Raw genomic sequence first — 218,663 nt, forward strand, 5'->3', positions numbered from 1 at the left:
AATTTTGAGAATGCTCAGGAAACTAATTTTTTTTTGCTCAATTATTCTCTTTTTATCCTAAATTAGGAAGTAATTTTCATTTGGGAATAGCATTTCTGGGTCCCAGTGGGGAGCAACTAGGATAACAGATTAGTGCTGGGCAGTTACAGCTTGTATGACACATGGTTTATGCACGGGTGGCTTCCCACAAGAACAACAGACTAATTATGCTTCTAGGACTATCAGTCGAGTTTTCAATAGTAGCTGCCTATTTCTGCTTCTATTCCTATCTTGGTAAAAACTTTTTTTTTTTTGAAGTGAAGTTTTCCCCACAGGCTACTGGGCAATTATCCATTGCTACCTGATAAAGCACGGCCCTTAGTATATTTGGCAAGAAAAGCAATTTTTGTATTTCACAATTTTGACACAATATCAGTCATTGCCTCCTTGTTACTTGATTGTCAAAAGAATGGTCAAAACATCGTATTTTTCAATCTAATAAATTCTTGAGTTGGTGCAAGAGGAAAGCCAGTTAAAGCCTGTGGAAAACCAGCTGCAGAAATTGATTATGTCCCTGAAGGTGCTCAATACTCCGTAGCTTTTGGTGTATCCTTAAATGAGACCGAACATTTTAAGGGTGTGGAGTAAGTAGATTCTGTAGCAGCGGGAGGGGGGGGGGGGGGGGGGCAAAGCAAACATGAGGGTGATAGCTGTAAAAATAGCCATTTCCAATTTTTACAAAAAGCATCGCATATACAAGAATCAATAGAGACAGATACATAAGGGCTGGATATAGTAATATCTAAGGTTTATCCTGAAGAAGTGTTGCTGCATGTTTCCCTACAGACATCTTTGATTTTTAAAACAGTCTTTAGGCAAATTTTCATAGATGTGAAGGTTAAACCAATTTAGGTAAAACTACATAAATAATGATTTTTCTTAGAGAGAAGAGAGGGGGAGAGAGAAACACTGACTGATTGCCTCAAACCTGAAACCTGGATAAGTGCCCTGACCTGGAATCAAACTCACACCCTTTGGTATACAGGACGACATTCCCATCAGCTGAGCCACACCAGTCAGGGTAGCATTCTCCTTTTTTTGAAGATTAGTATCATTTTGATGATTTTTTTGATGATGGTTATTATCCTTTTTGGTTGAAATTGTTGCTGTCGAGTTAATATATCAAAGTTTTAATGACTTTAAAAGAGAGATATAAGTTCTAGTTAGTTGTAAGTGGACAATTTAAAATGATTGATACAAATTACATTTCTTAATCAAGAGAAAGGGAACTCTAGTGCTTCAGCTATTATTTTTAGGTTCTAAAATGGTCTTGAGGGAAATTATCCCGAGGTTGTATGGACTATCAAAAAGACATTAAAGCTCTTTAGATTGTGGGACAATCAGCATGCCAATTAGAAGTAGGAAGGAGCATGGCTTATTTTCACAATTAGAAACAAAGTAAGGAGTTTTGTTTTTCAAAACACAAAAGTTTGACTATAAAATACATTCGAGCACTTGGTGTGCTTCTTGCTACTCTAGTATCCACGCACAGGCCTGCAAAACACAACTTTACGTGGACAGAAAGCATCCCAGAGTCCTCCAGGCTTCAGTCCTCTCCTCTCAGTCAGAGCGGACGCTACATGATGTCTCCACTGTGACAGAGGGAGATACTACTCCAGGTTCTCTTCAACTTTGTGATGTATCCACGGCCATTTTAAGGCCCGTAGGGGTCTCACTCCTTCCCTGGTTGTCTGGTGGCCAGGCCTCTTGATGAAGCCTTCTCTCTACTTTTCACCAGGCCCCCACCAGCTACACCTGGACGGCCGTAGTTCCATTGAACCAGGGCAAGGGATGAAGCCAGACTTACCTTTCTAAACTGCAGGTGGGATCATGCCATGTCCCCACCAATGGTTTAAACACCATTCACATCCAGTCTCCTGGCGAAGGTGCCAGTGTGTACGTCTTTTGAAAAGTGTTTGCCAATATTTATCAAGAATTTAAAGACTATATCTGTCTTGTGACTCAGCAGTTCTATTTCTCGGCAAGTAGTCCTAAGCAAGGTGCTGTACAGACAGAGATGTTTCACACAGCATGATTCGTATAATAAAGACCTGGAAATACACTTCATGTACAGACACACAGGGGAATAGTGAAGTAGCCCCTGGTCTACCCAATGTAATATTTTTCAGCAACTCAAATACTTAATTGCCCTATTTTACAGTATAAAACGTGCTTATGCAACAAAGTTCAGTAAACATGTTAAAATACAGAACTGTATTAAATATCCAAAAACATAAAAGACAGAAAAAAAGTTTTCTTTCCTCCTTCCATCTCTGCCACCCCACCCTGAGGTGAGAGAGGATGATAAACCTTCTCTTGTCTCCACCACTGACAAGAGTCTCAGAAATGCCCTGCCTAAGGAATCAACTTAATCTAATGAGAAAGAAAGAAAGAGACTTTCAAAGCTTTGCTGTTCCTTTGTGGAACCAGAGTGTGGCCCTCAGAGATGGGTGGCTCAGATCTCACCAAAGCCCCAGAAACAGTCCAGCTGGGCACCAGCAGGCCTCCGGGAAGGGTGGGTAAACAGGGATATAAGACATAGTTGTGGGTGAAGAGGCTGATGTTGCTTTGCGCAATAAAGATAAAATGTTATCTTCAGTTTACATGAAAACCATATGGACTCACATTTAAGAAAATGTTTCTCTAAACCCTTGGTATGAACAGAGACTGCTCTCTGTCTGAGGAGGGGTGTGTGTGTGTGTGTGTGTGTGCGTGTGTGTGTGTGTGTGATTCCGTGGTCACCCGCTGCATCTACCAGGAAGAAAGAAGAGGCATCTTTTACCTCACAAGGGTAGATGGACCCCTTTCCATTGTCCATGGAACCTTATTCTGGACGGAGGAACTCAGACTTGGCGTGTCCTGTAGACAGGCTGAGGGAGGAAGGAGGCAGAAGGCAGGGTTCCGGGTCTGCACGTACGTTGTTTGGGTGGTGATGGTTCTTCTTCTGGACTATGAGAGCAGTCACATCTGGTGCATGGTTTGCATTTTTCCTTCTGCTCTGCGATTCCCTTTCATGACCTCCAATCTTCCAGAAAGCCCATTATTCTCCTCCAGCCTGTGTGGTATTGTTGAGGGGAGGTTAAGGGGCCGGTCAGTAAAGGCTCTATGGGGCCCTTTTCACCTCACCCGTCCCCTGAGGTCAGTGACACAGAAAGCAGCTTTGGGGAGGACACTAGGCCTGAGTCCCAGGCACTGGCAGGCAGAGGAATTAGCATGGCCAGTGCAGAGCCGGGGAGCGGGGGGTACTCCTCCACAGGCTGAGGGAGCAGCCTAGGGGTGGCTCCACAGGGCACTGAGACCATTCGCTGCTTCTTCAAGGAGATTAAATGGAGATGCCACCCCAGGTTGTTCACTGGAACCACCTGGGAGCTATCAAAAGCTGCTGATACCTGGGCCCCACCTCCTAACAGTTGAATGAGGATCTCTGGGGGTGGGTCTGGCCTCTGTGTTTTGTAAGAGTCCCCCAGTTGTTCCTATGTGCAGCCGGGTTGAAACCCCTGCCTTTGAGGCGATTGGGAGTGGAGGAGCTGACCTTGGGTAGTACATTTAGCATGCAAATCTCCACAACAACATCACAAACAAGTTCTGCATATTTAAAAATCTAGAGGGAAACGCAGTCAATTCTCATGATGGTAGTTATGTTCCATAAAGCCTGGGAACCACAGAATGAGCTAATACTGATTCATTGCTCCCAGGGGAAATATGTACTATACATACACGTACTTCGCATAGATGATAATCTTTAATCCTAAAAGCACATCATCCTGGTAGATTCTATTTTTCCTCTATTTTACAAAAGAGAAGAAAGGAGGCTCAGTGGTGTTAAAGTGATTTGCCTGAGTCCATCCCAATAACAAGTGCCAAGGTTGAGTTTGAAAGCCCGTGTCTGGCTGACCCCAGAGCTGGTGCTTCTTGCCCTGCACTGCACTGCCCCCTACTGACTCCCTCCTCGGCCACCTGTGCGTGAGAGGGGGAACAGGAGAGCTGCAAACAAGCGCAGGTCTGATGGGCCACTCGACATTTTTCACTGCTGTGTGCATGTCCACAAGTATTGATTTTGGACTTACAAAGACATTTTAGGGCGTAGGTGAATTTTTAAATATGGAATCCACTGATAATGATCAATTGTATGTAATTGACAGCAGTTGCATTTGGATAGAATTAAATGACCTATTCTTCCTCATTTCTCTGTTCTCTAAAATTCCTATTAGAGTGTATGTTACTTCTATAAGGAAAAACGCAAAAAAACAAAACAAACTAAACACCGTTTCCATGGCATCCCTCTGTTTACAGCCCTATTTCTTCTCAAAGTGGCCTTTACATATTTATATATGTACATTCCTGTCATGCCCCTTCCAAAACTACTAAAAAAGAATCTCTAAGGACCCAAGAACGTACATTTGACCAATTTCCCCAGATTATTCTTATGCGCACTAATGTTTGAAAACATTTGCTCTTGCTGCCTCCAAAAAGTTAGAATGAAATAAAGGCATTTCAGATAAAGTGGCTGAAAGAATTGACCACTCATAAGCCATTGCTGAGAAAGCTACTGAAGGGTATACTTTACTATATAAGAAAGGAATTAAACCTAGAAGAAAGGACAGCGATGCCAGAAGCAATGGTGAGCAAAACAATTGCTAAGCATATGGTAAATCTGAATAATTGTCTAGAGTAAACAAAACAGAACAAAGGGAGAGGAAATTAAAATGAAGTGGAATTAAATTAAAATAAAGGACAACCAAAGCATGGAGAAAGAGGATGTGTGATTGGTGTTAAAGCATTCTAAAATCTTTGTAGAATTTGGGAGAAGAAAGAAGACACTGATTAAACTTTTGGAGGGAGGTCATAAACATGACAAGAATAAGTGGATAAAAATATAAAGTATAATTTAAAAATCAGTAGAAAAAGAAATTTAAAAATGGGATAAGCATAAAAGAAAGGAAAAAAGAAGAAACAAGTGAAGAGAATATGTAAGCAGTAGAACAAAAGTAGAAAAGGTGCTCCGTTGTCAGGTCTAAAATTTGATTTTACTCTACTCACACGCTGGTAACTTAGTCTGTTATGGTTTCATGGATGTTGGCAGAAGACACAAGATTCCTGGGTGAGCTACAAAGGCCTATATTACTCATAGCCTTAGCATAAGCATCAGTCAACATACTTGTGTCAGTTCCCTTGTTTCCTAAGCCCTGTGACAGGGACACAGAGAGCCCAGATGGATGTTTGAAACTGAAGTGAGCTGTATAGCAGGAGAGGAACACTAGCTTGGAAACCTGCTGTTTTATATCAAGCAGTAAGCAAGCCTGCTCTTAGAGAGAGAGAGAGAGAGAGAGAGAGAGAGAAGGAAAGAGAGAGATTGCCTGATTTCCAAAAGTTGCTTGCTGCAGACATAACTCTAAGAAATAGTTCTGGTAAAGATCAGTTAGGTTAGGGCCTTGCATTCTTGGCACACCCAGCATGATATGCAGGAGCACAGGAGACCCACGGAGGAGTATCTCCCAAGAGAAAATCTGAGTGCATTGGTTTGGGGAGGAAGCAAAGGAGTGGGGAAGAAGTAGAGAGAAGTAATTTAAAGCCCCCTTGCTGCCCTAACCGGTTTGGCTCAGTGGATAGAGCATCGGCCTGTGGACTCAAGGGTCCCAGGTTTGATTCTGGTCAAGGGCATGTACCTTGGTTGTGGGCACATCCCCAGTGGGGAGTGTGCAGGAGGCAGCTGATCGATGTTTCTAACTCTCTATCCCTCTCCCTTCCTTTCTGTAAAAAATCAATTATATATATATATATATATATATATATATATTTATTATTATTATTTTTTAAAGCCCCCTTGCTAAGGGCCTTGTGTGGCAATGAGAGATGCTATGAAAAAATACCATAGGCTGGATGGCTGAAACAACATTTATTTCTCAGAGTTCTGAAGGCTGAGAAGTCCAAGATCCAGGTGCCAGCAGGGTTGATAGAGCATCTTGATAAAGAACAATAAATTTTTAGAGAAGTGACCAGACAAAGGAAGAGGACTTTGAGCAAATTGTGGAAAAGTAAATATATGGGGGAACTACTGGAAGATAACTTTGTTTCAGCAAAGTTTGTTATGTAGGCTTCTCTGGAGCCATCTTTGGGTTCACAAGAGTCTAGAGTTGTCTCCAATGATTAAGAATCATCCTGCCCTTTTTGGTAGACAGGTGCAGGGTAGAGAGTCTTACTTGTGTCTGTTTCTTCTCAATTGCTTTCAGCTCAAAATAATCCTTATGCTGGAGGGCCATATTTTGGGGTGCCATATTCTGAACCCTTTCAACCACTACATTCATTCACTTATTATGTACCTTTAAAAACATACATAAAAATGAATTTAAGAAGAATAAGATAACCTATATAAATGTATATTGAATATTAATTTGAATATTTTCTTCCTATATTGCACTTGTTTGTTTTATGTACCTCTGGTGTGTAGAACTCAATTGGGAGACCATTGGAGTTTAGCATAGATATATTTGGAAATGTATTCATGACATCGTAATTTATTTCCTATAATCCACTTAGGCCCCCCCCCCCCCCAAAAAAAAAGTTACACTGAGCATCCTTGGGCATATCCTTGTTTAAGTTAGTAAAGTTAATTTTTTTGTAGTAGTAATGTTGAGTCAAACGGTATGTGCATTTTACATTTTGGTAAATACTCTCAAATTACCCTACAAAGAAAGCTGCACCAATTCCTATTCCAAATGATAGTCTATAAAAGTATCTTTCCCCAAATTTTCTGCAAAAGTAAATTTCAATCTTTAAAATTTTGTTGAATTTAATAGGTGAGAAATAATATGTTGTGGTATGAGACACCATTTCTTCTCCTCCTCCCCCTCCTCCTGCCCCTCCTCCTGCCCCTCCCCCTCCCCCTCCCCCTCCTCCTCCCCCTCCCCCTCCTCCTTCTTCACTGCTAAAAGCTTTATTGTTTCATTTGGTCCAATGCAAAGGAGAGGGCTTCAGGGTGGTTAAAAGAATGGCTAGGGGTTTCGGGAAGAGGCTCAGGTAAAAGCCAGATGCCAGGGGATGCAGAGGGGCCCCTCAAAGGCCACTGGGCTCCACAGGCTCCTAGTCATGCTTGGGGGTGAGCCTTTTGAAGGAATACTCGCCCAGCCCAGCCTGCGAGGTGAGGCAGGTGTCGCCCATCTTCTTGATGAGTTTCACCTCCTCGCCCTGGAAGTGGTTCTCCCAGAAGTCACGGAGCTGAAGGTCTGCGTGGGTAGAACCAGGGCAGGCAGCTCCAAAGAGGCCTGGTTCAGGTTCCTCTCCAAGGCCAGGCGGCTTCCGTGGAGCCCTGAGTTTTTCCCACTCACCTTGGGGAGGCTGCTGCACGTCCTGGAGAGAATGCGGCCACGGAGCTGGTTTGTATCTTTAAGAGACGCTCAGAGCCCTCCCGCTTCTTCTCTGCCAACTCGAGGAAGAAGCAGCCCAGGCCCTCTGAGAGCCACATCATCTGGGTCAAAATAGAAGCCCAGAGAGAGGTAGGTGTGGGAGGCTCGTAGAAGATGATGGCGACTCTAACCATGTGGAGTAATTCTGACGAATTTGGGAGCTCATGGTTATTCAGCAACAAGAAGTTAAGAGAAAACATAACCAAAACAGTGTTGTCTGGTCTTGGAGGCTGAGGAGGTTCCAAAGGTGGTGACTGGATAAGACGCTGGAGGGTGGTCGGAGGCTGGAAGAAGGGGCATCCCTGGGTCTGTTCTGTCCAAACACAGTTGAAACAAGAGACAGATCCGGGACCACTGAGGGCACTGTCTCAAGCAGCATTTCTTTAATTATGATTAAGTTCAAACATTTTAAATTGGATTGAAGCCCCTCAATTGCTTGTTGATAGCCCATGCCAATTTTTCCTCTTTTGGGGGCACATATATCTAAGAGCTCTTGTAAATTAAGAAAAGTAGACCTTTGTCACATATGGTATAAATATTTTCTTGGGTTGCCTTTGTTTGTTGAATTGTTTGTGGCCATGCAGAAATGTTTAACTTTTTAAAAATATATAGTCAAATCAGTAGCTTTTCTATAGGCACTTGTGCCTGGAGCAGCGTGAAGAAGGCAGTAGCCTCAATCTTTAAAATTTTGTCGAATCTAATAGGTGAGAAATAATATATTGTGGTATGAAACAGCATCCATTTCCTTGAATGGCAGATTAGGAGCTAGAGTGCAGAGGGGAGGCCTTAGGGCAGAGGTCCTCAAACTTTTTAAATAGGGGGCCAGTTCACTGTCCCTCAGACCGTTGGAGGGCCGGACTATAGTTTAAAAAAAAAAAAAACTATGAACAAATTCCTATGCACACTGCATATATCTTATTTTGAAGTAAAAAAACAAAATGGGAACAAATACAATATTTGTATTTGCATGTGGCCCGCGGGCCGTAGTTTGAGGACCCCTGCCTTAGGGTTTATGATGTGAAGGGTCAGGATACGGAAAAGACCAGCAAAAGGGAGGCAAGTTAGGAAACTCTTAGGATAGCCAGGTAGTTGGGCCACATGGGGAATATGAATAAAGGCTTTAGAATCAGGCTTTGTGGGTTCAAATCCCAGGACTAATGTTCATAAAATAACTTGGGGGTGAGGGGCAGACAACAGACTTTTCTGTGCCTTAGTTTCTTTATGTAGAAATTATCAATATTTTATCTGAGGCTTAAATGAGATAAGGTACTGGCCGAGTGTCAGTGCTTCCTAGAAAAGAAATACAGTGGGGCCTTGACTTACGAGTGTCCTGACTAACGAGTTTTTTGAGATACCAGTTGTCTCTCGGCCGATTTTTTGCATTGAGTTGACAGAGTAATTTGAGTTAACGAGCTCGGTCTCGGAACGAATTAAACTCGTAAGTCAAGGCCCCACTGTAAAGAGAACTTGGACCAGGTTGTAGGGGAAACAGAAAGGAATAGATATATGGGATGAAGGCGATCAAGATCAAGAGGAATGAATGGCCCCCTTTCTGTGGTTAAAATCATAAGCATATGAATGAAAACTACAATAAACACAGTGATGTTGTGGTATGGATATTCGACGAAAAGACCCTAGAGCTAGACTTGTTCCAAGTTCCAGCTCTACCTTCTAACTAATGACTTAATGTCTTTCTACCTTGGTTTCTTCAACTGAAAGTGTGGAATAATAATTATGCTTACTTTATAGATGAGGAAATGAAAAGTGAGTTAATATATGTAAAGCTTGGAATACTATTTGGCACAGAATATGTACTTAAAAATATTAGCTATTCTCATTCTTATTTGTTTTGCGCTGTATCAAGTGTTGTTTTTTCCCCCCTCTCTATCATCTCATTTGAGTTTTCTAAGATCCTTTTCCCTTTTAATATGCATTCACCAATTGCCAAGATGCTTTTCCTGATTTCACCAGGTTTTAAATTTGGGGGCTGATTTAAGTCTGCCCTTCCCTATCATGGATCTTTCTTACTCCCTGCTAAACTAATAATATTCTATGTTATTAATAGGCATTGATAACTTCATGTTATCCTTCTCCGATGACATTTGCATTTTAACAAGAATTTTCAAGGCCTTGACTCCAAGGAGTGAGTAATGTGGTTATTTTAGGTATCTTGGCAGAGAAACAGTCCTTGAGCTGGGAGAGCTCTCCTAAACTCTAAATTTATATCAAACCAGCAGCTGCCTACACTGCTCATCAGAACGTGGTGTGGGGGTTGTATTGGTAATCAGGGAGTGGTTTAGATCAATTAACCAATATTTTTGTCACTTGTTATATGCCAGGAACTATAATAATTAATGTGGAGAAGAATATAAAAATGAATAATTCTTGTTTCAAAAGATTTATAATCTATATAGTTGAAGAGATCAAGATGTAGAAAAATGAAAAAAGAGAGTTATTCTCATTGTCAAGGTCAAAATACACCTGAGAATATTGCCGACTGGTCAATATATGAGGTCTTCAGGGCCAGGTCAAACCAAGAGGAAAATTACCTGGAAAGATGCTCATATGATTATTTTTACCCTAGAGTCAAAGCTTGAGCAACTGCTTAAGAAATGGAGCTGGCTCTACAGTCAGAACCATTGAGTGGGGATACTACACTGAGTTATGCATCGACTGGAGTGTCTGGGTGAAGCATTAACAGAGATTGAGAGCCTGGGGCAAGGACTGGGGCCCAGGGCGAGTGAAGGTGTGGGAATCATGTAACCTAGTGGAGGACCTCTTTTACATGAATTCTGCATGCTTTGCTGAGGTGGGGATGGGTCTTAAAGGAACCAAACTGGGATGAACAAATAATAAGATGTTTGCTCACTTGTAAAATGGGGAAGGTTGAAACACGAGCAAAAATATTTTCCAGCTCCAGTGTCTATAAGTCAATCATTCCAGGACCCGACAAAAGGCAATAATAAGTAATATTCAAATGAGCCATATAGACTCATGTTTTTAATCAGAGTTCTTGCATTCTTTTGCTGTGAAATCATTCCATTTTCTTATACTATCACTTGAATGTGTTAAGTAAATGTAGAGTCCTTAGTTCTTCAAAACTGAAGTGGTCTCCTTTACAAATTCCTGCAAGGTAGGAGAAAGAAGAAGAAAAAACACAACAAATTTAGCCCAAATGCAATGATTTAAATAGTCTTTTTGATCTTTGGTCTTTCTGTTTTTATCCCTGACCAAACAGTTAACAGAGCACAGATCCCCAGTACTTGGTGTCCTTTTTACCGTAGCCATCCTGGCTCCCGAGGCTTAGCATGTAAGTAGCTCTTAGAATACGTGTATAGCCTCCTGACAATGGGTAGCTGCTACTGCGCCGAGAGATAAAATTGACTGAAATTGACCACAATTTACTGTCCAAGCTTTTCCTTGAAAGTTGCAAACCTTTAGTAGACTCCAGAGTTCTAAAAATGTTACATCAGACAGACCTTGCCAGTACAATTGTTGCCTAGGTGAGGAAACTAATTCCTGGTGCTTTCTACTCTGCCATATTCCCAGAACCCTCTATCCACTTAATGATTACTAAAATTTGGAACTCATAAAAGATGATTGGAATTCCCATAATGCTTGGAAGAACTGATTCTTATGAGTCCATCATCAGTGTTGACTTCAGTTGGTAATGGTTTTCTAGCCATTCATTTAATAAATATTTATTAACCTATCTGAGACATTACCATTAGGTTTTTCCTTTGTTAGATTTTTCTTGTATTATTTCTTGATTAGTCTTAAATTTTTTTCCATTGGAAATTAAGAATAAGTAGAGTAAACGGGCTGCCATAAAAAATGTTTGAAATGTGCCAATATAGTCCATGTGTCAATGGCTCAATTGGTTTGGAAAAGCTTAATGGTAATTTAGGAGAGAAAGATGGTATAGGGATTTAATCTGCTATTTAATTCATTCACCACTTGGGAGAACTGGTGACCTGGCCAGGGCTGTGGCCCATGAGGCTAAGGGGCTGAGCGGGGCCTCCCAACATAATTCTCTGGTGAATTTAAAGTCAGAGATGTAAATAAAGCTGAAAACAGTTGCACGGCCCTGAGATTCAAGGGGTTGTAAGGAAAGCCTTGGGGACAGTCACAGCTGAAACACTATGGCAGCCAGTGTTTAAAACAAGAGTCACGACTTCTGTGATCTCACTTCTTCTGGTAGCAGTCAGAATTTTTGAGTAGGTTGGGCGTGAGAGTATATTGAGCAGAATTAGTATCACCCAGTTAGTCTCCTTCAGAACCATCTGAACTATCACCTTCTTTTGCTCTGTCTCCATGCCTTTGATCAATTATACTCAGAAAGCCAGGTTGTTGCAATCAGGCTAGCTGTAGGAAGGGCAGGTAGATCTCCTGGTGAATTTTTTTTACCAACGTCACCACCTGACAGCCTGCTGCTGACTCCCCATTTTCTGGATTGCTGAACTATCTCCACTGGGTAATCAGAAATCCTGAAGTATTCCCAGGGAGAAAGACCTTGGATAGCAGTTGGTCAGCTTCCAGGAAAAGCAAGACTCAAGAAAGGCTTCTCCTTTGATCCTGTGTGTCCATAGGTAACTATAGTTAACCTAGAAAACTTGGGAGTTTTGCTAGATTTCTCCTGGAAACACAGCTGCAGTCCCTGAACCCTTGATTCTTAATGTGCTGAGAGTGAGGCCACCTGTCCCTATATCTGTATTTTTTTCTCAAAGAGCTGAGTGATTGCCTAGAACAGCTGTGGGTATTTGTGTTTTATTTTTATAAGCCCTAAGCAACTGAGTGAAAAGCAAAGGCAATTATGTCATTGAGTTCTTCAATATGTATGAACAGAATAGCAGAAAACTGAGTTAGCCATGACAAATGCAAGGTTTACATAGAAGAAGAAACACTGAATTTTACAGGGGAATCAGTGAACAAAAGAGGCAAATGTTTGTTTTGGGGAAGACTTTTTATTTTGTTTATGTTCATTTAGATAAGATCTTTAGACAAGATTTCTTTAAATCTTACAAATACTGAATTTATCAATACAAGATGGCAGAGAAAGCCTAGTCGAGCATGTGCTACATACAAGTCTAGCAAAGAGAGTTAGGTTTCTACATGTAGTAACCCCTACAGATTTGTTTGTTCTTTGGGCTGTTTAAAATAACTTTCCCATTTTCTTTGAGTTATATGGATTTTTAAGTATTACCATAGAGTTCAACATCCACCCTGAAAACTTACTGGCAGCTTCATAGTATTAAGTCAAGAATTCAGATAATTGGAGTTCCATTTCTGGCATTTATATCAAATGCCAGAGGGCCTTTGACTATCAACAGAGTCTTCAAGTCAGTGTAAGTGAGAAGGCAGACTTAGTGTGTGCAGCATCTTATTTGAAATTACAAGTCTTTTGGATCCTGGGATCCACCACTACAATTTTAGTGGTGGTGATGATAGTGAGGGGTGACATTTTGGATATTAGGTGGAATTTCTAGTCTTAATATGAAAACTCATAGAATTCTTCTATCTAGAAAAAAAGTCACCAAAATTGGGGCATTTTGCTCTCTTTTTCTTCTTATTTTAAAGTAAATCCAGTTTGTCTCAGTTATGATTTTTTTCCATTATGAAAATACTACTTTTAAAACTTTGGAAAATAAAGAAAAACTGAAAATAAGAAAAATCCTATTCAGAAGGGCAAGTATTGTTAGTATCTCTGTTAATCCTGACCCAGGTCTGCGTGTGTGTGTGTGTGTGTGTGTGTTCTCATAATTGAGACCATATTGTACGTATAATTTTGAATTCTTAAAAAAATTAGCAGTCACAAGCTTTCTCCAATGTTGTTAAAAATTCTACCTCTTCCTTTTTTACGTCTCCTTCTCTTTCCTTCCATTCTCTTCTTTAAAAAGTATTGTTACTTTTTTCTTCTTTCTCCATCAAAATGCCATTAGGGAAAATTTTGACTTTGTACAAGAGAATATGGACTGAGTTTTCCCTGTAACCTATGAGGAGATGGCAGCCAAGGGGGCCAAAGCAATTAGAGTTCATGGAGAAAATGGAGAGATTGGTTAAAGGCTATAAACTTCCAGTTATAAGATGAATAAGATTTGGGGATACAATATTTGGTATGGTGGCTATTGTTAATACTGTGTATTATATACCTGAAAGTTGCTAGGAGAGTTGATCTGAAATGTTCTTACCACCCATGTACACAAAATTATAATTATGTGAGGTGATGAAGGTGCTAAGTACCTTATTATGGTAATCATTTCACAATATGTATATGCATCAAATAATCGTTTTGTACACCCTAAACCTTTATATTGTTACATGTCAATTATATCTCAATGAAGTTGGAAAAATCCTATCTAATAAAAGCCTAATATGCTAAGTGTCCAGTCAGCTGTTCAACCAAAGCGTAATATGCTAATGATATGCTAAGGCCACTTAACTGCTCGCTATGACATGCACTGACTACCAGGGGGAAGACACTCCAACCAGTAGGTTAGCTTGCTGGTGGAGTCTGGCCAATCAGGACTAAGTGAGATGGGCCAGACATGCCTTGGAACCCTCCCGCAGTCCCTTCCCCAGCTGGCCAACCTCCTGCGTCCCTCCCTCACCCCGATGGTGCACTGGTGGGGTCCCTCAGCCTGGCCTGTGCCCTCTCACAATCTGAGACCCCTCGGGGATGTCAGAGAGCCAGCTTTGGCCTGATCCCCCAGGCCAGGATGAGAGACCCCACTGGGGCATGAATTCATGCACCAGGCCTCTAGTATGCAAATAAATGAGAAGACTAGAGAAGTCTTCCTTAGAGTTCAAAGCCAGCTACTAAATGTAGAACTGATGATATTAGAAAAACCTCCATTTGGCAAAAATCAGAGTAATAATTAACATTAATGGATGTCACAGTTAGATTTTTAAATAAAAAATTAAAAATCCTGGAAGCATATTTTTATTGATTGTATAATATTCTACTTAGTGAATCTACTGTAGTTTCCTTAGCCTAGGGGTTCTCAATCCTTAATATGAAAAACCACTTGGATAGTTAAAAAAATATATATCTGCTCAGTTCCCAACTCCAGAGATTTTGATTCAGTTGTTCTAAACGAGGCCAGAACATCACTATTGTAAAAATAAAATTCCCCAAGTGATTCTAATATAGAATCAGAAATGAGAAACACTAAGCTAGGAATGCTATGACAGTAACCAATCCCTTAATATTGACTATTTAGGTGGTTTCTATCCGTAACATTTCAATAAGAATCTTTGTACATAAAACTTTTCTCTTATTTTGTATTATGCTCTTAGCATCAATCCCCAAAGTCAAAGGGTATGAATATTTGTAAGGTTCCTATTGATATTTTTTTTTCAAATTGTTTTAAAAAACAAATTGTCCAGTGTCTCTTCGACTGTATATGAATACACCATTCTAACATTTTACACATCTTTGTTAACATGATATATAAAAGACGTGATCTTGTTTTAGCTTTTATTTCTTTGACTATTTTAGAGGGTGACATGTTTGCAATTTTTGTTGCCCATCAGTTTTTTCTATTTTGGAAATAATCTTCATATCCTTATCTATTGGAGTGATAGTCTTTCTCTGATAGTTTTATAGAAGTGCTTTATCATTGTAGTTGCAGTATTTCCTCAGTTTGTGGTTTGCCTTTAAATTTTGGTCATTTTACTCTTTAAGAGAAAGAACACTTTCTTGGGAATCAGAAAATATGCTGCTGCAGCAAGAAGAACTGCCAAATGTAAGGCTTGTTCTATATCTGGAAGGATTTCCTAAGACTGAGGAGGAAGAAAATACTGCAGGCTGGAGCTAAGGGGCTCTGTGTTTTGTGTTCTTGAGGTTTTTTGGGGGTTGAGAATGTGTATCAAACCCATTACGGTTTATTTTGTTCTCAATCATAGGACTAGATTAGCCCTGTTTCGAGGACTACCATAGAGTAAATGACACCCTAGAGCTATTTTTTCTCTTTGGTCATAGAATAGTTGAAAAATAAGGTACTAAATTAATTATAACATAGTTCTGAAAATAAAAACTTGCTCAAAAATGAATTCACATAAGAAGTGCCGTGTGGGTTGGCAAAAACATAGGAATAAGCAGATTGTACTGTCTGTTATTGAGAAAGATATTCTGGGCTAACCCAGTCACAATCACTGCAGTATTCAGTGTTTCAGGACAAGAACCCATCAAATAATGATGTTATTTCAGAAAACACTATAAAAAACGCATTGAAAGAAAGTCAGAATTGCACACAGACCTGAAAAATCTGGGAGAGCCTGTAAAAACCTATTCACCCCATCTGGCTTAGTAGAAGCCTGCAGCCACGTGGGGGAGCTCAAATCTCACTTCCCTTAGCTGTTACTCCACCCCCCAAAGAGGTTGACCGCAGACATTGGATCAGTCCAGTCCAAGAACACAGTTTAGGGCACAGTGCTAGGGCCTGGAGCTTGCTGTGGTGGCAAAATTTATTTTTGGCTCATCATTCTGTAGGGTTTTCTCTTTAAGAAAATTGGTTTCCCACACAGTTGGGTTGATCAAAGAGGGCTCTGCTTAGATGGAAGTGCCTCCGGTCCCCCCTGACTCCCCCAGAAGGTCTTGGGGGGGGGGGGCAATGGATAGTTTTTAGAAACTAAGAAAAGCTTTCCATTCCTTCCTCGCTTTAATAGCAATTTGATTGGAATTGTCTTTTCTCTCCATCAGAGCCAAACAATGAGGATAACTGCAGGCCAAGCAACATCCTTTGGGTAATGAGACAGAACTGATTGTAATGGGCTAGGAATTAGTTCCAAGGGCAAAGGAAGGCTCCTCTCAAAACAGAGCGTCTCTGAGGAGATTGTTGGACTGGTGGTGCCGGCAGTTGTGGACAGGGGAGTGCTTCACAATCCAAGGGTTTGTTTTTCTTTTTATCCCCTGTTTCTCAACCTGGCTGACATTAATCCTGATAATGGTATGGATTTTGGAGCAATAGAAGTGTCCAATAAACCAGAGCTATGAAATCCATCACTTAACAGATGAAGAGGGGCCAAAGTTCTCTGTTATCTCTCCCTCCCTCCCTCCCTCCCTCCTTCCCTCCCTTCCCTGCTCCCTTCTTCCCCTCCTCCCTTCCCTCCTTCCTCCAAACTAGAAAACACATGGGAGAAGACTGACTTCCTTCCTTCCTTCCTTCCTTCCTTCCTTCCTTCCTTCCTTCCTTCCTTCCTTTCTTCCTCCCTCCCTCCCTCCCTCCCTCCCTCCCTCCCTCCCTCCCTCCCTCCCTTCCTTTTGTTCTTTTATTCTTTTCCTTTTAGAGGTGGTTCTGTGTATGATATAAATTTTCCTATTTAAAATTAAATTTTAACTATATAATGATTCCTGAAGACATCCTCCTTCCAAAACACCAGACATCTATAGTTAAAGCTGCCGCGAAGTCCTCTGGGGCACTGCCCCATGACCCCTACCCCAGTGCGGTATTCCAGGCATTGTCGCAGAGTCTACCACTTTACTGCTGTGCAACTTTAGACAAGTTACTTAACCTGTCTGTGCCTAAATTTCCTTATTTGGAAAATGGATGTATTATTAATACCTACATCATAGGGTGGCTTTAAAAATTAAAATGGAATAATATATGTAAAACATTTAAACACCATATCACAGCAAGTACTTAATAAATGTTAGCGAGTATTATCTCACTGCGACATATACTTTTCCCCAGTACCCAGAGCTAACCACTATTATGAGTTTTCCGAATGTTATTTTAGTATCGTGTGTGTGTGTGTGTGTGTGTGTGTGTTTGGCAAAATGTTATTATGCACACTATTCTTCAGGTTGCCTATTTCAATTAGCAGTGATGTTTTGAGATTTATCCATGTTGACACAGATGGATCTAGCATATTCCTTTTAACTGCTATAAAATACACAATGAGTATCTATAATTTCTCTAGCTGTTTCCTTACTGGTTGGCAGTTAAAATATTACTAATTTTTGTCTATTATAAGCAGTGCTACATGAAACCTTCACATACGTGCCTGTGTCAGATTGTGCACACATACCAGGGTTTCAGATAGAAACTTGTATGTGGAGTTGCTGGGGGTAGGGAATGTGCAAATGGATTAAACCAACTTACATTCCCACTAGTAATGTCAGAGAGTATTCCTCAAAACCTTGCAAAAGCTCATTAATAAAATTAAACAGTTTTGCCAAACTAATGGAGAGAAATATTATGTCATTACTGTTTTAATTCATATTTCCATGATTTCTAGTGAGATTGAGCATCTTTTCATATATTTACGGGCTATTTGCATTTTCTTTTCTGGAAATCATCTGTTCCTAGGCTCTGTTCCCATTTCTATTATATTGTTAGTCTTTTTCTTATAACTTTGTAAAATGATCTTTTTCCCAATATGTGGCAAATACTTTCTCTCAATTAGTTTTGCTTATCTTTTAGCTTTGTCCATGGAGTCTTGGATAACACAGGCCTAAATTAGGCTGTAAACAAGTTGATCAAACTTTATCTTATACTTTTTGTTTGTTTATCATTTTGCTTTTAGCATCTTATCCAAGAAATCTTCTTTACCACAAGTTGTTAAGGATATCTAAATATATAAGGATATCTATATATCTATATCTATAACTATTTTTTCCTAATGGATCCTTTCTATTCAGGGATGTGTCATCTTCTTGGAAAATATAAAGGCCTGTGGTGCCAGAACACTCTGATTCTAGATATATTGTGTTGAGAAGCTGGAATTGGTGTATTGAATTAAGAATAGACAGTTTAGCCCTGACCGGTTTGGCTCAGTGGATAGAGCGTTGGCCTGGGGACTGAAAGGTCCCAGGTTCGATTCCGGTCAAGGGCATGTACTTTGGTTGCGGGCACATCCCCAGTAGGAGGTGTGCAGGAGGCAGCTGATCGATGTTTCTAACTCTCTAACTCTCTCCCTTCCTCTCTGTAAAAAACAGAAATCAATAAAATATGTTTTTTTTAAAAAAAGAATAGGCAGTTTATAATTGCTGCAGGAGGCGGGGCACAAACCACCTACACAGGGCTGCCAGGTAGCGCCCTCAGCTCACCTGAGCTCCCACTTTAGGGAAGTGAAACCATGGGGTCATTTTGATTGGAGGCGCAGTTTCAATATGCACACACAAAGGAAGTAGTCATAAAATTTATTCCTTCCATACTCTAGAAGCAAGGTGCCCCCCCCACCCCCCCCCCACCCCCCCCCCCCACCCCCCCCCCGCCGGCAAGGAGCGGTAGTGGTTACTAACGTTTCAAGGTCTTAACTCTATGTGGTTGTTTTAAAAAGTGCTTAAGGAAAAAAAACAACACAGCAGGAGTCCTTAACTCAAGTTTTCACCTAAATGCGCAGACCCTGAAGTGAGCAGCATTATCATACTGTCAAATGCCCAGCAGCAACTCAGAAAACAAAAATTGTTTTTCTCATCACATGTTTGCTCAGGGGCAGAGGAAAAATCTGCAAGACAAAGAAGAAGAATTCACAACCCTCTGTGGGATCAGAAAAGTATTGCTTGGGCTTTGGAAGCGGCAAGGCTGGAACGAGGATAGGAACTGGCTTTAAAATTCTTTTTGTCTTGAGATCAAGTGGAAAGCAAACATAATTGGTAAGGGTGACATCAATCAGACTAACAGGGTAAGCCTACATATTGTAGAGAGGAATGGGACTAACTTAGGAACAGGTAGAAGTTTGGAAAGAAACATCTGACTCTACGTGATTAAAAAAAAAAAAAAAGGATTCCTTAGAGGCACATGGAAATGGAACACAACAGTAAGGAATTAGGTTGGGCTGCTGCAGAAAAAGAGGCAGAGAAGCAGTATTTCTGTTGGCCTGAAAGAAAGCTAAGACACATGGGAGAAAACATACTGATTGCATTTCTTCTGAATTTAAGGTCATGGGGGTTGATGGGATGGACGGACTCTGTAAAATAATATGGATTTTTCTGGTAAGGTTTTCCCCTCTTCTTTCTCTTTAGAATGTGTCTGTATTAGTCTTTTTTTTTTTTAAACAACACTATATTTTTATTGATTTCAGAGAGGAAGGGAGAGGGAGAGAGAGATAGAAACATCAATGAGAGAGAATCATTGATTGGCTACCTCTTACATGCCTCCTACTGGGGATTGAACTCCCAACAGGGGCATGTGCCCTGACTGGGAATTGAACCTTAACCTCCTGGTTCATAGGTCGATACTCAACCGCTGAGTCACACTGGCTGGGCTCTGTATTAGTCTTCTAGTAAATATGCACTTGAACATTATTCCTGCCTCAGTCAACACTCCTGCTGCCTTTGGTTAGATAATTTCTGCCTTTGGAAACAGGGCCATGCTTAAGCAAAACTCTAATGCTCTGACCCCTGATCTACAGATTTATCTATAGTTAACCCTACTTTATTTTTCTTTCCAGACGTCCCCATCAAGTGGTACTGTGAGTGTATCCTTAAGAATTTCCCCTCCGCTCCAAACTTAAAAGACAGTTATGGAAAAAGCGCACAACCAAACCAAACAAACAATAGCTAAACAATTTTATGGGCCAGAAATGGAAACATTCAGCAGTAAGCTGGGACTGCAGCATTGGCTTGCTGGGCTGTAGCTCCAGAAATAGGCAGAGTGAAGAGTGTGACTCCTGCTGCGGAATGAAAACCAAAGTGGCCCACATGTGGTGGGGCACCCAGGCCAGCATCACTGTGTAAAAACAAAGGCTAGGTGGACCCACCCTGGCCATGAAAGGAGGTTGAAACAGCTCTGAACTTTGCTTGAAGCTGCGACTTTATAAAGCCGAGTCTCTGCAGGGGACAGGAGGAAGTAGAGCAAGCCCAGCAACAAACAGGACCTGTTTGGCTCAGTAACTAGATCTAAAATAGCCCCATCACTCTGTGCTTGGAGCTATCCCTCCAGTGTAAGACCAGGTTATGGAGTTGGGTGGTGGGTCTCCCTTGGGCTGAGTGGAGGCAACTGCAAAAGTTAGAACTGGAACTAACATTACATTTTTCTTCTTCTCCTGACAGTCTTGAACATAAAGGTGCTCCTTAGCCTGGCCAGTGTGGGTCAGTGGTTGTGCATCAACCTATGAACCAGGAGGTCATGGTTTGATTCCTGGTATGGGCACAAGCCCGGGTTGTGTGCTCAATCCCCAGTGTGGGGTGGGCAGGAAGTGGCCGATCAATGATTCTCTCTAATCATTGATGTTTCTATCTCTCTCTTTCCCTCTTCCTTCCTCTCTGAAATCAATAAAAAAATATTTTTTTAAAAAAAGGTGCTCTTTAGATCAATCCCTGTTTCTCATCTCTCTGTGTTACTCTATGTGTTTTTCCTACACAATTTGTTTTCTGTGGCTTCAATTTCTTCCTATAGACCAAAGACCTGAAAATATTAGTCACAAGAATAATTGCACAATTATATATCACTGTACCATGGTAGATGATACATGGACCACTGTAGCTTTTATTATTGCATAGTTTGCTAGAATAGTAAAGCTGTTTTCAGCCAACATAATGCATTACACTTGGTACAAACTGGCTTCCAAAGTCTCTCCTGACTTTCTACAACAAGCACTATGATGAATAAGCTGAAGAACCTCCAAGTAGTCAAATGACATATAAATTATATTTTATAGAATTAATCTGACAAGCTCACCTTTCTTTACCAATGTGTTCCCTTCCTAAAAGTGATTGTGAATTTTGAAAATTGCCTATAAGACTCTGACTTTAACTGACACACACCTACTCTGTGGATACTTCATCCTCAGAATTCAATGAAGGAGGCAGACCCAACTTCAAAGAGTTAATGTTTTGTTGAATGACCCAGAAAACAGCTTCAAGTCCCAGTAGAACAGGCCTTAACAATATACTGGACCACGTATTTACTTGGAGCTGACTGAGAAAAAGGAATTTGGTTAGCGGATAGAGTTTTATATCAAATTGAATGAATAGCTGTTCTCTGGACTGTAATCAATAATCTGATGACCTGAAAACCTGTGAAAGATGCTTCTTGTACCTTCCCAATCTCCCTCCTCCCTCCTTTTCTAATAGAACCCTGGTTTTGTTCATGGTGGCAATGTGCTCAGTCTTAAGCAAGAAGGATTCCCAAGTAAGACCCATAGTCTAAGAAGCCAGTATGACGATGCTGTTCTCCGCGTTCACAGCCTCCCTTACTCTTCCTTAGGGTGGCTAAGTTCTAGTAAATAGGATGTAAACAGAAGTCTACTAAGAGGAAGAGAGGTGTGGTTAGTGCTGCTCCTACATCTTTTCTTCTGCCTTGAACTTGATGTTTGACAATGTGGCAGCCATCTTGCAACCATAAAGGCGAAGACCAAGGGAATCGTAGAATACCAGCCCTGACACCCATTGAGCTGAGCAAACGCCAGGAGGAGCCTACCACTTGACATGTTGTTAAGTGAGAAAAATAAGCTTTCATCAACATACTGTTAGCTGTACACAGTTCTAACAAATACAGTATGGAGATAAGATAGCTGGCTTCTATAATCTGTATTTTGAAAAACTAAACTGACTAGATCAATTCTAGGCTGGAATAAAAGAACGTGTAAACTGACCCACACTGGAGAAGAACATACGCTCATAGAAAAGAGAATAGGAAATATTTCCCTCAGAACTATGGCCAGAAGAGTTTTCAAATGGACATGTCAATCAACATGAACATATGAACCCTAATGATAATGATATCTTGATTGAGTTAAATGAGTTTTTTAAATGTTTAAATCACTATATTTGACAGAAAAGTGTCATTTAGAATGGAGGAGCACATAATAACTAAAGAACTGAAGAGGGCATAGAGGGGATAAATGGTGTTGGAGGGGGAAAAAAGAATTGAACTGAATGTGAATGTCTTGGGCTGTCTTCCCAGCCACTTACTAATATCAGTAATTGGCTTGCTTATTAATTTAGTTTTCAAATAATTTTAAGCTTACAGAAATGATGCAAGATTAGTACAAAGAATTTCCCTATACCCTTCACCTAGTTTCACTAATTTTTTTTAGTTTTACTAATTAACATTTTGCTACATTTGCTTTATCATTCTTTCTACTTAGAACGGTAGATATAGATGTAAATATTTTTCTAAACTATTTGAAAGTAAACTTTAGATCTTATGGTTTATTTACCTTTAAATCGTCCAGTTTATACTTCTAAAGAAGATGGAAATTCTCTTACGTAACCAAGGTACAGTTATCAAAATTAGGAAATAACATTGGTAGAATATTATTATCTAAATCTATAGACCTTATTCTAATTTTGGCAATTGTTCCAACAATGTGACAGATGAAAGATAGATAGATAGATGATGCTTTGTATTTAGTTGTCATGAACCTGCTAATTTTGTAATTAAAAACATGCCATATGCTTATTTTCTTAGATGACTATACACAAATATAAAATAATAAATGCCACATTGAATCATATTCACTGTCCAGCTCATTATGTTGGGAATTGAGGGAGATAATTTGCAAGAGTATGGATATTGTCCTTAATGTAAGCTTTAAATTTGCACTGAAATTTTAAACATATTTGTTTAAATAGGCAAATAATTCCACAAGTTTCTTTTAAAAAAATTTTTTTTATTGATTAAGTTATTACATGTGTCCTTATCCCTACATTACCCTCCATCCCCCCGACTCATGTCCTCACTCCCTGTTGTCTGTGTCCATTGGTTAGGCCTATATGCTTGCATATAAGTCCTTTGGTTGATCTCAAAAGCATCAACCTCTTCCTGGACTTTTTTTAAAAATCCATTTCTCCTTTCTCAGAAGCAAATGCATGAACTATTTTAGCTGATTGTGTTCTCTTCCTTTCCTTTTGCTAAGATATATACTATTTTTTTATGTGTAGGTTTTTAGCCAATGAATAGCACATTATTCAAGAATGAAATGTTTAAAAATTAATGGACTTTACCCAACAAGTTTCAGCAGAATTAGCTAGAAAAGATTTTTACTTGGCCAAAAGAAGTACCTTTCATTATTAATACAGAACCACAGGGCATAGTGAGACATCAGAGGCTCAATCATCTAAAAAGAATTCCTAGGGAAACAAAAAAACTTTCCATTTCGTTCTGTAACTGCTCCGCAGTGAGAGAAAGCATTCTTTCTTTTTTGGCATGCTCTCTTTTCTCTCCACCTCAGGACATATGGACAGATGCTCTGGCTGCTTTACAGACAGGCTAAAAGTTCTTGCTGTGGTTGATCAAAGTTGGAATGCCTGAGGAAATTACTCAGCTTAGACAGCCCGGAATTATATCTAGCCAAATCGTTACAGTGCTCTACTTTTCCCATGTGTTAAAGTAATGTTTTAGCTATCCTGAATGTAAGTTGAGAGAACATTGGTTTGCATCACATTCTGTGAACACTTGAATCAAATATAGTGTGTTGAATGCCCAGCTTTAGTATATGTGACAGTTCATTTTTGTTAGCTGTTCAGTTACACAAAAGACAATATACTTTATGTTAAAAAACAAAACCCCACATACAACAGCATATGTATTAGGAACTAAGGCTTTTATGATCTCCTCGAATCATCCACGCTTCCCTGGAAATGTCAGAATAAATGCCGCCAATGTTGATATTTGTTCATTAGAGCATTTGTTGATCTGGCATGCAATCCTCTGTCAACAAATGGAACCTCATTTGCTCTAATTTATTATTAAAATTTTTTAATAAAACAGCACTGCACATCTGTCCTTACCCCTCTTCTATTGATCTGCCTAATTTGCAAATAAACATATAAATAGTTAAGCAGAAAAGGACATCATAGCAGTGTATGTTCATGTTTTTTAAATTAAAAGTCACAGAATCACAGCACAGAGACTTACACAAATCTCTAAAATAAAATATTGGCTTCAATAGACTTGCACATCTGAAATAGTTTTAAACTTTGTTTTAGTTGGATTCTTTATGATGTCCGGGAAGAGGTTAGCACACAGGGTACCTGAGATTGTTCTTTCCACATGAACTGCAGGAGAAAAGACAAATGCAGCTGTTTCTCCAGGAAAGCCAAAATTGGCATCCACTTACACTTCCTGTCAACCTAAATAATTACACCTTTCATCCATGATGACAATAATATGGAAATATCACTAAAAAAAATCACAAACACACCCCTAAAAGACCATGAACTTATCTTAAACCGTCCTTCTATCAAATGTGAGGTGAAGACAGGATCAGCACTGGGGAGGAAAGAGGGGTAGTACTAACTTATAAGTAGTAATTTATAACTATGCTTCTTTTTATTAGAAGGAACTCCACCCCTCTGTAATATGTTAACATCTGCACATACTCCAAGAAAGGAAGATGTAAATAAGTTCCTCACTCTGTGTTTTCTGAGAAAACAAATGCATTAAAGTGTTGGTGCCCTGTGTTATGGATATGCATGTCAGGGACTGTCAGGAAATGAATACCCCACGCAGAAGCCTGGACCCACACAATGACTGCCAGTGAAAACTCCCAGCAGTGGGAATGGCCAAAGAACTCTTGTCACCTGGGGCACCTAGGATTCAATATTAAGTTGCTTGCTCAACTCTAGTGAGATGCAATCCCTCATTCTTCTGACAGTAGATAAAGCCTGCTACCCACATAAAAATCAGATGATAGAATGAATGAAAAAAATTAAGCAACGTTTTGTTCTTCTTCAAAGCAGGGTTTAGAATATGCTCTTGATGGGATTCCTAAAAATTATGTAACTTAACTTTCTTCCTCATTTCTTTCCAGATTCTGAATAAAGACCTGAGTAGGACAGATAGATACAAACTTAAAGTTAAAAGGCAGTCTTTCAGATTGACCTTCAACATATTAGCCTAGACTTTGCTGAACACAGAAAAATCTTCTTAACCTAGCTCTTCATTACTAAAAACAACAACACGCCAGTAGATGTTAGATTATAACATTTTATGACCCAAATGATGTAGATCCAAACACACACACACACACACACACACACTCACTCAATAGTCACACTATAAATCCAAGGGTCAATAAATCTAATAACCCTATTAATATAGGAAAGAAAGACATTGTGCACTCAATCTGAAAGTCTAAATTGCCAAAAATACAGGATTGCCATCAAACCCACCAAATGACCAAATGTAACTTTAAATGGCTCAAAGCTGAATTCCAAATGTAATATATTTTTGAGAGTAACAGCTCCCAGAGCTAAACATGGACTCCTATATGAAGCGACATGCTCCTTAGGAACTGCCAAGTCTGGACTTGGACCTGTCTTCTACCAGATTCAGCCAATAGTAATACATCGAATCAGGTCCATGTAAATCATCAAGAAATGGATAGCAAAGGGGGGAAATTTTTTCATCTTCCCATCAGTACAAAATAAAATGTAACATGCTCTGTGTTAAAGTGTTTTGACTTGGTAAAAAACTAATACAATGCATAGCTTTAATGCAGTGTGAAATTCATCCAGAATGTAATTGTTGATTCATTTTTCTTTTTATTCTAAAAAAAACACAACAAAGTAAAAAAAGCACTGCTTTTCAACTGATCATGAACGTTGTGCTAGAGATCATGTTTAATTTTTAAGGTGTTAGACAAAGAACAGATATGCCCAATGTATAAACACCAACAGTAAGTCCCTCTTCTTACCACAGATAAGAATCAGTATCTGGATTCAAAAAAGTATTGTTGTTTTTTTGTTAATCCTCAAAATTTTATTAGGAGTTCCTCCTAATAAAAAGAAGCAAAGTTATAAATTACTACTTATAAGTTAGTACTACCCCTCTTCCCTCCCCAGTCCTGACAGGAAGTGTAAGTGGATGCCACTCAAGCATATTTTTCCATTGATCTCTAGGGAGAGTGGAAGAGAGAGTCCTACACGTGCCCCGACCAGGGGCCAGGCCAGGGAGGAGCTTGCAACCAAGGTATGTGCCCTTGCCCTCGACTGGAATTGAACCCAGGACCCTTTGGTCCACAGGCCGATGCTCTATCTACTGAGCCAAACCGGCTAGGGCCAAAATAGTATTTTAACAGAGAATGTAACTTTTACTGTCCCAGACTCTCTGGGCCCTACCTGGTGCTTCTTTGTTTGCACATGACCACCCAGAGCCAGTCTTCTAATTAAATTAACGTTCTAGCAGCAGAGCAAGCAAACACATGCAGCTCTTTGACACATTGTCCTTAGTCAGAGGTGAACATTCTTGGGAGAGGTGACTTTTCCTGCCTCCTCCCCGGGACATGGTTGCTTGGCTGGATGCAACTCTATGAAGTGTAACTGTGTGTGTACACCTCTAAAAAGAAAACAAAACATGTTTTGTATAAATAGCTGGAAAGCATAGACATACTTAAGCACCACTGGAAATACTGCTGAACACAAAGGCAAAAGAGAATATTTGACTGAAATAATCAATGATATCAGGGTGAAAAAAAAAAGTAAAAAGAGCATCTAAAGTCAGAACTCCAATTTCATGCCACAAAAACATTGTAAGTACTACAAAGGATAAAAGGTAAAACTCCTCGCTTCACACACAGAAAAAACTGGACCTCGTCCATTAACAGAGAATAAAAGGTATTATCAATAGAAGAGAAAAGATTAGACTTTCAATGGTAGTAGGTCTAAATTTAGACTCATTAGCCACATTATGGTTAATGGCACTTGTGTACATGTGAGCTAAAGGCATCAAAGCTTTCAAATGTGTCCAGCCCCATGAGGAAGGGGAGGGGAGGAGAAAGCAAGGAGCCACTGAAATACTCAGCTACCCTCTGCTTAGGAAAAGACGGTTTCTGCAAAACAAAAGCTGTGCAGAAGAATGAAGACGCTCATTTATTTAAATAATGTTTAATCTCCCAAACAAACAGAAATGACTGTGAAGAAGATGTTCCTACTTTTTCTGCAATAAAACCCAAACACTGAAGTAGAGTAGGGAGCAAGGTGTAATGAAGCATCTACTCACAAAGAAACCCCATATGGGAACTTGTTACAGGTTTGGTGAGAGAAAGCGGGTTAGGTCCATCAGCTCTTCCCAGTGTGTCTTTCTCTCTAGATATGGCCATATTCCAGCAGCAAGCCACACCATCTCCATGACCACTAGTCGCTGATTTTTTTGGTGTTTACCTTCATATCTCTGAATAACATGCTTTTATTATTAATTTTTTAGCAGCTATTATACATAATCTATTGATTCCCTGCTATGGAAGTTGCTATGGCAGATGAGAACACACCCATGTACATGTCCAACCTCCCAATAGAGTAATATTATAATTTTGGTTTGATTAATATTTGTAGTTAATATTATTATTGCTATAAAATGCTATCAGTAGCTGATATTCTATGATGACTTGTCCTTTCCTGCTTTTTGCTTTTCTTGCACTTAATAATAACCTTTGCTTTTCATGTTTGCTATTTTTTCTATGTATATGTTGCTAGTTCAAGGCAAAATTCCTCCAGCTGTCCAAGTCTCTTTTTAATATATTCACATGTATTAAGTCCTTTTATCAATTCATCTTCTTGAACAAAAATCTCCACCTCCCTCACCAGCCCTCTGACCTTCTCTGATCTGGATCTGTTACCTCCCTCTTTCTGGGGACCACTGTCATTCAGGCATCTCTGGATCTTAGTAAAATATGTTGAAGATGAAAAAGACAACAAAGAGACACTGTATTTTCATTGTCTTTATTTCTGTTCAATAGTATCTTGTTTCTAGAAATGCTTTAAATTAAAAAATGTGACTTAGCTGGAGTTGTTTGGGATGGAGAGAGAAGTCACTATCTGTAACAGTAGAGAAAATGTCAAAGTTTAACTGCTGTTTTCAAGTCTAACAGTGACTGCAGACTAAATTATGGACATGGAGTTGAATGAAGTCTTTTCAAGCTTACAATGAGTCTGCTTTAGTCTCACTGATGTTTTTCTGAAAGATTTTTTTTCCTTGCATGCTAGTTAGATGTTCCTCCAACTTAGCCTTATTTAATCTTCTACTTAAAAACAATTCTACCAAGTATTGCCTAATGGTTGAATTTTAAATTAAAAAATAAGAATTTTATTGCTGTTATTAATATAAAATTAATATATTTTTATTGTGTGAAATTGAAAAATGCAAAAAAATAGAAAGGAGAATGATAATTGCCCCAATCTAATTATCCAGAGACAACCACATTTGTCATTTTGGAGTTTTATTTTCTAAAAATATACTTTTTACAGTAATAATAATATATTGTAGTAAAATTATGTTTTTTGGAATCTCTGGTGAGATGTAAAATGCTTATAATGGTAAGTAAAAAAATCTAGATGCATGGTATAATTGCAACTCTTCTATTTGGACTGTGCAGATATCATTTATATTAGCACCTCCAAAAATAAAATACTTAGATATAAACCTAACAAAATATGTATACAACCTATATGAGGAAAACAACAAAACTCTAATGAATAAAATAAATACAGCTATTCTATGTTCATGTATAGGAAGTCTCAATATATCAGTTCTTCCCAACTTGATCTATAGATTTAATGCTACCCCTATCAAAATTTTAGCAAGCCATTTGTCAGTATCAATAAACTGATTCTACACTTTATATGGAGAGGCATCACAATATTGAAGAAGATAAAAAAAGTTGGAGGCCTGATGCCACCCAACTTCAAGACTTACTATAAACCTATATGTAAAGCAAGGCAGTGTGGTATCAATAAAAGAATAGACTAATAGATCAATGGAATAGAATAGAAAGCCCAGAAATAGACCCACATAAATATAGCCAACTGATCTTCGGCAAAGGAGCAAAGGCAATAGTCTTCAACAACTAATGGTGGAAAAACTGGACATTGATATGCAAAAAAGTGAATTTAGACACAAAATTAACTCAAAATGGATCATAGACCTAAACGTAAAATGCAAAATTACAACCCTCCTAGAAGAAAACATAGGAGAAAACCTAGGTGACCTTGGGTATAGTGATGACTTTCTAGATACAACAACAAATGTACAATTTATGAGAGAAGTAATTGATAAGCTGAACTTTATTAAAATAAAAAAAAATTCTGCAATAGACAATGTCAAGAAAATGAAAAACAAATCTAGACTTGGAGTAAATGTGTAAAGGTACATCTAACAAATGACTGTTATCCCCATGTATACAAAGAACCCCCAAAACTCAACAATAAGAAAACAAAAAATTCGATTTAAAGATGGGCCAGAGACCTAACCAAACACTGCACCAAGGAAGATATACAGATGACATACAAGCATATGAAAAGGTGATCCACATCCCATGTCATCAGGAAAATGCAAATTAAAACAACAAAGAGACACTACTACACATGTATCAGAATGGTCAAATCCACAACACCAAGGCTGGTGAGGGTGTGGAGCAGCAGGAATTCTGATAACATTACTCGTGGAAATGCAAAATGGAACAGCCACTTTGGAAGATAGTTTGATGGTTTCTTACAAAACTAAACATACTCTTACCATATGATCCAGTAGTCATGCTCAACGGTATTTACCCAAAGATGTGAAAAATTTATGTTCACACAACACCTGCACACAGATGTTTACAGCGGCTTTATTTATAACTTATAAATCTTGGAAGTAGCTAAAGTGTCCTTCAGTAGGTGAATGGGTAAATAGACTGTGGCACATCCAGACAATGGGATGTTATTCAGTTAAAAAGAAATGAGCTGTCAAACTGTGAAAAAACATGAAGGAACCATAAAAATGCCTATTACTAAGTGAAAGAAGCCAATCTGGTAAGGCTGTATACTATATGACTCCAACTACATGACTTTCTGGAAAAGGCAAAACTATAGAAACAGTAAAAAGTTCAGTGGTTGTCAAAGATTAGGAAAGAAGGAGTGAATAGTTCACAGATTTTCAGGGCAAATACTTTGTGTAATGCTATAATGCTAGATATATGTCACTATTCATTTGTCCAAAGCCCTAGAACGTATAACACCAAGAGTGATTGATATGTAAACTATGAACTTTGGATGATTATGTATCAACATAGACTCATCAGTTGTAACTGATGGGGGATGTTGAAATGCAAGTATGGGAGTCGGGGTATAGGGAAAAGGTCTGTTCCCCTCAATTTTGATGTCAACCTAAACTTCTCTAAAAAATGATCTTACTTTAAAAAAATGCTCAAGCGAAAACTTGATTGACCACCCTGAGCCAATTAAGTGTGCCTGGAAGGTGGGACGCTGTGAGTGGTTCATCTGGAGTCAGGTTCCTGATTCTAAATGAACAAGCTGTGACTGGGTTTGTGGAGTAAATGGGGGAGCAAGACCATGAAGTACAGACATAGTCACGAGGACCTATTTTTCAGAATGTTTTCAAAAGTGGGGCGATATCTGAAGGTTCCTTAAGAGTGGTCTACTACAAATGAATTTAACAGGATATGTGGTATTACTTGTTATCTGCCCCAGATTTATCAAACTTCTTATGCTACCTCTTCATTAAAATATTTTAGGATTTGGATGGTTATGTTCACTTTATCTACATTGTTTATGATTTGAAAGTCTTAGAAAATATTCTCTTTCATTCTTTACCTTACCAAATGGTATGGCTCTTGATCTTTTAGGCAGCAGCTTGGTCATTTAAAATGCTTTTTCCTGGCCGTAGCTGGTTTGGCTCAGTGGATACAGTGTCAGTCTGCAGCCTGAAGGGTCCCGGGTTTGGGCCCCGGTGGGGTCTCGTGCAGGAGGCAAACAATCGATGTGCTTCTCTCACATTGATATTTCTCTCTGTCTTTCACTCTCTCTAAAAATCAATGGAAAAATATCCTTGGGTGAGGATGAAAAAATAATAATAAAAAATAAAATAGACTGATAAGCTACAAGGAAGTGACTGAAGGAGATTTTCCTACCCAGTAAAGGTTATGTCCTCCCAGCCTCGCTGCTTGCCTTCCCTGGGACTGCCCTGTGTCGGTGGGTCTCCAGGGGTATAGGCTTTGGTGCTTTCCCTGGTGGGCAGACCCCTGGGGATGTGGGCCCAACAAGTCCCAAATTTATTGCCAACAGTCTTAGTCCAAGTTCTTCATAAGTAGTACATGGTATTTCTGTAACACTAGGGGGATTTACTGATTTATTCTCTTCCTTAGTCCTGTTAACCCCTAACCTGGGGAAACAACCTTTCTCGGGGAGGTGACCCTGGTTAAAACACATAGTGCTAAGAGGGGGAGCAAACATATGTCATATATACCAGGTCCCTTGAAACATAAGCTGTGCAGATGTTTCTTCCCTGCAGGCATATACCCAGTGGGGGGTGTGCAGGAGGCAGCTGATCGATGTTTCTCTCTCATCGATGTTTCTAACTATCTCTCTCCCTTCCTCTCTGTAAAAAAATCAATAAAATATATTTTTTAAAAAACTAAAAAAAAAAAATAATAAAATAAAATAAAATAAAATGCTTTTTCCTGGACCATGTCCAACTCCTTTTTAGGGCTTGAAGCCCATAATTTGGTATAATTTTGATAATATTTTCTATTGGTCATCTATATTGTTTTGTTAGAATTTTTAGATCAAGTTGTTCATTCAAGGAACAACCAACTCAATAGCCTGTTTCTCATATTGGTATAGAAGGATTGTGTGTGTGTATGTGTGTGTGTTATTGCCAGCTGTAAGTTGGATAATAATCTATGTGTACAGTGATGTTCGAAGGTGGTGGGATGTATAGTTATTTCGATATATAAATAGCTTAGATTACTTTTGCCAAAACTTACTTTTTTAAAAAAATATATTTTATTGATTTTTTTACAGAGAGGAGGGGAGAGGGATAGAGAGTTAGAAACATCGATCAGCTGCCTCTTGCACGCCCCCCACTGGGGATGTGCCCGCAACCAAGGCACATGCCCTTGACCGGAGTCGAACCCGGGACCCTTGAGTCCGCAGGCCAACGCTCTATCCGCTGAGCCAAACCGGTTAGGGCCAAAACTTACTTTTGATATTGAAATTCTTTTATCAGTTTTCAGGCCATGTCACACAGCCCCAGAAAATTTGTTTATCATTTATATCAGTTCACCCAAACATTTTGTTACATTCAAGAACTTAATGTTTCCTGCAAGGCAGGGCATTTCAACATGCAATATATTCCTTCAGTAATTTATCAGAATAGCAAATAAAACTTCTTAGAACTGAACTCTAGAAAATCCAAGAGTTTATCTTTTCCTTCTGGAGAAGTGATCATCTGTCTCTATTATTTGTTTTTTATCTCTAAACCATGTCTATATCCATGACATGAATAGTCTAGTCTCAAGACAATCAAACAGAAATAATATAGCGAGTTCAGTTTTAATTTACGTGCTTGGATATGTATAGTAATGATAAAAGGTGTGCAAATGCATGTCATATGATCTAAGGAGCTATAAAAATGTTAGGGGTTCTTTTTGCCTTAGGACAACGGAATAAAAATAGTTAATGACAGCTGATTAGGGTTTAAGCTTTCATAGTTATGCCCTTAGAAATCTGAACATGTTAATGTGTTGGCAAAAGCTAATATGATAATTTGACGGGGTAGATTAATAAATGTTGCTAATTATGATATGATAATGAAACAAAATTTAATGGGTGGCTATGTTGCTTCATGTAAAACTTAGAAGAAATTAAATTATCTGGTAAGTGAGGATCTTGGCCTTCTTTTGTGGAGTAGTACTTCAATTTAAAGTAACAAATGTCCGCATCATAATCAGGTTTTGTTTTGGAATTATAAAATAATTGCATAATATCTCTAATGAGAAGTTGGGAACATAATTCAGAACAGTCCTGGGGGGGAAAGAAGGAGACATTAGTAATATTCTTTGTAATACTTTAAGCAATAAAAAAAACCCAAAAGCAAAAAAACAAAAAAAATAAAACAGTCCTGTGTATGGCTCAATAGGTCAGTGGTTTTAAACAGACAAAAATAAAATTTAAAATTGTATTTATAGCCACGTGTCATGATACCAAAATATTATAGGTTTTTTGAAGAGACTGTGCCTGGTGATTTGCTTGGGGACAGTGGCCAAATAGATTATATGGCATCAGTGTCTTTCAAATCCAGTTATAAAAAAAAGTTAATTGCTGGTTAAGTATGGAATGGGCAGAGGATTACCTTACAGTATTTTTTGGTGAATTTTAGTATTAGTGGTGTTTGTGAGTCATTATGTTGTGGTTGGAGTTTCTGCTTTGGAGTTAGGCAAACATGGTTCTTGGCCCAGCCCTACTTCATGGTAGTCATGTGACCTTAGACAAGTGATTTGACTTCTCCAAGCCTCAGTTCCCTCATCAGTCAAAATGGGGGTAATAATAGAACTATTACTTTCATAGAGTTGCATGAAAAAGTGCTTAACTCAATATCTGGTACATAGTAGATGCTACATAAATATTTTATCTTCTCCCTCCTCTCTGTCATTATTGCTATTATTTTATTTTTATTATTTCCTATTTCTTCTTTTTTGTTTCTCACCAAATTTGGCACTACCTAAATAAGCATTAGGGATTTATGAAGCTGTAGTTGTTGAATTCTTAAGAGATCCTGGGGGCGGTACAAGAAATTCACCGCATGCCCCTTGGAAATATTTGAGACACAAAAGACAAGGAAAGTAGGAGAACAACAGGTATTGCATTTGGGTGAATTTCCTCGAAAGATGTGTGGGTGTCTCCGACAGTGCTTTTCTTTCCTATGTGGTGTATGCTGCGGTGTGAGACTGTTCCACGCTGTCAAACGATGGAACCGGGCTTAAAAGAACCAGTGATGTTGGGTCACAGACCTCAGAGCTATAACCTTCTTTATCTTTACAAATCAATGTCACATGTGAGACCAGAAATGGAGCTGTAGACTGACCAGAATTTTTGCAAGTCAAAATTTGTTTTTAATAAACCATGTATAAAGCACAATGGGAAGTGCTAGAAAGCTGGAAAAGAGAAACCTGAATCCGGTCCCAGTTCTGTCAGAGATTAGTGTGACCTTGAGCAACAAGCTTACACTCTGCATCTTTGTTTCTGTAATTGTACAACAATGTGTTTCAACTCAGATGACCTCAAAGAACTCAGATGCTTTCTAATTCTACATTTTCTAAGATCCTGAAACAATTATACTAAACTAATGTCTAATCCTTTCCTGGTTCAAGGTTGACTTGTTATAAGAACAGAAATGACAAGAAAACCTTGGGAACAGCACAGGACTCAAATTTAGGGTCCTAATGCATGTTCTGATTTCCCAAGCTGTGTGATCTTGGGAAATCTCTTTGCCCAATGTATCTTAACCCTTGGCCACACTTTTCAATTAATCTGGAGGATTTTAAAAACACTCATGTTTGCCAAGCCAGTGTGGCTCAGTGGTTGAGCGTTGACCTATAAACCAGGAGATCACGGTTTGATTCCCGGTCAGGGCACGTGCCCGGGTTTCAGGCTCTGATCCCCAGTGTGGGGCGTGCAGGAGGCAGCTGATCAACGGTTCTCTCTCATCATTGATGTTTCTATCTCTCTCTCCCTCTCCCTTCCTCTCTGAAATAAAAAATGTACAGCCAGGAATGTTCCAAAACCATTGAGCTTTAGTGTCCTTGCATCCCAGATGGAGCTCCTAAAAAGAATAGTAATAACTGCCCTCTCTGTGTCACTGAGTTGAGGATCAAATAAAATAAAACAGATAAAAGTACTTTACAATATGTAAATGCACAGTGATTATTAAAGTAAGCATTACTAAAGGGCTTAGCTATTGTTATCATGCAAATGGCAGGGATTAGCATTAGTGTATTAATTCTGTTGCTGGAGTTCTAACCTTTTCAGATAAAATTCACTTGCTGTACATGGCAATTTACTTCTGCAGAGACTCCCAGTGCTGCTCCGTGACCCAGTGAGGGCTTAATAACTACATGTTGACTCAGTGATTATTCCTAATAAACACAATCCTTCAAGTTTTTCCTAGCACGTATCATCACCACTAATCATCCTGACATACCTGTTTATCCCTTTGTGCCACAGCTTGTAAACGCATCAAACTGTGGGATAAACTCTCCTAATGTTTATGTAGTGGGGGAAAAATCAACCATTTCTCAAATTTATCTTATTCCATCAGGAATTCCTAATTAACCTTCATCTAACATAGTATCCTTTAAGAACTTAATTTATCTTTTTTCTATCTGACTTATCTCGCTTAGTATAATAGCCTCTAGGTCCATCCACATGGTCACAAATGGTAAGATTTTATTCTTTCTTATGGCTGAGTAATATTCCATTGTATATATGTACCTCATATTCTTTATCCAATCATCTACCAATGGACACTTAGGTTGTTTCCATATCTTGGCTATTGTAAATAATGATGCAATAAACATAGGAATGCATATATCTTTTCAAAGTAGTGTTTTGGATGTCCTTGGATAAATACTCAGAAGTGAGATTGGTGGGTCGTATGGTTTCACTTATATGTGGAATGTGTAAAATAAATGAGCAATCAAAACAGAAACAAACTCATAGATACAGAGAACAATCTGATAGTTGCCAGATGGGAGGGAGGTTGGGGGCTGGGTGAAAAGGTGGAGGGATTAAAAAGTACAAATTGGCAGTTACAAAATAGTCATGGGGATGTAAAGAACAGCAGAGGGAATATAGTCAATAATATTGTAATAACTATGTATGGTGTCAGGTGGGTTCTAGACTTATATGGGAGATGACTTCATAAATTATATAAATGTCCAATCACTATGCTATACACATATAATATTGAATGTCAACTGTAACTGAAAAATAAAAAAATATTTTAAGAGAAATTAATTGATGATATTCATAAAATTGAATGTCAACTGTAATTGAAAAATAAAAATATTTTGAGAGATAAATTAATTTTAGGTTTCTCCAGTGGTTATCTTTCTTCAGATATTTTCAGGCTTTGACTCTTTGGTACATTTTTGTCTGTTCAACTATTCTACTAGGAATATCTGTGACCATTGCAGTTTGGATAATAGATACTTGTTATTTTCCCAGTAGAGTTGGAATAAGTCACACCTTGACTTCTGAAATTGGCCCACTGCGGTCTATCCTTCAGGATGAGCAGAGGTGTATTTAACACAGACTCGTAGACGTATTTTTCATGAGCTCGAAGCTTGCCTGAAACATCTCTGTGTCTGGGGAGTGTACTTGCTGTCACGAGGCTGCTCTTCAGGACTGAGTGTGAGGAATCCAGGCCGATGACCGATGGTGACAAGCACCAAGAAGGGTTGTCACTACAAGTGTTACTCCATCCTCTCAACTCTCAGAATTTGCATCCATTCAGCATCTCCATGCTCACTGGAAGACACATCTTGGCAAAAGAAAAAGAAGAAAAAAAAACCCACGCTGGGATCTTTTCAGTATCTGCATTTTTTTGGCAAATGATTTCTGACATTTCCATTGTCAAAGTCTGGGAATTACCTCTAAAAGAAGAACTGCTTTCTTAGGAGTCCTTGAAGTGATGAACAGCCATCAAGAATTAAGCAACTACTACTTATTCATTAAACAAATAGTTAAATTTCAGTGAAGAACTAGCTCTTTTAGAATTAGACATGCAGACGGTTGCACATACTTTTCTGCTCATAAGCATAGGAGATAATGCAGTTGATGAAAGATTTTAAATATATATCTGTACACACACATATAGAGTTACATTTATATATATGTAGTTAATATGGTAGGTTTACAAATGAGGGCCTGATTTTTACATTTTTTCAAGGGTTGTTAAAAAAAAAAACTAAAGAATTTATGTGTTAGAGACAACAGGGCACACAAGGCCTAAAATATTTATTATCTGGCCCTTTATTGAACATGGCTGCTGACCCCTGAACCACGTGGAAAGTACCAATACCAGAGCTCACTCAATTTTTACTTTCACCAGGAAGGAGTACACTGTCTTCTTTCCTCAGAGGGATTAGTTTCCACTTGTAATATCAGTCCTCACAGCCATTCTTAAAAGAGAATGAGAAGCCTCGGATAGCTGACTCTGAAATGGAATTCTCTGCCCCCAGCCACTCTGTTGTAGCTGCTCTTGAATCAGAGCTGCCACCCTTGGCCCCTGTGGGTGCTGTTGCTCTCATTCTCCCAGACGGCTCCCCGGCACCATGGCCAGCCACCGCTTTGCTGCACACCTTTCTTTGACCTTGGCTTTCTGGCCAAGTGATGATTGCGTTCTAATTGCTCTTGGGAATCTGCTGTGCTACATTGCCCTAATTTTCACTTGCTTTCACACTGGAGGGCCCCTCTTCTGTATCCCTTTCTCTACCTTCTCGCCCAGAATCTCGGCTCTGTTGAGGCAGGTGCCTTCCAAATGTAATATTCCTACCCTTACTCTTCAATTGCTCTTGTCTAGGCCAAGTTTTCTTGCTGGTTTCAAAGCGGGTCCAGTTCCGTGCCCTGCGTCAGATTATACCAAAGAGAGGATTTCTGGTGGCCTCCTTCACTAGGCCAATTGAGGCATTTTTGTAAGCAGTATTTATCCAATGGTAAGTCCATTCTAAGCGACTTTAATGAGAATATTACTAAATCTACTGAATATGTCACTTAAAGAATACTTAAATCTGTGTTTAACCTCCTGGTAAATACATGGCTTAAGGACTAAACTTCCGGTAAAATTTTCTGAGCGATTACGCCTCTTCTGACTCACTAACTCATTTACTGACACATCATCTTGCCCTCAGGCATGACTACAATCACTAAAATTCTGTAAATAAATGCAGTCCTTTTATTATAGCGCAGAGGACAACATCCTTCTTTGTAAACACGCCCACATGGAAATTCAGCTTTTAACTGGTGGGTGGTCAGTTGGTTCAGGCTGACTCATAGCTTTAATTTTTGGAATAGGCTTCGAGAGGTTGCCCCTCAATTGCAACAGATGCCTTTCAAATAACTTTGTATCTGGGCATCTTTTGCCTTTCATTTCCTTCTCCCTTCTCATTTCTTGTACACTTCCCCTCTCCCAAGCCCCTCTTCAATATTATATCATTATGTCAACTATAAACTGGGAACATCCAGCCAGGACACACTTGCTACCCCCGAGAACACTGACCTACTAGTAGGAACTACAGGGAGGTGGGGGTGTTCATTCATTCATGACATATTTTCCGACACCCTTCTTTGTGCTACAAACACCACGCTTGGTTCTAGGGAAACAATATTGAGCCAAAAGGAAAATGTTGCTGCCTTCATTTGGGGGAGGCAGCATCTATCACAGGTTTTTATGAATGATAAATGTGTAATAAACTAATATCCTAGCTCTGATATGGAGAGGAAGAACTCATATTAGTGTTTGGCTCCCTAACAGCTGTGATCTCTGATCCCCGTCTGTCTGTATTTCTCTCTCTCCCCCTCTCTCCCTCCCTTTCTCTCCCTCTCCCTCTTTGTTAAGTCGGGATGGAGAAAATGGCTAACAACACCAAGCCCTGTCATTGCTCCAGTGCTTTATGCCAGTGGAATTCTTGATCCCCCCAACGTAGGTGCTACAATCTCCATTTTAAATACCAATAATGGAGTAAGACAACGTTGTTGTTACTCAGACTGTCATTGGAAGGGGGAATACATGCATGTTTGCATTATGGAGCCTAGAGACAGAAATATGCTACAGTCCCTCATTTGAAACCACCAGATTTAGTTAAGGCTGCTAACCCACCTAAACCAGGGACTCTGGATTTACCGGGACTGGATCTCAGAATTGGAGATGCATGCCACATGGTGAAAAAAACGATGCATTTCCTAAGCTAGGTGCCACACACTCGGTCTCTAATCTCCGTTTTTTCTGCCCCGCCAGAAATTACTAAATCCCTGACGAATACGCCCAGTCATACTTTCTGAACTTTTGAGCAAACATCTTTAGCTTCTGTTTCCCTGCAGAGCCCCCAGGCACAGGCCCGGGAACAGAGGCCTGGGAGGAGCCCCCCTCTCCCCCCCACCTCCCTGCGCCAGGGATCCCTGCGAGGGGGTCTGGCTGCCGGGGGAGGCAGCAGCCTGCCACGCCTGAACGTGCTTCCCAGCCCTGGCTCCACCCGCGGCGCGAGCTGAATGAGGGGCCGCGTTATTTGTACATCCCCGCTGCAATCCTTTATAGTGATTTGCAGGAAGGACATGAAGAAAGGATTCAGAAAGAAAGGCTTGGTCTTAGTTCTTTCCTGGAGGAGGGAGTTGGACTAGAGAGGTATGGGGTCGTGGAGAAGGCAGGTCGATTTCTCTGCGGATCATCCTCGCCTCTGGCCTGGAAGCCTCATTCTTCCCTTCTGGCTCATCCCCCGCTGACAGCGCCCCCTCCCCCCACCGCTAGAGGTGCCGCTGTCCCCTCGGAGGCTGCCGGGGTTGGGCTGCTGCATCACTCTGCTGCTTTTTCTTTCCCTCTCCCTCTCCCCTCCCAACCGAGCATGCGCAGTGCGCCCTGTGCCAGGCAACAGCATCAGCACCAGCATCAGGACCCGAAGCCGCGCTCGCTCGGCGCGCCCCCGAGGGCAGGGAGCAGGCCCGCCGCGCGTGCCCGCCGCTCGCTCCCGCGCCGGCTCCGCATCCTCGGCCCCAGCGGCAGCCCCCGCAGTCGCCGAAGCGGCCGCGCCCGCCGCGGGGAGGGAGGAGCATCTGGGGAGGTTCCAAGTTGGCGGAGCCACTGGGACCCCCCCCAGACTCTTCAGCAGCGGCTCGGGGAGGGCCTGAGATACGAGCAGGGCAGGGGGCACCGCCTCGTCCCTAGTCCCCGAGCCCTGAGCCTTGACCCCTGCCCGCGGCCGCACCATGCGCGCCGAGCCGGCGTGACCGGCTCCGCCCGCAGCCTCCCCGCAGCCGAGTCCGGCGCTCTCCCTGGTCATAGCGAGCGGCGCCCCGGAGCTATGAGCCATGAACCCGCCCGGCAGCAGCTCCCGGCGGCCGCCCCTAGCGGGCTGCAGCTTCCCGCGAGCCTCCAGCGACCCCCGCGGCGGCGGCCCCGGCCCCGCCGGCCCGGCGCCTGCCCGCGCCCTGGCCCGCGCGCCTCCTTGCCGCCTGCTCGTCCTTCTCCTGCTGCCTCCTCTCGCCGCCTCGTCCTGGCCCCGAGCCTGGGGGGCTGCTGCACCCAGCGGTGGGTATGGCCCCGGTGCCCTTTGCATTGCCTTGCCTGCGGGGCCCTGCAAAGGAAAAGAAAGGACGCTCGGGTCTGTGCGCTCCAGACACGTCCCGGGCTCGGCCTTTCCGCACCTCCCTGCCCGCTCTCTACCTTTCTCATTCTCAGACCCCACTTATTCCACTGCACTTTTCGAAGTTCATTTGCGTTGCATTCACTAAAAACCCATTCCGATTACTGTCGGTTCCACTGGAAGGTATCCAGTGGGTGCTGTGCCCCTCTGTGCCCCTTGGCCGAGGGGAGCCCGGTGGATGGGGAATGCAACGAGGGAGCAAGTTGCTTCTTGGGTGGTGGAGCCTGACTGGGAATGCGGAAGGGTGTGATGGCAATAGTGGTAATGGGTTGTTTCCTCAAAGTCCCTTCTGGGTTTATTCCCTGCCGCTGGACTCAAAGTGGGGAAGAGAAACTTTGGAGATAGAAACCGTTGGTCTGTAATTTCTCAAAATGCTTGTCATGATCATGAACAATTCAGATAATATAATGTTCAATACAATCGGAAATCAGTGGAAGCAGAAAGATGGCCTTGGCAGGAGCATTAGAAGGAATTGGAAGGCTGCCAGCGCCTGCATCCCTCTATGGCAAAGGAGTTTTGCTCATCTCCAAGTTAGAAGAAAAGGGAATTGTCCTTTTTGTTAAACGAGTCAGTTCACATGAACTCGGCACTAGAGTTAACTTAGGAGCATCCTTGGCTCTTAGATGGGAAACTCCGAGTCAGAATCCCTTTGAGCTTCTGTGGACTCAGAGAAGGGTCACAGCCCGTCCCCCCACCTCCCCATACGCAGAAGTCTAGATCTGAGACTGGTTAGAACTATACATACAAAACATAAAGCAAAACCAACAGCACATTGTTGTATAAGCCTTATCAGTTGTTAAACTTATCCAGGCCACTTCACTGTTGCCATAACTTGCTTTCCTGTGTGTCCACTTCTCACGTGCTTATCAATAGGAAACTTTATTTTTGCCATTAATGGAAAAAATGCGTTGTTGTACTTATGAATTTATAGGGTATATATATATGTGTGTTTGTGTATGTTTGTACCTCCTGCCCCCTTCTCCCCAACCAGCTCCGCTTTGGAATGAAACTACAGAAAAAAAAATGGGAGTCCTGGCAGATGAAGACAACACATTGCAACAGAATAGCAGCAGTAACACCAGTCACAGCAATGTCATGCAGAAAGAAATCACACTGCCTTCAAGACTGGTCTATTACATCAACCAAGACTCCGAAAGCCCTTACCATGTTCTTGACACAAAGGCAAGGCACCAGCAAAAGCATAACAAGGTAGGCAGGGCACTGGGTATGCAGAAGTAGCTGCCACAAGGAGCTGCTTTTGATTTGATGTTCTGCCAGAGTCTGATTTCACACATTTTACTGAAGCGTTTTATTAGGCAATCAGTTACTATCATGATAGGGCAGAAACTGGAGGGAATTCACCTGGGCTGTCCTGGAAGAGGATTGCTCTTTCTCTTCTCTGACTCTAAACTGGAATTGGAATTTTCTCAATGGCCTCATAAGTGTAGCAGCTGACATGTGGTCCCTGTATCTTTCAGGTGCATTGGACACTGAACGGTAGTAAAGTGACTGTGTTTATGATCCTGACTTACAAGTGTGAGGCTTCATGTAAGGGTGCAGCATTCCCGTCCCATGATGACAATTGCTTTACAGCAGGGGTCCTCAAACAAAGGCCCGTGGGCCACATGCAAATACATACATTGTATTCGTTCCCGTTTTGTTTTTTTACTTCAAAATAAGATATGTGGAGTGTGCATAGGAATTTGTTCATAGTTTTTTTTAAAACTATAGTCCAGCCCTCCAAAGGTATGAGGGACAGTGAACTGGCCCCCTGTTTAAAAAGTTTGAGGACCCCTGCTTTACAGTCTGGACACAGAAGGTTGTAAGATGAGGCTGTTTGGCTAGACTCACATAGAAATTGAATATTTAAATTTAAGCAACTTCTCTCTCTCTTTATCTTTAATGAATCAATAGGAAAAATACTTTGTTTTATATTTTCAGTAGGTAAAGACATTGACATTTAAAAAGACTGGTGACTATAAACAAACCATTTGTGCAATATAGCGACCAGTTTTGTTCAGTATAATCCTTTAGACTTTACCTGCATCCACTGTAAGTGGTTGCTTTTACTTTCTTTCAGGTTGGTTCAGAGAGTGGCCCTGAAGGTGGGGAAGGTAGAGGTGCTTGACATCCAAAGACTTTAAGGGACTTTTTCCCTTGCATACTATTTATTTGAGTTCATAATATTTTGGACCCCAACAGATTAACACATTGGGTTATCAGTGCCTCTGCTCTTTATAAGGAGCAGAAAATTGAGTCGGTATGTCAAATACTTTCCTTTGGATTATCTCCGTTTAGTTGAAAGGAACAGTAACTGTCTAAACATCCAGAACTTTAGAAAAGTATCTGTGGTTTATATTATGATTTTTATTAGTTTTCTAAAATAGAGGGAAATGGTAACTATTTATCAAATGGGGAGTTAGAAATGTAAGGCTTTGAAGGGAACTGTCCAAAGATTGTAAAACAGCTCATATAAAAATTCAAAAGGCTTGAATATTTAAGTTTTACAAGTCAGGTTTCTGAGAAAATGCGTCCTTCGTACTGTTTATTATTGGAGAAGTTAATTTTGTTTCTCAAGATTATGAAGTCGCTGCTACCCACCTTGGCTGAGATGAATGGGTCTCTGATCTTGCAGTCCTCTTCCCATCCGCTCCTATGTCACTGAAAGGGTTGATTCCTGCATCACGTCTACCCATTTGTCTTGTTCATAGGAGTGGGTGGTGTCTTTACAGTAGAAGAGTCCAGAGCTGTCTCCATGAATGCTTTGAGGCCCATTTTATGGCTTTCCTAATGAAAGAGACCTTCTATGGTTAAGTGGCGAGTTCTCAAACTCCAGTGCCTTTGCGTAAGATATTGGAGGAAGAAATAAAAGCTGCCTCAAAGACTATTTTAAAGAATGCCCAAGCCCTCTTGAGCTGAGACTTGAAAGCAATTCCAGTGGAACTTCTTTGTAACGCAGGTGTTGGAGGCTATGAGTAATGCCTGTCTTATAGTCTAACCTGGTGTGGCTGCTTTGTTGGTAGTGCATGGTTTGACTACAATATGTCTGAATTTCTATGATAATAGGTTTGTTAAAACTTCACCCACCACTCAGGTTGAAGAATAGATTTTTCACTGTGCAACTCATACTTGCTGTTGGAATGCTTTTACCTCTCCACTTTTATTCCCCAGGATAGTTGGGCTTCTTTTATCGTACAAAGATGTTTACAGAGAAATTATATTTGAAAGCACTTTTCTTCTTCTTTTTAAAATTAGTTTAATTCAATAAACATTTGTTGCATGTTTCTATGTGCAAGGTACTATGCCATAGATTCAGAGATAAGAGGTAAAGGGTACCAGGAGGAATAAGACATAGTATGTTTTCCAGCAGACACAAAAATGAGATGAGCAACCTTCTAAAAAGTGCTCCTATACAGTTATAAACTGTTCTTCTTAAGTGGCACATTCCCTGAAATTTCCCTTTGTGTTCTGTGGTTTTACTTTTACTTCTGTTTTTTTTTTTTTTTATTTCTTCATCTTTTTTTTTTATAATTTTTTTATTGCTTAAATTATTACAAAGAGTATTACATATGTCTCCTGACTTCTGTTTTTAAGCATCTCTTGAATTAGTTGACAAGAAGAGTTTCTAATGCTTTCTGCTTGTATCTTGGTGACTTGCCTAATAATAGTGATGATAGAACTTGTTAGTTTCACTACTTTACAAATACTTCAGTAAGAGAAGAAGTACAGAATTTCACCATTTTTGATTTTATAAGTTTTGATTTTAATATCTCTGTAGCACGTACCTTTTTTTCTTCCCTGATTTCATTGCACTCGAGCACATTTTAATGAATGTCTGAGAAATGCTGAATCACTGTGCTATTCTCCTGGATTCTCATAGTTGGGGGTAGAGGTGGAGAGGTAAAGTCCCAGATATAGGTTGCAAGGCAGAGCTCTGTATTTATTTCATAAATATTCAGTGTTGATCAGGCCTTATTACTTTGCAGCTGTGAAAGTTAAAATGTTTAACTCTTTCAAAATTGGTGAGTTCAAGAGGAGATGGCACAAAGCAAATACAAAACACCTCTATATTACCAGTGTTTTTAAAAACCTTAAGGTTTTCCTTGTGGAATTGTTAATGGCAAATATTAGAGTCAAACCTTGGTTCTTGAGTTTGGCTAAGAAAGAATTCAGAGCAAAGAACTCTGATGCAAGAGAAAGTTTATTTAGAAAGTCACAGAGGTTGAAGAAGGGAGCCAGCTGGGCTGTATGGACTTAGAAAACAAGTTACAGAGGCAAAAGAAGGGCCCTTGGAACTTGGTAGAAAGAAAGCAAAGGTACCTGCCTGAGAAAGAAAGCGCGCGCGCGCGCGCGCGCGTGTGTGTGTGTGTGTGTGTGTGTGTGTGTGAGAAAAAGAGAGAGAGAAAGAGCGCACAAGCGCACCCTGTGCTCCTCATCTTTAGGATTTTTATTTGTTTTGCAAAGGCGAAAATTTTAGGTGAGGTCTCCGGAGGATCTCAATGGAATGTTTATTAGCCTTCCAATTGTGTCCTTTCAGGGTCGTGGTTTCTACGGATTGGTGGACACTAGGGTAGAGGGTCATTGGTCATTGTATCTGGTCCTGATGCCCGCCAGCCATGGTGTTGCTTGGTCTGGTTTTGCTCTTCTTCTGGGCTTGGAGCGAAAACACAGTTGAGGCCTAGATATTATCTCTAGTTTGACCAAAACTCTGTCTCTGTGGTTAATAGACCCAAGGTTTTGTTCCTAAGATTATTTGATGCTGATTAGAACCTCATTGTCCTAATGCTTAATGCTTAACCTACCAGGGAGTGGTCATGCAAGGACTTGTATGCAAGTTGTATGAGGCTGTTCTCTGGTCTCTTGTTCCTCCTTTCAGGGAGTCTAAACTGGATGACTGGCATCATACTAGGGGAGAAAAAGTCACCCTGAGGGTCAGGTCCCAGCCTACAATAGTTGTTTTCTCCAGTGTTGCCTGTTGCTAGGTACCCAGGACTTTCTGCCCTGGTGACATTTTGTATCTGGCCTGTTGTTCCTGCTCTGCTCATGCCTGTCTAACTGCCTACTCTATCAGAATCTTTTTCTTTTTTAAAAAAAATGTGTTTTCATTGATTTCAGAGAGAGTAAGAAAGAGGGAGAAAGAGATAGAAACATCAATGATGAGAGAGAATCATTATTTGGCTGCCTCCTGCACACCCCCCTACTTGGGATCGAGCCTACAATCTGGGCATGTACCCTGTCTGGGAATTGAATCCTGACCTCCTGGTTCATGGGTCGATGCTCAACCACTGAGCAATACTGGCTGGGCTCTATCAAAATCTTTTTATCTCCAGATAGGGTGATAGATGACCTATTTATCCAGAATACTCCACTTTTGAGAATGAAAGAGGGCACACTTAATAATTATTCCAGAACAGTAGGCATAAACCAAGATGGTCCATAGCAGAAGGGGAATGTGGTCACCTCCGTTCTAAGTAGTAACTGGTTTTTGGTGCTTATTCAAATTCAATTTTCTTCATAGTTTATTTTATTTTTTGATGATTTATTGTAAATTTTTCTTACTAGCTAAGATGTCAGTTTACCATGTAGAAGTATTAGGGTCTGAAATGGAAGAATTTAGTTTTGCTTTTTTACCAAGACATGTGTTCTTCATTTGTAGATGCTTTTATGAGCATAAACGGAATTTTCATGGTTACTAAACATAAGCATTTTATTAACCACTAATGCAATATATGAATAAAATGGAGCATACATTTAAAAAGAGAGAAAAACTATTTAGATTCACTCACTCATTCATTTAATCTGAGCTAATGTTTTGAGGTCTGTTCCTAAGAAAGTTAATTAATCTGTTGGGGAGGAAAAATAATTTTTTTCTCTACCCTACTAGGTACTTGTCTGAGACACTGTGTTAAAAGTAAGGTTAACAGGAGAACAACAAACAGAAATTTAAAGCATGTTACATAGGAGAGGCTCAGGAAAACTGAGTAACTCTTGAAAACGGCCCAGGCCATCACCTTAAATAACATCTCCTGCTAAAGACAAGATCTTGGAGGTGGGGAACCAGTTGTGGGAGGGTACAGGGAAAGCACAATAAACAAGGTTAAGGTTGTAATGCAGATTTAAGTCTCTGCCTTCTCCATTGATAAAAGTCTCTCAAAATTTTAGTCACCCTCCTCCTCCTGCTACATAGAGGGAGACAGGGGTGGTATATTTTGCTCCTGTTCAAACCTTTCCTGAAACTTTCCTTTAGTCAAAAATTATTGGCCCTATATCCTACTGTCTTAGGATTCTTTTCTCTCTCACGTAAGAAGGGATGGATGAGGTACACTGTGCAAACATAACACAGGGTCTGGGGATGATGAATGTCATCTCTTTTGACTCTTGTTAGCCTGTTTATGCTCAGTCTTTTGTTACTTAATCTGCTGTGCTGCAGAGACAGAGCTGGTGTTTTGAATTAAGAATATGTAGACAATGTCCTACCGAAAGAGAGGGCACAAGCCACCCACACCTGGTAGGCTGGTAGTTCCCTCAGCCTCTGAGCTCCCACTTCGGGGAAGTGAAACCCACAGGGTATTTTTGAGTGAAGTTTCAGTTTTAGTACACTCACACAAAGATGTATTACAGATCCCCAAAGCAGGAATGGGGGTGGGGAGGCAGTGAGCTGGGGGAAGGGCAGTCCTCCATCCCAGGTCATATCCCAGGTCCCGAGCCATCAGGAGACACAGAGCAGGGTGGCCAGCCCCTATCACTCATAAGTGGTTGGACTGAGGTTACTAACTTTTCTCAGGCTTAATTCTAAGCAACTATTTTAAAAGGTGTAAAAGGCAAGTGGGAACTTATGGTGGGAATCCTAAAGTCTTTATCTAAATGTTTAGACCTTGGGTGTGAGCAGAGTTGTTATACTGTAAAATGCTTATGCAGCAGCTCAGGAAAACAAAAGTTGTTTTCTCAGCACCCCTACTCCCTAACACCCCAGGCTGAAGAGAGAGAAGAGAGATGTTTGAATTAATTTAGATCATGATGATCATCATTACTTGCTACTTTACCTCAGGACAAGGCCAGCTCCACATTCTGGACCATGCAGAAGCCAGCTGCCCCCTTGTTCTGGGTGTGGGACAGCAGAAAGACACACGGAGTCCTTTCTCAGAATTGGTAGAATGGCAACTACTAGTATTAGGTTACAGGACAATATAAACTTTTGTTTTGGCTTCAACAGCCTTCCGAAATTTTCTAGGTCTTCCTGAGCATCTAGGAGAAAATTGCAGTCTATAGAATTCAGGCTTGTAGTGGTTTTACTTGTAATGTCTGGCATATAGTAGGTTGTCAGTGAATATCTGTTGAATGAATTGATGATTAAACACTCATATGTTAGAAAGAGTGCAGTGCTTTCTGTGCAATTTTATGTTATAATCAAATTGACCTTCAAAAGGGCCTCAAGTTGCTGTTAAGCATTTGACTGATCAGTAGGAGAGATAATTTTGTGTGTGTGTGTGTGTGTGTATGTGTGTGTTTAGCACTGCATAAATCACACCTTAACAGTTCTTAGATTCTCCCTATCACTGACACCACCACCAATTAATGTGGCTAATCAAGAGCTGACCATGTGGTAGTTGTTGTCATTGCTATGGGTTACTACTTCTCAGTGTTGGAGCAACACTGGAGCACAAGGTGTCCACTCACATAGTACCTCGTAAATTGGATTTGTATCTGTCAACGGTTAAGTTCTGTTTGGGTCAGCAAACATTTATGAATCAAGCACCATGCTGGACTCTGGTAAAAGTGATGGAAAGGAACACTTAGTCCCTGCCTTTGCTCATAACTTGATGGGCATCAGAAAGAGGCAGGTGGTGCTGTATGGTTCATGTCACTGCAGTTCCTAGTTGCAAGAACCCAAGGTTGTGGGCATCTAGGGAGGTCAAAGAAAGGCTCACAGAGGAAGAAACAATTGAGCTGGTTCTAACTAGCCATTAGGAGGTACATTTTTGGGAGAGGGGCCCACAGAGTCAGAGGCAAGGGCTCTGGCAGGCTGGGAGGTGGTAAGGAATTTGGTGTGGTGAACGTGAGAAGGAGAAACCCAAGAGTGGGAAATGTAAAAGAATTGGGCATTAATGTTACATTTGTAGTCAATTAAAGAAAACCAGTTTCTCTGGGAACCCAATAATGTACATATTTATAGATGTAACTGTTGAGTTTCATAGTTAGTGTCTTCAAAAGGACAAACAGCTAGTAAGTATCAGTCAGGATTTGAACACAGGTCCAGTCTTGGCAGAGCTCCTGCTGCAGAGTTGGGAGTGGCAGGTAATGAATGTGAACTGTTGTGAAGGCTGTAAGAGATGACGGGTTTGGATTTATTCCCTATCAAATGGTTAAATCCTGAGAAGTCAGGAGGTAAGCACATTGTTGATTGAGCATCGATTTATGGCCAATTCTGTGGCTCCTCAGGGAATTGATCTTCTAGTGGGAGGAGACAGACCATAAACACAACAAGAGCAACAACAACACAAAGATTTCAGGTATTGACAAGTGCTCGAAGAAGAAGATGAAAGAGTATATATGGTAGAGAATGTGGGTGGGATGATTTCTGTTGAAAAGTCAGAAGAGTGGGCCTATGATCTTGGGTGGAAGTAACCCATCTACTGTCCCTCCTTTTAGATGGGGGTGAGCATGAGCCGTTTCTTCAGTCCCCTCCACTCCTTGTTACCCAACACCCTTCTTCATTTTTGTTACTTGCCTGGTCTCTGGAAGTGTTTGAGTTTGGACCCTGGTCTTTGATTCTTCTCTCCCTGGAGTCTGGACCATTTGTGATCATCTCAGCCTGGATTGATTTGCTTGCCTCCCTGCTTCCCAACAGTCCAAGGCTGAGCTGTGCTGTTGAAAGTCTTGCTTCAGGGTGTATCCCTACACAACGTTTTCTGCTCTCTGCTTATGGGTTGACTTATTCCGGCTGACTATATAACAACTCGTGTCATGCTGTCTTTACTGATTCTCACTTTTTGTTTTTCTTAACAGATTAAGCCGCTGTCTTCTTGATAGCCAGTCAAAAAGCAACCCAGGAGCACCCACTTGCCTGTTGGCATTGCCCAAGGTTGGGGGCATCCCTCTTCTGAAGGAGTCAGACAGGATGAGAGCTGTCCTTCCTGCCTTGCTCCTTTTTGTCAGCGGTACTGCTGCTTTCCTAGCTCTCTGAGAGTGAACCTTCCGAGTCATCTTTGACTCCTTTCTCGCCTTCATCTTCTGTCTATAAATAGTCACTTATTAAGCCTTGACGTTTCTCCCTTGAATCCATCCCTCCTTCTCTCTCTGTATTGTGTTCTTGTCATCGCCTGTTGTTTCTCCCTCGCTGTCAGTTCATCAGTCCCACTGCTGACAGATTAATCTTCGTGGAACACTTACTTCTCACGTGACTCCCTTTATCCTCACGCAACAAGCATAATGTCAGCTAGATGCATTTTACTTGTGGAGCGAAGGAGAGACTGAAGCGCTCTGGAAAAGCTGCTGCTCCCCTCCGGATACTACACATTGTTCTCCTTTTAGCACTTTTCCAGGCCTGTTTACCCAAAGGTCAGTTCCTGGCAGGAGGCAGTTTTGTCTGGATGATCCCATTCATTTCTGTCCACACTCTAGGACTAGTTGTGGGAGTCCCTTGTGATCAGTGGTAACAGCCTAACCTGTCAGTAATATGTTCTTAGGCTTTTGTTTTAGGATTAAAATACGCTTAAATTCCTGCTTCAGAAGATCTTGTCGTCTCCATCTTAAAGACCTGAGTAATTAATTGCTCCTAGTATATGTTTGCTGAATGAAAATATTTTATTCCTCTCAAAAATGTACATAATCATAAGGCTTTATTCGCACAAAGTACTTAATTCACAAGTGACGTGGGTACCCTTTAACCTTATGAAAGACTCATTGATTCACATAATTCACTCATTCACATCCACTGAGCCTGTGATTTTAGCAGTTTTTACAAAGGAGTCTTTGTATTTAGAATTTATATAAATTAAGGACAATTTTAATCAAGTCTAATGCGAGGAACTCCACTATAAAAGAATAGACCCAGTCATCATGTTTTACTCAGAATAATGAGCTGTTAAATCAATCATGTTCATTCATAACAAATTAGGATAAAGTGTTTGCTTTTTATAGAGGAACGTGAGAGGTGCATTTCCCATCTCCGGGCACTCGTCTGGGACAGAGCCAAACCTGTGGATTGGCTTGATGTTCCAAAGAAGGTTCTGTTATATAGGTGTCTTCTCTGGCTGAAGAGTAGACAAGAGGCTACTTTCTGCATCTGGGAAATTACAAGTTAATGGATTAGGGCACTACTTTCCATTTTATTGTGAAATACATTTATTTGTTAACAAGTTCTACCTTAATGCTGAACGCTCTCCAAGCTTTCTGTTTAGAAATGAAAAGGATGGAAATTAAAATAATCTCCTCTGTCGATAGACACTAATTACAGAGAGTTAAGTTCAAGCAAACCAATGGACAGAATTGTAAATAGGGCCCTATGACCAGTGACTGGACTGCTCTTTAGCTTGGATCTATGGTCATATGCTGGGGACATCCACCTCTTTCTTATCTGCATGTCAGGGTCCACTTGAAGGGGTCATCCTGGCACATTTTTAATCCTGAGAGATTATCTAGTAGGCACAAGATAATCACAAACTCCTGGACCACACCCTTCTGCCCTCAGTGGATTGAAGATTAATTTTAGAAGTCAAATCTAAGCATGCCTAGAGGCATTTCATAAAAAACATGCCAGAGTCACGAAGACATTGATTTTTGAGCATCTGCTGAATTCCAGTCTCTGTTCCAGTGCTTCCGTTCCCTTGGTGTGGATATTCAAGAATTTGCTCTATCTGGTTGTAGCCCGGATCACTTAATTGGGTGGTTTATACTATCTTTTAATTGTAAACAGGCCTGCTAATACCATATACTCCCAAACTTAATAGTTGTATTGCAGATGGCTCCATTAACAACATTCATAATATAAAAGAATCAACACTAGAGGCGTGCCCAACCTTATGTCTCCTTGCTCTTTCCTTTTTCAGCTCAGTGAATGCATTAGATCAGCTTGCAACTCATTCTGCAATATGCTGGTAATAACAATATGATGTATTTCTTTTGCAGTGAACCTGAATAGTTTTATACCTATAATCATACAACATCCTCATAGCAGTAACACACATTTAATTATTAGATGGTCATTATTTATGTGTTCTAGGTGAGAAAACTAGGTCCAAAGAGGCCAGGTCCATTTGTCCAGGTTCCGGGAATTATTGGCATGACTAGAATGACCAGACCTGGGTCTGTAGATTTCCGGTTCCTTGCTCTCTTATCACACCACATCTATGGGTTGAAAAGGGATGTTTCTCTTGTTTCTCTCCATTTTAGACACCTTTTCTGTCAATGACAAGGACCTGTGAACTGATTACACCATGGCTACATAACCATACCCACACCGCTCTGGCCACAACTGTTTGGTTTTCTTGTCTCCTTTTTTTTTCTCCCCTGAATGAGCACTTCAGATAAATAATCTTGTTTAAAATGCTGACCTTTCTATAATACTTTGCTTACCTGCTTACCTTTCCTTGTTGATCTTCCTTAACTTTCTTTTTCCTCTATCAGATTCCCCATCTTCCTTATTTTCTGAAAAAGTGTTCACGTTTGGTGTTTCCAAATTATCAGACAGTAGACTAGTCAAGAAAAACTTTTCTTTTGTTTGAAAAAATATTCTCTAATATAAGCTTCTGCAGCCTGATGAATAGTTCTTTAAAACAAGGTGAATTGAATAAAAAAGAGTTGGTTAGTTTACCCTCCGATTGTTTTTACTAACACCCAACCTAAACTTTTTTGTCTGCATGCGATAACCAGTGTTTCTACACAGACATGCTGTTATTTCAGGGCAACGCAAGGAAATTGGCATTTCAATGATGCAGTAATGGCATTTACTTGTGGGATAAACGTGATGTGCGCTAAGCTGTTTAGAATGTCAGATAGTCTTTGTCTTCACTTAGGAACTCCTTTGCCACATAGTGGGGAAGAATGGTGGGGGAGTCGTGTCCAGGGTGTGACAGATCTGCTAATACCAGCTATTTAGACTTGGGCAAGTTACCTAGCCTTTCTAAGCTCTTTCTTATCAATAATGTGAACGTAATAATAGTGCCCAGACAGAGGCTGTGCCTGACTGAAATGGCATCACCTAGTGTGGTACCTGGCACACGGGAAATACTCAGTGTTTCCTATTCATTACTGACTAGAGGCCTAGGGAATCCAAGTTGTGAATTGCTCTTTCATGAATGAAGGGTTGTTTTATTAAAAAGGAAGCTGGAATAACGAATATAAGTTTAGAAGTACTGGTGAGGATGTTTGTGCGTGTGTGTGTGTGTGTGTGTGGGGTGACTCAGGGTATTCCTGGTTCTGTGGCTGCCAATGAATGAATTGCTTCACCGTCCATGAGAGTGGAGTGAATGCTTGAGGATGTGAGATGTTTTAGAAGCTACAGTCCTCTGCACCAAGGTGAGGCAGTGGTCTGTCAGCATGGTGTTTGTCCTCCGGGAGGATTGGAGTTTTCCCTAAGTCTTTGTCCATAACGAGGGCACTCAGGGCAGGCTTGGAATGGGGCATTTTGGTGAGTTGTAATGTGAACTGTTTTCTTTGTGGAGCTAACTGCTAATGTGGGCATAGTGTGTCACCCAATACTGTAAAGAGCACATATTCATATGGTCATTTCTATAAGAAATATCCCACCTCTCTTCCTTCTCCTGACAATTCTTCAAACAAAACAAAACCCAAGAAACACTTTAATTTGCCATTGATAGTTTTCTGGCTTTGGAATGCAGTGTAACAGTTATAACACCATGACAATTGGAATAGCATGGAGGATGCCCAGCCAGAAACATTGAACAGAGCAGGTAAAAATATCAGAAATAAAATTCTATTCTTATTTTCACACTGGGATCTTATTGAACATGCTACTACCAGGAAGTAAAATTTGGGGCATTGCATCTTAACTGCCCTCACCAAGAAGAGTTCCTAGTACACGGACTCCTCTTCTCTCGTAAATTACGGCAAAAAGAGTTAGTAAACTCTATTAGTGAACAGTTAGTTAATTACTTTGCTAATGATTGTGGTCTGCCCTGCCCAAAGCAATGAACTTTCATCTCTGTGGAATGTTCAGACTACAGTTAGAGGCATTTATCACTGTTGGGCAGCATAAACACAATCACTTGTTCCCTTCAGAACCAAAGGGACATTGGGATGATGCTGTCTTGTTATTTTGGGCTTTGCGATGGTGAGTAAAACACTCTTTGAAAATAGTTAACTATTATTCCTTTCCTTCCTAACAAACCATATTTATATTTTTCTCTTATTATTTTATTTGGAACATTAATCCTTTTAAGACCTACTGTTTCATTTTAGGATAATTACCCAAATAGTATATTTATAAACTATCCTGTCTACCTATCAGATCTTGAATCGTTTTCCCATTTTAGTTTTCTAGAGTTCTTGGATATCCCCTAACATGGTTTAACACCCTAATGTGCTAAAGTGTATGCACTTATTGGACTTACTTTCAAGAAACACTTGTTTGTGATGGGACACTTGAGAATCTTGGTTTCTTCACAGAGGGCATCCTCTCTCCCTTGATACCCAGACTTACATATCTGACGGTTTATCTCGTATCTCCACTTGGGTACCTGACATGTCCGAAGCAGATCTCTTGACTCTCACATCTCCTAGCCCAACCCTCCCCGAGCGCATTCTTTCCCATCTGAGTAAACGGAAGATCATCTTTCCACTTGCTCTGGCCATTTTCTTTATCTTAAGCGTTACTTCCAATCTTGTTGGTTCTCACTTCAATGCTGCCTAGAACCCAACTATTTCTCACTGTCTCCACTGCTGCCAACCTGGTCTAATCTACCATCACCTCTCCCTAGTTTAATGAAAACACCTTCCCAACTCTTGTCCCTGCTTTTTGTCCCACTCCCATCCCTTGGGTTCCAGTCTGTTTTACATGCATCTGGCAGAATGACCTATTTATATACTAACTTGGACCACATCACTCTTCAGCTCAATGACACGTATTTCATTCAGAGTGACTCTCCGCCCCCCCCCCCCCCCCCCCCAATCACAGTTTGGTTACTGGTGAAAATTGAACTCTGAGGATCACAGTTTCTATTTCCAGGAAGAGCAGTGCTTTCCTACTTCGTGGTAGTAGGGACATGGTTTGAGGCCAAAGAACAGAAGCTTCTGGGGGTGACAGGAGTCTTCACAGATGTTTGGGAGGGGGCTCTATGTCAGACCCAAGGAAACAGATTGTCCTGCACCCTCTGGGCCTCACGGGGAGAGGATGATCGCAGAAAGGTGGGCATCAGCTGAAGTTCTAAAAGAGAATTGCTCAAAAGGAGTATTTGGACATGTTTTGCTGGAAGTTGAGATTTACTAATTTTTAGATGAATAAAACAAACAAAATAATGTTTAAGAGAAAGAAGGATGAGTAATTCAGTTTTTGCATGTTTAAAAATATTTTTGCGGTAAAATATGTATAACATAAAACTTACAATTTTATCCATTTTTAAAAAAATACATTTTTTTATTGATTTCAGAGAGGAAGGGAAAGAAACGTCAATGATGAGAGAGAATCATTGATTGGCTGCCTCCTACTGGGGATTGAGCCCGCAACCAGGGCATGTGCCCTTGACTGGATCAAACCCAGGACCCTTCAATCCGCAGGCAGATGCTCCATCCACCGAGCCAAACTGGCTAGGGCCCATTTTAACCATTTAAGTATACGTTTCTGTGGTATTAAGTATATTTTCATTTTTGTGCAACCATCACCACCATCCATCTCCAGAATGTTTTCATCTTCTCCAACTGAAACTGTACTCATTAAATTCTAATTCTTCAGTCCCCCTCTCCGCAGCCTCTTGCACCCACCATTCTACTTTTTGCCTTTATGAATTTGACTAGTTAGGTACCTCATATAATCAGAATTATGTAGTATTGTCCTTTGGTGACTGGCTTATTTCACTTAGCATATCTTCAAGGTTCATCCATGTTGTATCATGTATCAAAATTTCCTTCCTTTTTAAGACTGAATAATATTCCATTGTATGTATATACCACATTTTGTTTACCCATTCATTCATTGAAGGACAGTTGGGTTGTCCTACATTTTGGCTATTGTGAATAATGCTGCTATGAACATGAATGTACAAATATATCTGTTTGAGCCCCTACTTTCTTTTTTAAAAATATATTTTATTGATTTTTTTACAGAGAAGAAGTGAGAGGGATAGAGAGTTAGAAACGTCAATGAGAGAGAAACATCGATCAGCTGCCTCCTGCACACACCATACTGCGGATGTGCCCGCAACCAAGATACATGCCTTTGACTGGAATTGAATCTGGGACCCTTCAGTCCTCAAGCCAACACTCTAGCCACTGAACCAAACCGGTTAGGGCTGAGCCCCTACTTTGAATTCTTTTGGGTATAGTCCCAGAAGTGGAATTGCTGGATCATATGGTAATTCTATTTCTAATTTTTTGAGAAATCACCAGAACATTTTCCACAGCAGTTGTCTTATTTTACATTCCCACCAGCAGTGCATAAAGGTTCCAGTTTCTATATATTCATGTCAATACTTGTTTTCTGTTTTTTTGTTTGATAACAGCCATCCTAATGGGTATGAAGTGGTATCTCTTCATGGTTTTGGTTTGTATTTTTCTGGTGATTAGTCATGTTGAGCACCTTTTCATTTACTTATTGGCCATTTATATATATATATTTGGAGAAATGTCAGTTCAATCCTTTGATCATTTTTTAATTGTCTTTTTTTGTTTGTTTCTTATTGTGCTGTGAGAGTGTACTTTGCACAAAAGTTTTTAATTTTGGTGAAATGCAACCTGTCTATCTTTCTTTTCTTGCCTGTGCTTTTGGTGTTATATCCAAGAAGTCCTCACAAAGTGTAATGTCATTAAGCTTTTCCCCTGTATTTTATCCTAAGAGTTTTATAGTGTTAGCTCTTATGTAAGTCTTTGATTCATTTTAGTTAATTTTTGTAAATGGTGTAAATTAAAGGTCCAACCTCATTTTTTATATATAGATATCCCGTTTTCCTATCACAATTTGTTGGAAAGACAGTCTTTTCTCCACTGAATGGTCTTGGCACCCTCGTCAAAATTCATTGACTCCATATGTGAGGGTTTATTTCTGGGCTCTTTAGTCTGTTTATCTATATATCTATTTCTTATGGTAGTACCACACTGTTTTGATTATAATAGCTTGGTAATAAGTTTTGAAATTAGAAAGTGTGAGACCTACAGCTTTGTCCTTTTTCAAGATTGTTTTGACTATTAGGGTCCCTTGAAATGGATTTTTAAAATTTCTGCAAAATTAAAATTAAATAAATAGGATGGATTTTTAAACTTCTGCAAGAAAAGTCTTTAGGATTTTGATAGGGGTTGCATTGAATCTGTGGATTGCTTTGGGTAGTATTGCCATCTTTTTTAAAAAATATATTTTTTATTGTTGATAGTATTATAGATGTCTCCCATTTCCCCCCTTTACCCTCCCAGCCCCTACCACCACCCAGATCACCACCAACCTATTGCCCGTGTCCATAGGCTATGCATATAAGTATATAAGTTCTTTGGTTTATCTCTTCTCATCCCCCCAATCCCACATTAGTATTGCCATCTTAACACTATTAATTCTTCCAGTCCATGAGCACAGGATGTCTTTCCATTTACTTGTGTTTGATTTAATTTTCTTTATCAGTGTTTTATAGTTTTCAATGTCCAAATCTTTCACCTCCTTGGTTAAGTTTTTCATAAGTATTTATCCTTTTTAATGCTGTTGTAAATAGAATTGTTTTCTTAATTTCATTTTAGGATTTCACATTGTTAATGTATAAAAATGAAACTAACTTGTGTGTGTCGATTTTGTATCCTGCAACTTTGATGACTTCATTTATTAGTTCCAATAGGTTTTTTTTTGTATGTGTGTGTGTAATGTTTAGGATTTCTACATATAAGATTATGTCATCTACAAACAGTGATAATGCATGTCTTTATTGTTTGCATGCCTTTTATTTTATTTTATTTTCTTGCCCAATTGCTCTGTCTAGGATTTCCAGAACTATGTTGAATGGAAGTGGCAAAGGTGGGCATGTTTGTCTTGTTCCTGATCTTAGAGGGAAAGCTTTCAGTTTTCCTTTATCGAGTATAATGATAGATGCGGGTTTTTTTCTTATATGGCCTTTATTATGTTGACGTAGTTTCCTTCTTATACTTTTTGCATTTTTCACCTCACAGGTTCCTTTAAAAGAGATACTGGAATATATACCAGTAGTATAATTAATTAGCTGTAGGTAGGCAATTTTGGGCAAACCACTTACCTCTCTAGATTAGACTTTCCTAATTTTAAAAATAAGGAGATTGGGTTAGATTTGAGGAATCTCAAAGTTTTTTGTGCATTGGAACCACTTCAGAGGTTGTTGAAAACAATTTGAATTTGTAGATCGGTATAAGGTGCACTAGTTTGCATTTTTATATCTTAGGTGACTTTGATGTGGGTGAGTTTGTTCTCTGGAGTACCTTATGGCCCTAAAATTCTGTGAAGTATCCTCCAATAAGAGTTGACTGGGTGTTCCTTAGAGGTGAAGAAATACAGATAGAAGTGATTGAGTTAGGGATTGTTCATTATGCCAAGTGAGGGCTGAATTTGTGTAGTAGCTGCTTCCCTGAGATGCTGGCATGTTGGAAGAAGAGTAGGAGTTATTATTAGTACTATTATTAAATATATTTTATTGCTTTTACAGAGAGGATGGGAGAGGGATAGAGAGTTAGAAACATCGATCAGCTGCCTCCTGCACACCCCCGACTAGGGATTGAGCCCGTAAGCAATGTACATGCCCTTGACCAGAATCGAACCTGGGACCCTCAGTCTGCAGGCTGATGATCTAACCACTGAGCCAAACCAGTTAAGGCAAGAGTAGGAATTATAAAGTGTAGATCTTATTATTTGAAAGCGAGGAGAGAGTAGCTGGCTCCAGAAGTTGCTGGTGTGAAGTAATTCAGGGAAAAAAGAGTTTTTAAAAATAGAGACAGAGGAGGCCTAAGGAACACTGTTCCGCGAGAGACTGCTGGTGGGTTGCTGACGCCCTCTGATTTATCACTGAGAAATCTTTGGCGGGACAGTCTGGAGGGGGAATTCCAAAGAGCAGTGCTGGAATCAGAGGGAAGAAATGTTACAATAGGTGAAAAAATGGTTGCTCAATGTGCATATAAACATGCATACACTCACTTGTCAACTTAGTATAAATCTTGTATGAAATTAGTAGTTATTCTGCTATATTTATTTACATGGTCTAAGCATTCAGAGTTCATAAAGGAATAGATTGAAAAGTAAAAGTCTCTCTCCCATCGCTCCCAAAGACTGTTAAATTTTTATTTTTAGTTCTTTTAACATTAAATAATTTATCTCTGCCCTATTTTTAGATCCATCAGCCTAAGATAGCTTCTTCTTTCTCCTGCTCTGAAACGTGTAGTATATATCACACTATATTGTGCTCTTTCCTTTCTTTCCCTACCTTCTGATTTTTTTTTTCTTGCACATTTAAAAATTCCTGGTAGTTTTATCAAGAACTTTGCAGTCAAAATGAACTTGGAGAGGGAGGGCTTGGGATTAGAATTACGTGGCTAGTTGCTGTCTTCTGCCTTGGGAGAGAGAAGTACAATAAGAGGCTCTGGAAGGGTGGCCGGAACACAAGCAGCTCCCTTTGATAAGTGGCTAAGAGCTCCTGCTCATTGTACAAGGCCTTGGAAGGTTGAGGGTGAGAAATTCTGTGGAGGAAAAAATTGCGTATTTCTTTCTCCATTATTTTTTAAAGGTAAGAAGGGGCCAGAGGATGAAGGGCCTATTAGGATTTTGTTCTGATTATAATGGGAAGCCACTGATGGGTTTTGAACAAGGAAATAACATTCTTTGATTTATATTTTGCAAAGATCAAAGTTCTGGTAGCTTTAGAGCCCCGGACGGTACAGGGGCAAGAGTGGCACCAAGGACACTGGTGAGGAGGCACTCACAGGCACCCAGCACAGAGTCCGCATGGCCTTACTGGGGTGGTAGCAGAGGCGTGGCAGGGAAGCAGTTGATTTGGGATATATTTCAGAGGTAGAGCCTCCAGATTGTTGATGATTGGAGGGGGGGAGGGGGCGTGGACTAGAAAAGGAGAGGAGTAGTGGTAGACAGGATAATCCCCTCCCCCAAGGGTGTTCATATCCTAATCCCCTAAATCTGTGAATAAGTTACCTTATGTGGTAAAAGGTGGTTCCAATCAGCAAATTTCATTGTGTGGAGGGGTTTCCCACACCAACAGGCAATTCTTGGGACACTAGCAAGGTGTCAGAAAATTCAACTCAATTCTGACACTATTTTTATCTAGAGATAGCTCCAGATCCCACAGGTTAAGGGGTTAGTTTTACAAGACTCCCTTCCCCCCCTGCTCCCCCCTCCCCCACGCTCCCGGCCACCCCGCCTTTCAGATGCCAGTTGCAGGTCCAAGTATTTCGCTGTACTTCCGACTGACTGACTATGAATAAGAGGTTCCCAGGACCCCCTCCTCGTGTTTGATTAATTTGTTAGAATGGCTCACAGAACTTGGAGACACGTTTACTAACTAGTTTGTTGGTCTGTTGGATGTAACTCAGGAACAGCCAGATAGAAACGATGCATAGGACCAGGTATGGGGCGAGGGGAGTACCTCTCTCCATGTGTTCACCAACCCCTTCTTTTAGGTTTTTATGGAGGCTTCATTACACAGGCATGATTGATGAAATCATTGGCCATTGGTAATTGATTGAACCTTGGGTCACTCTCCCCGCCAGAGAGGCCAGGGGGGCAGGGTGGGACTGAAAGTTCCAACCCTTTATTCATGGCAGGTGCTTCTGGCAGCCAGCTCCCATCCTCAAGTGCTTTCCAAAAGTCATCTCATTGACACAGACCCAGGGGTGTGGAAAGGGGCTTGTTTTGAATAATCAGACACATACTTCCCCTTCATGACTCTGAAGTGATTTGAGAAACTGGACAAGAAACCAAATATGACAAAAAAGCTCTTATCACACTTATTGCTTAGAAAATCCCAAGGGTTTGGGGAGCTTCGAGCCAGGAACCTTGCACGAAGACCACGTCTGTATGAGAAATATATTTTGGTCCTCAGAATGACCAGATGGAAAGATTTCTTATAAATCACAGTATCTCATCTGGCAAAAGAGACTTTGTAGATGTGATTAAGTGAAGTATCTTGAGATGGGCAGGTTATGCTGGGATTTCTGGGTGGGCCCAGTGTAATCACAAAAGTCCTTGTGAGAGTTAGGGTCAGAGAAGGAGATGTTATGATGCAAGCAGAGGTGGGAGTGATGCGGGGAAGGACCCCAAGCCATGGAATGCAGGAGCCTCTAGAACAGCGGTTCTCAACCTGTGGGTCTCGACCCCTTTAGGGGTCGAACCACCCTTTCACAGGGGTCGCCTAAGACCATCGGAAAACACATATATAATTACATATTGTTTATGTGATTAATCACTATGCTTTAACTATGTTCAATTTGTAACAATGAAATTGGGGGTCACCACAACATGAGGAACTGTATTAAAGGGTCACAGCATTAGGAAGGTTGAGAACCACTGGTCTAGAAGCTGGAAATGATAAGGAAATTGATTCCCCCCCTGGAGCTTCCAGAAGGTGTCCTGTCAACACCTTAATATTGGACTCTAGACTTTTAATTTGGACTTTTGAACTCCAGAAGCACGAGATAATAATATGTGTTGTTTTAAGTCACAAAATGATGGAAATTTGTTACGGTAGTAATTGGAAATTAATACAGAAGTCAAGAATGACTATAAGGCTTTTTCCTGGGGAATAGTGCTCCTTTTTCCCAGCATTGGGAAGGCTGGGAGGCAAGTTTAGAAGAAGGCGAAGAGAAGCCTTAACTTGTTCTCTCCAGGCCGACTGCAGGTCATCTACGTGGGTATGTTGGTGATGGGCTGTGGGCTCAGGGGCAGGTTGGAACGAGATGGAAATGTGGGGAGCCACCAGCATATAAATGGTATTTAGAGACCTGGGGTTTTATACCCACGGAGAAAACATATTACATTAATTACGGAAGGACAGCTTATTAGCTTCCAAACGGAGACCACATACAGCGATTCCCCCTCACTTCTTGCTGTTTAAATTACAGTTAGTCTCTTTTGAGTCACCAAGTGACATTTCAAAAGATAAGAAGCTGCCACGTTGGGAGGGGGAAAAAGCAACGTTAAGTATACTTAAAAAAACAAAACAAAACCCACCAAATTTCTGGACTGTTGCAGCATTCCCTTATTATTTTTTGAAGACTACATGTGAGCTCATTTAACAGATTTAAACTCATAGTTTAATTTGGGGACATATATATGGGTATAAATGTTTAAGAATTTGCTCTTGAGCAGATAGATAACTAACTTTTGAAAGAACCAAGCTCCCTTTTTCTGTGGGTATCAGTTGCTTCCTGCTGTTTTGTCTCAGGGGCCTTGGTGACAGCTGAAAGTGAGCTTTGAAATTAAGGTTACATATTTTGTAAAGGCAACACACCTAGAGGAATCGATATAAAATCATACATCTCCTGAACATACAGGTCAAGGGTTCTCAACTAGGGGCAGTTTTGCTCTTCCCAGGGGACGTTTGGCAATATCTGGAGAGATTATTGGCTGTCATACTGGGGATTGGATGCTACTGGCATCTAGTGGATAGAGGCCAGGGATGCTGCGAAACATACCACAGTGCACAAGACAGATTGCCCCCCACCCCCGGCCCCCACACACACACATCTAAGATGAATGCAGCCTAAAATATCAGTCTTTCTGAGGTTCAGAAAGCCTGTTCTTGAACTTGTAAACCTATAGGTTAGGAAAATGGGAATTATTATCTTTCTGTCCCTTGACATATATGCTGTTTCCTACATAAATGTGCTTGAGCACTGAGCCAGCAGACTTTGTCTTGTGCTGGCCTGACTTAAGGACTACAGTGTTGGTGCAGATGCCATCATTTTTATTTTGTGAGACACTGGCTAATTTAATGTTAATCAGAATGGAAGGCAGGAAGAAGGGTTTGCTTGAGATCTTAATTTAAATGGCTTTTTCTTTTCTTGGGCTAAGATAAAACAGTGTTAAATTTACTATAGTTTTATATTTTTAGAAAAAATTTCATATTCTATAAGCAGCTTTTATTTTGGACCGTTGATCCAGTGTTACTAACATTCTGACCTCTCTAGTCATGACTAATTAAATACTGCCCTGATATAGTTATTTGCTTACTTCAGGTAAAAAACAAAGTCATCCGAAGTAACTAACTGAAATTGCTTTGTTTATTTATTAATCATTGGCACTGTTGAAATAGCATTGTGATTTTAACAAAATATTGAAGAGAAGTCTCCTTTTTGCCATTTGCTAATTTAAGTAGGAGTCCAAGGAACAGCTGTAGGAGTGAAGAGATTTGTGCAATTCTTTCAAATCTTTTCATTCATAGAGTTTGCAATATAAACTTTAATTACTAAATTGGTTAGAGACGTTGAGAAACCTACATTATTTAATAGGGTGTGGGATATGCCTTGGTTCTCTGCCTTAAGATCAGGCCCCTAAGATGCTAGATACAGTTAGTAAATTAAAGTCAGTAAATGTATACTTTCTTTTTTTTCAAAGACTTTTTATTGATTTTTAGAGAGAGAGGAAGAAAGAGGGGTGGGGGGAAAGAACAGCAATGAGAACGAAACTTAGGTCAGCTGCTTCCTGCACACCCCCTACTGGGGATTGAGCCCACAACCTGGGCATGTACCCTGACTGGGAATGGAACCCGCAAACTTTTGTTGCATGGGATGACGCCCTGTCAACTGAGCCACAACTGCCAGGGCAGTAAGTGTATGCTTTTAAAAAGCCTTAAAATGAGGTACATGACAATGTATGCCTAAAAGCAATGACAAGTTTGAAATATTAAAAGCAGTTAAGATAGTATGACTTCCAGAATATAGAAATGGACTTTTGGGAAATCAAAGACAACACTGTGTTGTTTCTTAGGAGTATTATATATATATATTCGTGCATATAACCCATGTGGTTTGCCGGAGAACTAACATCTTCATTTGCTGAGCATTCCTTTGTAATTTTAACACATACACAAGACATCTAAGAATGATGCTTTTGGACTTGAATTCTTTTGGGGGAATTTGTAGTGCGTAATATATCTCTTGTGTTCCAAAGTGACACTGTTTAAATTGAAAATGTTATTTAAAAACCCAGTGAGTGGGTTATTTTGTACTGATTTTACAGTTTTTCCTACCCAATTATCTTAGTTTTCTCTTTTAAGGTATAGCTATTTCAGAGAGTAAGTTGTCTGCAGAATTTAAATTATATCCTCCTCTTTAGTTCTTTTACTGTCATTTTTTTGTATGTTCAATATTTATTCTTTATTCACTCATTCTTTCATATGCTTAATCATTCACTTGTTCATTGTTTCTTAATTCACTTAATTCCTCAGTAAATGCTAACTAAAAGATGTCTCTATGTATGCCTTATATCTAACTGCCTATTCCACATCTCCACTTGGCTACATAATATGCATACTAAACATAATAGATCCCAAACAGAAGTACTGTATTTCCACTGCCATCTCCTCCTCCTCCATTATCCCTCACCTCATAGCTTGCACCTTCTGGTTATTCAGACCTAAAATTCTTGAGTTTTCCTTTCCTGCTCTATTTTATTCAAAACCCATATCTGATCTGTAAGCAACTGCTGTTGACAATGCTTTTATTGTCTGCCCAGAATCTGACCATTTCTCATCAACTCTGCTATTATTACCCAAGTCCAACTCACCGTTCGCTCCTACCTGGAGTATTGCGATAGTGTCTTAACTGGACCCTCTTCTCTCTCTGCCCACCCCTCCCCCACCTTTAGTCTCTTGTCAACACAATAGCCTGGATCACATCACTCCTCAGCTCAAAATCCTTAGCAACTTTTTATTTCTATTAAGAGTAAAATATATTGAAATTTCAATACATTGGCCTACAAGGTCCTACACAATTGACCACTCATTACTTCTTTAACTTCATTGCCTAGGACACTCCCTTGGACTTACTTCCCTTGATCCAAACGGGCCTTATTGCTTTTCTTTAGCATACAAGTGTGCTCCTGCCTTAGGGTTTTTGTAACTAGCTGCTCCTTGCCCAGAATTCTTTCTCCTTCACTCCCTAATCTTTGCTTAACGGCTGTCTTTTCAGAGTCCTTCTCTGTCCATCTTGTTTAATGTTGCCATTTATCCATACAATATACTTCCTAACTACCTTTGCCTTTTACCTATTTTATTCTTTTTACCTATAGCATTTATCACCATTTAATTTGCTTTAAATTTATTTGTTGATGGCATTACTTCTCTCTGCTGCTTGAAACATGGTAGTAAGAAAAATTATTTGTTGATTGAGTAAATGATTTCATACCTGATGCAGAAGCCACTGAACATGTAATCTGAGGAAATAGATGTATTCCAGAGTACTATATTTATGTTTATATGTCTCCAAGTTTCCATGCAATTCTGGGTTCTCATTTGGAAATAAAAATGGAGTTTTAATGAACCTAAAACATTCCGTAGATGTGGTGAGTCTATCATTTGCTTACCAAAATAGGCAGGATATTCTGTGTAACAGTCAATATTCTAAATGTTAGTTTTAAAAATTATGTGACTACAGGCTGAGTGGTTGGCATTTTGTGGAATTCTATGGAAGCTGAATGTTAGAGAAAATGAGGTCACGTCAATATTAGCTTTTCCACATCTAGCTTTGAGTAAAGTATGTACAGCACACATGATATTTGTTTTGCGTAAAATTGTGATACATGACAATTGTGAACCTCTATGTCCTGGTGTTCCTTAATAGTGTTCCTGAGGAAGTCTGTTGGCACTTGTTTGTAAAATGAGAAAATCCACTTTTGTCTTGGCCTCCAATTTGAAAGTTACTCTTTCCATCCAAAAGGACAGAATGCAATCCATCCATGGTCATAGCTAAGGTCAGAAGTTAGAGCAAAGGACAGATCCAGACATGGCTGAGAACTCTCTAATCCATAGCTGGGTCCCTAGAGCAAAAGAGGCTTCACCCCAGTAACACTCAACGTGTGGCACTCATCTTGCAAAAGGTAATTAAGGAAAGCAAAGCCCTCTTAGGAATATCGCTGTCAAATAGCTGTGTATTTATGATGTACTGATAAGCAGATCCTAAAAATTTTCTTCAAATAGAAATAACAGCTGGTATAGAGATCCCAACACAAAGCAGCTCTGGGCAAAGGCAGTGTGAGATCCACCAAACAAGATCACGATATCTTAAGAGAAGAGAGACCTGGCATAGGCAGGTCTGCTTAGCTTCCCTGGGTTGTTCATTTTCAGTAGCTTCTTAGTGAGGGAGAGCTGAAAATTAATATTTCCATTTACTCTATAGCATTTATGGTTTGCTGGATATAACAAGGCTCAAGTGAATTGTGTAATTACTGTATCATAAACCTCATTTCGTATTCCAAGCTCATTCATTCTTAACTAATCCTTGTGTGGTCTTCATAAAGATCCAAGTTAAAGAAGCTCCTTTTGCGCTAGGTAGGTATTTTTTAAAATAAAAAATTTTAAATATGTTTTTATTGATTTTAGAGAGAGAGAGAGGAAGGGAGAGGGAGGGAAACATCGATCCACTGCCTTCTGCACACCCCTTTCTGGGGATTAAGCCCGCCACCTGGGCACGTGCCCTGACTGGGAAATGAACTGCAACCTCTCAGGGCATGGAATGACACTCAACCAACTGAACGACACAGGCCAGGGCTCTGGGTAGCTATTTGAGTTGAGTCCACTGGGCTGTTGTAGCCAGCATTCCCAGGAGCAGGGGGAGCAGACCAGGAAAGTCTCCTGGATGGCTGCCTTCCGGAGGCTTTTTTCTTGCAGGGCAGTACTAACATTATAGAAGCAACAAATTTTAAAAACTGCCTTGTAATGAGTCACGGACATTATGCATGGAGCTTGGTGTCGTTTGCGTTCCAAAACTCACACCCCATTTCTATTCTTTTATTTAAATTATCTAGTGGGTGTTCAATAATCCTGGCTAGAAAGGAAAAATAGGTCCTTGCTTTATGACAACAGTGTCAGCAGGGAGAGCAGCCCTCCTTGGAGTTGTGCAGTTTGGTGATGTAGGAATTGATGAGGAAAAAGAACAAGTGAATCACACCTCAGCCACTAGATTAATGCATCAAATTAAACGCTGCTATTCAGGAAGGCAGCAGAAAGGAACTGCTTCCATGGCAACTGTTGTCATAGTTGTATTTTTATTCGTCCTTCGGAAAATATATGAAAGCTAAATAATAGAGCTGTAGTGATACTTGTAATGCTTTACCCATTTTCAAATAGCAAGAGCTCTGAAGGCTTATGATTTCATCTCTCTTTTGAGTTGGCATTGTCGATTTAATATCCAGCAAACATTAATCATCAGGGATAAATTTATAGAAGACGGTTCGCGTAAATGTCCAAAGATGGTGTTGTCGGTGAATGTGTATTGTTACAGAGTTCTCCTGGGTTGCTAACTGATCACTAAGGAAGATATTAGTGTGACCCTTTAGGGCTAAAAGGCCCCCCCTCCCCCAATAATATTAGATATAACTTCTCTTCTTTGGCTGCCTATGAGGAATGTAAAAAATGAATTTTTACTACAGCTAACTCATGATTTATTCATTGGAGTATCTGTTCGGATTGCCAATGCCATTATTCTTTCTCTGCAGTGCCTATCTTTTGTCTGTATCAAACTTTGAGAGCACTTCAAACTGAGGGTAGTTAAGGAGGAAGATGAAACTGGTTTCTTGTTAAAATTGGTTTCTTTAGAAAAGGGCTCTTGCAAAAGATTTGGGCAGATGTTAAAATTCAACACGCCATCCTTTTTTTCTGTGTCATCAGCTCGGATAATTGAATGTTGGCCGGATTTCTTTCAGAGTCGAAGTCCTATCTTTCTCGGCTAGGTTGGCACAGAGAACAAGGTCAAAGGATGACCTGCGTGGTTCGAGGAGATGCTGATGCCCGTGGCCCCGTGAGAAGAGTGCGCTCTGCTGATGTTTCGGTGTTGTGTCTGTAATCTCCGGCAAGGCTGGGACTTCGGCTTCCCAGTGTAAGGCTAAGGGATAGATTGATTAACAAAATACACTGGTATCTGGGGGGCTTGCATGTGTTCCCGTGACTTATTGATCTCGTGAAATGCTTTATAAAAAATGCCATGTTTTAATTCTTACCACAACCCAAAACGTAGTTAATGCTCCAGAAGTAAGGGCGCCGGTGTTTTACTTTAAAAGCATGTTTCTTAAGTCTCTGTTAATTAGCTAACACTTAGAAACCCTTTGAAATTTCATTCTATTCAATCAGTCCCACCGCTATCTGAATTCTATCCCTTAATACTGAGAAAAACTTCTCCAGTAAGCTTTCCCTCGCTTTCTCTCCATCCCTCAGCATTCCTGCTCCTCAAATTTAAATGCATTAGTTACCCAGACCATACCCCTTGTTAATATTAGAGTAATTAATCATGCTTACATTGTATATGGCATCTTTACAAATAATATTTATTATTATTATTATTATTATTATTATTATTAAATTGAAGTATTGTATTTCCTACTCTTTGTGGTTTCTCATCTCCTTCCTCTAACCAGGTTAGACACTTTTGGATATAAATACTAATTCTTCTATATCTTTACATTTGCCACCGTATCTCACACCGGCAGGGGTTCAGTGCCAGTTTGTTACTGGGTTAACCAATAATCCTGTTTATTGGAGCATGCTGGAAGGAAACGTGATGATGATATTCTCTCCTACACGCTATCTATTTAAATTCATCTTGGGAAGAATGTTCAGCAAATTACCTTAATTTGCAAAATTGCCTTTATCTCACATTTGCAGCTGTTCCACGTCTCAGGAAAATGATTCATATTATTTTAAAGACATGACGACTTGAACAAGGTCAAAGCATAATACCTGATGGTAATTAGCAATGGAAAACATAAAATTTGCAAATTTTGCAGAGGATAAATGCACATTGGATTTTCTAGGAGGTGATCAGCTATATTGAAAATTAATTTTTAAGGTGGAGCTGACTGATAACCTTTCCAAAACGTTAATAGAGTTTCTTCTTTTTTTTCCCTTTCTCCTTCTACTTTACCACCCACCCCTTCCCAAATGATTGAGCTCCTTCTACGTGGCCAACCTTTTCTAGGAACTTTTACCCCATTATTATATAATTTAATCCTCACACACATCCTACTGGCACGTTATTATTATTTATATTTCAGGGACCAGGAAACATTGAAGTTTAAGGATTTCTGGTGTGAACTTGGCATTTTCCTCACCGAGCTGAAGCAAATACTTCATCTTTCTTCCTTTGATGTGTGACGTTCGATAAAAACATCACTTAACCTCTCGGTGTCTTGAAAAAAAAATTATTTTTAAAGAAAAGGGTCATAAAAATATTTACCCGACTTAACTTCATGGGATGCTGTATTATTCTGGATAATTGGATAATTAAAATACAGGAAACATAAGGCATTGTTATTTTTATCATATGGGAGATTGATCGTATTGGTGATTACCAATGTGCAAATTTCGAATAAGGAATTAGAATGAGATTAACATAATTAAAAATAGGCTATTGACGTTTTCTGTTAGATTTTAAAACTCCCAAGGTACAGTTTTTGCATTACGCAGAAAGATCCACAAGCCGGACTTTTCTGTTTTTCCAGCTTTAGAGGGATAGATCCAGACTAGCCATTTATAGAAAAGCCTGTATGATCTAAAGAAAGTGACGTGTTTTTCTCAAATGTATTTCAGTGTAAACGTGGCAGTCTAATTCCTATTGGGACTTAATTACTTGGGTCACTGGATTCTCTGTCTCCTGTTTTCACATGAAGAGAAAAACGCGCTGTGCAGCCGAGTGGGCCGAGGCTCCCGGCGCAGCTCCTTTCTTCCTCGGCGCAGCCTTTCAAACAAAGCCGCTCCTTCCAGCGTCGTCCGCGCTGCCGTTCGTTCCCCTCCTCCCTTCTTAGCCGGTGAATTTCCAAGTCTGCCTTCTCTGAAACCCCATAAAAAGTCCTGAATCTCAAAAGAAGGCGGTGTCTGAGATTCTGGGAACGTTTCCCACTGTATTTTAAGAAAAAGGGGTAGAAACTCTTGAAGTGTCTATTGAAAAAAAAAATCATTAAGAGGAGGAGAAAACACCATAAGCAAAAAGATAAAGGGAGGGAAAAATACTTCCTGTAACAGTGATGGTGTGTATACACACACACACACACACACACACACACACATCTACGCACAATCGCAACATATCTATATGATGTTTGAATGAACATTGAAGCAGCAATATTATCAAAGCAATAAGGGAAATAAAAAACAGGAAAGAAATTGCCTACAGTCTCACTAGTAATCCACTATTTCATGTTTTCCTTTTTCCATGATTCCTTCCAGTGGAGGAGTTCAGGTTTTATTAATACAGGCTTCCAGTATTGCAGCATTTAAAAAGAAATGTATCTTTATTGTTGAAAGTGTCACAGATTCCCCCTTTTTTCTCCATTGCAATAATATTTCAGCACTTGCTCTCTCCAGCACCTTCTTTCCCAGAAATCCATGGCCCTTTCTTTAGGAAGAACTTGAACCATCCGCCTGCCTACGTCTGCTCGACAGCCACCGCGGCTTCTGCCTCCATTTAAAAGCGTTTTCCTGTCTTATTGAGGTGCCACTCTGGCTGTGTTCCCTTTGTTACTTAATGAGTGTCTCCTTAAATGAAGGGACTCTGTCTGAAGAGCAGGGAACTCCTTTCTACATGTTTCTCGGTTACACAGACCATGTCCATTAGACAGCATTCTAAAGGAAGATGCGTGCTCCGAGGATGCTGAATTGTACAGACCTCAATTCAAGTTGCTCACTTGCTCCTGAATTATGACATTCAGTCGCAGAACATTTTCTGAAATCTGGGAAAGCGTAAACTTTTCATTTCCTGCAGTTAGTTCCAGTTATATGCCTGCTTCATGGAACTCGCACGTCCTTGCCAGGCAGTAAAGAGGACTGAGTGAGCGCTCATTATGTGTGAAACACTTTGGCGTGCAAACATGTACCCTGCAAACGCCTGCTTTGTCTTTTTTATAAGTAGATAGTCATCTTTTTTCCTCTTGTTTTCATCTTCATATTAAAGTCAACTTTCTTAGAATATAAGTCCCAAGAAAACAGAACTGTGTCTGTTCAGGGCATATAATGCGCCTTACACAAAGCTGGGCATATCCGATGGCTTCAGAGTGTAACATTACTTCATAGGAGGCAAAACTAGTCTAAGCAGAGGAACCTAACAGTCTTCTAAACTTATCTATTAGGACACCATTAGGTGCCATCTACTCACAGGAAAAAACAGAATAACAAAAGCACATCGTTAAAGACGTGTGAATTGTTCTTCAGTGGAGGAGGTTTGTGTATATAATTGCGTTCAGTTGTTTTTGTTTGCGGAGCTCCTGTAATTTCCCCGTGCCAGATTCTGAGTCAAAAGAAAAATATCGAAGTGCGTAGGCAACAGCTGTTCTCAGCCCTTCAGGGTGGTAATTCTGAGCCTAGGGCTGTGCATATTCTTACTGTGAAATGACTCTGACGGTAAAATCCTGCCTTCTCCACAGTGCCGGTGCGGGCACAGCGACTGTCCTTGCAAAGCCAGGTGTTAATCATCAAGCCCGTTTCACGGATCTTGGAGGAGAAAGTAACTTGTTATGACCGCATGCGTGTTCATGAACTCATCTCCAAAGTATTCCTATGGTCTGGCTCCGTATTAGTGAACACGTTTCTGAACTTTGTTCCTTTTTTTTTTGTAAAAGAAAAGCAATACTCAAGGTAGGCTTTGTATTTCAGTGAGTGGCAGTGATGCTGATCAGAGAGTCAACAACACTATTAAACCGTGTTACGGCTGTATGTTCTACAATTCTCTGCTCATCTCGGCCATTCTTCTAATCTTTCTGTCATTTGGAAGAAGTGGATAAATAAGAAGTAAAAACAAATAATATAAAAATATAATTTTTTAAACAATAATGATGAGGACTCATTTACCTGATTTGAAAACATCTTTAAAATGGACCATTATCAAAGCTGGATAATGTTTTGTTAAAGAAGAAAATGATCCACTGGTATGGAATAACTGAGGATCCAGAAGTGAAAAGTTCATTTGAGCATGTCTAGGACAGCAGACATCACAGAATGACAGGGAAAAGTAGCCTTTGTCAGGCATTTATTTTGGTACAGAGAGGAACTGGTGCTCTGTGCACAAATGCAGAACGTGTAGCAATGGAAAGAGAAACAGAATGTAGGAAAAATAACACATACCACTGTATTGAGATTACTGAAAATGGATACAGATATATTAGATGAACATACTAATTCCATTTGATGTATGTGCAAGGGAGATGCATGCTTGAGGAAATCTTAAATCACTTTATAGGAAATGTGCTGCCTGTTAGTGTTAAAGTAAATTAAAATATTATAACATTTTTACGATAAATGTAATATAATCAGATTCCCTTCCTCCCCTCCCCCCATGGAGAAACAGGAAGGTTGTCAATTGCATTGTTTCAGTTGTGGAGAGGAATCTGTCAATAGGTTTGAATCATAATGTTATTGTTATCGATGATGACGATGACAGTGATGATAATGGCGTGTGCCTCTACTGTGCTAAGTGGTGGATGCTTAGAGGAAAGCTTGCTACCTTGTCACATGTGTGTATATGTGATCAGACACGCCACTGAGCATGTCACACAAAGCCCCACTGTCCAGCCCACCTTTTTAGAATAATTGTTTGTCGTTTCCTCCAAAAGCCAGGAAACCACAGGCTATAATGTTGCGGGGGAGAGATCAACCGAAGGACTTGTATGCATGTATATAAGCACAACCAATGGACACAGACACCAGGGGGGTGAGGGCATGAGCGGCGGGGGAGGGGGGGGGGTAAGGGGAGGATAAGGACATATATGTAATACCTTAATCAATAAAGAAAATTTAAAAAGGGGGTTTTCCCCCATATTTTCTTTTTAAGTCAATTTTTCTAAATGCTTTTCCCCACACCTGAATGTCTTCTCCTGACAGGTGGATTCTTAATCATCTTTTGAAAATTTGTTCAAATCACATCATTCAGGGAGGCTTGGTCCCTGTGACTCAGACACACCGGGAGGCCGGCAGCTCCCTGGCGTCTCTGGAGCCTGACGCTTCATTGAACACAGAGGCTGTGTCCTGACTGTTTTTACACACAGATTGGGACTGAATATGTGTGTGCGTGGAACAAGTGCCTGGAAAAACTAAGGGAAATCCTAATATTAATATTATTTTCTAGCCTTCATTAAATTCTGTTCAGCTGAATCTGGTCACATTGACTCGGTATAAACGTACTTAGCAATGATCAAAGTGGATAGCTCCCAACAATTCTATACAATGGGATAAGCAATCACCACTAGGCTGCTTCATTTTGCAACAGGGTTTTGTTGGGGTTTGTACTTGTCTCGTTGCTTATTTGCTGCAAAATGAGGCTTTTACTGGGTCACTGTCAGTTTTTTCTTAGTATTTTTATAAAGATGCGCAAGGAGGTACATTTGCCAACACTTTTAGGTCATGGTGCTATTTTTAAAAAATATATTTTTATTGATTTCAGAGAGGAAGGGAGAGGGAGAGAGAGGAACATCTATGATGAGAGAGACTCATTGATCGGCTGCCTCCTGCACAGCCCCTACTGAGGCTCAAGCCCACAACCCAGGAATGTGCCCTGACCAGGAATTGAACTGTGACTATTAGTTGATGCTAAACTAAGGTATGCTGACTGGGCAAGGCCAGGGTGCTATCAGTGAACTCTTCTCTGCTATTTAGTATTCCTAAGAGAAAATATGCCTAAGGACCTATCTTATTTTCAGGAGGTAAGGTGTTTTTTGTTGTTGTTGTTGTTTGTGTGTGTGTGTGTGTGTGTGTGTGTGTGTGTGTTTAAGCTTTTGGGATCCAGAGCTGAAAAATATCCTCTTGTACAAATGATTCATCAATATAAAAATCTTAATGCAAAAGTTAGTGCCTTAAGACACAGAACCCATTTAGATTAAAGACTATATATGAATGTATTAGAGAGACAGAGGTTCTTCTGCAAATGATAGAGCCCACACTCGACAAGACAGAAATTTCTCACGTAGTTGTCTGGGTGTGGGGAAACCCAGGTCAGGTACGATGACCCTGTTCTGCATGGCTGTTTGGGGTTGGATGTGCTATCACCACGGTGTTTGGGATTCAGGGGCCTTCCCATTGCTTTGTGTTTAAAATTTCATGATTGTTAATTTTCTTTTCATTTTATTTCTTGATTATTATGGTGTGACTATCTCATCAGAAGTTGTGCTTGACAAGAAGTCATGGTTTACAGTATTTTATAGGTTTGGCATGACAGAAGTCTTGACAATAAATATTTGCTTAATTAATGGAAAGTTCAGATATCTTGGGAAGGGTCATTAATCTACAACTATTTGCAAGATGCTTGTGATGTGAGATGTGGCGCTCATGGCACAGGGCCAAATGGGGAGCACACCTGCCTGTGGAGGGAGGAACAAATGAAGTTTTTCCGAAACCTTGAGGATGAAGAGTTCATTTTCATTGAAGCTGGGGAAGGAGAGCTTCCTTGAAGGATGAGTAGGGTTTCAATAATTGGAAATGGAGGAGGAGGGACATGAGGAGCAGGGCGTGTTGGGGGAAGTGGGAGTGGAAGGTGTCTGCTTGCTAACACTTCTCCCATGATTTGTGACACCCCCTGTGTTTTAGGACAAATCTGGAGGAAGGATATTTTTGAGTAGGGGAGGAGGAGGAGGGGATGAATGTTTATCCTTGTCTTTTTTTCTTCTGATAGGGTGACAAAGGAGAGTTTTATCTTGAATAATACTTTGGCAATACTTCATTGATTTGTTTGTTTACATCACTGAAGATGATTCTGTGGGCTATGCTAATCTTTAGCATCTAGTACATATGATTTGTGTTTAGATGAGATTATCTTTGTATTTGAATTAAGGCACAATAATGACAATATTTTTAAACGTGTGACTTGGAAAGGGGGACCTAAACGCTCGGTCTTGGCAGAGGGCCTGGTTCTAAGTGCTCCTGAAGCTGAAAGGTTGTGCCCTCCTATTTGACTGTCCCGTTCTGCTGATACATCTTTTAGAGAAAGTTCCAATTCCTGACGAGGAGCAGAGAGCTGACATGATTTTTCACTTAGGTGTGCAGAAAGAATTGGTTAGCTTTGTGCACAAAGTAGGCTGAAATCAAGCTTTAATTAGTCAGACTTTTGCATAATTCATCACGGTCACTTTGTAAGTCCAGCTGAATATACTCTTGATTTTTATCATGATGTGTTCATTTTAAAGGACTCGCTGTCTTTCAGTTAATTTCTTGATGCACAAATACTCAGGTCTTCCAGGTACAGCCATAACAATGCACCCAGTCTCATTTTAAAGAAAAATGCATTGCTACATAAGGACCCGTAAAGAAGTGAATCAATCAATCTATAAAAAAGTTCTTATTAAATATCATTCTTGTTATTGATATAATCAGCTTTAAAGACAGGAAAGTAAACTAAGGACTTTTTCTGTCTTTTTGGATCCATAGGCTGTCCATCTGGCCCAGGCAAGCTTCCAGATTCAGGCCTTTGGCTCCAGGTTTATTCTTGACCTCACACTGAACAAGTAAGTATTTAGTCATAATCCTGTTAAGCAAGTGCAATAAAACTTCACTTCCTGGTAAGGGTTCAATCAAAATATTGACACTGATAAGATGTCATATAACACTTCAAGAAAAACATAAAAGTCTAAAGTTAATTAATTTTTCTTTTCCTGGAAGAAGAGGCATTTAACATTTAGCTTGTTAAGTATCTCAAGTACAGTACTTAGAGAGTAGGATTTTAAATGAAATACATATTTGAAGTAATGCTAGTTAATTAAATGTTAACTATAATCATTATTACACATAGGAAGCATGATAAATTACTGACTCAAGTATAAAATTTTCTTCCAATTTACCTTGCATTATACAACTCTCATATTGTATTGAAATTCTGAATAAACAAAGACAAAGATGACTTGTAAATATATTGAGAAGGTTCTTTGCTTTGTAATTTGCTCTCATATGGGTCTTTTCAAAACTTTGGTCCTGATAAAAATTTACCTGATTTTTCTCTGAGCATTTTAAGTTTGTGTTGATATTTAAATGCTGTTTTCTAAGTTGGAACCCATTGCACAGATGTCTTTCTACAAAACATGGGCAAGAGCTGTTGACAAAAGTAGTGAGCTTTCTTTGGTGAAAGGGATTCTTTGGTGAAAGGGATTTCCTGTATGGGTGTCTTTAGTTTAAGAAGCTCCCATCAGTATTTTAAACTATCATCAGTATTTTGACCAGGACTGCATCTTTGCCAAAAAAAATACCATGTAATGATATCAGACACTATAATGTAGGTGACCACAATCAATAGCAGAGAAATTGCAAAAGATTCTAAAAAAGAGCTATTAAATTTCTTGTATGCCAAATTCTGTGAACACTGCAGAAAAAAATGCAGAGTCAGCTTGGGTGCTCCTTACTCAAGTGTTATTGCAGCTTTAAGTCAGAATGAATCAGCAGAACTCAGAACTTCCTTTGTTAAAGGTACTGCAGGTTTCCCTTTTTGAGTCTGCTGAGCATTGGTTGAGTTCCTTTCCACCAGCCTGTGTCAGCACTGTGCCTGCCTAAGACATTTGTCTTGCCAAGTCTTAGACTATGTTGAGAAGCTAGCTATGGCTAAATTTAGTGTTTTTGTCCTCTAGTCCTTTAATTTTTACTGCAATGGAGACTGTCATTGCAGACTGTAGCGTGGCATGAGCATCCAACATTGCTAATGTGTTGGTTGAGGCTGATGGCCACAGAAGAACCTCCCAATCAAATGACTGGGAAAGGGTCATGTAGGATGTCCAGGGTATGTACAGGTCTGGAAACATATCATTAAGTTACTTATCACTAATATTTGACGTGCAAAGGAACCAAGTTGAGCACCTGCTATGAATAATCCTTGCCTTTAGGAGTTTACAGTTTAGTTGGGTAAGGTCATCAGATTAATATATAATTTTTGATGAGTGAAATTTGCTGTACTAGAGATAAACATGGAATGCTGTGGTATATGTACTAGAGGAGATAGTGTGTGCTAAGTAGGCAAGGCCAGGGAGCAGTGTGGTGTGTTAAAGGAGAATGAGTCTTTTGTTGAATTTCATGGTAAATTACAAGATTGAGGCAAGGGAAATGAGTCAGGAGATGTGGGCTTAGAGACAGCTCAAGTCTTGGAAGATCTTGTATGTAACGCTCAAGTGCTTGTCCATTATCTCCTAGACCTGTGGTCGGCAAACTGCGGCTCGCGAGCCACATACGGCTCTTTGGCCCCTTAAGTGTGGCTCTCCTAAGCCTTAGGAGTACCCTAATTAAGTTAATAACAATGTACCTACCTATATAGTTTAAGCTTAAAAAATTTGGCTCTCAAAAGAAATTTCAACGTTGTACTGTTGATATTTGGCTCTGTTGACTAATGAGTTTGCCGACCACTGTCCTAGACCATGAAAAGTGGAATAAACAGAAGTTCAATTCTCAGAAAGTGTTGAGGGACACAGTGAGATAATGCAATAAATACATATCTACAAATGAATCTGAAAACCAAACGAACAAGAAATCTAATGAACAAAATAAGCTGATGAATAAAATAAAACCAGAAGCATGAAAACATGGAACAGACTGATGAATCTCAGAGGGAATGGGGGTTGGGGTGGTGCAGGAAGAACTTAATCAGAGAACTCATATGTATATAGCATTACCTGTGGACACAAACAATAGGGTAGTGAAGGCCTGGGGTGGAGCAGGAACCAGGTAGAGAGAAACAATGGAGGGAGAAAGGGGGGCATCTGTAATACTCTCAACAATAAAGATTGAAAAAAATAAGTAAATGCAGTGGGAGTGAGGCCACAAGAGGTCTAATCATGTGGCATCTCCCCTGTGCAGATTTCTGAGCCATCTGAGGACAACATGGGTGTGCGAAATGTCCTGGAGACAGGAGAATTGTACTTTATAAACATGTGACATGTGTTGACCAGTGTGGGTCTCTGGTTTAACTAACTTTCAATGGCTGGGATTAACTAAAAAGTCTGATCCACATTAAAATAAACTTAAAGAGTCAGAGAAAATTTTTTGAAAAATATTTTTATTGATTTCAGAGAGAAAGGGAGAGGGAGAGAGAGAGAAACATCAATGATGAGAATCATTGATCAGCTGCCAGGAATCGAACCGTGACCTCCTGGTTCATAGGTCGATGCTCAACCACGATACTGAGCCACGCTTGCTGGGCCAGAGAAATTTTTAATGAGTCACGGAGGAACCAAAAGAGCTTCTGAGGAAAGAGGGATCTCATACCTATTATTGGGTGGTCATTGCCACACGATTAACCACAATTTTAGTTTTTTAAATATATATTTTTATTGATTTCAGAGAGGAAGGGAAAGGGAGAGATAGAAACATCAATGATGAGAGAGAATCATTGATAGGCTGCTGCCTGCGTGCCCCACACTGGGGATCGAGTTCGCAACCCGGACACGTGCCCTGACTGGGAATCGAACCATGATCTCCTGGTTCATAAATCAACACTCAACCACTTTGCCATGCCAGCCAGGCTATTTACAACAATTTAAAATGATTGGAGGAGGGAGAGAAACCAAGATAGTGGCATAGGAAAACACTGGAAATTGCTGCCTCCGACAACAGCTTCAAAAATACAACTAAAAGACAGAACGGTCATCATCCAGAACCATAGGAAGGCTGGCTGAGTGGAAATTCTACAACTAGAAGGAAAGAGAAGAGCACACAGACTCAGAGGAGCTACGAAAGTAAAGTGCAGAGGTACGGAGGCTCCAGCGCTCGGAAAGGGGTGGGCACCTGAGGACGCGGCTGTCTTTTTGAATCGGGAGGGAGTCACAAGCTCCGACTGCTCTGAACTCCGGTTCCGGGAAATCTCTGAGGTCCCAGGGCTCATACGGGGAGAAACTGGATGGTCTGGCAGCAGGCAGAACTCGGAACTTGAGGGCGGCTTTCCCTCAGAGGTGCTGGCAGCAATTACTAGGACACTGAGACGCGCGGCCCCTTAGGGCAGGGCTGAGAATCAGCCATAGCTGCTTGCTCCGCCCTGTTGATTCTGAGACTCCGCCCCATCCAGGCTGCTGCAAAGCCTTTTGCATATGAATGCCCAGGCCCTTTGCAAACTGAAAATTACCTAACAAATTGCAGCTGGGCCAGACAGACCCAGAACTTCCAAGAGAAGGCCCAAGGCCCCACAGCAGCTTGAATTGCTTAGCAGCTGGGCCTCATCTGGGCACCCCCAAACCCTATAAAAAGGAAGGGGAATCTGCATATCTCTTCGTAGCTCCTGCTGGGTAACCTCAGGAAGAGGCTTAATTAGCACCTCCTTAGATCCAAGAGCCAGTGTACCCAGTGGTCAGAGTGGGAGCATCCAGATTACAACTCCTCAGATTCATAAGGAACACACTCAGGGTGCAGACTCAGCGAGCACCAAAGCCCCACTGAAGCAAGTCTTGCCCCAGAAGGGTGTCTTCAGCACAGAAGTTCTCCCACTGCAGACACAGCTGATTCTCACTGCCAATTGGCCTGGAGGTCAATTCCTCCCAGTGACACCTAAAACAATCAAGGCATAACTACAACAAGACTGTGCACAAAGCCCACAAGGGGGTGCACCAAGAGTGTCCACCTCAGGTAACTGGGGAGGCTGAGCCACTGGGCCCTGTAGGATACCTACCACACAAAACCACTCTACCAACACAGGGAAGCAGACAAAATGCGAAGACAAAGAAACAGGTCACAAATGACAGAAATGGAGGACAGCAAATGACTGGATATAGAGTTCAAAACCACGTTTCTAAGATTTTTCAAGAATTTTATGGAAACCGCCGATAAATGTAGTGAGATCCTCAAGAAATCTAGTGAGACTCTCGATGTTGTGATAAAGGACCAACTAGAAATTAAGCATACACTGACTGAAATAAAGAATATTATACAGACTCCCAACAGCAGACCAGAGGATCGCAAGAATCAAGTCAAAGATTTGAAATATGAAGAAGCAAAAAACACCCAACCGGGAAAGCAAAATGAAAAAAAAATCCAAAAATACGAAGATAGTGTAAGGAGCCTCTGGGACAACTTCAAGCGTTCCAACATCAGAATTATAGGGGTACCAGAAGAATAGAGAGGGCAAGATATTGAAAACCTATTTGAAGAAATAATGACAGAAAACTTCCCCTACCTGGTGAAAGAAATAGACTTCCAAGTCCAGGAAGCGCAGAGAACCCCAAACAAAAGGAATCCAAAGAGGACCACACCAAGACACATCATAATTAAAATGCCAAGAGCAAAAGACAAAGAGAGAATCTTAAAAGCAGCAAGAGAAAGAAACACAGCTACCTACAAAGGAGTACTCATACGCCTGTCAGCTGATTTCTCAACAGAAACCATGCAGGCCAGAAGAGAGTGGCAAGAAATATTCGAAGTGATGAATGGCAAGAACCTACAACCAAGATTACCTTATCCAGCAAAGCTATCATTCAGAATTGAAGGTCAGATAAAGAGCTTCACAGATAAGAAAAAGCTAAAGGAGTTCATCACCACCAAACCAGCATTATATGAAATGCTGAAAGGTATTCTTTAAGAAGAGGAAGAAGAAAAAGGAACTCTTATCATTTGCCACAGCATGGATGGAACTAGAGAGCATTATGCTAAGTGAAATAAACCAGTCAGAGAAGGATAAATACCACATGATCTCACTCATTTGTGGAATATAATGCACATCATAAACTGATGAACAAGGACTGATCCAGAGACGGAGAAGCATTGATTGGACTGTCGGGCCTTGGAGGGAAGGTAGGGGAGGGTGGGGGTAAGGGGGAAAGATCAACCAAAGGACTTACATGCAAGCATATAGGTCTAACCAATGGACCCGGACAACAGGGGGGTGAGGGCATGAGTGGGGAGGGTGGGTGGGTAGGGGGTAACGTGGGTATAAGGACACATATGTAATATCTTAATCAATAAAAAAATATATTAAAAAATAATAAAAGCTCCCAGGTGATTCCAAATAAATAAATAAATAAATAAATAAAATCGTTGGAGGAGGGAATAAGCACAAGGTATATGATAAGTATATGGGCTCGGTGAAAGAGTGAAAGCATAGAGATATTAACACATTGCGGGCAGGTCATGAGCATTCTCGTGTTTTCATATTACACAGTATTTTACATAAATGTGAAAAGCACGCATTAAAATTAAATACCCATTGCATTTTGAAGTTATTTATTACATGTTCTTACAAGCTAATATCTTTTTAAAGTATGATACTTTCTAAAACGTTTTTTGTGCTCATTCAGTAGAAACTTATCTGGCCATTGGGTAAAGCTAGCAATAAAACTACTGGAGCGCAATGTGTTAAAATAAACTAACCAAGTGGTGACCACAGAATCTAAATGGTTAATGCCCTCACCAGGGCTGGACCATCAGCTTGGGAAAATTACCCTGATGTGAGTTCCTGAGAGGAGAGTCTTTTTGAGTTTGTGTTCTCATAGATTGAACAATGGAGGCCTTGGCTTGATGAGGCATCTTAGGGCAGAGGTGTGGGTTTTATTTATTTCTTCCTTGAACATTGAGTGAACATCTGCTCTATGCCAGCGGCTGCTGTAGGTGCTGATGCTGCTGGGAACAAGATAGACAAGGTCCCTACCTCCCCTGATGGAGCGTCATTCCAGGGGAAAAGGCAGATGGTGAACCGCTAAATAAAGACAGGTGCATTGAAGGACATGCAACTGGGCTGTGTAACGGAGAGGGACTGTGGGTTGGGGTGGCTAATGTTATTTAAATGTCACAGAAGTCAGAAGGTCTGTCTGAGGAGAGACAGTGAGCTGAGACCTGATTGTCAAAGATGAGCCACCCCATGAGGCTGGAAGGCTAAGGGTTCCAGTAAGACAGCAAGTGTTGAGGAGAATATGGACTGTTCAAGGACAGAAGCGAGTGTGACTGGAGTGCAGTGGGGGGCAGGGGATGGTGGGAGACCGAGGAGACAAGACCAGAGAGGAACCAGGAAGCCAGCACATGGTCCATGGTGAGGCATTTGGGTGGGAAGGCATTGGGCAGTAAGCATGGATGCCATGCCATCATTTTATTTGGCCCAAAAGGTCTTAATTGTGGCCTTAGAGGACCTTTGGTCATATCCCTTTTAGGATACCCTCCTTTTCAATTTTGTTTTGTTTTTTTTCCTCCGGAATAACCACTGTTTCAATATACAGAAGGTTTAAAAAGGATTAGGAGATGAATAATTCTTAATGTTTATCGATCCTTTGAAATCCAGGGCGGGGGTGGGGGGGGTGGTGGGGAGGAATCTGAGGATTGTCTTCCCTATGTGTATGATTGGAATTATGCCATAGCCCGTATTACCTGTAATTAAATTTGCTGGTGTCTTCAGCAAATGTGTATTGGGAATAACTGTGATCAGAGCAATGTCATGGTTGAAAGCACAGGTTCTGGAGTCAAACAGACCTAGGTTTGAATCTGGGGCTGCCATTTACTACTTTTGTGAACTTGGGCAAGTTTCTCAACTTTGTATAATAACAGCATGAGATATCGTTCACATGCCATAAAATTTCCTCCTTTGAAGTGGCTTTTATTATATTAGGAGTTGTGCAATTATCACCACCATCTAATTCCAGAACATTTTTGTTGCCCCAAAAAGAAACCTTGTACCTACCTGTAGCAGCCACTCCTCATTCTCTTCCCCCGCAAGCCTTTGGCAACCACCCATTTACTTTCTGTCTCTAAGGTTTTGCCCATCCTGGACATTTTATATAAATAGATTTATATGACTTTTGTTTTGTGACTGACTTCTTTTATTAGCATAATGTTTTCAAGGTTCACCTATGTTGTAACTGAATAATTTCTCATTGTATGAATATACAGGGTGGAGCAAAAGTAGGTATACAGTTCATGTGGAAAATAATATGATAATTAATAAATAATAATATAAGACTAAAACTTCATGTTTCACGTACTCACAACTATAAACCTATTTTTTGCCCCACCCTGTAATTTTCTTAAGCTTTAGTGTCCTTCCTAAGCTGTAGGTTATTGTAAAGATTAAATGAGATAATGTGTGGTACTTACACATGTCTGCTAATTGGAAAGACATGTTCAATGTTGTGGACTGAATGTGTCCTTTTAAAATTCCTGTGTTGAAACCTTAACACCTTAACTCCCAACATAACTATTTGGAGGTAGAGCCTATAAGGAGGTAGTTAAGGTTCAGTGAGATCATAGGGTGGAGCCATGATCTGATAGCATTAGTGTTCTTATAAGTAGAGACACCAGAGAGCTTCCTCCCTTGTGCTCTCTCTCTCTCTCTCTCTCTCTCTCTCTCTCTTTATTCCTCCCCCACTCCCTCCCTCCCTCCCTTCCTCTCTCCCTCCCTCCCTCCCCCCCATGTGAGGACACAGCAAGAAGGTGGCTGTCTGCAAGCCAGGAAGAGGGTCCTCACCAGGAATTGAATCAGCCAGCATCTTGTTCTTGGATCTAGTGTACAGAAGTGTGAGAAATACATTTATGCTGTTTAAACCACCCAGTCTATGATGTTTTGTTGTGGCAGCCTGAGCTAACTAATACATTCAACAAATATTTATATTTATGGTTCATTATTATTACCACAGCAAGGCAGTCACTGGGCTGGGTGTTGGGGGGATTCAGCACTGAAGAAGAGAGTTGCTGATCTCATGGAGTTTATGCTCTCATAAAAGCAGCACAATGAGTCTTTGTTCCCCACTCTTTTTGTAACTGAGAAGAGGGTGGTATACTGAGAGTGGACTGGAGAAAAAATTAGAGACAGTCTGACAGGCCCATGGTTGAAATGCACTGAAGGTAATAAGCACTAAGAATTTAGACAACATACTTCTGTTGAGTGGAAAACATATTTGTAATGCATTTAGTACTCCTCCACTTGTCCTGCAGCTCTTCACTAGGCAGATGTTAAAGAACATGACAAGACTTGCAAGTCACTGGATATTTGGATATTTAACTTCCCAAGCCATCTGGCTGTGTCTGATGTGATTGCTCAGGCCCTCAGTGTGCTCTCCTGCTTACTGTGCAGTGAATCCCTGTAATCCTTCTGACCTCTGCCCGGTGTGGAGGGGAAAGCAGTCTAAGGAGGCATCGGATGTAAAGCCTTGGTTGATAAAGCATCAGCATGTTCCTAAGAGAACAATACTCTAGTGAGAGACCGTGGGGGTTGTATGAGCCTCTCCTGTACATTTGCCTTGAACACTGTACAGGAGAGCTCTGACTGGGGGAAATCGGTGTAAGACATCAGCATTCGATGCTATAGCCTAAAACCGAGGAGTGGCCCTGAAACCTGGAGAGGAAGGGCTTGGCTTCATCAGGGGCTGAATGGAGAGAAACAATTCTGATGTTGGTTGAGAGGCCGGAGAAAGTGCTAAAAGTTGTATCCCTGTTATTGTCAAGCCTGTGCTGAGCTAAAATCGTTGTGCATGAGCAGTTATCAGCCATTTATGGTCTGCATTCCACAGTGCAGTGTGAGCAGAGGGTTCTTCCATGAATGGGCTGCTCTAGGGGAAATGCAGGGAAGCCTTGAGATGAACAGGTGTGTCTTTGGAGGATGCTCTTCTCTGTCTCTCCATTTCCCTGAGAGAGTGATGGCTGAGGGATAATTTCCAAGCAGGGCCTTGGATAACGCGGCACCACTGGAGATGTGTAGCCGCATCATGAAGATACTCTCTGCTTCTCTCCCTGCATCCTCATCTCACCACCCAGGAGAAGAGGACTCCTGGGAACCTTTCTACTTTCTCAGAGAAGTTCTAGCGAAGCAGTCCCACCCTTTTCTGGACCACTGCTTGTTCCTCCAAAGGGGGAGAGACGCGTAGGCTTGCTTATCTCCCTTCCTCTCTGAAATCAATAAAAATATATTAAAATATCTGCTCCTGGGAGAAATGGGAATCCCTTGGTGCCTGCAGAGTCCACTCAGCAGTCCGAACAAATATTCAGGCACTTGCTGTCGTCATTCTAGCTCAGCCGTGGGCAAACTATGGCCCGCGGGCTGGATCTGGCCCGTTTGAAATGAATAAAACTAAAAAAAAAAGACCGTACCCTTTTATGTAATGATGTTTACTTTGAATTTATATTAGTTCACACAAACACTCCATCCATGCTTTTGTTCCGGCCCTCCGGTCCAGTTTAAGAACCCACTGTGGCCCTCGAGTCAAAAAGTTTGCCCACCCCTGCTCTAGCTCCTCTGCTTTGCAATTGGGTAGCGAGGCTGAATCAGTCTACCTCTGTAGTCGAAGGTGCCAGCCACATTCTCACTTGTTAGGAAAGTTGTATTTGGGGGCTAAACCTTGTCCTACTCAGCTCCATCATTTTGTGTACATACTCTTTTTTGGCGAAAACATAGAGGATGACTGGTATCCCAACAAATACCACACCTTCTGTAACCTCTGACAAACCCCATGGGGAGATACTGCTAGATCTGGGTCATGTCTAGGTTTAGCTTTGTCATACATATGTAGATAGTGGTGACATTTGAGGGTGGGCTGCCAGGAATGTTAGAAAAGGAAAATTAATGAAGCATCCCCAGTTCAGCGAAGTACACAGACCTCAACTACAACGCTCTCCTATGCAGAGACATGTGCACTGACCTGCAGTGATGGTTCCCTTCCCCAGCTAAGACATGCTCTCTGGGTTTTAGCCTGATGGAGTTAGGCATGATGGGTAGCATAGCTCTGCATTTCAGGATTTCGTGTCTTCAAGATGCTGCTAACTCACAGGCTAAATGCTTTATTTCCTTTATTGAAGGATCTGCATCAGGAAGGCTTTCTATTACAAAAGTTATGATGGTGACAGACACTGTGCTAAGCCCTTTACCCACATTCTTAAATTTAAGTTCTTTTAATAACCCTGTGATAATCTCCATTCTACAGCCGAGTAACCCGAGGCCTGGGGAGAGGCAGTCACATGCTGGCATTCAGCATGGGCTGTCCATCTGGAGTCTTCTTATGTGGCTGCTTTGATCACAGCATTGGACTATCACTTTACAAGTGAGCCTGGCATAATCCTAATGATTGCTCATCTGTTCAGATTAAGTGAGAAAAAAAGAATTGAACAATTTGAGTCAATTTTTAACAATATAAAGAAAATGCAGAAGGCCCCAACTTAAAATAATCTTATTTGTTGAGCCAGCCATCTGTTATGTGCTGAATTGTGTCCCCCCCCCCCCACTCCGCTCCGCCCCCCGCAATTCATATGTTGTTCTAACATCCAGTAACCTCAGCGAGGAACCATATTTGGAAATAAGGACTTTAAAGAGGTAATTAAGTTAACAGGAAGTCTTTAGGGTGGGTCTTAATCCAATATGACTGGTGTCTTTGTAAGAATGGGAAATTTGGACATAGACATGTGTGTGCACAGAGGAAATACCACATACCATGTGAGGACGCAGCGAGAAGGTGGCCATCTGCAAGCCAAGGAGAATGAAATCAACCCAGCCCACACCTTGATCTGGGATTTGTAGCCTCCAGAACTGTGAGGAAATAAGTTTCTGTAGTTTAAGCCACCAGTGGTACTTCGTTAAGGCAAATTTATACCCATCCTAATTTTAATTTATTGCTTACTTATTGCATTGAGACATTCAGCATTAAGCTGCTCCTGGTAATGGGTAAATCTGTTTGTCTCTCATAGTTAATACTCTTCCTATAATCTCTTCATGCATTTTGAGAGATTATGGTCTCTTTTACCTTTATGTACGTTAGGAAGAGTGGAACTATTTTGGTAGTTTTGGTATTAGCTGTGATAATAAGGAATCTTTGGAGGCAAAGATCCCCAAAGATGCCATAAGTATTGATTGCCACTGTGATGTGTAATATGATGTAGATGAATATTGCTTTTTATTTGTCCTAGAGGCCCAGTAGTGGTCTATGATTTCCTGTGCTGGCAGAGATGAGTTGCTGTGGGGTTTTCTCTCCTTAAGGCATCCTTTCCTTTCTAGTTCTAAGCATTTTGATTAGCTCTTCTTTTTGCCATATTTTTTTTCTGATCAAATGCATACCTATTAGGTCTCTTTGGGCAATTCTGATTGAAGAATTATTGAATGTTTGGGTGTAATCATTATTATTATCTTTTGATAATGCATCTTTATACTGGTAGATCAGGTCCAGAAATTCTTGAAAAAATTTATAATAAATTAAGGATTGCCTAAATAGGTTCTAGTTCTATTTTTTTTTTAGCGGGGGGGGGGGGGGCGGGGGGGGATATGGTGTATCTGACCTCCTTTTAAAGTGGTTTGATAATGACCTTTATAATTATATAAAACATAATTATATATAATTATATAATTATAAAACATAATAATAGCAGAAGCAGTAAAAATGAAATGACTATGAAACCATTGGTATTTATGCATGAGTCTTGATTTTCATAGGTGGATGAGATCTCGTATAACTTTTGGGTGGTGAAGGGCAGTGGATGTTTGCTTTTACCTGCAGTAAGTGACTTCCTTACCCCATGCCCTCTTGCCTGTTGATAATAATTATTGTGGATGAATGGGACCCAGGGAAAATAAACACCAGGCTGAGGGAGTCAGGAGGCCACAGGAGCTGGACTTAGATTCACTAAGTTTCAAATGAGAAAACTGATTGCCTAGAAAGGGAGAGTCTGTGGCTCTAGCCTCTAGCTAGCACCAAGGAGAAAAAAAAAGGCATTAAGAATTTCTAGCAAAATCAAAGCTATCTAATTGTCAATGAGGTCACATTGTACTGTTTATTTAATTTAGGATATAAAAGACATATCTAGTGAATTAAAGGACTATTTCTTGACTGATGGATTAAAAGAGACGCTTTGCAGGTATTTATCCCAATGCAGAATATAGGCGAATAAAACTTGAACTTGATTTATTCTTCAGAACTCTTGGTCTTTTGAAGACAAATTAATGTATAAAAATTGCAGCAGAAGTTAATTATGGTAAAATATTAAAAATTACACAGGATTTGGTGTTACTAGGCATCTGTCAATGAGTTATTTACAGTAGTTACTGAATTTAGATCTTACTTTTCTGACAGTTAAGTGAGGAAGACCACATACTGGGGTGTATATAATCCCCATTATCTGATAGAAGAAGTTTATCTGTCTGTCTAGAGAGATAAATGTTTTCCTATCCAGGAGAAATTTATCTCTTTAGTTCGATGTAGCAGGACATTCAGTAGCATAATGGTTAATGTCCATAACCATGGTTTTGTGAATGACCAGAATGTTACTTAAATGGACTTCTCATATTGACCTTCTGTGAAAGCCAAATGCACAAAGCTCTTTCTAACCTCAGTGGATTGATCGATAGATTTCCATTGATTGAAGCCTTTTATGAACCATCCCAAACACTTTTTATTTCAGAAATGTTTATTGAGTACCAGCTAAATGCCAGACACTCTTGAAGTTGCCAGAGAGAAATGCTTCCCTCATGCAGCTTACAGAACAATGCAGGGAAAAAGACAGCTCTACAGGCATTTAAATTATAGTTAGAAGTTTGTGGTGGGCTTTTATCCCTCATGGGAGGGTGAGAGTGGATAAGAAACTAAGTATCTATGGAGCTAAATGTCTAAGCTCAGACTAAAGCTTAAGATTTGGCCAGGCCAAGGTTTGAGGGTTAGAGATTGTGAAGAGCCTAAGCAAGAGGGGTGAGGCGTGGAGTGGGAGAAAATACAGGCTTGGAGAAATTAACAAAACCACACAGCTACCAAGTGACGGAACCAGGATCAGAACTCAGGGAATTGAGACATTTTTCAGTGATGAAGTAACCCTGTTATAAGTGGGGAGCTCTCCATGTCCCCATCGGTTGCTGGGGGAAGTTGGGTTCTTGTGATGTCACAAGAAAAGGATTTTTTTTCTGAGACTTGCACGGGAGGCTGAGATGTTGTAGAAAGCGTTATTTCTGTGGAATCAAACCCTGGAGTTTCCAAGGTCCTGTTTCCCTCCATCCCACGAGGGAAAAAGTCCCATTTTGCTTTCAGCAGAGCTAGGATTAAAACCATTGACCAGAGTTTCCATTCCACTCCTGCACAGTCCAATCCAGCATCAAGCTAGCTAAGTGTTCTCCGCTGCAGTCCATCAGTCCATTGCGTGTGGGGTCCTTCAGGCCACGTGGCTATGGAGGGAACATGGGCAGGAGCAAAGCCAGAGGAACAAGAGAGCCAAGAGCCAAGAGAGCGAACTCCTTTGTTGGGGGATTATGTATTCCCAAATTTTCGTGGGCTTGAAGTGGCTCTGCCTGCTCTGGCCAACGTTCTCTCTTCCCAGGTTTGACTGACAGGCATCTTCCCTATGTCCCCCCAACTTTACTGCCCATGCATTCATCCTCCCTTTGTTGGACTCCTTCCCTGCAGTGTTCTTCAAGGAATGAACCAGGGTTTCCCTGGGGAGTGTGAAGTTGCAGCTTCCTGGTGAAGCTGCCCAAATGACATGCCTATAATGTCTGGCTTCCCTTTTGCTCCTTCCTATTGTTAATAACTAGCTAATCACAACAGTAACAATCCCATTTAAGTCATGTTTGAAAAGCTCTACAAAAATGGACCTTCGAGAAATAAATTTTATATTATTTCCCTTTTTTATATTTTGCTAACTTTTTGCTATTCCTGTTCCTGGCATAAATCTAGCCCCAAACAATAATTTATTAAATTCTGCTGCCAATAGGAATTGTGTTATTTCTAGAACCATTAAAAAAATCCTCACTCAAGGATATGTTTTTATTGATTTGAGAGAGAGGAGAAGGGAGAAAGAGAGAGACAGAGAAATATTGGTTGATTGCCTCCTGTACATGGCCTGACCAGGGATGGAACTTGCAACCTACGTATGTGCCCTGACTGAGAATCAAACCCACAACTTTTAATGCATGGAACAATGCTCCAACCAACTGAGCCACCCAGCCAGGGCTAGAACCATTTTTTTGATGATTTATAGACTAGACTCATTATATAGAATCATTTCCCCAATTTGTTAAAATTATTAAATTAGAATTCTAACCATGGTTTATTATGATGTATTTATAAAAGTCCTCTCTTTAAGTGATTATTTCTAATTTAATTTCCATGATATCCATGTGCTTTAGTGTTTCGATTGTGCTTTAAAACAAAACAATCTATATAGGCTTTTCTATAAGACCATTTCTGCCCAAAGTTTCAATTCCTCATTTCAATTAAAATAATTTTAAAATTAAAAACACATTTGTCTTTCTTATGGAATATTTTTCAAATAAGAGGCTGAAAATGTCTAACACATTGTAGAATATACATTTCATTTCTCCTTCCTTTACTTTTTGCCCAAATGACTTCACAGGTAATAGACTAAACTATGGGAGTAGAAGGATCTCATAGCACAAGGACAGGACTAAGTCTCTTGTAAATCCCTAGAATTTCTTAGAGACTTAATTGCATCAGAGGCTCTTCCTCATTATTGTTAATACTCACTTATTAAGTGCTAACTGACTTGGTACTTGACCCTAAGGAGATGCCTTGCTCTTTAAAGCTTCAGACAATGGCAAAGGGTTCTGTACATAACTATTAGCACTTGCTCATCCTCCCTCCCTCTATCCTCTGCACTATGCTAAATTATGAGGAAACAAAGAATGAGTTGTAGTCTCTTTAAGGAGACCACAATTTAGGGTGGGATCAAGGAAAGCTACAGGAGGAGGGATGGTTGAGCTGAGCTTTGAAGGATGAGTAATTCAAGGATGAGTACCCCATCAATACTTTTAGATGGGGTAGGGGGCAATAACTCTTGAGCACTCATTTATTTTTACTGGTGAGTCAATATCTCCTATGGAATGTTCCCTGGATATATACGAGCGATGGGTTGTTGATACAGGGTGTTATTTTGCATTGCTTTTCTCACTGGTATCTAATAGCCAGGAGCAGTTTTATGAGCTGGAAAAATGAAGTACTCATTTTCCTGAGGTTAAAAATGCATACGTGCCCTTTTTCCTTTGGAAGGGTTAGTTAACTCTGCTTCTGTGAAATCATTCATGTACTCATGCCTCAGTGTGTAAACACTGAGAGAGCGATACTTCCAGAAGTAAATAATCTACCGTTCCATCCAACTCTGAGCACCTTGGTTCTTTTTGTGCTTTTTGATTTGGTGAATCATAAAAAATGAGCAAACTGCAAGACACGATTCACTATTCTTTTTCATAAAAGCAGTTTGAGACAAGGTTTCCAAGTCTGCAGATTATGGGCAATAAATGTTTCCTGTCCACGGCACCATCAACAAACACCCTACTACATCTTCCTTGTTTTGATTTCACAGCTCTCCTCAAGATAGGCTGTTTGGAGGTACTTTCTGTAACTAAAATATCACATGACTTGTTTGAAACATCATTATTTTTCTGTTTTACATGCAGGAAATTCTTCTTTCTTCCTGTAAGGCCCGTGTGTATGGCTTGCTGAATGCCTTGGTCAGATGCTAATGCCAGTGTAGAATACTCATTGTATCTAGAGCCAAAAGAAAACCAGTCTTTTTAGCTCTTTCCTCGAAGGCCCCTTTAAGTGGTAATTAAATTACATGGCTCTCAAAGTACAAAACCCCACAAATCCTTAGGTGTTGCTCAGCATGTGTGGTGCTTGGTTACTGATGCTACATTCATGAAAAATGGCCTTTAGGAAGGAAACAAAACCTTTTATGTGACTAAGACTCACCTCTGACACAGTGGATGATACAGACTCTGGAGTTGAACCAGAATGTTTCTCCTGGTGTAATTTGACGGAGAACAGCACTGTAGCAATGCGTTTTGTGGAGCAGTGTAGATGTCCCTTCCTCTCCTCCGTCTTGTCTTTGCTCTATTCTTGGCATTAAGGGAAGCCCAAGAACCTGAGAGGAAGGGTTTGTGCTAGATCTGTTGTCATCTGCCCTGTGAGGCAAGTCTGTGATTAGCTGGAGGGTATATTCCTGCCACGCTTTTCCTCCCATGGTAACCCCTCTGTCATCTTCACACTTTTGATTTAGGGCTTTGAATGTAGCAACCTCCCACTTTTTTTTTTAAGGATGTTTTCATACTATTCAAAGAAAGCATGATCTAAATTATCTTTGAGAGTTGGATGGCATCGCAAAGTATTTCTTATTCTGGGGCTTTTCAGAGTTTAAAGATACAAATTTCCTTTGTAAAGCAATTGTTTCTTGTATTAAAGGAGGCTGAGTTAGGTGAGTTTCTCACCTTTTTTTGACTTGGATAAAGTGCGTAACTTCTGAATTTCCACCATGAATTTGGAAGAGTTTATAAAGGCTGCAGATTTTATTAAAAGAGCTTTAATTTTGACACCTGGATGAAAATTATTACATGCATGTTTGTGTATTTGGTTCCTGTCTCCAAGAACACCTTGCAGCTTCTTCCCTGAATGATGAGACGTTGGGGTTAGAGAAATCCTTAAACATCACGCAATGCCACTTCCTGGCTGACTCTTAAATCTCTTCTTATCCCCACTGAGTAGTTTTCTGTTTCCAGAGCACCACTAGGCCTGAGGTAGCTGATTCTCAGACTGTGCTGACTCATCAAGTCCTTTTTTTCTGTCTTTCTGTAAATCTTTTACCTTCCAGTCTGAGTTTTGTACTTACAAGTCACTAGCTTATGGAGACTTCCTGTCCTGAGATTCTGTTGTCTCCCCCTCCCCTTAAATAGCCAAGATTCTCTTCCCAGGTGTTCACCTAGAACACAAGATGAGGATATAGGTAATTTTCTAAGTAGAAAAGACTGAAAAGTTATAAAAAGAATTTTTCCAATACTTGAAAAGTACTATTTTTTAAGCATGTTAGAAGTTATTTATAGTTTCTCCCTGCCAGTGTTCAGTACTATGAAACAGTAGAAGCTTTTTGCAGTCTAAAAAATGGTATTTTGAAGTCTGTAAGAACTTTCTGCAAGGTGAGAGCAATCTCAGGTTGAATTCTGCCAGATTTTTGCTCTCATTATGTTTTATAGATGAACTTACACAGTCTTATAATATACATCATTATAGATGAACTTAATACAGTCTATAAAACAGTTAATAAATAACTACCCATTAATAGGTATAAAACCCAATGTGGTAACTATAATTTAGTTTTATTTCTAAAATTGCATTGAAATATAAAAAAATATTTTAGCATTCTGGTTAGAATTGAAATGCAGTTACTTATACATATTTTAAGTGTCTTTTTTTGGAGAAAATTTTAGGCTATTTAAAAATGAAATTTGATGCCATAAATTAATCTGTATCTGATTTGATTATCTTAAGAAGAATACTATCAAAAACACATTAACTTCCCCTTTTTTGGAGTGTGATGGTGCTGAATAGAAAAATAATTTAAAAACCATCAGTATAAAGTACCATACCTTTAGATTTATTATTTATTGTACTTATTATTAACATACCCACCATTTAAATCTGATTGAAAATTCTCTTTTTGCATTCACACAGCAGACATTCGTATATAGTCTGTGCCCTTTAAGTTAGCTAAGTATTTGGTCATTGTCTTTGTTCAAAGCAGGTCACCGTCTGATTTTATGTAAGAACATTTTATGAATAGTTGTAGTTATTTTCTCACGTGTTACCTGTGAGCCAGCAAAATGTCTCCTCTGTGTTTTCAGGATTTAAACATTTTCTTCCTAAAGAAAAAACATGTATTTTTTTCAATAGCATGTTGTTTATTGAATCTTTATTGTGTAAAACAAATAACAGTGGTAAAAAGCAGTATTTTCCATGGACTTTGAAGAATGTTAGGAAAGAAGTGGAGCATTTGTAAATAGCATGCCATACTTGGGTGATTATGACTGATATCCCTTTAATTTTCACATGAACTTCAGGTGGTTGCTATGACACAAACATTCAGGCCATTCATCATCTTTCTCATTTGTGGCACGCTCTCTCACTGGTCTGGGCAAAGGCCTCAATATTGTGCAATGTTCTCACTCTTGTCATTTCCAGTCCCCCTCTGAATTCCCCACCTCTGTCCTAATGAGCCAGCCATCCCAAAGTGTCTTACATGATCTTTTATTTGTATGTGTTCTTATAAATAGAGATATTATAGTTTGGGACATATACTTTTATTATATCTAAATAGTGTTATGCGATAGATCTCTACTCAGCACAGCATTTAAAGATCTATGCCTTTAACTGTATACTTCCTGTCCATTATATCTAACTGAGGAGACCCTTTGCAGTGTATCCAGCACTCTTCGGTTTTTCCCCATGGGAAGAAGTCTGGATTCCTTTTGGCTCTCTGCAACCACAATCCATATTGTAATAGACCTGTGAACCCGTTGCCCATGGATAAGTGTAAGAATTTCTCTGCTACATATACTCAGGAGCAGCATCTGGGACACAAAGCAAAAAGGCTTATGGAGTCTATAAGATCACTATTTTAAAGGCAGGACATCACTTACACTTGGTTAGAGAAGACCTCAAGTCTTTATTCAAGGTTACTAAATATTGATTTACATCAAATACTAATAAATTTGGTTATTTATTTTTCTGGCTATAACATTAAAAAGCAACAAATTAGTATGAGCTGGGCTGATATGACAGGTGTATACTTAATTTGATGAAGTACTGCAGACTTGCCCTGCGGAAAGCCTGCCCTGGTCTACTCTTAAGCAAAGCATGATGCTCAGTAGAGTATTTAGATCCCATTCATTCGTGGGATGGACCAAGTGACTTTTTTCCCCCTCCAGGCATAGTTATTCTCAGTATGTTGGGAAGCTAATTGCTTATTTTTATTGGATAATGATTTCAGAAATATAAGATTAAATCTTATGAGGTGAAGCAGTATAAATTAGTTCCCTTGGGGTTGCATTAATTTGGTCAAGCTACTTTGATCCTCAGGGAAATGGAGTTTTCCTCTTCCAGTGCACTGTGTTGTCTGATGTTGTCATGGTGCTAATTTGAAAAGTTAGCTTAATTAAAAAGGAGAAGCATATTCACTTTCCAGAATTGTATTTATATTTATTTAAAGGTAAGGGTCGTGCCATATACCAAGAGAGGAACTGGTACCTGTGGGATAAGAATGAAGTTTATGTGGATGATTTGTTTTTTATTAAAAATATATTTTTATTGATTTCAGAGAGGAAGGGAGAGGGATAAAGAAAAACATCAATGATAAGAAAGAAATCATTGATTGGCTGCCTCCTGCAGGTTCCACACTAGGAATGGAGCCCACAACCCAGATATATGCCCTGACCAGGAATTGAACCATGACCTCCTGTTTCCATAGGTCGACGCTCAACCACTGAGCTACGCCAACCAGGCTGGGTGATTTCTTATAATAAATGAGATAAAAAGGCACTGTCTGAAGGTTGGTTGAGAGGAGATAGAGGTGAGAAAAGGAAGAGAGATGAAGGAATACATGGTCCATCAGCACCTGGAGCCATGCCTGACTCTAGGTAGAGGGCAGTCGGTACTTGTGTGATGAATAAATTAATCCTGTGGTATGGTGAAAAATATGATTTAGGTTTATAGCATTCTGATTCTGCCACTTGGGAAAATCATAGAATTACTCTGAGCCTGAGTTTATTAAACTGTAGACTGAAACGGATGGGAGGCCTAACCAAGGTGCGGTATGTGAAAGAGATCGCCATGTATAATAGACACTTAACAGGTATAATAGACACTTCAACAAAGTGCACTTTCTATTTCCTGCCCATTAATAATCTTTTGCAAATATCCTGTCATAAGTTGATTCTGGTCTTGGCCTTTTTGATGGCTAGGGTAAGGGTTTCTAAGCAGTCTCTTATTTTCTATTTTTCTATTCATGCAAGCACTTGATTGAAAACTATAGTAAGGTTCTATTTAAAAACCACTCAAAATTATCACAGTTCCACTTACACATTTATGTTGCTGAAACTATGTAAATTTTGACCTATTTTCCCCCCATCTCCTAAAACCTATACTGGGCTATTTTTTAAAGGTCTTGTATTGTGAATTTTCATTTATATAAGGTTGCTGGGGACTGGATTGTTTTATATTAAGTGGGGTTTCCAGGTAACTAAAGCTTATTCCTTGATATAGTAAAGAGTCATTTTTGAAAGAATCCTTCTAAAATGGGTTAAATATTTTCCTGTTTGTTTGATAGAATATATATTAGATATAATTTAGCTTTAAAAAAATACTCAAGGTTATTGTTTCGCCTGGTTGACCAGCTATATAATAGATCTCGTGTCTGTTTCCTTGCTGTAGGCTATAACTTTTGCTGTCAGGGAACCTGCCCTTTCAGCCCAGCTCTTACTATATTGTTGCTTCTTAATGTTGCAGAAAGAGAAATAACCAAAATTATTAGCATTTTATGCAAATCAAGATTTAGTAACCTTGAATGAAGACTTGAGGTCCTCTCTAGCCAGTGTAAGAGATGTCCTGCCTTTAAAATAGTGATTTCACAGACTCCAGGTGCCTTTTTGCCGCAATTCCTTGATGCTGACCACATTTAAGAGGCTCGGGAATCTGAGACCTGGAAATAAAGAGGTATTGTTTTATTTTGTAACAGAATACCTTTATAAAGGTAGCTATCCATTCGAGTAATACTTTGTACACTTTGCCCCTAAATATTGCAAATTATTTCAATAGTAAAGATTAAGTGAAAAGAAGAATGAATATATCAGAAATTTGATGAGTCTTCTGGGACTGAGAATGTAGGTTTCGAGCTATTAAGTACCAAATGATTCCCATAAGGTTTCCTTTTCAGATGTTGGTAGAGCCATGTGACTTGCTGAGGAAGAAGGGACTACCAAACCTTCCAGTTATTGAATTTGCAAGTGGTATATATTTGCAAACTAAGGCTTCTCACAATGATGGTTGAGATCTGGTTTCCACTTTCAGAATTATCAGCAAAAGGATACAGATTTTCAAAGAAACAAGTGAAATTAAAGGAATTGATGAAGGTCAGATGAGTATTTCTTCCTAACAAGAGATGTTACTTGCTAAAAATAAGAAGTCCCAATAAAGTTGTGAAGAACATTATTTGTAATCATTAACTAGATTGTGTATTTGAGTGAAGAAAAATTAACATACTTCTACTTCTTCTTACCTTCTTCCTCCCCTGTGTTATAATACTTTTCTTTACATTGTCAAGGTTTATAACATCTGTATGTTGGTCAGTAACCACAGCTCCTACAATGAGCATCAGTTCTTAAGGGATTTCATGCCCATCAGGAGTCCTTTTACCATGGTCTCTTCATTCTTCCTGGATTATATTTGTATTTTGCTTGCCTGGAATTAATTGAAAAGTATATTGTTCAAGATAGATTTTAGGGTATTATATTTCATGATTCTTGAATGCTTGAAAGTATTTGTTTATTATTCTTGTACTCGAAGAGTATATACTTGGCTGGATATGAAATTTTGGCATCATACTTCGCCCAGGACTTTATGGGGATTGTGTCAGGGTGTTGAGAATTGCTGCGAATGAGCTTGAGGCAACCTAGTTTTCCCTTTTTAGAGAGCTTTTTCCCCCCCTGCCTTACATGATTATATGTTTTTTTCTTATCAGCAACTTTCCCAGGATTAAGGACACTATTTAGTGTTAATGGTGCTTTAAAAAGTTTTCCAGGAACATGGTTTGCCTTTTTGAACTGCAAATTCAAGTCTTTCTTTGATTTTATGATGTGTTTTTGCCTGTTTTTTCCTCTTCCATGTGTTTCTTTCTGTTCTTCAGGAATATCAACAACGTGTATATGCTACCTTCTGTGTCATCTCTGTCAGTTTATCATTGATTCCTGTTTTTTTCTTTTTCCAACTTGATTTGCATCCTTGTAATGCTCCCCCCCCCCCCCCCCCCCCCCCCGCCCCGGGAGCTTTGCTAGTTTTCTTTCCATCTTAGTCTATTCTTTTTATTATGTTTCTCTGAGCTCCTTTTAAAAAAGAGGTCATTTCTGTAATTTTTTTTTGAGGCCATTTGAGCAGTATTTATCTGATCATTTCCTCTGTTTCCTTGTGATGTGATATATATATCCTCCATCTCCCCGGCTTTGGTACTTCCTTCTTTTCTTCCTCAGTATCTGTGCTCAAGTCCCCTGCTCATTACTTTTTAGTTATGGCTCCATGCATGGAGCTAGCTGTTTGCTGAAGCACAGTGTGGGGAGAAGAGAACATAATGCTTGGAAGGGAGGGATGAGCCAGGGTCCCACAGCTTGTTTGGGTTTGTTGCTTTCCTCATTCCTTGCCAGTCAGTTAGTCTCCTGTGGAGAGACATGTCTCTCAATGGGGTCAGGAAGGGGTCTGTGGAAATTACTGCAGAGCTTCCTTTGAGCTTTGTGTGGTGAGCAGGTGTTGGCACTTTCACCTCCTTCACATCACCTCTGAAAGGTTCTTTGACCTGTTCATATTCTGGGGAGCTGGGTGTTAGCTCAGATTTCCCAGTATTTATCTTCATAGTTTTTTTTAAAAATTAATCTATTTTTTATCCTCCTGTTGTTATTTATGAAGAGTTGATATATGTCAGGAATGTGAACATGGAAAAAAAATCGATGATAGTCAAAGATGGAAAATGAGAGTCAGGGAAACATTTCCAGCCTTTGGAAATATTTGACCATTATGCACTATTTCTCTTGGGTATGCTATAGTGGCAGTAGCCTTGGACTTATAGAAAGGATGACTTGGTAATGATGAGGGTCTAGTAACTTCCACTGAGTTATCTGAAACTAGATAGAGATGATAGGGCTTGAGGGTATTTAGATCATTCTTTCAATGACACCTGTGGTGAAATTTAGGCAACTTTAGAGAATGATGCAATATCTACAATCCAGATAAAAGAGTAAAGAGAACTGATATCCACATGGGTGTTATCTGAGGTTATGTGATAAAAAATTAGAATTAACTTTTAAAACAACCCGTTTAATATCCTTTTAAAGGATAAACAAGCTAATATTCCTTTCTAGTTAAGAATACAGGAAGGATTAGGCATGAGGCACAGAAAAAAGGAAGAAAGCTGTTACCTCACTCAGCCCTTTCTGATTTGGGGTTGCAGCTGAATGTGGGTATTTAAATTATTAGTCATCTCAATGGTATCCTCAGGTTTGAGATATTATTAGTCATCCAAAAGGGCTGTTAAATGTCATTACATCGCCACAGAATTTTAAACATTGTGTATAAAAATAGAGCAATTTATAATATTGATCTGACCTTCTGAGCATGCATGTGAAAACACTCTTAGAACAGTCCAATTTTCAGGATTATCGGACGTTCTAAATGTCTAACAATGTAATACAGTCTTCTTGATGGAAAAATAGGAAGTCTGAAAAAGGTCTTACCTTGTTGAGCATGTAACATAGACACGGCTTGTATTGTATAATGTGAATCTACCTTGGTATAGTTGCAGCCAGCTCTGACTTGTCCTTAAACCCCCTGTTGGTGGTGTCATCCACGAATTCCCCCCTTCCTGTGTACAAATAAATCTTATAAACAGTGGGAGGATGTGGGAGTGAGATCGGGAAGACAGTTGTATGCATTAAGAATTACAAATGTTTGTAAGTGATTATGAAAACAACTGAGATTGGTATTTTCCAGCCATGGCGGTTTTGGTTATTGAAAACAAGGATTTCTTTTTTAAAAGTTAAAAGCCTTTAGATGATTCTAGTGAAGGGTATGAAATGGTATCACCTGCCATTTTTAAAAATCTTTACTCAAGCATATGTTTTTATTGATTTTAGAAAGAGAGGAAGGGAGAAAGAGAGAGAGAGACAGAGAGAGAGACAGAGAGACAGAGAGACAGAGAGACACACAGAGAAAAACATCAATCAGTTGCCTCCTGTGTGTACTCTGACTGGGGGTCCAACCTGGAACCTGGGTGTGTGCCCTGACCGGAAATCAAACCCACCACCTTTTGGTGCACGGGACTATGCTCCAACCAACTGCGCCACCCAGCTAAGGCTGCCATGTTTTTTGAAACCAGTTATTTGCGGTGACAGCGCTCTCTATGAGGTTTAGTTAACCTTGCACCACCCACATTCTTCACTGTTTTAATATAATTCCACGGGAAATCAGTGTGTGGAAGGGCTGTTTGTCTCACCCCTTTAACCCTTTGTTTCTTTAACTCTGTAGTTTGAGAGCTCAATATTTTGAAAATAAATGTAGCTCAAATCCTGTCAGGACTATTACATTTTGCTACATTTCTGTACTTTTCTTTTTCATATTTTGGTATATCCCAAGAACTTTTCCCTTTCTAAGTTTTACTCTTTTAATAGAAATGGGCTGCTGCATGAAACTGTAGTCTAAAAATGGCCTAATAAGCCTACTATTTTAAGAGAAGGAGAAAGTTCTTTGTCTTTTGTTCTCTCTGTGCTTCTCACCTCCCACACATCCTTTAGAGTTTTCCCCCTCTGGTCTTGGTAGTGATAGCTTTGCCATGCTAGATGCCTTTTCCTTGGTTCATTTCTGGCTCAGTTTGTCTCAAAATTTTTTTTTTAAATATATTTTATTGATTTTGTACAGAGAGGAAGGGAGAGGGATAGAGAGTTAGAAACATCGATCAGCTGCCTCTTGCACACCCCCTCCTGGGGATGTGCCCGCAACCAAGGTACATGCCCTTGACCGGAATCGAACCTGGTACTCTTCAGTCCGCAGGCTGACGCTCTATCCACTGAGCCAGACCGGTTAGGGCAGTCTCAAAATTTTTAATGTCAAAATTGTACTGAGCTTTTCTGTTTCTATTAGTTATAGATGTCTTGGGTTCCTTTTCCTGTAATTCATTAAAATTATGAACTATACACATAAAAGAGTAGGAATATGTTTTAGCAGTTCAAAGAATAATATAAATGTGGACATTCATATATACCCACCGTTCAGATTGAGAAATAGAACCTAATAACAAATTTTCAGAAGAAAGTAAAGAGGTGGAAGCATGTTTATTCCTTGTATGCTATAGAAGGAAAATGTGTTTAAGATTGTGAAGAGGCCGAAACCGGTTTGGCTCAGTGGATAGAGTGTCGGCCTGCGGACTGAAAGGTCCCAGGTTCGATTCCGGTCAAGGGCATGTACCTGGGTTGCGGGCACATCCCCAGTGGGAGATGTGCAGGAGGCAGCTGGTCGATGTTTCTCTCTCATCGATGTTTCTAACTCTCTATCTCTCTCCCTTCCTCTCTGTAAAAAAATCAATAAAATATATTATAAAAAAAAAAAGATTGTGAAGAGAATTAACAGTCCTTACAAGGGTCCAGCTGTTCGTGCTGTCTCACTGAAATTAGAATTAGGCTAAAATGAAAGGTTCAGAATATACAATGGAAACATTCAGTGCACTGTCACCCAGCATTCTCTTGTCTGATGTTATAAGGAACAATTAGAAATGTCCCATTTTGGTCTGCCATTTTGAGAGCACCCAATTTCTCTTTGCCTCATTGACTCCTGATCCTTGAGGAGATACTCTAGCAGTATTCCCATGTCTTACTGTTTGTTATAGATTGTCCCATTAAGAAATCACACACACACACCTTTCATAAAGTTCTAGGTAGGTGCTGAAATTATAATGAGGACTGCCCTTAGAGCAGCGGTTCTCAACCTGTGGGTTGCGACCCCTTTGGCAGTCGAACGACCCTTTCACAGGGGTCACCTAAGACCATCCTGCATATCAGATATTTACATTATGATTCATAACAGTAGCAACATTACAGTTATGAAGTAGCAGTGAAAATAATTTTATGGTTGGGTCACAACATGAGGAACTGCATTTAAAGGGCCAGAAGGTTGAGAACCACTGCCTTAGAGTAGTCTTCCTCTCATCTGCTCCCATGCTCCATTCTTCTTTCAGCCATGCATTCCTTGGGATTGGCTTTTGACTTCACGGATACTTATCTGTGAGATAGAGACAGAAAGTAGTCCGAGTCTCAAAGCTTTCTTCCTGCCTCTGCCAGTCCTGTCTGAGGCCCCACCCTGCTTACCTACGGGCTAAGTCAGGGGTGGGCAAACTTTTTGACTCGAGGGCCACAATGGGTTCTTAAACTGGACCGGAGGGCCGGAACAAAAGCATGGATGGAGTGTTTGTGTGAACTAATATAAATTCAAAGTAAACATCATTACATAAAAGGGTACGGTCTTTTTTTTTCTTTTTAGTTTTGTTCATTTCAAACGGGCTGGATCCGGCCCGCGGGCCGTAGTTTGCCCACGGCTGGGCTAAGTTCTGCTGGGAGGACCCTCAGCTTCCCGTGGATTCCTCGGAGTGGAGTGTGATGTGCCAACTTGTCTCATCTTTTGTTTCTTCTGAGTTTCCTGGATTATTGACTCATCATCAACAAAACTGCATTAGAATGCCCCCTCTGTGTAGGCAACAAAACCGAGAGCATAGTACCTGCCCTTTCTGTGGGATGGTAGTTTGGAGAATCTCATTTTCTTATCTGATGTTTACCTGCTGATAGGACCTCTAGCCTCCACATATATTTCAACTGCTGATTATTCTCTTACCTAGAGTTTTGACTCTATCAGACTACTAGGTTCTGAATTTTTCTCTGAATGTAGTCCACTTTATTTTCCACCCTTATTGCAAGTTACTCACCTTGGTATGGCTTTCTTGCATATGAATTAATTCACATATGAAGGATTTTTCTCCTTCCTCATCATCTCCAATCCTACCCAATAATGATCCTGGCACTTACTATTGATACTCAGTGAATTTGCCATTATAGATCACATATAATTATTACAGTTTCCACCAGGGTTCTAAAAATATCTGGTTTTAAGATGAAACTAAAAATAGTTTCTCTAAAAGGACCTAAATAGATTAGTTTCTCCTTTTTTTCTGTGTCAGTCTCCCTGGGATTTGGCTGCTTTTAAAGTCTTATAAAAGTTTTGCTTTGGTCCAAACAGTGAGAGGCATTTTAATGGTGAATGGATAAGATTGTCTACATGGGCTTAACATTTATAGACAATTTAATGAAAGTTATCTGGCTGGAAGAAAAGCTCATTTATAGAAATCGTCTTAAAAATCTGACTTATAAATCTGCTTTTTTCTACCACCATTGATTTGATTACTGGGACATTATATACATTAAAATAGAAGGAAGGTGTCTGCCTATAAATTATTTTAAAAGAATTTTAAATACATTTAGAAAATAAAATACAAATACTTAATGACGTGAGTAGCGTTTAAAAGATGAAAATTCAATTGTTGTATTACACAAAATGTCCAGGTTGTATAATTAGACTGGAATAGATTAAGTTGGTAACCTGTAATCATTGTTTTAAACATGGTTTTCAAAGTGATATCACATCTCATGAAATTTGCTTATCATAAGCTACTTATCATAAGTACTTATTTTTCTGTTACCCTTGGTTTTTCATATCTTTATGATAAAGCATGTTAGTATGACTTTAAATTTTGGAATAGTTTTAGTTACAATGAAGTAATGGTTTTGTAGTTGGGTTGTCTGATTTTCAACACACCACTTAAATAAGTTGGTATTAACACAAATGTGGCTTTAGCAGACCTTGATCATTAGCTCTCAGATTAGTTTCTTTGAAAATGTTTTCTGTTCTTTATTAATCTAATGTGTAGAAAGAGTTTATTACTTCACACCTTAGAATTGAGGTGTTCTTTTTTTGTTGAGGTACAGAGAAATACGTAGAATTAGAAAAACATTATAAAGCAGCTCTGTACAGTATGTATGGAGCCACGAATGGAACTGTTCTTTCAGCACCATCTGGAAGGGGTCGACCTGAAGTCCCAGCATACTGGCCCAGTATACGGACAGTTGATTATTTGACAAAGCCTGTAGCAAATGGATGAGATGTGTGCAGGAATAGCCCTCACGTTCCAGCTTAGCACAGGTATGTTTTTAGGGTAGGAGATGATGGCAGTCATGCTCACACTCACCATGCTAGAGTTGGAAGTTTCTTTAGAGATCCTATAATCTAGTGTTCTCATTAGGAAAAATACTTGCTCCACAATCTCAGAGATGGTCAGTGCCAGAGAAAGGCTAGGAATTGGATCTCTTGATTCCTGTTTACCCGCTTATTCATTAATTTATGTTAATTCATTCACCAAACAAATAGCTCTGGCTGCCTGCTTAGTTCAGGCATTCTTCCGTGACTGAGGCTGTAACAGTGAGCAAAATGAAAAAGGCCCACTTAGCGCTCCGATAAACCACATCAAATCTGAAATGCACACTGGTGGCAAGAGATCCCCTTTCTAGAGAAGCTCAAGATGAATGGTAGTTTTTTCCAATAAATTCTGTCATTTTCAAAAGTCTGTTATTATTATTTTGAAGTGGTACATAATTTGGAAGAATGAAAAATTCTCTTAGGTTGGACATATTAGCCTTTAGGCACATTATGACTTTTTTTTTAAACAATCAAAGGCTCAGTGAATAATTTTCTAATAAATGTGCTCAGAAGGTGGGATAAGTTTGAAGATCATTTTTCTAAATGGTAATTTAAAAAAAATTGGTGCCATTTTGTATGATAATCATTTTGTACTTGCTTGAAAAAATTAAAAAGTTCTTTTTCTTCCTCCTCCTTTTTTTGCTATGTTGTGCTCTTACCTGCCATATTGGTTTGATATGTTTCTAATTGCTACATTGGGATAATTTCTTAAGCATTTCTAATATTTAGGACGACTATGGTTATCTCTAAATGTGCCTGTGTTATATGTGTGAAGGGTACCATAATTGCACAGCATTGTCTTTGCTTAGTACAGAGAAACCTTAGTGCAGTGACAACTTCAAGTGCCTCTTCCTTTATAGGGCCGTGCAGGCTTGTCTTTAGTCTGTCGTCTCCTGAGACTTGCTCTGCAGAGGATTTGGGTCTCAGTTCAGCCAGGAGATACCACGCATGCTCAGATTGTGGCAGCAGGAGACAAAGGGTTAGCCACCTAGGTAAGGTAAAAAGACAGGAAAAGAGCACACGAAAGACAATTGTGGTTGTTTTATACAAATCTTAACTCTTTATTAAAACAGCATAAAATTGCAAAGTTCGTACTAGCATTTGCATAACAAGTTTTAGGACAAACATCTCTGATTTACAATAAAGATATTTAAGCAAATGGAAATATTGAAGTAAAAAGCAAAGCAATCTCAAATCTTTGTTCATCTTTCCTTTGACTCTCCTTTGCTTCATTGTTTTTCTCCCATTCCGTCTTCAGCCATTAATTGAATGAGTGAAGGAAAGTTAAAGCTACAGGTTTTTACATGTGGAAAGGCCTTTTCTTGGTGTCTTAGCTGGGCTCTGGCCATCGTCTCCTGCTGCTAACATTAATTACTTTGCAGATGGCTCTAATTGACCCGCTAAAAGAACGAGTCTGTTCAGCCCTTCCCAGGCCTTCAAGTCTGGGCAGTTTCTGAGGACAGAAATGTACTACTTGCTCCCAGCTCTTATAAAGGGAAGAGCCGTGTTCAGCCTTCCAAGTTCTGATTCCTGGCCCTAGAGTGCCCTTTGCTTTCAAAGTTCCAACTCCTTGCTTAAACCCATGTTCTGTCCGGTCCCAAATCTGTCTCTGACACTGTCTCCTCTGTGACCAATTCCCTGGCCACGCTGGACTTCTAGCTGCTTCTGTGTGGTTCTCAACCTTTTCCTGCCTCATGTGCTTGCACACCCTGATCCCTGTCCATGTGACCTGCTCTGTCCTGCCCATATGTTCCTGTCCATATTTTATTATCAACCTGTCCTGGCCTGCATTCTTTTTAAAAAGTTCCCAATCCTCTTAGTGGAAATTAATTTCCCCTTTAGAACCCCTTGAAGTTTTGTTACGATATTAGGTATTTGCTGCCTTGTCTTATTTTAATTAGAACATTATAACCACCTTGAGGCTAAGGACTGTCTTTTGTTTCTCTTCTGTCCTCACCCAAACTTCCTTCTGGTGTTCAGGGAATGTTGGTCTTACTGAGTTGAGGGGGCAGAGATGGCCAGGCCGCGCCACTACTCCCTGTGTGGTCGGTGGTGGTATTGTCAGCGTCTGGGCTCATTTCCTTTCCTGGGCCTGAAATTAGTCAATTCCCTTTCTGTTTCTCTTCCTTTAAAAAAGCATAACTTGTAGTTTTTTTTACTTTAACAGGTAAAAAATTCATTGTAAAAACCTTAGGAATTATGGGTCAACAAAAGAAAACAAAAACCATTGAAATTTTTACAGGAAGCAGTAGCCCACTATTGTATTTGTGTGTATATCTCTGCAGATATTTTTCTATATGTGAACATACATATATAAACATAATTTTAAAAAGTTACCAAACATAATGTAATATTTTCTCATTTGTTTTTTATTTTTCACTGAAGGATGTTGTGAACATCTTTCCCATCTTTCCAAGTGTCTGTGAAAACATAGAAACCTACTCACATCTACATCATTTGAAGAGAATAGCTGTGTACGTGCATGTGGTATTTGTTCTTGTTTAATTATTTCCCCAGGAAATCTTTATAAGTAGCACTTATAAGATTATAAAAACTTGCGGATTTAGAGAGCAAACACGCTTTCAGGGCTTTTGATGGCTATTGCTAAATTGCCCTCTGGAAAGGCATATTACATTAATTCATGTTCCCAATAGTAAGTAAGCGTGGAGTGCCTGTTTTCCTCTGTTCTTGCCAGCTCTGGCTAATATCATTCATGTTTACTTTCTAAACTGATGGGGGAAAGTGGTCCCTCATGGCTATTTTAACTCACAGGCCTTTTATTACTAATATAATTGTAGATTTGTATATGATTGATCACCATTAGTATTTTTTTTTTCCTTTTCTGTGAATTGCGTTGTGTACTAGAACATTATATTTTGTGAATCACCTGCCCATGTTCCTTGCTCTCTTTCTGTTGGGTTGTTTGCTTTTACTTGTTTTTGGCTCCTTATGTTAAAGATGTTAAAGATAGCAACTCTTTGTTTTTCATATTCTGTATTTTGTAAGTGTTTTGTTCTCAGTTTGTCTGGAAAATTTGTTTATGGTATTTTTTAACTTAGGAAAATTTAAGAAATTTTTATAGTCATTTAAAAAATTATTTCTAGGTTTAATGGCAGGCTTAAAATAGTGTCTCCTTAACATGCAGCTGTATTTTTATAGTAAATGTATGGCTTTACTTTTAAACATACATTCCTTTAATGACTATATCATTATTTGGTATAAGATTTGATGTAAGGATCTAATTTTCCTAAAATGTTTAGTCAGGTCTTCCAAACATATTTATCCTTTATTTACTCTCTTCTCTACCAATTTAAAATGCCATTGTTTCTACATTTTACATTTTGTGAACTAAATGGCGGACTAGGAAACGGAAGCATGGCAAGAATGAGACTTTTTAATAACACTCTCGAGAGCAGGCGCCCATTGTACAGGAATACATGGTAGGGCAGGGAACATAGCCTATGTATTTAGACCCTCCTCCAGTTCCTCATTGGCTGAGGACTATTTGATCACCTATTTCCTAATAGGTCGCCTAGGTCTTGCTGTCTCCCATTGGGTTATTTAAAACAATGGGCTGGGGCCTTCTCTAGTTGCCTCTACCTCCCTTTGTCTAGGGAAATCTTCCTAGGACGTGTGCTATCAGCCACACATAAAGCTCTCATCCGCTCTCCCCACCCCCACATCCTGTTTGCTCTGGGGAAATTCAGCAGCCGCCTGGCCACTTGCTCTTTCTTTTCTATGAAGATAAATCAGAGGCATATTTCTTACAGCTTGAATCTCTTCTCAACTTTCTGTTCTGCCCTCTGGGCTGTCTCATCAGACCTTGCTCACTGTATCTTGGTTACTGTCACAGTATATTAGGTCCTATTGCCACTCTTCTTTTTAAAAAAATGTTTGGGTAGTTATTCTTTAAGGTGAACTTTAGAATAATTTTGTTAAGTTAAAAAACTTTCTGAAGTCTTGTTTGGGATTAGATTCAATTTATAGAGTGTATGTATATCCATACATATGTACATATATGTATAAATATATGTATAAATATTCACATACATCATACATATGTAAAATTTGCTGCCATTGTTGTCATTGTTAGCAGAAACTTTCCCCCAGAGATTATTCCTACATTGTTTTACAGTGCACATAGAAATGTATTTTATTTTTGCATGTTTATCTTATAACCATTCATGTACACCTGGGAAAAATGGATGTTGTATAAACAAATGTGCACTTTTTCTATATGTACTAAAAATGGTAGAAGCAGGGAGTTCTTGCTCTAGGATGTGGTAAGAACTGGACTTAGAGGAAAGTCATTTCTCTGGACAAGGTCATTAGAAGGCAAGCTTGATAGTAATGGATTTATATCCATTCCCTACAATTTCACTATGTGTGATGCCTGGTTTCATACTTGTATAACTAAATATTGGGCAGATCAGAACATAACCTAGATTAGCAATATTCGACAAACTGTAATATTCATTACTTGAAAATTGTTAAAGCGTTTCAGTAATGTATAACTGTGTTCAAAAAGTATGTCACCTTTATTTGGATGCAGTTTTCTTTGTGTTTAAAATTTTTTGTTTCATGACATATGGGGTTGTAAAAACACATATGTGAGAATAACTATAATTGTATCATAGAGGAATTTCAAAATTACTAGCCCACTTTCAGAGATCCTGGCAGTCATGTGTTCTAATTTAAAAGTCGGAGAAGAGACATGAAACATCTTTCTTTTTTATTTAATGAAGGGTGCTTCTATTGGTGCTACCTTCTCAAGGGAATTCTGAATTGGCGAATCAAGCTAGCTTGAGTCAGGATGTTCAGCTGTTATATCACCTCAAGTTTATCCCTTTTCTCCCTCCTAACTTCTTCTTTCTCTACTTCCCTTTCTATTAATTTGCAGCCTGCCTATGTTTCCTGTTTTTAATATACTAGAGTGTTCTTAACTGTATTATGCTGCGTGGGCCCATCACCTATGAGGTGCAGGAGTGCCTACTCATTAAAATTCTGCTGCAACCTCTTATGTGGTTTAGGAACTCATTAAATTCCCACTGTGACCCTTCAAGAAGCTTACACCCCGACACCTCCATCCTGCTTGTGCGAGGCATGTTCTCCACCTGCAGCTCTGTGCCTATGAGGTGTGCCCACATTCCCCAGCCCTGGCCTAGCAGGCCACCTTTGTTTGACCTAACGCAAAGCCTCAATTCAACCAATAATTACTTGCATCTACTTAACATATTTTTACGCCCTTAAGTCCCAACCTTTCCATACCTACAATATTTGAACACAGCTTAAAAGTCTTACTGTATTGTACCCAAAGGAGTATATATCTTCTAGTTGAAACAACTTTTGGTATAAAAATGTTTTTAGGTGGGATGAAATCAAACTTAAAACTTGAGAAAAGTCGCTGAAGCCGGTTTGGCTCAGTGGATAGAGCGTTGGCCTGCGGACCGAAGGGTCCCAGGCTCGATTCCGGTCAAGGGCATGTACCTGGGTTGCGGGCACATCCCCAGTGGGAGATGTGCAGGAGGCAGCTGATCGATGTTTCTCTCTCATCGATGTTTCTAACTCTCTATCTCTCTCCCTTCCTCTCTGTAAAAAATCAATAAAATATATTTAAAAACAAAACAAAACAAAAAAACAAAAAAATAAAACTTGAGAAAAGTGATTGAAAAATCATTTTACTTTTAAGTCTATTGTTTTAAAAAAGGAAAGCAATGTAAGGGCAGAAGGCTTATTGTAAGGTTACAGTCTTATGTGTATATGAATGTGTCAAGTTTAAATTCTGTCTCTCTTCACTGTATTTTATAGTATTGGATAAATTAAAAATACTTAGTTTAATAAAAGGAAAAGAGAGAAGCCTGTAGTGTAATGAGGGAGTGGGCGCGGTGCTTCATTGTACAATGTTCTTTATGCTTGAAGCTCCACGAAGTTGAGAATATTCACCGTGACCAGCATTTGTTGTCATTAAATATGAATATGAGACCTGGTGGGGAGGGTGGCAGCAGACTTCTTGGGTGAATCTGTTAAGGGCCATTTGGGATGATCAGGGCTCCCAATACTGGGAAGTTAAACACTGTCAGACAGAGGATAATCAGATGAGAGCATTATGAAAGTGGATATTAGCAGCATTCTTTTCTTTCTACACATAATTTTTCATTCTTTGTTCACATAACTATTGACTTCTGTTCCAATTCCAGTTTGAACACATATGGAAACTAATTTATGTGTTTCACCAGTGCAGCTTGAATTAGGATATTTGTGCTACTGTTCACTTCAGAACAAAGGCATTTGTGTCACACGGCATGGCGGGTCAAGACCTGACAAGTCCAGGTTGCTAGAGTGACCGTGGACTCAACAGCTTCCCAGCTTCCACATCTTCCAATGCTCACTCTTCTCCCAACAGCTACCTGCTGATATTATGTGCTAAGAAAGAGAAACTGAGGTGCCTACGCAAGACTGTCTTAAAATGGTGGCATGTAAAACAATTATAGAACCCAAAACAACGGCAGAGGAGACATACTCACACACTGCTTGCTTAGTAGCATCTCACCTTTAGGGTGTTTTTCACCCATAGACTTGCCTGACCTCTCATGTAGAACTTGATGTGTGTACCATAAATTTGACCTTTATGTAACCACTAGAGGCCTGGTGCACAAAATTTGTGCAAGCGCGGCCTGCACCCTCTCCAATCCAGGACCCCTTGGGGGACATCCCTCTCAAAATCCAGGACCGCCAGCTCCTAACCGCTCACCTGCCTGCCTACCTGATTGCCCCTAACCACTCTGCCTGCCTGCCTAGTTGCCCCTAACTGCTCTCCCCTGCCAACCTGATCACACCTAACGGCTCTCCCTTGCCAGCCTGATTGCCCCTAACCACCTCTGCGTTGGCCCCCACCACCGTGGCTTTGTCCAGAAGGATGTCCGGAAGATGTCTGGTCTAATTAGCATATTTCCCTTTTATTAATATAGATGTGCCCCACTTTCCCCAGAACAGTCCTTCCTGATGTATGTCTGTAGTCCTAGCATAACTATTAATATACCTCTTTTTCCTCCCAGAAATGGCCTGATTTGGATAAATGATGTAGCACCCAGTTGGTAAGCCTTGGTGCTTACTGCTCTTCTTCTAGGTTTTCCTTAGCTCTGCTGGTGAGGGAAAGCCTGCCCTGCTGGCTTCCAGGTCCCTTCAGAAGAACTTGTTCTGCTCCCAGCCATCCACTCCATGTCCTCATCAGAGATACAGCCCGAGAGCTCAGCCTGCTCATTTCAGAACTGGACGTTCTAGAGACTGGTAGTTCCACTATGTTTTACAGGGAAGTGAATGATTTTTCACTCGTGGAGAACAGATGGTTTACCTGGGGCCCAGTGCCTGCCTTTCCTAGGAGTCTTCCTCGTCGCCCCAGGCCCTGTTACCTATGCTGTCTCATTCTGAACAACATGCTTGATTATCCCACTCACAAGCTCTCACGACAAGGTTACCTAAAAGAAAGCATGTGGTTCATTCTTTAGAGTAAGGGATTCAAGTTATTTTCCAAAACGCTAGAAACCATTCACCCTTCATGGTGCGGGCCTGACATCTCCTAGATGTTGGTCGATGTTTGCTCACACAGCGAATGTTGATTAGGGTTACCGTGCGCTAGGCATCATGCAGGTGCTAAGGATGCTACAATGAGTGAAAGAAAGTTTTAAGGGAGGGATAGCTGTGGTCAGCCAGGAGGAAATGATGGAGCAAATGGGGATGTGTGCTATTTATAGGAAGTGGGAAGGTGGAGTAATGGGCTATGGGAGCCTACGGTGTCATTTTATGTCTATCTCAGTGTCTGTTACAGGCTCCTAGAAAAGGAGCTGTTTTTCTTCTTTAATATTCCCCAAAGCAGTCAATACTAGAAAGAAGTGTGTAACTTGGGGGAGTGGGGTGGAGGGAGAGGCCCTTTAAAATGAAAAAATAGAATAATTAAAGTGACCTTTATCAGATCTGGCAGTTAATGGTTAGAAAACCATCTGCCTTTGTAATTACAAGCAAAAGTAGCAGTCTAAAAGAACTTTTATTTGCCACCTTTAGACATGCTCCAGTGACTGTGTGGTTGAGAATTTTGAAAATAATGAATTACCTGTAGAGAGAGGTAATTAGAATGCAGTTAGCGCAACCTCTCTGTCTCCTGGTGAGACAGGAAGTGTTCCTCAGAGAAATGTTATTATCAACAGCCCTGTTTATGTATATTCCCGGCGCTGCTAGCTGACTTCATTAACTAGATATGAAAGAAGTTTCTGCACCCTGTCAGGCATTCCCAAGAATACAGAGTGAAGAATTGTTATTTTGACTATTGTTTAGATTTTAAAAGGGAATGGGTATGTGCCATGTAGAATTATCAAGAGGTACACACATTTAATTAGTCATTCCATTAGAAAAACCTGTCCAGGGCACAGGCATGTGCTTTATTTCTGTGTAGTGAAGGCTGCCCTTCGGCTCATGTAGGAAACTATACCAGCTGCGCAGTGCGCCTCCCAGGAACTCTGCTGACTGGCTCCAACCCTCCTCCAGCCTCCTCATTCGCTCATTTTAGAACTGCAAAATCATGAGTCCTATCCTATGTCGGTTAAAGAAGTAGTGTCAAGAGTTCCCAACAAGAAAACCTACAGTTAGGTAGAATCGCAGAAAACAGACTGTCCGAGCAGGAAGGGACCTGAGGGCTCGTCTGCTCCAGCCCTTGCCTTTTGCAGAAGAGGAAATGGAGGCCTACATTTAAGACACACATTTGACTCATAGCAGAACCTACTGTTGTCCTTCAGTTACCCATAGGACTATAAGAGTTAATACCCCTACAGTCCTTAGAACTGTGCCTAGGACATAGTAAGTGCTCAGTAAACTCAAGTTATCACTTGTTATTACTTCTAGTGGCAGAATTCAAATGAGAATCCAAATGCCCTAACGCAGCCCAGTGTTCTTTCATATTTTGCATGTTCCACGTTGTAGACAGAGAAATGTGTTTGAAGAAGTTGAGTTAAAAATCAAGAGTGACAGCCGCAATGCCATTGCTGAGCGCGTGCTCCATGCTGAGTTCTGGGCTAAGCACTGCATATGCGTTTTCATTGAATCCTCACCGTGTCCTATGAGATTCACACTCTTTCTCGTCTTCATTTGACTCCCATAAAGGCCGATAGGTAACTTGTCCTTAGTCACACCATTATTAAGGGGCTGGGCTAGGCTTTAAAGCCTCCTTTCTCTGACTTCAAAATCTATATACATAACTGTGATTTTATTTCAAGAATTGGCAAATTATGGCCCTTGGACCAAATCCAATCCTTCCTGGTTTTGTACAGTTCTGGATTGAGAATGGTTTTTAACAATTTTAAATGGCTGATCAAAAATAAAGAAGAAGAATATTTCACGATATGTGAAAATTATGTGAAATTCACATTTCAGTGGTCATAAATGAACTGTATGGGAACATAGCAGTGCTCTTTCGTTTGCATGTTGTCTGCGGCTGGCTCTGAGATGCAACAGCAGAGTTGAATAGTTGTGATAGGGATCCTGTGGCCTGAACAGCCTACTACCCGGCCTTCATTCTATCCTCCTCCTCAGTGATGATGCTTTATGAGATTCTAATGATTTAGAGCACTGTAGTGGGATTTTACAGGGCCTAACTCCTCCTGTTCTCTGCCTTCTTTGTTTGTTCTATATTAATTGACATATCAATCAAATGATGAATAGTGTGTATAAAAGAAGCTCACCCTTAAATACCTGTATCTTGTGTTTTGAACAGACTGAGGGATGATTTGTTGCTGGATAACCTCGAGGTTTGATGATTACCTTTTTTGTACTCTGGACTGTGGCTACTTGTCTGTGTTTTACATGCCCCCCATATCCATTTACTGAGCTGATTATTTTTAAACCTCCAAGTATCTTAGATGCAGAACTCACTCTATTATCTTTCCTTTGTAGTGGCTTGCTGTCTTCTGATTACGTGGAGATTCACTATGAGAATGGGAAGCCACAGTACTCTAAGGTACGGTTAACAGCGTATGAAGTCCTGTAGTATAAAGAGACTTAGTCATAGGCCTGGTCAAGGCACACTACATGGTTTTGATGTCTGTCTTCAGTAAAAGTATTTGTCATCTTATACAATGGCACAAAAAATTATGTTTTAATTTTAAAGTACATTTAGAAGAAATTTATTAAAAACTTCCAAATGTTGAAGATAACAATAGAGATTCAGTATATTTAGGGCAGTAAAGAAACGTTTGTTTTGGTTACACATATAGTATATTATGTAAGTGAATGGTAAAAAGAGCTATACAGTTCCATATCAGCATTTTAAATTAGTAGCTAACCAGGCTATGGTCATAGAAACTGAATGGCAAGACTGGGTGGGTCATTAGAATGAGTATTTAATCCAAGTGACTCTAGTGCCCCAGAAGGGCAGAGGACAGGTAGGGGAAGGAAGATTTAGGGAGCACCCTCCCTCCTCATCTCTACAACATTTCTTTGAGGTGGATATTATTATTCCTATTGTGCAAAGGAAGAAATGAAGGCAGAGAGAAGGCAAATAAACCTTCCAGAAAGCATTGTAATATGAAGGTAATTGGGTTCTTGATTTCCTTCAGTGGGAGGTTAACTTTTGTTCTCTTCAATAAGGAGCAAGTGGGTTTAGATGAAAACCAGAGGTGGATTCTTTGTATGGAAGGAGCAGTGATTTCTGCCAGTGGAATGGCTCCATCCAGACTTGGATCTACAGGAAGTCCACAGGGTGCCATTGAGCCGAAGCAGTGTCCACGGATACCACAGGCGTGGGAGAGGACACAGAGGGGAACAAACCAAAGTGGGGACAGTCATTGGATTCTTTTTTTCTAAATTGCTAGAGTATCGGTAGAAAAGTGGACCTTTAATGTGTGGGTTTGCTGGGTTGTGCAGCACAGAGAACTGGGTTTGTCAATCTGATAGCCTTACGACAAATAGTTACTTGTTAATACTGCCCAGGGGGACCTGGCATTGCTCAGGATTTATAACTGTCCCATCATTAGTGATTTGATGTGTGTTCTAAACCTGTGAAAATTTCCACCACAGATTAAGAACGCCCATATATTATTTTTACTAGTCCGTCAGTTCTTGCCTGAGGCTGCATGGGGGTGGGGGGAGGGTGGTGATGGTGGTGTTTGAGTCTCCCTAAAAGTTAATGCTGTGGAAAGTGAGCAGAAATGCTAAATCAAGCAAGGTAATGGTGCTTCCTGGCACTTGTACAAGCCACAGCTCTGTCCTCATGCCAGGGCCGGGAGCACTGCGGATGCTGAGTCATGAGTGTGGTGTAGAGATTGCAGAGAACTTTATAGACTCAGCAAACAAGCCACCTTTGCAGGCTGCAGTAACCTGACCCAAACTAATCACTAAGAAGTTTATATATATGTTAGAAGCAGAATAGCTAACGGCCTCCAGAGGTCATTGGAGGTCCCCAGAGGAGGTCTTATCATTAGTAAGACACGCCAAATCTTGTGTCAGTTGAAACTAAAACTTAAAGGGTAGTTCAATGCTGGCCAAATAAGTGTTCATTGCAGTTTGTGTTTGTGGTCATTGCTTTTCTCTTATTTATGACCCATTTTCTCCAAACAGCTCATATACCCAAACTCGCTTCATATATAATGAATTAAAGGCAACCGTCTGGTTTTTATGTCTATATCTGTATGTGTGTGTGTGTGTGTGTGTGTGTGTATATATATATATATATATATATACACCCCTCCCTCCCAAACTTAAATGATATGCCCCTTAAATATCTTGTAGCAGGATTTTTTAACCTAACAATATTATAAGCATTTTAGCATATGTTAATCTCCTAAACTTTTATTTTAAAGTATATATGATATTCTTTCCTATTTATTTGCTATAATTTGTTTAAAAATCCCCAATTAGTAGATATTTAGATTGTTTCTAATCTTTCACTATACAACCAACTCTAAAGAAAGGCTTTTCAGACATATTTGAACACATCTTTGATCATTGCTTAAGGATTAATTCTGATAATGGGATTTTTCTGGGTCAAGACAGGCACCTTGTTTTAAAGCTTTTGTTACATCTTGAGTTTTTCTTTCTGAAAGTTTATATATAAATTCACATTCACACCACTATTACATACATACTTTTAAAAACATTTTTTTAAAAAAACTTCCACTGCATTCCATGTTGTTTAAGAAAATCTTAAACAGAGTACCAGAAATTAACATAGAAGACTGTTTGGGTTAAATAAACCTGTTTTGTGCAAACCTTCTTCCAAAGATCTCAAACTATTTAGACCAGTGGTTCTCAACCTTCTGGCCCTTTAAATACAGTTCCTCATGTTGTGACCCAACCATAAAATTATTTTCCTTGCTACTTCATAACTGTAATGTCGCTACTGTTATGAATTGTAATGTAAATATCTGATATGCAGGATGGTCTTAGGCGACCACTGTGAAAGGGTCGTTCGACTGCCAAAGGGGTCGTGACCCACAGGTTGAGAACCGCCGATTTAGACAAAAGTACACATACACAATACACACACACACACACGCACACGCGCACACACATACACACATGATTAGACAGAAACAGATTCACTAATAGCCTGTTGGCTTTAAAGTGAAATATAAATGTGGACATTTAATATATTCTGGGAATTAATTTGAAACAAAGTGATGAGTCCATACTTCGTGAAGCTTGTCTAGGTTTTCCTACTTCATCATCGCCTGGCTCCTACCTAGTTCCCACTTCCAGCTCAGAAGGGGCTCATGTCTTAGGCTTTTACTTGTGCTGGGTGAAAAGACTTCTTTTCTTATGAAGCAAATATAGGAACTGGAGAGGTCAACCACCTAAGTAGGTAACATAGCCTAGCTGCCAGGTAGTCAGTAAGTACATAGGGGAGACTTCTGTTCTGCACCTGACACAACATTAGCTTTTGTGGAGTTTCTAGCACAGTGCTTTGCACACAGTATACAATAAAGCAGTGTTGTTGACTTGTTGATCAACTTTGTTGATGAACCTATTAAAAATAAATTGTTAGTATTTTAGTTCTTATAAAAGAATTAGACATCCATATGACAGCATAAAAGAATATTTTAAATTCAGCATATTTCTATTAAACCTCTTTAAGATGAACCATTAACTTTATGTGCTTGCTAACACTTTGGTTTCTCTTCTGCTGATAAAAAGAGCTACCACCTGGCCAGCAGTATAAGATTGGATAGAGAGATGCAGTGCTCCCATCCCTACTTCCCTCGACCTTATTGGGTAGGGAAATTGTCCTTTCCTTGCTCTATTTTCTCACCCTGACTTCTTCCTGTTCCCTTGCTCACTCCTGCCCAGGGTCATAAGAGTGACCTAACCGGTGGGAAGGGGTTGGGCATGACTGTGTAATCCCTTCATCTCTTTCTTTTGTGATATCACCTCCCTACAGGAAGAGCACCTTCTCTCTACTTTTCCATGCTCTCAGTTGTATAGTGGCAGCCTGGGAAGGGGGGAGGTGAGAAGGGTTGTTTGTCCCATGTTGTCTGTGCTTAGGTGGGTAAGTCTGGATAACTCAGGGTATAGCATTAGCAGGCCTATTGGATTCTCGGCGAATCCTTTCCTCCAGTATAGTGCTATCAAAAATGAAGGTGATCTATTTTTTATTTGTTTCAGTCCTGTGTCACTCTTATTCGGTTCTAAACTTAATTGGGTACCACTTCACATCCTCTAGGATGGCTATAATAAAAAAGATGGACAACAACAAGTGTTGGCAAGAATGGAGAACTGGAACCCTGATACACTGCTGGTAGGAATGCAAAATGGTGGAGCTGCTTTGGAAAATAGTTTGACAGTTCCTCAAAATGCTAAGCATAGGGTTCCCTTATGACCCAGCAATTCTAAACCTTTACATATCCAGGTGAACTGAAAACATATGTCCAAGCAAAAACTTGTACATGGATATATCTAGCAGCATTATTTATAATCGCAGAAAATTGGAAACAACCCAAATGTTCATCAGTTGACCAGTATATAAACTAAATGTGGTATAATCACACAAAGAAATATTATTCAGACATACAAAACAATGAAGTACTGATTCATGCTGCACCATGGATCAGTCTTGTAGACATTATGCTAAGTGAAAGAAGTCAGACACCAAGGGCCACATATTATAAGATTGCATTTATTTGAAATGTCCAGAATATGTTAAGCAAATCCATAGAGATCAAAAGTAGATTAGTGGTTGCCAAGGGCTTGGGGGGGGGGGCGGGGGGTGGTGGTGCAAAGGAGGAATGGGGAATGACTGCTAGTATAGGGTTTCCTTGTGAGGTGATCAGAATATCCTGGACATAGTGGTGATGGTTTCACAACCCTCTGAAAATACTGAAAACCACTGAATTGTATTTTAAAGAGTAAATTTTATGGTTTGTCAATTACATCTCAAAGGAAAAAAGCCTCAAGTAGGGGAATGGTGGTTTATTTAACTACCTTCTCAACAAACATTCATCTTCTGCTCCTTTAAGATTTTGCCACTTAGGCTCATGAATAAGCCATTCTTATTTATTAGGTTCCAGGTGCTGGATATACGTCAGTGAACCAAATAGATACAAATCTCTGTCTTCCTTCTTTTTTTTATCACTGTAATCACATCACCCTCCTACAGTGTTTTTTTGTGTGCTTTCCTTATCAAATCACCACTGTGGTTCAGCTTAAATTTCCTTCTTCCCCAAAGACTCCAGGCAGGGATTGTCAGAGGGAATGGGCCTCGGTGGGCTTGGCTCAGGGCAGGCCTGAAAGTTAAAAAAAAAAAAAAAAATCCCCATGAAATCAAGAAAGCAGACAGTACTGGCTCCTCAGAAAGCTATTTTAAGTTTGAGTAGTATAATTTTGTGTGAGCTATTAAATATTTATATGGCATTGGTACAGCCAAACTGTTTTCATACTTGAATATCACTGCCAGTTTAATGAAGGTAAATAATTAAACTGGTGTCGCGGTCACAAGTTCTCTGCTTCTCTAAAATAATTTTTCATTTTCTTATTCTGCCACATTCAAATTCAGATATATGTGTCCAATTATAGATATCTTTTTCTTTTTTGCTTACCAGCCCACTGATTTATTAAATAGGATTGATACACCCTGCTGGTTGATAAGTTTGAGGAATTTAAAGATATGCATATAGAATAGTGAATATATTGTTATATTTAGAAATAGAGCCTGGAATATCAAATAGGAACTAAGGGCTATGTAGTTTCTTTTCAAACGTGTATCCACACGTTCAGGAGTTGATTGACAAAATCAGAGCTTGGCCACCATGAACGGCCTAGCTTATGAGAGTTTCCTAATGAAGATGATATGAACTGGGTGATAGAACTTGACTGAAGCAGATGAGGTCATCAAGCAGACACAAAGGTGGGGCAATTTTAAAGTAAAGTAAATTGAAACAAAAGGTTTCCTTTTCCAAATGGTTGTATTTAAAGTGAGTAGAATAAAAAAAAACATTCCTTTGTTTGATCAATAATACCTGGGATCCAAATCTTTCGCTCCTCTGTGTTATCAGCAGGCTCACAGAGTTGCTGCCCCAGCCACTTCTGATTACGAAGTGTCTTAAAGGATGCAAATGACTTCAGTGTTTCGGTATTTGCAGGAGTGGCCTGGTGGTTTCCAGGGGACTTCTTAGCTCGGCAGCCTTGTGGAGCCGTGTCCGTTACTGGAGCATCACCTGGCCGTGGAGCGCTCAGCCATGTGCCAGTGGGAGGCTGAGAACGTTGGGAGCATACTTACTAGGATTTTTAAGTTCCCTTGACTAGCCAGTAACTCTCACTTATCAAATGTTCCACTTTGTTCAATTTAATGAACTGACAGTTTTGTATCCCGAAATGCCCCTGGGGGCCCCCATAGACTCATGTCGTGTGCCGAATGAGCCCTTTGTGGCCCCCCTCCCTACTGTTCGACTGGTCACCGATGTGTCCCACTCATAGGCAGTGGTCTCTAATTCACTGCCAGCACTCTTGAGCTGCTTGAGGCCTTCCTGACTAATCCGAGAGCCTGAAGATGTGGGATTCATCTTGGCTTTTCCTGTTGTTGGAAGAGCATTTTAACAATGCCTCCCTCTCTGTACATGGAGGTAGTGGTTACTGTGAGATAGTGGGTGTTCAAGCCCACTAGAAGTGGCCGGTTTGCCTGCTCCACTACTGTTACCCTGTTTCCCAAGCAGGAATGCCTCTTTTCAGTTGGGATTTATTTAATATGAACTACCTCAGGATGTTCCTTCGCAGTGGTGTTTACAAAATGCTGCATAGATCCGGAGAGTTGCTAAATAGTATTTCACTGGTAATGCTTTCTTGAAAACTTGGTATATATATTTAGTAATTAGTAACTCAGAAAATTATTTAATACTACTAACACCCATACAGAATTAGAACCTGCCAAACTATTTATACTACTTAGTATAACTACATAATTAGATATTAACACTTTTTTGTGATGATAAATATCAGGGATTGGATGTTACCTCAAGTCTTGTTTGCGGTCCGAAAAATATGATGCTCCACGTTTAAATATACAGGGAACTAAAGCAGTTTCCTTCGGACAATACCCTGTTTTAATTAAAACAGGTAACAATGGTCTTTATACTGAGAGAGCTTCAACCTTCAGTTTCCAATGCAAGTTAAGTCTAAAAAAAGAACTTGGGAATATTTTCTGGGGAAAAATGGATATTTTTAGGAGTATCTGGAAAATACAGTTTTTCTTAGAAAGGTCAAGTAAATATGACAGTGTTTGCTATGCATTTCTAATAATCACCTGATTTAAGATAGCCTTTTGGTATGATACAAAGTGCTAAATAACCAGTTTGATGGAATTTGCAGTTACCTGTGACTGTTTTCAGAATCATGTGAAGAGTCTGAAGTTTAGTTATAGAGTCATGACCTGGATTTTGAAAGTGCTGAGATGTGTGATACCATTTGTCCTTATAAGTTCCAGAGTTGAATATGCAAATAGAATTTGACATATTATATACAAGTCAAAATTTATATACAAGATTGTTGTATGAGAACTGAAAAGCAACCTTTATAAAATATTATCAGGGTTATAATACCAAATTTAGACAACCAACATGGAAAATTTGTATTATCCTCTGAGGCTATTGTAGTACAGTATAATAAGCAGTGATCAGAATGATTATAAATCATCAATAAAAAGTCAAAGTATGTCCAGTATATTCTATGTAAGAAAATAAATAGGAAACTTCTGGTTAAACAATGTGACCTCAATGCTTATATTTATTCCCTTCTATAACCCACTCAAATAGCAGTTAAGAAGTAAAAAGGGCAAGCCAAGAGAAGAAACGCCAGCAGATGAGAGGTGTCCATAAAATTGTAAGAGAGAGAAAATGGATGAGGAGTAATTGTCCAAGGTTTGAGCTTTTCCTGCTGTCCCAAGTTCTTCTGGGCAAATCCAGAAGCCAGCAGCTCATGTCACTTCACCCAGAAAGGCTCAGGGATTGAAGGCACATGAAAACAGAAAGGTTGGTTAAAAGTCTGCCTGGAGTCTATTTAAATCCCTGATCTACTCCATACCTCATATAGCCAGGTAGCCATATCTTCTGTACTCTGGTAGACGAAGTCAGTTTTTAGAGAAATATGGGAAGGAGGGAATTATCAGAGAAATAGTAAAAGTCTCCCAGAACTGAAGTGCATGCATTTTCTCGATTAAAAGGTATAACAGATTGCCCAGCAAAATGAATAAGCAAAGACCCACACCAATGCATGTCATGAGATTTTATGAAAATGGGGATAACTAAAATTTCTTAATGTCTTCATGAAAAGGGAAAATAGATGTGATAGAAAATATCTATCATTAAAATTACATCCAACTCACAACAGGAACATAGAAGTTGTGAGACTATGCAAAATGCCAAGAGAAAATAATCTCTATTCTAGAATTCTCTACCCACCCAAATGATCACTCAAGTTTAAAGATAGAAAAAGAAATTTTCAATTGTGCAAGTTTTCTCATTAACTTTATCTTCCATGAACACTTTTTCAAGAAAGTAGCAGAGGATGTATGCCTCCAGAAAAGGGGAGGGTGAGATAATGAATGGAAAAGACATGGGGTATAGAAATCAATATAGCAGGGTTGAGGGAAGGGATCTCCCAGGGTGATGCTGCAGAGAAGTCCTGGTTGGCAGGTATGCACCAGGCCTAGTAGGAGGCCAAAGGGAAACCATAAGGGTGTCTCTAGGAACAAAATGGTTATGATAAATTACCGATATGTTTGATGATAGGAGGAGAGTTGTAGATAATATTTTAGATAGTGGGGCTATTAAATACATGGGAAAGTCAACAAACAAGAAAAGAAAGCAAATATTCTTAAAAAAATTTAAAATGGAGCAAAAAAGAATATGTAATCACAACTATGTACAATTTTTGCATAGTTGTAATAGAAACACTAAATACCAATTTAACCCAAAACTGGTGATGCGGATTGGAATGTACTAGTATTGAAAACAAGAGGGTTGTTAAGATTCTATATTAGGAAGATAATTCTAAAGTGAAATCAGGACAGAGGAGTAAAAATGTTCCATTCAGAAATACATAAGTAAACAGAAGAAGCAGTTAAAAATGATTGCTGTGGAGGTGGGGCGAGAGGGAGGAAGGAAATAGCTATATTAAAAAAATAGGCCTTGTAATTACTATTTGATGTTGACAACTAATTTGTATATTACTTCCAATTTTTAAAGCTAATTTTTAATAGTAGGAAAGGAATTAATGACGTTTTATGTAATTTTCCATAAGAAATGATTACAAATAACAACATTGGGGTCTGTCCTCAGTTAGGTAGAAGACCTTATTCCAAAACAGTTTCTGTTACGTATCTACTCCCTTCCATGCTTAAGAAAGCTATATAAGTTGTACCAGTGGTATTGGTGTCTTATTCCCACCAAGCCTTTTCTCCTTCATTAAATTTTATAGGCACATGCTTGTCATAGGGAAGTTGAAAAATTGCCTAGCGCTTTGAGATTTCATATTAACCAGGAAGAGGTTTTAGGACCTTCCTCACAGTTGTTTTTGCTTTATAGATGCGTCCCAAAGAGTGAATCATGATGCAGAAAACATAATTTCTCAAACCTTCTGTGTTGTAGGGTGGAGAGCACTGTTATTACCATGGGAGCATCCGAGGCGTCAAGGACTCCCGGGCAGCTCTGTCCACCTGCAATGGACTTCAGTACGTGAGACTCTCATTGGGACAATGGACTTGCTTCCATTCATTCATCCTTTCCATCTTTTCTTTCATAGATAAGTCTTGTAGTGCCTCTTCTGTGCCAGTCCTATGTCAGGGACTGGATATGGAGTGATGAACAAGGAGGGCGTAGTCTCTATTTTTTTCTTTTTTAATCTTTAATTTCTTTATTGATTAAGGTATTACTCTATTTTCTTAACACTTAGAGTTTGCAGGAGATTCTGAGGTTAAACAAATGATTACACAGATTAATATTTAATTTGCCTTTTTGGTAGGTACTGTGAAGGGGAAGGACAGGGACTTATAGGGTGACCTAACCTAGATCCAGGAATGTTTCCCAGAGGTGGATGCTGGGGGACATATCAGCTGGATCAGACCTAAGGATAACTAGGCGCTAGCCAGGTGAGGGGGGTGTGAAAGAGAGGAGCTCATGCATCAGCTTTGAGGCAGGCTTTAAAAAACACCTGTAGCTGCCTTTAGACCCGAACCCACACACGCCATGTAAAGATCTATTTGTGCTCATGTGAAGAAAAAGGATCTCAAAAATCTGATCTCTGCACATAACAAAAATTTCTGTATCTCCAAAAATTAAATGTGATTTTCAGCACAGAGGCATTCTGCTTAATGGAAATTCACAACATGCAAGCGTAAAGATCCTTCATTTGCCTCTTTCGAATCAGATGGCTTTAGATTATTGTTACACATGAAGAACCTGACTATTTTCTTATCAATGATATTGGATTTGCATAACAAGAAATTTGGACTAGTCGTGCATTATTCTGGAGAAACAACTCGTGATACTGGAACTGCATGAACAGTCCAATCCCAGATTAACCTTCTAATCTGTCCATTTAATTAAAAAAATTAATCATGTCATGTATAATTTGTCTGCTCTTGGTGTATACTTTTTACACCCTGTGTAGCCTAGATGCTGTCTAGTGTAGTGTGGGGACCACCATGGGGTTCTGTGCAAATATATAGTTTAGATTTGAGGCAGTATAAAGGTATTTATTTAGATATACTCTTTCTTTTTTTTCTTTTTTATCTTTAATTTCTTTATTGGTTAAGGTATTACAAGTGTGTCCTCATCCCCCCCATTATACTCTTTCTTTTTAAAGATGCAATATGCAGCTCCCCTGCTATTTCTTGCTGTTTGCTGTAATTGTTAATTTTCTCCTTGTGTGGTTTCTCACGCTGCAGTGGTATGTTTGAAGATAATACCTTTGTGTATATGATTGAACCACTGGAGCTGATTCATGATGAGGTAAGTCTGGCTGTGACATCAGTTTCCTTGTGATCTTTATTCTTTCAGCATCTTTGTCTTTGAGCAATAAAGAAACATAATGTAGATTTCACTGTGCATTTAAACATAGTACCTGTTTCAAACTTGGGGGGTGGGGGGAGGAGAGAGAGAGAGAGAAACAAACAAACATTGCTGTGACACATGCCCCAACTGGGATTGAACCCAAAACCTGGGTATATGCCTTGAGTGGTAATCAAACCCACCACCTTTTAGTGTATGGGACGACCTTCCAACCAACTGAGCCACACTGGCCAGGGCTAAACTAGCTTTTATTCTCACTCCTTCTTTAGATAATTGTACAACTATTAAGCATGTACTTAACTTTTGTGAGTCTGAGAATCTTCAGTGGGGAAATTTGTGGGTTGAACTATGATTATATTATATAATATTTAGGTTTCTTTAGAGGTAGGGGAGAAAATGCTTAGAGTCATTCACAGGCCATCAACTAGACAAAAAAATCACGAGGACATTATGCTAAGTGAAATAAATCAGGCAGACAAAGAGAGTACGGTATAATGTCACTTATCTGTAGGGCTCTAAAAAAACAACTCACAGAAATAGAAAACAGATTAGTGGTTACCAGAGGCCAATGGGGAAATGGGTGAAGATGGTCAAAAGGTACATTCTTCCAGTTAGAAGATTATTAAGTTCTGGGAATGTAATATACACCATGGTGACTATAGTTAACAATACTGTATTGTATATTTGACAGTTGCTAAGACAGTCGATCTTAGTTCTCATCACAAGAAAACATTTTGTATCATGTGAGGCGATGGCTGTTCACTAAACTTATTGTGAAGATCATTTTGCATTATCTACATATATCAAATCATTATGCTCTACACCTTAAACTTATACCATATTGTATGTCAATTATATCTCAATACACTCTAATAGTGTTGCTCACTAATAGCATGTAGCCAAATTTAAAATTTGGTATATGTTCATCAAATACTGTAATGAGAGTTACTACATGCTGGGCACTATTTTAGGTGCTGGGGATAAAATGGTGAACAAAATAGATATAGATCCTGGGCCTAATAGATCTTATAGTCTACGGGGGCAGATAGGAATAAACAGACTGGGTAATTAATTATGGTATATTAGACAGTGATATATACTAAGGGTTAAAAATGAAGCCAAATGGAGTTTAACCTTCACTTTAACTATCCAGGGAAGGGCACAATGGGATAGTAGTTTTGAATGAAGACCTTCTAGACATTAGGGAGCTGGAAGAACATTTCAGGAGAAGAGCCCATGCAAAGGCCCTGAGGCAGGACTGTTCCCAGTGTGTTGTAGGAAGTTAAAGGAACCCAGGTTGGAGAGGAGTTGAAAAGTGGGGGGGAATGGTAGCCAATGAAGGCACTGAGAAGTAACAGTAGGGATGTTATGTCAGTGAAAAGCACTGCTACTGGGAAAATATTGTGAGAGTGATAGGATCAGAATATTGCAATCATTTGATGGGGAGCAGAAAATGATTTTGATCTTCAGAGATTTCAAATGTAGAAAAAATAAATTTTGAAACAGGTAGCCTGGCTGGTGTGGCTCAGTGCTTGAGCATCGACCTATGAACTAGAGGAGGTCACAGCTCGATTCCCAGTCAGGGCACATGCCTGGGTTGTGGGCTGGATCCCCAGTAGGGGGAGTGCAGGAGACAGCTAATCAATGATTCTCTCTCATCATTGATGTTTCTATCTCTCTCTCCCACTCCCTTCCTCTCTGAAACCATAAAAATATATTTAAAAAAAGAAACAGGTAATAGTCATATATGTAGGCTATTGACAATAACAGTTGGACACATTTAATTTCTTTGTTGTGGCAATGTATGAATATCGGGTAAGTTTCAAATTTGAGACAGAAAAGTCACTAAATTTTAAATGGTAAATGTGTGAATAATCCTATATAATTTTTCAACTGGTAACTATAAAAATTAACAGATAATGAGACAACGCCACCTAGATAAAGACATTTTGATAAAGTAAAATGTTTGACCCGTACTACAGTGGTAGGTAGAAAGCCTGTATACTGTATAGCAAAATTATTTGACGAGTTCAGCAAAAAATTAACTTTGATTTCTGGCGTTAATTAATAGCCCTGTTACCACCCCCCCCCCCAAACAACCCACAAAAAAACAAAGCAAAACAAAATAAAGTAAAACCTACAGAACAAAACCAAACCAAAAAATAACAACTCCCTGCCCTGATCAGTGTGGCTCAGTTGGCTGGAGCGTCGTCCCATGCACCGAAAGATGGCGGGGATGGGGGTGAGGGGAATGTCCAGCTCCCATCAGGGCACATACCCAAGTTGTGGATTCGATCCCCTGTTGGGCCACTTGCAGAAGGCAATGCATTGATGTTTCTCTCTCACATCAATGTTTTTCTCTCTCTCCTTCTTCCTCTCTCTAAAATCTTTTACAACAGCAACTCCCTAAGCCTTAGAGTTTTGTTTTTTTTAAAGCCTTGAGATTATTTTTCAAGACATTCCTAATAGGGCAATTTTGTAGATTTGATGATTCACAAATGTATGTGACTGTATTAAGCCACAGGTGGGGCCCTTTCACTCCGTTAAATTGTTGCCTGTCATACAGTATTTAAGTGTATCTAACACACTTTGGATTTGGGCAGCTTCCTCTGACACACAAAAATGTGTTATATACTAAACTATTGAAGAGATTTATAAATATAAGCTGCTATTATCCTAGTGTTCATAGCCAGTGGTTCTCAACCTTGGCTGCATATTAGAATCACCTGGGAATCTTTTTAAAATCCTGATTTCTGGGCCTCATCCCCCAGAAATTCTGTTCCTTTGTTATGGGGTGGGGCCACAACATTAGTAACAAAGAAACAATTTCCGGAGGATGAGGCCCAGAAATCAGTATTTTAAAAAGATTCCCAGGTGATTCTAATGTGCAGCCAAGGTTGAGAACCACTGTTCATAGCATTGACTTTGCATTGCTATGCCCATCACCCTATTCTTCCAGGATTGCTTGTTACATGCTTAGTGCTATTTCCTTTTTGCCTCCTTTCTTACTGCCTACCTTTTCTTCCCACTTTTATTTTTACTTTTTTCGATTACAGTTGACATTCAATATTATATTAGTTTCAGGTGCATAATGGTGAGACTTATATAACATATGAAGTGGTCCCCCTGATAACATTTAGTACCCACCTGGCACCATACATAGCTATTACGATATTATTGACTCTATTCCATGTGCTGTACTTTACATCCCCATGGACTATCCTGTAACTACCAGTTTGTACTTCTTAATCCCTGTCCCTTTTCCACCCACCCCCAACCCCCCTCCCATTGGGCCACCATCAGTCTGTTCTCTGTATCTATGAGTCTGTTTTCTGTTTTGTTTGTTCATGTATTTTGGTTTTTAGTTTCCACATATAAGTGAAATCATATGGTAGTTGTCTTTCTCTGTTGGACTTATTTCACTTCATGTAACAATTTGTCCTTATTTTCACCACCAGTGGAGGGAAAGGAACAATACTTGAAACTTTAAATTAGTCAGTTTTAAAATTGTGTTGCTAAACTAGTTGTGAGTGTCATTATTCTAGGCATTTTTTTCACCTCTTCTGGAATTAAGAGTTTACTATACTCAAATTTAGATTTTTTTGATATTTTGTTTATTCTTATTAATTTTAGTCTACTTTATAATGACTCAAATATTAAGGATAGGATGCTTCTAATGAGAATTTGTTATCTGTTAAGCAGTAAATGGATAGTAAAACTCTTAATTATTGTAAGTCTTTTATGTAATCTATTAAGAACACTTTTTAAAAAACCAACTTTCTAATTATAAGACTGATACATTATAGGAAATTCAGAAAAGCAAAAATAAACAAAAACTTTACAAAACATTAATTACATATCATCCCATCCCCCAGAAATAACTTCTCTTCACTTTTCAGTGAATTTCTTTCCATTTTCCAAGATTTGTCCTCACATACTTAAAAATAAATTGGATCATTATTTTGTAATATAATTTTAATTCAGTAATGTATCTCTCTGATCTTCCATATTTTTATTTGTAAAACGGGGATGAAATATGCACTGTATGGAGTTCTTGTGAGAATTAAATTGTGTAATGTGTTCATTAACAGTGCCTGGCACATACAATGCACCCAGTAATGGAAGCTAATAGTAATAATAATCATGGAAATAAGCCATTTCTAGAAGTGTAATTTCTAGGGGAAAGGATATTAATGTTTTCAAGGCTGTTGATAGAATTGCTAAATTTCTTTTTGAACTATGCTTCCAATTTTCTCCTACCAGCAGTGTATAAGAGTACTTTTTGCCTTGTAGCTATAATTAACTTTGGTTATCATAATCTTTAAACCTTTGCCAACTTGAAGGCACAAATTTGTATATCTTTAAATTTTTTTTCATTTTGAAGAAATACTAAAGAATTCATCTTTTTTTTCATATATGCATTGGCTGTTTGTGTTTCTTTCTTGTGAATATCCTATTCATGTCTTCGGAGAAAGTTCAGACTTAAGAGTAACTAATAAAACTATTGCTTTTATCTAAGCTGGAACAATTGGATGATACCCTATTTTAAGTTTCAATACAACATATATTTTTCATTCTTTAAGTATATATATATATACTTTCAGAGAGGAAGGGAGAGAGAGAGATAGAAACAAAAGTGGTGAGAGAGAGGCCGAAACCGGTTTGGCTCAGTGGATAGAGCATCGGCCTGTGGACTGAAAGGTCCCAGGTTCGATTCCGGTCAAGGGCATGTACCTAGGTTGCGGGCACATCCCCAGTAGTAGATGTGCAGGAGGCAGCTGATCGATGTTTCTCTCTCATCGATGTTTCTAACTCTCTATCTCTCTCCCTTCCTCTCTGTAAAAAATCAATAAAAAATATATTAAAAAAAAAAAGTGGTGAGAGAAAATCATCAATTAGCTGCCTCCTGCATGCCCCACACTGGGGATCGAGCTGACAACCTGGAATCGAACACAAGGGCCCTGACTGGGAATCGAACCATGACCTCCTGGTTTATGGGTCGACGCTCAACCACTGAGCCATGTTGGCCAGGCTATACTTTTCATTCTTGATAGCTAAATCATTAGCATATAAATGTCCCAATTTTAGGAAGGATATTAAGGGAAGTTCTAATACTATTCTGTAGAGGTATAATCACATCTTGCTTTTCAATTGTCTGCAATTGTTTTTGTTTCAGAAAAGCACAGGTCGACCACATATAATCCAGAAAACCTTGGCGGGACAATATTCTAAGCAAATGAAGAATCTCAGTAAGTTTTAATTCAAGTAGCCATTCTATTTTGTGTGATAGGAACTAGAACTTGGTGGAACTAGGTAGACAGGCAGGCTTGCTGGGAGGCAGAGCTGACTTGAGATCTGGAGTGAGCAGTGTGGTGGGCTGTGGAGAGAACGGTGGCTTTCATGTAATGAGAGGTGGATAGTTGTTTTCGATGGAGAGACTGAAAAATGAAGCCTGGGAATAAAGTGGTGTTAGGAACCAGAGAGTAAGGCCAAATTTAAGAGTGATTTACAGTGAGGTTCATGCTTAAATTTCCCTGGCAGTTTACTGCTCTTCAGCGAACTTGCATTGTCTCTCTTTTATGTCTCTCTCTGAGGCATCTTAAGCATGCTGATTTGCAAAAGCTTCTTTTGGATTATTGCAGTACGTGATGTTACTACTTCTGTATCCTGATGCCAAAAGTCTTTAATAATTTATGCAAAAGCTTATGACATACATTATTATTATTATTTAATCCTCACCCAAGGATATGTTTTTTAATTGATTTGAGAGAGAGAGAGAGAGAGAGAGAGGATACCATCAATGTGAGAGAAAAACTTCGATGCATTGCTTCCCGTATGCTCCCTGACTGGGAATCGAACTCTCAACTTTTTGGTGTATGGGACAATGCTCCAACTGACTGAGCCACCCAGCAAGGACATGGCATACATTATTTTTAATTCTAAAATGAATTATATACTTAATATATACTAAACTGTAGAATACTCTTAAGCTTTCAGAAATTGAAGGTCAGGTGGTTGTAGGTCAAATATGCATATTCTAATGAGTCTTGAAAAACTCATGTTATTGGTGATATTTGGAAGAAAATTATGTTTGAATTACATTATGATTTATTAATTACAAATTGAAATATATTTGTGACTGAGAATATCAAGTGTTTATTGATCGGCATGCATTTTCCACCTTCATTTTGATTTTAGATGAAATTGCTCTCCAGACTGCTTTACCTTCATATAATATTTGAAAAACATACTCTCATTGAAGTACAGTCAAGCATAAGTTCTGGTATTCCTTTTTTTTATTTTTTATTCAGGTGTGGAAAGCAGTGATCAGTGGCCCTTTCTATCTGAATTACAGTGGTTGAAAAGGAGAAGGAAGAGAGCAGTGAATGTGAGTGTGGCATTAAGCCACAGGTGGGGCCATTTGACTCCTTTATATTGTTGCCTGTCATCATACAGTATTTCAGTGTACCTAACACACTTGCGATTTGGGCAGCTTCCTCTGACACACAAAAACAACAAGCCCAAACCCTCCCAAACCCCTATAAGTTGAGTCTATAGTCATATTGCTTTTTATTCATCTTTCCCTATCTATCTATCTATCTATCTATCTATCTATCTATCTATCTATCTAGAGAACTATGCTAATTAACCGGGACGCTGTAACAGGTCGACTGGACAGGAGGAGGTTGTGCATGCAGCGTTGGGGGCAGGGCGGCAGGGGCCTGTGCCTGCGCTGGGGGAGGGCCTGATCACCAACGGCTACGGCTGCTTCATGGGCCGGAGAGCAAGGCAGGGCCGGACCAGCGATTGGAGGGTGGGCGGCGCTGTGTGATTTCCAATCGCTCGCTGGACTCCTAGTTAACAATAATAAACTGATTCCAGTGTTCTGTGAGCCCTAGTGGTCACATAAGGAATGTGTTATTTTTGCTCTGTTTTTAAATGAAAATTGCAGTGCATTTTTTTTCTATTGAAAATATAGCTGACTTTTAAAAATATGTCTTGTATAGCATCACATAAAACATTTCTGTTAACAAGAAAAATAGGGGAAGGAGTTAGGTTTTTAAATGTTGGCTAATCATGCTTATTTTTATTTCTTTCAAATTAAAAACTCTGTTATACCAAACTTTGAAGCTGGATGTGTTTTTCTGAACAGAATGAATCTACTTGACCATTAGTATTATGATAGTTGCTAAATAAGAATCGTGTAATTATATAATCAACAATTGTCTTTTGGCTCCCATGTATTGATACTTGTATAGGGGCTTTGTAACTGAAATTATGTTCCTGGTCTTTTTCATAATAGATTAGGAAGCTGTAATGATCGGGACTGTCTCGTAATTACATGGTGAATGCTATGTAACCGAGAATTAATTCCACAGCATATAGATTACATGGTAATTTACTAGATAACTTAATAAGTAATTATGCTGGAAATTGTACATTTTAGATAAGGTTTTGGTGAATGTATTTTTGTGTGTGAAAAAATTAGACCTCCAGCCATCAAAAACTTAGTTGTAGGTGAAATCCTCCTCTTTTTTGTGGTCCTATTTTTGTATTATGGTGATTATGGATACAGGTGTGTTTTTTTTCTCTTTTTTTTCAAATTAGAGATATGTTTTTGCTTACTCTTAAAGATGTGGTTGGTAATAATAAGTTTTACATAGGCTAATGACATTTCACTAAAGTCCACCCCTACCAAATGTAAAATGACCAGTGACCTTGTAGTTTTCTACTGTGAAAAAGAAGTCCAACATAATGGCTAACATATTTAGCCCTTGCTCTGAATGGATTATCTAGTAATAATAAAAATCTGGAAGAATTTAGAATATTGTAATTATTAGTATTTGTTCCTGTGAGAAGTTGTGTGTTTAAGAATTAGTACATTATTATTAGAATTTCACTCCCCTGAGTTAAGGTTTCTGTTTTAGTACATTGGTACCTTTTTTCAATGAGCTCTACGATTCTTGGATAGGTTTTCCTTGAACTTTTAATAGATGTGAATTTTTATCACATCTTAATTGAGATTATTTACTTTTACAGAATTATGCTGTATATTTTTCTCAAGGATATTTTTACATATAAAATAATATAAAAACAACATGGGGCTCTGTTCTCTGTCTTAATGAGCACTTTAATAATAGTTAAATATTGTTCTTTTCTGAATATTTGAATGTTCACTCACACCTTATGGTCACTTTTTTTCTATTTTTCTGAGCAAATTTCTTCAAGGGTGTTTATAAAATAGGCAGCAAAGAGTTCTGAAATTCAAAATCAATCTACAACTAAGCAGTCATCCTCAGAAAAGGTGCTATTATCTCTGACCATACATTTTTATATTCCACAGCCATCTCGTGGTGTGTTTGAAGAAATGAAATATTTGGAACTTATGATTGTTAATGATCACAAAACGGTAAGAGTATAGAACCAATGGGTTTTGAACCCAACAGCTTATTTGAGAAAGAGTACACTTCACTTTATATTCAATTATTATTTGTTACTTTTTTAAAGCAAGATACTTAGATGTTTTATTTTTTGGAAATATTAAACGATTTCATTTATTTTATGGTGTTTGGGAACACTGGGTTTTATAGAAATTTCCGAAGTCTCAACTTTCTCTGTTTAATAATGATTGTAATGGATGGATTTAACTGTGTGGCATTTTTCACTTATCTTCATTTAAAATTCTTATTCTCTCCTTTTCTCCATCTATGTATGTGGTCACTGCTTTCTAATTTTATTCCATGTCTTTGCTCTGCTAGCATGTTATTTTTCCTTACTAATTAGTATTTTTTGTTGCAGATATAATGATAGGAGATAAACATATGTAATAAAGATATACCCAAAGAGACTATCTTTAACTGATTATTTAAATACTAGAAAGATGAAGGTCAAAGTAAAATGTGATTCGATGTGGTTTTAAGTAACACCTAAAAGATATATGAAAAGATACATGAAAAAAGATATATAAAGGTAGTTATTACTCTCTATTGACTTCTCACCAAGATAAAGTAGAAACTTTCTTAACCATATTCTACTTCTCCATTTCTCTCTCTCTTACCTTCACACAAGAATATGTTTTTCATTGATTCTAGAGAGAGAGAAGAAGGGGAGAGAGAGAGAGAGAGAGAGAGAGAGAGAGAGAGAGAGAGAGAAACATCGATGTGAGAGAAAAACACGGATCGGTTGCCTGCCATACTCTCCCCAAACAAGATCGAACCTGAAGCCTGGAAAGGTGCTCTGACTGGGAATCGAATCCAAGACCCAATGGTATGGGACGATGCTCTAACCAACTGAGCCACACTGGACAGGGCTTAACCATTTCTCTTATAAAATATCTTGGCTGAAGCTTAGAGCAGTGATCACTAGGCTATTTGTTAGTATACCCAATAATTTTGGCATGTTGGTAAATGTTTAACACCTGGCTCTTTGGGAAAAAAAAAGCCTGATTTAAAAAACTGAACTAGAATAATTTACATCTGTTTTTCAATATCTGGAGATTTGCTATTGAGTTTTGGAATAATGATCCCACTAAGAGCACTCATCTTATAATCTTTGTGCTAGATGAGGCAGCACAGTTATGTTGATACCTGTCACCCTTAGGTTGAAAATCAAGCTCTAATTTTTTTAGAAAACAAACTTCTTAAGGATTGTATTTGTTTATGAAGAAAAGGCAAATTTGGCACTTTAAATGTTAATTATTTTCAGTAATCAGAACATGTGAAAGTAAGTTTTATCATAAATGGAGACTGAACATTTTTCTTAGTATATGAAATTAGTTCTCATTCATGCAAGGAAATAGAAATATTGCGCTACATTTACATTCAAGGTTACTTTTTTAATGCAGAGTAACCTAATATTGGCTTCCTGAAAAAAAAATGCCCATATCTTATTTTGAACAAGCATCATATCAGTGGATTTCATTAGACAAAAAAAAAAAAAAAAAAAATCCCTCAATTTTGTAGAAGCATCTTAGTAGCTGGCTGGTGGAACCTAATTTGTGAGCCAATTATAGCCTTGATAAGGGTCGGCAAACATTTCTTTGAGCCAGTAATCTAAACATAAATATTAAAAACCATATTCTAATTGAAAAATGGTTGAAATACTTTAAAGTGCATGAAAAATGTTTTGCTTACACTTATTGCTCTATTCTTATGTGTACATCAGTAAGTGAAAATGTAATAGCTCAAATATTTTTCAATTTAAACCTCATTTAGTTTTTCTTATTTAAAAGCTATTATGTTATTTATTTATTTTATTTTTATTTTTAAATTACAGTTTACATTCAATATTATTCTCTATTAGTTTTAGATGTAAAACAGAGTGAAAAACCACTATATTTTATAGGTACCTAATAAATTAAGAGTTCTTATTAATAATCATGATTTATTAGGAATATACATAAACTCTTTTATAAGAATTATTAACTGAACAAGTTTATTTCCTATCTCAATCCAGACTACCCGTTGAATTCCAGTTGTGTGATCATGGCTATTTTTATTTGTCCTCTCTGAGCCTCACTTTCCACATTTATAAAATGGGGATAATAAAATCCACCTCATAGAGTTGTGAGGAACAAATATTTCTTGTAGGAGAAAGACTTACCATAGATCCTAGTACATGCTAGGTGGTTAATTAACTGGAAGTTCAAGTGAACAAACCCTAGAGCTCACTGTGTCCTTATCTTACTTGCCCACTCTCTCAGCAGCACTGGACACAATTGATTATTCTCTCCTGTTTGAAACATTTTCTTCATCTCTAAGCTTCTGTGACACAACGGCTCTCCCACTTCACCAGTCATTTCTTCTTAGTCTCTTACATCTGACCTCTGGAATTATAAGAATGCCCTAAAGCTTGGCTTGGGGCTCTCTTTTCTTTTGATAACTCTCCCCCAAAATGACCACTTCCAGTCTCAAGTCTTCAAATAATATCATGACTTAAATTCATCACTCTTTATACCTCTTAGTTTCTGAGGTCCATAGTTACATATTCAACTGCTTACTTGACATCTGTACTTCAATATTGAATAGGCATCTCACTTTAACATTTCTAAATCAGAACCCTTGGTTCCTGGGTCCTAAACATTTTTTTTTAAAATATATTTTTTATTGTTGATAGTATTACAGATATCTCCCATTTCCCTCCCCTTTACCCCCTCCTCCCAACCCCTACTCTCCCCCCCTTCCAGGTCTTCACTACCCTATTTCCCATGTCCATGCACTATGCATATAAGTATATAAGTTCTTATAATTGAGGTCCTTGAGTTTAAAGTGAGGTCCTTAACTTCTTTTCTCTTAGTGTCTCTCATTATTTTAGATGGCACTACCATCCCCCCAGCTATTCAAGTTCAAAACCTAGGAGACATCTTTTTATTCTCTTTTCTCACCTTTCACAGTCTCTATAAATGTCCAGCCTTTGTTATCTGTTACCTGGACTATTGTAATAATTTCTCAACAGGTCTCTGTTTCCATTTTTGAACTTATCTAATTCACTCAACTCATAGCAAGCAGAGTGATCTTTCTAAAAGGAAAATCAGAGACTTGAAAATTACAAACATGAAATAAATGAAAGTCTCATCACATTTTGATAGACTTAAAAAGACTTTTATTTTACAACTTGCGTGTCATATTCCTCTTGACCATTATACTATAAAAAGAGGTTTCCAAAAAGGACAAATTAATATTCAGAAGGAAAATAAAATGTACCTTAATAGGTGTGTAACACCATTGCATAGAGGAGGTGTCAGCTAGTATTTTTCCTTCTTGTGACGTGTGCTTCCTAATGCCAAAGATTTTTGTTAAAGTTTACGATTCAGTGGTATTTAGTACCTTTACTAAGTGGTGAACCATTGCCTCTATCTAATTCCAAACATTTTCATCACCCCAAAGAGACTTTTGCTTTTTACTTTTAAAGATAGGCCACAAGCCCTGACCGGTTTGGCTCAGTGGATGGAGCGTGGGCCTGCGGACTGAAAGGTCCCAGGTTCGATTCCACTCAAGGGCATGTACCTGGGTTGCGGGCACGTCCCCGTTGGGGGGTGTGCAGGAGGCAGCTGATCGATATTTTTCTCTCATCGATGTTTCTAACTCTCTATCCCTCTCCCTTCCTCTCTGTAAAAAATCGATAAAATATATTTTTAAAAAAGGTAGGCAACAAGTATCACATGATCTTACTCAAATGTGGAATCTAATAAACAAAATAAAATGATGAACAAAATAGGCCCAGAGACATAGAAGCATGGAACAGACTGATGAATCTCAGAGGGAAGGTGGGGTGGGGGAGGGGGGGAGGAATGGGGGGGTGAGAATAGACCAATCAAAGAACTTGTACACATATATGCATAATCCATGGATACAGACAGTAGGGTAGTGGAGGCCTGGGGTAGAGGGGAAAGGGTCTATAATGGGTCAATGGGAAAAAATGGGGGACATATGTAGTACTTTCAACAATAAAGGTGCTTTTTTTAAAAATAGGCAACTTAAAATGCTGAGCTACTTATAGCAACTTCTTTATGCTCCATTTATTAAAAAAAAACACACAAAAACCTGTTAAAATGTCCTGTGTCTTCACACGGTGGAAGGGACTAGGGATCTCCCTGGACCATCTTTTATAGAGACATTAATCTTATTCATGAGGGCTCTACCCTCATGACCTAAGTACTTCCAAAGGTTCCACCTCCTAATACCATCATTTTGGGGGTTTGGATTTCAACATATGAATTTTGGGGTAGATGCAAATATTCACACCAAAGCAAATATTGTAAATATAATCATTATAAAATTAATGAATGCTACTAGCAACAAACACAATACTAATTTATTGAACATTTATCATGGGCTGATTAGTGTGCTTACTATTATCAAAAATAAATATCAGAATGTAAGCATTAAGATATATATTCTTTGTTTAAAAAATATAGTAACAGAGTTAGTTTATAATGTGAAAGTGGAAAAGGAGAAAAAAAAGCGTATCATGGTTTTCCAATGTGGAAATATTTTTAATCTTTACGAAGGGTGCATTATTTTAATAATTACATAATTGAAGCACCTTTTTAAAACTTATGGTGCAAATTTGATTTGGTAGTTTGGGAACTTTGTTTGTTTGTTTGTTTGTTTGTTTTGCTCAGTAGAGTTCATAACCCCCCTGGGTATACTTTTGTTTTTAAATATCCTCTCTAAGACATTCTAAGCAAAGTACTCCTTGCTAAAACTGTAGCCCTTCAGATATTGCTTCACAATTATTCTATTAATTTATTTTTTCTTAAATGATCATGAGCTATCGTCACATTTCACTTTTACTTTATGTCTCTTCTTGTTCTAACTTTGAGCAGTCAAAAGCAAAAGGCTTCATTTGGAGGAGGCATTCTTCTGAAAGAATATACTAGAATGTATGACAGATACATTCCATATCATGGACAATATTTAAAGTGCTACCTAAGAAATTTTCTTGATCTGTGTATGGCCCTTGAGTTTAAAGTGAGGAGGGTGTCCAATTGGGACTAAATTTATTGGTGTAAGCCCTTTATAAGCTGGGAAGGTTGTTTCATTGAAAATGAAAGGGTTGTATTTATAGACATTAAGACTGAAATAACTTCCTTCTCAGGAGTAAAGCTTCTCACACATATTTCTGTCGGCCCTCTGTGTTACCTGGAATATCCTGGATGTTTTAGATCATCAGAGTTTCGCTGCCTAACACAGAAATAAATAAGAACACCACCATACCCACTAAATTCTTTAATTTTAATCCCCAATTTCTACTGCTGCTATGAGATTCCTGCTTTTATAGAATTTTTATATTTACCATTAAATTATGATTTGGTTCATTTTGTTCATTGGATGCCACATGTAAGTGAAATCATATGGTACTTGTCTTTCTCTGACTGGCTTATTTCACTTAGCATAATGCTGTCCAGGTCCATCCATGTTGTTCCAAAGAGCAGTGATGGACTCATAGATAGAGAGCAGTCTGACCACTGTTGGAGGGGAGGGTGGCGCTGGGGAGGAGGGAGAGGGGTTAAGCAAAAGAGGGGAAAAATGAGAAAAACTCATGGACACGAACAACAGTGTGGTGATTGCCAGGGGTGGGAGGTGGAGGAAAGTAGAGGAGGGTATCAGGGGAATAAATGGTGATGGGTGGAAATTTGACTCGGGGTCAAATACAGTGTACAAATGATGTGTTGCCTGAAACCTGTATAATTGTGTTAACCAGTGTCCCCCCAATCAATTCAATAAAAAGAAAAAAAATTATGATTTGGCATTGACTGGTATATCTTTTTTTCCTCTCCAGTATAAGAAGTATCGCTCTTCTCATGCACACACCAACAACTTTGCAAAGTCTGTGGTCAACCTCGTAGATTCCGTAAGTATCCCCGTTTTCTCGAACCTCTGTTTCCAAGGCGAAATGCTTTATCTCTCAATGTGCTTACTTGTTACTTTAGTTCTTGCTTGAGCAAAAGTGAAAATGCCATCCTTAAGTTCATCTGGCTGAGGAATTATAGAGTGGTCTGCTTCACAAAGAGTAGTGTTGTCAGAGTTTCAGGGGACTGTTGAGTTATTCATGGAATTCCAAAAATCCATGAGAGTTGCTTCTAAGTGTTGTCTGGACCTCATTGTCTCCAGAGCTTAAGGAGGACAGAAATCCTGGAGAAAATTAGCTACCAAGAAGAGTGTCAATTCAACCTGACAAAGGAGACTTTGTCCGTAATGATCAATTGAGCTTATTGACTTAAACATATCGCAGAAGCACACTAATAGATTGAGGTGGACCATGTTTGAAGGGTATAGGAAATACAAAAATAATTTTTTTAAAAGAACTCAAATTTATCTTCTTACTGTTCCCCTTAGTAGAATGCTTCAGACTTCATTTCCAGGTGACAGAATTAAGTGTGTCCCCACACAAAACTAATTTGAAACAGTAAAATACATATCTCCTTACAAAGACCTCGAACTAAAAACTTTTATGTTGATAATTTTTTCCTCTTATTTTGTAAATTACAGGGAATGATGGTTAAGATTTTCTTGCTTTTTCCTGTTAGGTAGGCACTCCGTAGATGTGAATATTATTCATTGTGTTCCAATAAATTGCTCATTAGACTAGTCATCAATTAAAGATAGCATACTACTTTGTGTATTCCAATGTTAAGTGCTAGTTTGTTCAGCTAAATATATTTTAATCTGATATTTATTGTTATGTTCCCTCTTAACTAGGGGGGAAAAAAACCTTTTTATAAATTGCCGAATACTTAAATGATACTTATTTTCTCCAAAGAACTGCCTTCTTTTCTGCCCTTTAAACAGTCCAAAAACCCCCAACCCTATAAAGACTCATAGCCTAGAATGCCTGGTAGGCACAGCTGGAGGGGCACAGAGTGTCGTATGGAGTTAGGATTGAAATTCTGAAAGCCACTTTGTACCTGGTTTCCTTTAATTTCAGCTCTTGTCAGTCTTCTGAGAGGAAAATTATAAGTGAATATGGAAATGAGAATATTAAACACACCTTTCCCCCTGCCAAAGCTGTTTACTTGGCAGCATTCCTCTGTTAGTCATTTCAGCATGATTGAACCGAATCACATCTTGCAAAGTGTAATTTGTATTTTGGATTGCCATATAAGGTTCTGAAGCTGAACAATTGATTTTGAAAAGACATTACATTTCACTTGCTCCTTGTAAAAATCATTTCTGCTTCAGGTTGATTTAGGCATGCTGCGACTCCCGCTCTGCAGTGTGTTCAAAGGTCAGCCGTTATTTTCTTAATTAGCTTGAAAATAGGACAAAATGACAACATTCATTGAAATTGCTTAATTATGTGAATTATTTAGCTGCCGGGCCTGAAGTAGAGAAAGAGAGTGGAGAGACACAATGGAAACGCTGTGAGTGATGCCACCCTGTGGTGAAGGTGAAATGGTGATACAAATCTGCTCTTTCCTCTTCTGGCCTCGGCTCTGGGATTCTTTCCCAGTCTTATTTTACTTTTCATTTCACAAAGCATCCAAGGGCAAGCCAGCCATGCGGTTGGTGCTTATCCAAGGATTTAGTGATCTGTTCCAGTCTTGTAGGAATAACTGGTCATACTACACTACCCAGGGCTGATGAATTTGGTTCCAACCTGTTACCTCCTATGAGGTTTGGGAGGGTGTTTTTTCTGAACCCTGTTTTGAATTTATATCCAGGCTTTAGAATCTTGACATCCCTCCCATCTATCCTGAAGTGAGATGCCTGGCCACTAACGGTGCTGATTTCAGATGAAAACAATCTTATAGGAGAGGCCAAATTGTGTGATTGTTCATTGTTATTGTTGCTCTTGGAAAATGGAAAGGAAATGAAGATTCTCTCGAATGAGCCAATGATGACCTCGTGTTCTCCTCTCCCCTCCCCTCCCATCATCCCACCGACTCTGAATCACTGATTGTGCACGTTTGACCCAGTGTATCCCCCCTGCACCTGTCCTGTTGTGTCCCCTCAGATTTACAAGGAGCAGCTCAATACCAGGGTTGTCCTAGTGGCTGTGGAGACCTGGACTGAGAAGGATCACATAGACATCACCACCAACCTTGTGCAGATGCTCCATGAATTCTCCAAATACCGGCAGCGTATCAAGCAGCACGCCGATGCTGTGCATCTCATCTCGTATGTGCCCACCATCTTTGGTTTGACATTTGTCTTTATCCCTTTATTTTATGAGTTAAGTTCTATATCAATATATCGATTTTGAACAAGACTGATGTTGAGCCCTAGCTGGTTTGGCTCGGTGGATAGAGCATCAGCCTGTGGACTGAAAGGTCCCAGGTTCAATTCCAGTCAGGGGCACATGCCTGGGTTGTGGGCTTGATCCCCAGTAGGGGGCATCCAGGAGGCGGCCGATGGGTAATACTCTCTCATCATTGATGTTTCTATCTCTCTCTCCCTCTCCCTTTCTCTCTGAAATCAATAAAAATATATTAAAAGAAAAAAAGAGAGTGATGTTGATTCCTCTCTCCATTAAATGAGAAGCATGGAGGAAGGCTGTCTGGTGCTGGGAGGCTGCTGGTTCCATCGTCATTAGATCTACCTTCAGAGCATATCCCTACCTTCAGACCTTCCATCCGCAAGGTCACCTCGTGATTCAAGGTGGTTGCTGGTGCTCCAGCCTTTATTACAGGGCAGGAATGATGGTCCTGGATGATTGTAAGAAGGCATGCCTTCCCGCTGAATTAGTTCCTTTGAAGCAGATTTCCTGAAAGCTTGCACACATGAGTGTCACCAAGAAATCATTTGTTAATTTTTTTTTTAAATCCTCACCTGAGGATATTTTTTCCATTGATTTTTAGAGAGAGTGGAGGGGAGGAAGGGGAAGAGAGAGAGAAAAACAGAAACATAGATGTGAGAGAGACACATCAATTGGTTGCCTCCCACATGTGCCCCAATTATGCTGGGGATGAACCCTTGACTGGCCATCGAATCTGAGGCTCTTTGGTGAGCGGGCCTAAGCTCTGTGCTGAGGAACACAGGCCAGGGCTGCTAAATCTTACTCATATGGCCATATTGAGCTGCAAGAGAGGCTAGGAAATATAGACTTTTCAAGTGAATTATTGAATAACATTGAACTATCACTGAGGAACAGAGGTACCATATTTTCTGGTGTGTAATAGGTGTTCCCCACATACGATGAGGCTGTTTTCAGACAGTTCTCTCAGGTTCTCTCCTGGGATCAAACCAATCAAAGTTTCCTTCCTTTCCTCTCACCTTTACTGTTTACTTTCTCTTCTTCCAGTCTTTAATCAACATTTTGTAATAATCAGCAATATTTTGTATAACTACTAGATAGTCTCTATTGGAAGAAAATCAAGAGTTTGTGTTCTCAATTCCTGAGCTCGTACATGATGCTTAGTAGGGGCTCAGTTAATATTTGCTCAACTGAGATTATTAACATAACATAAATCTAAAGGTTTTTATGACAGCATAAATTTCAATGTTTTTGAAATGCAGTTTTTGATTATCGTGAAGGAGGATGATTTGGGGGTGTTCAATGTAGGAGAGTAGACATGTTTGGGGAGAGCTTATGTGATGGTCACTACATTGGCTTCCTAATACCGATTTTCTTCCTTAAGGCGCGTGACATTCCACTATAAGAGAAGCAGTCTGAGTTACTTCGGAGGTGTCTGTTCTCGCACAAGGGGAGTTGGTGTGAATGAGGTAAAACTTGTCAGTGTTCTTAAAGTAGAGCTTTATCTTTGCATCTGATCTGATCCCCCTCCCCCACCGCCCCCGTGGCCCAGTTTACATCCTTCCTCAGGCCTGTTTAGAATGATAATGATGAGAATACAGTATGAATGTTTATATTAATAAATAAACCTTGTAAGAAAAGAGGTATCGTTTCATTTTATAGTGATAGTTTTCCTTTTTATCAGGCAAGTACAAGCCAAAGAGGTTTCTTTTGGCCTCTACAGATACATTTTTACAAGCTTGTTAATCCCTTACAATTATTTTTGAAAATTATAATGCTCTTTTGCCAAAGTTAGGTTTAACTCATTTATAGGAAAGAATTTGTGATTGTATCTACTCAGCATCTCTGTTTTGTCCCTATGTAATTATTTTATATTTATGCCTTCTACCTACCTATCTGTAGAAGTAATTGAAGCAGTTATTTCCTTAACCTCAGTATCTTCATTTATGTAAAGAAAATTCTGGTAACAGTTGGCAGTCGCACCCAAAAAGCCGAACCAACTGTATCTAAACCTTGAGCCATACCAGAGTATTCCAGCTTATCCTCATGACCACCTTTCAGTGGCGTCCTCTTGACATGCTTCTAGGAAGTTGAATTTATTCTTGGTTTGATATGAGTTGAGTTGGGGCAGAACCTTTTATGACTTGTATGTTACAATATCATGTGAGAGGAGAGCATAAGGTTTGGAGAGGTGCCATGTAGTATCAGAGGCTTTCTGCTTCCTGGGCCCAGTTGCCAGGAAGAAGTGATAAAGGAGCAGATGCTGCTTTCTGATGCTATGAGGCTCTTAGGGAACTGAGATGTTACATGGTGATGATGAAGAAATAATAACTAGTTTTGTGCACTCTCTCAAATGTTTCCCACACACTTTCAACTCTGAAAAACAGTATGGTCTTCCAATGGCAGTGGCACAAGTATTATCGCAGAGCCTGGCTCAAAACCTTGGAATCCAATGGGAACCTTCTAGCAGAAAGCCAAGTATGTACACCGACCTTCTTACTCACTCGCATGTCTGTGTAATGCATGACCAGTTAACAGATACATATGCTTCTTTTCTAAGTCATTGTACTTTAATTGTAGTATATCTCCTTCCTCTAAAACAATGATAAGATGAGCAACTCAAGGTAATTCTTATTATGTTTGGGTTGTAGAAATGTCTTTTTTTCAAAGTCCCCAAAAGCATACTCACATTCTCAGAGTGTGATCAGCGTTCTCATACTGTGGAGTGTTGGGGGTGGTGACACCTCCCCCTTTGGGTTCTAACCACCTGAGTATAGACACACGATGCCCCAGGGGGCTCCATCACTAGTTTAATAAGAGTACAGGTGGCTCAGGAAATAGCTTAGATCTAGAGTCAAAAAGGAGCTCAAACTCAACTTACCTACCTACCTACCTCTAATTAAACCCATCCACCAGTCCTAGCAAGAAACGATAGAGAAGAAGCCTCCCGGACAGGAGGCCCTGATCCAGGGCCTTATGAGCATCGGGGCAGGTGGTAGAGGATATGCTCTAGTGGGCAGGCAGGGCCGAGAGGAGTGCAAACAGAGCCACAGATCCTAGCTGGTAGGAAAATGCAGCCAGTGCTGGAGACTTGAAGTAAATATCCAGGACCTTCTCAATGCTCTCAATGGGCATCACATTATGGATATGTTAAGTCTAGTGGCACTTATCTCCAGGGTGTTCCTCTGGTTGTTGATCAGACTAGAGGTGGATGGAAAGGCAGACCTGAGTTTCCAGTGACAGAGTGTCTGAGGCCCACAGTAGTGTTAGGGGTCCATGAAAAATTTTAATTTCTTTAAAAATCAGAATAAAATCCACTATGGATTATATTCCTCTTTATACCAACACAATAATAAAATATAATTTCTAATACATTTTGTGATAGAAGGCAAAAGTGCCCAGGACTCACGTAATGTAATCCCATGGAAGGAAAGACCAAGGTGTTCACTCAAATTATCCTCTTACTTTGGAATGAAATGGAAGTTTCCTTCCCCTGTGAAAATATCAGACACCAGGCACATTCCCGCTCCCCAACCTCCCCAAAGGAGGAAAGAATGGAAATGTACCTTAACGTTTACATTTGATACTTTTTGACTACTATCAAATGATTTTCCTGAATGCATGGTATTATGGAAATATCCAGGAGCTTCTCAATGCTCTCAATGGGCATCACATTATGGATATGTTAAGTCTTGTGGCACTTATCTCCAGACTTGCATTTATCAACATCTTGCTCAGAGTATTTGCTTTCCCAAGAAAACAGTACACACCAAAGGAGGTTCATCAGCTGGCTTAGATGCCTTAAAGCCAGGAAGAGGCCAGTGCTGGGGTCAGCTGAGAGGTGGTACTGAGTTAGATGATGGAATAGGGGGAGAAATAGTGTTCATTAGTGCTTGGCATAGTTCCTCCCTTCCTAAAATTCTTAATTCCTTTGTGAATTGTTTGTTTAGCTAGATAATTATTAGTTTTGAGCTTTTGATGATAAAAAATCAATTTGGGAGTCTTTCTTTAAAATTATGATAGAAAAGAGAATAGGGAAAAATAAGTGACAAGAATAGCCCCTCACAATATCAATATGTCAGTCTTTGGTATCTATGCTAATGATTGTTATTTAATGTAAATGATTATCTACACGTCTGTTTTAGATGGCTCTCTCTTACCAAACCGTTTAGCATAGCGTTCTTCAGGTCTCTGGCCGATCCCTGTTCTGACCATAGCAAATTGGACTCTTTAACTTCCAGTATGCTCTGGGAGCAGGACGGTGATGATGGCTCATTGCATTTGTGCCGTAGAGCAGTGCAGTGGACAGAGAGCTCACAGGTTACCACGTCATGTGAGCCCCAGGACCACCCTGGCGTCTAAGCAGAGAGACACCTTCCCCATTTTAGAGGTGGAAACACTGAACCTCAAGACATGCTAAGTCGCTTCCCTATGGGACCCTTTCACCAAGGAGAACTGGGATCACAGCTCCTGCTTTCTGTGGTCCAGACCAGGGTACTTTTCATTCAACATTGGAATGAGGAATTTAATTGAGTTCTCTGAGTTACAATAACGAGGAGAGGCACAATTGTATTTCTTGCCGGCTGTTAGGAGGTGACCTTTACTTCTGGAAAGAATGAAGACGTATTGATTTAAAGGAAGTCGATTTTGCTCTGTGAGACGTCACTGTCTGTACCTAGGAGTGGAATTAGAATTAAGAAATTATTGAAGAGCTGTAATGCAAATGACAGATGTGACTTTCGTTGTTTCTTTTTTCTTCTGTTGCTTTGTTTCTTTGGACTAGAATGTGACTGCACAGAATCCTGGGGAGGCTGCATAATGGAGGAAACAGGGTAAATTTTCATATACGTGCGTTTGATGAATGTCTTTCACTGCAATTGCTGCATATAATTAGATACACAATCTCTCGGTACTGGCCTTTTAAGCTAAGCACTTAGTATAAATTCAATAATTAATTATCTGATATTTTAAAGATGAAAGGACTAATTTACTTTATGTTTTAATTTTTTATTTAAAGTTGATGATCAGTGTAAGATATAGTAACTACTTCTATGTCTATTAACCCTTAAAGATAGCACAGTATTAAATGCTTCTAAGTTTAATAGAGATATTAATTTTTCAGTACACTTAGAATAAAAGCTGGTTGTCTACCTGAAGCAGTCAGTGAAAACCAATTTAGTCATCAATTTATATCTTAAGGAACTCGCCAATAGATATGTTGCTGTAATAAAAATTGTACTGTACTGCTTATATAACCAATAATTTTTTTTATTATTAAGACAGATCGAGTCTAAATTAGGTAGTCTTCTACTGATAGACATTTGAACATTTCCTCACCTACCTCCTCTCTGTCCCAGAGCTGCCATTGCTTCTGTGCACCAAGGCCTGGAAACATTGTCCTCTTTCCCAGGGACCCTTCCCCCATGGCAACCTCTGTCCCAAGGCCCCTGCGCTAGAATCTTCTCCTTATGGATGGGAGAGGTTTCTCACCTTGTGCCCCTCCTACTTCTTGGCCCCATTCCTGACATCTGCTCAACACATCGGCCATTTCTAGTGCTACCCCCATCCCTAAGCGCCCCAGGTGCCAGAAACCTGAGCTGTTTGGACAGAGACCTTTCCTTATTCTCCCACCAGGAGTTCAGCTCATAGGACAGACAGGAGTGTGAGCATGAGGGTTTGCAGGGGGAGTCGGCCATTCTGCCTGCTATTTTAGAACACAGAAACGGCATAGCCCCTTGCTGTTGAACCATAGTTTAGTAATATTTTGGCTTTTAAGCAGGCTTTTTGGAGGACTGCTATAGGAAAGTAACACTACTTAAAATATTGGTTCTATAGGTCGGTATCTAAACTCCCAATTTCAAAATGACTTTTTTCTTTTTATTAAGTTTATTGGGATGGCATTTGTTAATAAGATTGTATAAGTTTCAAGTATAAATTTTTATGATATATGATCTTCATATTGCATTGTGTGCCCACCATCCAAAGTCAGATCATCTTCTGTCACCATGTATTTGATCCCCTTTAAATGAATTTTTTGAGACTGCATATAGGATATGATAAAACTAACATTAATATTTATTTTTTCAAGTACACATTTCTGTGTAGTTCTTGTAAGAGATCACTGTCAACAATGGCAGATTTCACCTTCTTCCATACACTGCCCTCATATATCAGGATACAGAGAATTATTGGATTACCTCCTGGCATAAGTGGCCTTTCAAATTTCAAATCAAGTACTATTACAAATATGCTCAAGGAATTAATGTGCGTGATTTAGTTTAACCTTGACTATGTGTATAACATTCCCCTATGTACTGACTGGCATAGAGATAGTAATTTGATTAATCAAATCATAGAGAAGCTCATATTGTAATCCTACTAAATCATGAATGTCACCTAATAATAGTATTTGTGATTGAGAACAGGGAGCTATTATTCACAGTAGCTTACCCTAATTCTGTTTGTATTGTGTGTGTGTACACTAAAAGCATATATGCATGTACACACAGATATATATGGCCTAATACATTCTTTTAGGGTTTTCTTGTTTACCGGAATTGTTTTGTGGAAGCTTGCATTATACAATCATTAATAATTGACCCTTACAACTCCCTCCTCAAAAAAAAAAAAATCCAGTGGGTTCCTGAGGTTTTTTTATTCAGGACAGAGACAAAAAAGTGCCTACCTTTACTGAGACAGAGCAAATAAAAATGACCACATTTTAAAATACAGGCTTAACGAAGAAGTTTTGTGATGAGCTTTTCAAAAAGTCTTTGAAAGCCAGGCATGAAAAAGCTTGGATGCTGAGGAGCTTGTCCCCTAGCCCCCAGGTTATTTTTATAAACTCGATCACACATACTTTGCCGATTTGAACATAAGTACCTTGTCAAAATTTGTGTAGAATCGTCTTGAGTCCAGAGTGAACATTTTGTTTTAAATCCAGGGTTTTAATTTTCTTCTCTGATGACTTCTTTTGGGAAGTTATTTATATAATTGATTCTTTATTTCCTCAGGGTATCCCATTCCAGAAAATTCTCAAAGTGCAGCATTTTGGAATATAGAGACTTTTTACAGAGAGGAGGTGGAGCCTGCCTTTTCAACAGGCCAACAAAGGTTAGTAACTTAGGACGTGTAATATTCTCTCTCTCTCTCTCTCTCTCTCTCTCTCAGACACACACACACACACACACACACACACACACACACACACACAATGGAACAGTGCCAAGTATCAGATACTTGTCTTGGAAAGCAGGGTTGTTGTCAATAAGTTAATATTTAGTTACCAAAGCCTTTCTCATGTTGAAGACTGAGACCTGTTTAAATGAACTATAATTTTACTGTTCTGAATCTGTTTTTTAGCGCTAGCTGCTGCACCCTCTCCTAACCCTCTCCCCGAAACAGTCTTTTAATTAAAATATATTTGAAATTTCAGGTTAGGGTTTTTACCCTGCTACTAAGAAATAGTGGATTACATTAAGATATATTGCTTTAACTTATTTCTCTGACAAAAATTCCATTTGGCCTTAACATTCTCTCTGGGGGTATAACTAATGTCTTGGCCCTCTCCTCTCCTCCCCTCTCCTCCTCTCCCCTTCCCTTCCCTTCCCTTCCCCTCATCTTCCTTCCCTTCCCATCCCCTCCTCTCCTCCCTCCGTCATTCCATCCATCCTATCTTTCTTTCTTAAAAATATATTTTTATTGATATTCAGAGAGAGGAAGGGAGAGGGATAGAGAGACAGAAACATCAATGAGAGAGACACATTGATTGGCTGCCTCCTGAACAGCCCTCTATTGGGGTCAGGTCAAGTCAAACCGAGGACCTCTTGGTCCATGGGTCAGTGCTCAACCACTGAACCACACCAGCTGGGCCTTTCTTCCCCTCTCTCCCTCCCTCCCCTCCTTCTTTCCTCCCTTCCTTCCTCTCTCTCATAGTCTATTCTCCCAGAAAAGAAGCATTTCTAATATCAGAGAGCAAAAAAAAAAAATGGGCCAAGTATTTATGGATCCCATTAACACATATATGTATTTATATTACACAGTCTCTTTACTTGGGAAAGTCCACATTGTCAATTGACATTTCATTGAAGTTCATATATACAGTGTCATAATCCCTTATCCACAAATTCCTTCATTCAAAAGCTCTGAAAACTGGAAGCATTTTTATTAGTTTGCAGAAGACACAATGGACAGTGACACTTGTCCTGAACTGAAAATCTTTATCCCTCATAGTGTGAACATTTGTAAGTCTTGCTGTGGAAATATTAATGTGTTTGATTATAGGGCATCCAATAGGCCCCTCAGGGTTATTACATGGAACATGGTAAATGCATCATACTTTTCTAAAATCCAGAAAAGCCAGAATCCTCAAATTCACCAGATATAAAGCTTTTGGTACGGGACTACAGACCTATAGTAATATGTTTGGAAGAAGTTGCTCAACAGACAAAAAGACAGGGTTGGTGCTAATTAGCAGATGGTATAGACATTCTAACATTGCACATTTCATATTTCCTTTAAGTCAAAACAAGTCCATTGCTATACAAAGTGTTTAACACTCTGCAAATTGAGAGAGCAGTGAAATCATGTTAGCCGTTTAAAAAAATCAGTACTAATGTGGGTAACTGACAGAATAATTTATTCCTATCCCCATAATTAAGTGCTACTGCTATAGCCAGGGGATGGTAGTTTGATGCCTGACATTTGTATAGAATCTCAGTAAGGCTGCAGAAAAAGAAATAGGAATTTTAAAGTGAACTTGCATCATTAAAACTTGGCTGCCTGCCTTTTATGACATTCATCTCAATGCAACAGAAACCTGACAACTCCAGAGTGTATAAAATGGATGCAATGAGTAATGATGAATTAATGTGAGCAACTGGTATTTTGAATGCAATGCATGTGGCCAATTTTACCTGCCTTGCAGCTCACCAACTAATTATAAGCATCACATGTGAGGCAACAACACTGAGTTGTTGGGAAAGGTTAAGATTTTGAGTGTGTGTATAAGGATCCATCACTAGATGTCTGACATTGCCTGTGAGCAGAAAGAAAATGATTCCAGTAAGCTGGAAACTTAAAAGTAACCATCTACCTTTAATTTTAAAAGTTTGTAAACATGAAATTGTTTTTCTCTGGAAATGGCATATTAGCATGTTTTGTAAAAAGCCCCTTTGGATTCCAGGGAAAGAGTTTTTATGTATGTAACAAAGAACTGACTTTTTCCAAGTGTTTTCAGTCAATGACTGTATGGATGCATGTTTTATGTGTTTTTACATGACCCGTGTGCATCTTTTTTGTGCCGTGGGAACCTTCCCAAGGCCATGTTTCCCATGTGGTGTGCTGCAGTGACCTGTCTCGAGAGGAGAGTCCTAAGGTTACATGTTCCGGTCTGCCCTTCCCTTTTCCATTTTCTCCTGCTTGCTGATCAAAATACCGCAGGCATTAGGACTGTTGATTTCATTCATTGGACTTGCCCGCTGGGGAATCCCACCCAAATCTCCTGGAAATCTTCCTTGTTTCTTATAATAGTTCTCCTTCCTGGAAGTGGAAGGGGGGATCAGATCTTTCTCAGGTGGACTCAGTGGAAGCCACCCCTGGCTTGGGTGTGTGATGGTGGTGGGGAAGGAGTCTCTTTCTCCCTCTCCTACTCATGGCTCTGAGATTTGGGTTGGAGTGTGCTGGACATGCACAGAGAAATCTTGCCCAGGTTAAGGGAAGTAGGAATGGTTCCCATAAACAATCAACTGCCTCCACAATTGGTTGCAATAGTGTTTATCTGGTGAGCAAGTTCATGGCATCATAGGGTGGTTTATTGTCAACATTTGACTCTTCAATCCTCCTGGAAGCACCGAGAGATTTTTGTACATCCATGTATATGTCTGCGTATGTACTTAACATGCTTCAGGCAGTATGGATTTATTTTCAATGAGAATGATGGGAGTGGACTTCCAGCCACATTTTATTCTAAGCTTATTTGTGTTTGCTTGATTGTGTATATCACGTTTGGCTGGACTGAAACATTTTTATCCTTTTGACAATTTTGATGTCTTCTCAGCTGGCTTGAGATAAGTCAGCAAATTAGATATATGAGCCTTCTTAGCAATGCACCTTAGCTCCATTAGCAAATATGAGAAGTGATCCATTCTTGTTGACAGCTTATCTCCATAAAAAGTAACTGTGATGATGGAGGTCACCTCTGGAGCCCACCACCACAGAATCCTCCAAGAGATATTGCCCCATTTAAAACATGGGTTTTAGCCCTACCGGTTTGGCTCAGTGGATAGAACTTCGGTCTGTGGACTGAAGGGTCCCCGGTACCCGGGTTGTGGGGTTGATCCCCAGTAGGGGGTGTGCAGCAGGCAGCCGATCAATGATTCCCTCTCATCATTGATGTTTCTCTCTCTCTCTCTCTCTCTCTCCCTCCCTCTCCCTCTCCCTCTCCCTTTCCCTCTCTCTCTCCCCCTTCCTCTCTGAAATGAATAAAAATATATTTAAAAATAAAATATGGGTTTTATAAGTATTATTAATAAGTGAACAGTATTTCCCACACAGACATCATTTATAAGATACCATTGCAACAGCTCACAAAAGAATACTACGGGATAGTTGATTGAAGGGCCATATATGTGGCCTGATTGGTGTGCTGATTTCCTGTGATAAATTAAAATGTTTTTCCTTTCTCTCCCTAATGGCCTCAGCTATTTGAGCCCACAGAATGTGGAAATGGATACGTAGAAGCTGGGGAGGAATGTGATTGTGGTTTCCATGTGGTAGGTATAAGAGTTCTTTTTTACCTTCAGCACAGCACCTACGCAGAGCAAACACGAATAGCATTAGTGAGACGCCTGCAATATCATTCACTGGTCTCGCTGCCTTTCTTTCTGATCTTGCTCATCAATGCTTAATCCCAGCTCAGACACAGCATTAGAATTAATCATGTCCTTATGCCCCTGTCTGAGAAAACCTCGTGGATCCTTCTAATCAAATTCCCTAACTCTTAAAAATTCATAGCTCACAGTTACCTCAGACAGGTTTTACCAAATCACGAAACAGTCTTTCTGCGTTGTGTATTATTTTTGTCTTTATAAAACTACACTGAGTATTCAGAATGTAATAGAGCTAGCCAAGGGTGGGATGCCCACTAAGGAATAAGGTGACATTTTGGTAGAGAAGCCCTTTCATAGAAGATCATGCTTTGTTGAAAAATATGGCAGGAAGGACTCTGTCATTGTCCAAGTGATTAACTCTTTCCTGAAGTATTTGCTTACTATTGCATGAATCCCCTCGTCTGGATTATGCCTCAGTCATACGTGGAGAGAATGTTGAATGGACCAATGGGGAAGCGTCCTGACTTACTCACGCCAAGTGCTTTTTCTAGGAATGCTATGGATTGTGCTGTAAGAAGTGCTCTCTCTCCAATGGGGCCCACTGCAGCGACGGGCCCTGCTGCAACAATACCTCATGTCTGGTGAGTTTCCTGACAGCTTCATCATTCTTTTCATTGACATAGGGGCCAAATATCTCAATGTATACATTTAAAAAATGTAGTCCTTCTAAAATAAACATTACGAGTTGCCCTGTTAACGCAGATGAAAACCAGGTTAGATGGTTGAATAGAAGAGGGACAGTTCCTGTGGTCTTTTTATTTTAGACTCTGAGCATAAAAGCTAGTGCTCATAGTTTTACACTTGGCTTTTTAAATCCCCTACCAAGGCAAAAATGCTAGATAAGGAAGTCATGTGTGAATGTATGTCTATATGTGTGTAGACACATAGTTACGCCTACCTATAGAGACCAGTTAATTTTTAAAAAGTCCTTTAAAAATATTTTCTTTTCTCTTCTATAAAAACCTCTAATATTCCTTTTACCTATAGAATTACACAATTTGATCATTTTATTCAATATTAATGGGTATTATACATATGGTATTCTAGAAGATTCCAGCTTAGATTATACTCACCTTATGTCCCCTACCAGGTTATAAGTTGCTTGAAGGTAATTCCTTAATCTTTTACTTATCCCCAATCAGACCAACCAAATGCCTTGTATAGAGTAGGCATCCACTGGTGTTACTGAAGGGAACCATTGACATTTGATTGTATATATTTAGTTAAAGCAAGATTAACATTCAAGTTCATAAAGTTAATTAGTAAACATTGGGTGGATACATAAACCTCCAGAGAAATCTTAAATGTTTATATTTTAGTGTTTTGTCGCTCTTTTGTCCCTAGCCACACCAGTGTTTCTTCTTTACATAGTTGCCATTACATTGTTTTTTAAAAATAATACTCTGAGACAGTGGGTTTTGAAATCTAAACTTTTACTGTCTTGGTTAATGATTCATATTTACTACAAAGAGTGAGAACTGGGCCTTGCCTTCATTCTGCAACTACCTTGCTAATTCATACGAAGAGTTTGGTGATGGTTGTGAGAGAGTACCAGAATTACTGGTGAACATCAGAATGCTAACTCTAAGAAAGATTAATTAATGCTAGCTCCTAACATTGGATTTCAATTTGCAGTTTCAGCCAAGAGGATATGAATGTCGGGATGCTGTGAATGGGTGTGATATTACCGAGTACTGCACTGGGGACTCGGGCCAGGTATGGCAAACTGAGGTTTAGGTAATACATTTTACGTGTAAATGCACATTTTAAAGCTTTCCATTTAGATTACATGTGTGACTATGCTTTGGCTCCTTTGTTTTTTGTTTTGTTTTCTAGTAGTTTTCCAGCCTGCCTTTATTTTAGGAATCTCTTTTTCTTCCAAGTTTCCTTTTCATAATTAGTTCCCTTTATATGGTTTATACCCAACTAATTAATTCTTCTTTCTTGGTCCCCACATCGAAAACACTAATGAAGCACTAATGTACTGTTTACAAACATTTTTAAGCCACAAACCCCTTTTTAAAAAAAAAAAACAAAAAAAAAAAAACCACAAAATTTTGGATGGGAGCCCAAGATAGAAAGCAGGAAGCAGGCAGCACTGCTCTGGGTGAAGTGGGACTGGGAGCAGGAGTCCTGCCCTCTCCGCTCTGTATCTGTCTGGTGGCGTGGCCGATGTGCTTTGGCGTGATCTTCTCACATTAAAATTATTATAACATATAATTAATGTTGACTTGTGGCATTCCTTCTTTATGTGATTTGTATGCTTTTAAACATTTAGGTCATGTTATTTCAAGTCTTTATTTGTCATTCATATGAACATTTTTTGAGCACCTCCTATATGGCAAGCACTGCTGTAAAAGTTGGGATGTGAGAGGGATCACGATGGACAAGTGCTTGCTCTTCTGGAGCTTACATTCTGCTCGGTGGAGAAAAGCAAGCGAGTGAACAAAAATACCAGCGGTGGTAAGAGCTAAGCATAAAATCAGGCGATGTGCAAAAACTGAGGGAGTGGGGGTTTTAGGTGGAGTGGTCGGGTCTATTTTCTTGGAGGGGTAGGCATTTAAGCAGAAACAGCTAAGGAGGAGCCTGGCAGAAAGCAGCAGGTACAGGAGCTTGGCTTCTTCAAGAAAAGGAATGAAAGAGAGGAGATGCGTGGGAACCTTCAGAGAGGAAGCCAGGAATCAGGACAGGTAGGAACTTGGTAAGAACTCTAGATTCACTGGACCATCATATTCATTCTGACATCACTTAAAAGCATTTTCCCACACCATGACATATTTATTACATAAAAATCCTTCTTACGGTTGCGTGAGAGCCTGTCATGTGTATTAGTTGATTTCTGTATCCAGTGGTGGATATTTATAGATTTTTGGCAACTTTTTAGAATTAGAATTAATATGACAGTGAATACCTTTATGCATTTTTAAGACTGTTTTCTTGTTGTGAGTTAGCTAATTGGGGTAAGTTTCTAGGAGTAGAGTTACCTATTGCCAGGTTTTGTGCTATCCAAGGAGCTACCAATAAATAGAGTACAGATGGAGGCCAGAATATCATTTTTGTTATTGAAAATGGCCAAGATAAAAGTCATAGCTTAGTGTGAGGCTAAATGGGCCTCTTTATAGATCCCAGGTTCAGGCTGTAGAACAGGTAATTGAGAAAATTGGGTCTGGAGTGGCCTCTCCCTACAGAGCCTGGCCTTGCCTTACATGTCATGTAGAGAGAGTATGATTTATGTGAGTAGGCAAGAGAGAATGGCAGAACTGAGCCAGAATGCCCAATTATTCCTCTCTAGTTTATCAACCAGTCAACCACTCTACCTGCTGGGGAAGAAGTGAATAAAGAGCAGAGAGTGGCTGGAGTTACACTGAATTTCCTTCACTGAAAGGACTAGAGGAGAGGGAAACAAAGGTTCCTAATTGATCTCTTTGAAAGTTCTCGATATATATCATGAGACTCCATCCAAATGGACCCTTGTAAGGATATGGTACACTTGAAATTTGTTCAGGCTGTTCTTTTATGGTTTTTCTGTGCATCTCTTTTTTCCCCCTTGTATATTTTTATTGATTTCAGAGAGGAAGGGAGAGGGACAGAGAGATAGAAACGTCAATGATGAGAGAGAAACATTGATTGGCTGCCTCCTGCACGCGCCACACTGGGGATCGAGCCCAAAACCCAGGCCCTATGCTCTGACCTGGAATTGAACCATGACCTCCTGGTTCATAGGTCAATGCTCAACCACTGAACTCAACCACATACAGCCGGGCCGTATTTCTTTCTTATATTTAAAATTGTAAATCGGATTCTTTGTAATTTTCTTATAATATAGTGGCAAAGTATAAGAATTGTGGACTCTATGTTTCATGGCAAGTGTACTGACATTCACGAATTACTGTTCCACTGTGTTATATTTTTAGTTTTATAGGATAATACTATTTTTATACCCATCATATATTGTTTTGGGTCTGTATTATATCGTATTTAGCTCTTTTAGAAGTATGTTTTTTTCCATTTCAACTTTTAATTCCTGAATTGCCATAGAATTTACCGGAAATAAGGCTTTTATAATAAGGGCTCTGTGGTCAACTGAATATTTTATTGTCTAAATTTTTTAAAATGTTCTTTTTAATCTCATTTATCTAAGGTAAAAACTGTACTGTTAATTTCTCAGTGGCATATTAGAATAACATGTTCTGTTACTAGTAATTTCTTTATATGACCTGAATAAACCTGAAATAGATCACTGGCAGAAAAAGAGAAATGTCCTTAAATTCTTTGGCTTTGTAAGAGGCAGAAAACTTTGAATTTAATTGATATTAATAATGATTAAGAAATGGTGACCTCTGAGAATTTCTGCATCTCTGAGAATTAGTATTGTTGGCAACATTATGACTTTATCTCTTTTATCTCATAGGATGTTTTTGCTTAATTTTGATATTAGCATTAACTGATGCCTTTGAGCTACTTTTATTTTTATTTATTTATTGAGTTTAGAGAGAGAGAGGAAGAGAGAGAGAGAGGCTGATTTGTTATTCCACGTATGCATTCATTGGTTGATTCTTGTATGTGCCCTGACTGGGCATCAAATCTGCAACCTTGGTGTATCAGAATGACGCTCCAACCAACTGAGCACCCAGCCAAGGCCTGAGCTGCCTTCTAAGTTCACAATTTATAACAGAATAAACAATACTGAGAGAACTCCTTGGCAAACAATACTGGATGATATGACAAAGATGTTTTAGGAAGATGTGGGAAATGTTTTTTTGTTAGCACCATGAAGTATGTCATCCAAATGGGTAGTAGAACACAATTTAAAATAAGCCCAATTTTACTGCTACTGCGCTGTTGAAGTCTTCCTCAAGTGAACCCTCTTGTACAGCATAAAAGTTGGGGCTGGCATGGCCTTTAGAGACCAGAGCTGTACCACAGGCGTATTACTGCATGGGCAGCATAAAGTACACAGATTTATGGTTCTTTTGCTTTAAGTGTCTCCAGAGACCATAAAACATTCCATAATTTCCCTTGTTAAACGTTTCAACGATAAGCAACTGGCTTTTATTAGCTTAAACTGAACATAAATTGATTGGAAATCTTCTTGCATGTAGCTATGACAGCTTATAATTAGGTGAAGTAAAGCATTTTTTTTTTCATTAGTAAAGAATTCTGTGAGTTCTTTCCTATTGAAACATCACAAATATGACAAATTAATTTTAGACTCTGATGTGCCTATTATGGTAGCGGCATTTCTTTTTCATTTTTGCTCAGTGTGGTTGTATTTGTCTTGAAGTAAGTGAATAATTAATGTTAGTTGATTAATACGATAATGACTGTGTTTTGAGTGGATTTGGATGAATGAAAGAGACCGCAGGGATCTCTGTTTTTTGTGTAGTTGGCCCAGTATGCCAGGTTTGGGGGCTGGTAATTATATCCTTTGAATAGTCACCATCAGGTTGAATGAAAAGCTGTGGTGAATAAAAGCTTATATAAGAGTCAGATAATCTGTAGAAAGATGTAGAATCCAAGCACTTGATCTCAACGTGTTCCTTAATAAGTTACTGCTTCTTAGCAATTCTAAATTAGTTCTGTTAGCTTTCTGTAGTGAACTTGACAAACAGCTTGATATGTACAGAATAGAATAACTTAATTGTATCTGTATGGCTGTTCATTTGTTTTCCCAGTCAGCCAATAGTTATTGAGCATCTACTCAATAATAATTGAGCCCAGTTTTGTTCTAGGCACCAGGGAGGCAGCAGGGAACAAAACACAAAATCCGTGTCTTCATGGAGCTCAGGATAGGACAATAGACATACAAATAAGTAAAATACAGTAAGTCCTCACCTAACATCATCGATAAGTTCTTGAAAACTGTGACTTTAAGTGTAAGGACATCTAACAACCAAGTTTACCAGAGGCTAAATGATATGAACAAGAGCTAAGTTCCTATGGCCCTTTTCTTGTCACAGAAACATCAGCAAACTTTTAAGGACCCCAAACACTTCTTATGTTAAACATTAAAATAAATGTGAGCTATACAGATATTTAAGAAAGATGAACAAAAGTAAGTCAGATCATTCTTTTCCAACCCACTTATTGCAGTTCAAGGTCATGGTTGCCCAGAGACTGTTCCAACCCTGGTCATGCAAAGCGGGAACTCTTCTGGGTGGGACACCCTCCCATTTGGGGCACACTCACACCCACCCACGCTCACTCACACTGGGACACATCTCTGGGATGTGGGAAGAAACCCATGTGCACATCTTAGGCCCATCACCCACGTGCACATCTTAGGCCAATCACCCATGTGCACAGCTTTGGGATGTGGGAAGAAACCGGCGTCCCTGGAGAAAACTCCTGCAGACACAGACAGAACCTGCTAAGTCCACACAGACAGTGGCCCTGGCTGGGAATCAGTTTTTATTTTTCTTTCTCATCAATGTTATAACAAAACAACATTATTCGGGGACCTGCTGTATACGAATAGTCAGTTGCTAATAAGTACGATGGAGAAGAAAAACAAAACCAAAGAGGGAGTGGGGAGCAGAGAATGCCAGCCTGGGAGGGGCTACAGTTCTGAAGAGCCTGGTCAGGGAAGGCTTCTCTGAGATGCTGATACTTGAGCAAAGCCCTAAAGAAGATGAAAGAGCAAGCCATGCAGAAATCGGGGGCAGGGGTGGGTGGTGGGCAAGGGAAGGAAGAGCCAGGGCAAAGGCCACAGGGTGGCAGGATGCCCGGCACCTTCACGTGGTGTGAGATCAGTCGTGGCAGAGAGTAAGAACGAGGTCAGGGAGATGATGGGGCCAGTGCAGCATAGGAGCAGGTCGTGCTGAACTTGGAAAGCCATGAGTAAGTTGGGAAGCCACTGAGCAGAGAGGAGACACTGTCTGGTTCATGTTTTTTCAAGGGACACTCTGGTAGCTGTATAGACTACAAGGCGAGGAGGGCGAGGAGGGGAATTGGTTGGAGACTGTTGCATAATCCAAGTGAGAGAGGGTGAAGGGATGGACCAGGCGTTTTCCAGTGGAGATGGAGAAAAGTGGTCAGGCAGTAATGACATTTTGAAGGTAGGGCTATGGGGATTTTTTGATGGACTAGGAAAAGTGAAGTAGAGGATGCCTCCAATTATTTGAGGCCTGAATAATTGAAAGAGTGCGACTGTCCTTTACTGAGGAGGTGACAGAACACCGAGGGAGGTCTCGGTGCATACTGCTGTGTTTCTTACTCACTTGCCACACCTGTGTATTTTTTTTTCTTTTCCTTTTCATATTTGCTTTGAACACTGTGGTGGAGGCTTTGAATTGAATTTTTTTTTTATCTCTCTTACATGTGGTAAACACTTCAACTTAATGTATTCAGGGTAATTTGGGGTGAAAAATGAAGTGTACTTTAAAATAATTATTTGATAGATAGACCTGAAAAAAGAAATTTCCATCACATCAGGATTGTTCTAGTAACAGGGCTGTGGTTCGAGAGGTCAGAAATGTAATGGAGATTCGTCACTTACACTGAGCTGAAAGGCAGGATATTTTTTTTCTTTTTTAATAATGTGGCCTCGAGGTGAGTGTCGTGGGTGTCAGATATAGATTTGACATTTTTCACAGAGCTGAGCCAGTCTGTAAATTAGTTTCTGAATGTGTCCACTCCTACATCACAAGATGACTCATATCCTGTCATTGTCCATTTTAATCCCTTCTACTTTTTACTCTGTAGGCAAGTGAATGTAAGTTATTATTCTAGTCTACTTCGTGGAAAACAGAGAAACAAAAAAGCACCCACTGCGTGGACCTAATTTATTTATTTTTACCAGTAATGGGAGAATTAATTTGGATAATCTACTTAAGGAGTTAGTCATATTTTTTTAAGCTTTTCCAATTATATGTTCACCATGCTTGAATTTTTTTGATGTTTTTACATATTGTGCACATAACCTGAAAGAACTTAACATGATGAGCATTAACTAAAAAGATTATATTTTTTAGTGCCCACCAAATCTTCATAAACAAGATGGATATGCATGCAATCAAAATCAGGTATGCTGGGCTATACATTTTAAGTGTTAAATTTAAAAAGATTAGTTTGCTAGGTGTTTGTTTTGTTGTTTTTTAAATAAATACAAGTTTGAAAGAAAATTACAATTCAAACAATAGTAATTTATTACAGTGGTCCTCTGATCCGGAGTTGCTTTGTGTCGTACCAAATACTAACTGTATTATATTTAACTCTGTTGACAAATTGTCCAGATTAAGGGCAAGAATTAGGAATCCAATTTATTGAGTTGTGACTATCTTCAATACCAGTCTGTTTATTTGGGAAAAAATATGGCAATCTGTTATAACGTGCCCCCCCCGAACCCCCCCCCCCCCCCCCCGCCCCAAAGCCATGTTATAACCTAACTATTCACAAACAAAAGAAGCTAAAAATCATCTTGGTATCACTCAAAGAAATTTAGCAATTGCTGTTTACCATAAAGTTTTATATTTTAGATGATTAGATTTAAAGAGCTGTACTATGAGGTCTGTTCTTAGTTTTAGATTTTAGCTGTCTGTTATTCTTCTGCTTGTCTGAAGATGTTTGTGCTTCTCATTTTCACTGTGAAAATTTGGGGGGAAACAGAACCGGCTCCGTGTGCCTCATAAGGTGTGTGTTCTTGTCCTCAGGGTCGCTGCTACAGTGGGGAGTGCAAGACCCGGGACAACCAATGTCAGTACATCTGGGGAACAAGTAGGTTGCGTTTTCCTGTTGATGCTCACACACAGGTTTCTCTTCACACTGTCCTTCTCTGCCTGCCTTGCTGAGAGAGATGTGTAGCTTTGAGTGAGGTTTTAAAGAAATCTAGAAAAGGGTGAAATAAAGAGAACTGTGAATCTTAGTCACAGAACCACAGGAACATCTGCTGAAGTTGGGGGCTTGTTGTGAGAACCCGAAAGCGCCATTCAGTGCTCGTGGCGGTAAGAGAAGGGACAGTATATCCCTGCAGAGATCGGGTTGAGTGCAGTGGTCACATCGTTACCCAGCCACTTGCATAACTTATTTTGTATCTTGGATTTAACATTTATCCCCTAAAACTTGGCCGTCTGTTCTTTTACCCCAGGAAAGTTCCAGCCCTTGTTTTTTAAATTCTGCAATTTTCTATCCTTAGTGTGAAATGAAGAAATGCAGGTACTGCCCAAAGTGCAGACAGATAGAGATTCAGGTACATGGTCATGATTCTCGGCACGTTCCCTGCCTCTTAACACACGTGATATTGTCCTGGCATTTGCAGCGCCTCCCAGTGAACTTCGCGTAATGAGGGCCAGACCAGAGGAGAGAGAAAAGGGTCTGCTCTGCTGGCTGAGGCTGGTCACCCCCAAAGATACAGAAAGCACACAAAAGGGGGATAGAGGCCTTGCACAGTGCTTCCAGTGTTTGGCAAATATCATCTGACTGGAAGATATACTTTTGGGGCTTCAGTTTTGACAGAGGAAAGGTAATAGAGGCATATTTCTTTTTAAAAAAAAGGTTTAAATGGTAAAAGCTGACTTTCAAGGTAAAATTTCAGTTGGCTAAGACTTTGTGGTATCTCCTAATATTAATATAAAGCAAGACTAAGTGTGTTTATATGTTTTCTATGTGTCACTTCACTAATTTCTGCTGATGATCCTTCCTACTTGCTCCCCTCAAACCTGCCAGCAAGAATTGGGAATACATTTGTTTCTCAAGTTAAAAGTAGCGGTATGTTGGAGCTGTCTTGCATTAGCTTGTGAGAGCCAACTATTAAAATTTCAGGACTTTTAGAAGCCAGTTGACATCACACTGAGACATTGAAATTAGCCATGTGTCACACCATGGAAATTTACATAATGGTATTTACACCATGGAAACTGGTAAATGCTACAAATGAGAATTTTTTTAATTTGTATTTTTTTGAGAATCAGTTGTCAAACGTTTACCAGCACACAACTGGTTATAGATAACAAAGAGAACTAAAATAAATCTTCTCTTGCTCATCTCCAAAAGAGGCTTCGGGGTCCGACAAGTTCTGCTATGAAAAGCTGAACACAGAAGGCACGGAGAAGGGAAACTGTGGGAAGGATGGAGACCGATGGATTCAGTGCAGCAAACAGTGAGTGGTCAGCTGTGGGGCGTGATGAGCGGATGGAAAGGCCTGGTTCAAATGTGAAATGGCACAACATAAATGTCACTGAGTTTTTATAATGTCAGTTATTTCAAATTTTAAAGTATGCATATAAAAATATGTTAGTATATCTGGAAGCAAATCGCCATGGACTAACCTTTCTATGCACAGACTCACATCATTTCTGAAAAATTCAGAATATTTCTCATATACTTTATTTTACTTGATGCTTGTTTTGAAGAGATATGTTGACAAAGGATTACTAATTAATATTAGCATATACAGAGTTCTATAAGTAACATATGTAGGCCTTATATATTTGGGGGACCACTCAAAGTAAAATAACATGTTGTTGGTCGTTACATGAGTACAGTACCATTTGATTTAATTAAAGATCTAATGCCTGTATCAGAGATTTTAAAAAAATATTTTTATTGATTTCAGAGAGGAAGGGAGAGGGAGAGAGAAATAGAAACATCAATGATGAGAGAGAATCATGAATTGGCTGCCTCCTGCACGCCCCCTACTGGGGATTGAGCCCGCAACCCAGGCATGTGCCCTTGACTGGAATCAAACCTGGGACCTTTCAGTCCGCAGGCCAATGCTCTGTCCACTGAGCCAAACTGGTCAGGGCTGTATCAGAGATTTTTATTCCCTTCTGAAAAGCATCTATTCACTGCATATTGGAGGCTTCTTTATGAGGAAATGAGATATTTTCAGAGCCCATCAGTGATATTTTCCCCTTGATTAGTTGAGGGAAGTTAATATTATGATTTAATGATTTACTCAATGACATGAATCTATGGGACCTTTAGGTTATAGGCCAAAGATCCTCTGTTTTCCTTCCATAACAATGAGGATTCTTCCCCCAGTTTTGAAGCAGAGCAAGAATTTAAGTTTTTATTTCTCTAGTTAATGGTTTCTATGTGGAACTTTACAAAATTTTGCAATTCCACCTAGTTTTTGGTGATGGATCAGGCTTTACAAGACAACAAGTCTTTGACGATAATTTCTTAAAAATTAACCCAAGATATAGGACGGAGCTTCCCACTGGATGTCTCACGAGCAGGGTACAGATAATGTACAGTGTTCAGCCCTTGAGGTGCCAGGGAGTAGGAGGAAGTGGGGCCCAAAGTTGTCAAAGTCCATGGGGTGGGAAACCTCTAGATTAGATCAGGTTCATTCATTAACTCAATGTCCTAGACAGATCTGATCATTTCTCTGTGTCTTCAAAAAGTTTTGGAGGTATTGGATTAGATCATTGCAAAATACAGCTTTTGAATATCCAGCCACCACTGAGTTAAAGAAAGGCAGTGTTTTCTGAAATTTTTAACAATTGTGAAATATAACAGATAAACAGGAAAGTGAATAATACACAAATATACATTCAAATAATTAGGGAGTGACCTCCTATATAACCTCCACCTGGATCAAGATATAAAACATTGAAGCATCCCAGAAAATGATCCTCCCTTCATTTTGACTTTATGGCAGTCTCTCTCTCTCTTTTTTTTTTTTTGTTTTTCTTTAGAATTTTGCTTCCTAACTTTTCATCCTTAATGATATATTTTACCAAAAGTCTTGGTAAAATATATTTTATAGAAAAGGAATCATAATTTCTGTGTTATTTTGTATTTGGCTTAAGTTCATTTTTTGTTCCATTTGTTTGACTTCCATTCATATTCATAGTAATATACCACAGTTTATTCCTACATTCAACATTGATGGACATTTAGATGTTTCAATGCTTTGGCTATTAGGAGCCATGCTGCTGGGAACATTCTTTACAGGTAAGTTGGTGCACATTTGGACACATTGATCTAAGTCCTGTACCTAGAACAAAACTACAAAATCATGGATGTATATTTTCAGTGCCACCAAGTGGTGTCACACTATTTTCTTTTTAAGTGGTTGTACTAGTAAACCCTACCAGCAGTGAGAATTTGTAACAACATTCTCACCAATGCTTGGTGTTACAGGCTTTTTACTTTTATCTATTCTGGTGGGTGTGAACTGCTATATGGTTGTGGTTTTAATTTGCATTTCCCTGATTACAGATGGAATTTAGTACATTTTCATGCATGTTTTAGACAATGGACTTCCTTTTTTGTGTGTGTGAAATGCCACTTCTTAGTCCCCCTTTTTTTTTTAAAAAAAAGAAATGTACTGTTTACTTAAATAGGCTACAGGTAGATGCCATCATGGTGGGTGAGTCACTTAATAATGTCACTAAGGACCCAGATGATTCTGCCCCTCTGCTCTGTGATCCGTTGCCTGTTGTGTTTGGATCCTTATGCTTGTGAACTTAATAACTGCAAGTTAGATGTAAAGGCTCTGCATTCAAAGGCAGGAAGCAGGGGTAGGAACAAGGATCCTCCTGTCAGGTAATAACCTTGTATCCAGAAAACAGATTTTCTCAGCAGCTTCCTAGCCAGCTTTTTCTCAGTTCTCAACACCCAGGGGCCACTTTTAGCTCTGGGAGGAGAAGAAGGAGGATGGCTAGGAAAGAGGGTACAGGAAGTGGAAGTGCATGGCTAGCTTAGATGCCAGTCACGACTTCTTTCAGGGCTGAGCACTTTGCCTCCCCCAAACAAATTTGTGATCTGCTAGTTAAAAAGGAGGGGCGTCATAGGCAACCAACAATATCTGATCGAGTGTTTTTGTTTAGAAAGAAAGATAATATTTTCATATTTCGAATATATATGGACTGAGTAGTTTTGATTATTTTGAGCATTATTTCTCTTGTCTTATTCTGTCTTTTTAAAAATTTTTTAACCTGTTTAGTGATGTATTCTGTGGATTTTTACTCTGTACCAACCTTACCCGAGCTCCACGTATTGGTCAACTTCAGGGAGAGATCATCCCAACTTCCTTTTATCATCAAGGCCGGGTGATTGACTGCAGGTAACATATTAAATATTGGAAAAACCCAAAAAAACCTGAGAATTACAAATTTAGAAAAATCAAGTGAAATTTTTCTATTTCTTACAAGAGGAATGTTGATTGAGATTTTTATTATCACCTTTCATGTTAAGAGTCATTTAAAAACAAAGTTGTATCTAGATTTGCAAATTACATTTGTTCAAAAATTATAGTTATTAGTAGGAGACATTCTTTGTAATTATAATCTGAAGAGTAGAATTATGTTATCTATTTTGACCCACGATTAAAGCTTTAAGCATTTAAGCATTGGAATATGTCACTATTTGAAACACTATGTGTGTTTTATTTTTTATGACCAAAAAAAGTTTAAGCTTTACTTCATTCAGATGTGTCTGATTTAGAAGATGGTTTAATAAGTACTTAATCACTTATAGAAAATATTTATTAAGATATTATTTATAGCTAGAGACAAATGTTTTATATCCAATTACCTATGAGCACAAGACACAGAAAATATGAGAATTATTTTTAAAGCCAGGGAGTCATATTATATTCCAAATAATCCTTGTCTCTTCAAAGTAGTCATAATTCTAAGATGCTGTGCTCTCATTCAAATGGTACTGAAAAAGTTGCTTAAAACACTTTTGGGATCCCCCCTACAGAATTGCCTTCAGCATCTGCAAACTTTTATCCTTGGTGTCCCCAGAGGGGCAAACCTTCATCTTATGTGAGTGAATATAAGATCAGGAAACACCCCAAAATTTTTTTGAACAAAATTTAATAAATAGATGGGTAACCAAATTGCATAATGCTGTCTTGATCAAATGATGGCTGTTTTTCTGTCTTTTAAATGGCTCTGAAGGCAATTCTAACAGGATCTTAGACAGCAAGATCCTTCCTGGAATAAGTTTGTTGTCTTCAAATATAGTTTGATGCACACAAGCTTCCTTTGAATCTCTAAGTTTTCACATGTCTCTATATATAACAGCCTTGTTAAATTATATTGTTATATTCTAAGTTGGTATATTTGTAAACATTTCAGCAAGGTACTCTATTAGTAATTATAGCATTGACTATTATTCAAATTCAACTTGTTTCTAACTTTAAAATTTTATGAGTCAATATCAATAGAGAGGAACCAGTTTACTTTTTCAATCATGAACAATCCAATCCTCTAAAGTAATAATAATTCCCAAAATGTTTTTCATTTTGCTATTTTTTGCTCAACTTCTGCCTTTTTGTACTGTGACGCATCTGAAAGCCTTGGAGACCATATGATAAGATTACCTCTCTTATTCACTCCCCTTGTCTCAATGTTGGTCTTGAAAACAAGCGAAGGTTTAGAATACACTTGACATATTTTTTCCCTGTGACGGGTGGTATAATAGTGATAAGGAAAGGTAGTTTTCTTTATCATGCTCTTTTATTAAGGAGAGGTGGGGAAAGGAGGAAAGGAAAAGTGGAGAAATGCTAGGAGAAATCCATGTCCAATCACAGCCTCTTCAGCGTCATAAAGAGCAATAGCCTTGTGTGGTGCTAATGACGGTATGAATATCTTTCTCCTCCTAGTGGTGCTCATGTGGTTTTAGACGATGATACAGATGTGGGCTACGTGGAAGATGGAACTCCATGTGGCCCATCCATGATGTGCTTAGATCGGAAGTGCCTACAGATTCAGGCCCTGAATATGAGCAGTTGCCCACTCGATTCCAAGGGTAAAGTCTGCTCAGGCCATGGGGTAAGTAGGCATCAGTGTTCCAGCTCAAACTTTCATGATCTGGCATCCTTAAAGTTCACAGGGGTTATGTTTCCAGTGCAGCCACTCTCCCTCTGAGGCTGTTGCCAATATCTATGCATTGACTCTGATTCTTTTCTTTTTTAAAAAAAAAAATACTGTAGTTTTTTATTGATTTCAGGGAGAGGAGGGAAGTGGGATAGAGAGATAGAAACATCAATGAGAGAGAAACTTCATCAGTCGGCTACCACCGGCATGTTTCCTACTGTGGAACGAGCCTGACTGGGAATCGAACTGTGACCTCCTGGTTCATGGGTCAGTGCTCACCCACTGAGCCAGACCAGCTGGGCTATGATTATTTTCTTAGTGCATTTGTCTGCTAACAGTAGCACCCATATGCATTGATATGGTGTATTTTATTGTTTCTTTTTTCACTGGCTATTTTTATTCACCACATTCTCTAGATATAGTTTAACGGCTAAGGAGCCAGATGAAAATGGATAAGATTTTCTGTAAAGACCCAATGTGATTACTTTGTGATTACCATTTGAAATAAGTTAAACCCTTTCAGTAAGTCCCTTCCAGCTACTCAGCATGCATGCTGGCTATCTATGTATGCCAGGTCGTACCAGACTAAAGGTTGGATCACTGATTCACTGATATAATCCACAGGTTTACAGTTCTACAGTTATGTTTGCATCGTTGCCAGTCAGAGAGCAGATGCTCCCTCCACCTGCATATATCTTTAATTCTGTGGACAAAGTGTTTGGGCAGACACACCTGGCAAACCTAAGCTGAATATCTAAAATGAATCTTAATAATTATTTAAATTTGGCTTAGTAAAAGAAAAGTATTTCAAAATTTATGCTGACCCCAGAAATGGATAAAAGAAACATGAAGGAACTGAGAGCAATAATATAAAAGGAAGATGCTGGAGTGAAGGTAAAAAGAATCCAAAATATAGGTAGCCAAGCAGGTGATTTAGAATCAAACACGATGGAAAGGCCTAAGAAGCATATGCCCAACAATTATGTATCGTTTCAGGTTTGCTTGAACCATAGGCTCACAAAGGAGGCTGTATAGCCTAGTGATCAAGAACATGGATTTGGAGGCGAGAAAGAATCCTGGGTTTGAATCCTGGCTCTACTTCTTACCCTCCCAGTGACTTTGGGCAAGTCACTTAACCTCTTTCATTTGTCAGGGTGCTAGTGTGAATATAAATGAGATGCTATACATAAAACACTCAGTTTAGGTACCTAGCACATAGTAAATGCTCAGTAATCGCTGCAGGAGAACAAAAGCACCGCACAGAACCTTTCATTAGTCAGTTATTGCTTTGTAAGCATTATGAAACTTAATGCATTAAAAGGGCCCTTGACTCTCTACTCTCCTTCCCACTTTTTCATCTTGTTAAAAAAAGGTCAAATCCAATCTTGTTCATCATAATCGCAGTGTTATAACATTTCAGAAGATTAAAAAGCTTCTTACACTAATAGGCTTAAGTTTGATTTGATCGCCTCTAATAATCTGTCTCTGACTGTATTTCGCAGGCAGATAAGGGCTTAAACTACTCTGCCTCTAGTTTGCAGATGGTTATTTATTTCATCTAAATGACAAGTCCCTTCCAGCATGCTGCTTGGTCCGCAGGGGATGAGAGAGGAGACAATCACTTGCAGAGGGTCTTAGCCTGGCCGACAGAGAGAAGACGGCGGGCAGGCAGGGAAGGTGGGAGGGGTGCTGATTTGGCTGGGAAAGTGCCACCAAATGAATTTGGTGTTGAATGTGGTGAGGTCCTGCAATGCACTGGTGATTTATGTCTCATGGTCTTTATCTCTGGCTGTGTCTCTTGAGCCCAGTATCTGTTAATTCCTTGAGTTAAGCTTGCATGTTTCTAAAATATGGTTCTAGAAACAACTACTTATGAAATAAACTACATTGTCAGACCATTTGTGTACTTAACAATATCAACATGAATAATTAACATTTAATTACAATTATTTTTCTTTTCTTTTTTTTTGTAATTAACTGACACACTACCATTCAACTATTTGACTCATATATGATTTCCCTTTATCTAATACCTAAAACTGTGGGAGACTTTTAAAAAAATTCCAAATGGCTTTTAAAGTGTCTGCCTGGCCTATGTCTCTTTTACATTTATCACCAGTATAGTCTGCAAAGTGCAGTGAAAATGGTCCATTCTGTTCTTTGTTCTTCACAGGTGTGTAGTAATGAAGCCACCTGCATCTGTGATTTCACCTGGGCGGGAACAGACTGCAGTATCCGGGATCCAGTTAGGAACCTTCATCCCTCCAAGGATGAAGGACCCAAGGGTTTGTGTGATTTCAGTTTCAATTCCCAACACACTGAATTCATTGGTATTCATCATATGGAGCCAGTAGAACAACTTAATAGATTTGAAAGGAGACCCATAAGAATATCTCTTTAGCCTGTAAAATGTATAGCTCATCTTACTGCAGAATTAAGGACTCTAGTATATCACATGGGAAAAATATTTGCGTTATCCCTTAGTCTAGAATTGAGATTAGGAAGAAGTAAATATACCAATTTCCTTTCTTTTCTTTAAACCTCATTCTTTTTTTTTCTTCATAATCACAAAAATTCATTATTTTATAGTTTGTCTAAGCTATGTCAGTTTTCTAATTGAGAAATCTTTTTGGATGAGACTCCGGTCATTCCTCAGTCCTTGAAAAGTGAAATACATGGAAGTTTTCGTCTTCCATGCCGTGTTTTAAGTACACTTTTGATTTAGGAAGAAGTTGGAATTTTTCATGGAACTTAAATTCTTCAAAGAGAACATGAACAATCTGTACCTTTGTTTTAATCAGCCATTCATTACAACGAGAGACATTAGAATTTTAGAATTAGAAGGAGAGACTCAGTGACTAAGTAACTACACCACCCTCACTTTGCAGATGAGAGCACCCAGGCCCTGAGGTCAGGAGACATGCTATACTTACCCCAGCAACCAGAGGCAGCGCTGGGACCAGGACCTAGGTGCCCAATATCAGGCCCATTCTCTTCTGTTACGTAATGTGATGATGTGGTCTGTGTCATCCTGAATATGCTAATCCCTTTCCCATTATTCTCCCTGTTCCCAACCCATATGATTTTCAAAGACCAAGAAAAGCCATCAGTTGCAATAGGCTTACGGTAGCACCTACAGCACTGTACATACCTGAGAAACCAAGGAGTCACTAGAGTGAAGGGTGTATCCCAATGCATTGTACATCAGGTTCTTTCTCATGGTACTGCTAACAGAGTCTTATAAATAACGATCACGCCTTTTTCCTGCAGGTAGGAAAAACACATAAAGAAATAGTGTCATTTTGATCTGCTTAGTTTGGGATAAAAGCTCATTTAAAGTCTCTGAATGTCATTATTGCTCATATGGGGAAAATACAACTTCAAAAGCATATGAAGCTCTATAGCCTTCAATTCCTAAAGAGATTTAGGCTGATTCAAGTGCACACTTAACGTTCAGTAATAGTGGGTGTATTAAAATACTTTTCATACATTTGCTCAATATGCCCATGATGTTAAAATGCGATAATCATAATCACACCCCCACAGTCTATTTCTGTTCTTCTTCTATTACTAAAAAGGAGCAATTCCACTTTTACATCCAGTCTTTTGTTACTTGGAAACTTAAACAAAAAAATTCTTAGATCCACCTTCAGAAGTTAGAAGTAGAGAAGACTTAGACTCTGACAAGAGATGCAGAGGTTCCTTTTTTCCAGATTTTCTCTCCATCGCATCCTTGTGATTCTCTTAAAGATCTAGCTGCTCTTCCTCCAGGAAAGTATAAAATAAACCTGCCTGCGCAGAGGAGCAGGGTTCAGTTGCCTTAGGCTCTGCCTTTTTCATTAGGTAGCGTAAGGCATTATTAACTGCCTGACTCTACTCCTCATTCCTGCACCCACCCAGACCTACAAAACTGAATTGGAGGCATAAAGTGAACAGTTCCATTCTAGAGAAGAAGATACTCACAGCAGTATTTGTTTTGTTTCTTCGTATTTAATGCGGTGCTATTCTACGTTATCTTTAAAGATAACCTCTTTGATCATTCAAAGAATACATGTTTATTGTAGAAAATTTTGAAAATATAGAAAAGATGAAAAGAAAGTAAAAATCACTCTTCATTCCACAACTCAGAGGTGATCAACAGAAGCATTCTGGCATATTTTGTTCCTGTTGTATTTCCCCCCCTCCCCCGCCCCATTCTTAAGGAAGTCCGTGGAGTCATTAGAGTAAGGGTAACATAACCATGGGTTCTAAAATTGTTAAAATTCTTGTGATCTCTAGTAATCTTCATTAAACTTTTAAAAAAGCCAGTAATTGATATATATGAAGAACAGTTATTATTAGATTTCCAGAAAAGCCAAACAATAATAGTACACTAAATAATAGCTTTATTTTTATTTATATCTTTTTCAGCCTCTATAGAAAAATCAGCTGATATACTAGTAAAATGGGGGAATAACAGAAATCAAAACTATAACACTTTGTTGTAGGCTTTATGATTTTATTTTTGATATTCTGGTTCAGAGAAGATGATGAGAAAGAAACTATATATTTATATTTTTATCCAGATAGCAAATATTTATTGAGTGTCAACTATTTAAAAGACAAGCACATCCTTGGCCCATAGTAGGCACTCAATAAGTGTTACATCCCTTCCTTTTGGGAATATGTAAAATAAATGAAATGCTGCATAGTAGCGCTGATTTCCAGTTTAGCAGTACCCATGTGTTATATTGCCTTGAGAAAGAGTAATGGGTAATGAACTCAAGATCTGTTAAAACAGTGCTTTCTTTTTTTAAAAAAAAATTCTATATAAGAGTTTATTTTAGCCAAACTGATGACAATTGCCAGGAAGCAAGATCTCTAATGCTTGCTCCAATCATTACTTTCTTAACTGTGGGTTCAGCAGCTGTGTGAGGAGCTAAAGGTTTTTCTCCATAGCTGAATGCTGAATATTCTTTCTCAAGATTGAATTGGGTTGACTGGCACTTGCTTTACTGAATCTTGTGTTTGGGTCCTCTCCAAATGCTTGCCATATACAGCGAGCAGCACCCACAATAATCAGGCCGGTCATATCCATTAGATGAAGGATTTTCTGTATAGATACAGTGAGACAGAATTAAAAAACACTTAGTTTTATCTAATTTCATTGTACTTCCTTGTTGTGGAGGGGGAAAAAATCAAGAAGCAAATTGAAACTATTGTCTTTTTTATTAAAAAAAAATCATGAACACTGGCATAAAAGAGTTGTACCCAACTACAGCCCTTTGGATCAAGACCAAATTAGTAAAAATATAGGTGAACTCTGTGATGGTTTCTGTTGAATGGAGGCTGTCAGAAAGGAACCAATGTGTTTTGGATATTTCTTTCATTTTAATTACAAATTCCTGGAAGAATTAAAAACTGAACCTCTCCATCTGGGTAAGAACTAAAAACACAGATAAAAGTATTGCCATTGCAGTCACTCTGCACCAACTAACATTGTCCACTTTCACCCACTGATTAAAGAATGCTAAATCATTTATTCCAACTTCTCAAATAAAAGATATTAAAAGGGAAGAGATAGGATCTCAAAGCAAAAGCAATGTGAACAAGGATTTTTTAAAAAGATTTTCCATTACATATCACTTTATTGTTGTTATTATTTTTGCATTGCTATTTATTTTACATACAAAGAGTCTTCTGGGCCCTTTCTCCCAGCTTGTTTCCGCTGAACTCACTGGAAGATATTATTCTAGTTTGTTCTGCTAGGGTAGCATACATTTGAACTGTGTTTAAGGGACCTAGGGTTCCCACCTGCTGTGGGGAGAGCCAAGTCAAGTACCCATACTTTTTGTCGATTTGTAGGCATTTTTGCATGGTGCTGATTACGGAATACAATGGGACTTTTCTTATTGGCTGGTTTACATCACCATTATAGGAGGGAAGAGAGGATACTGGACCCTGTCACATATTTTCATTGACGTGAAAGGACAGAGAGCCTTCCTGGGAGCGTTGTTCAGACCCTCCCATCATGACCATAGTCATCAAATCAGAGATAAAAAGGCTTTGGTGGCAGTTTAGTGCAGACCCATTGTTTTACAGATGAGAAAACTAACTTAATTATTAGGGTTACCACAGAGTTAGGGGCAGAGCCAGGAATAAAACGTCGATGACCTGATCTTGAGCCCAGGGCGTTTTCTGTTATTGCACACCGCCTCATTTAAAGCGGAGTATGTATTAACTTATTATGCTGGTTCTTGTAGCACAGGAATAAGTAGAAAGGGTGAAACAATAACCAGGTAATGATTAAGCTTAGCTGACCCAGTATGTACTAGCATTTAGTATTTTGAAAACAATAATTTATGTCTTAATAGGTTGAGGAGTGTTAGTTAATGTTTACTTCACCTTTTGCATATGCATTTTTAAAAGCTGAGTTTCTTTGTGAGTGTGCAAATCTGTGATTTTTATATGAGATGTTATGGTTATCATATATGATTATGCTCACATGTATTTATATCTCACTTAGGTATATTTTCCACTAACAATAGCCTCATCATTAACATAAGGGTTTACCAAATTTTAAAATTTTTCAATATATGAGTTCATTTTCTTTGGAAAAATGCCATGATATTGTTATTGACAGCTGAACTGACTGAATTAATATTCTTATATAAAATAATTTATTTTTCATTCCTTTAGATATTTGTCCCTGTGTACCCCAAATGAACTTTTTATTATTATTATTTCCTGGAAAAGAGTAAGAAGATCTGAGTGTATGTCTGACATACTGAAATATGGAGCTAGATAAAATATCTATTTGTCATGCCAATATGATACTCTAAGGTATAAAGAGTACATTTAGTATTTATTTCTAATCTTAAATTTAGGAAAATGATGAAGAAAGAACTTTGGTCCATAGAGTATAAAGATGGCTTTGATGCCTCCTGTCTTTTCAGTATTAAGGGATGTAGGATTATAGCACCTTTTGGCTCATTGGAATCATCTGAACTAAATAATGCACATTTTTGTTTCAGAAAGTAAGAAAAGAAAAACACCAACCACTCAGTTTTTAAAACACAATGTCAAAATGTCTGAAGCATGCCCTATCTGTGGAAGACTTCTGCATATCAAATAGAAATTCTTTAAAAAATGAGAAAGTTCATAGTTTTATTCTCAATACTATACACTTCTCAAAAATTCCACCTTTTAGCACATATGAACCTAGATAGCAGGGGCCAAGACGAAAGTGATAATAATAAACCAACAAACAACAGAAATAAATAAGCAAAAATGAAAACATACTGCTAGGTAATAAACAGTTTCCACAATCAATCAAGTTACAATGAAAGGTAAGTGTGTCAAAGAGTTAGGGAGCAAAGTTCAGTTCCTGATATGCTGATTGTGTTATTAGCTAGAATCTTGAAGAGTTCCATCTTCAGGTTTGGTGGGGTGAAGGTTGGCGCCCAGCATAGTTCCTGGGAGAAAAAGGCATGTAGTAGAGAAAGAAAGAATGAGTGAGTGAATGAAATACAGTTATATAAGAAGTCAATTAGTACAGAGGTAAAACCAGAGCATAGATCTCCAAAGGTCCCAGGAGTTTCTTGCCAATGAGATGGTAAGTTCTCTGTAGCTGTGCAGAAGTGCTGAGACCTAAGTTTGCAAGTATGGCCCCTGTCAAAACCTACCCACCTGTGAGCCACTCCGTTCATGCATGTCAGTTTGAAAACAGATTGAGAAACTACCAACTGAAGCGATAACCTTGCTAAGTATTCTGATAAAGAATTAAATGGAATTTATATATTTTCAATATAGTAGAATTTAAAGTCACGGGAGGCAGAGAGAGCAAGGAGGGGAGAGGATACTTTTGAAAAAACTATTTTCCCCACTTTTATCTTGCTTTGGTGTTAAGGATACTTACTTATCAGTTAAGAATTTGGATATGATTTTTCTTGATCAGTGGAAGTTATACACTATATCTGTTTATTTTGGATGTGTATTTGAAGAATCTGCAGAAATATCTTGTTCCTCTCATGTTTCTAACACTTACATGGTGAATTGCCTAATTCTCTTGATTCAGCAGTAATAAATCACATCCTTAGCAAATATAAAAGCCTTATTAACTAGTTATTTTTCATCATTCATAGTTACTATAATTTTAAAAATATTAACAAATTTTTACTCAGCATCGTATTTCACAGGAGTGTGTGTTTCCTATAATTTAGCATGTAGCTTATGTAAAGATTGAAGAGCTAATAGAACTCTTGTGTATTTTGGCTCTGAGAGCCAATGCCTAAAACTTAAGCAAAAATAAATAAATAAATAAATAAATAAATAAATAAATAAATAAATAAATCCTAGTTAATACCCAATGTTAATTTAGTATTCTGAAAGCAATGATGTTCTAAGGTCTTAAAAAAATGAGGCACTGACTAATGATGTTGGTGCTTCTAAGGAACGTCACTCTCCTGCTTCGGGGTTGCCCTCACCCCAAAGGTGACCTCCTAGGCACCACAACCTCCAGGACTGCCTGACGGGTAGAAAATGGTGTGTCCTGTCTCTATATCAACTGTATAATGAAGACCTAGTATCAGTGCGACGATGATAAAAGGCAGGATGAATCAGGCACGTGTGGCTGCGCAGTCAGAAACGTTGGAGAAGAGTCACTGTCAAAATCTTTATTCTAATGGCCAAAACACAACACGTCCTCTCCTCATGCCCACAGGTCTTCACTTTTGTCTTGACATGTCTTTCCCACCAGTTCATCTTTTCTCTCAAAAGAAGTTTAAAAAGAAAAAAACAAGCAAAATCAAATAGCCAACAAGACACCTTCACTCCCAGGCACTTTGCAATGTAAATGATGGCAAGATTGGTTAACTTCCCTCAGGGTGGAGGGCAGGCCCACCTAGGTCCTGGTTTTTTGGACTGCTCTTCACAGTCCCTCAGACATGTTCTCATATATGAATGAGAACATGTCCCATGCTCTAGCCGGCACTGCAGGCTAAGCTGCAATAACAAACGCCAACATGTTTAATGCTTTTGTGATCCAAAGCCTTAGAGACAAGTCTTTTGAACTTCCTGGCAAAGATAAAATACTGTAAGTTCCAGGAAGATGCATGAGCGATACTTTGGTGTAGAAAGAGCTGCACACTTTTCTGTAAGTTTGGGCAGGAAAACTGAAATAACGCGTACTCATCTACATGACAGGGTAACACACACACACAACACCAGCATTCTTTGGGTTGATGCAGTGAATGGAGTGAGATAAAACCAAGTTTGAAACTTTAGATACATATCCAAAATTAACTAAATTGTACCTAAGTTGACCTTAGTATTGAACTATTTGACAGCCCTATAATTATGTATGTCAGAGTTTTACTCACAAAGAATTGTCATACATAAAAAACGAAAAAAAAAAAAAAAAAAAAAAAAAAAAAAAAAAAAAAAAATGAGGCATTATAGCTTTTATCCCAGTATTTGCCTCTACAATTTGGAAATCTGAGCTAGAATTTAGATTATTTTGTATTATGTATTGCCATATTTGGAAAAAATCACACCTTGATGTTGGTCTTTTTCCCTTTCCCCTCCATGCTCTCAGTAGTAACCTTTCTCAGTTTTCTGTTGAGCTCCTATCTTTTTTTGTTTTGTTTTCAAAAACAACTCAAGTTGAACTTAGTTAATGATGAAACTAGAATCTCTCACTCATATGATTTGCCCTGTGGTAAAATAAAGCAATTGTGCAGTTGCTCATGTGGGTTAGAGATCTAAGGTTCTCTCGAGATCCTTTGGGAGAATATTTAGCTAAAAATTATAGATTAGATCCCAATATTAAGCCTTACTAGTAAGAACTTGCAACTTCCTGTTGTGGTTCTTAGCTTGTTTCACTGCGTCTCATGGCACAGTCTGTGTGAGTGCAGCCTTGTGAAAGCTAATCTCTGTTTTCATCGGTGAAGTGGTAGGAAGCCAGTACTTTTCATTCCCTTGGAATGTGGGATAAAGTGCTTATATGTCCCATTTGCACGCACATACAGATGCACAGACACACTCAAACATAAACATTCTGCCTTCTTGCTTCAATACTAAACAACTTCTTGCCTTGGGAACTTGGCCTCATTCCAGTCCCACTTTGCAACAAAAGCCGTACGCAGAAGCAGGGGTGTGCAGGCGTGGCGTGTCTCCTCAGTGATTTACCGCTCCATAGTTTGAAGCAATGAATACACTTTCCCAGAGCCCCTGACTTTCTCTCAGTGCAAAGTCTATACAATGCAGACTATCAACAAAAATCTAAATGTCCAAATACTGGGGCAGAAACACAAACATTGCAGAGTTATTTGAAATGTACTTTTCCAGGTAAAATAACTCCCTGGGTAACAATGCATTTAATTTTAAAGCTACTCTCTTTTTAAACTTGTAAGGATTTCCACAGAATTGAGTAAGTTTTGGATTTTTTAAAAAAAATATAGCTTCTTAGGCATATTTTATAGTTTGAGGATTTTTTTTTAAGTCCACTAATGGTTTATAACTTTTGAATTAAAAAACAGGTTTGTTGCTCAGCAGTTTAAATTACATTTTAATTTCACTTCACTCCTTATAGGAACTGTAACTCCAGCTGGATTATTTCTTTGTTTAAAAGTGTAAGACATTATGTTTTTAACTAGAGTTTTTGGAGTTGGAAAGTAAATACAAGATTCTCCTTGAATATTTTCGGTGTGTATGTAGAGCTTAATAAGCAAAAGAAAAAAAATTTAATATATAACTGACTTTCAAAGCGTTTCCTGAATAGGTGATTTTGTACGTTAGTGAAATCAGTGTGTGATCAAATTTTTTTTGTTTAAAAAAATCTCCGTTTTTCCCTCCACACAGTGAACCTGGCCACAAGCAGGCTAATAGGTGCTGTGGCCGGCACCATTCTGGCCCTGGGGGTGATTTTTGGAGGCACGGGGTGGGGCATAGAGTAAGCATCTTTTTGAGTCTCAGAGTGTTTCCGTTTGGTTCCCGGTGTGTGAGCTGACCCTTGACCCCTGACTCCCCTGTGTCGTCTCGTTGATGTGTTGCCCGTGGTGGTGCTCCTTGTGCTGTGACTTGGACGTGTTTGTGTCGTGTGGTTTTCTCGTGTGGTGGAGAACCTTCTCCTGTCTGGACAATGTGGGGCATGACATCATCCTGGGTGCTGATGTCTTCACCGTGGAGGATGGTCCAAAAGCTTCCATTGCTCCTCCACTTGAAAAGTAATGCTAAGATACAGACCTTTTTTTTTTTTTTACTATTTATTGGCAAAAATGCTTTCATAGAAGTGTTTTATTAGGACTCTTATGACAAATCATCACCAGTCAGATAGATTCACCTATACAATTAGGAATTACCAACAGTTGTAGCTATTTTTTAAGGGTAATCTGAATGATAGCCGCTAATATTTTCTCCGTTGATTGAGAATGCTAAAGGAAGCTTCAGCTTGTTTTTACAAAGAAGATATTTAGCACATTGCCTCTTTTTAAATAAAATAGGTTTATAATTCCAATTTGATGTTTACATAAATATTTTGGAGCAAACAGCATTAAGAATGAAGAGATATTTAATCCAAACTTGCAAAACTTTAAGGGAGCAGTTGCAAATTACCTGGTGGGTTTGTCTTTTGAGGAGCCAGAGTATAAATACGTGGCCTGCATGCACTTGCCATTGAGCTCTCGTGGTGCCTCTATTTAGGTTGCTCTGCACTTGATCTATATCCTCAGAATAGCTGTCAGTTCTCCATGGGCTACTGCTTTCATGAGATTGCCAATGTACATGTAGACTAAAAGATTATTGTGATATTGTGATTTTTCCCCTCTAATTTCAGAGAGAGAGCATTTGCAAATTACAAAAATACTCCACATGCTGTCTTTTCTGCTCACTGTGGTGATATTAACACTTCACAGTGGCCCAGGAACAAATTGCTAGGATCTTAAGCAATCGCCAGGTAACCTTCACGCAATCAGCCCAAACCATAGGCACGTTGAGGACACCACTCATTGTCCCTTAGTCCCAGTGGTGGCAGCACACAGATGTTCTCCTTTCAGACTGGGTCTGGGAGGCCCAGGGCTGGGAAGAAATAGCATGAAGAGGGAGGTCCGTAGGTCACAGGTGGTGTCGATTCCCTAAATCTCACCTGGGTTGAAGGGCTTTGGCTAGACGTGGAGCATGTAATTCACATCCCATCTGTACGGGCTGCGAAGCTAGTAACCCCGGGGAAGCTAGAAGTACTTGAAAAATAGTTTGTTTCTCCATCTCTGTTAGAAAATAAAGTATATGTGAAGTAAAATATTTCTAGAAAACGAACTTCTATAAAATTTCACCGTGGGTCTGTTGACTGGATTAGATATAGAAGTAATATTCCTTTCCAGGGGAAATTCCACACACACATTTATGTGAAATTCCTCCTGGGAAGAAAGGTCGTTTTTTTAAAAACCATTCCAAATCCATTTTTTTAAAATCTAATTTATTGACTGTGCTAACTGAAGGGGTGAACTTTAATAATGTTCCCTTGGAGTCTTAGAGCTAGGCAGGATCTGGGAGCTTTGTTGTAAGGCACAGTCCTTGTCCTCCATCCCTTCCAGTGTTGTTGGTTTGTGGCTATTTCTGGTTGTGACAGGTAAGTCTGTATACATGTACATACATTTTTTTCTAAAAGTAGATGTTATTATTCTTGGTGTATACGCTGTTGTTGTCTATTAGCTTACTGATTTTTTCCCTTTAAATTCTAAATTTTGCCAGAGTTGCTAAAATAGTAAATACAGTTAAATTTAGTAAATAGTAAATACTAGTTAAAAAATAAAATATAGTCCACATAGTACATGTAGTTTTAATGCCTCCTAGTTTGACTGGCAGTGTAATGTCATTTTGTCACTAAGGATTCCAAGGACAGAGGCCGTGTTTTGTTTTGCTTTTGTTTCTACTCCTTAGTTTATCATTGTAGATCAGGAATTAATTCTCAGGGTTATGTACTGATTCTAATTCCAGCCTGTTTTCTGAGCCAGTAAGGTGCAAATCGTGTCTAAAGCATACATTCTGTACATGGTAATATAAATATTCTTAAGTGTTTTAAAATTTGAGTCCCTATTAAGCTTTGCGGAGGAAACACGTATACATGGAATAATGTTGCTTCAGTGGAGGGGTTAGCAAACTCTGTAACAGGGCAGATGGTAAATAGTTTTGGCTTTGCTGGCGACAGGATGTCTGTCACAACCTTGTGACTCTGCTGCCTTAGCCTAAAAGCAGCTGAAAATACGCATGGGGATGAATTGGCTGTGTTCCAATAAAGCTTCTTTGAAAAAACAGTCAGCAGGGGCCAGATTTGGCTCGTGGGATATATTTTGCTGCCCCTTTCTGTATCCCATAAGCTTTAGAGTCAAACACATCTGGGTTCAAATCTTGCCTCCGTCATGTGTTGACTTCTAGAAGCCTCTATTTCTCCATCTGTTAAACAGGGGTAGACATAGTCCCTACCCCTTAGGGTTTGGTGAGGATCAGATGAGATAATAATGCCAAGTGCTTAAAAGTGCACCCCCATCGTCAGGACAGTGAATAGTAGTTAACCAGCTTTTGTGGCCTCATTATTATTTATTACTATGGCCATTTCACTAAAGGCCACTGAGATTTGTGTTCTGTAGAACCTCAACGGTTAGTCTTAAGGGTGTGTCCAAACCCGGGAGCCCCAAGAGACCTCGTCCCTGAGATGCCCATTGTAACCCCCATCCGCCTTTCCTCGCGGATGGTCTCTGAGTAAAAACATCACACGGCACACAATTTCAGTGCTGCTGAAAGTGGCATCCATTTATGTACACAGTCGAGGGCACTGATGTGAGCAGAAAAGAGAATCTTTGACACAGCAATGAAGGCGCACACAAACCCGAGGGTTTCAGGGGAGCTAGCAAAATGGGCCCTGTGACCTTGGGAACAGGGGCATAAAATTAGGACAGAAAGTATTTTGCTGTTAGGGGGCGCTGTACCTGCATATTAGCATCCTGTACGATGTGATACTTAAAGTAGTTCTCATACTAAGTGAAGGTTGCTTACATTTAAAAAGAGTGAGACCAGGTGTTTTCCAGGTGAGTGGAGAGAATACACTGTATTACCAACTCTCCCTCAAACAGTTAAAACTCCACTTTTTTTCCATTTCCCCAAAATTACCCAAATGAGTTTTATACTTTTTTTATATCTTGCTTTTGGAAGCCCATCCTGCTGTTTAAACACTGCCTGGATCTGTGCAGTTAAGAAATATGTCTTTGAGAACAAGACTTCCAAGTCAGATCTTCATTGGTAACCTCCTTCTGACTTCTGAATTTTAACCGTCTCCCAGGGGGGCATAAAACATGTAGCATTCAGACAACTTCATGTGCTGCTTGAAAGAACACTTCAGTAGGATGTTTCCTGCTTTTCATGCCCTCCTTTGCCAGCAGATTGAGCTCATTCTAATGCAGCCGCATTCTTTATGCACTCTTAACTTGTTTGATTCATGGTATTGGGAAGGGGGAGGAGAAGAAAGACGTGTAATGACAGCAATTGGCGCCCATTTGCTTCAAATTCTGCGGAAGGTGGATTTAATGGAACTTCATTGTCAGTGGTGCAGAAGCTGCAGATGTAAAGGCATTCAAACCCCAGCAGTCGTTATCCACAGCGTGGAAAGTGAAATTAAGCTAAGTCAAAAAGGTGATTTATGTGTTTCGCAATCTTTCATGCAGGGTTTTGACTTCCTGAAACCGCTCAACTGCCTTTCCCTGGTGGTAACGAAAGTGGTTGGCTCATATGACTTTCTTCCCATGATCCTTTGTCACAGGTCCTAGTGCCACCAATCTCATAATAGGCTCCATCGCTGGTGCCATCCTGGTAGCAGCTATTGTCCTTGGGGGCACAGGATGGGGATTTAAGTAAGCAACGCCGCATGCCTTCTTCTCAGTGGCTCTGGCACTTCTCTTTTCTGCTTACATAACCAAGTTTTGAGTTCCTGCTACAAGTTTTAACAGTAAGACTGAGAAAAATATCTCATTCACAAATGGGTCAGAAAAGAAGAAACATGGAAACACCAATGTCATCTTCAGGCAAGTGGGGAAACATAAATGTGAAAGGAACTCACATGCACTGGGTTGAAGAGAAAAAGTGGGATTTCTTTAACAGAAGACAGTCAGCTTTTAGGGGCAACAATCGGAGAGACATTTATTAATACACAGGTCTGTGAGGAAACTGTGCAGTTGGAAATGGTGGACATAAACTCCTTGTATCTGTTTAAAACTGGTTTATAGTCCATTGACATTTTGAAAATTTCACACCCCAAGTAACCATTTGTTCATCATTTTTCACATGTCGTACTGTATGTAGCTTTATGATTTTAAAAGCTTCATTATTTTATAAAAACAGATTTTCAAAAGCTTTTTCATTCTCTAACCAACTGAATTGGTTTCACGTTGGAATTTAAAGTCTGTGGTTTTGTGATAATATTTTCTAATTAACTGCAAATGTTGGTGTGACCGGTAGGCCTGGTGTGTCTTCATAGTACCCTTTTAGTTTGGATTGTACATTGATCACGGAACTAAGTTCATTTAAATAGATGTGCCAGATAATCACAAATAATCCAAAATTTCAAACCTAATTTACTCAGTTCGGATATTTCTATACCTCAGATTCATTGGGTAATTGCTTTCTATAGCTTTTCGTACTGTGGTGACTCATGATTTGTAAATAAGACCTCTTATGCGAAGTATTCCTTGTGAGAAATTACATTTCAACCAGATCTATAGAAACACATTTAAGTGGGAAGTAAGACTATTGCCTAAATTCAAAGCCCACTTTGCCTTCATCTGGTTACACAATTGAGGAAGTTTTTGACCTGAATTGTCTGAATAATTTCCTTAATTAGGAAGTTTTATATTTGGTATCCTGAATTCTGTGTATTTAAACCAGTTAAAATGTCATTATTAGAAATTGATTATGAAAGAAAAACAAACCAAAAGATGATTCAAATTCATTCAAGCCTACAAGTTTTTGAGTGTCTTCAACTTGGAAAGCTGTTATCAAATAGTACCTCTTTTCCACAGAGAGATTTATAAACTTGAACTTGTTTGATGGAACATTAGTTTTGGCATCAATGTGTTTTCAAAAACGCACTCCCAATGGGCAACTCATGTTTGAATTTCTCATCACAATATTACCAGACATTGCCCAGATACTGAGTCACTCATGTGGCACATGACAGAACAACATGTTTTTGTTTGGACTGGTCTAATTCAAGCAAATATTTCTTAGTGCCTTGTTACTTACTATAAACAAGTCACTGTACATGACAGTTGTTGCATGATCCATTAGTTTATAATGCCCCCATTTAAATATCCCTCAAGGAAAAGAAATTTGGCTCATGCTCAGGCTTATGCCTCTGGCATGAGGAAGCCTCAGTTTCCACGGCTTGGAAAACAGCCTCCTGTACATCTTTGCCATCCAGCCGCAAGCAATACCCAATTTCCCATCTCAACATTTGGAGATAAGAGCACAATTCTGTAGCAGGACCTCAAAACGGCGGCTTGGCCTAGCTCACAGCTTGAATTGCATGTTTCTTGGGGAAAAAACAGAAAAGCCTTTTTATCACTGTGTATAGAAGTGGATTAGGCCCTGTTTAGATTAATTCAATCTGAGAGAGATGTCTCATCAACCTAACGGAAAGGGTGGGTGGGGAGGTGGGCATTGGGTGAGGGGAGAAAGAGCTGTGGGATTGCTACACGGGTGCGTACCGCTGTGCTAGGTCAATGTCCCTTCCCGTGCCCTACAACCTTAATAAAGAAAAACGTAGAACAGTGTGAAGTAAATTTTTTATGTTCTGGAAAAAAAAAGTGAAGGAGTGAAGTCACTTTAGGAGTTTAGATGTGGAGAAGCTGCTGCTTTTCGTGCTGTTGGTGGCTACATGAGGATCTGAATTTGCTTTCGACTTTAATAGTAGCTACGTGGTTTATATTCGACATGAAAGACTGTGGGTGCTGAAAGATGAAGTTTAGGTTTTCTCACCACCTGGGCAGTTTGGGAGATGATTAATGTAGACATGCTTTGGAAGTAGTATTATTTGCTAGTTGAACTGAAAGCCTTAGAGTTTTTCATTGAGTTCAATGAAAATACTAGAGAGGTTCCCTTTAGAAGCAGAAGTTGAAAAAATAGTTTGTAAGAAAGATCGCTCTAAATACCTTTATTGGACATCCCTCCTGAATCAGGTTTTTATTGCTAGAAGAGCCATTAACAAAGTAACCTGCAGAATTGGAAGGCACACAAACTTCCAAAAGTATGAACTGCTCAGGGGAAGTGCGGCTTTTTCCTAACGTCACGTGTCTTTGGGCAGAACACCGTGAGTAACGTAGATGTGGAAGAAGGGTCAGCCATACCTGACCCATTCAAGTACAAATGAGAAATACAGCAATGCTTTGATCCCTGACACACTGCCATTTTTTATAGTTTTTTCCTCTTAAACCATATTTCCTCTGAAATAGGTGGTAAAAAGCAAGCGTGCATGTGAGTTTGATGTATGTGTGAATATAGGTACATTTGTATGTGTAAGGTGATAGTGATGGTTTGTCAAGATTATTGTGGTAAAAAATAATAAAAAAATTTATATTCTTCTTAGCAGAGTCGTAGAGTCTGAAAGCTTTGCTTAATGAAAATAAGACTTTCATAAGCAAGGCTATAGACTTCCTGAAAAGAAAAAAATGCTTTATTTGGTAGGTTATTGTATTTGACATATCCTGATCTATTGGGCAATGTGGTAGATAGATACCTTAGTAACTTTAGTTAATTTCATACTCTAAAAATATGAGGTTTCTAAGGTATGGTTAGTCTATGGATTTCCAGTCTTTGGGGTCTTAGAATTTCCCTCTGAGACATCCTGTGCAAAATAAATCTAGGCTCTTGGCACACCGACTTGTCCAACATTTCCCCACATCTTCATTTATTTACCCTCACCCCATGTTCCTTATCCTCTCCTTCACCCACACACACAGCCTGATGCAGTGGTGCAGAGGATTGCAAACTCTGTCCTGACTCATGGGGGCTTGGGGCTTCTATCCAATGTTGTGTAATAATTTACTTGATTAGATCACTAGAGCTGTTGCTTTTATTAGATTTTGGGAAAAATCATGTAGATGAAGAGTCATTTTAGTAGCATCTTCTCTAAAGCTTAGGAAAGGTGACAATTATATGAAAAGAACATTTCATATCTCCATTTAAAATGAACAGAATCGCTGTCATTACCTTGCACATGGCTTTTTAACTGCCAATCCCTAAATCTGAATGCAGAAAACTTGATGTGAGGTATGGTCGTTTACATGCACAGAAAATATATGAACGCCATAGTTGATGGTAGTAGGAAAGAGAAATTCTAGGTGATGGTAGGAAAATTACTTGAAGGTAGGTAACGGTGACATAGTTTGGTGACAATGCAAATCACAAGATTTTAGGATGAGGGTTGGGCTCTTCCAACTATACCGTAATGTTTCAGTCTGTGGAACCCCCTCACCATGTCTCACTGTCCCACTACTTGCTCTCTCCACAGGGTTCAGTGACAGCAGTGGCCATACTGGCCTGGCAGAGCTGCTCTTGACATTAAAGTAGTTCATTTAATAAGTGTAATTATCATATGTGATTTTTCCTCTATGAGAAGTTTCTTGGGTTGCACATTCTTACGGAGCCTGACTTTGTAAGCAGTTCCGTTTGGCCTATGTTTTACTTCACTGGCCACGGTGAAGCACAGACTGTTTAGGTACTCACATAAATGAAAACTTAAAGGACCCACCTGGATGAATACAAGGGAAGTTAACTGAATTGTTTGAATGTCAAGTTGGATGAAATTGGAAAGGAACTTAATATTGCTAATTATATTTTCTCAAAAGAATACATGTCTTTTTTAAAATTTGCTTTTGGGTTTTACAGAATTAGGAAATGGGATCAATGTTACCCACTCTTTCCATGAGGAGCATAACCAAACTTGCTGCTTATCCGAATTCCATGACCGGATCCCAATGCAAAATTCCCCCAGTGCCTGCTGCTCCTGTGTTAGGCAGTTTCTCACTCAGGTTGCCAGGAAGACTGAGTTCAGCCCCCTGACTCCACCCCTGGGGAAGTGAACTCAGTCTAAGGTCGCCTAGAAAGGGTGAAGTGAGGGGTTTTTGGTGGCTGGGCAAGGACTCATTGTGGAGAGATAAGAAGGTGATAGCAGTGGATCAATATACCCTTGAAAGATCTAAAGTCTTTACAATCTGAGATGGTTGTTGTTACCTGAAGAGTTGTTTTAATTTTGTATACATATATGTGTGTATACTATATATTGTGGACAAAAGTACAGGTTTTTCAGAAGTAGTAAAAGTTAATAAAAATGGGATCAATGCAAAGTTTGTGCTTTATGGTAATCTATATATATAAAAGCCTAAGCGACCATCACAACGGAATGGACAACTCAACGGGCTCTATGGGGTGACCAGGCCAGCAGGGGGGTTAGTGAGGGACAACCAAATGACTGAACAGCATGCTGTGTGGGGCGACCAGGCCAGCAAGGGGATTAGTGAGGGACAAACAAACGACTAAGCAGCAGGCTGCACCCACAGCCAATAAGGAGGGAATATGCTAATTGACTACCACACCCTCAAAGATGGCAACACCCACAGCCACAAGATGGCTGGCAGGGAGGGCAGTTGTGGGCGACCAGGCCTGTAGGGGAGGGAAGTTAGGGGCAACCAGGCAGTCAGGGGAGGGCAGTTGGGGGTGACCGGGCCGGCAGGGGAGCAGTTAGGTGTCGATCAGGCTGGCAGGGGAGTGGTTAGGGGGTGATCAGGCTAGCAGGCAGAATCGATTAGGGGCAATCAGGCAGGCAGGCAGGCGAGTGGTTGGGAGCCAACAGTCCCAGATTATGAGAGGGATGTCCAACTGCCGGTTTAGGATCGGGCCTAAACTGGCAGTCGGACATCCCCCAAGGGGTCCCAGATTGGAGAGAGTGCAGGCTGGACTGAGGGACAAACCCCCCCCCCGGCCTTCCCCCCCCCCCCCCGCCCATGCACGATTTTCATGTACTGGGCCTCTAGTATTTTATAATGATCCAGAAATACCTTACAGGTTATGATGAGAAAGTTAATTGCCTCACAGTCCTAGTGGACAGAGAATATTCAGGTGAGACAGTCATGGAAGGAAAACAACACGCACATGCCTACGATAGCTGTACTCTCACATTGAAATTGAACAAAAAGACTTAGATATAGAAAGTTCAGGACAAGCAGTTGTCAATGTACAGTGGCCCATATGGTTACAGCTTACATGTGAGGTACCCTCACGGTGAGCCTGCCATGGGAGTGTCCCTTTCATCCTCATCAGGGAGGAAATACAGTCCCAGAACCCCCTGCTGGTATTCAGAAGCTATTTTCTGATAAGTACATGGTTCTACAGCATGGTTTAGCCTCCTGGTCAGCCCAGGAACCCAGTCACCCTGTTGAACATTGTTTCTATTTAAAAAAAAAAAGCAATTTAAGCTTCAAAAACTGACTTTTAGAAGAAGCACAGAGGTTGCCTCTATGTCACGCTGAAGTGGGATTTTATATCTCCATTTAAAAGTGAATTGGATTGTAGTTATGGCCTTGGACATGACTGTTCACCTGACATCCCCTGCATTTGAATAAAGGAATTTAGATGTGGGCAATATAGTCATTTACATGCATAGCGCTAGTTGGCTTGATCTTTACTCTACACTCATTTTAATTGAGAAGACATTAGTTTAACATTTCTCTTGAGTTCCAGTAACACATATCTAACTTGTAGTCCTTCAGGGTCATTTTACAAGGTCAAGCAGTCCCTGTTTTCCCCCACCTGACTCACTGGAAGTGTGGTTCCTAATGTAGTTACCTTCAAGGACTATGATCATGGATAGTAGATGCACATCCTGTGCTCTGGAGCAAACTCCGGGACAGATGCATTATGGGAGATGTCCCTCTTGGTCTCATCTCTATTTCTGGGGCAGCATCAGCAATGCATGCTTTCAAGAATATTGATTCAAAGGAGGGTTGTAAGGTGGTGGGTGATAGGGAAGAAAAGGAAGTAGCACTGTTGCAAGTAGTGTTTGTTGCAATGGATTACCTGCTAGGACAATGAACCATGTCCTTAGGCCATTAAAGATGTTTTAATGAAAACTTTCAAAAAGAAAAGGAAAATTTTCTTTAAAGATTTTTATATGTGATAGTTTAAAAAAGAAGCATCAAAGTGGTCATCTTGGGGAAAATAAGAACTTTGCAGGATCAACTTTGGACTTTGGCATTGTTTTTATTTTGAATTACCTAGAGGCGAGGAGGAATATACTGTAATCCCTTTGGTACTTAGGGCTGTACGGGCATCCAGCTGCCCCGAGTGAGTGGACAGGGGAACGAGAGCTCCTGGGGACTCCTCGGTCTCCAGTTTTGCATGATGCCTCGGTGGCAGCAGCATTGCACCCGCCCAGTGCGCAGATTAAATGCATGAGCCTCCTTGCTTGATGCCCCACATGAAACCAGACCATGGGGAGGTTGCAACCAACTCTTGTTGCCTTGTACAAGTGTCTTGCTGGTGCTCTCTTTTCTCTTTTGAAACATCAGAACCACTTTTTAGGAGACTGGACACTGTGAGCGAGGCATTTTAATGTTCCTTTCAACTAAGCTAATCTGCTGCATTTGCTTAACTAACCTGAGCCTGTGTCCATTCTCCTCAGAGTGTACTATCTCCCTGTGCACTCTGATCTTCAACTTTCTAGACATGAAAAATGCTTGTTCCACAGTGTGGTAAGAACTCACACAGCCAAGGCAGCACAGTCACTGAGTAGAACGAGGCGTTTTGCCATCTTGGCAAAGGCTGATCCACTGATACTGAACTCGCAGGTCTGGAAGGAATCAGCTACAAGACCTTCAGAGTTCTAATAGCCCCCGAAATGGAAGAGCCCTCCATATAATTATTTTGATCCAGCTACAATTAGCTATGTCAGTTACTTCTGAAATAAGAGACAAATTGGGCTCCTGAGACTTCCAGTGATTTCAAGGGAACAACTTGAAGCTTCTTTTGATCTTCACAAATGAATGTATTCTAGTGGAGATGTTGTCAAGACATTCAAAAGTATAAGAGGTTCTGTGTTTCAATTTCGAGTTGTTTTGGAAACTCTGCCTCAGTGTGAGTTGATTACTTTGCTCTGGAACTAGTGTTGCCATTATCATCACCCTCCTCTTACCGTGATCTGACTAATATTGTGGATTTCCCCCCCTCTGCTTGCATCTTCTTTTGACGCACTCGGGAAGAAATGTCAAGAAGAGGAGGTTCGATCCTAGTCAGCAAGGCCCCATCTGAATCAGCTGCGGCAGATGAACGGTGCCTCGCACTGTTGGATTCTGGATGTGACACGCTTTCAGCAATGTTGCCGGAACTGTTAAGTCTGTAAACAAGAACACTGGGTGGTCATGACTGTAGAACTCAAGTTGGGGTGACCGGGATGAGGTCAAAGAAAACTGTCCTTTTTGGAAATCATTTCAAAGAACTCCTCCCACCACCTGTCAATAAAAGGGGGGGGGGGGGGCGCAAAAGACAATGTTCTAAAAAGAACTGTTTCAGAATCTCTTTTTTTTTTTTCTAAAGGAAGAAGGAACAACAACAAAAATTAAGTGCAATAAATGAACCATTAAAGATAGCAAATGATTTTTTTTTCTTCCTCAGCCTGCTGGCACTTATTATCTTCTAAATGATCTGGCATGATTTCTTTTCTCTTTTCCTACCAATGACACGCTCCAGTGGCATGAAGATCTAATTTTCGAAAGGGTAAAATCTGCATGGCATATCTACAACAAGCAGCTAGCGAGCCAATCCGCAGCCGTAAACCTGCAACTGAATTCCTAAGGTGGAGATGACAGGTGAACATGAGGAAGCTGCCTGGCCCCGCCCCCTGGTCTAGACCAGGCCACCAACTCCCTGTGCTCCTTGATTCATTCTTTCGTTCAGTTTCTCTTGGACCAGGCAGCCATGGGACATGGGAGCTGGGACTTGAGAGTGGATACTATTGTAAAGTTCTTTTATAAATGTAAATATGGAAATAAGAGATTTTGACACATCCTGTTCACTTGTCTGTATTGAAATATTTTTCTTGTAAAGGTTCTCTGTGAATTTGAGTTCATTGTTTGCTCCCCATCTTTTTGGTTCCTCTTCTCCATTTCTTTGTCTGTGTCCTTCTCTCTTGTAACATGTTGTACAGTGATTGTTGGGCTTGCTTAAAAAATAACAGATGTGGCCACAGATGCAAGGGGTTTGGGCACAAAACAGGTGCAATTTAAGAATGAAATGTTTGAATCAAACAAAATGCTTTGAAACCAAAAATAAAAGATGAGGGGAACACACAACAACAAAATAACCCACATTAAAAACCCCAAAATTATGTAAATGCAAATACATGTACTGGTAAGTCTCTAAAATTTTTTTGTTGTCATTATAAACATATGTATATAATGTAAGAAAGTAGACACCCTTTCAAATTAATCACTGAAGTGCCAAGCTCATGATGTTAGTGTTTGGTTTTGACAATTTTTCCCCCCGTCTTTAATGTGAAAGGAGGATAAACTTAAAGCCTTAAATTAAAAAAATAATAATTTTTCAATGTTGAAAGCTTGGGAAAAAGTTGAGCTTTCCATTTTATTCATATCTATTACTATCAATATTTCATTCATGCCTCATCCTCCTGCCTCAAAATATATATGGTAGAACCCACTGTAACACTGGTGATGAGACAGAAACATCAATCACCTTCCTGTGAGCACTGCTGGAATAGCCTTTACTTCTGTGTGTTGTGTTTTCAACAAGCCTTGTTGGGCCCACGGTGTGCTGCTGGTCTGTGAATAGTTATGCTGGCTCACAGCGGGGTTCTGCTATACATACAGAATCACCTTCTTTTCCCTCCAGGAAGATTTGCAGATGTAATCTGGATTCCCAAGTCCCTCTGAGTTTAGTTCACTTTCACTGAGGTTCCTTCATCCGTAAATAAGCTCATGATCGCTTCCGATCAAGTGTTGTATACATTAATAGAGAAACTTGGTCCCAGCTTTGTTTTGAATGTAAAACGTGTACATGATCCATTCAGTGAGTGTCCATCTAGAGATGAGCTTTCCTGGAGGCTCCAACATACCCATACTTCTCTAGCAACCTCCTTTTAGGAACAGGACATCAGTTATACTGTTCACTTCATGACAACCACGGCAGTGAGCTTTAAGTCCCTTTTCAGCACGCTTCATGACACTAGTCTCACAACCTTGGCTTTGACTTTGGAAAGGATTATGTCCTCAAAATGTGCTCTTAAAACAGTGCAGTTTTTCATTATATATATATAATTTTCTTTCTTTCCCCTTTTTTTCTCTCCTGTTCCCCTCTTCCTCTCCACCCTCTTTCCCATATATTTTTAATCCTAGAGGTAGCACAGTCCTAGAGCAGAAACTTTACTTTCTATCTGCTACAATAGACCATAACCTAACATCTTCCTCCTGCTGTTGCTTTCTGAGTACTAGGTGCTACACAGGTACGCAGTCTTCTTCTAGAGCTAGCTGTGTGTGTCTATTGTGCTAACAGGGTTCTTTCTCTACAAGGTAGACCAGCCTTCTTCTTGGCTTTTTAAGACACAGGTTGTACATATCCCTTCCCTAGTGGCAATGGCTCTTTCTCCTCCGAGGAACTCAGATTACTCGGCATCTCTTCCTGTCGCTGCATTATTTCTGTCTCTGTTGCTGGATCCTACTCACTCGTGGATTCTCAGCCACTGCTGAGTCTACCATGTACATTTCACTGCTCTTCCAGAGGCACCACGTGACTTAATAGAAACAACCATGGTGGTTACAAAACAAGTTAAATCTTTATCATTAACTTTTGAGCATTTCACAAACAACATTGTAAATGTGCGATGTTATGTTTTAAATCAGACCACAGTGGTCCCCAAATATTATGTACATATGGCAAATGTCTGTGTAACTTTTTGTTACACTGGCAGTTTCATAGGTAACTAAACCTATGCTCCAATGTTAAATTAATTGTGTGTATATGTAAAATACACAAGCTTTAAGCTGTGTGTGTGTATGAATATGAAAGATTATGCAACCATACCAATCGTAAACAATGGATTCTAGTTATTTTCGGTGGTATTAGGTTATGTAGTTTCCAACTCTGCTATATTTTCTCTTGCACATGCTGTTCATTTGCTGATTTTTGTGGTGTGAAGAATCCTTGTTATTCAGTTGAGCTCAAAGCACAAGCATTATCACCGTTTAATGTTACCGAACAAGAGTTAGTGTTAAGTAATGACAAGTTCCCATCTCACCCGCTATATGTTTGCTGCATTAATGAACAACACATGGATGAGGAAATGTAGGCTAACTTCATTGCTCACATAGGATACTGCATGAGCCCACTAACTTAGAACTACTCCTATTAGATAAATGAGCAGTACACATAGGTGCACGCTATGAAACATGAATCATGTAGAGTTGCGGAGATTTACCAAGTGGTATGTGTGTTTTTGGTTTTCTTTTTTGTTTCCCCTGTACTATGCAAAGATGGGAAATGCACAAACTTTTCAAAGCCTAGTGTCTGAAGAACTTTACAAACAATACTTGAACCCTTTCTTTAAAATCATCCCATCGTATTTTCTAATCGTTCCTTCTGTTGTTGATTTTCATTTTTAAATGGCTTGTAATTTTTTAAGTATACAACCTGAAGTTAATAAATTCATTCATAATCTTGTAGGCTGCCTATGAATGGAGATCCAGTACTCATTGTATGCATCTTTTAGTCAAATCTGTATTAAAACTTTTGTTAACATAAATGTTGCGGCTTTGTACTTTGATCATTTATCATAACCCCCTTTCCTGTGTTCGCTTGTATTGTTGAATAAATGGCCATGTGCCAGATGTCATCAAGAGTTTTAGCACAGGTCTTTCTTAAATGCTCCCTGAACATTTAAGCAATCAATGGAGCAAAATAAAATAAATCTCTGAGTAGTGATAAATATAATCCTGATTAGGATTCAGTTTCATTTGGTTTATTGGAAATGCTTTGCATCTCATAAATCAGAAAGAATAGCTTAGAATCACACCATGATCAGTTTTGTTCTTTTTTTTAAATCCTCATCTGAGGATACTTTCCCACTGATTTTTAGAGAGAGTGAAAGAAAGAAAGAAAGACAGAAATATCAATGTGAGCGAAACACATTGATTAGTTACCTCCTGCATGAGCCCCTACCAACACCAGGGCTGGGGAGGAGCTTGCAACCGAGTCGAACCTGGGATGCTTCAGTCCTTAGGCCTATGCTCTATCCACTGATCCAAACTGCCGAGGGCCAATTTTGTTCTTTAGTGCTGCTCTTCTGTGTTTAAAGGGGGTGGCTAGTAATAACATTCACACTTTTGACCCTGTACCAAAATTACAATCAAGTTGTAAAGAAAATACAAAGTGTTTGTTATTCAAACTGTGTTATCAAAAACTTTGTAAAAACATTGTAATAAGGGTATTTCCTTGCACATCATATGGATTTTTTCATCAAATGACATTTCTTCATGAATGTCTTTCAGAATGTCTCCTCTTCATCCTCTATATTAAATATAAAATATAGATATCTTATATATCCACTGCCCTGACATCTTGCTTCTCTGATGAAAGTTTGAAGGGACTTCCCATTTCCTATAGGATAAAGTCCAAACCTAATAAGGTGACAAACTTCTGCCTGCCTTTTATGACTTCCACCTTATTTATTTAGCCTTCATTGGCTCTTATTCTCTTATTCTTATTCACCCTACTTAAAGTTCCCTCAAAAAGTCTCTTCTAGCCAGGTCTGAATAATCTTATGTAAATTTTATGTCACTCACCATAATTCATTTGTTTCTATGTCAGTTCATATACTAAAAAATATAGAAACACTTAAAATGATATGAATATTATACTTTAAATCAGAAAGCATATTACGTTTGATTTGAAAAGAATTAACCTCTTTTGATAGGTTTTCCTTGAAGTCATTCTGTTTTTGAGGTTGGCCTGGAAATGACTTTTACTCCATGACCTTTTGGAAACTGATGAGAAAGGTCCCAGAAACCAGAACTCCCTTAATAGGGGGACAGCAGCCCTAGAGTTAAAACTTTGGTGTGAATAATTAGATGATCCATATACTCACAATGGAAATCTTAACTAACTTTTGAAATTTAAGATAGACACCTGTTAGGGACTGCTATTCATTAACGTATTAATTCAACCAATATTTATTAAGCCTGTATGTCAGGAACTCCTCCTAGAAATTACAGGAACAAAAGACAATTGTTGGCCTAAAGTTGCTCACAATTTAGCTGGGAGATACAAATGACAAAGGTGACAAATGAAATTGTGAACGGAGTAAAAACTTATGAGGGGCAGGTAGGAGAGGCATGAGGAAGACTTCCTGAAAGAAGTGATTTTGAACAGTGTTGAAAGATGACAAGAGTTCACCATTCTAGTAAAGTGAACAGAAAGCAATGTGTGCCAAGAGCCAGGAAGAGGAGCTCAGAGCCTTGGTGTAAGTAATGCTAAGTATCTGATCCAACTGGCCTGTGTTTCCTTCCATTCTCCTTCCTACACTCCCTCCTTTCCTCATCTATAGAAATCCTTTCCTACTGGGCCAGGTCTCAAGAACATATGCTGAGCTCTCAATCTTGTGAGCAAGCTGCAACATGTAAATACATGTGGTAAGTGCCCTAATAAACATAAACATTAGGTGCTTCAGGAGAAGAGAGGAGGGAACTCTGTCCTGCCTTTGAGATCAAGGAGGGTTTCACAGAGGAGGTGACATTTGAGCAAAAAGCTGTGCAATTGGACCAATATTATAATCATTTATGTTTAACCGGGGCTCATTTTTGTTGGTAGAAGTCCATAGATGCCTTGAAGGAAGAACAAACTGTGATGTTCAGTCTGACTTTCTACTTCAGGTATCTGGATTCCTTTTGCTTGTGTGAAGATTTTTATAAGGTTGTCCATCAGAAGCTTATTTATTTATTTGTTTGTTTGTTTATTATTTTTAAGCCTCACCCAAGGACATGCTTAGAAAGAGAAAGGGAAGCAGAGAAAGAGTATGAGAGGGAGGGAGGGAGAGAGAGAGAGAGAGAGAGAGATCTATTGATTGTCTTCTGTATATGCCCAGTGCCCAAACCGGGGACTGAACCCAAAACCCAGGTGTGTGCTCTGACTGGGAATCAAACTGGCAGCCTTTTCGGTGCACAGGATGATGCTCCAACAAAACGAGCCGCACCAGCCAAGTAAAAGCTTGTATTTTTAGATAATTTCCCATTGATGTGCTCATCATGGATCAGTCTTAACTGTTTGGTGTTGTCAGTGATGACAAAAAGGCCTTTTTGACCTGACCTGAAAGCCTCTAATAATTTCTTAACGTGAAGATCCCTGGCTAATTTCAGTCTGGAGCGAGGGGGTGGATAAGAACCATAAATGCTTTGAAAGCATCATTTAGTGAGCCCTTCAGTTAATGAAGGGTCAAAATCATTTCTCCAAGTGCAGCTGCATTTCCAGTCCACGACAGTTAGTGTTTATCTGTCTTATGCCTTGGAAAGGCTATTTGACTAGAACAAGTTCTAGGCCCCGTACGTGACTTCTGGAGAGGAAGGGAATGCCATGATCCCTCCTTACCTGAAAACAGTTGTCCTGCTGGGACCTGGCGATGCTCCTTTGCCAGCTGATTGCCTGTGTGCGCCCATACTTGCCTGGTGTGGCTACAAAGACTGCACTTGGGACCCCACAAAGTCTACCCTCTGAGAACATTTATTTGATTGTGATGATCACTGAAAACCAAATATAAGCTGAGTAAATCAATTGGTCCTACAAAAACAAGGCAAAACAAAACAAAAAGAAACCCAAAACAAAACAAACAACAAACTTCATCCTGAATGATCAGGAGTATATCAAGAGTTCTTCAGATCTCTGTGGAGCTGTAAATAGCTTCCAGCCTTAGGAGGTAAATGAGCTTGCGGCAGAGCTCCTGGCTACGTCAGGCCTCAGAGTGAAGACTGGAACAGGTATAACGTGGGTGTATATGACATCAGGAGGCCTCTGTTCCGCAGCAGCAGACCCAGCTTTGCAGAGTCACTGTGACTCCCGTAGAGACAGTGAATGGATTGTATGCAGTAGGTTTAAACGGCTTTTCCTGCGTAGGTGAAAAGGCTATACAGCAGGGGTGGTAAACCTTAAGGTCTACAGATGCCCATGATCAAGGTGAGCAGAGCAACCCAGTATAGGGGACACGAGGGATAAGGCAATTGGAGTTGAGCTGGAGAGCACATACCCTGTCTCTGCTCAGCTCCAGCCAATTGTCACTATGTGGCAAATTGGCCCCTTCCATATATTTTTCTAGAGAAGCCAGAAATCCATGCTTGTGTGTAAAATTTCTATTTTTAAACTATGCAGCCAATTTATATTTTAATAGCACTGTGTGGATCAAGGAGGTGCAAACAGAACCTGTCTTTGTGTAGGATTAAGCCTACTGGCCCCTAGTAGGTAACTTCTGCATACATTAATGAGACATGTTCACGTGTGGCCCTGGGAATCCTCTGATAGCTCCAGGGAGTACAAAGATGCAGCCTTGCTCCCAGTCAGGTGGCCATGTGCAGAGGCCTTGCATGAGCTGCCACTTTCAATGTTGACTTACTGTTACTTTGTGTGGCTGAGGAGCAGACACTGACAGCCTGAGGTATTCCCTTTGGTGGTGCTTTGTGTGCTCAATTATGGGAGAACAAATCGGCAAATCAGCTTTGTCTCAGTGCTCATTCCTCAATGCTCACTGAGGCAATTTAGTGGCTGCCTGGTTCCTAAGCCATGTCTGCCATCAGACATGATGCTGTGATTGACTGTGGATGTCTGCTGCCTGGCAACCAGAGATATCTCGACTAGATCCGCACAAATCATAAGATGGTCTTTTTCTGACTCTCAAGGCCAATTGGACATAGGGGTGAACCAGCCAACCCGGCTAATTCGGAGGTCTCTATAATTTTCTGGGTCCAGGGAAATATGGGAACGAGTCTTGAGCAAAGCCCTACGAAGGCTGAAAAAATCCACCAGGGGGAAACAACTTAATTTTTATTTTATTTTCCTACGTAATTATGAAAATCTGCACATTTATTGCAGAAGATTGCGAAATAATAAAAAAAGTCAAGAAAATTAAAACCATTACCATCTAATCACCAAGATGTAACTCCCATTAATACTTTGTTAATTTCTTGGACCCTTCCCCCCACCACAGAATCAGCCCACAAAGGTAGGCAGCAAGTGGGTCTCCCTAAGAATCTGTGTTTTCATTCCCCTGCTTATTTATATATGTGTGCGTTCTATGTGCCATGTTCTATGTTCTACTGGTCCCAGAAATGCAGAAATGGGTGGCACAGTCAAATTATTAAGGCAAAGAAGTACTTTCTAGCCTCTCGGTCTTGGCTCAGCCTGTTTCCTCTCCTGGGAAGACTTCCTCTCTCTCCAGTGCCCCCAAATTCCTATGCATCCCTAAATGTCACCTCTTTCACTAAGTCTTTCCTGATCCTTCAATAGCTTTCTAGGTAGGTTCAGGGAGTGTAGGAGCCCCAGTTAGTGGTGGAGCTGGGATGAAACTCCAAGATTTGGGGCTCCAGAGTCCATACTCTAACAGCATCACTTTATGGCCCTTCTTATATTTCCATTTTCCAGTTGAAAAATATATTAAATTTAAAGAGATTTAACAGCTTCCTTGAGATCACCATTCTTGTAAGTGCCAGGGCCAGCTTCAGGACCCAGGAGAACAGGGAGCATAGGACATTCGACACGAAAAGGTGAGCAGGAGGGTGGAAGCTGTAGGGAACCTCTTGCTGCCTGCTCACCTTCGTGGGCTGCTTCTGCTAGGAATACTGTTGGAACCACTCCCTGCTTATGGCCAGCACTAGGACATGGAGGGAGTGTCCAAGTTTATAGGATCTGTATTATAAATGTAATTTCTTAACCTTTTGTTAGAACTAGTGATAGAGAAGATAGCAAGACCAAAGGAAAAGGCTGAAAATTTATTCCTACGGCACTCTCCTGAGAGAGAATATGTTAAACAATTTGGAATAACTGTAGAAAGTTAAGTGAGAGAAGAAATGGGATTTTCCTATTATCTCTGATGAGTGAAACACTTTTCTGTTATAAAACTCAGAAGTGAAAAATACAGAAATGCCCCTTCTTTCCTTCCTTCCTTCCTTCCTTCCTTCCTTCCTTCCTTCCTTCCTTCCTTCCTCTCTTCCTTTCCCTCTTCCTTTCTCTCTCTCTCTCTCTCTCTCTCTCTCCCCCTCTTTTTCTGGAAACAAGAGGCACAACCCCAAGACCATTTTGAAAAAAAAAAATCTTTTTATTGATTTCAGAGAGGGAGGGAGAGGGAGAGAAATAGAAACATCAATGATTAGAGAGAATCAGTGATTGGCTGTCTCCTGCATGCCCCCTACTGGGGACTGAGCACGAAATCCAAGCATGTGCCCTTGACTGGAATCAAACCCGAGGACCCTTCAGTCCGCAGCCCAATGCTCTATCCACTGAGTCAAATCAGCTAGGGCCAGAAATGGCACGTTCAATCCTATATTTAAAAAAATAATTCATTGAGTCAATGAGTAATAGAGACATCTACAAAATGAAAGGTCTTTGTTAGATATAGTGGGTCAGAAAATACACCCAGATGCTGCTCTATAGGAAGGATATTTAGAGTTTAATTGAGGGGCTGAGCAATGGAGAAAGCATGACCATTTGTGATGAAAGTGTCATACTAGGTTAAAAAAATACAGGTAAACTACTATGGAAGATCAGCAGAAGAAAATACTACTGCCTGCTTGAGGGTGTAGGAAGGAGATCAACAAAATTCTCTGGGTGAGATGTATTCCATTTTGGATCTGTTGGATTTGAGGGGTTTGAAAGAAATCTAGCTGAAAATGTCCCGCAGGCTATTGAAATGAAAATGTACAACTCTTTATAGAAGTTGAGATGGAAATATTTACTTGAGAACCATTTATGCATGTAATAATTTAAGACATAAACTTAGAGGCAATTTCTCAAGGAGTTATCAGACAAAGAAAAAAAAAGGATGGAAGTGGGTCGAGAAAGGACTAAAAATATTTAGAAAAAATATGGAATGAATGCAATGGGAAAAGATTACTTTCATGAAATTGGGACTATGTCCTAAAACATTAATGACAGCAGACCTAAATTCTGTTGGTCCCAAGAACAGAACTTAGTATGAAAGGGTGAGTCTGATCTTCTTGCTGTAGCCATGATTCCAAATGATATGGAATCAATAATGTTACCATAAAGGGCAACATACGACTCAATTACCAAAAACCCAGGCCCTTCACTAGGATATCTGAAAACTTTTTAGAGAACTGAGTTGTTCACATTGGAACTTTTCACAATATCTCCCTTTAGTAAAAGAACAAAAATTTTTTTTGAAAACCTTGAACTTCCATTACTATAACCATAAATGCACTTTAGTCTGAAACTGAAATTACAAGCATTTGGCATTCCAGGAACAAGAGATGAGGAGGACACTCCCATACTTATTAGAAACCAAATACGGATTTATCAGCAGAGTATTTTATTAATAACCTCATGATAACTCTCTACAGAAAAAAAATATTATTCCTGGACCACTACAGCATCGGTGTAGACAACTGGTATAAGATGGAACACAAGAAAGTTGGTAATTGTTCTTGAGTCTCAAAATTACATTCTCAATGCCACACAAAGAAGAGGTAAGATGCTTAAGGCATTTTAAGAAATATGAGTTGAACATAGAAATGAAAGGAGCCAAATCTAAGTAGAAAGTCATGGTTACAGGTGACTCTGTATTTCAAAATGGCTTGGAAGTTCACTGAGTTCTCAGAAAGTTGTTAACCTCCCCTTTCGTGGCCCAGAGCCACATTTCATTGGTTCAAAATAAAGAAATATAATTTTCTTTATTGAAGTTAAAAAACTCTGAGAAGGTCTGTACTCAAATACTTACGAGACGAGACACTCAGATGAAATGAGGAATATGTAGTCAATCCAGTCTATTTTTGCTTTGTTCACAGGATATACATGGAGTAAGTAACTGTTCATATGAAATAAAAAACGTTTGGCTCTGTACAGGAGGATGAATTACAGATGAATGTCTCTAGAAGCAGTCCTCTGACTATCCAAGTCTGTACAATCCCAGTTACCCAGAAGAGAAAACAACTAATATATCCAAAAATCATATATCACTGATATTAGTGGACTATTACAAATATTGTATAGATCATTTCCCTGTTTGGCTGACTTTCCTGCAATATCTTGACAGTTAGTTACATAGTTTTGCAATTAATATGGTTAGAAAGCTTTGTATATATTTACTTTTATTAGTGTGAAAGATAAATTTTGAATTCCTTACCTAAACAATGGTTGATATCTAACACTAAACTCCTTGTACGTGATTGACAACTAAAAACAATGTTGACGTCTTGATTTAAAACAAGATATTGTTTCTCACCATGGGAAAAGTAAACCCTGGAAGCATCTCTAATTGCATAATCCAACCCCTCATACTGTCCACCCCCCAATCTAAGAGGGCCTGAGCATGCCTCCAGCATCCTGTTCAATGTGAGAAAGGCTGTTCTATAGGCTGTGTTATGGCGGACCATTTTATTTTATTTTATTATTTTTTTAAATATATTTTATTGATTTTTTATAGAGAGGAAGGGAGAGGGATAGAGAGTTAGAAACATCGATGAGAGAGAAACATCGATCAGCTGCCTCCTGCACACCCCCCACTGGGGATGTGCCTGCAACCAAGGTACACGCCCTTGACCGGAATCGAACCTGGGACCTTTGAGTCCCTAGGCCGACGCTCTATCCACTGAGCCAAACTGGTTAGGGCAACGGACCATTTTAGAGAAAGGGAGCAGTGTGGTGTCAGAAAGCTACTGGGATCATGATTCTGACATGTGAGACCATGTGTGATTTAGACTGTGGCTAAACTATGGTGATTTAGAAATGAGGTGGTTCATAATTATAAATATGACTTCTCACAAGTGGTGAGAAAGACGGGGATCGGGTCTATTAGTAGATGAGCATGGTTTTAACTTTCTTTTGTTTGTTGTCTTTATTTCTCCCCAATTCTATGGTTTTCTGTCTGAAACATTTACAACTGGGGAAGGTAAGGAAGAGGTTTAACAGTCTTCACAACCAGCAGCTCACCAAAGTGTTTCAAAAACAGCCAGGTATTTGATAAAATGTTTAACATAAGTGCTTCTGATGTGTAGGCATCTTTCGATCTTGAAGGAGATCTCTACAATGTTTGTATAAAAGATCTCCTGTACAAGTCTCCCACTTGTTCCTGTTGCCTAGTGAGAAAGAAGTGTTGAACTGAAACCTCAAGAAATTTATTCCAAAATACAACTTCTGTCACTGCCAGGGATGACAAACCAGGTTGGCAATCAGCAGATGTCATGTCAGAGCAGAGGTGGTCAGCTTTCTGACAGCAACTCTAGATCAGGTTTACCAGTAGAAAAAAAATCACAAGCTTATATATAGCAATTTGTAAATGTTTCGCAAAGGTTTATCAATGCATTGGCTAATGTCACAACTTAGAGTCTAGAAGTTTTCTGCATGATTATTAATTCAAAGCCTTGTATGAATGGGTGCCCCCAAGAAGTTTTCTAGGTGTAAAACTTCATCTGAATATGGTATCCCAAGATGGGATGGATACACATATACATACACAAATGTATATATTTGAATATGTAACATGCTCTTCCAAATCTGTGCCTATATAAATTATGTATACATTTAAATTCCCTTAAGATATAAGCTCAGATAGGTCAGAAGTATGGAGCGTGTAAAAAGAAATTTACTCTTCTTCAGGAGTAGCTGGTCATTACAGGTGGGAATGAGTCACCTATCTTTCTGAAGGTTTCCAAGGAAGAGGTGGGGGAAGGATTTAAAAGGAGCCTGATTGCAGAGTCGCTGAATGGTGAAGAGGCATATGCTCTCCACATATCTTGTCAGGTTCCAGTAGTTTCAGATGTGTGTACCTAATGACACTTGAATCAGTTGATGCAAGTCAGCCTTATAAGCATAAGGGGCCTTGAGCTTGTTTGAATGAGCACTGATGCAATCTCAAAGCTTGCAGGGTTTGAAGGTCTTAAAAAGAGGACTGAAGTCATTTGTGCTCTAAAGCAATGTTTTTCTTCTCAGTCTCTATTATATTGCATGATATTTATTTTCTTCATTTCACTTTTGCCTTTTTAAATGATTTATTTACTTAAATATTGTTAGTGTTCTTCAGTAGAATGTAAATTCCATAAGAACAAAGACTACTTATTGTTGGTCTCCTTCAGTAAAATGTAAATTCCATAAGAACAAAGAAAAAAAAAATATATATATATATTAGAGGCCCGATGCATGAAGATTCATGCAAGAATGGGCCTTCCTTCCCCTGGCTGCCAGCACCGCCTTCGCTCCAGCTGGAGCCGCCTTTCTGCCTTGGTTCCGGCCTGGAGCCACCTTTCTGCCTTCCCTTGCTGCCCAGAGGCCCAGAGCGGTTGGGGCGATGCAGAACGCCTGTGTCCCACCCTGCCCCCAGCCGCTCAGCACCTGCATATGCAAATTAACCCGCTATCTTTGTTGGGTTAATATGTATACTCACTCCTGTTTGGCTGGTGGGCATCGCGAAGGTACGGTCAATTTGCATCTTTCTCTTTTATTAGTGTAGATGGGCCCCCCATGCCCATTAACCATGTGTGAATGTGTGTTTGTGTGTGTGTGTGTGTGTGTGTGTGTGTGTTGAATAAATAAATTGCTTTGGTTTGGGTATATGTCTCATATTTCAATAACTTATCTCTGGCTGTCTTCATCTGCTGTGTTCCCCATTAGCTTATGGATTCATCTGTGGTTTAAACAATATATGAATGATCTCTCATTGCACCCCATAGAGGACATGCTCTGAAATAGCAAGTATTCAGTCACCTCAACAATCTCCTTTCTGCTCAGGAAGATGCTATGGATAGACCCTCACATCTCACTGTCCTGACCTTACTCCAGAAGTTAGGACAGTGGTGGTTGAAGAGAATAGAGAGTGGCTGTCATCCCAAGAGGGACTGGGGTTCAGGGCAGAGTGGGATATATTTCTGGTTTGCCTTCTTGTTTTATTAGCACTAGTTAAATGACCAGGTGCTCTAATAGAAGACATCATAAGTAACCAAGAAATTCTACTATCTTTGGTAAATGACTTTTTGTATCATTTGTTTTACATGAGGAATGAAGAACATTAGCTTAAGGTCTTTATTTTAAAGATCTTCCATAGATGATATATGAACTTTTAACTTTTTAATTTTTAATTTACAGTTTACTTTCAGTATTATTTTGTATTATTTTCAGGTATAGAGCATAGTGATTAGACAATCATATACGTTACAAAGTATTCCCCCTGATATTTCTAGTACCCACCTGGCACCGTGCATAGTTATTACAATATTATTGACTATATTCCCTATGCTGTTGAACTTTTAATTTTTTTCACTTGAAGTTTAAGTAAACAGAATGGAATTAATCATAATCCATGGTTCTTGATACTATTATTAGCCCACTGGCCTTTTGTATGCATGTATATATTTATTTACTTATCTACTTATTTATTTAAAATCCTATAGTATTTATAAATCTTCTATTTAATGTGGTAATTAGAACACTGACAGTAACTAACATTGTTTATATGAAATTTCTCCATGCTGTCCACTGGGATCCTCCTTTCTAATGTAATTACTATGTTGATTCTTATAATAATTTCATTGCCACTTGGAAACATACATAGTTATTTTTTTACATATTCCTAGTAAATGCATGGTTTGGTTTCAGTTGTTTAAATTTTATAAAAAATGGTATTGACATTTTGTATATAATATTTTGGGACTTTTGTATTTTCCTTCTCAATACTATATTTATAAAACCTTTCATGATGTTCCAACTGTACTTCATTCATTTTAACTGCTGTGAAATAGTCTATTGTATGAAATACTACCATGTATTTATTTATTTCCTACTCTGTGCATTTGAGTTGTTTCTGTATATTTGCTATATGAATAATTTCTCTGTAAACATTATTTTATGTATTTATTAGTATACAAATGCAAGGATTTCTTTGGTATTTATACTGAGGAGTGTAATTGCTTACTCATGAGGTATACCAATGTTTAACTCCTTTCTACAGTGATTGTACTGCTTCTAATTCTTGATTTCAACAATTTTCTAAGCTCCAGGATTTCTAGACATTTATTTATTTAATGGATTATTGGCACAACCATAGAATAATACATTGTAAAGCAGAAATTATTTTTGAGATTATCTAATTGAACCCATTTAGTTTACAGAGAACATTGGTGCATAGTAGAGACAAAGTGATTTGCTCAAAGTCTTAGAAACAAGGGGTTTTCAGATGCATCCTCAAGTTGTATCTTCTATTTCTCAAATGTGCAGTGTTTGGTAAATAATAATAAAATATCCATTGTTAAGATAAAGACATTGAGAACTAAGAAAATAAAAAAGACAAACTGCAAAGGATTTATCCCAATTTGGTGTTAAAGTTGAATTTATTCAATGCATAGTTTTTTTTCTTTCCATCAGCTCACATTGCCTTGTGGGGCTGACTTCTCGAATTGTTTCCCTGAAACCCAATTTCCAACTCCATGGACAAAGTGCTTTACTGTCTCCCACTGCAGCTTTTTTCCAGACTTATTTGCATCTATAAATGACCATGTGACCTACTTGTAGCCCATGAGTTTACACCAAAGTCCACTGATGAGGATTATAGAAATATCTTTGCTTTCTTGATTAAAAAATAACAGATATGTCTGAGCTAGAACCATCTTTCTATCTACTTCCAGCTTTGAACGTAAATGTGATGTCTGGAGCTGTGGCAGCTACCCGGTGAGTCTAAAGTAAGGCTAAAGGATTCATAAAAACATAGGGCCTGATATTATTGTGCCACTGAACTAATATCAGCAGTCACTTGTCTCCAGACTTCTTATTAAGTTAGAAAAATAAACCCCTTTATTTAAGCTACTATGGTCAGTTTTCCTGTTACTTGTAGCTTAATGCATTCCAAACTAATATATAATTTACAAAAATGGTCTCAAACTAGATTTAGAACCTTCCTTATTTACCAGTGACTAAATATTGGAATCTTGTTATTGAATGGGAAACGTTTTTTCCCCTTAAGGAAAAATAATTGTATACATTCATACTTAGCATCTACTTTTAGATTATAACCTTTCAATCCAAAACTCCATTTCAGATGATGTGCTCATACTCACATAAAAGTAATATCTACATTCAGCAAAAGTGTAATAAAAACTCTGGCCACTGGTGAAGAAAAAAAACCTAGACCCTAGCTGGATAGCTCAGTTGGTGAGTGTCATCCCAATACGCCAAGGTTGTTGGTTCCATCCACAGTCAGAGTACATACAAGAAACAACCAATGAATGCATAAATGAGTGGAACAACAAATTTATGTTTCTCTCTCTCTCTCTCTCTTCCTTCCTCTCTCTCTAAAATCAATTTTTAAAACTCTTACTTGGCAGACCTATGTTTTAACCTCTTTGTCCATATATGCAAAAGAAGTTTTATTAATGCAAAGTTGATTAATGCAATCACTACTCCAACTCAGGTTCAAAATGAGACTATTCTCATGCATAAGTCCAACCAAAATTGGTTAAGAACTTATTATTTGTGTGTTGGGCTCTAAAGCTGAGAGTAATCAGTATTATTCCCACTCTAAAGGAACTGAATGTGGTTGGGGTGGCAGTTTCGTGAGGAGAGACAGAGAAGCATGTATAGCAATTAGAATACAGCAAGTGCATAATGAAAGTATGAACAAAAGTGTGTAGGAATCTAGAGAAGAGAAGAGATAACTTCCTTAGACACACAAGTCAAGGAAAAAATTATCTTCCCAGGAGCTCTGCTTACATTGTAAGTTGTTTTGTGCCTTCAACATACCAGTCTTTGTCCTTACTTGTCCTTTCACAGATGTTTCTTCTTGGCAAAAGTCAATAGGTGTCCCTGGACCCCTTATTTTCTGAACTGTGAATTCCTCCTCTCTTTTTATATGTGTTGATATAGAGAGGCTATGATGTTTTGTGCTACTCCATCATAATTGAAGCCTCAGAAAAAGAAATTTACTAGGACCTTGGTCATTATTGCCTTGGTCCGTAGACCAAATTGAAAATGTAGTACTGTACTGTGGTTTCCTTTGAAAATGAGTAGCCCAAAAACACGAGACAATTCTGAAAGCTGATACTTATCATGGTCACTCTTGAAATGTTGGAGTTATTGCAAGAGATAAACTCAACTCTTGACAAAGCCATAAAACTTCATAGGGGCTTTTCAACCTACTGGAAAAAAATGGGCCAAGGATAGGTGTATCCTGAGAAGTACCCTAGAAAGAAACCACCATTACATCTATGATTATAGCTACAGTATCTTCACTTGTACAAGCAGGAAAAATATGAATGAACTATTCCTGTATCCCCAAGTAACTTTCCTTTCTCACAGATTTTAGAATTAGAATCAATGTCCAATATCATCTGACTACTTCATTGCAACTTGTCCTTATGAATTTACTCACACTTACTGACTCATCCACTTACCCCAGTGGGCATTCCAGGAAATTGTCCTTGTTTATTGCCATCTTCAAATGATGAGAAGGCATAATAGAATGAGAGAAAGTAATTATTTTTACTATCTGATCCTAAATGTTAAAGAAGCACCCTGTTCTTAAAGGTTGTCCCAACCATTTGCAAGTTAATGCACCACTGAAGATGCAAACTATCTATATAACTGCTTTAGAATTTCATTAAAATTAATCGGAAGTCCTTTTTAATGTCTTTGAGAATTGCTTCAAGTGGTAAAAATCAGAAAAGCTATCCATGGGGCACATTCAGCTAATTGCAATTTACTTCTCAACTAGTCATTCTTTCGCTCTAGGCTGCAACCGAATAAAACTGAAACAACTCCTTGGATGACAAATGCCAGTCAAAACCAGTTATTTAGTATCATGTACTTTTAAATGAACCCATTGGTGTTCTGAATATTTTTTCAGTAAGTCAGAATGACGTGATAAGCTGATTCTTAGTAAAAGTATTCTCTAAGTTGGAGTTGCCACATACTCCCTCCCAGTTGGTATTGGGGAGCAAGTAGGGGGGTAAAGATAAACTATATAGTGAAGAGAGATGAGTGAAATAGCACGTTTAGATAAAAAATAAAGCCACCACCAAATCATTTTAATGAAACATTTTATATGCTGTTGAACATGTAAGAATGCTATCTGATCCTAAATGTTAAAGAGGAATCCTATTCTTAAAATATTCCCAAAAGGAGAAAAAAATGCAAGTCAGTGATCATAAAGTAACCTTCTTTACTCCTCTTATGCCTGTTTTTTCCTTTTAATTAGACCTCCACTTTCCTCCCATTTCTTCCCAGTCTTTCATCTCTCATCCCTGGACGTCTCTCTTTTTCTGATCTGCATTTACTCTTGATTCCTTTGCTTCCTTCTTCTTCATCAGCATTTACCCAACAAAGCTCTAATGCTGAAACAATGTAATAATGACCTTTCTTTTCTCTTATGTTTAGTCAGATAAGCACTCCAGGAGAAAAAAATAATAATAAGCATTTATCAAGTACTTCCTAACAAGCAGCACCATTCTAAGTGTTTTCCATGTATATGATCTCATTTTATCTTCACTAGCCATTAGGGAGATTTTTTGCCCATTTTACAGGCAAGAAAACTGTTTTACAGAGGTTGAGTAACTTGTCCAAAGCATTGCATCAAATCAAAGACACCATCAATTGGAGACAAAGCAAAAGAAATTATTTTAACAAAGCAAAAGAAAATGCTGCAATTCTAATTGCAAGGTGCCATCAGTTGATAGATACATCCTGATTTCAACAGTGTTAAATGTAAAAATAAAGTGCATCTAAGAAACAATGAAATATGACAAGTGAGGGAGACATGGCGCAAACCCAGGCAGTTTGGATCCAGAGCTTAGCAGCCTCCATCATTATGCTATTCTGCCTCATAAAAACCACACAAGCTTGCAAATGGTTTGTTACCAATTTATGGCCTCAAACTTTGGGCTTTTAGTACTTTCTTTAGTCTCTCTCCTCTTTCTTATTTTCTCTTTTCTCTCTCTTCAATGATGATTCCAAAATATGCTCTCTATCCTTAAATTCCTTATTTAACACCTTCCCTCATTCACTTTTTGTGGATGACTATGGGTCTTACTTCCTTAAGAAAATTGAGACCATTGGTCACCATCTCTCTCAATTCCTGCTTCCTGACCCAACATACTACCTATAGACATATTCATGTCCAGAGACAGCTTGCCTTCCTCCTGTTCAGAGAGAAAACTATCCCCATTTCTGTTAAACGTTAGCTCCTCCTCATTCTCTTGCCCCTATTACTTCTTGTTTCCTCTGAGATTGTTAGTCACCATTCTCTCCTGAATTTCAACTCCTCCCTCTCTAAGGATTTCTTTCCTTCAGCCTGTAAACATGGCAGAGACCCAACCACTAACCTCATGTTCTAAACTCCATAGTGTTTTACAGGGCTGTCTGCCTTCCCTCACTTTCCATTTCTGCTTTTGTTCACCACTTCTCCCCCAACACTCAGTTGAAATTGAGCTTAATAATTAGCCACTTAGTGACCTCCTATATTTTAGACCTCATGGACATTTTTTGTCTTCATTTTCTTGACCCCCTTTTCTGAATCTGTGTGATGTAGTTGATATCTTGCCTTTTTTGGAATATCTCTATCTCATTGGCTTCCAAGGCACCAGGCTCTCCTGGTTCCTTTTAACTCTCTTTCTTGATCATGTGAAGGTTGGCATTTCTCAGTTTCTATCCTCAGGCCACTTTCCATGAGGGTTTGATCTATTGACTAGAGGTAAATCCAACCCCCAAGTCTAGACTTCATTCCTGTGCACTATTTCCCAAGTGCTTATCTTTAGTTCCCACCTTTTCCCTGCCTATACAGCATCTCCATGTGGATATCAGTCATCTCAAACTTAACATCTTGAAAGCTAAATTATTGATTTCCCGCTCCCCAAACTATTACTCAAAACATTTTTCCTCTCTTAGCTGATGATAATTCCAAACTTCCAGTTGCTTAGCCTCCCAAACTTGGAGTCATCTTCAGTTTCCCTTTGTCTTGAACTGTATGTCCAGCCCATCAATAAATCCTGCTCTTCCTACCATCAAAATATATTCAGAATCTGATCTCTTTCACTGACTCCACTGCTAACACCTTTATCTCATTTACCATCATATATTATCTGGATTGTTGTACCAGCTCCTAACTGAACTCCCTGCCTCTGCCCTTGTTCCCACCCATCCAGTCTGTTCTCGAGGAGCCAGGATGGATTTTAGATCACCTTTCTGACTTCTTCTCCTACCGTCATACCCAGAAAACACTCTTTTCACAAAAATGCTTGTTCCATGTTCAGTCCCCACCTGGAACATTTTTTCACATGTATATGAGACTCACTCTTTCACTTCAGTAGGTCTTTACTCAAACATCTCCTTGTCAGGAAAGGCTTCTTAGTATTCCATATAAAATAACTCTTCTCCATCATCCTTTTCTAATCCTGCTTTACCTTTTGTTGATGATCATCTGCTCTTTCTTATTAGACATTTTCCCTTGGGTTTCAGAATAATAGATAGAATCTCATTATTGATTCATGCATGTCACTATTTACTTATGTAATTAGCTAGTTATGTGTTTGCTTTTGATGCATAGCTGTACACTCACTGTTCGACATAGAAACTAGAAACACAAATCAGTATACTTTTATATAACTTAAAATATAAACGTTATTTCTCCACCCCCAGTGGAATGGAAGTTCCCTGAGTACAGGCACTTTGTCTTACTCCTTCTATATACACAACATCTAGAATAGTGCTTGACACATAGGCACTTACAAATAAAGTCAGCACTGCATATTTTATACTGATGTTTTCAAGGGTCATGCAACTATCGACATGTCCCAAATCAGAATTAAATTCCCACATCCCTACCTCTGTTCTCCCTTCTTCTCTCTCCACATTCCTTTCTTTTGAATGCTCCTTCCATGCCTTTGCTCATGCTGACTTCTCTGTCTGGAAGAGACCATTCCCTCCCTCTTGGCCTCAGGACACCTGTGTATCTCCTTCTTCAAGAGATTTGCCAGTCGCCTCCTCAAAGATACCTTCACTGCCCCCTCCTTTCACTCTTCCTTTCTTGGGGTTCTCTCATGTCACACGCTGTCCCTGTGCATACACACTGTGTTTCTCTAATGACCTTCTCCAAGAGGCTGAGGGCTCCTTGAAGTTCAGGAAGCAAATCCGAGACCTCACCTAGGATCTTTTCCCATATCCTTAGGATGTAATTTAAAGCAGGCATCGGTATGCTCAGATCACAGATTGAGGCATAGAAGTGCACTTCATCCGGTTTCAGGACAGGAGAGCCCCTTAGGAAGAGTCTCTTCCTGTCACTTCGGTAGGAACGGGTCTCTGTGTCTTCCGTAAACCTGGTTACAAGTCTGGTTCCTCCCTGTGCCCCCTCTGGAAGGTAACCGTGGATACTGTTGAGCTGGCATAAAAGCCTTCAATCAAATGGATACTACAAGTGGTTTTCAGGATGCTTAGAGGGGTTTGACGTGAGGGACAAAATCTGGAAACACTTGCAAAGGTAGGAGGACTTTTTGCCTCCGGTCTCTGGGCTAGGAATATCCCAGTTAGGATGGACGCTCATGGTCAGCAGAAGCCCCAAGGACTCTAGCCCGGGCTGGGATATTAACTAGCTGTGAGTCCAGCATCAAAGGCAATCCCAGCCGGTTCCTCTTCTTGGAAAACAGGGACCCCGCTGTGAAGCTGGAGCAGTGGGCTGACTCCAGCGACGCCAGTGGCAGCCTGGGCTGGAGATGAAGGGATTTCCTGAACCCAGCCAGGAGCTTCCAGCAGCTCCACGCCCCTTCCCCACATCCTGGCCCCAGCAGTGTTCTACTAGGAAACATTCACACCAAGGAATGTCCTTGCAGCCCTTACTGACCGCCGGGAGGGCGCCCACGTGCCTTCCCGGACTTTAGGAGTCCGGGGTCTTTTCTCTCCGCTATTGATTCCCAAACAAGGCACGCCTAGGGCGTGGGGATCGGGGCACTTTCTCTCACTCCTAGACCTGTTTGGGGCTGGGTTTCAACTTTCCAGCTCCTGCCTGCAGCGGTCGGAAAAGCCAAACCAACCGCACAAAGGCTCAATGCCGCTGAGTGGAGGGTGGGTGTGGGTCACGGTCAGTGAGTGTGTGTGTGGCTAACTCTGCTCATATCCTGAAGTGAGATCTTCGAGGGAGGGAGGGAGGAAGGGAGGGAAGGAGAGAGGGAGGGAGGGAGGGAGGGAAGGAAGAGGATGTGGGAGACGGACTTGGGGGCGAGGGGTGGCTGCGGTTTCCCGGCGCTTTGACGTAGACTTGGAGAGGCGCGGAGCACTCCCACTGCTTAAGAAGAGGCGCAGGAGCCGCCAGGACGCCGCCACTGGGGACCTGCACTCGCTTGGGAGCAGCCTGAGCCTCTTGTCTCCGCTCGCTCGCGGGAATCCAGACGGGGCTGGGCAGGTAAGTGCGGAGGGGCGCCCTTCTGTCCCCTGGGAGGAAAGGCGTGGAGTAAGGAGGCTAGCGGGGCACAGAAGACACACAGAGGGTCCCTGGCAGCTCTGCTCCGAGGAGGGTGAGGCTGTGGGACCAGGTGCGGGGCGAGGACCCCGGGGTTGAGGAACTTCCAAGCTCGAGGAGGGCGCTCCTAAAGGAGCCCAAGTGAGCGCTGTGGCCCGAGCTGCCAGGGACCAGGGAGACGCGGAGAGCGCCAACTTCAGCACGCTGGACAGCGCCCGCCCTCTGTCTTCAACTTAGCATTGGCATCTGGGACTAGTCCTCTAAGAAAAAGCAACTTTGGCGCCCCTCCGCTTTGATAGTTTAGTTCAGAAGAGGACAAATGGAATGTAATTTTGTTCAGGTAGAGATCTTGTGTAAATGACCTGAAATACAGGGGGAACATTTCTGAATAATCTTGTATCTAACATACCTCTTCAAAACAGGAACATACATGACGGTTTATGAAATATCGATTTAAGGGTGTCTCAATACGATCTGCTGCTGTGAAGGAGGAAAAGATTCTGTATTATGGTGTTGTCATTCAATGTTTCCATATAGATGTATTTCCACGAGCTGTGCCCTCCTTGCCTTCATGATACTAACATCTAAAATGTTAGGAACTATAAGATAAGGCTGAAAGTGACCCCTCCTGTGCAAAATGAGATACATTTTGTATAGTCTGTGAAGAGTCAGATAACCTGTCTGAGGAAAAATAAAGATATTATTATCTTAAGGATATCATTTCTCATTGCATGTGTCTGAAGTGTAACATAATTTCAAATTGGTATATGGATGCCTTGATTTTATTGCAACAGGCTTTGATAGCTAGAAAAATTTAACAAGAGGCAAATTATTTTTGTTAAAATTCTTGAGATTTATAGCAAGAAAAGAGAAATGAGAGAACATCATTTTATGAAAGTTATATCAGAATTGGAGAATATTTTAGGTGGTGGTAAAATGTCCATTGAGTCTACTCTAATGGGTTAAATATATGTCCCTTGGCTCACATACATTTTAGCACACTATCTCCTGTTTATTTTTATTTACAACATTTTACAATTCTTATGCCTTTTTTAAAAAAATTAAAATTACCTGAACAGGAAGGCATCCAAGGGTGAGATATATTAAAATTCTTAATTGCACAAGAGTCCTTGATTAGGATAGCTAAGCTGAATTATGATTTTGTAAAAGAATGAAAGCCATGCAACAAGATTTTAAAATTTCATTTAAGATCTTTTAAATTATATTCCTTTACTAGAAAAAATGTGTTCACTCATTCATCTTAAAGGATGAGTGTACATCTTAGGAGTACATATTTCTTAGTCTACACTATCCAGCTGAACAATGAATCATTTAAGATAGAATAGTGCTTGTGATATGGGAAAAAATGGTAAGACTTCCTAGGGACAATGGTGTGTCTCCTTTGCTGGCACCAAGGTTCTTAAAGGCATCATTATTTTCTTTACTGAGTGGAGCACAAGCAGGGACTCATGTGAGATATTTCCATCATGTGCATTTTCAGGGCCATGGCTGATCCTGGAAACAGAGGAGGGCTCTACCGTCCCTTGAGCCTCACCTGCTCCCTGCTCATTGTGGGAATGTGCTGTGTGTCTCCTTTATTCTGTCATAGCCAGACAGACCTGCTGGCTCTTGGCCAAGCCGATCCCCAGTGCTGGGAATCCTCCTCAGTGCTCCTCCTGGAAATGCGGAAGCCTCGGATTTCCAACACTGTGTCAGGTTTCTGGGATTTCATGATCTACCTGAAGTCATCGGAGAACTTGAAGCATGGGGCACTGTTTTGGGATCTGGCCCAACTCTTCTGGGACATCTATGTGGACTGTGTCCTCTCCAGGAACCATGGCTTAGGAAGGAGGCAACTGGCTGGAGAGGAAGAGGAGATCTCGGCAGTGCATCCACCGCACTCAGGGAGGAAACAAGGTGGTCAGCCCCGGGCCCCGGGTCTTGAAAGGGTCAATCCAGTATGGATGTGCTGAATTGTGAGGAAGAGGGAAGTGGCTTTAGACTGATCCATTGCCATATATATTCCTCTCAGGGGTGAACCCTACAAGCACACACGTGATGAGAAGATAGTACTTCCTCTTGTATTTCATAGTAGCTATTAATATTAGAATATTGTCCTCATCCTTATACATCATGTGAACAGCAGCAAGGAAAAGTCAGAAAGACGAGTAAGGGAAAAGGAAGAGTCCCAAAATGCAACATAAAATTATAAAAGGATGCCCCTAAATTAACACTATTTTTTTTTTTTTTACCATTAGCCTGAATATTGGGTCATAACCTGTGTTTACTTGCTCTGGACTTGGGAAGGTTGAAATACAAACCTGGGGAACATTCACAAACACATAAACTGTTGCCACTTTTAAATAAAACAAACAGCAAACACATTGCTTTCATGTGATTGGAAGGACTCCTTGAGATGTACTTAGCTGATGAAGTAAAAGGTAGAAAAAATGGCTGGCTTACCAAGTCCCTCCTCATTGCTTTTTAAACAAATCGCAAGTAATTAACTCCCAGCAAGCTGAATGATTAATATTTAATAATTTGGAACTTCTTACGAATTTAGAGGTTTTCACATCAGTAAATTTATATTAAAATACAATCTTCTCTGAAGGCACTCGATGAAAGGTCTTTTGGAGAATTAGAACGAGGGAGAAACAGTCCGGAGCAGTGATGGCGAACCTTCTGAGCTCGGCGTGTCAGCATTTTGAAAAACCCTAACTTAACTCTGGTGCCGTGTCACCTATAGAAATTTTTTGATATTTGCAACCATAGTAAAACAAAGACTTATATTTTTTGATATTTATTTTATATATTTAAATGCCATTTAACAAAGAAAAATCAACCAAAAAAATGAGTTCGCGTGTCACCTCTGACACGCGTGTCATAGGTTCGCCCTCACTGGTAAGTTGAGAGATACCTTAGCCATATACGTATTGCTTTTGCTCTTTTCTTGGTGGTGTTTCAACGAATGAGCTTCCAATGCTTGCAGCAAAGGCTGTGTGAGTGGCAGTGAGTTAGTAAATTAGAATTATATACTTTAATAATTAAGTTATTAAATTATAAAATTAGAATTATTTATACACAAGTGGAACACTAAAGCATAACTAAATTTTGCATGCGTATATTTTATTGTGAGAATTCTTATGTATTTCCATAATCTCTTAAAATAGCAATCAACCACAAGCGTTTCAGATGAACACTTTCCCAAGATATTGTAGAGCCTTTATATATCTAGTTTGTTTTCACCTTAGTAACTAAAAATCCTCATGATTTGCTGATCCATAAAGCCAGATATTATTGATAGATAAATTTATTATTTTAGCAAGTGTTATTGTAACTTAAACTAATTTTATGTTTTAGAGGAAATGTTCTTTCAGCAGCTTAGCTTTAAAGTAGAAACACAAAACGAGTGTCTAAATGTTTGTTATTAACATTTAAACATATTTTGAACAGAGGCTGCAAGACATCAGTCGCAGTAGGGACTGTACATTCTCCTCATCTACCTGAGTAGTCTGAGACTGTTTTTTTGAGCACACTTCAACATGGCATTTCCATCCTCCATTCACTTCAGCTTTGGGAGCCACTTCTTCTTGATACAGAGTTGCTATTGACCCAGCTGGTCTGCAAACTTTAACTGCCGTTGCTACGCAAGTAACAAGAGTGAACTTTTCACTTTATTGAAGTTGTTTTAACCTCTGACATAAGCAATTGTTTGCAGATCAGGAAACAAGACTATCCATTTGGTTTGTACGATTATAATGGAAGAGTGTCTTGGGTCAAGAAGACACTATATCTAAAAGTTAAATCGTGGCAGGAACATTGAGATTTCGTCTCAAGAGTCTTGATTAAATCTCTAGTGGCTCAGTTGGCCCTGGATGTACCTGTACAAATTCCGCACTTATTTTTTCTTTTGCTACCAGGTCAGGGTGGGGATGAGGGTGAAGAAGTGTTAGTCTCTATTGTTCTCAGGGAAATCAGAGAATCAGGGAAATCATCAGAACAGAAGTCAAGAACTACAACAAGTGCCTTCATAATATGCAAAAGGTTCTTATTACTTTGATGTTTTGGAATAAAATAGTTTAAATACAGTTGAGAGATGTTGCTTTAAATCATGCTTTGTTAAAAACAGAACTCCCATATACTTGTGTATGTTAATATGTTATATTTGTTAATATTGGGCCAACAAGTATAAACAATAGATACCAAAGAGCCATGTAATTGGGCAAGTTAACTAATTTACTTAGCCTTCAGTTTCTTCAGCTGAAAAAGAGGGATATAGAAAGAATTAGATGACCCATAAAGAGTCTACAGGCTCTTGCTTCTAATGTTTTGTCCGTCTACAGGGAGAAATGTACAAAAGGCATGTATTTCATTCTGGGAAGAATCTGGAAGAGCTTTACCCCAAGGACAGCTTATCCACCAGGGTGATGGATGACCTGGACACCATGGTTGTTTGTAACAATGATGAGCAGGAACAGAGGAAGTCCAGAAATGAAATGAGAATTCCAAAAACTCTGAGGGCTAGAGACATCATTTGAGAAAAAAAATCAAAAGATCATTGGTATTTAGTCTGGAAAGATAAGAGCTAATAATTGAATGCTGAAATATCTGGAAGGTGTGAGGGCGGTGTGCCAAGGCTTAACTACTAAATTATGATGAATTATATAAAGGCAGAGAGGGAGAGGAGGAGGAGGGTAGAAAAGAAGGAGGAAGGGACAGGGGGAAGGAGGAGGGAGATGGAGAAAGATAAAGGTATTGATTAATTTAGGAAAAGAGTAGGCTGATGATAACTCCCAGTAGAAAATAACAGAGTAGTGGTTAGCTCATGGATTAGTTTCATGGGGCATGTGCCTTGATGGGGAATCAAACAGGCAACTTCCTGGTGCATGGGACAATGTTCAACCAACTGAGCCACACTGGTTGGGTGATACCTGCTTATGTTTTAAACACTAAACAGAGGAGAAAACAATGCTTCAGATATATAAATAATTAAATTACAAATGCTTGGTTTTCTATTTTATTCCAAGAAATTTCCCAAGGAACATATTCAGAAATTAACCATCTAGAAATCTATTCTAAGGAGACATTCAGCGATGTAACCAAGGATGCAGTATGAGGCTCTTCACTGCAGTGTTATTTATAGCAACAGGAAATTTGAAAGTTGCCTAAATGTCCCATAATAGGGTAATGGTAAACTAAAGTATGGTATAAAGTGTGTATGCATAAAACTATGGTTATTTCTGGAAAATTATGCTAAGGGTGGCTTCAAGTTTTTTCTTCATATTTTTATACCAAAATTTATATAATGACCATTTTTATTTTTTAAGTCAGAAACATACCTTAATACATATTAATAAGAAAATGTATTTATTATAATTTAATTTATATAACTGAACTGCATAGGACACAAAATTGCATAAACACATATTTACTTATACATGTCTGGAGTAAATTTATACAGAATTTTGATAGTAGAGTGGCAGAAACAGCAAACTTCTTTTTTAAAACTAATATATTGATATTTAATTAACCTGAAAAAATTCGGTGGCTTAATGATTCATTCCTTTTATTTACTTCCAGGTGCACATTCTCAGCAACCAAGAATCCTTTCCCTGAAGAAGAAAAAGATTGAAGATTTGCTAAGCCTGTACATACGCAGGAGAGAGTCTAAGTCAATTGGAAAAGCAAGCAGTGGCCTTGAAATAAAGAGAAAATAAATCTAACTTCAGAGCTAACTCAAGCGTTGGAATTTAAAAATATATATATTTTTCTTGACAATTGATCATTTATTCACTTGAAATGGTGGGAATGTCCAGAGATAAATATTAAGCCACAATCCGAGTACTTAGTTTCATTCGTTTAGGCTGCTAGCATGTTCCTTCAAATGATGACCTTTCTGCCAGATCATCCCGCAGTCTGAAAGACTTAAAAGAGCTTTGAAAGATGAGTAGGGGTTGGGGGATACTCTTTGTATTCATTTTGACCATTTGTTTTGGGATGCATGACATTGTTAATGAACTAGAGTGCCATACATTTAACTTGAATGCATTGCATGACTTCCAAGCCATTAACCACTGGATTGCTTATGCACAGGCATATTAATTAGCAGTTACTGATGACCTGTGATACCCGAATCTTGTTTGAAAGAATATTTTAGAATATTTTAACTGAATGATGCAAAAACAAAAAACACCTGGTGAATAAAGAATTCTTCTAATGAAAACAAAATTAATAAAAAGCTCTGGACCCCAGGCAATATTATTGAAGTCTCTTTATTTCAATATTTAATGTTATCATTAATGATAATCAAATCTCAAATAAAATGAGCATTAAGTTTGTTATTTCCAAATAAGCATATTTTCAGTCTGATTAACTATGAAAACTTTATAATTGATTAGACTTTGCATTGAAAAGGAAGCTAAAAGTAAAATGAACAGCTTTATAAGAAAATTACCTGTAAGCATTTTTTTCCCCTTAAAATAAGCAGGCCTGAATGAGGTTCATAGCAGAGAACTCCAATTAGCAAGCTTATTTGCATTCCACACATATTGCTCTTTTTATATCATATAATTATTCTATTTTTCCAATCATTCTATAACCGATGACAGACAACCAGTTTGAATTTCAGCTACGTTAGCGATCCACTTGCTTTCTCCAGGTCCAAAGGAAACCTCAGTACATGTTTTAACTGAAGGTTTAGGGCCCTCCCTAAGCTAACACTCTTATCTAAAGGGTTATTATAAGAAGACTCAGCAGCATCTGAGGTTTAGCCACGCCCTTCAATGGAGGAAGCAGGCCTTGGGGAGGGAGGGGGCCCAGCCCCAGCTTCTCTTGTTTAGAACGAGCACATCAGAGGCTGCCACGCTTCAGCTGCCATTTCTACGTGGGTGCATGGTTTTGCTTTCATGTCACTTTCTCTAATGTCTTTCATCATATTCTTTAAAAACATCACACAAACTCATTACCTCTTATAAATTGTTAAGAAGATGCCACTCTCATGATGCTTACAATACCTGCCCCTCACATGTCACAGGGGTCTACACAACACCGGCTACCCAAGTCTTCTTAAAGGGCCAGAAAGTAAATATTCTGTGCTTTGAGAGCCATCCAGTCTCTGTTGCAACTCATCAATGCTGATTTTGTAGAATGAAAGTGGCTGTAAACAAGACCTGAATAAATGAGCATGCCTGTGTTCCAATGAAACGTTCGTTTATGGCCCCTGACATTGGACTCCGTATCATTTTCAAGTGTCACAAGATAATTGTTCTTCATGATTTTTTCCATTATTGAAAAAGTCCTAACCACTCTTAGATCATAGCGTGTACAAAATCAGCAGCGGGTAAGACGTGCCCTGGGCTGTAGCTTGCTGACTGGCATGCTTACAAAACGTGTAAGGAACAAGCTGGGATGAAGGAAGAAGGAGGAGATACATTGAGCAACAAAACTAAAATAAAAGATTTGTGATAAGCTG

General features: G+C 39.4%; 2 protein-coding genes across 5 annotated transcripts; both read left to right on the plus strand.

Annotated features, from left to right (window-relative positions):
* Positions 1–39,960: 39,960 nt before the first annotated feature.
* ADAM23 (ADAM metallopeptidase domain 23) lies at positions 39,961–192,298 on the plus strand. 4 transcript variants are annotated; one of them, XM_070421954.1, is made up of 26 exons: positions 39,961–40,411; positions 41,518–41,735; positions 75,263–75,339; positions 113,512–113,575; positions 122,688–122,770; positions 123,986–124,049; positions 129,286–129,358; positions 130,421–130,497; positions 132,454–132,519; positions 138,393–138,464; positions 140,568–140,731; positions 142,192–142,276; positions 143,195–143,285; positions 145,591–145,639; positions 147,821–147,920; positions 151,508–151,579; positions 152,188–152,277; positions 153,332–153,412; positions 159,670–159,720; positions 160,348–160,411; positions 161,687–161,792; positions 164,589–164,708; positions 166,257–166,425; positions 168,644–168,755; positions 177,310–177,400; positions 188,748–188,884. In XM_070421954.1, the coding sequence occupies exons 1-26, from the start codon at positions 40,192–40,194 to the stop codon at positions 188,794–188,796; spliced, it is 2,508 nt and encodes an 835-aa protein (XP_070278055.1). In that variant the 5' UTR covers positions 39,961–40,191; the 3' UTR covers positions 188,797–188,884. The 4 variants fall into 4 exon arrangements, with proteins under 4 accessions (XP_070278055.1, XP_070278053.1, XP_070278056.1 ...); XM_070421952.1 differs by lacking the exon at positions 177,310–177,400 and adding an exon at positions 181,259–181,349 and having other exon boundaries at positions 39,962–40,411; XM_070421955.1 differs by lacking the exon at positions 177,310–177,400 and having other exon boundaries at positions 39,962–40,411; positions 188,748–192,298.
* Positions 192,299–211,088: 18,790 nt separating this feature from the next.
* On the plus strand, positions 211,089–216,909 carry FAM237A (family with sequence similarity 237 member A). Its single transcript, XM_070423288.1, has 3 exons — positions 211,089–211,135; positions 212,694–213,109; positions 216,773–216,909. The coding sequence occupies exons 2-3, from the start codon at positions 212,698–212,700 to the stop codon at positions 216,907–216,909; spliced, it is 549 nt and encodes a 182-aa protein (XP_070279389.1). The 5' UTR covers positions 211,089–211,135; positions 212,694–212,697.
* Positions 216,910–218,663: the final 1,754 nt, after the last annotated feature.

The sequence above is a fragment of the Myotis yumanensis genome, unplaced genomic scaffold (assembly GCF_028538775.1).
Source record: "Myotis yumanensis isolate MYYU_CA2020_CCGP unplaced genomic scaffold, mMyoYum1.0.hap1 SCAF_8, whole genome shotgun sequence".
NCBI lineage: Eukaryota > Metazoa > Chordata > Mammalia > Chiroptera > Vespertilionidae > Myotis > Myotis yumanensis.

What these genes read in the sequence shown, in the direction of transcription:
- ADAM23 (XM_070421954.1), top strand. Translation starts at nt 40,192, where the DNA reads ATGAACCCGCCCGGCAGCAGCTCCCGGCGGCCGCCCCTAGCGGGCTGC. An exon ending in GGAAGCCACAGTACTCTAAG is followed by an intron (nt 113,576 to 122,687) that starts GTACGGTTAACA and finishes TCTGTGTTGTAG; the next exon opens with GGTGGAGAGCACTGTTATTA. An exon ending in GTGATTGTGGTTTCCATGTG is followed by an intron (nt 151,580 to 152,187) that starts GTAGGTATAAGA and finishes TGCTTTTTCTAG; the next exon opens with GAATGCTATGGATTGTGCTG.
- FAM237A (XM_070423288.1), top strand. Translation starts at nt 212,698, where the DNA reads ATGGCTGATCCTGGAAACAGAGGAGGGCTCTACCGTCCCTTGAGCCTC. An exon ending in GCACTCAGGGAGGAAACAAG is followed by an intron (nt 213,110 to 216,772) that starts GTGGTCAGCCCC and finishes ATTTACTTCCAG; the next exon opens with GTGCACATTCTCAGCAACCA.